At 47.3% G+C, this 216,577-nt stretch overlaps 8 protein-coding genes and 1 long non-coding RNA gene across 35 annotated transcripts; 4 read left to right on the forward strand and 5 right to left on the reverse strand.

Annotated features, from left to right (window-relative positions):
- Nucleotides 1–1,144: 1,144 nt before the first annotated feature.
- PAFAH1B1 (platelet activating factor acetylhydrolase 1b regulatory subunit 1) lies at nt 1,145–25,331 on the reverse strand. 2 transcript variants are annotated; one of them, XM_083874988.1, is made up of 11 exons: nt 25,221–25,331; nt 11,131–11,339; nt 10,626–10,710; nt 9,051–9,125; nt 7,993–8,199; nt 7,502–7,670; nt 6,514–6,616; nt 5,602–5,830; nt 4,359–4,460; nt 3,587–3,743; nt 1,145–3,038 (listed from the first exon to the last, which is right to left on the reverse strand). In XM_083874988.1, exons 2-11 carry the CDS (start codon nt 11,160–11,162, stop codon nt 2,965–2,967), a joined length of 1,233 nt encoding a protein of 410 aa, XP_083731114.1. In that variant the 5' UTR covers nt 11,163–11,339; nt 25,221–25,331; the 3' UTR covers nt 1,145–2,964. The 2 variants fall into 2 exon arrangements, with proteins under 2 accessions (XP_083731114.1, XP_083731115.1); XM_083874989.1 differs by lacking the exon at nt 25,221–25,331 and adding an exon at nt 24,979–24,993.
- Nucleotides 25,332–25,719: 388 nt separating this feature from the next.
- On the forward strand, nt 25,720–28,639 carry LOC310917041. Its single transcript, XR_014591386.1, has 3 exons — nt 25,720–25,943; nt 27,375–27,453; nt 28,603–28,639. It is a non-coding gene; the product is annotated as an uncharacterized lncRNA (long non-coding RNA).
- Nucleotides 28,640–61,166: 32,527 nt separating this feature from the next.
- On the forward strand, nt 61,167–92,697 carry MNT (MAX network transcriptional repressor; the record flags this gene model as incomplete). The annotated part of the gene is made up of 6 exons (XM_083874945.1): nt 61,167–61,251; nt 69,787–70,354; nt 72,510–72,551; nt 73,188–73,299; nt 84,469–84,661; nt 86,204–92,697. The coding sequence occupies 6 exons, from the start codon at nt 61,167–61,169 to the stop codon at nt 86,905–86,907; spliced, it is 1,704 nt and encodes a 567-aa protein (XP_083731071.1). The 3' UTR covers nt 86,908–92,697.
- A 1,469-nt stretch (nt 92,698–94,166) lies between these two features.
- Nucleotides 94,167–131,906, reverse strand: SGSM2 (small G protein signaling modulator 2). 6 transcript variants are annotated; one of them, XM_083875211.1, is made up of 24 exons: nt 131,789–131,906; nt 125,312–125,387; nt 115,540–115,702; nt 113,613–113,774; nt 111,630–111,697; nt 111,024–111,169; nt 110,504–110,638; nt 109,958–110,082; nt 109,638–109,705; nt 109,119–109,279; nt 108,498–108,627; nt 107,023–107,157; nt 104,306–104,456; nt 103,698–103,762; nt 103,172–103,317; nt 102,613–102,741; nt 100,190–100,372; nt 99,478–99,849; nt 98,675–98,799; nt 98,159–98,241; nt 97,582–97,691; nt 97,149–97,245; nt 96,209–96,376; nt 94,167–95,901 (listed from the first exon to the last, which is right to left on the reverse strand). In XM_083875211.1, the coding sequence occupies exons 1-24, from the start codon at nt 131,843–131,845 to the stop codon at nt 95,813–95,815; spliced, it is 3,144 nt and encodes a 1,047-aa protein (XP_083731337.1). In that variant the 5' UTR covers nt 131,846–131,906; the 3' UTR covers nt 94,167–95,812. The 6 variants fall into 6 exon arrangements, with proteins under 6 accessions (XP_083731337.1, XP_083731338.1, XP_083731339.1 ...); XM_083875212.1 differs by having other exon boundaries at nt 107,023–107,133; nt 109,119–109,282; XM_083875213.1 differs by having other exon boundaries at nt 96,209–96,283; nt 109,119–109,282.
- A 928-nt stretch (nt 131,907–132,834) lies between these two features.
- TNFAIP1 (TNF alpha induced protein 1) lies at nt 132,835–142,713 on the reverse strand. Its single transcript, XM_083875496.1, has 7 exons — nt 142,645–142,713; nt 140,914–141,528; nt 139,300–139,469; nt 138,569–138,658; nt 138,430–138,482; nt 137,644–137,839; nt 132,835–137,300 (listed from the first exon to the last, which is right to left on the reverse strand). The coding sequence occupies exons 2-7, from the start codon at nt 141,128–141,130 to the stop codon at nt 137,082–137,084; spliced, it is 945 nt and encodes a 314-aa protein (XP_083731622.1). The 5' UTR covers nt 141,131–141,528; nt 142,645–142,713; the 3' UTR covers nt 132,835–137,081.
- A 35-nt stretch (nt 142,714–142,748) lies between these two features.
- Nucleotides 142,749–145,077, forward strand: IFT20 (intraflagellar transport 20). The gene is made up of 4 exons (XM_083875273.1): nt 142,749–142,984; nt 143,445–143,530; nt 144,092–144,195; nt 144,620–145,077. The coding sequence occupies exons 1-4, from the start codon at nt 142,858–142,860 to the stop codon at nt 144,699–144,701; spliced, it is 399 nt and encodes a 132-aa protein (XP_083731399.1). The 5' UTR covers nt 142,749–142,857; the 3' UTR covers nt 144,702–145,077.
- A 433-nt stretch (nt 145,078–145,510) lies between these two features.
- Nucleotides 145,511–148,919, reverse strand: TMEM97 (transmembrane protein 97). Its single transcript, XM_083875294.1, has 3 exons — nt 148,784–148,919; nt 147,156–147,300; nt 145,511–146,638 (listed from the first exon to the last, which is right to left on the reverse strand). The coding sequence occupies exons 1-3, from the start codon at nt 148,901–148,903 to the stop codon at nt 146,388–146,390; spliced, it is 516 nt and encodes a 171-aa protein (XP_083731420.1). The 5' UTR covers nt 148,904–148,919; the 3' UTR covers nt 145,511–146,387.
- A 663-nt stretch (nt 148,920–149,582) lies between these two features.
- NLK (nemo like kinase) lies at nt 149,583–185,057 on the reverse strand. 6 transcript variants are annotated; one of them, XR_014591387.1, is made up of 13 exons: nt 184,765–184,813; nt 183,335–184,368; nt 164,533–164,662; nt 163,404–163,459; nt 159,032–159,138; nt 158,261–158,346; nt 157,187–157,396; nt 156,583–156,684; nt 154,092–154,178; nt 152,805–153,003; nt 152,154–152,247; nt 151,184–151,314; nt 149,583–150,130 (listed from the first exon to the last, which is right to left on the reverse strand). XR_014591387.1 is itself a non-coding variant. In XM_083874995.1 (13 exons), the coding sequence occupies exons 3-13, from the start codon at nt 183,790–183,792 to the stop codon at nt 151,260–151,262; spliced, it is 1,584 nt and encodes a 527-aa protein (XP_083731121.1). In that variant the 5' UTR covers nt 183,793–183,806; nt 183,908–184,368; nt 184,765–184,813; the 3' UTR covers nt 150,343–151,259. The 6 variants fall into 6 exon arrangements, 4 of the variants coding, with proteins under 4 accessions (XP_083731121.1, XP_083731122.1, XP_083731120.1 ...); XR_014591388.1 differs by having other exon boundaries at nt 149,583–150,135; XM_083874995.1 differs by lacking the exon at nt 149,583–150,130 and having other exon boundaries at nt 150,343–151,314; nt 183,335–183,806; nt 183,908–184,368.
- A 262-nt stretch (nt 185,058–185,319) lies between these two features.
- Nucleotides 185,320–208,000, forward strand: LYRM9 (LYR motif containing 9). 16 transcript variants are annotated; one of them, XM_083875420.1, is made up of 8 exons: nt 185,426–185,461; nt 186,214–186,407; nt 189,754–189,936; nt 191,831–191,911; nt 195,379–195,451; nt 205,746–206,010; nt 206,728–206,820; nt 207,466–208,000. In XM_083875420.1, the coding sequence occupies exons 5-8, from the start codon at nt 195,447–195,449 to the stop codon at nt 207,481–207,483; spliced, it is 381 nt and encodes a 126-aa protein (XP_083731546.1). In that variant the 5' UTR covers nt 185,426–185,461; nt 186,214–186,407; nt 189,754–189,936; nt 191,831–191,911; nt 195,379–195,446; the 3' UTR covers nt 207,484–208,000. The 16 variants fall into 16 exon arrangements, with proteins under 16 accessions (XP_083731538.1, XP_083731543.1, XP_083731550.1 ...); XM_083875418.1 differs by having other exon boundaries at nt 185,447–185,461; nt 186,200–186,407; XM_083875414.1 differs by lacking the exon at nt 185,426–185,461 and having other exon boundaries at nt 186,014–186,407; nt 207,466–207,514; nt 207,751–208,000.
- The last annotated feature ends 8,577 nt before the right edge of the window (nt 208,001–216,577 follow it).

The raw sequence follows: 216,577 nt of genomic DNA on the forward strand, positions 1-216,577 counted from the left end.
TGCTACAGGACTCTCGGTATTGATTTAATACACGGACGTTATTTACAGCTGGACACAACAGCTCACTCCAAGGGCGCTTTTCCTTCACTCGACTCAGCATTTGCAATATTCAAATCATTAAAGGATTACCAAGCCACCACTGTCTACGAAAACAAAGTATTTTTTTTCTTTTTAAACAGCTCTCAGGGGAGTCAGGAGCTGTCTAAGAGTGATTTCTCAGGCAGTTCACATGGACAGGAAGAGGCAGAGGAGAGGCAGGGACCCATGCCCATAGTCACCACTCACTACCAACCAGGGGTTGTTTTCTTTTCCTCAGTGCCCCGGGCACACATTGGTCACACCACACACAAAAGCAGTATGAGTTTGTTTCACCTTCTAAAGTGCAAGATGGTATAAAACATCAACTTCCAGCTTCTATCTAAAGCACAAAAACGTTGCACTTTGTGGCCCGTGTGGCACGGCCCAGGCCAGGCTAAGCCCAGGGATCTGCAGGGGCTCTGGTACAGCCAGAGCTGGGTCCTGGCACGTGCTGCCAGGTTTGGTCAGAAGTGCCAAAGCACCAGTGAACCTCTCGCCCCCTCCAATGCATTTAGTTCATTATTTATTGACCCAGTAACCTCACTGTTGCAGTTCTGACCACAGCAAAGGCACAGCACAAGCTGACAGTAACAGTGGGGACAGTTCCACAGCATGTCCCAGAGTGTCCCCTCACTCCCACACCTGTGGTGGGGCTCCCTTCCAACCAGGGCTTCAGCTTTGGTCCGGCGGGGACCATCCCTGAGATCATTCCCTGCTGCCCCAGAAGGCTCACTCTGCACAGCAGCAGTGTTGAGTCTCACACAGCACTGACACTGCTGCCAGCACTGGGGCCAGGTGTCCTAGTAAATGCTTCTTTGCTTCAGGGAAAAAATGCAGTAGACAACTTCCACATCACAGGTACCTTTAATTTCTCATTCAGGTTCGAGTTATGTACATGAGGGTGGTTTACTTTAGACTTAAATAAAGTTTCTAGGTCCTACCAGGAATTAAACAGATGTTATTACTTTACAGTTGCAGATGCATGGAGGGTTTTAAGATGCACTACTTGTGTATGGGGAGTTCTCCAATAGGACAAAAAGCAGCAAATTTTTCCAGTCCAAGCAGCTAATGAACAAAACAGACTTTATTCGTGCATGCTTATGCAGCAACACACACTGAGAATGACAGAAACCACTGGATTTAAGAGATCAGCCTGGATCTTAAACTGGCTCTGAAAACCCCCACATCAGAACCCCGTTTTCCATAGGATCCCACACCTCAACCCAGCTCCTCCCACAGAACAACGGGTCCTTCTGGGCTGACTGTGGAAGTTTCCCCCTCACCAGGGGCAGTGTGCTCGCCCTCCAGCCCACCCTGTGCTGCTCAGGGACTCTCAGCTTTAAAAGGGACATTTTAAAAGCCACGGATTAAACCAAAGGAATAAAATAAAGCACAAATTCACCTGTTAAAACATCAGCCTGGTACTTCATTGTACTGTCAATTTTAAAGTTGATTTTTAAAAAGACCTGGTTAGTTTGATAAGTATTGTAATTCTTGGTTATCTACAATGGAATCTGTCACAAAAATGCTGATTAAAATATTAATTTATAATATTTTCATTCATTTCAGATCAAAATATGTAACTTTAGGGATATGCAAATTAAAAATTGTGTACACCAAACAACATAAATACTAATAACTGAGCTGGGCTGGTTTTGCTGATAGGATTTGGGTTTGGTTTTCATGTTTAGCATCATTCCCACAGATGGGTGTGGGCTTTGCTCATGGCATCCTTCTTTCAGAAGCCTGCATGGATCTGACCTGCCATTGTCAACTGATTCTCAAGATACTTAGTGCTTCCTTTAAAGAATTTCACTGCTGCAGTCCAAGGTTTTTCTCCACTTGCAAACCCCAGGACGTTTTTATTGGAGCCACATTGCCAAGGTGAGGATCACCTCATTGTCCAAGGAGGCACTAAGGAAACCAAGAAACTTTTGTATACCCCAATTTCCTGCCAGTGAATGAGGGAAGTGTCCTTTGATCCTGCTGTGTAATAGGAATTGCACATCTCTAACAAACATGGAAAGCTAACAGCAAGGTGGACCATGGCAGTCATTTGGGAGAGGAAGCTCTACTGGAAACTGGATCACTAAACTCTAGTGGGATGGACAACTCCTCCTGGAAGTTTGTCTAGCATAAGAAAAACCAAACAAAAAACCATTTAAACTTAGTTTAACAGCACAGCTTAACCATTGAATGACCAAATAAAAAATAAATACATTTATCACATCAGCTGCGACTAAGATTTGTTGTCTTATTTCAGGTTTACAGTCAGTTCTATAAATATACCAACCCTTGCGTGATAGGAGGCCAAAACAAGTGTTTTCTGTTGATTTGGCAAATGTTTCATGACAAATATTCCAGAGTTTAATTAATCTCCATTAATTACATATAAGGTTCAGAAGATTCTGAATTGCAGCCTTATTATCTAGTATTCTTAGAGAAGATTTATTAAGCACACTTAAGTGATGTTACATAGATACACATTTCTGAAAAAGCCCTACAAAACTTTTCCCAAATGAGGTCACCAATTCAGGCACCAACAGACAGCAGAAAGAAAAACAGGTATAATTATCCGACATAACGACACTGTCAACTATTCAGTTAAGTGCCCTATTCCAATCATCCCACTTCTGCCTTCTCAGGTCTGATGTGACCAATGCCAGCCCATGTTCTTAAACCTATGGTACTTCTAGACAACGTATGTAAATTTACAGTATACAATTTGGATTCACCATGCATGAATACTTTGTGTGTAACATTTAATAAGCTCAATCTACATCCAGAATAATTTACATGAAAGGACAATATTTATTTAAACAGAGCTCAATGGGTAACCATGGTATCTGAGTGCATCCAGAGGAAAAGGGGTCACTGTGAACTCCATCAGCGGCACTCCCACACTTTTACTGTTTGATCTACACTCCCAGTCACCACGTACGGGGCTGTCTTGTGGAAATCTGCCAGGAGACAAAAGCTCACATTACCAACGAACCCAAAGCTTCAGCATTTCCTACTCTCACTGCATGGCACTGGTTCTTCAAAACAATTCTACCGGCTCAAAGGCTACCTTCCAAAGCTCCTGGCTGTACTTCTGTAGCCAAATTCCCTCATGCTGTTACCAAGATCTAGTAACATGAACCGGGAATGTCCAGGAATTCAAAGTATTTCTGACCGTTGTGCACACGCTCCTTTTCCTTTTGCTGGACAAGCACTGACACTAGAGCCCTCCCTAGGTGCCTGCATGCTCTGGTGACAGGTTCCAGAACTCCCTGTCAGTTAACATCCATGTGTAACACTGGCAGCACAAGTGGAAAAATCCAGCACACTGTAACTCTACAACTCACATGGGTGGGGAGTTTGACTAGAAATTGGGAGTTAATTTCTAGTTCATCTCTTCTACACAGAGAAAACAAGGTGGCACTAGAGGCCCAAGGTGAATGCCAGCCTGGTGCTCAGCTGCAGCCCGTGGGGAAGCAACAGCTCTGGCACAGGGAGCAATACATACCCAAAGAGGTAACAAAGTGTTCGTGCGCGTTGAGGGTTTTCATGCATCGCTTGTTCTTGAAGTCCCAGACACGGAGAGTCTTGTCATCAGCACAGCTCAAAATAAACTTTCCCCCAGAATGGAACAGGACGCCACGTACCCAGTTATCATGGCCCACCTTGTGCACAAGGAGAGATCAGTGAGCGGCTGAGAGCTGAGCATCCCACACCTCACACTGAGGTACCCCTGCCTGGCCCCGCAAGGACAGCGCTGCAGCTCCTGAAACCTCCCAGAACTCACAGCTTATCTCCAGTTTCTATTATTACACCTCTATCAGCTCTCCCAACAATGCAAGTTCCTGTGCTTGACAGCAAACAAACAGCAGTCCTCATGTGATCTGCACTAATTCTGCTCTCCACCCCAGCATCATCAACCACCCAGTCCAGCTGGAATCTGAGCTGGGAACAGCAGGCTCTGGCCTGAGGGAAGTCCCACACGTGGGAATAACATGATACTCCACAGAAGGCAAAATTCACATCATTACCAGCATGTCTGTAAACAAACTAAGCTATTCATCACAGAACCTACACCACAGCACTGCATTCACACTATGGTTTTGGAGACTGTCAGTATTTCTTAGCAACAACAAGATCTGAACCATAGAAGCCATTAAAACTGTATTTCCAGGAACTCTGGCTTCTCTTGAAAACATGACATTCAAGATAATACATTTCATTATAACTAGTTTTAGATATGTATCTATGACTGCCAGAAAAAACACCAATGGACTTACAAGTGTCATAAGGCACATGCCAGTGCTAATGTCCCACATCTTAATGGTCTTGTCTCTGGATCCAGACAGCAGAAAAGGCCCAGGCTTGCCACTCTTCTTAGTCTACAGAAAATTATGGTTTAAGTTATGGTATACATAGGATGGAAGTGGGAAGAGGAGGAATGAAGCAGTGATATGACTTAGTACCAAAATCAGATCATACAACAGTTTACACTGAGTAAACCCACACTGACAAAGCTGGGTCACAGGCACTGGTACTAATGCTAGGAGAATTACACAATCTGTTAAAAGAAATGGCTGCTTGTCCTGCTGACTCCACAAGCCAAGTAACACTCTGAATACACACTTGCCTACTGCAAGACACCCTCTGTTAACAGCAGACACAGCTCAAGTGCCACATCTTGGGACATTGAGGATGCAGCTCACACATATTTTTGTGTTCACATTCTTCATAAAATGCAATGAAGCAGGGTTAGGAATTTCTGAAAACCTCCTACTCTGAAGTGATTTCTGTTGTGTCCATGCACGGTGTTGCTCTCACCTGCCCCAGGTGTGCACGAAGGTGTTCCCGTGCGGGCTGTGCCCAATCCCATCAGCAGGGGGCAGAGGAGGCACCGCCGCAGAGCCCACAAGGCCACAGGAAGGGACACACACTTCCGTTTTAATTACTTATAATTAAAAGATTATAAGCATCTTTTAGAGATTCAAGTAAAATTTGGCTGAAATAACCTGTAAAAGCCATCACTAGACAAGTCTCTTTGTGAAATGTGGCTGCTTTTCCCCTGGGGTGTCCATGGCCTTTGGAGGCAGAGGGCAAAACAGCAATGCCAGGTGAGGGGTTTGACTAGAAACTGGAGTTTTCTGCACCCCTGACTGGCTCTCTTCCCCCTCTACCTTCCAATTGCTAAGCATCCTTATAATCTTCACATGCTTCCAGAGAAGCTGCTTTACACATTTCTTTGCTGCAATACAAGACAGTGGTCCCACTCTCACCCCTCCCTGAACAAAGCATCTCTTGGACATTCGCCTTCACTAATGAAAAGATAGGTCCTAAACACAAAAGCTGGATCCTGGGAAGCCAAGACGGGGCTTAGCTGCACACCAAGGTACTCAGAGAAAAGCACTCATACACCTGCTGTACCTGCCAGGCCTTTGAGCCCAAAGCTCAGGGACTCTCAGTGCTACACAGAGCACAGACTAAGATCTCCCTGTGCATGTTTGTGTAACCGCCTGGGAATGTTACCTCTGATCCTGTAGCTTCTGATATGGTGGAGTAGGAGCTCTCAGGAGCCCAGGAAATGCACTCTACCACATGCTCGTGCTCTCGGAGCTCAGCTTTGCACTCCTTTGTCGCTACCACCCACACGCGCACCGTCTGGTCGTTGGAGCAGCTGGCAATCAAGGTGCCGTCCTGGTTGGGCCGCACCATGCGCACCCATTCTCTGTGCCCCGTGAAAGTCTTCACGCAGTAACTGTGCAAAAAGACACAGCAGCACTCACACACCAGCCCAAAATCCTCTACATGCACCCTGGAAATTCGAGGATGCTTAACCTACTCTCAGTGGTTAAGGTAAAATATTTTAGCGCACATATGTTCACCCTGGCAGATGATGGAACACGACATAAAGAGTTCATGGAAAGGATGCTGACATGAGAAAGCAGTGATAGCTAAGGGCTAGCAAAAACTTGTTAAGGCAAAAAGCAGGAAACTTGCATTAAACAGGTATTTTTAAGAACAAGTAGATATTTTCAGGTCATTTAGGTATTAAAGAGACAACTGATAAGTGAAATAAGCAAGAAGACAAAAAAAAAATCAGGAGACACCTTGATTCATGTCAAGAAAGGTAACAGATACTCCTTTTAAACTCATGGCTAACCAGTGAATTTATTTTCTTAACTGGTCATGAGCTAGAGATCTACCCTCACAGCTTCCATAAAGACAAAACCAGCTAGCTTTAGTGAGTCAGTATTAACATGTAAACCCCTTTGTCTAATGATTGAGGCAGAATCCTTCTGTGAATTACTCTAAACAACACAACATCACTTCTCAATTCAAACAGTGCCTGCTGACATTCAGACTCCTGTGTCCCATTTCTACACACAGTGGTTTCTCATTGCCTTTGTTCTGGTGCTGTTTGCTCACAAATGCACTTACCCTGTCTGGACTTCCCACATTTTGATAGTTTTATCCCTTGAGGCAGAAACTATATGATCTCCGTTGGGCATGATGGCTACCGAAGAAACGTTATGATCATGACCTAAAAACAAAACAAAACCTTTATTAAGTGGCACTGGCAGAGTTTTCACAGAGCACACACGAATTGCCATTTTTTGTATCTTTGTCAAGTAGCTACAGCAGCAGTGTGTGTTTTATGGAATAATCTTTACATGTAAACTTGAGGTTTTATGAACTAATCATCCATATTTTTAGAACCCCCACAGTCCAGACACTGAGCATCCTTAAAGGTGCTTTCTGTTTACTTGTGTATATCTGTGGGTGGGTGTTTATTTTTTTAAGTCTCAAACATCCTCTATTTCTACTCGCCATTTCTAAAAGATGACCCTAAAAGCAAGAAAAAAAGTTCTTACATAAGACCATAAAAGACCTTTGCTGTCAATTCGAATCTTATAGCTGTGGTTATAGTTTCTAATTTTTCCTATGGTTTTCAATCCCAGTGCAGAGGGAACGTTCCCATGTGATCAAACACATGCAGCCAAACCCCACAAGGAGCAGCCACAACTCCTCTGGCACTGGTTCCTCCCTTCCTGTTGCCCTGCATCAGGAACACAGAGAGCTGAAGGAAGGAACCTTCCACTGATCTGAAGGCAGTTTTATTGTCTAGCAAGCATTTAATATTTAAAGTTGGAATCTTTCTAACTGTCATTTTATTTCAGTATCATTATGGGATGCTTCCCACACCATCATGCATAGTAGATTTAAGATGCTATTTCATTCCACAAACACTGCATGTATCCCCTATTTATAGAGCACTCAAAGCATCAAATTATATCCCCCCCTTTTTCTTTTAGAAAATACTCTGGTCTATAACCCCCTTCCCACATCAGCAGTTTTCCTGGATTAAAAAAAAAAAAAAAAATCTCTTCACCCTACAGACTGCTAAATCAATCCCTTTATATCTTACCATGCATAGTTCTGATGCACTCAAAGCCCTGGAAATCCCATAGCTTAATGGTCATATCAGCAGAACAGGAGGCCAAGAGTTTGCCAGTGTGGTCAAAGGAAATATCTTGCACAGAGTCTGTGTGCCCCTTCAGGGTTCGCTCAAAGTCTCCTGTCTCATAATCCCACACCTGACAAGGGAACAGACAACCTGTTAGCAGCAGCCCATTACTCCTTGTATTCTCCAGCCTCACATTTGCACTCTGGAGGCCAGTCTGGCACCCTGTTCAATAATTAATCAAGCAAGAGACAGACGACAGTCCTAAAAAGCTTAACAGTAGAGAAAAATAAATTTCTTTTTATGTGATTTTGTTACTTACAAATTAACTGAATTAATGCATTTTGAAAACTGCTTTTCAGCTAACTTTAAGCATTATAAACCCAGCAGGAGAACAAATTTCACTGTATTGATGTCACCTATTCCACAGCCAGTGGTCTGGAGCACACACACACCTTTATTGTGGCATCCTCTGAAGCAGAGACCATAACACTGAAAACTGGATGGAAAATGACTCGAGTGACAGGACTCCTGTGCCCACTCAACGCGTACTTCTCTGGAGGACGAGGAATCCACTCCTTAGGGTCTCGTTTCTGACCAAGAGGTCCACCTGATGTAAATTCTTCCTTTGCTTCATTCAGCTTCGATTCTAATTCCATTACCTAAGTGTAGGAATTTTAAAGAGACCTTTCATTTCCAGTTTTATGCAAGATCTAATTCACCTTCTTGCATTAGCAATCCAAATAACAACTGACTCCAAAACTCACAATAAAGGAAAGACTTCATGGACCAAAACTGATTACTAATATTCAGCAGTATTGGTTTTAAAATTCAAACCAAAATTAATAATTTAAAGTTTATTCTTTAATAATTTAGTTAATTGTTAATAATTTAATCATTAATAATTTATTATTTTCAAATTCCCAAATATTTTCACAGAAAAAAAAAAAAAAAAAAAAGTTGTAAAAAATCCCCTTTACTCACACACTGTATAAATACATCTGAAATACCATTGTGCCAAACTACCAAAGAAGGTTGTGCTAACAAAAAGGAATGCTACTGCTGCAGGAATTCTGTGTCCTGTTGGAGCTAGCACACCCATTAACCAACAACAGAAACACTGGAGGGTGAATAAACCCTCACTGTATTAACCTGCACAAGGAATAGGACTTCATTGTCAACACACTGATTTTAGGGGTATTTTTGCTTTTAATACACTCTTGAGCCACTGAAGCATGACTAAAAAGAGTTTTGTGCTCTCCACTTGCAGCACAATCAGCACTGGAGCTAATGGCTCCTTCCCTCTAGGGCCATGGCCAAGACAACAGGCAGCACTGATTTCCCCCTGTTCTAGCCCAGCCTGACCCTCTGCACAGCAATTCCATTTCCCTGCTCACCAACTGCCCCAAGGCACCTCCTGCCTCTCCAGCTTCAGGACTGCACGTGTGTGTTCAGTGCTGAATGCTTTCTGTGCTAACTTTTTATTTATGTCAACCAGCAGATCTCTACTTACCTTCTTTTGTAATCTTATAACAGATGTCCATTTCTTTTCCAGAAGTCCAGCATACTTCTTATCTAACTCTTCATTCTAAGAAGCATTTTAAGAAAGAGGAACACAGAAAAATAAACATCAGAGATGCAGAAGTAACTAAATGCTGCACTTTCTTTCTATTACAAAATTACAGTCTCATGCTACAATAATCCTAAATGAGATGAAGATAAAAGACATCATAAAATAACCATGCCAAGGCTTATTCCACAGAAGATAAAAGCTCTGAGGACTGGCCACCTTGGTCAGAGACAGATGTTAATCTACTGCTATAGGGGGGCACTTCTAAAAGCTGGAGTTATCTCCATGAATAATCCATACAAAAATTAAATCTCTCTTTGTAGAGCTACACATCAATCTTTCCAATTTACTCAAATAATTTCAGCCTTTACCTTTTTTTTTTTCCATTTTAGCATAGCCCACTCCAATTCAGATTTTCTTGCATAAAAGTCGTGAAACTTTCAGCAACTGCATTTTCTCTGTCCCTCAGGACCATCTAACCTATTTAGATTGCTTTCCTAAGCTTTGGGAAGAGGAGACTAAATTAGGTTGATAGATAAGGCAGATAGGGGAATGATATTAGAATTTTCAATTATAAGTTTGGCATTTCAATTTGCCATTTCTACTTATTTATTCAATACTAGTAGCATATTGGAGAAATTAAGTCAGATTTCAAGCATTTTGGAAAAAGAACAATGCAAGATATGTAACAAAGAAAAGGCAAGGATTTATCCAGCACACAGAAGTTTACTACTGAATCCAGCTGTAGCCATATGAAATGCACACCTCCTGTGCTAATAGGTGGCAAAGTTAAAAATTATACCAAATCATCTGTGACAAAGGCAAATCAACAGAATGAAGTGGCAAGAAACAACTGGTGTGAGTCATTGGCAACTGCATAGTCTAAGCAAACAGAGCTGCTTACCCCAGCTGGTCACACAAGCACAGAGTCACAGGCTGGTTTGGGCTGGTTTGGGTCCTTGAACCTCATTTTGTTCCACCCCCGTGCCAGGGGGGATACCTCCCACCAGACCAGGCTGCTCCAAGCCCTGTCCAGCCTGGCCTTACGGGATGACATGAACTGGAACTTCCATGACCTGTCTCAGCCTGCCCTCCTACTACACGGTTACCCAAGAGGTCTGCAACCAGCTCAGGCAATGCCTTCACTCCTGACCCAACTCAAAGCTCAAAAGAATTTCCAACATTGGCTGTGTATGATAAAGCAGAGGACAGAAGTTACAGTTCTGTCTTCCTGTTTCTCAAAGATTCCCAGTGAAGTCAGTCTCTAAAGCTTCACAGTCTCAGACCATTTAAAATCTGGTTATAAAATCATTTCCTCAGAAACAGTCAACTCATCCAATGATTATTTTTCCCTTTTCTGGCAAGGCAATGAGCTGTGTGAGTTCACCACCTCCAGTTCTGAAACTGTTTGAGCTCACAGGCAGGTAACAGACACACAGGTTCAGAACAGATGCAGATGCCATAAAACTGACCGACTTCAAAATTTAAATATAGATGAAGAATCTTGTTTGAACTCACCACATCTAATTCAGCTTCCTTTTTAAAAACCGAATAGGCCTCCTCATAGCCATTGGAACGGAGGTAATCTGCTATCGCTCGATTTCTACAAAACATTTTAAACACAATTTAAGGAGTCAGAGGAAGACTGTCATCACACCATAGCACACTCTGATCAAATCCTTGTCTACATTCCAAAGTAAAATGGCAAAAAAATTCCAGAATTTACTTAAGATCAATGTAGAATTCACAGATTGCAGCTTATATTGCAATGTGCTTATTGCAGATTAAAGAATACATTTTTTATGCCATCAGTAACTCTAAAATTACATTTTCATCATTTCCCAATTCTAGTTTCAAATACCAACAGTTCTGTCAAAAATAAGGAGTAGAGAGATCCAAACCACAATACACAGTATTTGAAGGGTACGTGAACAGAGACACTCTAAAATCCATTTGGAAACAAATGCTAATAACTGAAGTTTAATGAAAATGCAACACAAAGTTAAAAACAACGATCCCTTACAGTTCATCTCGTTGCCTTTGTGACAGCACCATGGTGGCTGAGATGTCAGGTTAACGTGATCGAGCAGTGGCTTCTCCTCAAGAGCTGCAGTCTTGGGAACCCAGGATCCACAATTCAGTCTGCCACAGTGGCTTAAATCACAAGTGTTTCTCCAGATGTGAAATCCAATAGGGAATCCAGAGGCATTCAACACAGAAGATTCAATCCATCTACAAGGAAGAGAAAGAGACATCATTGTCCATTTGTTTCCTTGAAAGACACATTCCTCAGGAAGCTTTCTTAGATTTATCCAAACAGCATCTTTAAAGGCTCTGGCTCTACCCCAGCATGGGGCCCTTGCAGCTACAGCACTACACAACTGTAGCACACAAATGACTTTTCCCACTCCGGTACCACCACCTGAGGAAGTTCTGAAAAACCTGTGAGTAAGAGACAATACTCGATTCCTTTTCAGTCATGTATTAACATAGTTTAGCTAGAGTTAATATTTCATCTCACCCATGTTTAGGGCACAGCAAGTTTTTAAACAGTCCTCCAATCTCAGTAGAGAGGCACCATTACCATAGGAAGAGCTGCACAAGCCCATTTCTGCAGTCGGGCTCAGGCAGTGGAGTGATCACAACACCTCGGGCACCGCCAGTTCAGGTCACGGCTGAAATCCAACACCCTCGAGATTGTTCAAGCCAGTGGAGTTGTGCTTTTCCAAAACACTCACTCCTTAGCACCCTTGGGTTCAGAAACATGAACTACAGCATTCTGAGTGCACAGCCTGCTTCAGCGGGCAGCTTTAACCTCTGCCACAGTGACACCAACAAACTCACATTGGCAGCACCGCCTTTGCTTTCTGCGCTGCAGGACCTTGTGAGCAGCACGAGATGCAAAGTGCTGAAATGGCACTTCTCGCACACCTGGCAGGTTCCCTACAGAACTCATCATTCACTCAGGCTGCTGGGCAAGTCTGACCGACCAACCAGCCTTCAGCACCGAGATAAACTGAGGCAACAGAGAGGCTCAGAGACAGCAGGTGGGTTTGTAAACTTTCTACTGACTGAGGACTGCATGCTCCCCTTGTCTCTCCTCTGCCCCTCCCACAGCTACACTGCCTTCAGCATCACAGCTCAGTAACAATTCCAGTAAGGAGTCTCCTTTAAACAATAGCCTGCTATGAAAAAAAGTAAGGAAAATACTAAGCTTGTATCATTAATGGTTATTTATTCATCAGAGGGGATCAGAGGCTTCTTTCTAAACCCATCTAGGCCCTGCTGTCTGCTTCAAAATGAGCTTAAGCTGCAAGTTGCACCAGCAAGATCCCTGCTGGTGGATCTTCCACGTTAAATGCTGCACACTCTAGTACTGCCCTGCAAGCCAGTTAGGATAGGAGCACTCTAAACAGGCAATGCCTCATTTAATTAGCCTAACCTGTTCCCCAGTAGCTATTTCAGAAACAATTCAGCTGAAAACTAACAGCACAGGCTGCATCCTTCCAGAGAACAGAAGGAAGATTTCACTTCCTCTTGTTCCACACCTAATTCATGCCAGGTAAAGAGACAACTGGGGTTGAAGAGGTGCCCGGTGCTGAGCACAGAGCAGAGCACCGCACCCGATTAACGGAATGGAGTCCCCATCAGGGCCGGGCGCTGCAGTGGCGGGACGCGCCCTGCAGAGGCCACCCCGACACACAAACGGCCCCAACTCGCCTCCAGGACTGCCAGGGGAAAACCTGGAGGTGGGCTCTGTGTTATGAACCGCCACCGCGCAGTGAATGCCTGGCAAATCCAGTGCCGGAGCACTGACTCCGGTAAAAATCCCAGTGTCTCATCAATTTTGTTGTGGCATCTGGGAGATGCAATTATAGCGCTTGTCTAAAAATAACAGCAACTGCGTTTGTAAGGCAATCCTTTGCATGTCACCTATTTAGAAATGCATTTTCCCTGTCAAATGTAAAGTAACCCCAAACATCTCCATATCCCATACACACTTCCCAACATCTGGGCTGCTCCACAGTCTAACTCTGAATTGTCGGTGAGAAACAGATCCTGGTACTAGATAAATTCCAACAGCTACAGGGCAAAGCAGCTACTCCTGCTGTTACCAAATTACAGCCGAGCAAAGCCACCAACCAACTGACCTACAGCATCTCCCTCTTCTAGAAAGGGTCAGTTCCAATCACCCTGCTCAGCATTCCTGACTTTTACCTACAAAGCCACCTGAATAGAAGGCAAAGTATTTTTAGGACTGCCTCCTTCATAGGCAAAAAAACCAAACAAAACGAAAACAAACAAAGCCCACCACAAATGAACAAAAAACAAAACAAACAAAAACCCCACACACAAACAACCCACTCAAGCAAAAGTGACCAAATCCAAAAAGCCAAAAAGGACCACCATTAATTACACACCTGTGCCACTACGTGCACCACCTTTTTTCCAGCTGGAGCAGATTTTGTGACATAGAGGCTTCAGCAAAGCAAGACTAACCAGTCCTCCTCCATCCCCTATCAGCCACCACCGTGTTACCCTCAAACAGCTCAGCCACGAGAGGCAGCTGGGGCTCTGGGGGAACCCTGGGGAACAAAAACAACCCACAAAGAACCGCCACCTGTTCATCACATCTGCCCTGAAACTGGTCACTTTGTATCAGCATCTTAAGGCAGTGCAAAGACAGAGTTAGATATTTTGAAGGAAAAGGTGTCTTTGCATGAGAATTTTACTTTGTCCACTATTTAATACAGGAAAAAGCACACTGAACTTAGCCACCCATGGAGTGGAGGTACTAATTAAGTGTGAACCAGGATGTGCCTTTTATTAATAGCCACTTACACTTCTCCAAGTTGTAGTTTCTAACTCAAACCCTATCTGATTCCCTATCAGTAGTCTGCACGTACAAAAGCACCAAGTGGCAAACCCCTGCACAAGGACAGCAACAGAGGCTACAGGTGTTCTCAGCAGGATCAGATGTCTCTGTAGCCTTTCAAAGCGGGGAGCTGGCAGAGCTCCTGTCCCTGGCACAGGTACAACACATGCAATGGGCACCTCTCACTCCTCCGGCAGTGCAGGACCTGGATGGTTTTCCAGAACAACACAAACCGTTCCCTACCTACACAAAACACACTCCTCAGCTCCACTAACAGCAGCACATCCTCAGCAGGCAACTGCACCTCACCCCAGCTGCCCACCTTTCCACTCAGCCACAGATCAGCTTTTGTACTTAGGACTGGCAGAAACGTCAGAGCAGTCAGGACAGCAGACCTACTTCAGTCCTTCGGTGCTGCAGGACTACAGTGTGGCACACTAAATCATAATCTTTAAAAAGAAATTAATTGAAAGAGAGACGGCCAAGAATCATCACAGGCCAGAATTTTTCCCTGCACAAGCTTCTAAAACACAGAAAATTATTGATGAAGAGCAACAAACTGAGCAGAAATACCTGAAAAGCGGAAGAATCCTCTCTAGTAAGGGAGGGTGAAAACAGCACAGTGCAGGTTCATCTGACTTCCTCATTTGAAAAAAAAAAAAAAAAAAAAAAAAAAAAAAAAAAAAAAGGACGCTCTGTCTCTTCATGTCTGACCATTGCCCCCCTTCTTCCCAAACTGGGGCTCAGAGATTCCTGGGGTTCAGCACGCTGAGGATGGGCTGTGAGGGGGCACTGAGGGTCAGGGTTAGGACACCCGGCCAGCCCCACTCTGACCTGCCCCGGGCACCCACACGCCCTTCCCAGGGTGACTGAGGGCTGAACGCAGCACTGCTGCCTCCTGCCTCCCAACGCTGGCTTCTCCCACTGATGGCTATCAGCCTGGTTCAAGAGCTTCCTAGATTACTGCAAAACTTCACAGTGACTTAATGAGAGACCTGCAAATGATTCATAAATGCACCAGCAGCAAAACGAAACAAGTTCGGCTCCACTGGTTAGCTCAGACAGCTCTACAGGAGGTATCCAACACAATAGCTACACATTGCTCAGTCACTGCAATGAGGGAGGAAAAGAAAATCACTTTCAGGCAAGAGATTCCCCTCAGTTCATGGTATGTCATGCCAATAAATTATACACCTTGGCTTGGAGGTATTTCTATGACTGTTCATACTTGCTTCAGGAGACACTTAAATATTTTCTACAAGTATTCTCCAAATAAAGCTGAGAAAGAGATTATGGAATCAAATTAAGTCATCAGGCATTTTAGTCTCAACCTGACAAAAAGACTTGTTCATTTAACCAGCATCAAGAAAGAGCAAAATTACTGGAATTAAAATACCTAAAAGTGCCCATTCTGTATACACAAAAAAATAAATCAAATTGAGTCCATAAATTTCTTCAGATTTCATGATGATTTTGTTTAGCAGAATATACTGGATGCTAAACAGTTCTAAAATTTGGGTTATATACATAAGCCCTTCCAAACCCACATTTTCAGAAGTGTATCCTGAGGTACCCAACTCCATCATAACGAACCTCAGCATCTTCTCAGGGTTTTGTCACTAAGTTTGGCTCAAGGTTCTCCACTGCCTTTGTTTGCTCCTGTTAAGTGTGTCACAAACACTTCTAAGGACCCAAACCATACACAAACCCTTAAAATGGCTCAGCTGACTGAAAGTGCCCATTTCTGCAATTGAGAAAAAGCCACAGCAGAAGTGACTCCCAGCTGAGCTCTCCTCTCCAGGAGTGAGGCACAGCAAACCCAGCTGTGCCAGTGCCCCTGTCAGGGCAGGGCTCTGCCACCACCTGAGGTGTGAGAGGAGCAAAAATCAGCTTCACTCCCTGGCTCAGGACACAGGCAGCAGCAGTGAATTAACTGCTCCAACACCAGCACCACACCCCGGGTCCACTCTGCTGCTGCTGCTCTCCAGCCACCTCATCTGTACTGCATATCCCAAATGTATGTCCATAGCTACTCCAGGAACCTACCAGTAAATTAATTCAATTTCTGCAGGTTTTATGACTGTTGCTTAGGCTCCATAAACAGTCTTCCCCACAAAAACACAAGCTTTGTACACTAAACACGCAACTGCAGCTCATTATATCAAAAATTAGGAGAGATCCATGGCATCAATTACAGAGCTAAAGCCTCAGCAGATACAGAACAGACCAGCAGAGTGCAGCCCTGAAAACTCAACAAAGCTTTAGCTCAGCACTGCTGTGCTTTAGGAATTGTACATTTTTGCACTTTTTTGCAGATTTCTAATACTTTAGTTACCTCAGCTACAAGACCATTTTTTCTGTAAGTATTACTATGACATAATTTTTAATGATATTGTATAAGAATGTTTATTGAAGGAAACATAATCAGACACCACTGTCTCAGATTGCCAGCTCAGAACACCCAATACAAAGCACTTGGGTGGTAAAAAGGCACATGAGCCATCACCAGCACCAGGAACACAAAACTGGGTTCACCCTGTGAAATCAATTGAGAATTTTCCATTACTTACATTAAGGTTTAAATTAAAATCTTAATTTATCATTTAAAATGTCAATAACTCATATAAAACTTAAAATATTTTGGAGTGTCCAGCTACATGCTACCAACTTTCAAGCGGTTTCTCTAGCACATTCTGCCATTCTTCAAAGGTTTTTTTTTACCTCAAAGAAAACTCCTACAGTTTACTTCTGATTTGTTAATATACCCAAAATCCTACTTCAGTTGGCTCCCTCTCTTCAGCTGATTTCACAATCCCAGTGAAAGGCTGGTCACCCACGAAAACCAAAGGCCACCAAAAAGAGTAACTGAATTGATATAATCAGAATTAAATTCCCCAATTCCTTAAAGCTGAAAGGGTCCATTTGTGCATTAATAACGGAGAAACTCTTGTTGCATTGTCTGTTGCTACATGGCTGGCATGGGAGGTCCTTTGCAAGGTTCTTCAACAGTGTATCCTGTTTTATAACATTGAGAAGAGAACCTAAAGTGGTTATTGGGGAGTATTCCCAGGCAATTAGAGCAACTAGAACACATGAATTGTGGTCTATGGATTATGTCACTAAATTCTACCAAGCATATAAGAAAACCTCCCTTTAATTTAAACTAATTTTTAATGGGTCTGATTTTGTTTTAAAGTCCATAAGCAAAAAAGCTGCTTTATCAAACTCCAGCCACAGAAAAGGACAACTCTTTCTACAAAGTACTCAAGACCAGATTCCACAGAAGTGAAGTAATACCCATGGTGCCTGGGCAGAACTGCCAGGACCTGAAAAGGGATTCTAGATACTCTCTATCTGTTGATAGGAAAGAAAAACAGTAACAAGTAAATAACCCAGCTCCTCTCTGCCTCCATCTCGCCCCCCCTTAGTACAGGAAAGCTCATCCACAGCAGAATCACCCAGGCACAGCCAGCAGCTGCTCTCAGTGCAGCACACAGACCTTATCCTAGAAAATGCTGGAATCCATCACCTGCTAAGCCAGCAGGGATGAGTCGGAGAATATGAGAAAGCTACTCATTTATGAGCTGGGTTAATCTTTTTTCCACTTTTCAGCCTACATCAGTAAAGCTGGCTGAGGGATTACAACCAAGTGAGCTCCAGCAGCTATCTGATTTGGGAAAAAACAAAACAAGGAGCAAATCTGATCTGAATTACAACTCTGAGCCTTATTTTTAATTCATATGTTTAGTAAGCCTGTTATTCTGCAATTAAGGGAAGTCTCAAAACGCCCGTAGGTCAACACTTTGCTTGATACATCAATGTGGTATCCACAGAGTGCAGCATTCTGTGCACTGTTTGTAATGTTTCACAAAAAAACATTTTCTGTTTCAGTTCAGTTACAGGTTTATCAAAGGAAATATATTTTTAACATGAAAAAAAAGTGAAAAATATTATGCCTGCTTTCTTCCCCATTTCACCTACTTTCACAGCTTTTGCTAAAAACCTGATACAGGAGTTTAGTTCTGAAAATAATTCAACACCAAATCCACGGGGAACTAGAAAGCAATCTGTAGCAGATCAGATATAGTGCCTGTGTTCCAAAGACTTGAAATGCAGGTTGCAATTACATGTGAAAAATAAAGCTCAGGAATGTCATCACAATGCTATAAACCAGGAGCAAGCTGGCTGCCTAAAGAAACGCCTGTGCCTTTCGAAACCAACTCCTGTGCCCGTCTGCTTTCCCAAATTATTTCAAGCTAAGTTTTTAACAAATCACTGGCAGGCACTACCCACCTTTAGGATTGTAAAACAACAAAAAACCATTTCTGGCCTCGTTACCTTCCCAGGCACCAACACTAAATGACTCTGAGGAATCTGGACTAAATGTGCTTGGAAAATATTTTTTTTTTTTTTAAAGAAGACTTTAAATTAATTCAATCCTGACATTTTTTCTCCATGTATCACTTCGGTTTTGCAATTCTGACAGAAGCATGATACAAGTAATTCTCGGGAGAAACATCTTGAGCACTGTCACATCATCTCATTTTAGAGCCTTTGAGCCTCCTCCAGGTCAGAGCTCCAGCCTGAGGTCTGTGTGTGGCTTTGGTGGAAAATAAGGGAAGACATCGTTCTTCTAACCTCCTGTCCAATTCTGTGTGAAAACGCAGTAAATTTACCTACCAATGGCAGGAAGAAGGCAGGCTGCAGCAGAAAATGAAGGTTTAACATGTGTTAAAGGCCTTTGCCATGGCAGTCCCCACGCTGTGCCCAGGGAGCTGTGGCAGTGGGGGACAGGAGCAGGGACAGGGTTAGGGGGCTCCACACCACACTCTGCTACCCAGCACCTGCTCACAGCAAACCACATCAGGGGCAGCTGGGCAAGTTTCAGCATCACCATTGTCAAACAACACACACAGATTTGGGGATAGCAATTCTAGACCACCAGGAGAAGAGTGCTGCACTGAGATATGTCCATCAGCAGGAATGCACTGGATCTGAACTTTGTTGTTCTCAGTTCTTCCCTCCACGCTTCTCTGACTGGAAAAATTAGTAAGAGATTGATAACTGTAAAGGAGGTCACAGGACTATATCCAAACTTAAATAATTCAATCATTAAACTGCCTGTTATACTGGAAATGTGATATTAACAAAAACAACCGTGAATTGACTAAGTTTATATAGAAAAATATACAGAAGGAAACTTAAAGGAACATCTATGTTAATACTCTAGAAACAGGGGAAGGTGTAAAGCACAAAGAAATCCAAACAAGAACTTAGACAGAACTTCCATTCTTCAATCATGAGAACACTGCTGGTCCTTTAGCCATTTTCAAAGCTTGTTGACCAAAAATGGCTTCACTTGCCCAGAGGGGAGGAAAAAAAATCCAAACCCAAAAAGCTCATTATAATTGATAATATAGTAACTATAGCATCTTATTCTGTTACAGGGAACACTGCTCAACCTCTCATGACACTAGTACCAAAAATAATGAAATCAAGGTTCTGGTAGAAGGTGTCTCATCTTTCTTATCACCCACCTTCACCTACTGCACTCCTGCCTCCAAAACAGAGCTGAAGGTGAGAGAGCCAGAAACTTCTACCATCACTAATTTAACAGACACCATCTGTTTAAAATACATACAGACACTCATTAATGACATCATCCTCTTAATAGATTGCAAAGATATGAGCATTTAGACAAACCAAATTGTTTATCTAATCTCTTTCTTCACCTCAAAAAGCAGGTGAATCCAGCACAAGACAAGGTGCCAATATTGTTCCTTTTTGGAAGAAACAGTCATTTATCTGTAGCAAACAACCTAGATGCCTCCAGCTGATTTTCCTCCAGTCTTAAAGAAGGATAAACTTAACACCTTTGCTTTAGCATTAAGCAGAAAAACAAGGCAGAGGCAATCTCGGGGGGAGGTGGGGAGGGCAACACTTGTCTGTCTCATTAAACCGGAAGAATTTAAGGTTTGTGAAGGAAACAGGAACAATTAACACGGACACAAAGTATAAATAATGTCAGTGATGGCTGCCCCTGCACCATCCCAGACACAAACCAGCAGAGCACAGGCACAGAGCCCGTCACCTGCCCACAGGAGGTGTGACAGCTGAGTCACCAACCAGCCCCAGAACAAGGGGTGGCCCTGAACAGACCTCGACCAACTCCCTCGGCAGGGACCTACTTAACAACGGACCCAAGGAAATTACAGGACAGACTCTGCTGCTGCACCACCTACAAACCCCAGCCATGGACGGGGCCATCTCTGGAAACACCTTCTCAGGGCTGCAGAAACTAGTTACTAGTAAAAAATATCACTGAAGTCTTCCAGAATCAACAGACTCACAACCACAAAGTTGTGTTTATTACATTCATTTAATCACAAGCCTTATCCAAAGTCCACAAGCAGCCAGGCCAAGCTGCAGAGCTCTCTCAGAAGCAGCACCATTAAGAAGGAAATGGTGAAAATAATTCCAAATGTATTAACTAGCAGGTACTACTTTGAATTCATTACATTATTTTTTTTACACAGTCATACATGCATCAGTGCTCTTGGTATTGGTCAGGGTGACAATGCTGTGCACCAGTTTTGAGCATTAGTTTTGAAAGGACTGTATGTTTACAGTCCCAAGGAAATGGAGTTCAGCATACACTTATTTCCTAAGTTACATTTTTCTTTGACATTTCCTGACTGTACATGCCAGCAGGAAGTGAAATGATAGGTGGTTCCAAGACAGTGACCTAAAAGCAAGAGTGCCTAAGTCACACCTATCTATTCCCTTAAGGAGTGGGCAGGAGGGTGAAAAAAAAAAAAAGAAAACAGAATAAGCTTTTAAACACTATGAATGAGACAAACATTGCCTCATCCAGGTCCTGCCTCAACTGAGAGGAAAAGGCCCTTCTTTAAACAACAGATAAGACACAGGTTAACAATACACATCTGTTGGGCTAACCCACAGCAGCTGGCAGCTCCGGGGTAAAACTGCAATTCTGCTCTTCATCAGACAAAATCCTGGTTCTTGCCAATGCTTTTAATACATACTGTTCATCAGTAGGATTTAGAGCATGGTAGGAATGAAGAAAAGTTTTGTTCTAAAATGACTGTAGTAGATGAAAAGCAGACATCCAACCCAACCCGGGCTCAGGACGCACCATCAGGGTGATGTGACAGAGCGACAGGTCCCCCCACAGCTCTGCCCCCCTCAGTCCTGCCCACAGAGCACAGCCAGGAACACTCCCCAGCATGGACAGCACTCAGAGCAACAGTTCTGAGCAAACAGCTCTGGGTACTTGAAAACTGATCTTAAACAGGTCAGGATTCTATCCTAGTGTGAATGCCTACTTGTAAAGACCTGAAGTGTGGCCTACTCTGTCAGGCAGATCAAGAGACAAAGCAACACCACCCTCAACATGAAAACCCTCAACAGCCACATCAGGAGCCCCATTTCCCTCGTGTCAGGTAATAAAGCAGCTCCTGAGAGAGCCCCCAAACCCAGGCAAGGCTTCACCAGTGCAATACATTTTTAGCAGTCAGGTTGTCCTGCCAATGATACTTAGGCTCTTATAAAAGGGAGAAAGAGAAGCCAGTTGTAACGTCACTGACAGAGCTGCAAGTATGGGCAGTGCAGAATTTAACGACTTCTCTGCAACAAACCTCACAGGAGAGCCCCAGCACCATTCTACCAACACACATGGCTCTGATCCTTGGAAAAGATCTTCAGTTGCCATCATAAATTACATGTTGGAGGCTGGAAACTCCCCCGCACCCTATAGAAAATATGAAATTATTATATATTATTAATAATAATGGAATCCTATTGTCCTCTTGATTTCCTGAATTTAGGCCTACACAGTTCTTTTTTTCAGCCTGACAAGTATTTCAGTGCCCACTTCATGGATGCTTCAGTGGCTCTCCCAGCCTTTGCCTTTAGTTCAGAAAATGGGCCTCAAGTTCACCAAAGTGGAACAGAGCTGGCCTAAACCAAACTATTCCAATGTCACTCTCCTTCCCACTATGGTAATTCCAAATCTTCTACTTCAGGAATACAGGGCAGCTACAGATGGCTGTAAAAAACCTTACAAACATATACAGGCTATACCTGAGGGGTCCAGCTGTTGTTTGCCTAGAACACTCCACAAGAGGTATAAATCCATCACAATGAGGGATGGAGCCTGGCTGTGGAGCTCTCCATGGCAGACCAGGCTGCAGTGCTGGACAGGGCACTCAGATGGTGACTCTGGAGCTGCCCCTCCACAGCGAGTTGGGAGCAAAGACACAACCTGAGCTCCCGGGCTGGGAGGAGCAGAGGGGCCGGGACAGGCACAGGAGTCACCAGGACAGGAAAGACAGAGCCATGTGCAGCCAAAAAGGAACTGTAGATGCCTTTTGCTTCTGCAGAACCCAAATGAACAAGTTACTCCTGTAGAAAAAGCGACTGCCACCATTCCAAGGGCAAAAATCACCCAAAGCTGTTAAGATGGCAAGTGTTTTACTGGGTTCTTCACTGGCCTTAGCCTGGATATGCATTAGGCTCAGGAATTCAGCTCATGCAGCCACTGAACTCTGGAACATCTACTCCCAGTGAGTGAACTAGACACAACGCAGAAACCACTGCCCTTAATTTTAATTTTGGGCACACTAAGAGAAACACAATCTCCTCCTTGTATGCCCATCTCCTATCACAAACTGCACTCCAGAGCTGAGACCCCAATGAAAAAGCCAAACCTGAGTCTGCTCCAGAACCACCCGTGTTCAGTGCTGTACCTGCTCCAACCAGCACTGAAATCAGCTGGGAAATCCACGAGGCACATGTGGAACAGGAGAGCCCTTCCACAGGCAGCCCTTCCTGGGGGCTTCCCCCAAACCCTACTGTGTTCCCCAAACCCTACTGTGTTCCCCAAACCCTTTGTTCCAATGCCTTTCCTACACAACTTTAGGCAGCAGTACCCAAGGGGACAGCGATGCTCTCACAGTGCTCAAAAGGGCCCCCAAAATCCCGAGCTGTTCTTTTACAAGAACTTGGCACACGGCGAAGGGCAGTGCAATCCAGTCTGAGCACTGACAGCAGTCACTCCACTCTGGTCACCAGAGAAACCAGGGATTGTCTTTTTCTGTGTGCCCACCCATAATCCGCTCCAACCAAGAAGTTCCATGAACAAATAACAGCATGAAGCCACAAAACAGAGGCTTCTCCACATTCCGGAGAATCTTATGGGTAAAACATGTGCGCAAAAACCGTAATTCTTATCTAAAGTGTAAATAAAATCAATTCAACAAGTGCATATGGAAGTGGGTGAATTGAAGCGGTTATCAGACAAAAAAAATCCGGCTTTGCAACAGTGACTGGTCACTTCTCACCGCCAGACAAATCAAAATCCACCCTGCAGAAAAATCAGCCTCAGAACAGAATGTGAGATTTGTTTCATTTCCGAAGCTTCCTGCACCATTAGATTCTTCCCTAAAGAAGAGACTTCATTGTTACGGCAATTAGTATTCCTCCACCCCGGCAAAGGGAGGAAAAAAAAGCTCTGAAAGGGTAATCGAGCCATTTCGCAGCTTTGCCTCCTTACTCCACCCAGTCTCTTCCCTGCTCAATGGCTGCTCGCAGCATCCACAAACACGGGAACAGCAACAGAAACACACAAAAACGAGACGCCCGAGAACGAGCCGGAGATTTGCAATGCATCTTACAGTTTAAAAATATTTTCTTTGTTTAGCTCCCCAACGTAATTTTTTCCTATTTAACAAAATTACTCTAAGGGCAAATAACATTCTGACAGCAGACCCTCCCTCTGCCGAAAACCAGCCAAATGCTGCACAATCATTTACAAAATGATCATCACTGAGCGGGGGTTCTTTAACCACCACCTCCTAATGCCACGAACAATACTGTCACACACTTAAAAGAATCACCACAAAAATAAATAATTTAGCCAGGTCAATACGCCCAAACATTTAATTATATTAAAACGGTGTTTATTAAGGATTTTTAATAAAGCTTAGATTAACCTTCCCCCCCATCCCTAGTAGGCAATTCATTATGAAAGGACTTGACCTGCACCAACCAAGCCCACTGCTGCAGCACTACCGCCGAGGAAATGGTTCGAGTGATACCACGGCAAAGAAAGGGAAGGTGTCACGTTATTATTATTCATATTAAAGGTCAAGCTTAATTGCATCTACCTTAAAAAAATAATTAAAAAAAAAATCTCAAGCCCACAGAACTGAACAAACCCCAAACTTTTCAAGGGAGGCACCACTCCCACCCCCCAGCCTCCATCAAAAGCCCTGCCTGCATTTAACCTCCTGCCGAAACAAAACCCCGGCAGCAGCAATTAATACGGGATTTTTAGCAATATTGTAAGGTTTTCACGGGAAGCCTGTGCACCTGCAGCCGCCCAGGCAGCGATATGACCCCCAGAAGGAGAGATTATTCCTCCCTCCCCCGTTTTACTGCAGCTGGTTCTGAAGGTCTGAGCCACCTCCTATCGCCGCTGCCCTGCTGAGCACTGCAGGGAAACTGGGGACGCGAGAAAAATTCTGAAACAACACCTACTCCTTTGCCCGGATTATTAATTCCCGTCCTGTTTTGGGTGCCTGGGCCGCGCTGGCGGTTCGGGCCGACGCCCGGCCCGGGCAGACGGTGACAGGGGAAACAGGAACCGGGGAGGGATGCCGGGCGTCCCCTCCGCGCACACACCGGGCCCGCCGTCCCTTCAGGCTATTTTATGGCTATTTACCGCGGCCTATCACCTCCTCCCGGTATTTGCTAAGTCACGGACGGAGCGGTGTGGCGGAGGGGCGGGGGGGGGGGGAACACACACACGGGCCCGGCGGCGGCTCCGCGCCCGCCCCGCCGCTCCCGCCGGCCCTGCTTTCTTGCCGAGTCACGGCGGGAGCGGGGCCGGGGCCCGCGGAGCCGCCCGGGCCGAGGCGGGGAGAGGACACCGGGCCGGCCCCGCGCCCCCCGCCCCGCCCGGTCCCTCCTCACCAACGGGCGCCGCCGCCATTTTGAGAGCCAGGGATGACGGGGGGAGCGGGGCGAGGGCGGGCGGCGGGAGAGGAGGGGAGAGCCCCGAGCAGAGCGGCTCGGGCCCCGCGCCGGGACAACCCGCTGGCCGGGATGGGTGTGATGAGGGGGGTGCGGCGGGCCCCGGCCTCACCGAGCCTCACCGAGCCCCGCCGCCGCCTCGCTGCGCTGCGCCGGCCGCCCTACCCGCCCGTCCCACTCACCGGCGCGGTGGGCGTCCCGGTGCGGGGTGGCGGTGGCGGTGCGCGGCTCCCGGTGCGCGGTGCCGGCGCTCGGGGACGCTCCGCTCGCTCCGCGCTGTCACAGGCGCCGCGGCCGCCGGGAGGGAGGGCGGGAGCGGCGCGGCCGCCGCGGCGATGCGCATGCGCGGCCGGGGGCGGGGACGGCCGCCCGCCGCCATCTTGGGCGGCCGAGGCGCGGGGTGCGCGTCCCGGCGTGCACCGCGCGCGCGCGGCTCCCGGCGTGCACCGCGCGGCCGCCGCCTGAGGGAGGGGGCGGCCCGGGAACACCGGGGACACACCGGGGACACACCGGGAAGGCCGGGGACACACCAGGAAGGCCAGGGACACACCGGGAGGGCCGGGGACACACCGGGAACACACCGGGAGGGCCGAGGATACACCGGTAGTGCCGGCCCCTTACCGGGGATACACTCGTCAGGCACACGGGAAAACACCGGGCACGGCAGCAGTGGCACCCGGGTGTCACCGAGCACCGGGGGCACACCCGGCCTCCCGCGGCACCGGGCGCTGTGGTCCATTCCGGTGTCTCTTCCCAGGAATCCCCTCCCGGGACGGCTCTGTCCCAGTCAGTGACCTTGTCCCGCGGATCTGGAGTCACCGGAGCTGAGGGGAACGTTCAGATCCTGTGTGTCCGTCACCTCCGTGTGCCCGGAGCTCCGGGGGCTCCCCCGGCATCTCCACAGGGTCAGTACAGAAACACCCGCACTTCACTGGGAACCGAATGTTTAAACGCACAATCTACAAACCCCATTCAGTTAAATCTCAAAATGTCCTTTGTTCAGTATCTCAAAATAGTATTCCCTGATGGTAAACTGAGGCACAGAGCATGCTGGTTTATTGACCCGTGTGCTCACAAGGGGGGACACAGCAGAGCCTGTCCCAGCTGCTGCGTGACCAACAAGCCAAGGAGCTCTGTCCAGCAGAGCTGTGCCGTGGGTTTGCTGTGCTGAGCCCTGAGAGCCCCTGGCTGGGCAGCAGATTGCCCTGGAGCTCTGCACGGTGAGCACTGCAGCTGTGCTGGCACAGAAACCTGCTGCTGGCCCGGGGTCCAGAGCCCTGCAGCCACAGGGACAGACAGACACCACGGCCACCTCCAGCCCAGGGACAGACAGACACCACGGCCACCTCCAGCCCCAGGGACAGACAGACACCACGGCCACCTCCAGCCCCAGGGACAGACAGACACCACGGCCACCTCCAGCCCCAGGGACAGACACCACGGCCACCTCCAGCCCCAAGGACAGACAGACACCACGGCCACCTCCAGCCCCAGGGACAGACACCACGGCCACCTCCAGCCCCAGGGACAGACAGACACCACGGCCACCTCCAGCCCCAGGGACAGACACCACGGCCACCTCCAGCCCCAGGGACAGACAGACACCACGGCCACCTCCAGCCCCAGGGACAGACACCCACCACGGCCACCTCCAGCCCCAGGGACAGACACCACGGCCACCTCCAGCCCCAGGGACAGCCAGACAACACGGCCACCTCCAGCCCCAGGGACAGACACCACGGCCACTTCCAGCCCAGGGACAGCAGGGCCACACAGCTCCATGAAATGCTGACCCAAGGGAAGAGGTAATTCCACGTGGGGAATTACCTAGGTAGCAAAAACTGAAAGAAACTTCAAGGGACAGGGAAAATTTCATAATCAAAAGCTGTACAGTCTTATCTGTAGCAGTGAAGATTATTAATGTAACAGTTACATAATGGAACTCTGTGTTTGTACCCAGAGCACCTGAGGGTGCTGGTGTCAGCTTTGCCTGTGCTGGGCCTTGGCCACTCACTTGCTCTTATTTATTCAGCAAAAGACAAGGCTGTGCAAACCCTGTACACCACAACACACTTGTCAGAGTTATTTCATAGACAACATAAGAAACAGGATGGAATTTCAGGGGAAGACTTTCAAATGATTGCCCAAATTACCTTGGCTTTACTTCCATCTACTTGCAAATCAGGCAAAGCCTCAAAATTCCTATATTTCAAGTATTTTGGGGTGTGTATTCAAGTGATAATTACCATCTACCCAAAAAGTTAAATCTGGTTTGCAGGGATTGATGAATTGTCCAGAGATTTTGGGGACACTGGTGTTTTATTCTCCTTTTACAGCTGGCCTTCCTTGTGATATCATTGCTTGCTATTAGAATGGAGAAGAAGTGCTTCTTCAGGAGAGTTTTTGCCATCTGGGGTAGGACACACACAGCAAAAGCCACTACAGCCAGGACTGTGATTCCAAACATTCCATCAGCCCTCACCACACACTTCCTGCTCCACACGGAAACTGGGCTCATTGATAATTCATGTGTTGCCTCTGAATGAAAGTTGTCATTAATATTCTACACGTGTCGATATTTGTGTGGCAGAGCACCTGCAGTGACTGTTCCCTGCAAGCAGCTCCTGTGCACGTTCCTGACCTACAAAAGGTGTGAGCTGTTAGAGCCATGGAGCTCTACAACAGAAAGAGTTGCATGGAAATGCCTCCACAGATTTGAACTGAGGGATCAGTGCAGTTTTAGGTCGGGACTGAATTCCAGTGACACAAATACTGTCATTACAAGGTGCCTAAGCACATACCAAAGGAAATTAACTTCTGGCTGTGTCTTGCAATTCAATTTAATGAGTCAATGGGCATGTCTACCTGTGTCATTAACCCTGTCACTGGGATAAATCACAAGAAATGAGCATTTTTTCTTCTTTTTGTCCACTAGTGAATAGTAACTTCTCTGAAGCTCAAACAAGACTCTAGAACTGCAAATTTTCCACTTTATTGTTTTTATAGGTGCAAAAGTTTTAAAAATCCCACTCCTTGGTACTCACATGGCCTTTCTTCTAAATTAAACATAAGGAAGAGGGCAATCTGTGTGTTGGGCTCTACGTGACTTTCTCAATTAAAAAGAAGATAAACAAATCCTGTCTCTGAGGTTCCTGTGTGGGGAACCTTGGCCCGGTGCAAAGTCTTCCCTTGTTGCAGTAAACTTTTCACTGAAGTGAGCCCCTTTTCTAATTTAGTATGAAGGAAATGAAAATTAAATTTTCAGCACATGTTCCTGTTTTACTGCTAAAGGTGGCCATGCCTGTTTTTGTTCCATGTCTCACCTGGACTGCTGATCCCATAGAGCTTATAAAGAGTTTGTGCTACTGTTGGTGATGACGTGTTTCTGTATCTCGATTCAAAAGTCTTTGATAGTCCAACACTATTCCCTTGATCCTGTTTTCACGTTGTTCCTTCTTTAAACTCACGTGTTAGTTCTGTCCCTGGAGCCAAAGGATGAAAGTCCAGGTACAAGTAGCATTTCAGGCACTTATCAGTTCTGTTTCCACTGGTGTCCCCTGACAGGCCCTTGTCCAAACCAGGCCCTGGAGGTGCAGCCCTCCCTGGCAGCCGTGGGCCTGCCTCCCTTGCCAGTCCCAGCTCATCTGCTGCTTCCTCTGTGGTTTTGTGTCTGCTTGGCCTCACATTCACCTGCTCTGTCCCCATACAGTGAGTGGCATCTTAAAAATACCCTTTTTCTGTGAGACTGTGAAAGCAAGTGTTGCCTATAATAACCTTGTTAAAGTTTTTAACATAGGAGTATTAATTGCAGGCATTTATTGTCAAACAAGACGGTGTTTTCTGATCCCAGAATTTTAAAATGTATGAGAATTATATTATTCAAGGATAAATATGCTTACTTTAAAACTTTTATTCAATAGTTTTAGTGAATTATTTGTTATATCTTCAAAATGTTTTCCAGGGTTACAGTGACGGCACAGTCCAGTTAAGAGGATGGTAAAGTAGTGCAGAGATAATAAAGCATCCACTTTTTCATGTAATTGAGGCATGCACTTTTGCCTGCAAAAGCTGCATATAGTTGTCATGCTAATGCTGCAGCTGAAGATGCAGATTAGGTCATAGGCTCCTGTAGCTGAGCAGGACAATTTGTGCATTAGTACCTGATTTGTGTGGAAAACTGCTGCAAAGGTCCCTGCAGGTATCTGGGATCGGATGGATCACTCCCAGCTCTCCCAGAGGTGCTGCACAGTTTGATGGACTCCAGCCTAAACCTTGCTGTACCTCAGCATCCCCTGTCCCCTCAAACTTGCTCTTTAAATTCTGCTTTTACAGCACAGATCTGTTGTTCAAGATACTGTAAAACATGGGGAAAGCATGGCCTCTGCTCCACGGGTGCTGCAGCCTTCCGAACACAACTTTATGGCACAAACTGTTTAGTCAACCTGTGAATATCAGAGAGAGATGTTACTCATTCTGTGATTCCTTTACAGATGTGAGAAATGAGGGAAGTCCCCCGGGGGCTGTAGCTGTGGCTGTCACTGGGGCGGTGACTTCGCTGCTGAACTCGTGTAGATCCTGCACCGGGGATTTGAACCACAGGCTGAGGTATGCAGGGAGCCTGGTCAGTGCCTACTGGGAGGATTTGTAATGTTCCATGTCTTCTAAATAACGATATAACCCTGAGCAGAAATACTTCTCTTACAGTAAAATGAATGCTCTTTTCCTAATGTTAAATCTGTTTAACTGACAAACCTGCACCAGCTTTAATAAACTGATTGTATATCCCCCCATTACAAGCAGCAACATTTTACAACCAATAGAGCTATTCAGAAATATAAATGCCATAGTAATGCTTTATATTTTACATTTTAGAATATTTGTTATTATCAGAAAATAAAAATTGCCTATTTGATAAGAAAGTCTTGTTTCTCAGCAACATCATGAATATTACTGGTCTAACTAGAGGGCTGAGAGGTTGAAATAGATGTGCTGTGAGCCTCTTCAACTTCTAAAAAGCCAGCCCAGGTTTCTTTCCAACAGGACAGAACATTGTAGCTTCCCTACAAGGAGGAGGTAGGTGGCTGAAATGCTGGGTGATTCACAGCTGTAAGAATGCACCACCACCAACCCATGCATGGATACTCACACGCCCTGATCAAATTATATGTTTGACACATTCTTAAACTGAACCTTTCTGCAAGCAATTACACAGGTTAGTGATGCTGTGATTCAGTGTGGTGCTGGCTGATGATGAAACACTGCAGGGTTGCTCCTCATGGCACATGGCAGCAGGAAACAGGAACCTTAGCTTGCCCTTTTACCACTGGCTTCCCTCTGGAGAGCAGCTGTAAGGAGTATTATCTTATGGTTGTGCAAGAGGACAACTTAGAGACATCACCTGGTGCTGTAGGTATTTTCTAGTAAATGCACTGAAAACTGTAAATGGAAGAAAAGAGCTGAGATTTAAAGCTTTTGTCAGACAGCAAAGACACAGACACAGCGTGGGACAGAGTCACTTGGCTCCAAAGGACAGGGGCAGTGAAAGGGTTTGTTCAGTGCTGCATGAGCAGGAACACTGCTGCAGTCAGTCCCTTCTGGGTGCAACTGTAAGTCCCAAGAGGGAGGGAAAGGGAAGGAAGAAGGAATATCTGTCCATTTTTGGAAAAGTTACAAATTATTAACACTGACACACTGTGATGTCCTGTGCTTTGTCCTCTCAGGAACTCCTCTTCTTTGGAGCAAATCATTTCATGTCTCTCGAATACTTGTTAAAACATTTCCAATGCCAGCATTATTCATTCATGTTTATGAAGTCTGTTTATATTCGTGCTTCAGTAAATGTCACCTAAAAGTAATATTATCAAGCATTGGAAAAAATCTTTTCCCAAACCAGTGGTAAAGCTCTTGGTGACTGTGATGAAATTAATCATCCAACTGGTCTGCAATGTTTATAGAGAACAGTGGATGTGTCTCCACACTCTGCTGGATGAAAAGCTCTCTTAGACATTGATGTGCTTCTGTTGTTTGTTCTAAGCATCATTTAGTGCCCTCAGTGACTTTATTATGTTTATATATATAATTAGAAAAAGGTACATTTTAGGATGTGACATTTTTGGACAGGTTAAAAAAATGCACCTAATTATAATTGCTTCAGAAAGGATCAATTGTCCCTGACTCTCCACTGGCTTTTCTGTATTCATTCCAAATAGGAAATTCTAAACAGATTTCATTAAACTAATGTGTATTACCTAAAAAAATTGATAAAAGATGAGTTCTGTGGCTTTAAGAGCTCTCTATGAAAAAGGGAATAGAACTTTACCAGAAGGTAAAAAATCAGCATCCAACCGTGACACAAGAGTTTGTAGGCAAGACTTCCACTGGTGCCAGTTAGAGCTGTGCTGTAAGGAGATTAGAGTTATGTAATAGAATGTTTTACTGAATAGTTTCATAGTTCAATAAATTTTCTATGACTGGGAGAGACATGGGGCAGAGTGGGCTCTGAAGATGACAGGACATGATTTTTACAGTGTTTACCCTTTATTTTACACCAGTACTCCTTCTGACTTAGGCAGCAGTGATCCACAACTCTAACTAGGAAAAAAATGTCAGACTTGAATTATAAAAATCAGAGTTGTGAGGTTCAGTTTGTTCTCATTTTAATCCATGGTGATATCCTTGGTTAGAAATGGTGTTAATAAATAATGACAATCTGTATTTGGAATTGAGAAGGATTTCTAATTGAGAATGATTTACTAATTCTTAAAAACATCAGAACGAACTCCTCTTTTCTTCATTTACAGAGTCCCAGTAGATTTCCACTTGGCCTGGAGAGTTTTCTCTGTCCCCGTTTTCAGGCTTCATTGCCTTATCTGTATTCACTGCTTTATCTCCTATGGCATCTTCTTCATTATTAAGCAGGGTCTGAGAAGGAGAGATTGGATTAGAACAATTTTGTCATCTGATGGCACAAGGCAATACAAAGTATCTCATAACCTTTTTTACATACTGATAAAACAGATTTTTTTTATATGAACTCTCTCTAACACATCTGATCTGTAATGTCTTCCAATATGTTGTATTTGCAGAGCTACTCTGATTTTTCCAAAACTTACCAACCAACCAATTTGCCTCTTTTAAGGACTCGTACAGGGGGGGTGTAAGGCAGCCAGGGATTCTGACCTGTCTGTAAAAACTGAGAACTGCATAAATAAGGAGCTTGAGTTTGCAAAGTTGTTTTTTCCTATGGCAATATTTCCTAGGATTCTTTTTTCTCAGGACTTAGAATTAATCAGCCTGATGGTACATAACACAGCTGAAATAAATACCCTTTGTTTTCTTTTAAGTTGCCAATGTAACCATAAATAGTAATTAAAAAAAAAGCAACGAAAACAAAACCAAACCAGACAGTGCTGGGGAGAGCAACTAATTGACAATGTGCCAGAATAATGGAGTTAGGTAAGGCTGTTAGAAAGCAATTGAATTATGGTAAGACAGTAATAACAACTATGGGAGTCTGGACTGTAAAATTTTCAGCCATAATAATTCAACAGACAGTTCTGAAAAATTTGCCTTTGTGCCACCTGCACGTCTGTAGGACCAGGCATGTCCAGTGCTGCTGACTGCCAGGGTAGGAGCTTCCTTCTGGAGCAGCTCTGGTGTAGTTCCCATAGTTCACAGATTTTCTGTTGCAGAAGCAGGAAGAAATTAGGATAAGAGTTACTGTAGTGAGTTGAAAAGAATAAATAAGCTATGAAGAATAAAAACGGACTTGTTTGGGGAAAACTCCATCTCCTACCTTGTCTGTCTGCTCAGGAGACCTTCACCTTTTATTTTCAGGTGAACAGAGCTGGGCTCTGTTTGCCAGCAGAGCTTTCAGAAGCATTCTTTGAATGCAGAGAGATACCTGTAGGCAATTTCAGCAATACAGCTTTTATTTTCATTTTCTCTACAGAAAAAGACCAAACACTGAAAAAGCTGGTGATTGCATTTTAATAGCCAAGAAATCAAGTAACTTTTAAATGGCTAAGAACAAATTCTCTGGGGAAAATAAATGAAAAGCATTTCCACCTTCAGCCTGAGAGATCAGCCTTCAGAATATGTAACCTGCGAGGTTCTGGGTTCACCATTAGGTACTTTGTACAAACCACCTTTTTTAATTCAGGGTGGTTTCCCCACAAGGGAATCTTTCCAGGCTCCAAGTTAATTACGTTTCTCTCCTCTCGAGTTTCTTTACTACCTAGAATTTTAACCTAATGTAGTCTATTTTAGGTTTTTTAAAGTGCTCGGTGCCATGATATCTATGTAGTCATCTAAAAAAATATTATTAAAATCTGAATACAGGGAAGTAGAGGACAGCTAGGGATCATACTAGTTCTCACAGAACATAGTGAGTGGCTAAAACAGTTGTCCTCAAGTAGTCCTGCTATGCATAATGTGTACATTTTAATGAGTTAATCCCTATGTTCTAGGAACAGACTTTGATAGTATTATCTGTCATTACTTACAAAACTATATGAATTAGAGTGCCCAGAGCTATTCTGGGGCCGCCGGACCAGTTAAGGAAAATGAGTGTTTTACAGGACACCAAAACTTACAAACACTCGGCTCCAGTTGGGGTCCATGTCAGCAGGGACTGCTGTGACATAGAGAGGGCACATACTCTCCTAAGATAATGCCAGATGCTGAGGTTTTGCAATAAACCCCTTGCCCCACAACTTCCATCTGCCTTGTCCCCAGCTGGAAGTCTTCAAAGCCTGTTAGCAAACAGCAACAAGTGTTCTACTGACACCTAAGATGGGGAAAATAAAACTCCAGCAGTGCTAAATGTCACACTTGGAAATGGCAATCGTACATGTTCAGCAGCCCATTACCCACTGAAGATTAAAAAATAATGTGGGTCCTTGCTGGGGGGATGCATCAGCAGTCAGAGAATGGAAAGCACTGAGCTCACAGAGAGCAGAGCCTGCCAAACGTGCAGGCAGGAGCCTGTGCCAGTGAGCTGTTACCTAAATAACTTGGTAATTCAACCTCGGATACAGAGTCAGGGAGCACAAGGGAGCCTCTTGTAGCCTGAGATTTAGAGACCTGAAACTGAAAATCAACTAAAATGACTCAATTTTTTATTTTTTTAATATTAGCCATCCAGTGTTTATGTGAGCTCTGAGACTTAAGGGGGAGCAAAGTGGAGCTGAGTGTGGCTGTGAAGCCAGAATGGAGAAATGGGGTCGAATAATCAAGCAGGAACCTTTCTAGTGAGGGCTCTGTAGGGCAGCAGTGGCAGGTCACTGTCCCCAGGAGTTGGTACCAACACTACATGGAAGGTGCTGGAAATGCAGGGAGGTCAGCAGGTGCACTAAGAGCCAGGTGCATGGCAATGCTTTTGTCCCCATGTCCCAAGGGAGCATTGGAGTGACCTGAGAGACAACTGCAGTGGTGACTGCAGAGGGAAGTGCTGCTGCTCCCTGGGAAGTGGCATTTGGAGGGCAGGGAAGTTCCTTCAGTGGCTGGTGGTGGTTGTGGTTTGGCATTTGTGTTCCTGACTCACATGTAAAAGGACTTCACACGTAAATTTGTGTGAAGATTATCAGTAGTTTCACTGGTGGGGGCTCGCCAGGTAAAGGACAGTAAAGGCTGCTCAGGGGTAGTCAGAGATGATGCTCATGCTGGTGAGGGCTCCCTAAAAAAGCAGTAAGAGTTTCCTGAAATCTTCTCCAGCATGGATGTGGGAAAATTCATTGTCTAGCTGAAAAAAGGTTAAAAATAATGCAAAGACAGCAACTTGATTAGTTTAATATTCATGCTTGCCTTAATATCTAAAATGCTTTCTTCCACCTTCTATAAGCTTATGGAAAGCCCTCCCTGAATTCATTTGGAGCAGGTCCTTCAAGGTACAAATGAATCTTTGGTTTAAAGAAGGAAGGAACACCAATGAATACGGCCCAGCTCCAACCAGTGGTCACATTTCTGTGCAAAGATTTGATTAGTGAAGTACATTCTTTTCAGATCGTTTGTAATGGATGTAAGAGCTTGACATTAGCTACTTACTGTATCCCCAGACCAGCTTAAAACCACTGTGGAACCTCCTTATGGTACGTTGGAAATGGAGAAGAAAATGTGAGGACTTGTAGTAAATCCTTTAATCTTGTAGTAAAACTAATTTTCATGGAATTTGGGTTGTTTCACTGAGTGACACAAACAGCACTCTACATTTGTAGTGATTTATTTTTGTGCAGTTCATTCTTCAATTGTCTTGCATCTTGTGGAGTAATTTACATATATGCAAAATGAATGTAAAAAAAAAAACCCAACTGTGGCCTTTCTCACTACGATTTTGCAAGTGCTAATAATATAACAGGGTGCAAGGCAAGTGGAGAATCTTGCCTTCAGGCATGAGTCTGATTTCACAGCATTTTTCTCCAGTTCATTGTTTTGATGTTATTCTTAATTTATCACTATTTTTACTAATTAGAAAAATACTCAAGAAACTCTCCCATTCAAAAAATTGTTGTGCCACTCAACAGCTAATACACATTTTAATCTGGAGTGTTGAGAATGATAGTGAGAAGCAAATGGGATGGAGTCGGGGTAGGGAAATTGGAATTCAAAGAAATTAGAGAGAAGAAAAGAAAAAACATTTATCAGTTAGGGCAGGATTTTGTGTTTATCCATCATGGCAGACAGAGGGAAGGAAAGAGAGGAGGGCACCATGAGGAGTTGGGATGGGAGTTGTGATGGGAGAGGGGAGCACAGCAAAGAGAGAAGTTGCTGTTGGTGTTCAGAATCAAGGAATGTCTGAGCAGGGCAGCGATCAGCTCGGCAGAGCCTGTAGCCCCATATTAGCCAGGTGGCCAGTGCCCCACTCAGTCTGCCAGGGGAGTTGATGATGAGCTCAGAGCCAGACAGGGTGCCAGGTGGCCAGATCCACCCTCAGCATCCAATTAACAATGACACTGCTCTGGAGCCAAGCAGTGGGGACAGGAGCATCACCACACCCCAGTCTGGTCCCTATGGCAGCTCCAGCTGCTCTGCATTTCTCTAGAAAGCTTGGCCTTCTCGAGACTTTTCTTTGAGTAGTTTGGGTTGGCTGGTTTTGGAATGGTTTTTAAGCAGTAAAGCTGTCTAAATCTTTTGGATGTCTCAGTGATATCCCTGTCCAGCACTTTCTCCATGGCTCAGAGCAGAGCTGTGCTCTGCTCTTGAGACATCCAAGTAGAGAATTTTTTTCCATTTTATTCGTATGTTGTGAATACATAGAGGTCTTCCATTTGTAGCATCTTGTATAAGTACTAGGGTATTAAAAAAATAAAGGAGAGTATTTTAAAATGTATCTCTCTTTAAGCTTCTCACAGGCTGAAAATAGCATTCCACCTTTAGGCTGGCAGTTAGGACAAGATAAACATTCCAGAATCAGGCAAATGGACTGGCTGAAAGTGAGATAACAGTTGATAGGAATGGAGCTATTTATAGGCTGCAGTGGTTCAGGACAGCCCCATGACTCACGGTCAGCACGGGGAAGGTGCTCTCAGGGGACAGGCCTGGCCAACATCTCAGGGCTGTCCCTGCAGTCACACCCGGGACAGACTGACACAACGGCAGGGCTGTGATTCCACCTGGGCAGCTACAGATAACGACATTTAAAACTCACTGGCCCGGTGTCAGATTGGTCACATCTCACTGATTTGCTGTATATGAGTACAAGGATCTGCATATGGGACAATCAGCTACATCGAGCAGAGTGTTTTTAAAAGAGAGGGTGGCGTCTCCTTGGGCAGATGGAACACAACAATACCAGTGCTTGTTTCAAGTTCTCACTCTGTTTGTTATATCATGTAATACTCCTCAGTATTCTCAGGAATCACTAATCTCAGTGTTAGATTTCTCAGTGAAGAGACAGGAATAGCAGTTTTGATCTGTGACTCCTCAAAGCCAGTGAAATATCCCAGCATTTTTGGATGAAGGGGGCAGTAACTGATGTACTGTGATCCTCATTTGACTCAGTGGCCCTGTGACCTTGTGTTAGCCTCTCTCACCAGTTTCCATGGCAAAACAGAGCTAACAGCGCTCAATTATCCACTTTATCTACTAAACAGGGTTAAGACTGGGGACGTTACGACCATTTAATTACTCTTTGTAATGAGCTCTGAAGAGAAGTGACTGGGAGCGGGTGGTGGCGGGGTAAATCTCACAGCTGCGGGATAAACGGCGTGTGCAGGGCGGGAGGGAGGCGCGGGCAGCAGCGGATGCCGGTGGCTCCAGGTGCCGGTGGCTCCAGATGCCGGTGGCTCCAGATGCCGGTCCCGGGCGGGTCCCGGTGCCTCCTCCCTCCCGCCGCACCGAGCGATGCCGAGCGCCTTGCATCATCCGCCGCCTCCCCCTCTCTCCGCCGCAGCTGCGATGGCCACAATGACGCTGGGAGGAGTGTGTGTGTCCGTGGCATTTCTGCCCGTTGGATCCCCGGCCGGCCATCCCACGGAGGTGGGGTTTCGGCCGTGCTTACGTGTCTGTGTTTTCAATCAGGCTCTCCCTGTCTCTCTGTGTCCTGCGCTCCCCGGGCTGCGGAGCGAGGCTTGTGGTTCCTCGGTGCCCGACCCCCGGCCGCCCCTGCTCGCCCCTTGACCGCCCCTGCTCGCCCCCGTGTTCCTCTGCCGCTCCCCGCTTCACCGCCCTTCGGCAGGGCGGGACACATTCTCCAGGGAATTGGAGAGAGAAAAGGAACTTGCAGAGAGAAAAGGCTGTGTCACACCAAGTTTTTGGCTATCAGTGGCCGGACAGGTGGCCAGCGGCGGGCAGGGCAATCCCCGGGTGACCCTGCTGGCTGTCCCCTCCCCGCAGAGCCCCAGGGTGTGCCCAGCTCTGCCTGTGCCCGCCCTGCTCACAGCTACACCCCAACCCCAGCACCTCTGCAATCTCTGACAGTACACAGTGAACTCGCCGAGCAATTTTAGTCCCTGAAAATGATTTGTTTTTGAGAAACAACTTAAAACAAGAAGGTTTTGATTGGTGGCTAGGTTCAGAAATGCTTCCTTGTCTTGTTTTGACTTTGAATGTTTGTGAAATATAAATGCTGACTCTGTGCCTCTTTCTTGTATTCTAACATGATTGCTTTTAGAATACCTCCATCATTTTGGAGCAGCAGAAGTGTGTTTTCATGTCACTTTCTAAGGACAGGAACTAATGTAGTCATATTGATGAAGGCAGCGCCCAGTCTGATAGAAAAGACAGAGAAAATAATGGTCAGCTCCAAATATTTCAAAGTTCTAGGTAGGGCCTTCCCCAGATAATGTTTTTCCATTTTAATTAATTCTTCAATTTCTATTGATTTTTTTACTGGCATCATCAGGCTTTACAGTATTTATATTTGGATTGTTTGTTTTCAGAATGTTGGAGAACAACATGTGAAAGAACAAAACCCAAATGGGTTCAAAGATCACTTTGTCATTAATGTAATATGGGGCTTGTTTATCAGTGACCTCACATTCTCAGATGCCAGTTGAGAACCTGCTGAAGGACCAGACAATTGGAATGATTGTCTATAATTGAGCTGTCATCAAGTCAGCTGCCATCCCAGAGATCATGGAATCCTCTTCCTAAATGTCTGAGACACCACAGAGTTTTGTGGGGATTCTCACCACAGGAGGGTGAGATTCTTCTCCAGGTTAAAATAACCTCTCTCTCCTGGCCCTCTCTTCTCCAGTGACCCCACACTGTGCTGTGGGCAGGCTCTGGGACAGAGGAGGATTTTGCGAGACATACTAAGGGTAAAACTCTGCTTTGATTGCAGGTGGCTTTCACCACAGCACTGCTAGATTCATGCTAATTTCAGTGTACACTTGATGTTAAGCTCTGTGTATTTCTAATTTCCACTCCCCTTGCTCCAGTCCCTCTGTTGCCCCCCTCGACACCCACATACCCCTTACCTGACAGACAGGCCTGGCAGTGTGCTCAGAAAGAGCTGATGAAACACACAGAGCCCCTGCCAGACACCACGAACAGTGTTGCCCCAAGGAAACAAAAATTGCCTGTCTGTTTTACACCCATGTGCTGTGCAGATTAGGATATGGCTTCAGGTATCTGAATGCTTTAAGCCTGACTGTAAGATTTTACCCCCATAATAATGAAGTGGAACTAAATGCTCTGTGTTCCAATACGCCACGAGGCTGATTAAATAGGAGGCTTGGAAAGGGGGTATAGAGTCAACATTTAGCTTTGGGTATTCTTTTGTTTATTATTTTTGAACAGTAGGTTGGAGCAGATTACAAAGCTTGAAATGAATATAAATAGTTTCCTGATTTAAAAAAAGAAAGAAAAAAGCAGAAGAGTACTTAAATTAAACCTTGCCCTGAGGAGCTGGCAGCTCCAAGCCAACACGTGGACTTGTGTAGTGGCACTGTAAAGAGTAATGCCAAACCAAAAGGAAATTAAACTCATCTGGCTGGGTTTGCTTCAGTGTTCTCCCAGCCCAACTGTCTGTAGAGCTGTTACCAACATATTTACACTGAGAATTAGGACACTATTATTTGTAACAGCAGTTATTTGTAACAGCTCTCCTCTGCTGCAGAATGCCTTCTTGGCACCAAATGATTTCTGCAGCAGTCCTGGAATGGCAACAATCCTCATAATTTTAATAGTTCTTATCATCTGGGAAATACCAATCCCTTTTTGAGGTCCTGGATTTACTTATAGCATTAAGGTTAGTGAATAAATATAATAACAGTGATATCATTGTTATCTACAAGGCTTGAATGGGCAGGAGGCTTCACTATCTGATAGAACAAGGAAGGAAAGGCCAGGTCGGGCATTAGGGCAAGTGAGGAATGAACAGCAGCTCCTCCTTCCCAGCTCCCACAGTGTGACCTCCAGACACACTCTTCCCATTCATCCCAGCACTTGGTTTTCCTGGAGAAATCTGGCAAAGGATCAGGCAATGCATAATGGAAAGGCTGCTGCACGCTGCAAGTGACAAACCCCACAGCGTTTGGCATTAATTTCTGTTGCATTTGGAGACGTGGGCTGGGTAATCCAATATGTCTTTTATGTCTTATCTGGTATTGTTTGCAGCAGGCCTGTTTAGTGAGCATGTCACCTTTAGGCATTAATGATGAACAGCATCTGAAAATGGAACCCTACCAGGCTGCTGCTTAAGCAGCACAAGAGCACAGCTCATGGTCCCAACAGCCTGGGCTCCATGGCCAGCACTGCCAATGGACTGTCCACTGACTGTCCTTGGTTTGAGCCTCCCAATATGGTGAACTTATGGTAAAACACAGTGAAGCAGTTTGGAAATATCAGTGAAAAATAATACACCTTTATTTAACCCAATCTTCTTATTTACAGGTCTGTGCTGCCATAAATAACATGTCAATGCATTTGCTTACTTCATGTAGCACCTGCAAATTAACAGGTACAGAATATCACTGTCTCTGCCTAGTGCATTAGGAATTGTAGAGGGGTTTTGGACTCATTAATAAATAGAGATTTTATTATCTATTGAGAACGGCTGAAAGAGGACTTAGCACAAAAGGCCCTGTGGATGGTGTTTTTATTGCAGTCCCTTAGTGAATATCATCCAAAAGGATTTCAGCACTATACTTTGCCATCTCTTCTAAGCAGAATACAAAATTATATATAAATATATATATACACTTAAATGTACTTTTCCAGCACTTTGGGGAAGATGGGGCTAACTCTGACCCAATTTTTCACTGAAGTGATTAGTGGTTCGATGTGCCTGGAACTGAAATCCATTAAAAGGTGCTGCTATGTTAAAGTTTCATCTCTGGTGATCAAATTTCTTTGAGGAGTCTGCAGTTACCCACTCAAAAATAGACTCACTAACAGTCACTAAGTAATTTTTGAATATTTAGGTCACTTCTCGTTTTCGGCTTTGGAGGCAGAACCTGGAACAGGTTCTGCTCTGAACTGGTTACTGCTCTGAACTCTGCTGTTCCCACTTAAATAAGGGGGAATTTCCCCATTAACTTCAGTATCCAGGACTTCTAGATCTGTTCGAGTTTAAATGTATGAAAATTTCAGCACTGTTGCCATCATAGTTCCACGTTTCAGGATGGTGTATCACTTGCTTCTGTTCAAATTCAATCCTTTTGGTTAGTTAGGAGTTATTTTGACTGAAAAAGCCGTGTCAATGGAAGCCCAAAAAGGCTGAGGAGTTTGGTATACTTCTTTCCCTTCCTTTTCTGTGATTTCAGCCATACCTGGATTTGGGGATTTGCTGAGCTTCAACAATCCCATTATAACCAGAGCAATGCAATTTGTCTGTAGACAAGCTCTTAATGTCATTTACAGTGATTATATCTGTGTTAAAATTACAGTATTGGTTCAGGGCAATTTCATTATTTTAAACAACTATTCAAAATAATTGTAAAACAAACCAGTCATCCTTTTTTTGTAAAATGGCTTCAAATGACTTTCCTTCCAACACTTCTCTTTGAAGGAGGCCTGTTGTTGCTCTCTGTCAGTGGCTGTAGGTGCAGCCAGACGTTGCTCACAGCAGTGTCAGACAATCCTGGGCTCAGCAGAGGTGGCCTGGAGCTGCTGTGGTGGTGCTCAGAGCTGCTCTGAGGGCTGAGTTTCCTTGGTGCTGAGGCTTTCCTGCAGCACAAGGAGCTTTGAGTGCAGGGTTAGATTATTTATTATCATTTATTACAATCTACTGGTTAGGTTATTTATTATCATTACTACATAAAATAATAGTATTTTATTACTATTATTTTCTGGATTTCCCATGTTCATTTTACAGTCTTTGCCTTCTCCAAGGATGGATTCCCCATGACCTTGTTCCCTGATGTTATGCTCGTTGTGCTCACACCCTACAGTCACTTGGCCAGAGCATCTCTTCTAACCCTTTGGAGAAATGGCTCTTCTAGCTTTAACCCTACAAAGAAGAACATGAGATTATATTACCTTTTGGTACCTTGTTATTTGATACTTGAAGATTTTAGGAGAAAAAATAATAAAAGTTTCCCTTTCTCCTCTCCTAACTCAAGAGGGTACTGTGATAGCTCCTGTTTTGAATGTTTTGTGTCACTGGGACTGTGGACAGTTTAAACAGAGAGAACCAGAGTTGGAAATGCAGCTCTCAAGGTGTCTGTCCGTGCTTGAGGCAGCGGATGGGGAACGCTTTGCCGGGCTGTCCATGGGAGGGAGACAGGGAGCCGGGACGGGCTCCTCATCCCGGGAAACCGGGGGCGAGGACAGGAGCCGGGCAGGAGCAGGGCAGGAGCAGGAGCAGGGCAGGAGCAGGAGAGGGGCAGGGCAGGAGAGGGGCAGGAGAGGGGCAGGAGCAGGACAGGAGAGGGGCAGGAGCAGGGCGGGAGAGGGGCAGGAGAGGGGCAGGAGAGGGGCAGGAGCAGGACAGGAGCAGGGCAGGAGGGGGGCAGGAGAGGGGCAGGAGCAGGGCAGGAGCAGGACAGGAGCAGGAGCAGGGGCAGGAGCAGGGCAGGAGCAGGAGCAGGACAGGAGCAGGGCAGGAGCAGGACAGGAGCAGGGCAGGAGCAGGAGCAGAGCAGGAGCAGGAGCAGGAGCAGGAGCAGGAGCAGGAGCAGGAGCAGGGCAGGAGCAGGAGCAGGACAGGAGCAGGGCAGGAGCCGGGCAGGGCAGGAGCAGGACAAGAGCAGGGCAGGAGCAGGAGCAGGAGCAGGGCAGGAGCAGGAGCAGGGCAGGAGCAGAACAGGAGCAGGGCAGGAGCGCCGCTTCTGCCTGGGGGTCACCGAGTGCCTCAGGACACCAATGGACTGCCAGGAGACGAGGGGAACTGAGAACACATGAGCTGCTATCAGCTTCATGAATGAGTCACCAAAAGAGAGAAATGAACCCTCATTAAATCAGGACTTCTTACACTATCAGCTTGTCACAAGTGTGAGACCTGAGCAAGTGCTTTCAGCATCTAAAGGGATGATCCCTCTGCACTGCTCTCGGTTTCATCCCGATGATGTTTAAAGACATCATTTCATCTCTCTAAACATTTTTTAATGCCAAACAAGTGCCGTTTGCGTTTATGTGCTCAGACTAACAGTGACATCCAGTGGCTGAGCGACCCAAGCACGGAACGATCGCTGGGAATGGAGCGGCCGCAGGGATCAGTCGTGGTGACTTAGATCACCTGGACTGGAGAGTGAATGTGTAACGTGCCATTCTCAGGACTTGTGTGACAGCCAAACCCCTTCCACCTTCCCACTCGTTCTCTTGGGAAGAGCCGCAGTGTCTACAAGAGGGATTGTTGTGAGCTCTCCTGTGGTGGTGGTTTAGATTGACTCCTGGTTTAAAACCCTTCTTTTATCTCTGTAAACAAGTCTCACTGAGTGTGTAACCACTTCAGGCATGGGCAGAACTGATGGCTGTTCTGAGATCTACCTGGGCACTGGGGAACAAGCAGGGCTGCAGCAGCAGCAGCACTCGTCTCAGATATGGAATATTGTTTCATGTGCTCCTGAGTCCTCCAAAGCCTTTAGAAAAAACAAAAAACAAAAAACAAAAAACAAAAAAAAAAACAAAAAACAAAACAAAACAAAACAAAAACAAACAAAAAAAAAAGACTAGAACTGATAGTGCAGTGTCCTAAACAGGGCTGAGGTTTCTCTGTGCCCCTGAAGCATCTGATCAGAGTGTGCCAATGCAAATAAGAACGTTTGTTTATTATTGAGATGTTATTTGCTACTGACCTTGGTCCCAAAGGCAGCCCCTGGAGCCACCATTGCTCAGTGAGCCCCCAGGGCCGTGGGCATGTCACAGGTGGAGGATCATCCACTGCCCTTTGGGATGGCTGCTGCACCCCTCCCATGGCAAACTGCAGCATCTTCCTCTCCTGCTGCTCAGCTTCCAGAGAGATATTTGTGTTTTGTTTGTGGTCTGACAGTTAACAGAGATCTTAATGACATACAATTCATAGAGCTTTAGGATGGTAATTACAACAGCAATGCCACGTTCCAGGAACAAACTCGAATATTTCAGAGAAAACTCGCACAAAACCAGGAACAGCTCCCAGAAGCCTTCTGACATTAAACGTACAAATAGCTTGATAGAATAAATGGCTGCTTCCAGCATGAACAGAACTAATTTTAGACAGGAGTCTCTAATGTGCCTGTCAGTGCTTCCAAATGAATGATTAAAGATAAAAATAGATTTATCAGGGTTTTGCTTGCATGGGGCCTCAGATCTGTGAGCAATACGGAATCACCTGCTGCAAAACCCATGTGAGCCTGCCCTAATGTTCTGTGGAAATGATCCCACAGTGTCCACTGAGCACAGCTCATTTCATTGTCACTCCTGGAGATGTCCTGGCTGCAGTAACAAGAAGTGCTTGGTAAATTTGTTTTGATTTTGCTGTTTTCTGATTAACATAAAAGTGCCAGTGCCACGAGGCCTGCTCTGCACTATACTTCATTTTCTTCTAAGAGCCTGTCAGTGAATGGCACACACAATGAGAAATGTGCTTTATAAGGCTGACCCAAATGTAGATATTTTCTTTTTTGTTTGTTTTCCCCACAAAGTTTTTGTTGCATTTTTTTGTTTTTATTGACCATATAACTGAATTTGCATAATAGTATCCATTTAGCAAACATTTTTATTTTAAAATAACTCCACTTGCCTGTGTCTTGTGGCCCAATTTCCAACAAATACACCAGAAATATATGTTAAAATATTCATAGTACCAGTAATGCAGATATATTGTTACAATATCACTGGATGCCTTAAACACATACCCTTGTAAGTACTGTCCATGTCACAGGGTGCAGTGTGGCTGTGGCAGCTCATTCCTGAGCACCCACAAACATTGGCAAAACATCTATTCCCAAAACACCTGATGAGAAAACACCTTCATCACACCTGCTCAAAGGCCAAAGGATTTCACTCTTTTTCATAATTTATCAAAATAATTAACAGATCTTGTATTTAAGTGCTTAATTGCCAACTAAAAAGTAAAGCCAGAAAAAATGAGTTCATTATTTGTCATGGATGCAGAGTACATTTGCTTTTACTATGTAGAGTAATACATTTATAGTAAGACTTTATTCTTCAAGGTTCGCGGGTCAAGATTAATCAGGTGTGACCTTGGCACACAGCTCTTCTCTTCATGAAGTAAAAGCTGAGCAAGGGAATCTGAAACAAGGATCCATACGTTTATATAGAGCTGAGTCTGATTGAATGGTTGAAATGTAATTGAACAGCAAAAATAACATTCCTTTGCACAGGGAGAATTAAAGACCTTTGGAAAAAGAGAGGTGAAATACGAGTAATTTTTCAGTGAAGTGACATTATGAATTAATCTCTAACATGGCTGAGGTTGATGGTTATAGTTCCTTCCCTACTGTAATCCTTTCTCCAGTTCTTCCTGCTTAAAATATTCAGAGAGAAAGATACAAACATCAACATTTTAAATGCCAGGTACTTTAGTGACAGAGTGTTTGCTGTTTGCTGCCAAACAAAATTCATGTTTGTTTCTGCTTGGCATCTTTACTCACAGGAACTTTTAATTTTTTATCTACTTCATCCATTCTGTAGTAGCAAACCAGACTATAACTGGGTAGTGGGCTGCTGCAGTCACCCTGGCAGCTCCATCCACAAGAATGCTGCCCACACAGCCAGGACCGAATTCCCTGTATCCAAACCCTGTTGGGACACTTTGGGAAAGCAAAGCTCCTGCCTCAGCTGTCTGAGTTCACAGATCTCAGTGTGTGCATGACAAGGAACAGCTTTGGTTTATATCCTGACAGGGATTTTTCAGTGATTTTTTATCTATATAAGCTCTTCTTTTTCACATTTCCTTTCTTTTTCCTACCCGTCAGAGCAGCCTAGACCTCTGTCCCACTCCACCAATGTGGTTTCCCTTGATAAGGGGAATTCCTCACACACTGTTTTTACCTGGTTTAAGATTATTTTGTGCTCCTTGTCAGGCTTAGCACATAAGACAGTCTTGACTTATGTGTTTGTATGGTTTTATTTGTTCCTCTGAAAATAAAAAGCTCTTGCAGTTCCATGCATAATGCTGGCCTGAAAACCCCTGTGCTGCTCAGGATGTGGCTGCACTGCTCTGTTCACACCGTGGTGCTCAGCTCTCTTCACAATCCTTTTCAAATTGTCCAGTCAAGCAGATCCTCACCTATTTCCACAGATGTAGAAGCAGTTCCTAAAAGGAGCATTTTTGCTTAGTGATGTAGTTTTCTCCAGCCTGCTCTAGTCTACACATTATCCACTAAGTTTAGACGTTTACATAGAAAATGCACGACTGTCACCATAGAGAGGAATTATTTTGAGCTACAACTTTCCTCCTATTTCTTTCTGGTTTTATGAGCTTCCCTGCCAAGACTAATCAATATGTAAACCTCTGCATGTTTGTAGCTGGTCTCATCTTTGTGTATTAAAAGTTGTATTCCCCAGATTCCAGGTCTCATCACAGCCTCCATAATATTCACCTTTTTCTTCACTCCTGCAGGCATGAGTTTTGTTACTTTAAATATTCTATTCATTTTTGCAGCTGTTGACAGAAACTTGCAAATCTGACCCTGCAGGCTCGAAGATTATTAGGGACATTGCAAAGCACAGAAGCTTAAAATGAGGCACTACTTTAAAGCTTGGCTGGAGAGAGTCCTCATCCTGATTCATGGCTTTGGAATTGCAGAACTCTATCTAAGCTCCTGTTCATCCTCTCTAATATTTTGAATTGATGTTCCAGGCAGAGGAAGGAGTTGGGAACCAGCCTGTGAAACACGGTCATACCTGCTTTAGCTGCTGCTCCCTGTGCCCAGCGCAGGGCTGCACAGCACAGGCTCTACCCTCACACTGGGAAATATGGTTTCAACCTGACCTAGGGCTTCTACTGCCTTTTCATAATCCACTGAATCATTTATGTTTGTATTAAGGTTTATAATCTTGTTTTTGAAAAAGGAGCACTGACCTTTGGCTGATGTCATTTGCCAGACCTCCTCCAAGCAATGCCATCAGGAATTACAGGGATAATGAGGTGGAACAATTTATTAATCTGTCATCCCTGAGCAAATGGGCTACATTTGTTTTGGAGCCTTAATGTAGTGATCATGGGTTAACCAGCTTGTAAAATCCCTTAGGCATTTCTTTCCAGGTAGGAATAAACTGGGATCTCACTGACGTACCATACAGTAGAGAAAATAAATGGGTGAAATCTATAATTAGCATCAAAACTTACTGGATTTTCACTGGGTCAGGAATTCAGTGATGCCTTCACTGCTGCAATTCACTGCACCCAGAGAGCTCTAGACTGGCTTTGGCAGAGCTCCACAACCTTCAAGAGCTCAGTGGACAGATGTGCTCACTGAAATACTCAGTGGTTGATGTGTGTTCTCTTCCCCATGCAAGGGCAGAGCTGACAGCCCTGCCTGTCCCTGGCCTTTCCCAGGAGTGTTTCTCCAGAGAGCTGCTCCCATGTGACTGTCCATTCAGCAGGATTGTTCTTCCCTGCTCTGCCCCTGAGGAGAGTCCAGGGCAGCAGCTCCTTTGCCAAGGCCCAGCCCATGGCACAGCCAAGGCTGTGATGATTCATGTTGCTGGAGCTTGTGGGGTTTGGCCAGATATAATATGGGTTCTTCCCCAAGTTTGGGGCACTGCAGTTCCTCAGTTAATCCCTCCCACACACCTGAGCACAGGTGGCCTTTCATAGACATTACTCAGCTTTATCATGGCTGGAGTAGGCAAAGAATTTTAGTCCATAAAACAAATAATTGGAAACTCAAGTTAAAATTTGATTCATCACATTGTTTTCCTCTCTTGTTCTAATTTAGAATCATATCAGAAGTGGCTGGTGTAACAGACATTCAGGTTTAGCCTGCAGGCACAAAATGTCTGATAACATTGTTTAGGGCAAGCAGATTGATCAAACCCTGTAGGCAAGGGGTGGAATATCAGACTCCAAAATCCTTGGATGCATTTAAACATTCAATTTAAATAAATGCAGCTTACAGGAAGAGTTCTACCTATGTTTAGGGCAGAGAGAAGTTCTAAGTTGGGATATTGCTGACACTACTGCTGTACTATGATTAAAATATGGCTTTTGATTAGTAAACAGATGGATTTTGATCTGCATCATGAGCCTGAATGAATTTGTTGCCAGTTCTTGAAGCGATTTGTGTTCTTGGAATCAAACTACCAAACAGTAACAGATGTGAGTACATTGAGCTGTCAAGAGCTTAATGAAGTAAAACTGAGATCACTACCCAGTTTCAGAGAAGGGTTAAGGGGATCCCTTTTTGAAAGCTAATTATTTAGGACAGCACACCTGTCATTAGGCAGCAGAAGATACCAAAAATTAACCATTATCTCGCATGGGTTCTCACTCTGCCACATGTGGTTGAAATGATGGACAGAGTTGTAGCTCAGAATTAACTGAGCTTTCAAATTGGGAGAAAGCAGGAGAAAAAATTATCAAGGGTTATTAAAACCAGTCGAAATCCCAATCACAGCACACATTCAGTAGTATAAAACATTTCTTTTCAATTCTTAATGGCGCTAAGACCATTTGTTACACAGAACACGGACAGTTAAATCCAGCAGACATGCAGCAGACGAGACATCTGCTTTCAGCATGGTGCGGGAACAGAGAGCAGAGCCCGGGTGTGCAGGGGGGAAAACCCAGGACTGGGATGCTCTGGGCTCTGAGCAGGGGCAGGTCTCTGTTGGGGGGAAACCACCTTCTATATCTGCACTGCTTAGCTGATCCTTCAAGTGTGAAGAATTTAGGTTAATCACCAATCTTCACTGGTTTTGTTGCTGTTCAAAAGTAACTGTGGTGAGCGATGCACATCTGCAGGATTAAAATCACCAACTACTGCCCAAGGAGCAGTTTCCATCCTTGTGGAGGCTGGTGGCCATGGCAGTGTGTGTCTAGGGATGGGAGGGCTCTGGTGGCAGTGGTGAGCTTGGGGGGTGATTTTTGCAGGTTGCTATTTGCAAGTAGTTTCACTCATGCAACTCGTGCTATCAGAATCACTCACCTGGTCCTGGCAAGCAGAGGGGCTCAAAAACCCAGGCATGGAAAGGAGAGGAGACACTGGCTGGCATTGGAAGTGCAGAAAGGAGGGAGAAGTCTTTGTTACTCTCCATTTTTGTGGTACAGAAGATGTTCTGTGCTGACCCTGGGGCTCCTCTGCAGAAAAGCAGATTTATAATTCTTAGGAAATTGCTGCACTTTTACAGGAGATTTGGGTGAATATATAACTGCCTCCATAGGAGCCTTTCATCATTTAGCATCCTACTGATGCCTGCTTTTCCTCTCCACAGGAATCCTGCCCTGGAATGATTGTAAATTACCAGGCAGAAATCTTTGATCACTCACCAATTAACTCCTTTCCTTTCAACATGTAAAGCTCTGTACAAGGGAGCTCCAGTAACTTCAGTATGGGCAGAAACATTTATATTCAACATTACCTGCTACTTATTCCTGAACAGAAAATTTCTTCTGTGGTTCTTTTAGACTGTTCTTTCAATGCAGGCACAAATCCAGTGAGAAGTAATACCTTGTGAGCAGCGAGATCGAGATGAAGAGAGGATGTTCACTTCTTACCTTAAACTTCTTTTTTCTTGGGCCACAGTGGGAAGCAGTGAAATAATCCAGGTGTGGCTCAGCTTTGGGGGCGGGCACAGCCCTGGCTTTAGCTCTGCCCCTGCCCTCAGTCCTGGCTGAGCTCAGCTGGACCTGACACTCTCAGGGATCACCTTCCTCCTGCATTTGAGATCCGCAAAGAGAAGGATTTGCTTTCCTTCTGAGTGAGGGGTTTTTCAGTTGTAATTCTGCATAATTTACATTTTTAAAAATATTTTTGGATACTTTCCAAAGGGCAAACTCCAATTCTAAGGGTGAGTGTCAGCTTGGCTTCAGCCAACACACAAGGGACTGAGGGCAGTTGTGAGTTGGCCCTTGATGTGAACTCGCCGAGGGATCCTGTTTGCAGTTAGGTTTGGTGATTACAAATTTTGAAATTCACCCTTCTAGAAATTATTGTTGACTTTTAGCACCGTCTCAAGTTCTCACTTTCTAGTAAGTTTAGGACTTTCATTTCTTTAACTCTCCACTATCTTACTCATTCCTTCCCAGCGGGAAGTGCCCCATATACTGAATCCAGCAGTGGCAGCCACAGAATTAGACTCTCACTTCCCCTGTGAAAACATTGCAAAGTTTCTCCTGAATTTTGTTCTACTTTCATTAAACCCATGCAGTGATTTGCAGCTGTAAAATAAGTTTTTCTGACTCTTGCTCTCCCAAAGCAGGTGTCTAAAATAAACCCAGTGATTATTAGCCAGCTATGTTGCAGTAACTATTAAAAACCAGGGGGGACATTAGTGTCACCACTGAAACAAGCAGATCTTGTCATGGAAAACAGGCTTTCAAGGTAGGAAAAAACCAAACAGCCTCAAACAAGTGGTGTCAGGGTAAACAGAGAAGGGTGTGGAGTCCCTTTCCCAAGGCCACAGCAGATCCAGGAATAGAGCCAGGTGTCACTCTGGAAGAAGGTTCCTCATGGCCTCTGGAGCTCTGCAGAAGCCCTGGCAGCTCTTAGGGGCTGCCTGGGTATGAGGGGATGCTGGGCTTGGGGGCTGCTGAAGTCCAGCAGCCAGGGAGAACTATGGCTGGACTGCCCTCTTTTGCCTTTTTTTAAAGATTAAAACTCTTCCATTAGTTCTTTATTTTTCTTTCACTCAATATTTTATAGCAAAATAAACCTTTTCCTGCTAGGATGTCTTAAAGTAAATGTATTCTAGGAATTTGGGTGTTGTGGGTATGTCTTCATTCACAATCACAATATAATTACAAGATTATCACAAGATAATTGCATTAAACTCTCTTTACCTGGAGAGATTTGAAATTATATTAAGCCCAACAGTCACATCACTGCCCAAACAACATAGATCACTTACAAACTGAGATGCTCCCTTCTGCCCTCAAACCAAAAGCCCTTTCAGAAGAGAGGTGTTACCACCCACCACCTGTCTCTCCAGCTGTCAAGATCCTGAGCCCATTCATTAACCACAGGCAGCTCGTTTAAATTATTATATTATTAAACCTGATTGTACATTTTCTGGAGACCATTGAGCTGAACTGACAAATATCTTCTCCATGCTGGTGTCTGGGTAATGGGCTCTGCTCTGGAGGAAAAGGCTTTCCCCATCATTTTGGTCACATTCCTTTAACTGCCCCTGCTGGAACCAGCACTTGGCACTGGGCATGGGGCTGGCATGGGCCCAGCCTCTGTTGAGTCATGGCTCTGCTCTCCTGGGCTCCAAGAACCCAGCAGAGGATTCTATCCAGTGGGCAAAGCTGGGGCTGGGTTTACACTTGCCTGTGTTCAAATGTGGCTTCAAAGGTCTTTTGTGTTTAGGGATTTTTTTCCTTAGTAGTGAGTCACAAAAAGTTACAGTAAAAATAGGGTGAGAGTGGACTTTCTTCCTTTTGTTGGATTGTTTTTATTTACAGTCCAGTTACAGCATAACAGCCTGCTGAATATATAGGAGGCCACTGGACAAGCTACAAAAAAATGTAATCCAAAAAGCAAAGAAGCAAGGGAAGAAGGAAAGCAACTTGCCCTGTGGTACAATTAAAAGTGAAGCCCAAGAATAGTGTGTGACCAGGGAACACAGTAAAGCAAAGGCTGGTTCAGTAGAGATTGCACTTGCCACCCAACCACTGCTCCTGAATCATCCCAGAGAGCTCTGCACACATGGGTGACCTGCATGCCTCTGCACCCTGCTGAGGGCTCACCTTTTTACAGATGAGAAACAGGAGTTTATTTGCATCAAGGGTGGCTGGAATAATCCATCACAAACGTTCCATTTCAGAGCCACTCTTCCTCCAGCCCTCCCTGCCAGGCTCACAGCAGAAGGCTGGGGAAGAGGCTGCTTGGGGTGGGCTTGGGCTGCTCTGTCAGGGCTCTTCCCAATCCTGCTGTGGTCAGTGGAGCCCTCCTTTGGGGTCCCCCAAGCACAGCGTGGTGCTGGCTCAGCATCTGTGGTGTCCCTGTCCCTGTTGTGCCCATGTGGCCGTGTGTGCACTCCCCAGGTGATGGAGAAAGGCTCTGGAGCAGTTGGGGATAAAATAACTGCGAGTTGCTGATGGAGCCCTGGGCTGCAGCAGGCAGGAGCAGCCGGAGCAGGAGCCAGCTAAGCAGAAATATTGGCCTACATTTGTTCCTCCGCCTGGTGGAAGGCATGCGAGTTTCTATGGCAACTTGTGTTTTCTGTTCGTCAGGCCTACTGACTCACTTCTGGGGGAGCCGTGAAGAAAAAAGATTGTTTTCTTTCTGTGCCAAGTCAAGTGGCTCCTTTCCTGCAGCCCAGAGCTCTTGTCTGAGGGCTTCTAGTCAGGGTTTGTGACTGGCGTGGCTTCCCAGCATCAGTGTAGGACCACAAGAAAAGACAGTCGAATGTGACATCCTCATCCCCTTGAGAATACACTGGCAATGAGTTAAGTTTATGTCCTTTACAAGAGGACGACAGCCCAGCTGGAACCCGGGGACAGCCAGGCTGGTGCTGGTGGCAGCACAGAGCTGTGCAGGAGGGCAGAGTGGTGGCTCCCAGCCTGTGCCTGTGCCAGGGGGTGACCCAGAGCACACACCCTGGGTGAGCTTGTGAGTGCTGATGGGATGGAATTAGCAGAGAGGCCCAAAGGGATGTTGCTGAGGTTAGTTCTGGTAGGGGGAATAGAGCTGGAGAGGGCACAGCTCAGTGGGAGGAGTGCAGAGCATGGAGCCAGGCAGGGCAGAGCACCTGTCACCTCAGCTTTTCTAACTGAGAAACTTTCCTGGATAACCAAGCTCGATTTTCCAGCACAGCCCAAGGATGCTGAGCAACCATTTTTCCTTGAAATGGAGGGGAGCTTTGCATCCACTTCTCTCAGGCTGCACTGAAATTCCCAGCTATTGTACCCTGGAGAACACTGCCAACAACTCGCACGACCAGCAATTCTTCTGATGCTTTTTCTTTTGCCTAATCACAAACATATGGTACACTTTAGGGGAGATTATCCTTACATTGTTAGCTTTAAAACGCAGTTTTCTTCCAGCTTTCCAAGGTCACAGCAGCTACCCAGTTAAATGCTAGGGCAGAAATAAAATGTTAACGCAGCATGACCTTGGTCAATCAGTTAATCTTTCTCTACCCTATTTACCCCAGCAAAATAAAAATCCATCCCCACACACTGCAGAGTGCTTTGAGATCCTGGGGTGAAAGGTACATCATAAGCCAGGGTATTAATTATTGAAGGCCTAATAGTGTGCGTGGTGCTGGAGGGAATGTAAATGAATTTACTGTTGGTGTTGGTTTGTTGGTGTACAGCTGAGATGGGCATTGGCCGTGGAGGTGCAGCCCCCAGGCCCCTGAACAACCCCAGCGTGTGTGAGGGCTCCAGCTGCAGCAGCACTGCTACTCCAGGGAGTAAAACAGTGTAAAAGGCTTTGTCACCGTTTGCTGTAGAGCTCCTGGTTAATGACCCTGCCAGGGGAGGTCAGAGTGCAGCAGCTCTCCACTGTCACCTGCAGAATGGGATGTGGGTACCTGTGTGTAACACGGAGGGCCAGGGCCTCCCTCCTCTTGTTCCCTGTTGCTATTGCAACCTTGAGGTTTTGTGGGAAAACCTGTTCTAAAATTGCCCATAAATGGTTTTTCTGGCTGTTACATTAAGCTGGATTACGCAGCACACAGCATTGATTTTTAGATTTGAGAGTGCTGAATAATTTATGTGAGCGTTGCCTCCTAAACCAGACTGTGGCTGTGACAGCCCTGGCCTTTCCTAGAGCAGACACAGACAGCTGTGGTAGGATACAGCCAAACTATCAACTCTTACTTTTTATATCTGCTTTAAAAAAGGCAGGTCATCTCTAACATCATTTTGTTACTGAGATTTTATTTTAAACTGTCCAGGAGTGTTATCCCACTGCAAGCACAAAGAATGATCTTTAGAGCTACTGTTCGTTAAAACATAAGGTGCTTTTGCTATCATTCCATTTTAAAGTGGCCATATATTATGATATCCAGTTGTTTGATGCAAACATGAGTACACAGAAACAGCAAAAGGAAAGCTGTCTTTTTATGAAGCTGTTTATCATAAATATAAATAAACCCCTTTTCCAGACCTTTTATCAAATTGAATTGGCTTGTGCCATTCAAGCACTTCTATTTTTCACATGTATATTGTAGAAAACACTTAAAAATAAAAGTGGATATTGGCACAGGATTTAGCTGGTGCTCACACTGCCCTTGTGCAGAGAGTCTGAAGAGCTTAATACATTCCTGTGTGGGTTTAAGCCATGTTCAGACATTGATGATAGGTTTGTAATTTTTCTGACAACTCCATTTTATTTTTAATATTCTGCACCTTTACTGACTGTAGCAAAAAGAGCAGAGTGTGCCCATTTCCCCCTTGCATTGGGTCCGCTTTGGTTAAGTCATCAAAGGCAAGAAAGGTCTACTAAGAGTTCTTTTGCCGAGTCCTCAATTCAAAGGAACTTGCAGGGAGCAGTAAATATTTTCCCTCCCATTTTCTGTAGCCCCGTCCCTGGTCACGGCCTCCCTGGAGAGCCGGACGGTGCCAAAGGCTGCTCCGGACACGTCCCATTGCTGTGATGATCTCCCTTAAACACGCCAGCTCCTCCATCGGAGCGAGGGCTGAGCCTGGAGCTGCTGCGGGATCATTGCCGGGGCTGGTGCGAGATCTTTGCGGGATCTTTGCGGGATCCCTGCCGGGATCTCTGCGGGATCTCTGCGAAATGCCTGCCGGGTGTGGTGCGGGATGTTTGCGGGATCTTTGCGGAATCTCTGCCGGGTCTGGTGCGGGATCTCTGCGGGGATGCGGCTGCGCGGGGCGCCCTCTGCCGGCGGCTGCCGGGAGTGCAGGCGGCGCCGGGCTCGGTCCCGCAGCCGGAGCGGACACGGCCCGGGAACGGAGCCCCGCGCTGCCCTGGGGGTGTCAGGGCTGCTCTGGGGTGTCAGGGCTGTTCTGGGGCTGTCAGCCTTACCCCGGGGGTGTCAGCGCTGCTCTGGGGGTGTCAGGGCTGCTCTGGGTGTGTCAGCGCTGCCCTGGACTCCCAGCCCTGTCCTGAGCGCACCCAACCTCCCCCGGGGGTCTCATGCCCTGCCCGGGGGTCTCATCCCTGCCCCGGGGGTCTCATGCCCTGCCCGGGGGTCTCATCCCTGCCCGGGGGTCTCATCCCTGCCCCGGGGGTCTCATGCCCTGCCCCGGGGGTCTCATGCCCTGCCCGGGGGTCTCATCCCTGCCCGGGGGTCTCATCCCTGCCCCGGGGGTCTCATGCCCTGCCCGGGGGTCTCATCCCTGCCCGGGGGTCTCATCCCTGCCCGGGGATCTCATGCCCTGCCCGGGGGTCTCATCCCTGCCCGGGGGTCTCATCCCTGCCCGGGGGTCTCAGCGCACCCGGCGCAGTCGCGGCGGTTCATTGATGCAGAAGAGCACGGTCGGGTCGGAATCGCTCTGTAGCTGCCGTCCCCAGGGCGCGTCACTTGGCGCGGCTTTTCATGCAGTCAAAAGGTGACTCCCAGCCACGCAGAGGCCGTTCCGGTTCTCGGGGAAGAATTGTTTCGCCGTGTATCCTGTAGGTTAAATTTTATCATCCCAAGCAGGTGTTTCAGTCACAGACCGCATTTGTAGCAGACTGTGGTGGTGTGCCCCGTGTTTGTGGCTCCATCAGCCACTGCTCCACACCCGGGACACCTGAGCCTGCGGCCTGTGGACTTTGGATGGACCTTCCCTCCCCCTGTTCCTCGGCAGTTGAGCACCTGTTCTGCAGCTGCGTGCCCTGAGCACAGCCCATACCTGAGCACAGCCCATACCTGAGCACGGCCCACACCTGAGCACAGCCCATACCTGAGTGAGCACAGCCCATACCTGCTGCACAGAGTTTCCCATTGCAAACCACACAGGGTCAGGTTCTTACCTGCTGAGGGACCTGCACAGCTGACACTGCCCCGTGTTTGTTTCCACATCTGGAGCTCAAACCTGGACCTGCTGGGATTGCACAAGTGAAAACCCCGGGATGCAGCAGCTGCCAGGAAAAGCCATCCCCAGGTGTGAGCCCCGGGAGCCCAACAAGGGTTTGTGTCTTCCTCTGAGCTCCCCTGTAGCAGCCAGTGCTGTTGTAGTAGAGATATTAATGAATTACTTATTATTGGCATAATATAAACTGTCCTTATGTGGTGCTGAAGTTCCTGGGCCATTATGGGATTAGTGGGTAACACCAGGAGGAACCTGGGGAGTGTCTGGGACCCCGTGAACCGAGGCCAGCCCAGGGTGGAGGTCAAGGTGCTGCTGTGGGAGGAATGGGGGAGTTTTCAGCCCTGTCAGCAGATCTGTGTGAGACCTGTTCATCACACACGTCCTGCTTAACCACTCTCCGTGATTAAATATTTACAATAAGAATTTATTCACCATTAAAACCATAAATAAAAGGATTACAGAGAAAGTCAGAATGGTTCAGTAAGAAACAGCACTAATTATTTTCACCCTTGTGGGTTTTTTTCTGCGTTCAGTGCTTGAATTTCAAAATGAAAATATTGAGATAAACTCCTGCTTTCATGTGAGCACAGTTGGGGGGATTTCTTATTTGGTGTGAAGCCTGAAAAGGGAGAATTACCACTCATTTAATCATTTATGTTCATTAATTTAGGCCCTGAGCAACAAAGTATTTAAACAGGAGATAAAACTTTAGGCAGTTACATATTCCAGTGACTCCAGACAGATTATTCAGATGCCTGAACTGAAAAGTTGCTTATTCAGAGTGAGGGAAGAGCAGAATTCCCAAGTGCTGGAGCTGAGCTGTGGAGCCCAGGTGGGGCAGATGGACACTGACAGTTCTCAACCCAGGGTGCAAACACAGAGCCCCAGCCCATGCCCTGGCTCACAGGGGTTGGGTGACCTCAGAAAAGTCAGGAAATTGATGAGAGTCACTTCTGAGCTGGGGGAAAAGTCACAGAGATTAATTCTGCCAGAAAGCCAAACTCACTGCCGGTCACGGGTTGCAGAAATCCTGAGGATGGTTTGAGCACAGAAAAACTGTTTGCTGCACAGCTGGAAAGGAAACAAGCAGAAGAGCAGGAAGGAGATTGTCAGATCTCCAGCACTATTGCAGTTATTCTTCCACGTCTGCACAGCTGAAGTGTTTTTTTTAACATCCATCACATCCCTGTATGGGATATGTGTGGGGTATTTATTAGGTGAGCCTTGGTAAGACAGTGTCATCCTCAAGTGGAAATGTTTCATCTCCTTTCAAATCTTGTCTGTTTTGTGGGGGGGAGAAGGGTGGATATAAGGAAAGATGATGAGCCCCATAAACACTGCTGCTTTTTCCTGCACTGTCTATATATTAATATCATCACCATTTTATCTAAATAAATCTAAGCCCATTCAAACTTTATATAATGTCGTCAATAACTCTCAAAACAAAGAAAGGCATTTACAACACCCCAGCTTTATGATTAAGGTATTATCCAAACTCACCACTCAGAATGTTTTGGAGTGATTTCCTTCAGGCTCAACTACAACCACAATATACTAGATAGAGATCAATATCTGTGCCATCTGAGTATCATCCAGCGTGATGTAAAGGACTGACTAAACAGGAAATAATACACAGATAAGATAAAATGCCCTGGGCATTCCCTCAAAACAGGTAAAATGCTCCCCTCGGAAACTATATATGCTTATGAGGAGATCAAAGGTCTAAATTCTCCTAAGTTACATCTAATATTTAGAGAAGATGAAAAATAAAAATCAGTCAAATGATCTGACTGAAAGTTTTAAAACCAGATGGAAACTGAAGAGGCCCCTGTCCCTAGTGCAGGGCTGGATGTGGCAGCTCCAGCAGTGCCACCTGCTCAGGAGCCGCAGGAGCCTTCTCCTCTTGGGAAGAGATTCCTGCCCGTGATGGGTCGTTGTCAGGAGCAGCCCAGGAGAGGAGGACCAGCACAACCCTGAGCAGAGACCCCGAGGCTGGGCAGCCTGAGGGGAAGGACAGCTCTGGCTTCAGACCAAGCCCCTCTGCCTCCTGGTGCCCTGAGCCCTGAGCTCTGTGTCCAGCAGGGTGGAGATAACCCAGTGCCTGCTCTTCCCACCAACTGTGGAGCATAATGGGGGAGAAATTGGACTTCTTGGTACTTCTAACACATATGCAAAGTTTTAAACACTCATTAAAATGTTCACAAAGTCAGCCCAGATAATGTTCTGGATTATCCCTGTCCCCAGTAACAGTGTCAAATGATTCAGGGAAAACCCTTCCATAAAGCCCTCCAGAGGTAGATGAATACACAGTTGATGGATTCTAGATGTGTACCCAAGCTGCTCCGTTAGCCAGCTCCAAAAACTTGCAGTAAATAAATTTAATCAGGAAACATTGCTCAGATATGAATGTTTAATGACGCTGATTTCTACTGTGAGCTGCCAAAGCTGAGAGCCAGCTTAGCAGTCAAGAGCCCACAGAGCTCAAGGTTTCAAACAAACAACTCTCCTTGGAGATTAGTGTTGCAAAAGATGTGAGCAGGCAGAAGAAGGAATGTTTTGCCTCCTGCTAAAGCATTAACTTAGCACTGGAGTAAACTATTGTATGGCACCTGAAAATGTTTCTTTCAAAAGTTGTGTTCAATCCAGCACCCTCAGTCAGTCAGGGCACTGCCTCTTGCATGCTCCATAACCTCCTCTAATGAATCAATTTATTGTCTTATTTGGGATTTTTTTTGTCTCACCCAGTAAGACCCCAGAGTCTGCAGCCCTTGCAGGGCTCAGGGCAGGTCTCTGGCAGGGCCCAGGGTAGGAGGTGCAGTTTGTACAGCAGATTTGGTGGCAGAACAGCAATTCCTTCTTCAAACTGAATCAGTCTAGAAGAGCACTGTAAACCTGAATGCTTTGTGGGATTACAGAGAGCTGGCTGGAGACAGAACCTGTGGCCACTGCACTTTGCACTTGCATTCACAGATCTGGTTTGTGACACTGCAGCCCACAGCAGAGCCTGGACAGCTGGACAGTCCCAGCTGTGTGCTCCCCTCTGACAGGAGTCCCAGTCACCTCCTTGTCAGGATGTCCAGCTTTGTGAAGTGCCAGCTGGCCAGGCTAAGCCCTGCAGAGTGACAGTGACAATCCTGCAGTGTGCACAGCCCAGCCAGCCCGAGCTGTGGGTGTCACACCAGGGCTCTCTGCTGTTTTCAGCTGTTTGCCAGCTGCTGGGCCATCCTCAGCTCCTCTGCTGGGATCAGACAGCCCAGTCACGCACAACACACATAAAATATACCTGGATAGGTCCAGGCTACAAAGGGAAGGACCTGGGAGGTGTCAGGTTCTGCAGCTCTCACTGAGCTCCCCAGGGCCACCCGCACTGTGTGATTCCAGCAGTGCTGCTGCCACACAGCCCGAGCTCAGCAGCTGCTCCGGGGAGCTGGGCTGGCTCAGGGAAGGCATTCCTGCTGGTGAAACTCCTTCATTCATTGCTGGAGCTGGGAGGAGCCCGTGAGGCAGTTTGCAGGGAGGGTTGGAGAGCAGCTGAAAAGTTCCATCAGAAATCAGCTTATCCCTCTATGAGCCACCCAAAGGCGCCCCAGGTGGGTTCTTTTGGCCAGGCTTCATCCACATCTGTATTTTCTCCCCCTCTTCTGCTCACAGCTGTCTACATCATCTGCCCGTGTGTGAGGACAGTGCCCTCATTGCTGCTGTGAGGAGTTGTGATAACACAGGGGTGAGCTCCGGGTGAAGCCCAGGAGGAAATGACTCCTGGGCTCTGCAGGGGAGGATCAGATGAACGTGCAGCGCATGAGGCCGCCAGTCACACGCTGGGCGAGGAGGAGACCGGCCCTGAGCGCCCAGCACGGGCAGGGGGACACAGAAACGCCTTTGGGGGGACATAGAAACGCCTTTGGGGGGACACAGAAACACCTTTGGGGGGACACAGAAACGCCTTTGGGGGCAGCCCCAGCTCCACCAGCCAGCCCAGCCCAGCCCATCTCACAAGGACTGGGGCTTGTCCCCTTCAGTAGTGGCCATTCCTCGGGGCAGTTTTTGGTTTGTAAATCCCATAATGTTTATAGGTAGAATGAAATTCTCATATGAAAAATCTGGTTTTTTAAAAAATCCCATTTCTTCTGTGACAAGGACTGGTTTTTCCAACCAGTTTCTTTTCCCTTTACTTCAGTGTCTTTTCCCAGCCAAAAACCAGGAGTCAATCAGAGGTAGATACTTGAAATGGAAAATTTCCTTGCGGATAACCGAAGCTGGGTTTAGTTTTGCAGGCTGCAGACAGAGGGGCCGTATACAGGAGAGCATTGCCCGAGTTACCCGCGGGCAGCCGCACTCTGGGCTGTTCCCCGGGAAGTGCTGACCCTTCCCGCGGGCTCCTCTTTGCCTTCCTTTACCCCTAAAAACAGTCCGGCTTTTCCCCCCCGTGCAGCCCCCGCCCCCGGTGACCGGGACAGCTCAGGGAGCCTGTGCAGGGACGGGGCAGGACTTGCGGGGGCAGAGGGGGGCCGGGCCCATCCCGGTGGCACCGGGGCCGTTGTTTGTCCCGGTTCGGTGTGTCCCGGCCCGGGGGCGGTGGCGCGGGTCCCGCACGTGCGCGGGGCGCGGCGGGCGCGGCCCCTTTAAGGCGCGCGGCGGCGCGGGGCGCCCATGTGGAGGGCAGCACGCGTGTTGTGCTGCGCGCCCATTGGCCCGCGCGGGCTGACAGCGCGCCCCGGGCCGCCGGCGCACTGCGGGGGGAGCGCCGCCCGCAAAACGCGGCGCCCGGATCGCAACGCCGCCGGATCGGAGAGGCCGCCGCGCCGCCAGTCCAGCCCAGCGCCCGCCCCGGGGCCGGTCCCGTCAGCGCCCGCCCCGCGAGACCAGCGAGGCTGCGGGGCCGTGTCCGCGCGTCTCCGGTCCTGGCAGGCCGCCGCGTTCTGCCGCTCCCCATCCCGTCCGGGCGGCGCCCGGTGTTCCACTCCACGTCTTGGCGCCGCCCGACGCGTAGTAGCGGGGCCGCGCCAGCGCCCGCCTGTTGTGTTTCTGTTGCCACCCGCCATCTTGTCGCCAGCGCTGCGGCCGGCGGGGCGAGCCCGGGGCGGCGCGGGCGGGGCGGGCCCGCGCTCCGGGCGGCGGCGGCGGCGGCGGCGGCCGGGCCCGCGCCATGAGCATCGAGACGCTGCTGGAGGCGGCGCGGTTCCTGGAGTGGCAGGCGCAGCAGCAGCAGCAGCAGCAGCAGACCGCACGTGGTGAGTGACCGCCCGCCCGCGGCCGGCGCGGCCGCCCCTGACAGCCCGGCCCGGCCGGGGTTACACGGGCACCGCCGGCGGGCGGGGAGCGGGGGGGGAGCGGGCGCGGGCTGCGCGCTGCCGGCGGGATCCGGCCCGGGGAGAACGCGGCACGGGCGGGGCGGTGTCAGGGCACGGCGGGGGGACCCGGGGCCGGCGCGGCGGGGGCTCGGGGCGGGCGGGGCTGCCCCGGTCCGGGCCCCGCTCCCGCCGGGGGCGCCGCCGCCCCCGCCCCGCGCGCTGCGTGTCCCCGGCCGGCGGGGGGGCGGGGCCTGCCGCGTCACGGCCTGACCACGCCCCCCACCACGTGCGCGCGGCCCCGCCCCGCCCCGCCCGCGCGGCCCTCAGGGGACCCTCAGGGGAACGCGGGACCCGCCCGGGGCCGGGGGAGATCGGGGGAGACCCGCAGAGCCGCCGGGAGGGGCCGGGGAGCCCCAACGAGCCATCACCGCCCCCGCACCGCTCCCCGCACTCGGCACCCCGCTCCCTGCTCCTCTCACCCCGCACCGCCCGTCCCCCGCCGCCCCGGCCCTCCCGGAGCGGCCCATCCGAGCCCCGGGGGCAGCACTGGGCACGGCGGGGCTGCAGGACGGCGGCCCCGGCCCCGGCGCGGGGATCGGGGCGGAGCGGCGCTTTGTGCCGCCGCCCATTGTGCCGGTGATGAGTCACGCAGCAGCGGGGGATGCGGCCATCGGGGCCGGGAGGATTCCCCGGCCTGGAGCACAGCCCGGGCTTTGGGGATGGCAGAGGCCGCCGGGGGGTGACAGCTCCGGTGTCGCTTCCCAGCCCCTGACAGCCCCCCTGCCCCGGCAGCCCTGTGCGGGTACCGGCTCCAGGTGTACAGGTGGCCCCTGTGCTCGGGGTACAGCAGCAAACCCCTGCAGGGTGCTGGGTTTGTGTCCTGCTGCTGGAGATATTTCACTGCCACCCCTGCCCCGGGCTGGCAGCATCTCCTGAGTGGGGCCAGCACAGGATGCTGCTCTGGGTTACAGAGGAGACCTGCCTTGTGATGCTGGACAGCTTCCCAGGCAGGATTCACTGCTGAGCAGGGTGTAACACAGCAAAGGAAAGGCATCCCGCAGGATTCTCAGCTCCAGGAGCAGCTCCCGGGGCTGTGTGGGGCTGTGGTGTCACACAGAGGCTGCAGCTGGTGCCAGGAGCCTGCCCTGGCTCTGGGGGCACAGTCACCGAGCCTGCTGCACACACAGCCCAGGGCCAGCAGCCTCGGTGCTAACGTGGCCACTTCAGGGAAGTCTGAGCACCAGGAAGAGTGTGCCACGGGAGGGAGGAGCCCTGCAGTGACCTTTGGGTGGCAGGAAGATGTCAGGGGGGAGCACGAGCAGAGCAACAGCTGGGAAAGACTGGGGAGTAATGAGTAAGAGCAGTAAGAATGGGTTGGCCGCCTCGCCTTCTTCCTCTTCTCTCCCTTGAAATCTTGTGTTCTGAAAAGTGTTATGGTCTGTGTTGTACCCCCAGTTACACTGTGGAGCTCCAGGGGTCCGGTATGGCCTGAAAATCAATCCTTTTTGGGAACAGCATTAAAAAATATGTACTGAACTCATCTAAGGGCTGCTGGGTCTGCAGCTGACAGCAGTGCCTGCTGCTGTAACACTCCTGCTGTAAAGATGTGCCTCCAGGGCATGAAAACACTGGTTTACATGGGCACAGACCCACAGCCTGGGGCCCTTTCCCTGTCTGTTACATGCAACCTCCAGAGACATTTGACTTGAATTAGAGGGTGCTGATTTCTTTGAATTTAGGTTAATCCAAGATCTTAATCCATGATCTAAGAAAAACAAATTTCTTCATAATTGCAAGAAACTGATACTTGTTTTCCTAGGTTTTTTCCCACAGATACTCATCTGTGACTGTCCAGCTTGTGTTTGCTGCTCTCTCGATGCTGCACAGTTCATTGACACCATTTCTCTCCTGAGTGGTGCCAGTGCAGCAGTGACCACACAGCAGGCACAGTTCTGGGCTTTTCCATCTCACCTCCCTGCCCCTTGGGCACACTGAATTGCCAGGGAGTGATAACGGTGTGTGGTGGCCAGAAAGGTTTCCTTTGGCTGTGGTGCCACCCTCCCTGTGCCCTGGGTGAGGAGGAGAACCTGCTCAGACCCAGACTCAGATCCGTGGTTGGGCAGTGAGGTGGCCTCTCACTGTTGTCTTTCAGCAGATCTCAGTATAATGTGGGATTCATCTCCAGAAACCTTGTGGGGCTTTTTTGTCACTGCTGGTTTCTGTCTCTCCAGGGTGCACACACAGGTCCTGAGCACCCCCAGGGGTGTGTGGCCTCACCTTTGGCCTCTCTGGCTGCTGCAGGCAGCACACTCACCTGGGTTTCTTTCAGGGGTGGGTAAAGCACCTCCCAACACACAGTTTGAGTTTATCTATTTCCAGAGGCTTCCAGGTACAGGAGAGCTGCACTGCAGGTCCCAGGACAGCAGTGCCATGGTGACATGCTTATTCTGACAATTAGACTTTGACTTCAGGAAGAGCCTTGCTCCGTGACACAGCAATGTCTGAATTTTGGGGGTGGCAAGGATAATTGTCATGAGATTGCAGGGGTAACTGCCTTGGTGCAGCCAGTTCAGGTGATGGTGGTGACTCCCTGTTTTGATGGGCAGATACTCTTGATTCTTCTCTTTTTCAAGTATGGAGGTGAGGTTCTAAAGGCTAATCTGCACATTTCCATTCATTTCCTTGAGAGGAAAGCTGGCTAGAGTGAGCAGCCTGTGGAAACAACCCCTGGCGCAGCCCTGGGATGAAGGTGCAGCAGTGAGCCCTTGTTCTCATCACAGGATCGAGGAATGTTACCTGGAGCAAACATGCTTACCTAACAGGCTGTTATCTGCCAGATCCAGTTTTGCCATGACTCACTGAACTCATTTCACCTGTCTGTGCTCTCTTGCTGGCTGTGGAAGACACGAGCAGTGTGTGTGCTGCCTGTGTAACACATGGCTCAGAGCAGCCTGCAGAGAGCACTTGACAGCAATGGATCAAGTGGGGTCTCAAGAGTTTCTTCTGCGGGCCTTTTGGTCTGCTTTAGGGATACATAGTCTGTTTATAATACTGTTTATTAATCAGTTCATGTTTGCTGTTCTTTTCCAGCCTGTACATTTAAGGCACGTCACGGTTCAGTGTTGCTGCAGTGCCTCTGTCCCCGGGCCAGCAGCAGGGACAGCCCTGTCCCCGTGTGCGTAGGAGCAGCTGGGTTGGGTCCTGCCTGGCAGCAGTGCCACTCTTTACTCTGAACTGTGACACAGAAGCTGTTCAGCTGACAGAAATACGTGTGTTTTATCAGAGTGCATTACTTTGTCTCCCTATCTCAAAAACACCGATGCCTGGTGGGAAAGCACAGGCCTGTCTCGTGTAGGATGGTTCACCTGCTTGGTTGCCCAGGTGGGACTCCTCGGATGGTGGAGCAGAGTCAGCATGTGCTGCTGGTGCCCACTTGGCCTGTCAGAGCCAGTGCTGTCCTGCACTTTATCCCAAATGCCACAGAAAGGTACAGGAGGAGCTGCACATCCCTCCAGCCCACCCAGCTGTGGTGCTGTAGCTGTGACAGTGGTGGGCTCAGCATCCTGGTGACATTATGGCCCTGGGGTTTCTGTAGAGATGAGGCTCTCCACGGTGGTTTAATTTTTTTTAGCAGTCTTGATCTGTTTTCTTTTCCTTTGTAGTGCTGCTAAATCCTCACCCTTTATTTCTTTCTTCCATCCACAAAGAGTTGTAACTAAAATGCAGCTAAAATTACTCTGGAGCTGATTCAGGGTTTCATTTAAGGACTGGAATAGCTTATTGAAGCACAGTGTAGATTATCTGTAGAGACTGGAGAAGCTGTTTTTAAAAATGTCTGCCAGGTATTTATTTAGTTATCATTGATTCTTCTTTGGGGCTTGGGAGATGAAGTACTTCAAGATTTCATGAGGGTCTTCCCTTGCTGTGTTCCAGAAGTTGCAACAGTTTTGTTGGAAGTGCTTCCTTATAAGCCACGTGTCTCCATAAAGTACTAATAAAGTGTGTGCTCCCTAGATTTTGTAAGGCAAGAGGATCACCTTGTCATTTCTCTTAACTGATTTCAGGTTTGGATACCAAGGTGGCTGGTTTCACTAATGGTCTGTACTGGCTGGTGCCAAGGAGGAATAGCTCACACAAAGGCTGATTTTCCTTTGCCTTTAGAGAAATGACATAAAGGTGTCGTCATCCTCTGGCTGAGGAAGTGGAGATCTGAGTGTTGTGGTTGTGAGTAGTGAATGGTGACCCAGTCTGCAGGTGAGGGGTGAGGGTGGGACAGCAGTGGCAGTGCAGCAGGATTGCTCAGCAGGGAGAGTGTCAGGTGGGGCTCTGGGGTCTCTGAACCCCTCAAACTGCCCCCAGGTAGACTGGCTTAGCTCCTGCTCCTCTGGAGTGTATTGTGAACTTCTGAGATCTAACTGTGAAGCATTTCAGGTCCCTTTGTGAGCAGTGTGCTCCTAAAATACGGTTTAGTTGGTCTGGGAGGTGCTGGCAAGGCCTGGTGTGTGTGAGGAGGAGAGGACATGGGGCTGTTTGGTGTCGGGCTGCAGTGTGAGCACAGCACTGAGTGTGGCAGTGTCACCAGGTGTCCCTGCTGAGGACATGGCCAGGAGGAGCACACAGGGCTTTGGGAAGCAGTGCCCTGTCTCGGGTCTGCCGTGTTACTGTGAGAAACAATGGTGCCAAGGGGTGGACACCAATCTGGGAAGTTTTAGCTGAGATGGGAGGGAAAAGTGGGGCTTGTGCTGTTGTCAAACAAAATTCAAGAGTCAGAAGAGTCCCGATTTCAAAGGGTTCTCAGTCCTGCAGGCTTGTTCCTGGGCCTGGAAGTGCTTGTGGCTGTGTGCTGCAGCCTCTGGTGTCAGCAGCATTTGCTGTGACTCAGAGCTTGCTTGGCTGATGCTGAGCTTTGCTGGGCTCCAGTTCTGCTGACTGTTCTTATCTCCCTCTTCCTGGTTCTCCCCTGCAGAGCCAGGGACCTGCAGAAGCAGAAACCAACCTCCAGGCTCCAGGCTGCCCTTCCTCTTGGCATGACTGACCCCCTCCAGGGCAGCCTGGGGAGTAGTAAATACCTGGAGACTCTTCTGTACCCAGCACTTTCCTGGTAGGAGCCTGGAGTGGCTCCTGTGGGTGACACTGCTGCAAATCCAGTGTGAGTGACACCCAGGGCACTCCTTTCCAGGGCTGTAGCAGCCCAAGGTATGCAGGACAAGCTCCCAGAAGCGTTGAATGATTCAGAAAAACACTTCAGACCATTCAGAAAATGACACTACAGAACTGCCTCACTGTTCCTGGAGTTAGAGATGTTCCTCATTGAGCACACACAGGTAGGATGCTTGGCTATGCAAAGGCACACACCCTTGATAAACTCTGGCACTGATAGTGTCCCTAGTGACAAGCAGGAGCATTCAAAGGGCACTGACATCCCTTGAGGCCTTCTCCCCCAGGTGGCTCCAGGGGCTGGGGCCATGCCCTGGCTGCTGCAGGCCCACACTGCTGGCCCAGGGCACTGTGGCTCTGCCTCTGCTCCCCGGCTGGCCCTGGCAGCAGTGCCTGTGACAGATGGGTGGCATTTCCAGGACAAGATATATTTAAATGCAGCAGATTATTAGGTGACAAGGAGTGCCTGGTACTGTGTACTCCTGGACCATGGAGGCCCTAAAATAGCACCAGGACACCGGTCAAGGGTGCTGACCCTGTTCCTGTGTCCTCCCAGGACAGGATCTGCTGTTCTGTCCCCTGGCTGCTGGTGTTGTTGTCACTGCCTGGGTGGCCTGGCCAGGGACCTGAGGTGCCTGCTCTTGCCCTGTGAACCTGCTGGCAAGCAGAGGAGTGTGGGCAGGGTGGATTCCAGGACCCCTCATCCTGGGCTGTGGTTCAGACCCCCTGAGGGTTCTCAGGACTGGTTCCCATGGTTTGTTCTGTCCTCAGTCCCCTTGGTAAGAGTGTGAAGGAGTGGAAATTACACATAATTTTGAGGGGCACCTTTGGATTCAGCTGTCCTCTTGTCCCAGGGGGTGCCCTGAGTCTTGGCTGCTTTCTGTGTATGGGCTTGCAGGAGTTCCTGTGCTGAGTGTGCCACAGGGGGAGGAATGAGCCTTCCATGTGTCTGGTGTGTGTCTGAGCACACAGCACACTGATCATCCATCCCTGAACTGTGACCAAACGTGGGGGAGCTTCCTTCAGATGGGAAAACATAGACCCTGAGGGGGCTTCCTTCAAAGAGTGTCTTTGGTTTGTGAGCAGGGTGTGTGAGTGCAAAGCAAGCAGGAGACAGATCTTCACCACCCAGTGGAAGGGTTTCTGTCCAGAGAGGTGGCTCAGGGCCCTCCAGTCCTTTTGCTGGGGCTGGGAGCATGGGTGGGTCCTTTCTGCCTGTGGTCAAGTCAGACCCAAGAGGACAGTGGCTCTTCAGTGTTAGATTTTTGCTAAAAAAATCCTTGAGATAAACTCTTTAGCTCTTGGGTCCTTTTGTTTTCTTCAACCTCTCTCCAGCTAATCCGTGTCTTCCTGCCTGCCATGATCACATCTCAAATCTGGCCTTTATTTCTATTTCACTCACAGGTTTTACATCTCCAGTATTTACCAGGCAATCATATTCACAAGCCCTTCCTGTGCCATCTTTCCCAACAGGGCAGGTCCTGCTGTCCTCCCCAGACCCGGCACTGCCGGGATCCCCATAGAGGAGCCCTTGGGTGCTCCCTGCTCTCAGTCCCAGTGGCCGTGTGGGGTTTGGGCCGTGTGTCCCGGGGGAGGCGGTGCCTCTCTGCGCCCTGTGCTCAGGGAACACCGTGAGTCAGCAGCTCCTCGGGCTTGGGTTTCCTCCTGCACCCTGTGCCAGGGCCATTGCATGGCCTCTGGCTGTGGACCAGCAGCAAAGTGGAGCAAAAGATCTGCAGACAAAGGGCTTTTCTTTATTTGTTATTAATGTTGTTCGACCAAACCACTCCGAAGTTGTTGGTAGCTGAGATTTATGTTTGTATCAGAGGATTCCTGCTGGGGTTTTTGCCACCCTGTGCTGCTTCACTTCTTTCTTTAAGGAACTGTTGATAATACCCTGAAATATTTTGAGAAAATACAGAGAAATGCAGCTTCAAGGCTCAGCTGCTGCTTAAGCAACCTCTCTCCTGTTTTGGAGTCAGTCAGATCTTTTGCTCACTCACCCCTTACTTGTGTTGCAGAAGTTGAATGAAAACTTTGGGTTTGAGTCTCGGGCAGCCCAGGGAAGAGTGCTGTATGGATGTGAAACCCTTCTGGTGACAGAATTTTATGTGGTGCCTTTGTGAGTGCTGCAGGGTCAGAGACTGAGGCTGCAGCCCCAGTGCTAGAGCTCGATCCAGAGGGTGATTTCTCCATGAGTGGATTCAGGACAGTGTTTACCTTGGCAGCTGGCTGCTTGACCTGGCTCCTGCTCTCCTGAGGGAGGTTGGGGTGTGTTTGGGCTGTTGCTGCAGCTGAACTTGAGGAAATTGTGTCAACTGAATCTGGGTCGGCGTTGCTGTGTGGTCACACGTACCAAAGGGCATTCAGAGTCAGGAGTAAGAGTTTTGTTCTTTTTGTTGCTCACTGTAGTTTTTGCACTGGGCCCCTCAAAATCAAAGGATGGTTTAGAAAGTATCCCAGTAATGTCAGGGCCCATGGGGGGTGCAAGGGCTGCCAGCTCTGTGCCTGCTGGGGCCCCTTTCCCCTCATTCCACTTGCTATGTTCAGTACAGATTCCCTTGAGGATCACTGCAGGGTTGAACATAACCTGGTGATTCCAGGTGGCAGTATACAACATGCTCTTCTCTCTGATTCCCTGAATACACATTCTGACTTCATTGTTTCAGTCAAGCCCAAGCTCCTCCTGGGAGAGGCTCTGTTGGGATGTTTCTTAGAGCTTCCTCTGAATTACCTGATATTGATGGCTATAAGACAGAACACCATTCTGTCCACATCCTTCCCCTAATCCCTCCCTTGATAAAAGAAGGTTTTATTTTCCAAATATTTGTATATTACTGTGAAGAGGTTGCTGCACCACTTTTTGTTGCAGCTCCTCAGAGTCTGTCAGGAGCAGGAACTGCTGAGCCTCACGGATGGTGGGTTTGGAGATATTTGATTAAGGCTGTGCAATGTCTAGATGCCAGGGCCACTGGCGCCACAGGACTTGTATAAATAAATTTTGTTTGTGCCATGTTCACGCAATTAAAGCCAGAGCCCTGGATTGCATTTGGTGAGGTTTATTTTGCTAGTCCGGCCACACAGATTGCATTTACTTTGTCTTGTGTTCTAAAAACATATAGGAACGTACACACATCAAAGCCAAGTTTAAGAGCTTGATTAAAATCCACAGCAGTAAAGATGTGCCTTGATGTGTTTGTATCAGTGCAGTGTCCATTGAGCTGGGATTTACTCAGGGTAATACAAAAACCAGGATGTTTTAACTTAAGGATCCTGCCCAGGGAAGGGCCATTGCTCACTGCGGTGTTTCTCTTTCAGAGGAGAATGAGAAGCATGAGAAGCTGTGCCTGGAGCGGGAGCGGGAGCAGGAGCAGAAGAAGGCGGGCAAGGCCAGCGCGCCCAGAGCCAACAGCGCCCTTTCCCCGGAGGAGCCCCGGAGCGAAGTGCTGGTGCCCATCTCCCCGCCGGGCCCGGTGCCGCTGCCGGCCCCGCCGCTGGCAGCGCCCATCTCGGTCATCCCCATCCCCGTGGTCACCAGTTCCCCGCAGCAGGCGGCGCAGACCGCGCTGTCCCCGCCGCTGGCCCAGTGCCACCAGCCCCTCGTAAGCACTCCCAGTGTCCCCAAGGAAGCGCCCTCGGTGGCCCCGGTGATCCAGCGGCCGCCGGGCCCGCACCTGCCGGACGGGAAAGCGGCCACGCCGCCCTCGGGCAGCCCCAAGCAGCTGCAGCACTACGCGGGGCCCGTGCTGGCCATCTCCCAGCACCATGTGGTGCCGCAGCCCATCCAGCCCCTGCAGCCCCCGGCCGCGCCCGCCGCGCTCGGCGCGCTCAAACTGGCGCCCGCCGAGGACATGAAACCCATCGAGCTCAAGAAGAGAATTGGAGGGTGAGTGAGAGTGCTGTGTGTGTGTCCAGGAGGGACCCAGCAAAGCTGAGTCCTCCCCAGAGCAAAGTGTTGTCAGATCAGAAATACCAACACCTGTGGATGTTTAATGTCTGAATTGCCGAGAGCAGGGTTTTTACCTTGAGGGGTTTTTATTTTCCCCCCTCACTCCACACTGTAAGGTTCTGTATAAGGGTTTGTTTTTTTCCAGGCCTGAACTGTGTTAGGGAGCGAGTCCCAGCCCTGCCTGTCTGATCTCAAGTGGTGTCTCGTGTTATGTTTGGCAAAAGATCTCTGCTTGTACTGGTCAGGGAAATCAAAGTGCGCTGCTGCTTGTGGGAGCTCTCTTGAACACTGGAATGGGATCTGGGAGATGTTGTTCTGAGGGCAGAGATTACCTTAGTTGCTGTTTCAGTTTTTCAGTGCTGTAAGTGCTAAGGGCCTCCTGCTTGCTCAGAATCTTGCAGCTGGAAGGGGCTGAAGGCTATTTAGTCTGTCCTCACCTCTGACAGGACTTGTGGCTCTGATGTTCCTCCAGGTTAGTGTTTGTCTGGCTTGTTCTTAAGGGCTTTGGCTGCTGGAGACCCTGCCTTCTCTGTAGGTGGTTGTTTCCAGGCCACAGTATCCCAGTAGGGAGTCTGCTATTACTGCTTGTGGACTGGGAGAACAAACCATTCCCTTCTTTGCAACAGTTCTACCTGTTTCCTTTGGCCCCTCAGTTTTCCTCCAGCATAAGTGACCTGGATCTGTTTGGTCCTCCCTCCTGGCTGTGCTGCCTGGGCCTCTGGCTGCCTGCAGCAGGGATATGTCTCTTGGCAGTGCTGTAGGAGAGGGTGTGTGAATCCCATGAGGCTGGAGGAGATGTGTAGTGGACAGAAAAAAGGTTCATAGTGTCCACTGGGATGTAGAGATCCCAAAATGCATGGAAAGAAGCAGTGACAGTAATGCAGAGAGGAGTTTGTGAAGATAATGGCTTTGGTAAAATGCCAGTGTAATTTCTCTAAGATTGGGATCTTCAGAGGGTGCCTGTCTGCTGCAGGAAGGGTCTGTCAGTGTGAGAACTGACCAGGAGACCCTGTCACTGACCTTGTGTGGGCTCAGGGAGCTGTGGAGGAGGTTTCTGCCAGCGCAGGGCTACCAGGGCAGGCTGCACAGGTTTGGCTGCCTGGGCTGTGGGCAGTGGGGTGGCTGCAGGTGCACCCACAAACCCACAAACTGCTGCTGTGCTGTCAGGCTGAGCTTTGCCCTGGGAGGTGGGGAGGCTGTGGGGCCAGCACAGCATCACCACTGCATCCCCCCAGAATTGCTCCATAAGCACAGAAAATACATCTTTTTCAGCCTCTAAACGTTTCATGGGAAAATGCTGTCAAATATTTGTGACAATTTATTAAATATGATTACCTCAATGTCCTGTATTTTCACTTAAAGGGAAATAATTACTTGGCACAATGTAGGAGAGATACTTGAAATCTCCACATCTGCTAATGTACCTTATCACCACTGTAGCTGACAAACTGAGATAACATGTATTTGTTTGGCTTTTCCTAAAAATATTCCTCTGATTCAGAGAGTGGGTGGACTCAAACCCCAAACCCAGAGACTCACTCTGGTTTTTCCTTGAGCAGTGACTGGAGAATTCCTGTATTGCTTCATTCCATGTTTATCCTCAGCTGTGTTGTTTCATGCACAGTAAAAACCCAAAACAGTTGGAAGTGTCTGCCCAGTCCCATACACTTGAGTTTGAAACTGCACAAACCCTGTCCCACTGGAGTGTAGGCATAGATCAGAACCAGGTCAGAATCTGAGCTCTCTGGGTCTGTACAAATATTTAAAATTCATACTTGGTGTCTTTCCCTGGTGCTGGTAGTAGCTGTGTCTGCATATACACACACATTACACCTGTTTGTATCTTCTGTGCTTTATGTGCACAGTGATGTCCATTGATGTACCTCGGTGTTCGTCTGGTGCACATGTAAAGTATGGAGTTTGTCTGAAAACAGTATAGGAAGGGATATATATGTACTTAATGTTAAACCAGTGATATATGAACACCTCTACTGCTTTTCATCTTGACATACAGACACTGCTGCAAGCACAGGTGCAAGGCAGGAGTTTTCACCTTGACACTGAGCTGATCTTTGTTCTGTTTGGGTTACAGGGTTGGGACCAGGGAAGTGCATAATAAATTGGAGAAGAACAGGTGCGTAGAAAGCCAGGGGTTTGGGTTATTTTAATTGTAATTCCTCTCCTTTGTTTTTGGCCTATCATCTGTCAATATTTGTTTGGCTTTGGTGGGTTTTTGTTTGTTTGTTTGCTTGTCTTTTAAACGGACAACCTGAATAAAATTCTTAGTGGCTGTTACTGAATCTTGCAGTATTGCTTGGCTTTCTTATAGCTCAATTCTGCATTTTACTTTCCAATATGTTCTGTTTAACTGCACCATTGCATCCCAACCACCCTGCAAAGCCCTGATCCTGCAAAGCAATATCAGTGCATAACAGTGTGACTTTTTTGATTTAAAAGGAATAAAATCCCCCAAATCAGGGGTCAGTGTACAGTGTGAATACAGAATAAACATCAGTTTCTGACCCAAGACTCCTACAAGCCTGACCAGCTAAATTGGAAGTATGGTGGCAGTGAAAGCACCAGCACAGTGAGATGAGATATTTTATTTAAGGCTGCACAGTGTTCCTAACAAAGCTGGGCTGGGAGGGGCTGCTATGCACAGGTGTAGGTGCTTTGCTGGATTAAGGCCCCAATTAAGCTCTCCTCTCTGGTGGAATTGGTTTCTGGTGTGTCTCCCTGGCAGTTGACGACCCACCTGTGTTTTCTTTAGACGTGCACATTTGAAAGAGTGCTTTGAGACATTAAAGCGCAACATCCCCAACGTGGATGACAAGAAGACCTCAAACCTCAGCGTCCTCAGGAGTGCCTTGCGATACATCCAGGTACGTGCGGCGCCCGTGGGGTCTGCGGGGTCACGGAGCAGGGAGCACAGCTGGCTTTGGGGGCAGAGGAAAATGGGAGACAAACTCCCCTTCTAGAAGTTCCTCGTTAACCACAAATCCTCCTTACCAGCAGTGGTGGTGGCAGGGAGCAGATAATTCAGTTGGTCTTAGAGGTCCAGGCTGAGTGAACTTGACTTGCTCCTTTTGGTGAATTTTAATATGTGTGGTTTGAGGAGGTTTTCTGTTTGCTTAACCAAATGACAGATTTCTGTAAAGATATGGTATGTCTCAAAATTTTGATGAGATGGACATGTGAGTACAAGTTGTTTGTTGAGAGGCAAGGAAAGCCTGGAATCTGAGGTTGCAGCATGAAGCTGTAGGTGGATGGGGCACTACCAGGGGTGAGTGTGGGAGAAAGCACAGGTAAAAATCAGTTGTGTTTGTAGCTGGAGGGAAATAAGTGTTAGTGTTTGCTTGCTTAATGTTTGTGAAAGTGGTTAATGGTAGCACAAAAGAAATTATTGTAGATGTCCTGTGAATGTGAAATCAGCAGCATGTAATGCAATTGAAATTCATCTGGAAACTGGAAGAGTTGTTGTATTTATAGTGCAAATAGAAAGCCAGTACACATTTTATGCAGTTTGACTGGAATAAAGAGTGCTGAGGATTGATCATATGGTAAGGTTGGTGTGCAGTGCTGTATATGGCTGTCCGTGGGTCAGTGCAGTGTTGGACTGGCTGTCCATGGCTGCCTGTGGGTTGGTGCAGGTGGGTGCTGTGCCCCACAGCTGGGTGCTGTCCTGGCGTGGCACAGGGGTCAGGGTGCCCCGGGGCCGTGGCAGCACCAGCCTCCACGTGTGTGGGGAGCACATGGCGAGCACAAGGCCTGGCTGGCCGGGCGGGCTGAGGGCTGGCACTGACCCAGGGCTGTGCAGGGCTGGCCGGCTGCCCCGGGGCACTGACACGGCACAGCCTGTGACCGCACGGCCTGTGACGTTGTCGCCTCCTCACCACATCCCCTTCTCCTCCTCGTCCTCTCTGGCAGCTGCTCAGGGAATATCCTGAGCACTGTTTTCCTTGGCGGTGCCAAAGCCGTGGGGCTGTGACTCAGTCACAGGATTCAGTTGTGCTAAAAGCTTGAGCACTGTGTATCTGCCTGAAAAAAACACAAGATTATTAGAAATCTGATTTGAAATTTTAGCATTCAGAAACAAAAGTTGTATTGTTAATTTATTTTTTTTTTTACTGTGGTTTGAATTTAGGTTTGATCTGTTTAAACAAACTAACATCTCTCAGTGTGGGGATGGCCACTGACCATGTGCCATTCCCCATGTGTTTCACTCACGGGCTCAGCATTTCCCTTGAAAAGAGAACAAGGCAATTGTACGGAAGAGATTTAAAAGTAAAAGCTCTTACTCTCAGGATAGCAAAGTAGTTTTTCACCATAGGGAAAAAAAAAAAAAAAGCCCAAAAACCTCAAACCCAAATGAGGCTCACAGGGGAGGAGCACAGCACCAGCCAAAGCTCTGCACAGCGGCTGTTCTGCTCCTGCAGGCACTCTGACAGTACACTGATTGTTGCAGCCTCTCTTCCTACAAAATCCTTCCTTCCCCCCTTCCCAGCTGGAACTTCTTAGAAACAGCCTGTTTGTTGCCTTGGCTGGATTTAAATATTTGTATCTGCATCAAATCAGATAAGTTAGAAAGCTAAATTCTGAACTTCCCATAGAGCCATCATTTTAATTTATCCTTGGACCTGGGCTTGTGCTCTGCAACAGTAAATTAGAATTTGCAATTAAGCACACTGTTGCACAAAAGAAATGGGGCCCAACGCAGCTGGAAGTTAATAATCCCTTTAGCTGGTGATTCAGCCTGAGGCAGTGTGGGCTGTTGTGCTGCAGCTCTCAGCTGAGGAGGGTGTCCTGGAGGGTCCAGCAGCAGAGTGGGCTCCAGAGCCCAGCACACACCTCCAGCCAAGTCTGTTTGTTACACGGGCCACCTCAGCTCTTGTTCTGCACTTTTCCCCCTGCAAAACCTGAGTGAAAATGCTGGAGACCTCTGGGGAGTTTGTAAGATGCATGGAGCGATGTGGGAAAAGCCACAGTGAGGATAAAATGCTGTTTGAGTTGAGGGAGCAGAGCCCTGTGGCCTCACTTGCTCCTGAGCAGTGTCCCCAGGCAGGGACAGGGCTGTCCCCCTGCAGCCCCTCTGTGCCCTGCCGTGCCAGGGATGGGGCAGCCTTGGACATGGCAGACACAGCTCACAGCCCCTGCAGCTGGGCTGGGTTTGATCCTCTCTGAGGGATTCCTTCCCCCTAGGAAAGGAAATCCTCTTCTTTGGAAGCTAACCGAAGCCCTTAAGCAAGACTGCTACTCTGTGTTCTCAAACTGTGCCTGTAACTGTGGCACCTGAACACCCTCCAGTTTTGGGGGTTATTTTCTATTGCACATCAGTGTCAGATGACATGCAGGTGATTTGCTCACCAGGTGACACTGGGACAGCTGGCACAGAGCCCAGCCCACCCCAGCAGTCTTGGGCTGTGCTGCTGGTCCTGCTCCTTGGCCAGTTTCCCCAGTGCAATTGAAATGCTGACTAAATAACAATGTGCTTTCAAAATCTGAGATGCAGCTGAGCTTCCCAGGACATGCAAAAGGCAAAGAGCAAAAGCCTTTAGAAGGTGTGGAAGCAAGACCCTGATGTGATCCCAAACCCTGCGTGTGCTGCTCGGGTATGGCAGAGGCACTGGGGGCTGCTGTGGTCCTGCAGAGCAGTTTGGGCTCTGTTTGTGGAACAGACTTTGCTTATAAGTTCACACAAGTCCTCTGGCAGCCCTGCTTGTGGTGTTAAAGACAAAACGTAGCTATGCTGAATTGAGGATTTATAATATGGCCAGTTTGTGGTTATTACCTTGGGGAGGGGCAAGAAGAGTGAAATTTCCTTATGACTTATCTGTGCTCATTTATGATGTTTAAGGTGTTTATCCTCACCTCATCTCCCTTGGTTTCTCAGCCTGAGGTTACAGTTGTGCACCTAAGAATGATGTAGTTTTTACTGTTCATGCCAACAATGATCAACAGATTTGACTCCCATGAGGGTAGAATGAATCCAAAGTACTATCCAAGGATGCCTGAGTAGTGCACATAAAAATCCTTTGTGAAGCCCTTTTTCAGCTGATCTTGTGGACATGTGAACAGACAAAATACTGCTTTTACATTGGTTAAATTTTCCTTTTAAGATTCATAGTGTCTCTTTGTCTTTTAGTTTGTTTTATTTATCAGTCACTTCATTGGTGCCTGGGCACAATCATTCATCCCTGTCTCCCTGTAGAGGGCCAGAACAAGAGCAGGGGATTTTTGGGTCCCATAGCAGTGCTTGATTTGGGATTTGGATGTTGGTGGGTGCAGGGGGCCCTGGAGCCACACCAGATCCTGGTGCAGGGAGGTGCTGGACTGCAGACAAACCCACAGGTCTGACAATGGTTGTGGTTAAAGACCAAAACTCATTTACATTCTGCTGTGTGACTGGATTATTGATCAAAATGCATAAACCCAACTGTGCTGCTGTGAAGTTCCCCACCTTGATGAGGATGGCTGTAACTGTTATTTTTTATTCTGTGCCTGCTATGAGGTGAATATACTCATCTTCTATAAAACTTTGCTAGTAAGAGTTGGGTCCATCAGTACCTGCTGTGCCTCTCTCATGTGAGCAGCATTCACATGCCAAGTTGTGCTGCTTCATGTTGTTTACCTGACCTAATCCACTGATTCTATCTTGTCTAATTAGCCTGAATCTCAGGGCCAGTAATGGAGGCCTCCAGCATCCATAGGCTGTGGTCAGGCAATGTGCTGTCATCTGTAGATTTTAGAAAGTGGTGAGAAATAAGACCTTCAGAAAAACAGTGTTTAATTCCCTGCTGTTCCTCCAGCTGCAGCAGGACCTGTCTGCAGGGAGACTCATCCAGGGAGCCAGCAGGGCATTTTTATTTGCAGGATTGGCCACAAATGTGTCCTGTTATAGTGATTAAAAACGTCCAGCACTTGGGCCTCGTTGAGTGATTGTAGGCTGTTTCTTAACCATTGCCAAGAGGGGATGGTGATTTGATTTTTATTTTTTTTTTAAAGTTTCTCACTCATTTCTTGTACATGAGAGTTTGGAAAGAGTGAATGAAATTATAAATCTGTCGGTGTGTTTGTAATTGTCAGAGAATCCACACCTGTTCCACTGCTGTCATTTAAGTAGTAGTTTGAAGAAGCAATCAGGGTTGTAAAAACCAAACCAGCCTGTAAGTGGATTGCAGCACAGGGTTTGGGAGTGCTGCTGTGTGGTACCTGGTGTGTTTGGGGACTGCTGCTTGTTCTGGCTGTCACCTGGTGACAGAGCTGGCATGGGAGGGGAGACAGCACAGATAACATCACTTACAGTAATAATTACAGCTTGGTTGATTGGGCTGTATTTGATGTGTGACATTGCAGAAGTCTCTTGCCTATGAAACAGCAAAAGCCCCAAACAAACCAAAAACAACCCCTGAGGCCACAGAGGAGCTGCAGCCCAGGCCCAGCTGGGTGGGCAGCAGGGGCAGTGTGGGTGCCATGGCACAGTGGGCACAGTGACTGCTATGCCACCAGCAGGGCAGAGCCAGTTCCTCCAGCACTGACAGAGGTTTCCACCTGGGCACAGCCCTGCCTCATGGCCTCACACAGGTGCTGGAGTCAGATTGTGTTTAACAGCTGGGTTTGTGTCCTCCCACTACCACCATGGCCTGGGAAATCCTCTGGTGACCCAGATCTGCTCTGTGGGCCATGGGTGGAGCTGCTGGGATGTGAGTAACTGGCACTGACCTCCTTAGATGGATGGGGAAACAGGAAGGAAAGGTGGTGCAGGAGGATGGCACCATTCTCTGAGTCACCAGGGCCTCAGACCTGCTGCTGTGGTGTGGGGGAGTGGTTCTGCCAGAACCCTTGGCTGTTGGGACTGCCAGAACTGTGTTTTAGGAGATGTCCTCTTTCAAGAGAAGCCCTCATTCCCTGCTCCCTGCACAGGTCCCTTCAGGTGTGCAGCTTACCTCTGTCTTGTGCCTGTTGGCCATAGTGTAGGAACAGGAACAAAGGGAGGGCTGCACCCAGGACCCATCCAAAACTCTGCCTTGGCTCCTGCAGCAGCTGCTCAGAGATGCCTGCAAGGAAAATAGGAAAACACTGCAGCAAGTGGATGTAGGGATAGTGTGTCTGCTCAGAAATCTCCTCCCCATCCCTAGCAGACAGCTCTGGCTCTGGTTTTTTGTTGTTATTTGGGGGGGGGGGGGGGATGCAGGTTGTGGGGTTTTTTGTTTGTTCGTTGTTTATTTTTTTCTGAATTTAATTTTTATCTTCCTGATTTGGATTGTTCCTCCTCTTTGCCCCAGTGACTGTTTGTACTTTGTCCAGAGCGTGGTGCTTCAGGAGTCTGACTCTGGCAGGTTGGTGCAAACAGCCACGTTCCAGCCCTAGTTTTGATCACAGATCATGGCCTGATGACGTTTTTATCAGAAGCCTGAGGTGCAGTTGTCAATGTGAAGTGATAAATGTAAATACCAACGCACGTTCTCATTTTCCGTGATTGCTCTGCTGCAGGCAGATTTCCTATTCTGGGAAGTATTTCTGTCCAGAAGTCCATCCCTGCCATTGCAGCCAGGCTGAGCAGTGGTGGGTGGTGCCACCCCACTGGGACCTGCTGCAGAGGGGGTGCAGCCCGTGGGTGCAGTGAGGACGGGCTCCTTCCCTCCAGCCCCTGCCTGAGTGAGGGTGAGGTCACTCCCGGCACACAGAGCACGCCTTGGCTGCCATCCTGCTGGTCACGAGGCTGCTGGCAAACACCCATGGCCTGGCTCCTGCTGCAGGGGGTCACCTCATGGGGACCCAGGGACAGTCTCTGGTTCACCTTGCAGGTTTTACTTTGGTTTTGGTTCCACTGTGAAGTTTGAGTTTGAGATCTTGGGAGGCTGAAGCTGGGGCACAAACACTGGGAGCCTGAAATCCTTGTCCTGTGCCTGTCCCTCATTTGCACACAGGCTGTCCCCTCTCCCAGTCCCCTGGAGACTGGTCACAGTGAGACCCTGGCCCTGTTCTCCCAGTGCTGAGCACGGTCTGTTAATGTCTTGGGGCTTTGGGTCAGGCCCCTTGTGTTTGGGGAAAGCGAGACTGTGTTCCTGTGCTGAGCAGAGGCTGCTGTGGGTGCTGGCAGTGCCAGGGTGGCTGTGCTCTGTGCTGGCTGCTGTGCCCCACCTGTGTGTGCTGTCAGTGGTGCCAGGCCAGCACATCCGGCATCGCCGCGGGATCTCATCTCCGAGAGCCGGCAGGATGGAGCCGTTGCCATGGAAACCACGGCTTTGGTTCCCCTGGCAACCGGCCGGTGTTCACACACGGCTGCGTCTGGCACACGGAGGGGATGGTGGGCACCACCAGGGACAGGGACAGGGGCTGGCAGGTGCTGTCACCCTGGGAGAGCTGGCCTGGGGCTGGGAGAGCTGGGCTGGGGCTGGGAGAGCTGGCTGCTGGCCCTGCCACCTCTGCAGGCTCTGCTCCATCAGCAGCTCAGGTGGGCTCAGGGTGAGTGTTGGTGTCAGTGCTGTGAACAGACTGCTTGTGGCAGCTGAGGAACATAGACCATTTAGCACCATTCCAGGTAGGAATGCCCAGAATTGAATGAAGTGATGGAAAATCCCCAGATCCTACAGGTGACTGTGGTGCCTTGGCCAGTGGAGTTTTGGCAGCTGGGGCTGTTTGGGTTCCACTTGGGGGTCCCTGGGAACAGCTTGTTCCCCAGCACCCCTCTGGTCCTGGTTGGAACATTTTTGGAGTCAGCCTGGTGGACTCTTGCTCCTGCTGTGAGTCTCCTGTGCCATGGACAGTCCCAGCAAGAATGAGATCATTTTCTTGGGATGTAGGGATTTTTCCATTACATATAGGAATCCAAGCTCTGTGCAGCAGTGGAGAGCATGACCAGCTAGTCTGGTCTGTGCTGGAGGTTCTGCAAGTGCAGCTCAGGGCCCCCCTGGCTCAGCATGTCCCACTCTCTGGCACCAGCTGTGATCCCCAGAGCAGAGTTAAGGAATCTGGCTGGAAATTGCAAATCACTCTCTTGATTACTCATTGATGAGGTAATTTCAATCAGCAAATGCCATGTAAGAGAAGAAAAGAGCTGAAATATGCTTTGGAAAACCTCAAAGTTTGAAAGTGTGTTTTTAAACTGCTAATAAAATGTTTATGAGGAGAGCTGTGTAATAAGGCCTTTTAAACCTCACTACTGCCAGCCTTAGGGCCAGCAGCATTCCTGAGGCAGGTGCAGGGAGGGCATTGGGGGCATTATTTCCAGTCTTGACATTAGAGTGAGCAGTTTAATTACAGACAGCTATAAAAGGGAAAATTCTTTGCAGTGACAAATGACTGTAGTTACACAAGGAGGGGAGGAGTTGGTGTATGGTTTGTTTACCAAATAATGACAGGGAGATGTACACAAGGAGCAAATAGTGACTCCAGGATAGTGGGCACAAAGTGGGGAAGAGTTACCACTGGAATTGTGTCAGGCCTTTGCTGTCACTGCAGTCATCTGGTCTGGCTTCAGTAATCCAGGTGGATAAAGGCTGCCAGGGATCTGACAGGTACAGCAGGAGAATCAGATACTCTGGGGGAGCAAAAGCAATTTGTGGATTTTAATTTGGTTGCTGGTGTTTAAATAAAAGATGAAGGGACTCACCAGTGCCCTAATGTCCTTGTCACTGCTTCCACCTGCACGTGGAGCAGCCCCTGCTGTGCCCAGGGCAGTGGTGCCTGGCAGGGGAGGGTCAGGCCCTTGCTCTGCTGCAAAGGGCTCACTCAGCTTCAGCTCAGCAGAGCTGAGAGTGCTCAGAGTGGAACGTCATCTGCTTTCACTAGAGCCAGCAGTTGATTTGCAGCACTTCCCAAGCATCAAAAGCCATAGGTGGATTCATGAGAGTATGAGGAAATCCTTGATTTCTTCCTGGGGTAGCTCAGCTTCCCCCTTGGCAGGGGCAGGGTCTGCTCTTTTAAGCGATGCTCATGTGGAATTTTTTTAAGGGCAAAAAATAAAAGAGCTCTAAAGACGTAGCTTCTGTAGGTTCCTCACACTGCAGTGTAACAGTTGCCTGGGCAACCAGGGTTCCCACTTGCTTAACAGGAAAAAAAGAAATGCTACAATGATGGAGACACAGACGTCAGAAGGAGGATCTGTGCTGGAGCCTGGTGCTTGCAGAGAGCAGTCTGGGATGGGGTGGGCTCGGTGAGGTGCCACCCCCAGCTTTGGGCTGCCCTCTGCAAACAGAACAGAGCTGTGTTGTTTGTAGTTTTAGGGTCCCCTCTGCTCTTCTCAGTGCTGCCATTACATGCCCATCCTGTTGGAAAAATTGCACAGGCTTGGTTTTGGGGGAAAGGGAATGGTTATATGTTATTTTAAAGTGTCTGGTTTTGTTTTGCATGGGATCCATGGCGATAGTGCTGACAGAAACTCCTGGTTTAGAAAAATATCCTGGGACTCAGTGGGTGTCTCTGAAGGCTTTGATGTGCAGGGGCAGGTCAGTGACCACAGTCCCAATGACTCAGGGTTGGCTGTCACTGTGGACTTTCTGTTGACTGATGGGAAATCCTGGCAGCTGATGTGGGCAGCATGATTTGCAGAAAATAATCTGTCAGGAGGTGGCTGCCAGGGAGCTGCATGTCCCCGGGGTGCCAGTGCCATGGTCAGAGGGCACACGGGGAGACAAGTGAGAGGCACAAAGGCAGAAGGGTCCCTGCCCCTGTCCCTCCATGAGTGCTCATTTCTGCAGTGGGGCCAGGGCTGTTGGTGCTCCCAGGCTCAGCTCCCAGTGCAGGGCACTCTCCCAGTCCCTGTGGAGCCTGGGAGGGGACTGCACCCACATGGACCTGCAGAGAGTGGGGCAGTGCTCGGAGGGGAGCTCAGAGGAGAGGGAAGAGGGCTCCAGTTAATCCCACCCAGTTCAGTATTAGGCCAGAGCAGCTCAGCCTGGAGGAGATCCGTCTTTACCAAGTGAGCTCCAGTGAATTGCATCCCAGAATAGGTTTTGAAAGATTACTGGTGCCTGCAGCCCATCTGCTGCTCCAGCCTCCCCAGCAGCTCCCCTTGGAGAGCACCCAGCCCTGCCGGGCCCAGGAGGAGATGCAGACCCAGCGAGGGGCTGCCGGGAGCTGGCACCTGGTCAAGGGCTGGGACTGCTGGCACCGAGGGAGGCAGAGCCCACAGGGCTGGGCTTGGAGCAGTGCCACATCCCAAAGCCTGTGGAGTGCCTGCAGAGTGACACAGTGAACTCCCTGGCTCTCCTGGCTGGGAGACTCCTCCTGGTGCTTGCTAAGGGTTTGCCTGCCTTCCCAGTAATTAAAAGTTTGCAACTAATTACGAGCTGCCCTGCTCATACTTGGTGTAGTGGTGCTTTCCCCCAGTGCTGGGAGTCTCCTCTGTCAGCAGGGAGTGGAGCCAAATCTGTTTGAATATGCGTGTGCTGTGCCCGCTGCGGTGCGGAGGCTGCTGCGGGGATCTGGCGCCTGCTCCTCCTGGAGAGCTGTTCCTCTTCTGTCCTCTCGTGCCCTGCGTGGAGAGCAGCACTGGGGAGATGCTGCAGAGAGGGGCTGGGCTCCTGCACACCAGGTTTAGCCTCAGCCTTTCTCCTGCTTGCCTTTTTCCTGATGACACAGTGAGGGGAAGACATTCAGACAAGTTCCATGCAAGCCTTGTGTGTTTAAACCTGATCCAGGAGTGTGCACCTTCCTCATCACCTTCACCTTCCCCTGCACTGCTCTGTGCCTCACTGTGAGGGGATCAGGGCACACGTGGCTTTTCTGGGTCAGGCAAAATGCTTTGGCTGCACTCAACAGGAAAGAGACTTTAAAACCAGCCTGTGGATTTGGGCCTCAGCCATGGGGGAATCTCTGGGCTACAGGTCAGGGCTGGTGCAGGGCCAGGATTCCAGGAGTCCCCATCCTCCCTTCCTGGCTGTCCCCATGGCTACCTGCCTGCAGTGGGTGCAGCTCTGCTGGGCTTGCCCAGGACAGAGCTGTGGGATCCTGGTGTTGGCCTGTCTGCTGCCTGCTTTGGCTTGAAAAGCACCAGGAGAGAAAGAACTGCCCCCTTTGCCTGAAACCCCTCTGCTTTGAGGAGCTTTTAGCTGGTCTGGGAGGAGAGGAACTGTCTCTGTTGACACACCTGCAGTGGTTGTGCCCTGCTAACACACATTGTTTGGCTCTTTTAAAAATACTTCCTTTATTGCTATTAGCAGGACAAAGGTAGCAGCAGGAGCTGCGCTAATCTGTGTTGCCTTAGGCTGCATTAAAGGCTGGCTGAACAGGCTCTGAGGTCCTTCCCAGCAAACCTGTGAGCTGCAGCACTGGCAAAACTATTGAAAGGCATGAGGTCAGGCTCTGATTGTACTCATCCCAGAGAACCTGAGAGAGAAATAAAGAGATGTTAAGGAGACCATGAGCCTGGTCCTCTGCCAGGTGTGGGGTTTGCTTTTGAGCTCAGTGCCTGCCAGCAGTGAGGGAATAGGAGCATCCGTGTGGGCTCCATGTGGCTGGTATTTTCAGAAGTGTGTGTGGGATTTAAATTCCCAGTGGTGAAACTCAACTTCAGAAAATGGACAGTCTATATGTGGTTTTTACAGATTTCACCTAATTCTGTCTCTTTTATGCATGTACGAAGTGTTGCCCTGGCTGGGAGACCAGATCTCTCACTGTGCAGTGGTACATTGGCTTAAAAACTCATAGAACAGGCCTTGGAATAGTTGATCTCCCTCAGATGTGTGTGGTTGTTGGTTCTACCATCCACCATCTCCTCTAGATCAGGAGCTCCTGGTTGTGGTGTGTATTGCTCTGAAGCTCATCAGTACTTAGGCTTTTTCTTTCCTTCTAAGCATTTCAGTTTTGGGGGCTTATCAGTTTTCCCTCAGAATGCAGAAAGCCTTCAACTAGAGCAATACTTTATGTGCCAGCTCTAGTCCTTCCCTTTCTCCCCAAATCTGGCAGGTGTAAATACAGCTGAACGCATTTTACACCAGCATAACTGGCAATATAAAATAATGAGCTGTGGTCATGGGAGTGACCAGGTTAGTGTAGATTATCCTTGTCTTTGTTCTCATTATATTTCCATTCCTTTTCTTTGGCTTTAGACTTTAAAGAGGAAGGAGAAGGAATACGAGCACGAGATGGAGCGGCTGGCCAGGGAGAAGATCGCGACCCAGCAGCGGCTGGCGGAGCTGAAGAACGAGCTGAGCCAGTGGATGGATGTCTTGGAGATTGACAGAATTATTCGACAGACAGTTCAGCCAGAGGATGACCAGGCATCTACCTCGACAGCATCAGGTACTCCTAATTATTCTCTTTTTTTTTTGTAATCATCACGGAAGGTCATTGACACATTTACGTTGGGGTGGTGGGATCTTCATTTAGCAGGATCAAGGTTTCTTTGCATTCAGAATAAAGTAAAAGGTTTTGGAGTGTTTGTGATGATTGATGTTGTTAATAACACACTGCTGCTCACGTGGAGTAAACCGAAATTTGTGCATCAATGTCAGGTAGATACAAAGTGCAGGTTTGCACATCCAACCTCCTTGTGGAGAGAAATCCCTGCTTTCCAGACTTGGCTTTTTTCTTGCATAGCTCTGCAACCCTGCTTGTCAGAAGTGGGCATCCTGGTGTATTTGTGTGGATGTGGGAGGGTGTTCAGTACGTACAGAAGAAGGATTTGGTACAGGGAGGATCACCAGAGCATTTGAACAACTTAATGAGCCTTCACATTGCATGAGGAGGATTCACAGCGAAGATGAAATGACACTAATGGATATCTGACGTGCGGTTCCAGTGAGAAGTTTCTGTGAGATAGGAGAGTGCATGCTTCTGTCCACACCAGGGATCTGCAGCAAGAAGAGTAGGCAGTCTGTGGATGGAGAGCTTTCCAGAGGCACGGAGGCTGTAGCAGTGCATAACCATGCACAGCAGCTCCTTCAAGTCAGCATTTGCTCTTGGCATGCCAGGCAGACGATACCGCAGGTTCTGGGAAGGGAAAACATGAGTTTGTTCAGGCTCATCACCTCTGATCGTAGGAGCAGGCTCCAGGTGTAGTCTGATGGAAGTTGGGAGTAGCAGTGCTTTGTTGTTAGAAGTGCCAGCTGTGGCCTCTGCAGTGGCCTCTGCCGAAAGTGACCAAAGCATCGAGCTGCTGCTGCCCAGAGCTTGTGAAGGGGAAGGGTCTTCCTTGGTGTTCCTGCTGCTTCTGGATCTTCTGAGATTTTTATTCTTTGCTTCATGGCTGGCATTATGGCAGTGCAGGATACCAGCCTGATCTTCCTGATCTCAGGGCTAGTATGTTCATGTGTTGCTTCCTTAATTCCTGGACTGGACAAGAGTCCATTTTCCAGAGCCAGACAAGAGACTTCTGCCATGTTTCTCCATGGCTATTTCCTTCCTGCTCTGGGAGCAGAAAGAGTGGTGCCAGTTGGTGGAACAACTAGCCAGGAAAGGAAACCCTGTTCCTTTTTCCAGAAGGAGCCCTCTTCAGCCCAGACAGCTCAGCCAGGTGCTTTCTGTCAGCCTCTGCTTGTGGTGCTCCCCTTGCCTGCCTGGTGAGACCTCTCAGCCTGTTGGGAGCACCCTGCTCTAGCTGGGTCTTTGAGCTGTCACACCTGCCTGGCTCTGGGTCTTTGGCCCACAGGCAGTGAGGAGAGGGCTGTGCCAAGCCATGCCATGTGCCATGCCATTGTGCTGTGCCATTGTGCCACCTGCCTGTAGCTCAGTGACGCTTCCTGCACGTCTCTTCTGCTGCTGCTGCCTTTTAGGGAGCTTCGTTGGTCCAGTTCGTGCTCTGCTTGCCTTTTTATGGGAGTTTCTTCCTTTCGTGTTTTCCAGAGGGTGAAGACAACATAGATGAAGATATGGAAGACGACAGGCCAATGAACTCATTACCAAAACTCGCCCAGCGCCAGCACCCCGAGCTGCTGAAAGCCGTCCCCCCCAGCGCTGCCGCCCCGCTCCCCACGGTCCTGCCCCCCCACGTGTCCATCCAGCAGAAGCCCCACGCCCAGCCCCCCCTGCAGACACAAGCACTGGTCCCGCCGCAGGCGATCGTCCCCGCACAGACTCACATCGTGGCGGCCTCGACCGTGCAATCGACTGTTATCGCCCACACCGCCACCACCCACGCCTCCGTCATCCAGACTGTCAACCACGTCATTCAGGGTCCACAGACCAAGCACATTGCTCACATTGCACCTTCCACATCCAGCCCCGTGCAACTCACCACTGCTGCTCAGCCCATCGGCCACATCACTGTGCACCCGGCCACCATCAACCACATGGCCCACCTGGGCCCGCAGCTGCCCATCTACCCCCAGCCCGTGGCCGTCAGCCAGCCCGTGGTGAGCCACATCGCTCACACCATCTCGCACCAGCAAGTGAACGGCACGGCGGGGCTGGGCCAGCCCGTCATGGCCAAGCCGGCCGTGGGTGCCCAGGTGGTGCACCACCCGCAGCTGGTGGGGCAGACGGTGCTGAACCCGGTGACTATGGTGACCATGCCCTCCTTCCCGGTGAGCACGCTGAAGCTGGCCTAGGGGGCACGGCCCCCAGGCGAGGTCTTTGTTGGGAACCTTTCCTAAGGAAACTCCGTACATTCCAACCGCGTCCGGCTCGGCGCAGGGGCCGGGCTGTGCCAGCTGCCCCCGGCCCGGGACGGGGCCGCTCGTCCCACTGACTTCAGAGACAGTTGTTCATGGTGATTTTTTTTCCTTTTATGTGTAATGAGTGAACTTATGGATATGATGTTCTTAAGACTTTTAATTTTTTTGCCCTCTTATGTGTTGCTTCTTTGTAGAATAAAAAAAATTGCTGATCTCTTTATTGAGACATTGCGTAGAATGGGAAAAAAAAATCATAGAAGTCTATATTTATATATATGTGTGTATGTGTGTGTATATATATATGTATATACATATATATATAAATATAACATTTGAAGGCCTTTTGTAAGGTTGATTATTTTGCAGGATTATGAGACAAAATTCATTTTTGGAGGAAGAAGACAGTGTCCTCTCTAAACAAGAAACTATAAGATAGATGGTTTGGTGGACCAGAGTACAGTGACAAAAAAACCCCCAACAACAAACCACGAGTCAAACCATGTTAAAGGTATTTCCCATCAATATATTACATTTCAAAAACCATCTAAAATCACTGTGACTTGTTATGGCATTTTAAGGAAATTCTCTGTCCTGTCTAATAAAAGGAAAAAGAATACACAACCAGACTTGATTTGTTGCCATTTTATAAATGACTTGATTTTTATAGCTTTGTCAAAAAAATACTGGTTTTTATTATTTTATTGATTGACTATGCTTCGTTTGAATGTTTTTGGGGGAAATTTGTATTTTGTCTGGCTTGGTTTGCTGATGCAATAATTGGTTTTGCAGATCTCTGTGCGTGGCATGGCCCCGGTCAGGGTCCCTCCTGCCCGTCCAAGCCCCCCCAGGTTTCTCGGGTTTGTTGTTTGGCAGAGGCACAGACTTTGTGCTGGCATCTTGCAGGGTGTTTCTGTGGCCTGGTGAACGGAACCTGGGACAAGAAGACCAAGAGAAATGAGGTAGATTTGCTGCATGGGTTAATGTTTATTGGTTCGTTCTGTCCTGACCACACTCTGGTGTGGGAGCCCGGTGGGTTTGGAAAGGGATAAAAGGGGATGTGGTTCCCTTCCAGAGCACAGGCAGTTCAAGCAGCTTTGTTCCCTTTGACAGGGAAGCAATCTCTCCTTATGCAGGATAAGGGCTTGCTGCAGGAGATCAGTGTGAGAGCTCGTGTCTGACAGTGGGACGTGCACCAAAGAACCCTCATCCCTCAGGACCTTCCCGTTCCCCTTCCTGGTGGTTGGGGCAGACCTGTCTGAGGTCAGTGGCAAATCCCAGAGAGCCAGGAGAGGAGGAATGTTGTTGTGCTGCTCGCTGAATGTTCTGGTCCTTGCACTGTGTGTTTAGTTACTGCTGTGAATGATCTCCATTCTGTCTTCCTCTCTTTCTAAAGCAAGTATTCCACAGTCCTTACTGCAGGCAACAAGCTGCTGTAGCCAGCAGCTGTTCTAGGGCAGGATGGGAGGCTCCATCTGCCCAGGAGCTCTGGGAGAGGAGAAGGGGTGGCTGAGCACCAAACCTCACTGCCTGGCTGTGTCCAGGCTGGGGCCTCCTGCAGGAGAACAGCATCCATACTCTGCCCAAAAGACCTGCTGACTCTAGCAGGACTTCAGCCTGCTGAAGGACTGGTTTGAACAGTGAGAACATCTGCCTGTTCCATACTGTCCCCAGGTAAAACTGATCTGGAGGCAGAGAAATGACTGCAGAGGTCAGGGGTGATTGTGCCTTCTGAGCAGGTGTCACTGGGAGTTGTGTGAGGTCTGTTCATAAAGCCCCAGTTACCACTTGTTTAATTTTTCTTTCATGCATCCTTGAGTTCAGGAGGCTCTTGGCTGTGCTGCCAGCACAGCTCCTGCAGAATGGTCAAACCTTGAAGGGTTTCTTTTCTTAAAACCCCATTGAAGCAGATCGTTTGTTCTCCTTCCAGTGCACCATTAACACTGGGGGGTTCCTGGAATTGCCAGGGTTTAGTTGTCCTTTGTCCCTGCAGGTGCTTTCCCAAGGAAGGCAGTTGTGTGCCAGTATTTGAGAGATAGGGTTGGGTATCAGTTCAGTTTCTCCTAGTCAGAAACTCCTCAACTCTGAGTCTGTGCAACAGGGTCACCTCCCTTCTCTGGAGGGAGTGTGGCCTTGCCTTCTGCAGCAGCGTCAGGAGGGGAAGGACTTGTGTTTCTGCCTTTTGTTACTGTTCCAACTCACAAAATAACAAATTCTCCTCATTGGAGGAGAAGGAGCCAGGCTGAGAATGGGCTCAGTGTGGGAGCATTGGCCGAGCCCCAGGGGATGAGCTTTCTGCTGGGTTATGGAGTGGCCTGTGCTGTATGGACAGGGGTGCTGCTGGCCTCGTCTTCTCCTCCCTTATGGTTTAGAGCAAGGAGTGGCCCTGCCTTGCCCAGTCCTGTATCTTGGCCAGTTTTTCTTTCCCCTTGGAGTTGTGCCATGCTGTCTGTCTGTCTGATCCCCTTTGTGGGTGTTGGCCTCCCCATTAGGAACATCCTCCTTGGCCAGCCCAGGAGCTGCACCAGGTGTCATGTGTACCCCTGTTCTCATCTGCCTTTTTCAGGGCTACCAGAAACATTTCTTTGGCATTTTTGTTTTTTAAAGTCAGCAAACTTCTTTATTCTGTGGGAAGAAGAGCAGCCATAGCCCTTCCTTTTCCACCTCTGTTATTCCTGCTCAGAAACTTTGGATTTACACTGATGCTCTTAGAAATCCCGTTCAGTACTGTATGACAAGGGGCACTTTAGGAATGTCTCTCCTCCTTTGATATATGTTTTCCCTATGGAGAAAGCTATATATAAATATATATGTACACTTGGGGATTCATAAGATCTAATTTGTCCCCCCCAAAAAATAAATAAATATGAAGTTTACAAGAAGTCTCTTCTGTTGTTGAATAATATTAGTTATTGGTAACCATGCCACAGAAACAATAGAAAATGGGGTTTCTACGTAGTAGTTTGAGAGGATTCTCTGTCCTGTCAGACCTGGCTCAGAGCCTGTTGGTCGGTGGAGGTGGTTCTGCAGCCCCCACGCTCCATGTCCTGCTGCCAGCAGCCAAATCGTGCCCAGGAGCTGGAGCTGTGCTGGGAGCTCAGCCAGCACAGCCAGAGGTGTCTGCAGCTGTGTGGGCACAGAGCCCTGGGGTGGGGAACCCTCGTGCTGGGCTGAGCCTGCTGTGCCTGCCAAAGCCACTTCCAGCTGCCTGCCAGGGAGGTGCAGGCAGAGGGCAAGGAACACGAACTGCTACTTTAAAATGATCCTGAAAAGAGCTCTTAACGCTGACACTTTAGATACAGGAATGTATTCCTGACCTCACCAGTAAAAATTAGCCAGATCTGTTGTAGTTTATCTTAGGAAGGGAAGCGATTTGATTTCCCGTGTTCTCTGCAGTTGCTTGTGTGGGATCCGAGGGGCAGCAGGTCGTGTGTCCCTGGGGGCAGCTGCTGACCCACATTTCACAGGGGAAATAAGGGCTGGAGCCAAACTGCTGCCGTCGGGGTTTTTCTGCACGTGTGTGTGTGTGTGTCTGTGTGTCCATCTGTCTGTCCGTGCTGGGGCTGAGTGTTGGGTGTCGAAGGCCAGAAGGGCTTCAGTGTCAGCACTGGGCCCCTGGCCACTGGCACAGCTGGGTTTTGGTTTCTTGAGCAGAGCTGGACAGAGGGGACGGCCTTTGCAGGGGCCTCTGCTCTCCAGGCGCCCGCGGCACGTCCGGAGTGTTGATCATCCCACTGAGCCGCTGCTGCTGTTGGGCTCCTTGTCTTTTCTTTCTTTGTTTTATTTCAAAGTGGCCTTCTGTAACAAAAGAAACAAAAAAAATGCCTTTGGGTGGTTTAGGTGGAGGTGAGGTGTCGCTGCTGTGTCGGTGTCGGTGTGGTTGTCTGTGCGCACGCCTGGTAGATTCCTGTAGACATGCAATGCAAGGCTTATTGTGTCTGGTTTTTGTATGTAGCCTGTGTCTCTTTGGACTGGTTTGCATCCTGAGGGCGTTTTTTGCATTTAAAGAAAAAAAAGTGAGAACTGTTCCAGGTTGGGTGGGTACAAGGGGATCTGGAGACCTCCTGTGTACCAGGGGTCGGGGGCAAGGTGTCCTTTGCCCCCTGGGATGATGTGGTCAGTGCTTGTTTGGCCCCTTTGCTTTCTGTGATGGGCATCCAGTGTCCCCAGTGGGGTGAGCAGCCTTGGCCAGATGAACCAGTTGACCTCTGCTTGCCTGAGCAGGACTTTGGCTCAGCCTGTCTCGGTGTTCAGGCTCTTGCTTAATTAGCTTAGTCAGATCCGTGGCTGCTGCAGAGGGCTGGTGGAGCTGGTGTGGAGGTGGGCAGCTCTGAGCACTCACAGGTGAGGCTCCTCTGAGACTTGGCATGTTTTTTCTGAACAGTTGTTCATTCCAGTCTTATTTTGATTCTAAAAGCTATGGGGTGAGGAGAGGAAAACCGTCATTCTTATGGCCTGTTTTCCATCCCTTGTTATCATTTGGGACAGATTAAAATGGATTATAACACTATCTTTAGGTTATTTCCTCCCTGAGTAAAGCATCAGTTGTTAGAAGCAGATGTTTAGTGTTAAGGAAAATAGGCTGTGGATAGAATCAGTCATGGCTTTTTTCTGTCCCTGTTATACAGAACTTGATAATACAAACTTGAATTATTAAATACCAGCCTGAGCCCAGCACGGGATGGGTGCAGTCGTGGCAGAGGTTGTGTTTGGCTGTTTCAGGCTGGTTCACTCCCTGCCTGGGGCTGCTGAACAGCAAAGGAAGGCCCCAGTGGCCTCTGTCCCTGCACTCTCAGCGAGGGGACAGGGCTGTTCTGTGCTGGGATTTGGTGGGAATGGGCCGTGAGATGTCGTGGTGCTCCTCACCAGGACAGCACGGCTGGTTCTGCTCTGGCTCTGGGTGAGGCCCGTTGGTTCACCCCATCCCTTGTGCTGTCAATAGGAATTGGAGTGTGGGGAGCGCTGGGGCAGGGGCTCAGCAGGGAAATGCCCCGAACTCCAGCCCGTCTGTTCTGGGGTGTCCCTGGCTCGTCCTCCCGGGGTTGTGTTGCCGTGGCGGGCACAGCCCCGCGCTGGCTGCGGGATCCCGGTGCCAATGCCTTACGGATACGCCTTAACAACCTGAGCCAAAAGTGTGCTGGGGCTTGACAGAGCGAGAAATCAGGGACTGACTGCAACCACCCCGTGATTTATTGGCTTCTGGTCAGGCCCCAGCCTGGGCATTGCTGGGTGAGGAGCCGTGCTGGGAGCGGGGACCCCCTGCTCTGTCACTGCATGTGGCCTCCCCCGCTCCTGCCTAAAGCGTTTATTTATTTATTTCATCTCGCTGTGCTCCCCGCGTTAGGAATGTGTCACTGGAGCTGCTGACTGTGAGCCCAGTGCTGCCCTCGCTGGCCCGGAGCCCCCGTCCCTCCCCTGCACCTCGCAGGGGCTCCCCCTGTGCTCACCTGGGCAGGTGCAGTCTGTGTTTACAGTGAGGACGTGTCACTGTGTTACCAATTTACTGAAATACTGAATATTGACAAACTAGACTGTAAAGATTTTTATGTGTTTGGATACATCTGCTATGTGAAAAAGCAACTAATTTTGTACATATTGTATTTTTACTATTCAGCTGTACAATACTGGCTCTTCATGCTCCAGAATTTAGGTATCCAACATGAATGATATCCATGTAATAAGCACTTGCCTGAAATAAATATAAAACTGAAATAAACATGCACTGAAATCGGAAACAGGTTTCTGCATTTGCTTGACTATCCTTTGCATGCAGCTCTCACTTTGTTTGTGATTTCCCAGCTCCAAGAGCAATGCCTTCCCTCCCTCCGGAGCCACGGCCGCCACTCCAGGTGAGTGTTCCATGGGGCTGGAGCTCACCCGGGCCAGGCACAGAGTTCCCGAGGGCCGTGGCTGTGTCTGCATCCAGTGCTGCCTTGGCAGCTTCAGGAGTCTGTGAGAACCTGGGGAACGGTGCCCTGTCCTGTGTCCTCCTGCCGAGGAGCCCATCCCAGCCCTGCTGCAGGGCAGGGGGGCCCAGCAGGGCAGTGTCGTGCCCAGGACCCTCCTGCTGGGACCCTCCCCACCCTCCTGTGCCCTGGGCTGGGGCTGTACAGGGTGAGCAGAACTAACTGTTGTCTCTCCTGCAGGTGCTGCAGTCCCGGGCTCTGCTGCTCCCCTGTCTCCAGCAGGGACGTGATAGACGTGGACGGTCACCCTGCACTGGGTAAGTCACACCTGCGGTGGGCTGGGGGCAGCAGGTCAGGGCTGGGGCTGGACCCCAGGTGGGCTCGGGCAGAGGGGCTGGGGGGACACCACGGATCTGAATAACTGCATTAGAAATTATTGTGACTGTGCAAGGGAAATGGTGGAGGTGTGTGGGAAGGACAGAGGGACGAGGGCCAGCTGTACCCCCAGCTGTGCTCGGTGCCCTGCCCTCCCCAGGCCCACTGTGCAGACAGGTGAAGGCAGAGGACACAAGTTCACTGGAAGTTTTTTAGGTCATGTCTTTGATGCACTTCATGAAGGGCTGATCCTTGTTGATAGGGATAAATACCTGATTAGCTGCTGTAAGGAGCAGTGGCTGAGGGATGGCTGCACCCAGCCCAGCACACAGAGGCCTTTGTTGGGCCTTTTTATGGTGGAATGGGGAAATGTTCCATAACTCCCCAGGGACTCATCTCCAGGCAGACCTATTTAGTCTAAAAACCTGGAACATTGCTGCAAAACTGCCAGTAGCAGCCAAGCAGCCAGGTGAGACTGAGCAGGGATTATCACTGCTGCAGAGGAGACACAGCCAGAGGAGTTTAAAGGGTTTGAACAAGGACTGGGAGTGCTGGAGGAGGATCTCTCCTGAAAGTCCAGCAGCTCAGCTGGAGTCAATGCAGCTGCAGCACAATCAGGCCTAAAATTTCAGGATGAAACTCTGTAACACTTGTCATAAGCCTGTTTCTGTTTGTGGGCTGGGCTGGCTCAGGCTCAGCCAGAGGGTACATGAAAGCTGCCCTTAAAGTAATTTAAGGGACCTCAGGAGTCTACTTAATGGTGACCTATTTATTGCCTTTAGCATTACAGCCCATGCAGCTCATCAGAGAAACATTAATTACATCTCACCCTGTCCTCCCAGACAGCCTCAGCCCTGTTCCATTGCTGGAATCACCTTGGGGGGAGAGAAATCGTTCCCAAAGAGCTCCACGGGATGCCTTGATGATAAGTATTTATTCATAAGTTACATTTAAACATAAATAATTGAGCAATAAAGAGAATAGTCTGCTCCCAACAAAAATAAATAATACACAACATTGATAAAATCCAATCAGAGAGAATGTTCTAATACAGCAAAGTTCACAGATTGGGTTAGTGTGAAACAGCTGTACAGAACATTCCCAACATACCAAAGGAAAATAGTGCAGTATTATCTGTACATCCATCACTCCCCGGGCTCTGGGAATTGGAGGTTTTTCTCACTCTTCTCATTCTTTTAAAAAATACTTTTTCAGTTTTCAAATGAACAGACAGACACACCTGGAGCACTTTTGGGACTGCAGAGCAGCCGTGGGGGCTGTGGAGGTTGGGCACTGCTGGGACTGGGATGAGCTCAGACCTGTACAGGACTGGGAGCAGGACTCTGTGCCAGGAGCCCGGGTCATCAGTATTCCTGGAGTCTCCATGAGCAAGAAGCTCCTTCCTCCCTCCCTCCCTCTGGCTGACCCAGAGATTCACTTAGCAGCAACAGGCAAGTAGAGCACAGGTGAGAGTTCTGCCCCAGCAGTGCAGAGCAGCCCCAGCAGTTCCCCCCAGCCCCACCACTCCCCGGGCACAGGGTTGGGGCACAGACTGTCCTGGGGCACACAGAGCTCCACACCTGAGCAGGGGCTGCAGCAGCAGCTCAGAGCCCCCAGCAATTCCAGCTCCTTCACCTGGCAGGGGCTGATCCTGCTCCCAGACGAGCATCTGGTTTGTTTCTGTGAGCCCATGGAGACTCTCTCCTGAAAGCTCTGCAGGGCAGGGAGGGATCTGGAGGAGGCTGGCACTGCCATCTGCTCTCCATGGGCTGTGAATCCATGGCTGTGCACAGCACAGGGAGCAGGAGCTGCCAGTGTGAGCAGGGTCCTGTGCATGGGCTGAACCTGCTCACCTGAGCAGCACAGTGCAGGGCCTGGGAGTGGCAAGACCAAGGCAGGTCTGTGTGGGCCATGCAGACTGAGCAGGGTGAGCCAGTCAGCCAAGGCCAAACTGGTGTTTTAGCTCATGAGCTCATCACTGCTCACATCAACTGGGGCATTTAGGTTAAGGCCATTCTCCCAGCCAGGAACCTTATCAGCTTTAATCACTGCTAAATACAAACCCAAATGTTTTAGCAACATGAGTTCAGACACATTCTCTTCCATGTTCAAGGCAAAGACAGTGAGTCCAGGACCATGCTCCTCCAAGGACCCAATCCAATGCTTGCAGCAGTGGGCCCAGCCTGGCCTCCATGGCAGCTTCTGGCAGAGCACACAGGGTGCATCCAGGCTTTACAGGTGCAGTAAGTCAAAATAGAAATGCTGCAGTTTGTCAAATCCCCCCTTTCAACATCGCAAAGATGTAGACAGATGTCTTCTAGAGAGGGAAACAGAGAATGCAAAAAGATTTTGTCTAGAAATACAAAGTGAGTGTAACAAGGACTATCAAACACCAACCTCATCTGGTGAAGGGAAGTTCAGGTTTTAAAAGTCTGTTACTGTCTCCTCACTATTTATTACATTACATGGAAGATGCAATTAAAACACCATTTGGAATTACAGTGCAAGGAATGCTCCATCCAGTGGCTCACAGCGAGGCCCCAGGGCCAGCCTGTCCATGGTCACTTGTTCTCAATCAGTGTCTGCACTTTGTAGACAAGGTCTCTGGCTATCCTCAGGATCTCCGCAGCATCGTGGTGCTCAGCCATTTCTAAGAGACACAGACAAACATCTTAACTCTCTGCACCACCTTCCTGCCCTGCCACTGCTATGCATGTGGCATTGGCATTAGCATTAATTAATTACTGTAACAAGCAGCAATCGCAGAGTGTTCCAGGGGGTTGGTTTTGGAGAACTAAAAACAGAAGAAGTGGATGAATCCCTTGTGCTATAGGACCTGGCACTGAGACTCCAAGCTTAAAATGAGCAGGGGTTTGTCACAACAAGAACTGCAGCAGACAGCCTCAGGAAGGGACAAGGAGCAAAATCTCATTACTTTTTATCAAAATGGCTCTTACCATTAAAAAACTTGATGATATCTGTGAAGTCCATGTTGTTATCACGGATAATCTCTCGATAAACTTCCACAAGTGCTAAGGCAATGAAAAGGACAAAATGTTCTGAAGAGATGTGCTTTGCTGCCCAAATAACTTCCCACACTGTAAATACATCCTCGTACAACAATTCTGAATGGGAATAAACATTACAAGAGCATCTGATTATTCAACTGGCCATGCCCCTTCTCTCTCACCAATGTCTACAGGCCTTACTCAGTCATGAACAGAACCTGATGACTCCTCCTTTCCCTCTCCCCCTCTCCTCCAGCCACCTCCTGTCACCTGTGCACAGAACTGGCCTAAAGAACAATTACCACAGCCTGGAGATGGGGCGGTGCAGAGCCAAGCCCAGGAAGGAACCTGAACCACAGTGACCATGAGAGCAGCACAGGAGGCCCAGGTGTCCTACAGGGCTGTGGGACAGGCTGCAGGTCTGAACCTGTGTCCAGGTGTATCTTGGCTCTGCAGTGGGCCTGTCAGCACCAACACTCTGCTGGAGTGTGCTTGTGCAGGGATCCTGGGATCCAGGGGTGTCCCACACGATACAAGGCACCTCACCCACAGTGCAGCAGCTCCTGAGCTATTGCTGAGCTGCTCCTTGTTATCAAAGGGATGAGAGAGGGGGTTTCAAAGCTTATACAGGAGTGGGATCACTTTGAGCAAACAGGCATTTGCACTGGGCAGGAACTTGGCTTCAATTACATCATCAGGAATTTGCAACTCCCCTTTCTAAGCCTGGACTCATTCCAGTGCTGTTTCATCTCAGAGCTGCATTGCCTTTCCTGGCTACAAACTCTCCAGTGACCCCAGCTGCCACTCACCATCCTGACAGACACTCACACCAAAACAGAACTATTACAGTTCCACACAACTCTAAACTACTGGCACAGAACATTATTACCTCTTTTGAAGTCAAGCAGGAACCAGCGATAGCAGAAGTAAAAATGAGTGTAATCTCCATTCTGGTGCATCAATTCAAAAAGTTCTGAGTCCAAAATCTAGAATGGAAAACAGCAGCTGTCAGATGTGGTCTGAAAGCAGCCAGGGTCAGAGGTGTTGGACTCCCACTCTGCTCCTCATCCCGTGGTCAGAGCAGCTGCTCAGCCCTTTGCTGTGTGTGCCAGTGCTGTGCTCTGGGTGTCCTGACTCAGTGAAGTGGCAAATGTCCATCTCTGCCTCCACTTCTCTTGCTGCAGCTCTGCAAATCCACTGACAGCTCCTCCTCCCCAGCTCTGAAGTCACAGCTGAACTCCTCAGAGCTCTCACCCTTCACTGGTGAGTCCTGAGCCTCTGCACAGCCTTGTTTTCTTCCAGACACCCTTAACCAGACTCACCTGGATGAGGGAGCGCATGTTGGCAAAGTGTGTGTCCATGGCACCTCCGTTGGGGAAGTTCTGGCTCATCCTCTTCATCAGGTGGCTGAAGCAGCTGTAGGCCAGCTGATCTGCAGGGACAAGGCAGACACTCAGTGCTGGCAATTGTGGGACTTCTTGAACCAAAATAATGGATCTGCAGGGCTTGGGGAAAATAGAGTCTTCCCCTTTGCTGTTCTCTGAAGCCCAGGATTTAGATGAAAGGGAGGTTGGTTCCTGACTCTGGACCATTTTTACTAGTTATGTTTCAAAGAATCCAGACTGCAGTTGACTTTTCAGTGTCAGCAACTGCCAGAACACATTAATTTTACTAACTTTGGTAAAATTTAATCTGGAAGTCAGTGACAGGGCAGCCCCAAGACACTAATGTTAGCAATTTCAACAGCCACAGGTGGAGAAAACACAAATCAGGAGCTGCAGGTTTGATTTTGCTGGTGACCCAGCCCTGGTTAATGCAGACAACTCCTTCTGAAACAGCATTTCTAAGGAAAGACCTCAGTAAGGATACCAGCACATTCCAAAGGAAAACCCTTCCTACCATTGTCAAGAATAACCATCAAAGGAGCCAGGAGGTCACACATGCCTTGGACATAACCAACTTCTAGGTGCTCCCAGACATAGCTGTGGAAAGAAGAAATCCTTGTATTGAAGGCTGATTCCATATGTGAAATAAATCCTAAGCAGCTGCTGAAGGTGGGAGTCTCAGAACCTTCTGACACTTCCCAGAGCATTTCACAGCCCTTTACTGTTTGCTGCCTGGATGAAGTGGCCCTCTGAGCATGGAGGTATCATCCTGATCAGGAGAAACCCAAGCCCCAGAGTACACTCAGAGAACAGTTCTCTAAAATAGGGTCTGTCACTTGAGAAGTCTCAAATCTGCATTCCAAACTTGGACCCTAACCTGCCATCCTGCCTGTTTTCCTTCTGGCAAGTTGTTTTAAATTCATTAGTGAGAATTCTTATTGATTGTTATTTGCATATTATTACAGTTTATAGATTATTTTATGGATTATGACAGAAATGTGGAAGTAGTTGGGTTTACAAGCTCATTTACCTGCACATGACATTTCGGAGCTTCTCCAGGTTCTCAGCAGTAAAATACCAATAATTCCTGTCACATCTCTGGACATCTTTATCAATTCTGTGCAAATTTAAGGCAACAGTGTCCAATAACTCTATCTAGAACAGAAAAGTTTGAGTTAGATCTGCTAAGTTTACAGCATTCCCAGGACTCTGTGCAGATTTGCCCTGAGAATCACCAAACCAGAAACAGCACAATTACACTGTGAGAAGATGAGGGCATCGAAATACTCAATTACTGTCAAAAATGCCAGGTAAAACACATTTGTTTTCACTTGGAAATACGCCAAACCTGTCCTATTTCCAAATGGCTATTTCCAGCTAAGTAACTTCAGCAGAGAGAAGCAAAAACTATGCTGCTGTGTGACAGCAAGAGTAACAGAGGTGGTGGCATCTTGAATCTAGATTTAGGTTGTGGTTCAGTTTGACTAGTTGGAGATTTTATCTTGATTTAAATAACACTAGAATCTTACAAGCAGTATGTTGTCCATATCCCCAGGCCCTGGAAAGTTCTAACAGCTAGAAATGTACCACACTGATTGTCTTGCCCTCCTACTTAAAAAAAAAAACACCCCAATTTTTCTTGCTGCCTTATTTCCAAAGCTCAAAATCCAGATGAAAAGATTTGGATGCAAAAATCCTCAGTTACCATCCCACCAGCTGTAGTTCTAGTTTGGGACTCTCTTTCTCTCATTAAAACCTATCAGAATAAGTACCAGTGTCTGCTAAAAAAGCAACGCTGAGCAGAGAGATGATGATACTTCATTAGTGACCTACTGTGTAGGACGCAGCGCAGACAGAGGCGACATCCACGAAATAATCCCCCTGGGAGCAGAGCTGCTCCTCTGAGACAGAGTCCTGCGACTGCAGCACGCTGGGTTTGGTCCTCTGCAGGCGGGGAGTGCCCGGCTCAGTCCTGCCCCCCTCAGTGCCCTCCTCCTCAGCCCCGTCCTCGAAGGAGCCGCCCTGCCCGTCGTCGATGCTGGACAGGATGCCCGAGGCCACCGAGTAGTTCCTGGAGCTGGGCAGCCCCGAGTCGGGGGAGTCGAACTCGGCGGCCGCGGGCGCCGGCACCGCCGTCAGCGTGGGCTCCTCCTGCCCCTTGGGGTCCTGCTCCACTGAGTCCGTTTCGTCCACAGATATGAACACCTGTGACATGCAGAACACACATTTCAATGGCACTGATCATCTGCTCTGTGCTGGCTCTGACTAAAGGGCTAAGAGATCTGGAGAGCTGTTCCTCTGCTGGGGGGATCTGCCTTTGTAGGTGAACCTCAGAGCCTCTTAAGCACGAACAGCTGATTATCCAAATTAGATTATCCAAACAGATTATCCAAAATTCAGACCTACTTTTCATTCTAACATGGAGACACCACAGCTGCAATCTCTGCCCAGGATTCAGGAGCTGTGCTGACCTCCATCTCTGCCCCCCAGGGCTGCACCTCTGCAAATGCTGAGCACTGATGGTGAGTGGGAAGGGAGTACCTACATCATTGCTGATGGTGGAGTCCCTGTGGATGAGCCGCTGGACGTGGCTGTCAATGCTGCTGCCCGATGAAAACTTGGCCAGCGTGGCTGAATGTGACTCCTTCTCTCGCTGCTTCACGATCACCTCGCAGGCCTTCCACTCAGCCATCACCTTCTGGTACCTCAGAGCAATGTCTGCGTCCACCTGCAGGCAGAGACACAGCTGAGACACTGCCCTCCTCGCCAAAAAGGCTCTGACACTGGGAGGAAACAGGAGGGACAGGTCTAAGGCGGGTGCAGGGTCTCAGACTGAAAGCCCAAAGGATGCTGAGGCCCTCTTGCTGCAGCAGCACATCCCTGTGGCTAGAGAGGAGTAGTCAGGTGTTGGCTATTAAATGCAGGGAATTAATAACACTGTAGGCACCAGAAAGGATCCATAAAAGCAGGCGTATACACTATCAACACCACTGTGCCACTGTGACAGTGGCCCAGGATGGAACAAAAAATGTCGTATGAAACCTCACACAAAAGTGAGATGCAAGTGCTGCCTCTACCTGCATCCTCCCACATTTCATCATGCCTCCTTCCAACTCCTCTGTTCCAGCTCTAAGGTAGCCCTTGTGAAGAAATCCAGGTCACAGGTTTATAAACACCAGCTGATCCCCGGGAGAAACTCTGGAATCCCAGCTCCTGCAGCCCTGTCCTGTGGCTGCACGGCCAAATCTATCCACACTGGGCACCACAGGAATAAAACAGATCTTTGGTACTGGTGGCTTTCTCTTTTGAAAGACAGCCTCAGAAACCCCCTTGAGCTATTAAGGGACATGGAGCAATTTCGCTGCTCTGTCACTTGTCAAGAGCTGAAGAGAAACCACAATTGTGAGCTGGCTGCAGGCTCCACACTTGGCTGGCTGAGCTGCTGCCCGAGCCTTCATGCTCAGAGCTGCAGGCTATTTGTCACTTGAGGTAGCTGTTGAGTCATAAATCATAAAATACAACAGTTAGTGGAGGGCTGGAGGACAGCCACATCTGGGAGTGCAAAAATACCATCAGAAGACAAAGATGATAAATCACCTGCAATGACTTCAGTTAAGGGCACGATGAGTTTCCTGTATGTGCAGGTGTTCTGTCTGTTTTCATGTCACTCATTTAACAGACTCCTACATTCAGTGTAAGCTTCAGTCTCCAACAACCCATTCCTTTGAGGAGTCAGTTATTACTCTTGTTTACTACTGGTGTTGAATAGCTCATTACAATTCCAGGTAAGTTCAGAGTACCCCTAGGTGAGTAGGGTACAAACCTAGGGAGAAAAATCTGTAGGAGCCTGTGTTCTGCAGATCAAATCTTTTTCTATCTTGTAACATCTCTGTATGAATTTCCTGTAATTTCTGTCATACAGACTCCAGTATTTATCTCTTCTTGCCAAATCTCCTATGTTGTAGCTGTACAAATGCATGTGCCCTTTGGAGGTGGGGCTAGCATCCAGGAGAGATGGCTTCACTTCTACTAAGGTGACTGGATTCAGGGGGAAGAATCTGGACTGTGACCCAATTTGAACAGTGAAGGGCCCTGTTTCTCCACCTGTGTTCAGAACTGGCTTTTGAAGATTATTGGGAGGAAAACAACTCAAATTGTTTCAGCAACGTTTAGTAAAAAGGGAGCTGCTTATAAAGTGCCCCATTTGCAAGACACTGATTTGTCCATGGCAAGGCTCGAGGTCAGGCTGCCCTTCTGCTCTGCAGGTGCTCACAGGGATATAAATTACTCCTTGGCATGTAAAGTAATTGGGAGTTAGCAAATGCCAAATGTTTTGATATATAAACCACTCCTTATCAATTTAATCCAGAACAGAATCAGCTACTGCATGAGTGCTACCTCTCTGGTAATAACACTAACTGAAAAGCAGATTAATGTGTTAATTATATTCCAGGCCAAACCTCATTACTGTTCCACCCAGTTCAGCCAATCTTTGGGTGATGTCATAGAAAAGCAATGTTTTATCACCACACAGTGACCCCAGAGGATCCATCTGGGCTGTTCCCAACTCCAGCAGAAGTCCATGCATGCTGATGCAGTATCATGGAGAAAAGGTACTTATTTCAAGGAGCAGTCTGAAGTATAATTCAGCTAACACACCATATCAAAGAGGGGTGAGTAAAATTCCCATTCCAGTGACAATGTCTCCCCATTTTATAAATGACAAATTTATTGACACAGGGTGTGCTCAGGGCATGTGCATGCCACAGGCAGAGCTGAATGAAGACTTCAGGAAAGAAAGAACTCTCATTTAGTGACATTCAGACATTAAAACATGTGTTACTGATGTTTTCAGTAGTGTTTTTTCCCTTGGGAATATTACACAGTAATAAAGACCAACAGCTGCTATTCAGAAAAAAAAATCTACTCTGCAAATGTAGCTCAGATTCCACAGAAGCTATGGCTTACCTGGTCCATCTCCTTCTTGGCCATACCAAATTTGTAGTGACCTAACAAGAATGGCCACACTTCCTTCCGAATCTCATGCTGGACCCCACCATAGTAAACTCTTCTTAGTAATTCCAGTTCCTTGTAGTTCTGCAGTGGCCAGGAGAAAGATGTTGAAGGCAATAATCTGTATTTAACTCAGGTACACTCAGAGACATTTTACACTGAGTACAGAGACAGTGAAATACATGCAGGACACTAAATTCTGCAGCTTGATTCAAGCCTTTAGGGCATTAGCTGAAATCCAGTGTAAAATCCAGTGTAATATAGGCTGTCATGCCTTCCATGAACATGATCTAAATTTGAATAGATCAGGTGCTTTGATAATTTATACCTTTGCCATCATCAGAGAAGGAAAGGAGAGAAGGGATTGTAAGATCTGACTCACTCTCACTAGCTGAGAAGTGACCCTGCGGTCAAACACCTTTAATGTTTCTTGGAGCCCACTGCAGGTGGTTCCCTGCCCAGAGCAGCAGCGTGTGGAGCCCGTGCAGGGACATTAAGGGGCCGTGTCACTGACCTTCTTGTCCTTCTGGTACTTGCTCCAGACCTCCTTGGTGAGGCCAGCGGCGGCGCTGGCGGGTCTGTCGGGGGGCACGATGCTGTGGTTGACCAGCGCCGAGAGGTGCGTGCGCACCGTGGACAGGTGCCGGCAGTGCGCCAGCCCTGCGGGGACAGTGAGGGGAGCTCAGCCACAGCCCTGCCCCAGCCACCTGGGAGCCCCCAGGGACAGCCCTGCCTGCACTGAGCTCGCCCTGCACTGTGTGAGAATGAGCAGTTACAGCAGAGCCAGAGGTTAAACAGATTAGACATGGACCAGCAACATCCACATCTATACACCGCCAGATAAAACGACCTTCTGTCTTCACTCTGCATCACTCCTCCCACTGCCAGCTGTAAAACTCACAAATATTGAAATACTGGCATATTACATCCACCCTACTGCCCTGAATTTAGGGTCAGACTGATTTCTAAGCCAAACATCCCATGTTGTTTAGATAAGCATATGGATACCACATGGACCAGATATAAGAAGCTTCACTTACATCCATAAAAGGCTCTGGAAATGATCTGCTTCTTCATGCTTTCACACAACATCTTTAGTGGAGTTCTGTGGACAGGCATCAAGAGGACAAGAGCAGGTTGTGAGGACAGAGAGCATCAGGAGTTTCATGCTGATCCCTGTGTCCTGCACACAGCAATTTTTTCTCTGTGCCAAGATTTATTTAGTTAAAGGACACAGTAATAACAAACTTCACTTATTAAAGCATTTCCGCCACTAACATTTTGGCCCTAAACAGATTTCCACACAGCCACAATTGCTGCAGGTGCACTGTAGAGGTCTGTGTCAAATTGAACTGATGCCCTTCATTCAATTGTTAATGACTTGTTAAAGATAACATTCCCAGAGCTGAGGTATTTTACACTAGACAAATGAACTAGATGCCATTTTTCTATCAAAATGTGACTTGAGCACAGTTTAATAGGTTAGGTTCAATAAATAAATTCCTTGCTGCCTAAATTCGTCTTTTTATGTTAGAAACTACTTGAAAATCGTTACTCTTTGTTTTGAGTGCTGCAACCACTCAAACCTTCCAGCCTTTACCTGTGGCATGCACAGTCCCCAGGTAAGCTCTGTGCACAGCTTGCTCACCGGTCGTGGATGCAGGTGCAGCAGCTGGGAATGTCGTAGGGAGAGCTGCCCATGGAACAGGAGATACAGGAGGAGCCCTGGCTGCAGTGCTCCAGCTGCCACGACAGCAGGTTTGCCCCAAAGCCTTGCATCTCTATCATCTCACTGGTGTCTGTGGAAAAACCAAACAGGACAGGAGGACATCAGCCTTTGCCCTTCTCTCCCCCTCCTCCTTCTGTGCATCCTGGTGGTTCATGCTTCACTTCTCAACAGGCTCTGAACAGGTTCCAGAAACAGGAGAGCAGCATCCTCAGAATCACTGCTCTGGACCTGCAGCATGCTGTGCAGGGTCCCTCCCCAGGAAACCAAACCCCTTCACCATTTGCCCCTCTCTTGCCCATGCACATCCCAGTTCATGTTTCAAGAGAATAGAGAAAAGGGTGCTGCAGTAACAACTAAACTGGTTCTTGTGGAATACTATGGAAATGTTAGTTATGGCCAGAAGAGATCATCTAGCCCAACTTTCTATTTAATTCAGGCCTCAGAATTTCATTTTGCAGTTCCTGGAATCAGCCATGGAACTGCTGGTCCAGCCAGATTGAAAGCTGGAGCACAAAAGAAATTAAGGCAAACTGAGTCAGTTACTTTCAGAAGATGCTTCTTTCCCCATCAGAACCAGATCCTAAAATACTTAGCACAGAAGGACAGTTCCAGTCCTGCTAATGGCCACACTATATTTATAAAAGGATACTCTCTACAGGAGTATGTGATCCAACTGTACAATGCAGCTTCCTGAGTTATCCCTGCTCCACCAAATCTATCTGCCTTTTTAACCAGCTTCAGAAAGGGAACTCAAAAAATCAGCAGTTCCCTTCAGAAAGCTTGGCTTCAGCTCTTCAGCCTTCCCAGCTGGCATTTGAACTCGTGGGGTTTTTGGTTTATAATAAATAACTGGCCTTTCAGCTCACCCATGATTAAAATTAAGGCAAATACAATAATGTATGTAATAAAGTATGCCACTAAATTAACAGTTACAAGCAAAATCCAGTCCCCTGGGCCGTGCTTTTAAAACAGATATTTGTTGAGTGGTGGTGGTGGGGGGCAATTCCAAACCATCTCATGCATTTTAAATCAAGGTAGCACAAAGCATTTTAGGAGTGCCTATTAGAAAGTGGGCAGAGGTGAGGGAGGAGTGGAGTAACCCCATTTGTTAACAGAAAAAGCACAGGCTCATGCGGAAGCAAGTCATGTGTGTTTCATTTCACAAAACAAAGTGTGATGCAAAAATGCTCTTCACCTTAATTCTTCAGGAAGGAGCTGAACGACCCAGTCTTTATTGCAGCTTCTTATTGGGTTCAAATAAAAACCACTGGATAAACATTTTTAGATCATTAGTTTTTTGCCTCCCTTCTGTAGACAGAAAATTGGGTTTTTTAGGTTTAATTTTTTATTCTGTTTTTTTGAGAAACAAGGAAAGAACCCCACAGAACCTAAAGATTCAGATGAAAGGTACCTGAATTAGTGAAGAATTAGAGTGAACAGCATCTTTTATTTAATTGTAGTGGTGTTAGCTGTAACTTCAGCTACATGCAAAAGTCGAGCATGTTGCAAAATGTCGAAGCAGATGGCTGGCAAACCTGCTACAACAGTGTTGTCATTATGGGATGGGGCTGCTGGAGAGACAACAGCCCAGCCAGGCTATTCCCAGACACATCCCTAACTCTACCCTCCCCTTTGAGATTAAATAACCAAAAGCAGACACCTGACAGTCATTCTAGTGGGATAACTTAACACTTTCTATCAACTGACTAAAGACTAAATGATGTTCCTTATGCTTAATGTGTATGTGACAATTAAATGTTCTCCTTCCCATTTTTGCCCACATCCAGGCACAATCAGTTAAGACACACTGAAACTCCCTAGAACAGTGTATTGTTTCAAGGGGAACACTGTTTTTGGAACTTCTTTCTGTCCATGCCTTCCAAGAACTCTTTATTAACTTGGGCTGGGCTTTATTAATTTCCAGGGGCTGCTCCCTTGGGATAAGTGTGTGGGCAGTCTGGAAGAATTGAGGCTCTTCTTAGAACACCTGTTCATACCCTGGTCTAACCCAGAACTTTGGCACTGTACAGAGATGCAGGGCAATTATTGTCTCTTGCAGTCAGTCCCACCAGTCCAGGGTACAAAAGCAAGCACTTCTCAGAATTCAGAGCTGAACTACTGGATGTCAAATGCACAGACATCTTGAGAATACCAACTTAAATAATAGGAAGAAATAGATGACAAATTCGTGGAGGGTGGTGGAGCTCACAGCTGATCCTCTGAAGCCCACCCACCCTATGGATGCAAGTGGAATGAAAGCACTGACCCCAACAGGCACTGCATCTCCACACAGCCTTCTCTGCATACTCTGCTACCTCATCTGTGAGATCACAAAGCTCCCTCCTTCTCTCCTGAGAACCTGCTCTAGTGTCCAGCCTTTAGGGAGGTGGGGCAGGAAGCCCCACAGGAGAGGAGGTTTGCTGCTCAGCAGCACACACATCAAGGGACAGGGAAGATGCTGTTCCCACTCCCCACGGGCTGTGAGCCCATTCCCAGCCTCTGCACCGTCACCTCCATCTCCAGGTCTCATGGCATAAGTGAAATGTCTGTCCCTGTAATAATGCCAACACTGTTGTATGCATCAGTGGAAGGAGCTGCAAGAGAGCTCTGGGACACAGGGGGAGGAGGATAAAAACCTTTCATCCTATTAGGAGCTGTGAGGTTCCGAGAGCAGATCATTGATAGCATTGCGTGTAGCTTATCTTCCTCCTCCTCATCATCGTCAACAGAGGTAGAGCGGCTGGCAGCTAAGTGGTGGTAGTTAATAGTTACTGCTCAAAGAAAATAGTGAAAGAGGAGCATAAGAAAAAAGAACTCAATGCTGTGGGAAAGCTCAAAAGGACATGGTCAGCAAAGACAAAGGACCTGAATCGTGTCCTCTGCTCGAGGGCACAAGCTCTTGTAAATGGGTGTGAAAACTGAGTTTCTTACAGAAACAAAGCAAACAAACTCAGACCAGCCTTTGAGTGTGCACAGGCTGTGAGAACACACGTGGCACACCATGGCAAGGGGAAAGATCCCAGTGCCAGCCTGCAGCAGCTGAGTATGCTTTTGAGCAAAGCTCCATGGGAATTCTAGGCTCCAGCTAGCTTCCGCCCTTCACTGTGCCCTAGGCAAAGCTGTGGCCCCTTCTCTGAAACCTGTGCCAGATGCATCTGGACAGCAAACCCTCACTCCCAGCTGTGTGTGCCTCTGCAGACAGGCTGAGTTCCTGCAGCCCAGGAGCCCCCAGGCTCTGCAGCCTCTTCAGCAAGGCACAAGGTGCTGTGCTGGTGTGTGCATGGACTTACCTGTGCCAGCCCAGGAGCCCTGACAAAGCCCAGCCAGGACTGTGGCCCAGCCCTGGGAGGCTGCAGAGGAGACTCCTGCTTTCTCAGCTGCAGTAAGTCCCAGTATGAGCAGTAACTCCCCTGTAAACTTTAGGGTCTGATCTTCCCAGGAAATTCTTGCTTCTTTGCCAAGGGGAGTAAAACTGAACATGCTGTTTCAGAACTAGCTCAAATGCCTTCTTGCACGTAAGGAATCTGTATTCACTTATGACATGAGGTGGTTTGGTGTTTGGGAATTCATTTCATTTCCTTGGAAGGGCCTTTATTTATCCATTGTTAAGTTTGTGCTTCCAAGCCAGGGAAACTTAGCCCAGGGAATTCTTGGGGTACTTTTAAGAGTTTATGGTTGGGGTTTTTTTCCTAATAACAACATGAACAAGCATTGTGGCCAGTAAAAATATCCTCACTTCAGGAGCAAAACTGCTCTTGGCTAGTCAAGCAATCTTTTCTGTTTCAGTCTCAGTTTGCAAGCCCAGGGGAGTATTTTGAAAACTTCCTCTGTAAAACACAGAGTAAATATAAGATTCTCCACCTCAACTCCGTTTCCACTAAGTCTCTCTGCATTAAGGAAACCTAAGCTGTACCTGTTGATCACAATTATCTCTCAGTGAAATTTATTAGAGGTTTGGGTTTTTCTACCCCCTTACAAAAATGTGGCTTGTCACCTGCAGGTACTTCCCAGGATATTACTTCAAGATTTTCTCAGATGCCTGATTTAGTTCTTCATTTGTGTTTTTTTTGTTTGTTTGTTTTTCCAAACAAAGCAGAACAGAGGCACTTACTGTTATCATGCTTGTGTCCAGGATAAATAATTCTGAAGACATAGTCCGTGGATGTGTCCTCAGCTGGCATCTCTTCCAGGTCCACTGATTTGTTGCTGTTCCGTTTTCGAAGCTTTGGAAACACCTTGCCCTAGAGAAAATAATAATTCCATACATTCAGTTAAGAGTGACTAACAAAGTACAACAAACTAACTACTGCAGACCTTTGGCATTTTAAATCTCCAAACTTTCAGTGAGGGAGAAAACAGTGGAGTCATTTACAGCTGCTGGCTTAGGGGTACTTAATACTACTTTTCTGTGTGCTATAAACCAGCCTTTCTTGTAATCCATGGGAGCTGGGCAACCCAAGCCTCTGGCAGCAGCTCTGTCCAGTCCATCTGAGTCTCACTGCTATTGTGTGGGTTTGTACCTTGATGCAACAGCAGATTCCAACTCATTGCTCAATGGGTAATGAGGGTATGAACAGTTTTTGTAGAGTACATGTATAAGGAGCAAACTGGACTAAATGGAGTTATTCTGCATCCTGCTTTACCATAAAGCAGGAGGAGGTCAGTGCCCAGCCCCTGTGGAGCAGAGATCTGCACAGCAGGCCCACCCCAGAGCCCAGCAGAAGAGCAGTACCTTGCCCTGCTGTGACCACAGCGGGGGCTCCAGCTGGCCGCGGGGCAGGAGCCCGTTCTCCAGGCAGGACAGGAAGGCGAGGAGGTGCCCCCCTTGGGGGAAGTGCAGCGGAGGCCTCTGCGTCCCGTCCTGGCTCACCAGCACCAATGTCCATCTGCTTTCTGCTGCAAGGAGGACAAGGAGAGTCCACACTGTTACATCAGAGCCTCAGTTTTCTGCTCTTACCTTCTAAGTAAATTTTATTTGGGATCATCTCTAAGTAAATAAATAAACCTTTGTAAGGCACAGTGCGATCTAAGGATGATATCAGCCCTTTAGTCCTAAAGAAACTCAAGATACAAGCAACTATGGAAGCCTCATACAGTTGTCATCCTCTATCAGCTGGAGATTTTAACATTCATTCCCACAAGCCAGAACTAATCAGAGGTGTTCCTAACACTGAGGGAGGAAAAGCAATCATTCAAGTGGCTCTCCTGTTTATGAGTTTTTAAGGAATATATGCTTAAGGGTTATGCTTACCTTGCTGATGGCAGTGGATGCAGACAATCTGGCTCAATGGCACAATCAATGCGTAGTCCCAGTAAACACTAAAAGGGAAGGAAAGTGCAGGAAACATTGTTTTTCCATATTCAGGAATGCTTGCAGCTCCAAGCACCTGATAGAACGACTTTGCTAAGCTAACAACTGCCTATTAAATTTGGTCAGTTAAAGTAGATTATTAGTCAAGTAAATGGCAAAGGAAAGTTAGTTTCTCCACACTGGATATTCTGGTACCAGGTTTGTACAACCTCTACTTCCCCCTTCCCCTCCCCTTACTCTTTCCTGAATGCAATGAGTACCTTTTCTCCAGTTCTGAATCTCCAAGGGTTCCATTCATCAGCTGGTTTGGAGTCCATTTTAATGTCAAACTATCTGCTGATTGATGAAGGGAGAGATAGCCAGGAATTGCCTCCAAGTCATCTTTCTGTTCACAGAAGCAACAAACAGACAACCCAGGTGACTCAAGTGCATAAAATATATGTTCCAGTCTTTCTATACCACACAAGTTCCAGAGCTGCAGTATCTGGGAAGTGCTGAGGGAAACAGTAACAGCAAAAGTACTGGTATACAAGGTTGCTACTAGAAAGGGGGAAAACACCACAATACAGCTGGTTTATGAAATAGAGTTCAGTATGGTTGTTCCTGCCTACAGGCCCATTGCTGATTGACAGTGGCCAGGCAGTGAAAGCATTTGTGACCTGTCAAACTACCCCAGGCCAGGAGAGCCAAGCAGAAGGCAGCTCTGTGCTGAGAACAGCCTGCAGTGAGCCCCTGACAGGCCTGAGCTGTAGCCCAGCTGTAGAGCAGTGCCGCCTGCAGGGGCAGCCCAGGCTGCAGGCACTCACCGGCTGCACCAGGACGTTGTTCTTGCCGTAGAGCAGGTGTGTGCGGGAGTTCTGGTGCAGGGACTCCACGTACTCCCGCGCCGAGGCGGCGAAGCGATCCTCCGACGTGCTGCCGCTGGAGTGCCGCTTGCGGATCTGCCAGGACACACGGCCAGGTCAGGCAGGGCACACACAGCAACCCAGCCTCTGGAGAGTGCAGCTCCTGTGCAGCCAGGGGGTTTGCAGAGAAATCACCTGGACTCCTAACTCAGCCCTCACCATGGCAGCTCAGAATTTCTTGTGAACTACCTGCTCAGATCACAGCTATGAAAAGTGACAGGATTTAGTGCTGGATCTCAAACTTCTCTACATACAGACAAAGAGGACATCATGGCCCAAATGGATTTCTAATCTATGATAAAGCTCCATTACAGAAGAGAGAAGAAAGGCTGTTCCAGATTCAGGTATCTCCCTCTTGGGGCTGTTTTTGTTATCAGCCTGTGCTGATAACACAAGGAGCAGGTCCAGAGTAAATACCTACTCCCAGGGCCGGGCGCTTGGAGGGCGAGTCCTGGCGGCCGTGCGCGCCATGGATGCGGTGCCGCTGCACCAGCTCGTCAGCCGACGGGTCTGTCCAGTAATGGTCAGCTGTCTTCAGCTTGGTGTACTCCAGAGCACATGGTCCAACTAGGGAAAGAGACCAAAAAGAAACCTTCTGAGTCTGCTCCGAGTCACACCCAGGGCTATCCTGCTGACTCAGCACTGAAGGTGAGATTTCCTGCTCAAGCCAAGTGAATATTAACAGTCACTGATCCTATGGGATCAGCTCACAATACAGACAACAATATAATAATGTATCACTCCTATTACCCAGGGCTCTGTAAGAGTATTCCTGTAGGACACTGCAGCATTAGCAGTTACAAACTGCCAGCAAGAATTCGGTAAAAATCCATTCCCATTTTGCTTTCTGATCCAACCAATAATTACTAATAAAACCAGATGATCAGTCTCTTCTGGTCTGTTACAAAACATCTTCACTGTTGCTGTATTATAAATAGTTAACTACATACAAAATATAAAATTTACCTCTTGTAACACTGCCATAATGCAAAATGCTTTATGAAGAAGTAACTTTGCAAGAACTCACCTAACAGAGAAGCCAATATTGGGCCACAAACAGGATCAGCCAGTAAAGCTTCCTTTTCATAGTATTTACTAGGAATAAAAGATCAGAGCCCAGTTAAAAACATTACTTGGTATGAACCATTTCAAAGCTTGGGTTTAGCTACAGGTAGGTCTAACACAATGGGCCTCTCAATATGCTCGTTGTGTCTCATCTATTTTTCAACTGAGCTCAGAGAGGCAGGAGCCTGCCTTGTGCTCAGTGTGTTTACCCAGTATATTTGATTTGGGGCTTTGGGCAGAATTACAATATGGGAACAAACAATAGTTCTCTGCAAGCAATTTTGTCCATTTTCCACAGAGACAAAACAATCCACATATTCTTAAACAACTCTTCCATCTGTGAGGAATCATCTTGAAACACCGTGAAGAAAATGAACTACTACACTGCTCTTGCAATGACCCCAAAGTCTTGCCATTGCAGCAGGCAAAGCTGCTTTACAAAACCACATAGGCAAAAAATCCAAACACCCACAGTTCTTGAATGCCACTGTCCTCTGTGGTCTGTTCACTAGATGGGGCTCAAACTCTAAAGCACCTGCTTCTCCTCCAGGACAGCTAAAGGATGTGAACATGGAGCATTTGAGCCGTCATGACACAAAAATGCATGGTAACTAGTCTTATGAAAAGGTTTGCTTTGTTCACCAAGTCAGGTTCTCAAAATCACACACCTGCAGTGAAGGACCTGATCCTAACTCATCTGAACAGATGGGGAAGGCAGTGAGAGGAACATCTACAACACACAGTGATGGAACAACTGAGAGCAAACTCCTCTGATGTGTCTCCTGTGGATTATGTGGAAAAGAAATTAAAACCCCTTGTACCCATGTATCTGCAGGCACTGAGGCAGTGGACTAAAATGCTTTCATTAACGGTGTCTCTGGGACATGGCCAACCCTCCCTCTGTCTCTTCTGCACACAGCTCATAAAAGCCAAGCTGGTGTTACGTATCCCAGAGCAACAGTTTGCTTGAACAGCACAAAGACCTTTCTTCTATTCTCTTGCTTTTAGTGGCTAGATACATCATGAAAATAAAGCTGATGACAAGGAAAAAAGTAACACAACCTTGGAAAATACTGAGAAAATAAGCTGCTTTGCCCTTAGCTCTCATCCTTGTTCAGACCCATTGGCTTTGGATAAACAAGAATGTGTTGCCAGTGCAGAACAAGAGCACCCCTGCAGCAAACTGCCTTTCTGGGACCACACCAGGCTTTAGGGTCCCTTCCTTTCTCTTTTTATGGGAGACTGTTCTCACTGTGCCCCATTAAGTCTTCTGTTTCATGGGTTATGGGAGGGCAGGAAGGGTAGGAGTTAAAAGCCACTCCTGGGCAAACCACAGCTGATGCTGGGCAGCAGGAAGCAAGAACAGAACAGAGAGGACTCATCTTTGTCTCTTAAGGAGTCTGTGGGGAATACATCCATAAAGCATTGATGCTCTTCTCTGGTTTTGCAAGGGAAGACTCACTTTACACAAAGCTTGATTTTTCTAAAAAGGAAACACGATTCAAAGAACCTATTTTCACAACCGTAAGGATTTATGTCTCTAGCTCCTCCTGTTCTAATTCTCCTTTCTTTCATCTACAAAAGGCATTTTCCTCCCTGACATCCTAAGGTTCCAAAGGATTATTTTCAACTCATGACCTATTAGAAGATATTTCTATGTGGGAAGGGGACACTAAGGTCTAGGTCCCATTAGAATATGGCAACTAATACACTTGAAGTTAGGTTTGTAGCTGATTTCTGGAAAGCTGAATGCCTGATAATGTTTTTTTGTAACCTGAAACACCGTCAGTGATGAAAAACCGAAGTATATTTTTTTATAAATGCCTATGTAACTGGTTTTCATCTTACTAGAAGCCTGCATCACAGGGGTTTGCCAAAGACTTCTGCTGCAGACACCTTAACGCATCAATCCAACAAATCCTTGTGTTTCTGCTGCTTTCCTTACCTGCAGTTATCAACAATGTACTGAACAATCTTGTCCAGCACCTTCTCAATCAAGGCTGTCCGAACCCAGATGTGCTTGATGGCCTGAGGTGTCAGGACAGGTGTTTTGCTTGTGGTTGATCCCTGCCTCTTGAGGGGTTCCTGCCCATTTGGCTGATTTTTCCTGCAAAAGGTGATAAAATACAAGTAGTCAGAACTTGCACTGTTTGATGACACCTCCACCCTCCTGCACCAGGTAACACAGTGCAGCTGCAGGAGAAAGGTGGCTACAAAGCACAGGGGCACGTGCCTGGGCTCTCACACACTGTCCCGGGCTGAGGGGAACAGGAACCCTCTGAATGTCTCTTCCAGAAAACTTCCTCCTTAAAATAGAAGAAGGTCCCATTGTGCCTCAATGAGGAAAGAAACCTTGATATCTTCAGGTTCTTTGCCAGCACCTGGGCTCCCTTTCAGGAAACTGTTCAGTTACACAGAGTAAATGCATTTGTTTGGGGTGGTTTGGGTGAGGTCTGTAATTCCCCCTGCATTGGCAGGGTCCCAAGTCCCACAGGAGACCATGACAGCAGCCCTACAGGTCAGGAACACAGGTGAGACCAGAGCAGTGACATCAGAGCACTTCAGGTGTGTTCAGCTGCATCCTAAACAGGCATTTCCCTAACCCACAGCCCCAGGAACAGTCAGGCTGTTACAGCCCTTCTGTCTCATTTCATACACCCAGCAGAGCGAGTCCACCCGCTGCAGTATTTCCCAGTAGTATCTTTGCTGTGCATATTTTCTACAGCACTTAAATTTTGTGGCTGCTAATAGCTGAAAAAACACTCAAAATTTGTCCAAGAGAAACCACAGAATTTAAGTTCATTTGCTCCTCTCTGTTAGAGGACACAGCCAAAGTTCTCTGGTGGTTAGAGGGGTGTTTATGTGGGCTCTTAACCAGGAGAGAGGCTGGTGAATTTTCAGTAGAAAGCATCCTTTTTCCCAACATTTAAAAAAACTAACATTAATAAAATCCCTGTCTGTATCAGTAGGCACAATTAAAAATATATCAAAAAGTAGGTATATATCTGTCAAAAACTACATAACAAAGTCTGATAATTACAAGTCTAATAAAGATAAATGTCAGAAAATTACACAGAAATGTAAGTGCTAATTTAATAACTGTCAATAATTGAAGACAAGCTCTCTCAGCAAAGCCCTTCTTACAGCAAACTGATGAGAGGCTAAAAGTTCCTATGCTGTGCAAAGAGCTCTTAGGGCTCAGCAGTGCCTACAAACAGATTTTAAAATGCTCTTTGTCCTGAATTTATAGGACAAGACACTCATGCACTGTGATTCCATCTACAGAACCACATGGAAAATTTTAACTTTGCTACTCACCACCAGCAAGAAGTCTAAGACTTTCAGTAACCTCAAGCCCTTGAGTCCAGGATTCTGTTGTGCTGAGGTCCAGTGTGTACTTGAACAGCTTTCCTATAACATCTTCTTCCCATTACTATTCACATCTATGAATTTAACTGTTTCTGCTATGATACCTACAAATTTGTTCCTGGTTTGCAGGAGCATGCCAAAACAGCTTTTCCAGTATGTCTGTTCTCGAGTTCCTCCTTCCACCCCCTCCCTTCCCACTGACAGTCCAAGCTGGTCCACCAAACCCTGACTGTGAGCCCTCTCTGAAATCACCAGTAATTAGTCACTTCTGTTGCTGTGTGTGGGCTGAATGTGCTCCTTTGCTGTACTGAGAAGCAAAATGAAACACCAAAGCCCCAGCTCCCCATGTCTGTCCCTTTGCTCACTGCCAGCTTGATCAAACACAAACATCCACAGCCACCAACAAGGCAAAGCTGCATCACCCGTGGGCGGGACAGGCACTCCTGGGGCAGTCTGTGTCCTGCTGCACACACACCTGGCTGACAAACAGAGCCCAGCCTCACCTGCTCTCTACCTGCTGCTGCAGCTCCTGCACCTTCTTGCACACGTCCCCAGCTATGGCACAGGTCTTGCCCACCTTGGTGAAGAGCGCGGCCACCTTGTCGGTGCGCAGGAAGCCGGCGGCCCTGCGCTTCAGCATGTGCAGGAGACACGCCTCCACCACACCTGTGGGAAGGGGACACAGCGTTAGGGGTCTGCCTGCTCCTCCTCATCATCACCTCTCACTGCCACGGGGCAGGGCTGGGTCACAGCAGAGCTGGGGGACAGACAGACAGGCAGACAGACAGCGATCAGAATCAAATGACATGATTTATGTGTCTAATCTGCAACTACAAGCACCTTGTAAAGTAAAGGTAATGGCAGCATATAAATGAACTGGAATCTCTCTGAGCATTTTCACCCCACTTTACATGTGCCACACAGAACCACAGTAACATCCCCTGATGGCCACCAGTAAAACACTGCACTGTGCTGGCCTTGTAAGACTGCAGCAGAAATCTATCCAGCTCTCGTGTAACCTGCTGCATGGAAAGGAAATGAGAAATACAAATTTAAAAAAAAAATCAAAACAAACAAAAAAAAAAGCTTTCCTTGTCTATCAGCTTCTGAAGTGAGACTGCAGATGACTCACAGAGTCATACAAAGGGATGAAGGAGAACAGACCAATTCATTCACAGGCAAGGGAAAACACCCAGCTCTGTGTGCCAGGTGTGCCCAGGGCAGGGCAGCCTCCAGCGGGCTCTGTGTGCAGCACTGAGCAGGGCTCTGCTGTGCTGGGTGGCAGCAGGCAGCTCCTCGGGACACCGCAGCTCCTCCTGCCACGTTAAACACCGGTTACAGTAACAAATGGCGCTCCATCTGCTCTGACATTCTGCCTCTCGCCCCACACTCTGCAGCTCTTTTTGCTGCACTTTACACCCAACACTGTCAGGTGTTGGGTGAGCATTTCCTCAAGACTCCTTATTGTACTTGAAGGCTCCAAATCCCACAACACCTGAAGAAGACCTCACTGTTGGGGCCCTGAAAACTCTCCTGAGCCCCAGTCCAGACTGGGGGCACACAGGAACACCCGGTGCCTGCTGAACCCTGAGGAGCCCCAGCCCTGGAGCAGCCAGAGCCAGACTGAGCTGTAGGGACAGTGGGGCAGTGCCCTGGCTCAGCCCTGGCACACTCCTGTTTGCTCAGGACAGCAGCAGGCAGGCACTGAGAGCAGGGCTGATGCTGCAGGCAGAAGGGCTGCCCCAGAATCCGAGCAGCCCCTCGGGCACGACAGCCTGTGCTCGGCTCTGGCCCCAGGACACGCGGGCACATCCCTGAGGGACCCCTCTCCACCATGGGAAACCTGCCCTGCCACCAAAGGACACCCGTGGGGACAGAGGCAGAGCCTGGGCTGTGCCAGGAGCAGGAGGACACTGAGGACACCCCCGGAGCACTGCAGTGACAGGGGTGGCCACAGAGCCACACGGGGGACAGCCAGTGATGACAGCACAGCACGGGGAAGTCCCTCTCAGCACGGTCTAGCTCCTGTCTAGCAACCATCACAACAGCTCTTAACCCAGCAACTGTTCTGCTCTGTCTTTCAATTAGAAATAAAGGAAAAAAAAAAAAAAAAAAAAAAAGCAGCTTTCCGGATGCCTGGAGCAATGCAGCAATTTGATTCCAAATCTTAAATGAAGCAACCTGCCTTTAAAAATAACAGCAAAGGAGTGCATTGCTGTTGCTCAGGAAACAGGCCCTCTTCCCACCTTCACCGCTTATTTTTTTTTATTTCTTTAAAACAATAAAATATTAATGAAACAAATTTAGTGAAAAGCACAGCAGGCACAGCTTTAATTATTAATAAATGCTGCAGCTGCCACTGAGGGCAATTTCCCCAGTGACTGTCCCTAGAGCCCCAGTATTTAATTATTCCATTGTGACATTTCTCATCACAAGAATTTGGGTAAGATCAGTCCCCAGCTGCCTATAACACACACGTAGGGGTCATTTGCAAGGGGAGAGACACTGGAATTTGCTGCTGTATTGCCTCAAAATGTATATTCCACAGGACAAGAGATTAATGCATGTCCACTCCTATGTGTAAGGCACCCTTGGATTGGGGGGCAGGTTACAGAAAATGTCACTTCATTCTCCTACATGTCACCCCCAGGCTGTCAGCACTCTTCTCTCCAGGCTCCTTTCTGTAAGAATTACTCCAGAACAGCTGGAATACATCCACAGCTGGAATACATCCACATCTGACTTGATCTGAATGTGCTTGCAAATACACCGTGGCTTGGATCCAGTTAAACTACAAAACATCCAAGCAGGGCGGCACATCTTGCGACACAGATGTCACCCCATTCCACCCCAGGGGACCCTGTGGGTGCCACCCTGGTGGCACAGGGCAGCAGGAAGGGATCCCTCCCACCCACAGCACAGCACAAAGGGAGCCCCCCAGGGCTTTCCTTTGGCTCTGTGTCCAAGGCAGGCACTGATCTCACTGCACCTTGCCAGCATCGCCCACGGCCAAGCTCAGCCAGGAAGGAAACAACACATCCTGGACAAACTGGCACAAGAGTCACCTCAGGCTGCAGAACCTTCTAAAAGGCAGGAGAGGACCTTGGCCTTGGTGCTCTCTGATAAACCAAAAGCAGGTGATCCCCAGGAGTTACAAACTGCACAGCTCAGACTGCTGCCTGAAGAGGAAACACAATTAATTTCAGGGGTGACAGTACAAGAACCTTTGGGACAGGGAAATGTGGGTTATTTACCCATTCCTGGGAAAATAAACCATTTTTCCCTTTTCCCATTTTGACACTCTAAGAAGACCTAAAATATATGATTTAGCTGTTTCTGGAGACACTGGTAACATCAGAAAGGCATCACTGGGTGGTTTTGTGCACGCACAGGTAATTTGTACACATGTTTTTGGGTACAGGTATGTGTGCACACAGGGAATTAACCACTACACAGCTCAATGTGACCCTGAGCCTGCCTATTGTCACTGCACCTACAACAAACACATATAAAAATTCACCACATAAAAAGGCAGCAACTCGTCACACACAGAGTGGAAGAGCAGCTCTGCACTGGGAATAAATCAGCACAGCTCAGGTAATTCCCTTGTATGGTTCAGTTGACAGCAGCCAGCTAAAAATTCATTAACTCCAGACAGTTTTAAGGAACATTCTCTGCAGTATTCGCTGCTGAATTTAATTAAGTGCAGATATATTATTGATTTACAGTTCAAATAATCATGGTGCCCACCAAGCTTCAGAAAATGTCACTTTTTTATGACTTCACCACAGCTACTTCTTCCAGGGCTAGTTGAACAAGTTCGGTTTTGTCCTTTTTTGCCTCTATGAAAATTCTGACATGACTTAATCGACTGTGAAATGAGAGTTCTGGGGCTGGGAGGGTGGTGAGCAGAGAAAAGAAGGCCTGTGGAAGGATTATTTATGGGGTGTACTTAGCAGATGAGATTTTCCTTAGACAGGAAGAACTACTGCAGCTATATACCTTGTTTTCATGGAAACTGTGCACAGGGAATTGAATTCATGAGGCTGAAGAAATTAAAAACAAGTGAAAAGAGGAGGATGATAAAGAAGCCATCAGATGCTCACGATCTCCAGCTGCTGTTGCTTTATCCTGCTGATCACAGACCTGCCCAGTCTGAAACCAGTTTTCTTGCCAAGTTCCAGCCTGCTGTGTCACTGGGACACCCGAGTGCCACCAAAGGGCTGCCCAGGACACATCCAAACCTGCTCCTCTGCCTTGTTCTACCTGCTTTTGCTGTGCCACACAACACCCTATGTTCAATAATTCCCTAGAAAATAATAAAAAAAACAACTATCTAAATAGACAACTCCCAGTTCTAAAGTAGCTGGAATCTGGTGACTGCTTCTCTCTAAATTCAGGATCATTAGACTTCAAGGATCTCAGCAACCTTCAGAAAACAGAAGTGTTTTCATTAAATGCTGTTAAGGGTAAATCAAAATTACTAAAGTTTCTCTAAATATTGAAAATGATCCAATTTGATGGCCCAGGATCAAAGCAAAATGTTTAGCAGAGTTCTCCAAAAAGCACAAGAGATTTTATTTCACTCCTCAAGCTAAAAACACATGCAGTTCAAAAACTGTTTCATTTCACATCAGAGCTAATACTCACGCTGTTTTTTTCCTCCCCACTACAGAATACCACTCATTAATTTAAGCATCATCTTTGGAGCACAATCAAAAACCTTCTAAATGTGCATGAAAAAATATTTGCCTTCCCCCAATTATGATTATCTCTGGTACACTCTCTGGGCTAATGTGTTTTTCAAGTGAGGTAGAATCTCTGTAAATTATTTTTTAAGCATTATTCATCCTTGGAAATGTTTGTTTCCCAAATAGGAGCAGTGATACAGAGAGACTTGTGTTTTGTTTGTGAGAGATCTGCATGTCCATGGCAGATTATCTTCGTTTTTTTTAAATATCAATGCCAACGGTAGAAAGCCAAAAGAATTAAGATGATAAACTGTCATGTTGGGCAATGGTTATTTACATCGGCTTCTACAGAAGTTACATTTCTGTGAGCTAAGGAAAAAAGAGAAAACTGAATTGTTTTCTGTCAAATCTGAATATGGTGCTATTTAGAAGCCTCGAGACAATCAGCTAAAAACCCCAAAGCGTAAGACATCTCTTCCAAATGGGGCTGATTTTCAGAATTGGAATGTTGTCACTCCAGCTGAAAACGATGGGAACAAAATTGTGTTTTCTTTCAAACACAATTAACTTTGTGCAAAATGTGGTAACAAGTCATCCTGAGAGCAGTGAAGGGAACAGCCTCACAACTAAGCCCAGCTGTGGTTAACCCTGGGGTTGTTATCAGTGAGACTGTAAATCAGCACTGCTGGGCACTCCTGCAGCTCAGACACCAATCCATCCCAAATGACCCCGGGGATCTGGTCTCCAGGAGCCACCAGCCCTATTCATGGTCCAAGGATTCCTGGTTTTCCACCACCAGCATGGATGGAGACTCACCCATGACCTCAGCTGAAGCTCTTTGTGCTCCCACAGACGTGCGAGGCCCTTAAATTTCAGACCTTATCAGATCTCAACTATGTGACTCCAGAAAATCCAGCCACACAAGTGCTCTCCTACTGCCTGCCACCTCCAGAATGAAATGGAGTGCTCAGCTGCCTTAGGAAGCTGGGAAGTAACTGGTGAAGTGCTCAACACAAAGTCCAATCTTACTAAATGCTTTGCACATGCATTAACGGCAATCCTGTCACACACTGGATTGGCTCTAAACTGTGAAGGGGACCCAAGAGCCACTCTGATTCTCAGAACACACCAGTCCTTCTGCTGTGAACAGATACTCAGTGACACAGTGCTATTTCAAATGACAATTCCCTCTACTTATTTTTGAAGAAGGAAGCATCTTACACTGATGCCCCAGGGCTCTGTGCAAGGAGCCTGCAATGGATGGATACAGGGCCCACACATCAGACCTCGAGTGTGGAATTACAGCCTGAAGCACAGACATCTCAGAAGCTCTTGTGGGTGAAAGCTCTCCTTGCTCTGTTTCTGAGAACAATAAATGCTCTTGCAGTCCTGATGTACACAGACACTGCAGGAGCTCGAGAGCAGCAGCACCAGCAGAAGACACAAGTGCCAGCTCAGGAGGACTTCACAAGAGCAGCCACGGAGTCAGGCTCTGCCCTGCCACAAGTCAGGACTGTATTTGAGTCTTTCTTAGCAAAGGAAATGCAGGGAAGCTGAAAGAACTGTGGTACAACTTACAGGAGCACACAAGAGAAATGGTACTGAGTAGTATAACACTCTCCACCACCTGGCACATCATGTTTCCAGACCTGGAAGTCACCCACACACCTGCAGACTGACAGCACTGCGTGGCTGCTGCAGGGATCTGTTTGTGCACAGACCTCCTCAACCACCATGTCAGAACCACCAAAGGCTCCTCAGCTTTCAGAGGAGACTGGACTGGCAGCAGGGTGAGCCAGCACTGGTCTGTGCTCAGGCAAATGTCCTTTCCTTCCTGAAAGGCCTCAGGCCACCTCTCTGAGGTATTATTCACACAGAGAAAGCACCAAGGACTGCTTACTAATGGGAATTCATTATCTCCCAAGCTCCCCTGGGCTGGCACCACATCTTTCTTTTGTTTGAGGGGCTGCACACAGAACTAAAGGCAGTCACAGATCCCATACAAACACCTTCAGTTAATATCCAGACCCAGCTCTGCAGTCAAACCCTGTCACCTTTCCCCGTGCATGACTGGACAGATCGTGACATGGTTTTGTTCTTCTTTTTAAAGATCTGTGTTATTTAAACACAGCATTACCACGAAAAAAAACCAGTCATTTTCATCAGTTAATAAGAGAAGAAAAGCAATATGTATGATGGGGGTGGAAAAAGGAAAAGTTGAGGTTAATGCAGCTAAATCAAGGGGACTGGCTCATCCCCTAGGGCTGAGCCAGCCAAGTCCTCCAGGAAAGGCTCTCTGCTCCTCTTCTCTGCACCTGGAATTGCAGGGTCTGCAGCAAAGATCCTCAACAAATCTATCAGGATAGAGCACTAATGTAACACCCACAAACAGCAAATTTTCTCCTTGGGCTCAAAAGGGGAAAAGCATTTCTGATCTCTAAGTCTGGTCTAGACACAGTTTTAGAACAGATTTGGAAGGCAAAGATTATTCAATGACGCTGAAGAAAAGGAAAAACAAATACTTCCGATTGCCTTTGAAGTGAAAGACTGTAATCAACACCAGTGGTAAATTAAATATTAGTATCTGAAGATGGGAAGAAACAGCACATATCAAGTATCCAAAGTATACCAAAAAAGCTATAAAGCATCAAGAAAACAAAAGGAATATGGGAATATTTTTGTTTTCTTTGATAGAAGAGCCTCGATGTGTTACAGGATTTGAGTTCAGATTCAGGAACAGGAAAGGACCTGGTGGTGCCCCATTAAACCCCCCCAGGGCTGCAGAGCTCTGGTGCCTCCCCCAGAACAGCAGTGGAACCCCCCCAGCTCCCTCCTCCCCCTCACACCCCAAGGGACACGGGCAATGCCATCCTCAAACAAGGTTTACAACAAGTCCCAAGCACATTAAATACCATTCTGCAGCTCAAATCAGAACTGGCCTTTTCAGCTCAGCCACAAAGGGATTCTTCACATTTTAATTAACGGGTTTAATTACTGGTAGCAGGTTTATTATTCAGGCCAAAAGAAGCTTTTTGTGCAGTTCATCTCTTCCTTAATTTGAACTGAAATCTCATTGAAAAGCCAAATTCTACATGTTTAACAGTGCCCAAGTTACTATTTTTACTCATGTTTACTACTAACTTTTCCCCAAAACACAGTAAGTATATTCCCTCTGCCAAGCTGGCATTCTGGATTTACACCTAAATAACACATATTTTGATTGTGACACACACCAACCCTCCATAACCCACCCGAATTCTATGACAATTAGTTTACAGTGTGGGGAATTCAAGATTATTAATTATTAGTGTATTATTAATACACTGATATTATATTATTAAATAAAATAGACTCATATCATATTATTAAGTATAATATATACTTATATTATAATATTATATTGTATTATATATTACTATATTACTATATTATATTGTATTATATATTATATATTAATACACTCAAAATATTATTCAAAGAGAACAAACTACTGAGACTCATTTCAAAGTAGATATTGAAAATGTAAAGATCATTTGGGTAACCATGTCTGAGGCATTCATAAATAAACCTTGTTTGCAGTATGAAGCCGACTTATTTAACTTTTTTAATTGCTTCAAGCAGCACGTTACTGTCAGACTAAAGATGGGCAGCCACACAGAAAAGGCTCAGCAAACTGCAGGCAGCTTTTGGACAAACACTGTAGGTGTAAAGCGCTGAACTGGAAACCCTGTAAATACACTTCAGGTAAGTGCAGAAACAGAGATACAGAAACAGAGAAACAGGTTCCTTTGTCTTCCCCTGTCCCTTAGAACTGCAGGAGCGGCAAAAGCTGGTGCTCCCAGGGAGAGCAGCTCCAACAGGGACACTCCGGGCAGGAGGAGCGGGAGGAGCAGGTAAGGAAGGGTCAGTGCTCCCGGCCAGAGCAGCTCCAGGCACAGACACTCCAGCCAGGTTGGGCAGGAGGAGCAGGAGGAGCAGGAGGGAAGGGCCGGTGTTCCCGGCCAGAGCAGCTCCAGGCAGGGACACCCCGGGCAGAAGGAGCAGGAGGGCAGCGCTGCCCCGGCCATGCCCGCAGAGCTCACCCACGTCACGATGGCAGCCGCCGCTGGTTCCCAAGGAAACGTCTCCCAGAACTCGGGCTGCAAACAGCCACAGGCGGCTTCCAGCAGAGGCGCCGGCCACTGAAGATGCTCCACACGCACCTGCAGTGCTGCACTGTGCCCCGACTGGCCACACAACAGCAGGGAAACTCGCCCCAAGGCAACCCATAGCCCAGAGGAATTCAGAATTTTGTCCCACAAAGGCACACATCAGCCACAGGCCAGATGGAGCTGCTGTGGCACTGAACCACAGAGCCAGATCTAGAAATCAGAGGGACAACAGAGCCCCTGGGATGTAACTTAGGCGGGTTATGCACTGGATTGGGAACAAATACAGGATCTCCTGCACTCACTGCCTCTCCTCAAGGATGAAAACATCAGCATTGCTTTCCTTCCCAGAGCACCCAGGCAGAGGCCACAGACTGGAGCAGAGTCCTCGTGGTTACAAATCCCTGCTGCTGGGTGAGCACAGCTGACCTGCACAGAGGCACCTTTTCTCCAGGCAGAAAGGGTGGCACAGAGCTGGAGCATCTCCTCCAGGACATTTACCTGGCACCTTCAGCCATCCAGGATCCAGAGCAGCTACGGACTGTTCAGCTGCTCAGGCAGAGAGACCCTGAAATCAGCCATCATGTATTTAAGAGACTCTTGCTAAACTCAGCCTAGCAGGAGAGTAAAATGATTCATGAGAATTCTATATTTATAACGAAGATTCACCAAAAATGACTCATGTACTGAACCAATCTAATTTTAAATAGAAGGGAAAAACCTCTTGAAAGAGTCACATGAAACTGGAGTGGGGGAAGGAAGAGAACTGCACACACAGGAGAGCACCAGCCAGGAGCTGTTAGCCAAATCTGCTGGAAGGGATTTCTCCATTCAATCAGCCAGAGTGAAAACAGAACATTCAGCTTCACCTGATTCTGGTTTAGAGTTAATCAAAGCCTCCCTTCAAAGCAGCAGCAGGCTGGAGTTCTGCCTTAGGACAGGTAGGACTGCTGGGCAATAATGAGGCAGCTTAGTGCAGCATTGAGAGTTCCTCAGACCATGAAGAACACAGAACACAAAACCAACTGGAATCACAGTAGGAGGATGAGAGAAGTATGAAGACTTTAAAGTATTCCTAATTTTGGCCAAGCAGAGTCTAACAGAAATAGCTGCCAGCCCACCACCCATTACACCAACAATATAGCAGAGCTTCCAGGACAGGACTCCAGGAACCTGGAAGACCACAGGGAGCTCCCTGGAACACACAGCAAGGCCACCTGTAGTCTGGGCTGGGCACTTGGATAATGACATTTTAGTAAGAGTTCCTTTACAATTTGTAATGTAAACACACATGTAGCAAATATAGAGGTGAAATGGGCCTGAAGATCATGATTTCTAATAGCTAAATCCCTGCGTTTACCTCTGACAGCAGAGAAAATAAATGTCTAGAGGAAAAGTAAGGTTAGGTAGCATTAGCTCTTCCACATGACATTTACCACATAAGGCGATGATGTGACTGCTGTCTTCATGTACAAATTTCCGGGTGACAGCTTCTTCCATGATCTGCTTTACCTGAAATGAAGAGAGAAATTATTGTGTGAGCCCAACAAAATCAGCACAGCACTAGGAGTTTTAATTTCAATCAGTGCTTTCCCCTTCCCCCTCAACAACAGACTAAGAACTCCCTCACACCACATTTTGGTGGGAAGAATGGATCTAAGGAGGGAAAGCACAAATAAACCTGAGGGGCTCATCCGCGCATGAGGAAACCTCTGGCAGAACAAGGACAGGTCTGCATGGGCTGTGTCCCCATAAAAGGTGCATTTCAGTGTGCCCACGGTACCCTCCAGAGAACTTCTCCAGCATAAGTTCCAAAGAGCTGTGAAAGACTTTTTCTGTGATTCATCCTTGGCCTTCACACAGTCTCCTCTGCTCATGAAACCAGATTGTGTTGCTACATCTCATTTCCACTTGTGCCATTCTGCTCTTTTTCAAGCACAGTGCATCCCTGAGTGACACAGGGACACATTCCCAGAGAGGATTAGGGCCACCTTCCCCCTATCCAGGAAGCATGGAAGGTGCCACAGCAATTACAAATTATGCCTTTGATGCTCTGTTGCACCAGACAGTTTACAAAATTATTACAGTACCTACAGAGAAGGCAGTGCCTTGAGTTTTCACTTCAAGACACGATTTAACAATTAGAGGAAATAAAATTACACTTATAACATTTTTAATGATTTAAAACAAAGTTCCTTTCCAGTTTCAGGGCTCAAGATGTGTCAAGCTCCAGAGGGAAATCATTGCAAATTACTGACTTTCAAAAATTAAAGAAGCAACAGACAATTCTTGCAATGAGGATCTTGGCAAGAGGCTGAAGTCACCCTCCATTCATCTGCCAGTGATTCCTCCCCAATGGCTTCCTCAGCCTGGCACCACACGAAACCTCACTGGTTTCCAGCTCATCACCAACTCATTTATCAGACACTCATTTCCTCCTGGCTGTGGAGAGCCTGCTCTCCTCCATATACAAATCAACCATCATTTTTTACTTCCCTCATTTGTGAGCTACAATTACAGGGTTATGACAATCTGACTAAACATATGACAATTCCCTTCCAATATATAAAAGTAAGTGCTACCACAGCAGAAGACTTAACCAGATACTCTTTTCTTCCAGCATTTAGAGCTAACTGGGAAACATTTCATGGCACTGACAGGCCCCAAGGTTTTGAGCTTTTCCACTCAGTGCTGGACCAGGAGAAGCTGCAGGTGCAGTGCTCCACTGACAGCTGGGCTCTGCAGTGCCTGTGGAGGTGCTTCTCCAGTTTGGAGGGCTTCCTCCTCCAGCAAGACCATCTGTGAGACCAATTCTGGGTGCTGTAATTAAACACCCCCTCCCCCAGGAGGTATCTTAGGGCCTCTGTGCCCACTCCTACGCCCCCAGCCTGGCTGGCAGCAGGCTGCAGCTCTGGCACTTGCTGCACGAGCCTCTCAACACACGGCATTTGCCTCGCTCCAAATTCTGGATCAAGTGGATCCTCCAGAATCTGTGCTCCTTATCAAACAGGAGCCCTCTGAGCAGCAAAGAAAAACATTGGAGGGGAAAAAGCAAACATGTAAGAGGCTTTGAAAGTGTAGAACACGTTTGATAGCTGAGGACTTCAAAACAAGTCTTTTGCACTCTATAAAACCTGGCTAGCTGTTCTACACCCGAACCCTGACAATATCAACTTTGAGCCAGGCAATTTGTTTCTTTCCTGCAGCATTTCTGACATGGCTGTTAGAACTTAGGACCTCACAGTGAAGCAGCTGGAGGTGGAGGAATAAAAAGGTATCAAGGAAGAAGCAGAGGGGTGAGGAGGTCTCCCGAATGGCCACTCACATCTGGACTACCCTGAGTACTCGGCACTCCCTTTGGCACAGTTTTACTCACTGAAGGAAAGGGCTGATGTGGCAGTGGCAGCAAACAACCCTGAGGGCTGCTGGCATGAGGACAGACAGAGCCTGCCCTGGTGCAGCAGAGCCACCACGCTGGCACAGAGTCACTCCAGCCACTACTCAAGGCCACAGACACGACTTCAGGACTACAGACCGTGAAATCAGTCTCAGCATGCCAGAGTAACTGGAATTCAAATCCTAACAACAGGGAGGGAGAATCATTTTGAAGAGCAAAAGCTGAAGTGCTCAGCAGCCAATTCATTGCTACCACACATGTCCCAGGCACAACTCAACCAGCTCAGTATGTTATTTAGGTCCCACTCAACCAAAATTTTAAGTGTACAAAAACTGAGAAAGAAAAGGGCTTCAGATTCAATAATCAAGCCTACTTTTCTAGAGCAGCACCGTCCAGTGTCTCCCAGGAGACTTCAAAGCCCAGACTCCAGAGCTAAGGACACAGAGCAGGCACTCTGTATGTTCCCCACTGCCACTGGATGCCAAGCAAGCTCCGTGCATTTTCTGGAGTGACTGAATGTTATTAGAAAACATTTTTAAGGCATGGACAGGATATGAGAAGATTCAAAAGCTGGAATGCAGTGTTCCTCAATCCCACGTCATCCCTCACTGCCACGTAATTCAGGGATGCTCCAGGCAAGGAGCTAAAGCAAGTCTTTCTGATCAAATGGAACACAAGCTTTTTTTTTTTTTTTTTTTTTGCTTGTTTCCTTTATTCCCTTGCAATATTGCACAGCTCTTCATAGGGAATTCTGCTGCTTTGTCTCTGTTCTCAGGAGACACTTGACAATGGAGCATTTTGAGCACAAACCTCCACACACCCACTGGCAGCTACCAGCAGACCTGACCAAACTGCAAATTAATCTCATTAAGAGAAACATCACCACCTACCCCCACAGCCACCCCTGTACCCCCAGAGGGAAGGAATCAGCCAGCCTACACCTGCAAGGGATGGAGGGCTGCTCCAGAGCCTGGAGAGGAGCCTGTGCAGGGGGAGGGAGGGCTGGGACTGCTGTGACACCCACTCCTGTCCTGGCCGGGGAAATATCCCCCTGCAGAACAGCACAGGAGCCACACACCCTCCCCAGGCTGCTGCCTCTACCTGCCCCATGCCACGAGCACAGAGAGGCTCCGTGTCACTCGGTGTCACTGTCCCTGCAGCAGGAACAGCATCAGGCACAGCCCCAGGGGACACAGCCCTGGAAAAGGTGCCAGGCTCTGGGGACACACCTCTGCCAGCCCTGCAGGGACAGGAAAGCTCTGCTGCCCAGCAAAAGTCACAGAGCTTGAGGGGTACAGAAGATTATTATACAGCATTATACAGATAAAGCAAACTCCTCAAAGAGAAGCTGCTCAGCATTTGCAGCACGTTCTGTTGGATCACTGCTCTGACTCTCTCCCACATCCTACCAGGGCCAAAACTTTCAGAAGCAGTCAAACAGTCAAGAAGCCAAACACTGAACATACATCATAATACGTGGATTATTTATTAAGTTTCAATTGGGAAATACACAAGAGAAATGCCTTTATGTTCAATTTTTTTAAAAAAATTATTATAAGGAAACTTAAAAAATGGTAAAGAAGAATGCTCATAACATACCCCACTAACCAGGAACACAGTTAAACCTACAGTATTTTTCCCTCAAAGGAGAAAATCTAATGTCCAGCATCCATGTCTTTTTTAGCTTGAGCAGCTACTGCTCACCTCCTTTATTGACAGCTCCTGCTGCACTGACTCCTCACTCCTGATGGAACACTGGCAGTGTAATAAAAGCTGTTCAATAACTATTGCACTTCTGCCCAAAAGTCCTTACATTGCAGCTGCAGGTTGAGCAATTGAGTTTCTGAAGTGCTCTGGGTAGAACTGCTAAGGTTATTGTTATCCTGTTTGTTTCACAGCTAGAAAGTGCTGTTTAAATCCAGAAATGGCAAAACCCTCCATTTCAGGAGGCAAAAGGAAATGGCCAGAGAAAAAAGCCTGTTTTATGAGTCTGCTTGTCACAACAGATTTTCCTGCAGAGAGAGATAAATGCTTGAAACCTGAACTTCCAAGTGGCCTCAGCATGAATCCCAGCAGTTACATTTTCTAAACACATTACACGTCTTCCTTTCTGTGAGAGCCAGCAAAATACATTCCCTGCCAATGGGAACTGAATGTCCACCTGAGGAAAAGCAAACAGCATTAAATTTCCCAAAGGAAAAATGCAGAAGTTTTAGCTGAGAGACTGAGGCAAAAAAAAAAAAAAAAAAAACCAAAAAAAACTAAACACTTTGCACTGAGTGACTTTGGAGATGACTGTTTTATACTTTGCAAAGACAACTGGATTTCCCAGCAAGCCCCCACCACACAGCAATCAGGCAGAAGTGGCTGTGTGAAGTCACACACGATAAAAAACCAGGTTGAAAATTCTATTGGAAAAAGTTAATTGCAGTCATTAAGGGCAGCAGCATCATCTGGTGGGTGGTTTCTAGTGGCTTGTGTTCAATTCCTGCCTCCCTCAACTGATTATTGAAGACAAATAAAATCTCCATCTCGGTGTCTCCAGCTGCCTCCTGAGCCATTTTCTTCCTGTGAGCACAGACAGGAGCCTCTCCACAGGTCTGGGAGGGCACAGGTAAGGGGTGTTACCTCAACCTGTTTATAATTAACAAAGGCTCTCCTGGCTATTTTGGGCTGGAAAGCTCTGGCCAACCCCTAAAAAGCCAAGCCACTGTAAGTGCTCTAAAAGAGCATTGGTAAATATTTGGAGGAGGAAAAAACAAATCAGAGGCAAACCAAAAATGTAGATGACACAGAAGGTACAAATAACACTTTCAAGCATTATTCGAGCCATTTAAAAACCAGAGTCCAATTAAAAACATTTTAGAGACTTTAAAAACAAATTAGCCTCAGATTTTTTAATTACACACTACTTCTCCTCAGCTTGAGCTGGCTTGGATCATGAAAATCCATTTCACTTCCCATCTCATGCATTAGCACAAGATTGCAACGTTCACACTTGGAAAACATTTATCAGATTTATTTATATATTTAAGCATTACTCAGGAGAGCAAGCGCACCCACTTCTAAATAAAACCTCAGCTCAAAGGTTCTGGTTCAAGCAGAAATTTCTAACGGCAGCGGCAGGTTGGTGGCAGCAGGTCCCACCTGCCCAGAGCCAGCTGCTGGCTGGGTCACCCCGGGACACAGACTGTCCCTGAGGTGTCTGTCCCTGCTCTGCCCCCTGCATACTCCCCACGCTGATGACTGCAACACCTGATGTGTTCTGATTCCAGCATTAACGACCACCAGGACTCAGGAGCCTTGGCCACTGCAGCAACTTTTCATCCCAACTTGGACTGCTCCTGCTGCTCCCCCAGCAGTGAACTGGGGAGGGGAGGGAGCAGCAGGGCAGGTACCTGTTTAAAATATTTGTTACTGCTGTGGTGGATAAGCATTACAACTTCACTTCACTGCTGTGTAACAACCAGCAGCTACAGGCAGCTCAGCACAGCCACAGAAATACAGAGTAGGATATTTGGGACCGGGGGAGCCCCACCTGAAGGTTCTCCAGAGGTGCCCGCGGTCCGGTGCCTGTGCACAGCCCGGCAGGAGCCTTTTCTGCGGCAGGAGCGGCTCCGGAGCGATCCATCGCAGCCAACACCGGGCACGGAGCATCCCCCAGCCCGGGGAACAAGTGCCACCAGCCCCAGCTGTGACCGAACAGCTCCGCTCAGCTGCGGGGGCTGGGCTCTGGGGCACACACATGGCTCTGGACTGGCCCAGGCCGGGAATGGCACACGGGTGTGTGCAGGAATAACCACCCAATTAACCCTTCCCCAGGAACAGGTGCGGGCTCTGGGCTGCCCCAGGCCGGGAATGGCACACAGGTGTGTGCAGGAATAACCACCCAATTAACCCTTCCCCAGGAACAGGTGCGGGCTCTGGAGCACACACACGGCTCCTGGCTGCCCCAGGCCGGGAATGGCACACGGGTGTGTGCAGGAATAACCACCCCAATAACCCTGCCCAGGAACAGGTGCGGGCTCTGGACTGCCCCGGCCCGGGAATGGCACACAGGTGTGTGCAGGAATAACCACACAATTAACCCTGCCCAGGAACAGGTGCGGGCTCTGCCCCCTGGCAGCCGGCTCGGCTCATCCACAGACACCTTAGCAATACCTTTCCTACCCCCGATATCCTCCCCTTCTCCTCTAACGCTCACAGTTAAGGGAAAAGTCATAAGAAACGGTACTAGGGGTAACACAAACCCGGGGAGGGGGCGGGAGCCGCTATCAGCCCCTGCCGCAGCACAGACCCCGCCGAGGGGCGCCCGGAGCAGCACCGCCCCGCCGGCCCCGGGACAGACCCTGGGCGATATCCTGGGCGATACCCCGGCCCCAGGGCCCCGCCGAGGCCCGGCCCGGCCTCAGGGCGTTCCCACACGGAGCGCGGTCTGACCCGCGGCCCCCCGGGCCGGACCCCGGAGCGCGGGGCTCCGAGCACCGCTCCGCCGCCGGCCCCCAGCCTCCCTCACCTCCTTCTTGACGTTCCACAGCAGCTTGTCCTTCACGGCGTCCGCCGAGCAGCTCATGTTGGCGGGCCCGGGGCGCTCACAGCTCCCGACCCGGGCCCGCCGCCATCTTCACCGCGGCGTGACGTCACCGGGCGGGGCGGGGGCGCGGCCCGGCCGCCAGGGGGCGCCTGTGCGGGACAGGAGAGAGTGGGGACAGGGGGACAGACAGGGGGACATGGGGGGACAGACGGATGGGGGGACAGATGGGGACATGGGGGACAGATGGGGACAGAGGGGACGGGGGGGACAGATAGGGACGGGGGGGACAGGGGGATATGGGGGGACAGGGGGATATGGGGGACGGGGGGGACAGATAGGGACGTGGGGGGACATGGTGAACAGACGGACGGGGGGACAGATGGGGGGGACAGGGGAGAACATGGGGGGACAGACAGGGGGGACGAGGGACAGGGGGGACAGAGGGGAGCATGGTAACAGGAGGGGACAGAGGGACAGGGGGATGAAGGGACACGGTGACAAGGGGGACATGGGGGGACATGGGGGGGACAGAAGGACGGGGGAAAACATTGGGGGACAGAGGGGAAAGGGATGGACAGAGGGGACATAGTGACAGGAGGGGATAGAGGGATGAAGGAACATGGTGACGGGGGGGGACATGGGGACGGGGGGACATGGGGGGACAGAGGGGAAAGGGGGGAACAGAGGGGAACATGATGACAGGACAGAGGGACAGGGGGAGACAGAAGGACAGGGGGACATGGGCGGACAGAGGGGACAGGGGCGGACAGCAGTGTTGGGACATGGGGACAGGGATGGACAGAGGGACAGAGGGACATGGGGACAGAGGGATGTGGGATATGGGGGTACAGGAGGGACATGGTGGCAACCAGGGACACAGATCCCCTGCTCTGCCCGCGGTCCCGATCCCTGTCCAGGAGCTCCAGCCCCAAATCCTCCGTGGGGATCACGACAGCAACACAGAACAAAAGTTCCAAAGACCAACACCACCAATAAAAAGTTATGATGCTGGAGAAAAATCACAGAAGACAAAATATATCACTTTATTAAAAATTAGTGTTCTATTTCCATTTAATGCACCGGTGAAACACTTTAATCAACAGGTAATTGATTAATTACTACATTAACTAGGTACTTTGTAAAACTGACCCTTAAAAGTTAGACATGAAAATAAAATGACGACTGAATCTCTAAGAAAATAACTTGATCACAGAATGTCAGTTTAAACAAGATCAGCAATCATATTTGCTATCCAGATATAAAATATCATAGAAATCCAAAAGGATCCCTTACTCTTAATAAACAAATTAAGTGTCAGTCACCCTGTGAGGTAGGGGAGGGTCTTACTACCGTTCCACTGGATGAGGAGAAGTGACACACATAGAGAAAACAGAGCCTGTTCCTGAGGGAGGGACAGAGGTGGAACAGGACTCACCTGCCAGGCACACCTGAGCTCTCCCACAGCACAGGGGAAGGTGGCTGTGAGGACTGAACACCAAGGATTGTCACAGAACACAACCTGATCGTGTAAGGCAGGGGCTGCCAGGCAGACCCATCCAGTTCAGGTACATCTCCAGTATTGCCTGGAGAGAATTCTGCCTGAAAATGAAAAACCTTGAGAAGAACAAAATCAAACCATGCCCAGAGTAAGCAATGCCCATTCAAACACAGCTCTGGGTGACAGCACAGCCCCTCCAACACCCTCCCTGTCCATTGCTTATTTTCTATTGCAGCCAAGAAATGCAAAAGATAAAAAGTCATTGGAGAGGAACATTTCAGCAGGATAAATGCCTCCTGTTCCAAAAACACAATGCCAAGGTGAAGGTGGAGCAGTGATTCTTGTCTGGGCGCTGAGCAGTGGCTGGAACTGAGGGGGGCAGAGCTCTTCCCTGGCACTGCTGCCTCATGAACAGCCATCCCAGAGAGTTCCTGCCCAGCAGCCACCCCCAGAGCAGCCTCCCTGCCCGGGAGGGACCCAGGCTGCTGGCAGGGCACGTTTGGGAAACACCCTGCAGCCCTTTGGCACAGGCTGGGTACGGCTGGCAGGGAAAGGCTCCCATCCACTCCCTCCATCTGCCAAGGCAGTGCCTGAATGCACAAAGGTTTGACTGAATTAAGGAGTGAAGAGGACAGTGAGTCCTGTAAGAATGACAGCTAATGTAGTTACAATTCACACCCTACAAGTGAGGCAAAAAGGCTCTTTTATCTCCCAAAGGCTGCTCCAAATTCCCAGGCACATCATTATACACCCCCACTGGTGATGGTCTGGGTAAGAAGCCAGTACAAGTCTCAACTTGCAGACAAATGCATGTAATTAGAAACCTGTATTGTCTTAATCTCTGCTTAATTTGAGCAGAGAGGATCCTTGGAGAGCTCACTGCAAACCCACCAAAGCTGCCTTTAAACTGCACCAGCCTGCTCACTGCTGCTGCTCCTGCACTCCGCCAGGCTGTAAAGTCATGTTCCAGCACATCTAGAACATTCCTGTCACAACAATTAGTAGCCTTCAATTACACAAAGACTGATTAAGGAGAGAATACAAAACACATGTTACATTACAACTCCAGTACTCAAAACGATCAGAACTTGGTGGGACACAGATTGGACAACCCCAGGGCATGATTTTGGGCCAAGGGAGATTCAGTGACACTCCGTGCTGGAGCAGTTCCAGACAAACAGGACTCAGGAGAAACTACAGGGAAAAGAAAAGGGTATCTGCACATATTTTAAACATATTCATAACTGCTGACAGCTCTAACTCCACATTCCACAAATACCAAGAAGACCCTTTGCACTTGGTAAATGATTCTCACAACCCAGATGATTCTCAAAACCGTTTGCTTCCCAGGTTAATTAATCTAAATTCAAATCAGAAATTAATTCTACTTGTTGGCTGTGGGAAATAGGGGAAGGGAAACTAAACCAAACCAAAAGCTTTTCTCTGCTTCTTACATTGTAGTAATTCACAAGTTGGATCCATTTCATTATTGAACCCTGTGAGTACAGAAAGCCTCTGGAGCAGCACATGGATCTGACATTGTCTTTCACACACTCCTTCCCATACCTATCCTGGCTAGAAAAAATAAATGCAAATATGGCATTTTTCTGCTTATAACTTCATTTAAATGCAGTTTTGCAAGGTAATCAGCATCACTTACTCTGTTAACATTCACTATGATAGTAACAAGAAAAAAATAATATAAATCATTTACCAAGAAACAGAAGGGCCACAAGTGTTTTTAAATGGCATCAGCCTTTGCTACGAGACAGAAAAAGCACAAGATAATAACTTGAAGCTATTAAATGCAGCACAAAGACCCCACCACTGCAGCCTCTGCTGGTGCCTTCAAATCAAATGGCATCAGTGGAGGGAAAAAATTTTAAAAATCCACATCACACTCTAGCAGAATTAGAGAGAAATACCACAAAAATCTTTGTTGAACCTAATCTCAACAGCTGTATTTTCCCTGGCGCAACAGAATAACCAGCTGGAAAACAAAAACTTACAGAAAGCATTATAAAAGAGGTTGTTAGGGTTATTAGAGTTTTCAAGAGGCCTTTCACAAGAAGGCAGGTCCATCCCTGTGCAGTGCTGCTTCCTGAAAGAGAATAAAGTGAATCCTGCCACATGTAGAGGGAAGAAAATCCCAGAAGTCTATTAGTGTTTTCTTACTAACCCACAACAATTTAATTTTCAAAAACCTAAATAAATGAGTGCAAATAATTTTTTGTTCCCTCCCCTGTTTATTACTCCCAAACCATCTACATGTCAATTCTCCTTATGAACCCCCTGCATTAATTTGGGGTTACTTTCTTGTCAGGCTTTTGCAGTAATTTTCTTTAAATCCTACAGGTAGGTTTGGCACTGGCCAAAGCAGTTCAGGACTGTGGAATCTGGATCTTTGTGACCAAGTATGACACAGGAACACAAAGGCAGCTGTGGAACATATCCAACAATCCCCCAGCTCCCCGTGGGCAGCCAGCAGGAACAACCACGAATGACAGTGGCAAAACTGCTGCCTACAGCTCATACATACAAGCAAATGTTTAAAAATGCAATAATGGCTTTTCATACTAAACTTGAAACTGTTTCCAGGAAATTTCCAAATTTGCAGAGCAGACTTGACTCCCACCTCCTGAAGTGCCCTGTACAATTAGCACCCAGCCAAGCACTTGTAATAAAAGTGATTATTTCAGTTTAAAATCCAGTATAAGCCACCTCTCTCCTGTGCCCAAAGCCTCTTGCTGTTCCATGCTAGAACAGTATTTTCACGGCTGTTTTTCTTCCTGAACTTCCACACTCCAGAAGAGATTCAGGACACAGAACTTGAATTCACATGTTCCAGCCTCAGAAAACACTGTTTAGTCCGTACTTCTCCAGACACTGTAATTTTTCCCCCGCTGCTTGAGAAATTTAACATTAAATAACACTTCTAGGCCACAGGAGGATACTGATGTAAAACCAATTTCCCAGATTGCCCTTGTTTATATAAACAGGATTTCACTGCGACAAGCCACAACCAGGGCAACACTGCCACAATCTGCCCAAGTTTGCTACTTCAGGTTTCTTCCCTCACCATACCCAGGACAAGTCATTACCTACACATTTACATTTTCAGAGGTTTCCATTCTTCACATGGGGAGGCTGATGACTGGATTCTTACCACTTTGGAAGAGCTTGTCTTGGAATCAATGAGTTTTAAAGACACTATCCTGGAACACAAACCTTTGCAAGCATTCTGGGGACAGGGGTGGGAGAGCACAGGTGCAGCTGACTAGCCAGCCAAATGTGTCTCCTGGGGGTTATCCCATGTAGTGTTTTCCAAGAGCACCCACATTCAAGTTCTCTCTTCAGTATCTTGATTTAGTAACTGCAAGTTCCATTACACAAAGCCCTGGAAGGGGAGCTGTCTGGAAAGAGCTTTTCAAACCTCACTCAGGAGGAGTAGTGCTGCTCACAGCAAGGGTAAAACTGGCAAATCATTAGATAGGAAAGAGCAACCACAAACTGAGAACCAGCATCTCAAATCCCCTTTCCCCAGCAGGAAGAGGGGCCAGCCTGCAGGTAAAGCACAAGGTGCACAAGTCAGCTCTCCAAGCCCTCAGCCTTTAGTGCCACTTTGTGCACACAAATCCCCGTTTGCTTCTCCAGGGAGCCGAGGTGCCCCACGAAGATCAATGGCCAGAGTCCAAGGGATCCCTGCCCGCTGTCCAAGGACAAGGACAGGAGCTGGGGCAGCCCTGCTGCAGGGACAGGGCCAAGGACAGGGCCAGGCTAGTGTCCCAGCTGGCGGTCGTCGTAGGTGCTGTACCTCTTGACGTGGATGCGGCGCACGCGGTCGCGCAGCTCGAAGCCGTCGTCGTCCTCGCAGTGCGAGGCCTGGCTGCGGCTGCGGCTGGTGGCCTCCAGCAGGGAGTTGTCGGGGACACGGGGGGTCTCGTACAGCAGCACGTTCAGGGTCTCCTCGTAGATCCGGGCCTCGGGGAACTCCACCTGCAAAACACAGCACGTGGCCTGTTCCTCACCCGTTCAGAATAACACCTGGAGTGCACACCCACATGTGAAAAGGTACTGAGCCATAAACCCACACATCATAAAGAGAGTAAAACATTTCTGGCAGAGGGTTACTCCCACCACCAGGTGACCTCCCTCACCTAATCTTTTAGATTGCTCTAGAAGGGAATACAGTATCTCTGATTCCTACATTGGACCCTGGTAACCTCAGCTGCACCACTGCAGATCAGAAGTGAAGTCCTGAAGTCAGACAAACTGCAGACTCACCAAGCTAACCACGACCATTTCTAACCCGTGGCACAGGCAGGTGAGGCTGCCTTACCTTGGTTTGCTTCTTCTCAGTGGCGTAGACGATGGAGGTGCAGCAGACCTCGGCCAGCTTGCGGCCCTGCCCGTAGAAGGACCAGCAGCAGATCTCGTCCCCGATCACGTCCTTGATGAACAGCACTCTGCCGTTGAACCGCAGCGACAGCTTGTCAAACAGCTCGATGTTCTTCAGCAAGTTGTCATCAGAGTTACTGAAACACAGCAACAAAAGCAGGGACGGGGCTTTTCAAGCAGCCATCGCTGCCTGTTCTGCCAGCTTTCAGCACTGATCCAACTGCAGAATACAAATAGGTGGTGACTCACTGCTGCGTGCTGCCAAGAGAAGAGGGGTAATAGCCCATTTCAGATACAAATACACTGCTCTGACCCCGTGAGCAAACACACCGGCCTTTGGAGGTCAACTTACACAATTAATAAGGACAGCACAATGTCCCAAACCATTACATCAACTACCCACGCTCGAGATGATCAAGCTCCACTGTTCTGCAGTTCTCTGGCTCGATGACAGCAGAAGTCCAGAGCTGTGTGTGCTGGAAGGGCCATGTGCTCTGCATCCTGCACACCACAGACACACTGCCAGGGGAAATGCATTATTTACAAAACTAAGTTTTATCGATAGACATGCAATGTAGGGCCTTCATTACTTTTCAAAGCAAGATATAGTTGTCAAAACCCAAAACAAACCAAAAGAAGCCAAGTTAGATCATCCATCATCATCTTCCACTCCCATAGTCAAAGAGAAACTCTTCTACTAAAGTGAGGGGAAAAAGAAGGGACATACCTGGTGTAGGAGTATTTATTGTTGCTTCTATTATACAGCAGTTTAACAACAGGCTGTTGGCAGTGAGAGAAAAGAAAAAAAGGTAAGTTCTGTGTTTCAATACATTTAGCATAAATCCACAGTTGATATGAGCAATTACTTTCATTGATGACTCTATCAGTCTCTCCTCTTCTTTCGGAGAGGTGATAATAGGGATGCTGCAGACAGGTTCATACAAGTCTTTCTTGTCCTGTTTTAACAAAAGAAGAAAGACAGGAAATAAGAGAGAAATGCTAAAGCTGACATTGCTGCTGCTGCCTCCTTCAGCCCCTCCAGCCATGCTCCCAAACGCTGTGATGCACAGGAAAAGAGCTCTGGGTTGCTACAGTAACCACACAGCTTACCTTGATCTGCAACCCAGAACCACAGCAGAGATTCCTTATCCCCGGAGGGCAGCAGTAATTGAAATATCGGGATGCAGGTGGGTGTCCTCAGATATAGCAAGGACAAGGTCTAGTCATACTTGGTTTAAGTGGGTTTATTATTCCATCCTTTCTTGAAGAAAAGGACAGTAGGAGTCTGCAGTAGTTTTAATCAACTCAAACCACTGCACAGAAGAGCATCAGCCACTGTGAACTGAACACTTGGCAGAACAGGATGTCACCAACACGAGCCAGCCCTCGGGACACAGAGCAAAACCAGGTGTGGGCAGGACAGGCCATGTCCCCAGATCCCTTACCATCTACCTATTAAATAATATTTTAAAAATACCTCGTACACCTCAGACTTGGTGCCATCTCTGAGGCCATGAAATAATCTCTCAAGTTGTCTTAAGTTAATTTTATAAGCAAAACACCTATGAAACATTTCACAGGCTACTTGTGCTCTTACCTGCAGGGCTGCTTGGCACATGTCCACTAAGCCCTGGATGAGATAGTATTTGGCTTCCGCCATCAATGCTTTGATCTCCTGCCTGTGTTTAGGAAGTGCAATGGTGTCATCTCTGAGATAGTTTAAAATTGTTCCAAAGTGCTTCCCACAACGGTCTATAAGGATCCAGCCTGAAAAATAACCAACACATTTCAGTCACCTCAACACCAGAGACTAGAGAAATCTCCCTGGAGAGGTTAAACAACACTGAGGTTTCCTGATAACTGCTCAGGACACTTCTCCCATTTCACCCACTGAAGTCCCTACTGACTCTGAGCAAACTGAAGCTGGTTCCAGAACAGAACCTGACAGTGGAGCCCCTCTGGTACTGCCCAGATGCTCCCACTGCTTTCCAGCACCCCAAATGCACAGCCCCAAGCTCAAACCACTCAGCTTCCAGCACAACATGCTGAGATTGCAGAGGAACCCAACTGCAGAGCTACACTGAGATGCTGGGCAGTCAGAAACTTCTGAGAGCCAGGGAAGGACTAGAAAAGAGAATTCACCAATGTTTGCAACAAGTAGGTTTGGATAAGTTCTGTGGCCTAACAAGAAGTATCTGGCAATTCTCCAAACACATCTGCTGCTGCTGTTTGGAGTTAAAAAGAGAGAAATGTTCTGAAGATGCTGAAAGGCAAATCTGCCCAGAAAATAAAGTGTGGGGGAAAAGCTGTTCTAGTCCCCAAACAGGAGCAAAGAACAGCACAGACAGATCAGGAGGAAGCACAGAGGAGATGAAGCAGAGGAAACAGTAGCAAATGGACAAATTCTTGCAATTTTACAAAATCCCTGAAGTCACATTCCCTAAGGAAACAGGATGTCTGATTGCTGCCAAACAATAGCAGTGTAGGATGCATGCACGCAAAAGGCTTAGTACAGTGCCAAACCCTTTCCCATAGTGTGGAAGGCAGGAAAAAAGGTGTTATTTTGGAATCTAGGTACAGAAAACAACCTAGAAAAGTAAACTAAGCCCCTGCTGGGCTGTCCAGCTGCAGCTATCAGAACCTGACTCTTGTTTTCCATTCAGGCTGAAGCACTTACACAAAACTGTCTGTTTTGCCCTTTATTATTTACCAGGGATTTAAAATATCCTGGAGGTGACACACTGCCTGACTGATCCCTAAACAGCCCTGGCACCATGAGCCACGACTGAAACATGCTGCTCAGGAGAAGAGGGAAAAGAAAGGGATTCTTCAACAAAGAAGGCAGGCTATTCTGAGCCTCAAAGCTGAGAACTGCACGTCCCTCCCTATGTGCGTGGTTCGAATAATGCCACTGCTCAATGTGACAGCAATGACAACCCACAGCCTGTCTGTTCAGTCTTCACAACACCACCAACAACCTGTTCACCAGCTGTGAGGGCAGGAAAGAGGACCAGCCCTTCCCCAGTTAATTTGAGCAACAAAAACAGGTATTTCTATAAAGCCAAAGGACTGCTGGCACCAACAGGGCTTGGCTACCTAATGCTCCCAGTTGTTTTTGGCGTATATCATCATCTACATCCTTAACAGAGTAAAACCACCATCAAACTCCACTGTTTTACAAAGCTGTCAGTGATGAACGCTGCTTTCTCACCTTCCTTGTCAGTGAGCACCTCCATCCTGCCGCTGAACATGGCCTTGAGCATGGTGTCGTGCCTGGTGAGCACCTGCACCGTGGTGTAGTACAGGGAGCCGCCGACGTTGAGCCGCACGTACTTGTTCCCCAGGCCGCTGCCCCTGGCCCCACTGCCCTTGGCCTTGTGTCCGGCGGCCGGGCACAGGGCGCTGCCCAGGCACGTGTCCCCCGACATGTCCTTCTGGAGGTAGATGACCACCCTGCAGCGCGTGGGCCGGGCCGGCCCCGCCGTGGTGCCGCCGTCACGCCTCAGCGGGGCAGGATGGTGGGGCAGGGGCCAGCATCACCCCGGGGTCACTGTGGTGTGGGGTCACTGTGGTGTGGGATCAGCCTGATGTGTGGGTCAGCACGGCGTGGGGGTCAGTCCGATGTGTGGGTCAGCGCAGTGTTGGGGTCAACGCGGTGTGGGGTCAGCCCGATGTGTGGGTCAGCACGGCATGGGGGTCAGTGTGGTGTGGGTCAGCCCAATGTGTGGGTCAGCGCGGCGTTGGGGTCAGTCCAATGTGGGTCAGCCCAATGTGTGGGTCAGCCCGGTGCCTCACAGCCTCTCCACACACAGACGTGGACGTCACCCTGCGGAAGAGACACTTCCTAAAGACACAGTGATGCACATCCTGACAAAAAAGCGATTTAGACATTCTTCAGACAATTCGTGTATGGCTGTGTCACATTGCTGAGGCACGTGAACTCCCCCGACTTCCTGCAAACACCCCACGGACGGAGGGACAGGATCAAACACTGCGGGAATTCAGCTCCCCCTCGGCTTCCCAAAAGAACCCAGCTCTCTCTGAGCCCAGCTGAAATGCCCTGGAGGAGCTGCCTGTCCCTCCTCAGCTGGGGTGTGTGTGTCCCCCTGAGGAGGGTCTGTTGATGTTGCTGTGACTTTTAACTGGAGACACAAATGCCTTTAAATGCCTCAACACTGAAAACATGGATCAAAAGGTTCTATTTCTCCTAACTCCCCTCATTCAACACTCTCCATCCATCCCGGAGCCCTGACCAGTGAACACAGCTCTAATTCGCAAAGAAAATAAACAAGACTCCCCATCACGCTCACCACTGTTTGTCACTAATGTCCTGCCTGGCTTTAAACACCCAAAATTCCCTTTTCAGACCAGCAGGCAGGCCGAACCCGTGAGGAGACAGGAACCAGCCTGCCTGACCGAACTCCTGGAAGATTCACGGTCAGTCCCGTCCCTCCGGCACCTTCTCATGCTCTGAGCGAAAAACGAATGTAAACACGAGCAAAGCAGCCAAACCAAACCCCCGCCCGGCCACTGAGGAGCTCTGAGGCCTGTGCTGTAAACAGCCACCAGATCTTTAATTACCCCTTTTGCCAGGACCGAGAATTCCCCACATCCCTCCCCGGCCCGTGTGGGAGGCAGGGCGGGCTGGGGACAGCGGGGACCCGCCCTCAGCTCAGCACCGCCGGGAACAGAGCCACCCGCACGGCCCGGGGGAACCCGGGGGTACCGGGGGGAACGGGAACGGGAACCCGCCCCGCACCCGGCCCCGCCGTGGGTGTACGGCCCGGGCCCGGCCCCGCTCCGCCAGAGCCGCCCGGCAACGGCGGCACGGCCCGGGACAGGCTCCGGCCCCGGGGAGCCGAGCAGAGGGGACCCAGAGGAGACCCTGAGGGGATCCAGCCCGGCCCCGGCCCAGCCCGGCCTCCCTCCTTCCCTCACTCACCCGCCGGCCTCGCTCAGCCCCGGCCGTGCCCGGGCCCCGCCGGCCCGGAAGAGTTCGGGGCTCCCGGCGGGCCCAGCGCGGGCGGGGCGGGGCCGGAGCCCGGTAGTGCGGGCTGAGGGCCCGGAAGAGTTCCGCGGCTGAGGGCCGGGTAGTGTCCGCTGAGGGCCGGACCCGCTCGGCTCCTCTGGCCGGGCTCCTGTGGCCGGGCCGGGCATGGCGCAGGCGGCGCTGGGCGCGGCGGGGCTGCACTTCGATGAGCTGAACAAGCTGCGGGTGCTGGAGCCCGAGGTGGCGGCGCAGACGGCGCAGCTCCGCGAGGAGTGCCGGGCCTTCGTGGACAGTGAGTGCCCTGAGTGCCCCCGGCCTCTCTCGGCCCTTCCCTGATCCCGCCCCAGTCCTGCAGCCTGCCTGTATTGCTGTAATCCCCAGCCTTCCGGTGATAGCTCACATACCTTCCTGCAAAGTCTCTCAAAACAATCTATATTGTTTTCATTCCTCTCGGTGATGGACTTCTGTATTGACCACTGGGGTCACAGAGGTGTTCCTCTCAATGACCAGTCCTTGACCAAATCCCAAACACTATATAAACCCTAAATCATAATAAACCTTCCTTCTTTTCCCTGCTTCTACCTGACGGGTGAGTGTGGTTCTTTTCGTGTCCCTGACTGTGACATGCCTGTTTGCAGTAAACTCTGAATGTGCAGCTGCATCTGAAAACTGTACAGCAAAGGAGCGTCAGGTCTCCTCAGGGCAGTTCTGGGTATCACTTGACGATTTTTTTTATTTTTTTTTCTTTACAGAAACAGCAGAATTTCAGAAAATAGTGGGCAGCTTGATTGAGCTCGTTGACCAGCTGGCCAAAGCTGCAGAGAGTGAGAAGATGAAGGTATTGTGCAGTTAATTCCTGGTGTGCTGTCCTGTATGTGGGGCCTCTCCATCCCTCCCTCCCTTTATAGCAGAAGCAACGATTCTCTGTCAGCATCCTGCTGGCATTCCCCTGGGATTAACTGGGCCTTTTAAATTCATATTAATGATAATATTAATGGATACTAATGAATTAATGAATGATGGTGTCAGATTACTCCATGTACCAGTCCTGCTCTCCCTGCTTGTCTGTATTTCTGCACAGAAACAGAACATGTGTTTTCAATCAGTCCATCTGGGTAAAACTTGCTCTCCAGAGGCAGGAGAGGCCTCTGGCAGCCTGAGCTTGTCTGGCTGTAGGAGCAGTGCCCAGTTTGTGTGTCCAGAGCAGTCACTGACTGTTCCTGGAGTCTGAGGGAAGCCTGGGGGCCTCACCCTGCCCAGCCCCACAGCCCTGGGCAGCACAGCAACACCTCCCTTATCCCCAGCATGGCTGAAATGCCTCACAGTCACCCTGCTGGGAGGGAAAGGGGCTAAAGGAGTGAACCAAAATCCCCCCAACACCCCTGCCCTGTCCTGCCAGGCCATCGGGGCACGGAACCTGCTGAAGTCCATCGCGAAGCAGAGGGAGGCTCAGGAGCAGCAGCTCCAGGCTTTGATAGCTGAGAAAAAGATGCAGCTGGAAAGGTGAGTGTTGTGTTCAGTGCTCTGGGGTGTTGTGCAGGCTGGGAAGGCTCAGGGCAGCCACAGGGCTGAGTGCCTCTGCTGTGGGACCCTCGGCTGGCCAGAGCACACAGGAACAATGCCAAGGCCTGGAGTTACCTCAGGCCCTGCAGTGAACCAAAGAAGGTTCATCCCTGAGGACTGCAGGGCTGAGCAGAGGCAGCACGAGCTGGGGCAGTGCAAAGACACCTGCAACAGCCTCGTGTCTGGCTGATAAAGGCCCTTCAGAGCTGCTCAGTGTGACTCAGGCAGCTGCTGCTTACAGGTGACTCACACAGGTAGCCCAGCTCCTCTCACAGGTAGCCCAGCTTCCCTCCCAGCTCCCAGGGGCTGCCCTGGCCCCCCTCACACAGGGTGGGGGTCCTGGACCCCCCGTTCTGTCCTGCAGGTACCGGATCGAGTACGAGACTCTCTGCAAAATTGAAGCGGACCAGAACGAATTCATCGACCAGTTCATTTTCCAGAAATAGAGGATTTCCAGATAAAAAACCAACTCACGTGGAAACTTGACCATTCCAGAATCTCGATAATTTCAGAAATATGCAATTCTCACTGTGCAGGAGTGCAGATGGTTTGTACAATGGAGGGGCTGCAGCTCGGTGTGAGTGTACTGTGGCAATAAGGAGAGCTGACAGCTCACAGCTGCACAGACTGTTCAGGCCTTTGATTTTATACCAGTTTTGTACAGTCAGTAGTTCTAATTCAAATTACAGATGAATTAATGCTACTGGTGCTTTGTTGTGTCTCTTTTTGAACTCTACAGAAATTCTACTCTTTCATAGAAATCAGAAAATAAATTATTGTTCTCAGACTGTCTGGCTGTACCAGAATTAGTTGCTCCGGCTCTGGTTTTTGTTCAGTGTAAGGGTTTACACACAAGCAGCAGTATTGGATCTATATCACCTATGTTCCTTTTTCTATAGAATTAAAAAAAAAGGACAGGAATGTATGATTTCCAGAATGGACCAATTACAGACACAAAAAACCCAGAAACTACACGAGAAGAACTTTGAACTGTTCCTGAGGAATGTCCATTCAGGACTGTCACAATAAGAGAGCTGAGTCCTTTCATGGGCATTTTTGGGATGGAACACCAGACTGATGAGGGGAAACCCTTCCAAGTGTCAGTGACACCAGGAGTGCACAAACTATAAACTACAGACACAAGTGTGGACTCAAGCCTCATGCTGAAGGTGCATTTTGTGTATGTCTTTAGCACTTCAGTATGGAAATGGTGCTCTTTCCAAACCTGGGGAAGGCTTCAACTTTACACTTTAGTGAAGTCCCAAATGTACCAGCAGTGCCTGAGCAGCTCCAGATGGAAACCAGCCCCAGCCACAGAACTATCTGTACTTGTAACCAATGCATGGATTTACTCTGGGAACTCTCCACCATCTCATGGTCACCCTAAGTTCCTTCAGCCATTCTCTGAAGAAGACTGAAGGCAGTTTAATGCATTTAGTTATTTATTTCCATACCAGAAGTGATTTTAGGGAAGAAAGAAATTTTCTACTCCTTGGTTACAATTCCCGAAGTACTTCAGACTCCTCTGGGCAGTACTCCTGGTTGTCAAGGGTAGCTTTAAGCATTCATAAATCCAGATTTTGGCACATTTATCATTGATCAGACATTTATAATTAATCAAAATGAAGCAGAGCAAAGGCAGTGGAAATTTTAAAGGAAGGGGCGAGGAAGTTAAAAATCATGACATGATTTGGAATGTTTCAGAACAACAGCTTTGCAAATCTGTCTGTAACAGGCTGGGGATTCTTCAGACTATGTGGCTGGAAGACAGATTTCCTACTTGAGTGGTTTCCAAACAGTCATCTTGGAGAAAGGGAACTTGGAAGAACAGTATCAGCTGCAGAGTGTGAGTGAGTGTGTGTGTGTGTGTCCCCTCACAGAGTTACACATCAAGGGGTTACAAGTCCGTTTTCCTGGGAGAGAAGCCCTGCACAGACCCGACCCCGGGCTGGCCCAGGCCCCTGCCAGAGCTGTGTGTGGTGGGAGCAGGGCTGTGCACTCCAAACAATTCCATTTTTCCTTGCAGCAGCCAGTGGTGCTCTGGGAGGAGCCGCCCGTCCCAGAGGACTCCGCCAGCGCAGGGTCGGGACCAAATGCAGCACAGGTGTGGAGGGAAAGACTTCCAGAGCCGGCTACTTCCTTTTCCTCTTCTCCACGTGTTTGTAGTGGGGGTTGCAGAGCATGGTGAAGAGGAGCAGCAGGGGGATCAGCAGGTAGGGCAGGTAGATGGAGAGCAGCGTGAGGCGCTCGCGCAGCGACCGAGGCCCCGCCAGCTCCGACTTGGAGAAGTCGTGGAACAGGATGTGGGCCAGGATGGCAAACAGAGTGGTGGCCACGTGGGTGGAGTAGATAATGGCAGGAGTCCTGATCCATCTGCAGCCACCTGTACAGAAGCAAAAAGGAAAATATTTAAGTGTTTAGAAACAAGCAGAACTCCGAGGCTTCTGACAGAACGCTGGCTGCTGCCTCTCTGCCAGGGTAAGCCATCACTCTGAACAGGGAGCAGAAAAAACCCTCAGTACTAGTAGGAACCAAGGAAATTTCTCTCCCCTGACAGCAGTTTAGAACAAAGGGGCAATCCCAAAAGTTTTAAAGTAACAAAATGAGTACACAGGCTTGACCCAGACCTTTAGCTGCCCTGGAAATTTGCCAGATGTCAAATGCTGATGGTGATTTCACAAATAACCACAGACAAGGGCCTGTAGTTACCAGGGTTTGTTCCTGACAAACTTTATTCTGTGCTGCTTTCCCAGGTAGAACACTCGTGTGGGCTGTAGCAGCCCAGCCCTCCACAGAACCTCCCTCAAACCCCCTAACCATGATACAAAAGCATTCTCTGCAGCAGCAGGTCCTGCAAAAACGCCCCCAGGACATGCCCTCACCCCCCTGGTTCCCCCCACCTTTCAGGAAGGCGTAGGCAGCGATGGGGAAGAAGGGCAGCTGCAGAAAGGCCTCGCAGTAGATGAAGGCCTTGAACCACTCGGGGGGCTGCAGCATCATGGGGTCCCTGAAGGCAGTGGCATATTGCTGCAACAGGTCTGTCAGCTGGAAAAACACACAGCAATGGTCAGCAGGCACTGAGCATCCCCAGGGCAGGGCAAAGCCCTGGTTCTCCAGGGGATGGAGCCACCAGGGTCTGGTCCTGAGCGGGGCTGGGGGCTCCTCCCCGGGGCTGCTGCAGGGAACAGCTCCAGCCCTGGGGCTCACTCAGCTCCAGCCTTGGGGCTCACTCAGCACCGGCCTTGGGGCTCACTCAGCACCGGCCTTGGGGCTCACTCAGCACCGGCCTTGGGGCTCACTCAGCACTGGCCTTGGGGCTCACTCAGCACCAGCCTTGGGGCTCACTCAGCACTGGCCTTGGGGCTCACTCAGCTCCAGCCTTGGGGCTCACTCAGCTCCAGCCCTGGGGCTCACTCAGCACCAGCCTTGGGGCTCACTCAGCTCCAGCCTTGGGGCTCACTCAGCTCCAGCCCTGGGGCTCACTCAGCACCAGCCTTGGGGCTCACTCAGCTCCAGCCTTGGGGCTCACTCAGCACCGGCCTTGGGGCTCACTCAGCTCCAGCCTTGGGGCTCACTCAGCACCAGCCTTGGGGCTCACTCAGCTCCAGCCCTGGGGCTCACTCAGCACCAGCCTTGGGGCTCACTCAGCTCCAGCCCTGGGGCTCACTCAGCACCAGCCTTGGGGCTCACTCAGCACCGGCCTTGGGGCTCACTCAGCTCCAGCCTTGGGGCTCACTCAGCTCCAGCCTTGGGGCTCACTCAGCTCCAGCCCTGGGGCTCACTCAGTCACAGCTTCCCCGACAGAAATGGAAACTCCAGCCCGGCTTTACGCTGGACTTTGAACAGGGAGATATGCATTGAGACCTGCTGGTTAACTATTAATTGGAAACGGTTCCTATATTGGAGCCGTCCCACAGGCAATTCCGATTTGGCAAAACCCAAATCAGCAGCTGTAAAGCTCACACCGGAGGTGACAGCCCCGGTGATGAGGCCTGAACTAATTCTCTGCCACCCAACTGTTATTTTATCGATTTTACCATGTTCATTGTCTTGTATGATTTTGTTCAAAACCCCGCAAACCAGAGATTTTTACTAACAAATCCAGCCGCTGGCACACCTGCTCCAGCAGCAGCAACAATTCCCTGTTGCGTTTTGGGCAGGAATTTGGGGAACACTCGGGGTCGGGGAACGCTCCGGGGGCTCGGGGGACACGGAGCGGCCCCGCCAGAGCCGCCGGCAGCGCCCCGGGCCCGAGGCGCGGGTGGAGCATCCCTGTCCCTGTCCCTGTCCCTGTCCCTGTCCCCGTTCCCGTTCCCGTTCCCATTGCCATTCCCGCTCCTCCCCAGTGAATGGCCCGGCTGTGACTCATCCCGTGGGCTCCGCTCCGCTCCAGGCGCGTTCTCAGCTCACTGCAGGTTCTCTCCCTCCCCGATGTCTCCGCACACGGGATTTTCTGGCGGAGGCCGCCCCCCGACCCCCCAAACCCCGGCGGGACCAGCCCCGGCCCGGCCCCCCCGGCCCCACTCACGGCCCGCGGCGCGATCCCGGCGGGCAGCAGCGGCTGGAGGTCGATGAGCGCCGTGATGGGGATGTGCGAGAGGAAATAGAGGGCGAAGAGCCGCTCCCGCCACCGCGGAGCCGCCGCCATCGCCGCGCTGGGCCCGCCCCCCGCGCTGGGCCCGCCCCCGCCGCGCGCGCCACGTCCCGCGCCCCGGCCCCGCCCCCGGCCACACCCACCGGCCACACCCGGGATAGCCCCGCCCATCGGGCACACCCTGTATGGCCCCCGCCCACCGGCCACACCCTGCATTGGGCCCGCCCACCGGCCACACCCGGCCACACCCTGCATTGGCCACGCCCCCGCGGCTTTCCCCGGTTTCTTTCCCCTTATTTTCCCTTTTCCCCGTTCTTTTTTCCCGTCCTCCCGCCTTGTCCCCAGCGCTGCCCCTGCCAGCTCAGCCCTTGTTCCCCCCGGTCCTGCCCCTGGGACCAAGCTCTTTCTGCCCCGGACGCGCCGACCGTGAGCTCAGAGCCCGAGGGTGGCTCGTCCCGTTACAGCCCGGCTGGGCTCCGGTTCTGCCCCATTACAGCCCTGCAGAGTCCCCGTTCCCCTGTCCCGTTACAGCCCTGCAGGGCCCCGGTTCTGCCCCATTACAGCCCTGCAGAGTCCCCGTTCCCCTGTCCCGTTACAGCCCCGGTTCCCCCGGTCCCCGGTCCCGGTCCCGCAGACAGTCCTGGTCACAGCCGCGCTGCAGGAGCCGCCCCGAGCCGGGACCGGGACGGAGCAGCCCCGGGGAGCAAAGAACCACGGCCAGCACCGCGTTTTCAAATGTCACATTTAATGTTTTCACCACTGTACTCCAAATCTACATTTTACAAAGTGACCAGCAAGTGTGCCACATTAACTGACCAACCTCTGAGATTTTACCTTTCATACCAGTGTCTTCTGGGGCTCGATAATTAAACACGTTTCTCATTCAAGTGAATTGAAATGCTTCAGTTGGTTTTATTCTCAGGAGCCTCATAAAAAACAAAGATATTGCACCATCTTTGTTCAGTTATTCAATGTTTGTCTCTTTCACAGCAAATAATTACTTCATTGAAGTTAAAACTTCCAAACATAACTTACTTAATAGTCTCCAATTCCAGCTCAGATCACTCTTGTTGAAAATACTCTGCTAAATACAGATAACTTACAATAACTTTAACAGTTAATTGTCCGTAACAAACACCATGGTTTCTCTCCAGACCAAGGCTCAAATTTTAAGACCACCTTTTAGTATTCCTTTGTACAGGTGAAAAACAGTCTTCAATTTTCTAGTCTTGTTTTTAAATACAAAAGTTGGAAGGGACATTCAAGTTTCAAGTCTCCACACTAAACTTAAAAAAAAAAAAAAAAAATCATGTGGAGGTAAACAAACCAAGTTGTATACTCCAGGAGGTAGAGGCCTTCAATTTGTGTTCATATATACATATGCACAGAATTCAGTGTTCCAACAGAAAAAGAATTAGCCAAAAAGTAATAAAAGTTATTTACTACTGTGACATTTCAAGACTTCCACAGCTTTGCCTAAAGACACGAACACAATTAACAGAATTCCCTATGTGCTTTTTTTTGTCATTTTCTTTTTTTTTTTTTTCTCTCAACTGTCCAGTGCAGGAAAAAGTTCTCACAAAATTTCACAGACCTAAAATGTGCAAGCTAGTTTCTCTCTATACAGCAATGATGTCAGGGATCTCTGAAATTAGCCCATAAATGGAATTATTTACACACATAGAAGATGCATGCTGGGGGGTTTTATGTAAGAAAGAGCAGAAAAACTTCTAATAAAAATAGATTAAATATATATATATATTTATACTGGGTAAGGAAACAGAAGTTTAGTCTCTCCTAGTCACAAACTCATTCTCTCTACTCACAACATTTGATTTTAGAACAGCACACATCACCATCACAGCTCTAGTGAGAAGCTATTTATAGGGTTGGGCATCAGGGGACGTGGCCACTTCCCATGGCCACAGCCACCCCAAGGGACTTCATGATTGGTCGCAGTCAAGTTTTCTGTATTCCTTAGTTTTAGAAAACCCAAAATCTTCAGGAATGGCTCAATATCAAAATGTATGTCTATCTGTTTGTACAATCTCACTTCAATTAAAAAAAAAAGGAAAAAAAAAAGGAACAAAAAAAAACCAAGAAAAAAAACCTCCCCGAATTTGGTTCAATTCTGTTTGTTCTGAGCTGAGCCATCACAGCTGCACTAGAATTCATAAAACACGTGCAACTCTGGGTAAAATATTTTCTTCTAAAAGCACAACCACTTTACAAGATTAAAAGTCTAGTACATTTCTAAGTATTATTCATATTGTACAAGTAGTGGTTGTTAATTTAAAACTTCATTAGTAAAATTACAGTACAAGCATGATTAACCTCCAGAATTGCAAATCCCAGACTCCAGTGGAAAGCTACATTACATCTTCAGTAGTACACGGGGTGCTCTGGTCACTCACTCCCACACCAGCGGCGACGGCGGCATCTCGGAGGGCTGGGCGACCGTGGAGCTGCACGGGGGACACAGAGGTCAGGGCTTGGGGACACAGAGACAGGGCAGGGCTTGGGGACACACAGAGACAGGGAAGGGCTTGGGGACACACAGGGACAGGTCAGGGCTTGGGGACACACAGAGACAGGGCAGGGCTTGGGGACACACAGAGACAGGGCAGGGCTTGGGGACACACAGAGACAGGGCAGGGCTCCTGGGCAGGGCTTGGGGACACACAGGGACAGGTCAGGGCTTGGGGACACACAGAGACAGGGCAGGGCTTGGGGACACACAGAGATATGGCAGGGCTTGGGGACACACAGAGACATGGCAGGGCTTGGGGACACACAGGGACAGGGCAGGGCTCCTGGGCAGGGCCTGGGGACACACAGAGACATGGCAGGGCTTGGGGACACAGCCCCACTGCTCAGGGACACACACACACACACACACATTAGTGTTCCTGTGCAGGGCTTAGGGACACAGCGTTGCTGCTCAGGAGGACCAAATACCCCAGGGACCAAAAACCCCAACCTCAACTCAACCCCATCAGCAGCAAAGATCCCTTTATCCTTTTCACCCCTCCCAGCACCTTCACTGTGCAGCTCTACAATCAAAACCCAACTTGTCAAGCTTCCCAATTTCAGTCTGACTCCTGTTCTTTTGCACAAAAACATTATTTGAAACTTTTGTACGTTTTACCTAAATTCTAGAGGAATTCATAAAAACAGTTCACAAGGGTTTTATCCATGGGCCCTTCCTACTCTCAGGAACTGAAAACCTAAAACATTCTGGACGTGTGAATTCTGTACTACTAATCAATGGGAATTAATATCAGATGTGATTACATACAGTTACCTAATAAAGCTCTTAAAAGCAGCAGACTGAGGGTTGATGCAGAGAGGCACTCTGTTTCCTTTCTGCTGTTCCAAAATGAACTGATGAATTATTTCTGTACACAGGAGAAAAACACAAAACAACACGGCATTAACACTTCTGGCCTCAGTAAAATGCAATGTCAGCTGGAGGGAAACAGAACTTCCCTTACTGAGAGCACATTTTAGTGAGGATGAAAGAGCTCCAGTTTCCCTAAATCTGACTGCTGAGCTTCAGCTCCAGGCTGCTGCTGCCCCTCCTGCAGGACAGCTGAGGAGGTCACACCTCACAGCCCCAAAAGGCCACACAGTGGCCTCCCCTTCCCCCAGGGCCATCCTTCAGCAAAAGGATAAGGAACAGGGCACCAGGGATGGGCACTGGTCAGGTCTGAAACCCACAGACTTCTGCAGGTCAGCTCGTGCTTGTGCCACTGCCTTATCTCAGAACACTTACAATTCTATTCTTTTGGTGAAAAAAAAAATTCCAGTGTCTACTATGGAAAAATAACTAAAAGAAACCAGCACAGGGGTCACTGCGTGGATCCAGAGCACAAATCCCAGCTCCATCCCAGCTCCACCCCACATTCCCCCCTGCAGGGGAACAACTGCACCTGCAAGGCCAACCCCTGCTCACCTTTAACCTGCCGAACAGAACTGAGGTTCTTCTCAAAAGTGTCATCGAATTTGGGATTAGTGATGGGTTCAAAATCACTGGTATAAACTCTGCCAGTCGAGGTGGAGAAACAACATTTGCACATACAGGTGTGGTACCGCAACCGCCCCTCGTCCAGGTAGGGGTGAGCTAAGGCATCCTTAGCAGATATCCTTTTGGACTGGGAACAGAGCAACAGTCAGGGCATTTTCAGAGCTGCTGAAACCCCCCATCGATTCATCCTCAGCTGTTTCATAAACCCACAACGGTGTGAAAGGAGGGGCTGGTGTCAGGCACTGCCGGAGCTGCCACTAGAGGGGAGCTGAGGCTCACAAACCAGCCTGGCTGGTGGCACCGACCTCCTGCTCACAGCCACCGTGGCAAACGCTCCTCAGATGGCTCCCAGAAACGTGGTTTTATCTCCAGATAACCTTACAATTATGACTCCTGCAATAAATCGAAACGAGCTGGGAAAACCAGCATTCTCTAAGTGTTGAGGAAGTCAGAAAGGATTTTTTTTTTTTTTTTTTTTTTTTTTTTTTTTTTTTTTTTTTTTTTTTTTGGTGGAAGCTATGGTTTAACATTTCCATGGTTCTGTTCAGCAAAGTAATTTTCAGGTTTTTTAAAAAAACACATTCCAAAGGCAGTGCTTCTAAATGCTTCATCAACCCCCAGCCTCCTCCTTTGCACTGCAGTCACTCTGTTTTACATTTGCAGTGTTGAGGGGGTTCTGTGGGAATGAAATAATTAATATTATCAATTCCAATATCAGATTTTCTTGTGACAGTTCTCTACAATGTCCCAAGAAACGAAATCCAAAATCCACAGCAGCACATTTTTATTAGAAAAACAGATGCTCAGTGGAAAAACGATCCTGTTCTGTGACTGGGGATGCAGGAGGAATTTTTTGTGTGTTGCAAGACCAGGAACACCCCCGTGTCCCTAATTAGAACTGCATCAAAGTAGCTGATGTTCTGCTACCTACACCCAGCTCGGAAAAGAGCATGAGTCATGCACAGCCTCATCCTTCCCACCGCCAGAGCTTCCTTCCCAGGACCACTTGCTTTGAAACGTGAAACCCCCATCCCAGGGGGAATTGATTGGCCAATTATATGATATTTTTACATTTCTTATGGACCAAAAGTACTGCAATGCCATGTAGAAGGAAACCAGCTAAAGCAGTGCCTGACTTATAACACTCATTTAAGCACCAGACAATAAAAACTGTTCAAACCAGAAGTATTGGAAGTGATTTTCAGTCCTACTTACTGGATCAAAGACCAACATCCTGCAAAGGAGATGAACTGCTTCGTGTGTAGCTTGACTGGAGAGTGTATATAGGACAGGAAGGGATGGCTGTAGGGGGAATGGGAGGAAGAGAAGCACAGAGTGTCCTGTCAGATCCATCAGCAGGAAAACCCTGTTCCTGAACACGCTCTTCAGCAAGGACAAACTCCTTGTTAAAGGGGACAAGTGGTACATGGCAGGAATCACTATTACAAAACCCAGCAACTGTAATAAAGGTCTAATTGATCACCGTTTCCCTTAGTTCAGATGAAATCCCTAGAAAAATCTGCTTTTATTATGTATTTTTCTATACAGACACCACTCCCAGCTGTAGCTGCTCCGGGGTTTGATTAACTCCACCATTTCCAGTAGTTCATTTTTTAACCTCAATCCCTCCCAAATTATGGATTACTTTGCTCTTCCTTGCCCAGGCAATCCACATCTGACTGACAGTGACAGAAGGACTGTACTGGATGTCACAGATGCTGTGAATTTCCCAGTATAAATAAGAATTACACCTCCACATCAGTGACATCAGTCCAAGTTAACCCTGAACTGCCACGCAGAGCCCTGAGCACTCCCCAGCCTTGCTTTCTCAGGGATATATGGAATATAAAGCTGCAGTGTTTGGTAACTCTCCCCCTCCTGGCTGGCTCTCCCACAGCAGAGGGATCACAACAGGCAGGGGATGGACTCCACACGTTTTCCTTTGGGAAGGGGGTCAGCAGGGACAGGGACAGTGACAGGGACAGGGACAGCTCACTCCTCCTGCTGCTCCCAGGGTCACAATTCACTTGAATTTTTAAACACCAAAGTCTAAGGAGTATGTAAATACCCATTTTGCCAGCACATGGTGGGGTGGGGGGGGGTTAATCAGAAACTTCTGGCATTAATCTATTTTTACACGGAGCAGCAAATGCCTCACCCCTCTCTCCCACTGCGCTCACCTACGGCGAGTAAAAATAGTCGGTGTGACAAAGCAATCGCCCGTTTCTAACTTGGGCTTCTCTCCCTATTAGTCTAATTAGGAAACCAGTAACGTTTAACCATCTACAACCAGCAAAAGCTCCATTTCAGAATATGAAAAGCCAGGAATTTTCACTCAAACGGGAAGCGTGCTTCAAGTTGGAAACAAAAATATCATTAATCACCTGGATGCTCTGCATCCCCAAGGTGCAATGAGCACACCAGCTCCCATGGCACTCCACAGAGAATGAACATTGTTTTCCCTAAAACACACACAGAACTAACTCTTAGAATCTATTTCTTACAACTCTGTGGCTACAGGACATTAAATCTGTAGTGGAAACTTTTTATACCATTTCACCTCACTTGCTTTTTAGGATTCCCACCATCCTGTGGGTCATAAGACACTGACTGGGTTTAGGAGTCACAACTCCTCTAGCAGAATAATATACTTGACTTAAAACTGGTAGAGAAAATCTGAAGGAAATCCTCCTATTATTAATGCTCAAATTAAAAAATCCTGTCATGAAATGGAACAGCAACAACTTTAGGTAGTGGATCCAAAGTGCCAGGGAGGCAGAACTCCCACATGTCAATAATAAAGCAGAATATACATCTAATGCTCATTTCTATGGTAACTACTATTGTAGTGAGCAGACATGAGAAATTACTTCTACATGCAGAAAATAATAATGCAAACTTAACTGGAGCAAGTACAGGCCAATAATTTTGTTGATTTTGTTAGCAATCATAAAAATGACCCTACTGGAGGGCCACAGAGCCTTATCCCTGCACTAGAGATGCCTGCACAAAGATTTATCTGTTAACACTATATTGCATTTGCCCTTTTTATTGCCCAGGCAGCACAATGACTCCATCCTGCCTTTTTCCTTTGTTCTGGTGTCTCTTTTAAAACTAACTTTCCCTCCAGTTGTGTTGAATGCTGTATCTGAGCTTTCAGCCTCTTGTTGGGCCTTCCTGACAGCTCAGGACTGAGCTCAGGTGTGCAGGGACCCTCTGGGCTTGGAGGGCTGCAGGTTCTGCCCTTGGCTCAGGGCTCTGGGTGAATTCCATTCCTGATCCTGGCAGTGCAGCAGCCCTCCAGGGCTTTCTGAATTATACTGTCAATTTGAATTTATGTCTCTTGCCAGTGCTAACACTTAAATTTAACATCTTCATTCAAAGTAGCTATCCAAACACTGTCACCTCAGAGAGAGACTTTCACCTGGCTCATCAAGGCCAACAATACCCCCAAGGCAGAAGCCAGCAGTGCCCCTGACTGGTGAAAAGCCCCTTATCTCCACATCAACCCCCATCCCTGAGCCCCAAAACCACCTGTGGTCAGCCCAGTGCCATCCCCAGGCACAGACAGCCCTGACACCAAACACCCGTGGCAGTTTTTAACCAGCAGACCATGGGAATTGGGTCAGGATGTGAGAAACCCCGAGCTGTGCCCAGAGGCAGCCCTGCCAGGTGGGGCTGGGGGGCACAGCCAACCCTGCAGTACCTGTTTATGAGGACCCCTGAGTATGTGAGCCTTGGCGCCTTCACAAGCCGTCCTCATCGCCTCCAGCGACGGCGTGCCCAGCAGGTCTGTGATCAGATCCAGCTGCACAGAGCACACAGGGCACAGCTCAGACACACGGTGCACCCCACTGCAGCAGCACATCCCTGAGCTAACACAAACTAACATCCTGTCCCTGTTCCCTGGGAGCACAGCCCGACCCCCCTGGCCGTCTTCTCTTGTCAGGGACTTGTGCAGAGCCACAGGGTGCCCCCTGAGCCTCCTTTTCTCCAGGCTGAGCCCCTTCCCAGCTCCCTCAGCCCCTCCTGGGGCTCCAGACCCTTCCCCAGCTCCCTCAGCCCCTCCTGGGGCTCCAGACCCTTCCCCAGCTCCCTCAGCCCCTCCTGGGGCTCCAGACCCTTCCCCAGCTCCCTCAGCCCCTCCTGGGGCTCCAGACCCTTCCCCAGCTCCCTCAGCCCCTCCTGGGGCTCCAGCCCCTTCCCCAGCTCAGTTCCTTGCCCTGGGCACACCACAGCCCCTCCTGTCTCCCCTGAGGTGCAGCACAGCCTCCAGGAGCAGCGCAGCAGGGACAGCTGAGGATGGATACCTGCTGGATGGGACTCTGTGCCTGGAACAATATCCTTCTGCCAAGCAACTCTGCAAAGATGCAGCCAACAGACCAGATGTCGATGGCATTGCTGTAGTGCCGGCTGCCCATCAGGATCTCCGGAGCGCGGTAATACTGAGTGACAACTTCCTGAGTCATGTGCCGGGATTCGTCTAACTCTTCCACCCTGGCCAATCCAAAATCACAAATCTAAATTGAGAAGGTAAATAAAAAAATTAAAACAACCAAAACACCTTCCGCGTTTCAAGTAGGCAGCCCCTTCTGGGAAGGAGGCAGGGAATCCCCAACCAACATTTAAACACATCAGATAATCTGCTGAGGCTGCACAGGCCAGGGGAGAGGGGACAGGAGGAAATGATGCTGCTTTGTTCCACAGCCATTTAAACTTCTTACAGTTTGATTTGAAACCACAGTACAGTTTAAGTTGGCATTACAATATTTATAATCCGAAAGATTAAAAAGCTTTGTGCTACAAAACACCCAACTTCTGGGTACTGAGTGTTTCAGCTCAAACAAACTTTATTTGCTCATGACATGTCTCAAAATATTAAAGATTCAGCTCTACTCATTTGGCCTTAAAGAACTGTTCAAAATACCTTGAACCAGAAGGGTTAAAAAAAGAGACCAAACTTTGCCAATTAGAATTCTTAGCAAATCCCTGTCGGTAACACTGAATTTTTGTGTTTGGCACCAACAGCTGCACAACACACCTCAGCCATCCAAAATTCCACATACCCAAGGTTAATGAAGTGCCTTGGGCATTTGGCATCATCTTCCCCTGAGGAGCACAGGGACACTGAGGCACACTGAGAACCCCCTGCCCCTCCCAGGCACAGGAGAGCCCAGACAAGCCAAACTCAGGAATTGTGTCTCCCTTGATTTCAGAGATGTGGGGAGAGGCAGGTGTTTGCTTCATTCCTACTTTTTAAAAAATCTGCAGGAATTTTTCCCAATTACATGGACTTTAAGGGAAAGTGGTCACACTGAATGGTTTTTGTTTAAAAATTCACAACATACACACACACAAACATCTTCAATAAATGTAAGTAGCACCTTAAGGACACAGTTGCTGTTCACGAGTAGGTTCCCTGGTTTAATGTCTCGATGTAAAATGCCAGCAGAATGTAGATATTTCAGACCTGAAATATTAAAGGAAATTAAATTTTTTTTTTCCCTTTTAAAAGAAGTTCAAGCCTAACAACGTTTTCCTGGAAGGTCTGGCAACTCCTGATCACTCAGTTTTTATATGAGTAACTCCCAGCCACTAGTGCACAGTCAGTCACTTAATGACAGGGTAAAATTTTGGAGTACATGAAATAGGCAGAAAAAGGAATTTAGTAGTCTTTTTATAAATACCTCCCCTCCAAAAAAAAAAAAAAAAAAAAAACAAAACCAAAAAACCACCAAACCCAATAAAGAATAAATCAAAAACAAACCATCATCTCTCTGATTATGGCACGGATACTCTGCTAATCCCTACACTGGAATTCCAGATACCTCTCACTGCTCTGTTTGCCAGTAACAATTTTTACACCTTAAGTGGATATAATTACACATATTACCCATCTGGTTCAGTCCAGGTGTCCTTTCTGTTCCTTGTTTCTAAAAGCATTACTTTTTTCCCCCTGACAATGCTTTAAGGCAGCAGGGGTGCCCTGCTCTTGTAGCTACAATAATTCATGCTTGGTATTTATTCAAATAGGAAATTAAAAGAAGTTCCTACAGGAAGCCTATTCAAGATGACAATCTCTTGAGAATAAACATTAAGAATAAAATATATTTCTACTACATAATTTTCATTAAATTTAGAAGAAGAAAAATTACCTCTTAAAATCTGGTAAAGAAAAACTTTGACATGATCCGAGCTGAGTGGCTGAGGAGACACGATAATCTTATGGAGGTCACTCTGCATCAACTCAGTGACAACATATCTGCAGTCCAGTGGTTAAGGAAAAGCACAACAGCACAGAATCTCCTGAAACGTTCACTAACTCCTACTTACTTGAGCTCTTACAGGTCAAAACTACTGAGTTAAAGAGAAGAAAGCTGCTTCAGAGGTCAAATTCTTACAGGAATGAAAATAAAAAACGGCTTGTGAAAGGAAACAGATTAGTCCATCACAGGTTGCATTAAAGCAGTTGCACAGAGTTACTGAAAGGCAAATTACAAGTGAGGCAGAGGGGAGGTGGCTCCCAGGGGGCTCCTGTGTGCTCAGGGGGTTTCAAGGGCAGTGAAAAAGGGGAAAGCTGCACCTCCACCAGGGATGGAGCCCACCCTGCAGTGTCCCGGCTGTGGGACAACAACAACACACACAGAAATCACCACAATAAATACTGGGGCCCTACAGGCATTAATTACAAACATTACTGCTTTAAAAGCTTAGTTTAGTGTCACATTTGAAACAGAAGCCTCTGCTATTATGACATTTGTGGCTGAAGGAGGTAAAACACATTTGCCCCATGTTAACTGATACAGCCAGGTATTGAATGCTCATTTGCTTTCATCTCTACCCAGTCAATGCTCTGCTTTCATCTGTTGCTCTACAAACCCTCTCCAGCCAAATCCCTGATGGCAAAGGGTTCATCTGCCAATGGAACACCACACTAAAACTCATTTTATAAATTAAATATCTCCAACTTTTTGAGGAAAAAAATATTAAAATTGCATTCATAAAGAATTCATAAAGAAAAAACCCAACCCTGCAGCACCATAATTTGTAGTCCTCTAATTTTTCTTTTCCTTTAGCAAAGACCCTTTTAAATATTCATACCGGACTTTCAAAATTTGCTGTTTACCTTATACCTGCAACAAATCTTTACATTCAATTTAACACTAAACATTTTTAAAAACCCAAAAGCATTACTCTGCACTTTATTGTGATAAGATTTTTGTTTTGCTACGCCACAAATCCTCCTAAATCTCAATCCCCCAGCATAATGTCTCCCAGATGTCTCAACTAGTTGCCATGCCAACTAAAGCAGCTTAAATTAAATGAGGGCCTGAAATGGCACCTGCACCACTCCAGGTCTGGGGCGCATTAAATAAAGCCCTTGACAGGGCTCAGAGGTGCCATTAACCCCAGCAGCAGGATCTGATTATTGTCTCTGGATAATTTAATGAGGGCTCTGACGAGGAGCGCGAGCAGCACCGCGAGTGACAAACAGAGCTCTCCTCCTGCCTGGGACCCTGCCTGCAGCACCACTGCTGGGGACATGTCCCCAAACCAACACCCCAAAGCTGGGGGATTTCAGTCCCTGCTCACACAGGCACCTGCAGTTTGTTTTTGCCAGTGGAACTGCCCGGCTCTGGCCGCGGGGCTGGCGCTGAGCACGGCACTCACCCAGCCCTGCTACCAGAGAGAAATTGCTCCTGACAGCAGTAATTAGTTAAGTAGCTGTATAAAATTAGATCTACAAATGTACCAATTTGCTCCAGAGTAATTATCAAAGCAAATGCGCGGCACAAAAGGACTTGACTTGCTCTGCTGGCTGGGACCTGCTGAGTTGGTAAATTTTATAAAGCCACAGACAAACGTTAGAAAGGGATGGAGCGCCCTTGGTGATGTGGCAACTCTCATCGTGGCTTGGACTCTGATTTATTTGGTCTCTGCATCCCCCAAAGCCCAGTTGTGTGGCCTCAGGAGCACCCCTGGCTGAGCCCAGCTGGGTTGGTGCTGGCCCAGAGGAGCCACAGGGATGGATCAGAAGGAAAACCCTCTCCTGGGCTGGCTCTGACCCTCACTGCTGCAGCAACCCAGCTCACCCTGCTCCTTTCTGCCCTCCCAGGATCTACCCCAGAATCCATCACAAAACAGCTCCTCCACCTCTTTGGGAAACTTACTGCACAAATTTGCCGTTCGGATCTTTTCCAGACCCCACCCCTGAAAAATAATGACTTTTCAGCAGCTTCTGATATTCACTTTAACAGGCAAAGTTATCAAAAAGTTACTGCAGAAACTTTGGATAGTTCTTAAAGAACATCTGTGGATCAGCAGTTGCTGAATTCAGTATTACAATCAGCTGGGGAAGATTTTGTCATTGGAAAAAAGAGCTATCAATCATTCATTTCTGCACTAGGTGATATTGGCAAAAACATCAATACCTGTAAGGTTCAAAATGGCCACTAAGATTTTCAACTGAAAACCTCATTATTAATTCAAATTATATCTTCATCTGAGTGTTTGCCACGAATTTTCATCCTAAAAACAAAAATCTCACCAGATTAAAATTCCTTTATTCATCATCAGTTTCCTAAGAAATCTTTTAATTTATCATTAAAATTTTAAGGTGGTTTTAAAATTAGTTCTCTTTAAAAAATACACTCTGCAATTCCTGCTGGTACCTACGAAACACTGAATAATTGAAATGAACTCTACCAGCTCATTTGCAACACATCATTCATATCATTTTAGTCATTCTTTTATTACATTTCTTTCCCCAAAAAGGGCACTACAACTCTTTGGAAAGAACAAAGGAAATCACTCAGTACCAACTCCAGCCCTTTACACTTTTATCATTGTTCAATATGCTCTACTGTAAAAATGGAACAACCCTATGATATCTTTAGGAACTCTACTAGTGGATCAACAAAAGAAGTTTTGACAGCTACAACCCCCAAATATGGAACATCTTTACCTGATCTTGTTCAAACCAATCTCCTCACACTACAGTAAGCAGAAACACATGCTATTAAAATGGATATAAAAATCAAAACATTTACTAATCTACTCTTTTAAGGAATTTAAGGGTCCTAAGTGCACTTATTGTAATTATTTCAAAAGAAAGGACAAAGAAGACGGCACAGAGCAATAGCCTTCTATTGTCAATATTAGAGTCAAGAAATTAACAAAAATATAAAAAATGACAGCCCTATAGAACACTACTCAGACTGACTTAAAGTCAGTTAGCCATGAAGGAAACTAGCATTTTGGTTTTATATTCAAAACTTGGCAGTAGCTAAGCTCATAAAAATAAGCTTATCCCATTTAAATATTCTTGATTGTACAATTACACAGAAGGAGTAATCCTTAACCTAGATCTGATTTATAACTCATATGACTTGTTCTAAATGAGGGCATTGAACTAGTGCACACAACCAAAATCCAGTTTTTGAAGACTACTTATATGCTCTTCACGTGAAGGAAATATCAAAGCATAATTTTAAAGCTTTACCTAAACTCATATGAAAAAGCCCCAGTACAGCACACCAGTATTTTCAACTAAATAATGTGTTTCTCCACCAGAAAACTGTGCAGTACTTTGGTTAAAATCACCACGTTGATTACGCCTACTTTCTTCACCAGTCAATCCAAGGTGTGATATAAATAGATCAAACCATATTTCAAAAGTTCAGGTTACCTAAAAATAATGACAATTTCCCACCCATTAACTGTAAAGTGGGTCACACAAAAAAGCAGCGAAGACCCACCAGCAAGGAAACCCAACCTGCTCAAGTCTAACCACAGGAGTGGCCAAGAACTTCTCTTCCCACGAGAGTCAGAGCCCTCCCAGCTCAGGGATTCACTTTTTGGTATTTCAGAAAGCAGAAATTCCCTATTTCATAACTAGAAGACAGCCCAAGCCAAGTTTGAAAAGGAAAAAAACCAAACCATAACATTCATATCAGGTTTTTCCCTCAAATTCATTGCTAGAATGGAGTTCTCCATAGGCAGCTTGTACCTGTGCATGAGTGGGACAGAAAACAGTGGGACACAGCTCTGGGAAAGGTGTCCTGGACCAGGATAGAGCTGACCAAGGAAAGCCACAGCCCTGCCAGTCCACTGAAACCTGGGTTTCAAAGCCTGTGAAGACAGAATTCTCTGAAACCACCACCAAGTCTTTTAAAGTACTAATAACTCAGAGGAGATTCATTACTGGACATAGTTTTCACAACAATATTCTGGGGGAATCCCATGAGCAGCAGCAGGAGCTGCTGGTGAATCCCACAGTCCTGTGGGATCACCAATCCTGGCTCAGCTGCAATCAAAGGCTCAGTTCAGTCCTGCTCCATCCCACCTCCAACACCACCTTAGAATTCTGGATGTTACACGTCCACTTCCTGAAATAAAACTGTCCCCATGCAGGCTCGAGGCTTTTGTGGCTCCTTTTCATGGATTACACCAAATACTGGCAGTTTCTGAGCTAATGAAAATCACACCTACCTCCATTAAGGTGTTCTATTTTTATATTTAGGATACATTTCTTCAAAATAGTCAATGTGTGGAGGCTGGAGGATGTCGAGGGCAGAGAGTACCTAGGAAACACCACACAAGGTCAAGGCCTATTCCAGTCAAACAAAAACAAATCCCTTTCAAAGAGACAAGGCTGCACATTTCTCACATGGATTCATTTTATTCTACCCTACACACAGACCAATGTTCTGTCTCACCAGGTATGTAAATTTAATAACCCACCATGTCAAATATTCTGTACATTTAATGTCTCTCTCTCTCTTTTTTAACTCAAGAATTTTTTCCAGCTGTTTGAGTAAGAAATCGAAAACACAGATTTATCTGTCCAATAAAAAGTGGTTTCTTTACAATATATATGAACATAAAATCTTAGAAATAAGTAATTCCAGCAAAGAAATGTAAAAGCAGAAGATATTACACTTTGTTCTGCCTTTAGTCTTTCAGAGTTTTGTGATTCTCTGCTTCCACATGGGAATTGCAAACCCCAAAGTTGTTCCCATTTTGCATAAGCAGCTCAGTGGTAGTAAAAGGTAAAAAAGGTAGAAAAAAGCAAAAATATAGAAAAACAGCAGCAGAGAATTCACATCCTCTCACAGAAAATAAAAACCCTTGGAGTGGTCATTTGGATCCTATCCTGGGAATGTTCATGACATTTGGGTGAAGCACCCAAACTTCAGATGCACCTCAAACCTCACAGGTCAGCCCAAAGAGAGTTTAAATGTTTTAACTGAAGCTGACTGATGTTACCCAAAGCAGGTTTGCAGAGGACCAGCAAAGGGGAGAGGACCACAGAGCACAGAACAGCTGGAACAGTGACCAGCTAACACAGCTCTGTGCAGCCTGACACTTCCCTAAAGCCTGAAATAAGACTGGGCAGAAGTGCACTGATGGTCTGTTTGCAAACACCTTGGAGGGGAAATGATGAGTATCCTTAGAGTCTTGATAGTTTCATTTTTATAATGTTTGTAACAGTAATATCTGAGTTTCCAGAAAATCTGATCACTGTAAAATCAGAGAGCTCTTAAAGCACTTTTGATATTCTGTGACTTAAACCAAAACACACCTCTGTTACAGAGAGCTCCATCTTACATTTAGGTTTTCTCAAAGATCTCAAGAATACTTTGAATTTACTTACATTGTCATGCTTAAAAAAACACAACATCTTCAACTCCCGGAAGACCCTTTTACAAGAGACCAAGTTTTGGAAGACGTTGGGCATCTTTTTGAGTGCAACTCTCTTTCCATCTCGTGGATCTGTTACTGACCTGCAGAATAAAAGAGAAAGAACATCACATACTCCTGTTAGAGTTTTTCTAAAGAAGAAAAGAGTATTTTAAAGTTTCTTATCATTCTCAACTCAGTGAGTCAAGACAAGGTGAAGACATTTCTAGGGGAAACAAGCATTAATGTGAGGGCACTGAGCTGTCCTGCAGAGCCTGTGTCACACAGAGGTGACACACAGCCCAGCCCAGCAGTGCCACACACTGAGCTCAGTGTGACATCCGCCCCTGGAGTGCATGGCAGGATAAACATCTCCTTCACCTCCCAAAAACACCTCACTAAAACACTCTCTCAGTTACCCAGAGCGGGTTTTATCAGGTCTATTGCTCACTTCCTCCTCTCCAAAGAGGGTGAAAGATGTAATAATCCCCTTCTGACACAACACTGGCAAGTGCAACACTATTTATTGGTCTGTCACCAAATCTTCACATCTGGAGAAGCCACAGCACGTGGTGTCTAAGTTTGCACAAATGTCAAATATCAGGCTGGTGATACTGGTCCTTCTCCCACACAACTTATGGAATCCAAGTATAGGAGCTCAGGAATTATAAGGTGCTTTGCACATGGCAAGTATTTTAATTTAAAATAATTGGATTCTGAAAATAGAATTTTATAATGAGAACCATAAAACTAGAGCAAGGAGATTATGGTGCCTCAATTCCCAATCCCAGTTTTTAAGGTGAGTTTCTCAAACCTCACTACAGAACAGAGTATATGCATATTTTTACTGGGATGACCAAAATAACTTCAATCTCAGTGCAGGGTTGAACCCACAGAAGAATCCACATCCAGCCAGGCACCCTGATAACTACATTTGTCCTTAAAAAACTGCTGGCTTTTCTCTCTTGTGTGAGTCCTCAACAGCAGACATGCCAGGCAGCTTCTTATGCCTCAGGTCCATGTTTCAAATATCTAAATAAAAAATCAGACTGGAGTGTTCAGACATCTACCTCACTCCCAAGTACCACATCTGATTTCAAACCAACTCAACCAAGCCAAAGTCAGCCCCAACATCTCAGCCAGACACCTGCATTCCAAAGAACAGAAACAAGAGAGGAAGAAAGGAAACAGCCTGTCTGAAAACCTGGTATTTACAGCATCCAAAAAAAGATGCTGAAAACGTTGCTTTGTGTTTGTGTACAGTACCTACTTTGATACTCGTAAAACAATTATTTATAGCAATATGCTATCAGGTCACATATCCCCAGGAGAAACTAGAAAAGCAGGAAAATCTCCCAGGAGTTAATTGAGAGAACAGCTAGAAAGGCAGCTTTACTGAGTGCTGCTCTCAGAAGAACACATTTGAATTCCCTGCCCTGCTTTGTGAGGACGTTCCAGCACGGGTGAATCCCAAGCAAAGGGCCCAGCAGGCAGGAGCCATCCATCACCCAGCACAGGCACTACTGAAACCTCAAAGCCTCCACTCACTGAGCACCAACTGCAGCTGGGGATAAAGACATCACAGACCGAGATTCTAACCAAAAATAACTTAGCAAAAAATTTATATATAGGTATGGGGCAAAAAATAAGCTAATAAATCTTGTATTGAGGCAGATAGTTCAGCCCTAACCTTGCCTTTAGGAACAACACTGGAACAGTGACCCCGAGCTGGGGGATCCATCCCAAGCCCCCATCCCTGAGGGGCAGAGGGGGAGCTGGGCCAGCACTCAGCTGGGACAAAGGACAAGGGGGAAGTTTTGGGGAGCAGATCACAGCCACAGCAGGTGAGGGACAGCAGGACACCAGCACAGCATCCCCTGAACTGCAGTGAGTGCCCTGGGCAGCAGGGCCACTCTGCTGCCATCAGAAACCCTTCTGTTCTGCTGATTATACATCATGTATGTATGCCTGGCTATATTTAAAAACTACATAAAAAGCTTTTTAAATAGTCTGACATAAAAGACATAAAGAAAAAAACATACTTTACAAAACCTGCACCTTCTATTTGCTTTGCAGGCTAATCGCACCAGAAATAATACAATTTTTAAAAGTAATAGGACTAGAGAAGAGATTAATGACACAATCCAGACCTCTAGTTAAAATGTTTTCAAAGACAATCCTTATCTCCAAGAATCCCTGCAGGCATTCAGCCGTTTCAATCAGGCATTATAAGCCTTTAGCCACTCTCTGCCATGTCCATGGCAAATTGTCAAGGTGGAGTCCACGCCAACAGTGACTTTTTCTCTCCCTGAATCCAGGTCAAGGCATACACATTGTTCTGTAGTTTCCACTGCTAGAAAAACAAGTTTGTGATTGCTCCGTGCAATTATTACACAGGAGCAAGATAATGAAAGAATGTTCTTGGGGTGGTGTGGGAAACTGCTGCTGGAGTTTGTTCTATCAGGGAAACAAACCTTCGTTCACATTTATAGAGAATATCTATAAACTTACATCAGGACTTAGCAGAAGGGAGTGAATTTAATAGGATTACTCTGCAAGTTTTTCTTATTAGTCAGTGAGCTTTTTCCTCAGTTGCTCGACTCTTAATCACACAGGCTTTTCCTGCAAGCCTTGCTCTCAGATATGTAAGTGACCTGGTCCCCACAAGCATTTCAGCTGCTCACCCAGGCATGTTTGATGTACCATTTTAAAACAAACAGCACAGCTCATACTCAGGGGCATGTGATACCAATATGCCACTTTTCCAGTAGATGGTATCGCAATCAATCACATCTTGGCATATTTCAAAATACACTCGAGCATGGGATGATATTAAAAATCCCCTAGAAAAGCTCACAAACCCACAAGATTCCCAAGACTGAAGTGGAAGGGCAGGGAGAGGCTGTGCACTTATCAAATCTCTTATCTGGGAAATGCTTGATTGGGTACATAAAATTTCCACAGAGGCACAGGCTTCTGTTCTCTGTAAAGTCACTGCCAGGCACTGAGCCCTACCAAAAACGTGACAAAAACTGATCCACAACATTTAATGGACTGTTGGGTAGCAGAGGGGAGAGGTGAGGAAAATAAGCGTGAAATCCTTAAGAAAATAAACCAATATATATATACACACGGATTTAGCAACAGATGTCCTACTGAAGGAAAGAAAGGAAATGCATCCACACGGGCTGAGATTTAAGCAAAGCAGCTGCTTTAGCAATTTCTCATGATAAAGATGCAAACACCAGGGAGGCAGGACAAGGGTGATGTCCCAGGCTCTGCAGTATTTTCTCCCAGCACAGGCTGCAGTCCATGTCCCACACTGCTCCTGTGCTCACCAACACACACAAAATGCTTTAAAGCTCTGCCACAATTCCTTATGGAAGTTCAATTCTCCAAATGCTAAAGGGTTTTGTCTAACTGTAGCAGCCTGAAGGGCAGTTTTCCAGCCCAAAGCTGCAGTGGGGTGCTCCTGAGGCAGCAGGGGCTGTGCTGGGCTGGCCCCCAGCAGCTGTGCTGGCACCAGGACACGGCAGCAGAACAGCCCCACACAAAGGCAGGACACACAGACACTTGTTCAGGAACAATGACAGCCCAGGCACATGGCAGGGAGCATCTCACACTGCCCCTGCCAAGGGAATCAGGAGAGGGAGAGCTGGGATTCATCTCTCTTTTTGAGGCCTCTTGGGTTCTCTAGAGGTGCCTCACCCCAGCGGTGAATGCAGAGAACCAGCAGAGCCTCCTTGTAGATAACTGGATTCCTGATTTGAGGAGCCCAATATTCTGATTTCATACAAGTCTTTTGTCCCTGTGTGTGCAGCTGTGTGTCACAGACCCCTGTGCACCCTGTCCTGCCAGCACTGGTGGGACAGGGATCACCAGGAGAGAGGTTTTGTTTTGGTTGGATTTCTCACAACAAGAGAGTTTTAGCACACACACTCATGCAATTAGCATGGCATTATAATGGGTTTTACCCTCTGGCTGTACACACATTGTCTGAGAGATGCAAAAGCTGATACAATCTCGTTTAAAGGAGATATTCATAGTCATTTCAGCTATAATTTTTAAAGGAAAAGCCACCCACAGATTCATTAGGAAAAGGAGGAGAATGTTACAGCAGAGCAGTGCTCAGTCCTCTTCACTTCAGTGCCATGACCAGAGCTCTGGGGAGGCTGCTCTGAGCTCCCAGCATGAGGTCTGTGCCCAGCAAGGAGCAATAAAACTGGAAATCAGGAGTCCTGACAGTCCCAGCAGCACACAGGCTGGAGGAGAAGCACAAAGAACCCAGGGATGATTCCCCTGGAGTGAGGAACAGCACTGACCAGGGGAGGATCCTGCACCCACCCAGAGCTCAGAGAGAAATCACATCATTTCTTGTTATCTCACCTGTGAGCTCTCACCTGTGAGTTATCTCACCCTAAATACCTGCTTACCCCAGGAACTCAGCAGGGCCCACAGGACATAAACACTGACACCTGTGGCCATCTATTCACATCAGCACTTCAAAAAAATTCCAAAACCTGCAGTAAATCATTGCCTACAAAAAGTCCTGCAGTGGCTGCACCACAGAATAGTCTCAAACACTGAGGCAGAGTTGTCAGCCACAGCAGAATTTTTAGCACACAAGCATGGAAAAATAAGGTTTCATTGTTAAAAGACATTATCAAAAAGAACAGCTGTTATTTTTCGAGCTATTTAGGCACTGGATGTGCTGTTAATGATTTTCAGGTCACTATTGCTCTGTAGCAGCCTCCAGCTGGCAATACTTCAAAGATGCTAAAATGAAATATTTACAGTGGGTAAAAAAAAAAAAAAAATATCTTTGAGAGATATGATATGAAAGCAAACTGAAAAAAAAAAGATAGCTGAGGAGATACTACTGAGCAAAACTTTGATTTCACTTGGATTTAACTTTGAGGCAGAGAAGCCAAGTCAGAGAGTTCCCTGTCTCACCCATCCCCGGGGAGCAGCAGCAGGAATTTGAGTGCTCATTCACACAGCTGATCACTGGACAAGAGGCCAAGGCCAGGCTGATATGGACTGACAAAAGCTGGGTGAAAGTGTTCACAGACAAAAGTAAAAATTTATTGTACTTTTAGACATCTAGGATGTATAAAAATATACTTCACCTGCTAAATATTTTCTTCATATTTTGGCAAGTAAAGTGGGTTTTGCATGCAGGAATCTACATGTGAACAACAATTTGTGTTTGTGGGAAAGGCACTGAACAGAAAACAAGTTACTTAAGAAGATTACACAAAAAGACAATTTAATTAACTGGCTACCAATGTGCATTTTCAGCATTTCATTAAGTTTTCTCAACATTCTCCGTGGAATACTGTAAAGTAATCAAAAAAACACCCAAAGGCACTTCACAAAACCTGTGAGTTACTCCAAAAAGCCAAGTCTTTCTAACACATATCCTCGGGAGCTGGTCTGTTTAGTGGTGTGGGATCTGTTCAGGGAAAGAGCTGACTGAATCCAAGCTAACAGATTTCATGCAGAACTTTCACATCAGCCTGCAGAAAACATCCACATTTCATTCCCACTAACAGGTACTTCATGGGAAAGGGTTAAGCGACTTCAAAGGTGTGCTTCATTCCCTCCTGCTAAATGCAGACCTCTCCAGAGCTCCTTTTCCAGCCATCCATGTCCTAAAAAAGCCTTTTAACGTTGGTTCTAATCACACCCTCCAGCATGTGTGCCATTATCACTTATTCTTTACAAATCAGAGCTAAAAGCAAAACTGATTACTGCAAGAAATCTGTCTCCTTGAACAAAAAGTGATTCAGAGTATCTTACTTAAAAGAAAGGAGTGAAAATTAAAGGGATACTGTTATGGTTAATATCTTTAAAAATGTTAAATTTGTCTTCCTTCATGGAAGCTTAAAATTGAAACTGCTTTCCAAATCAAATTTATTTCCCCATTTATACAAAATTTTCTGACTATGCTCCAGACCTTTTTATTCACTTCTCAACTGCCTCTATGAACCACAGCTACAATAAAACTGCACATGACATTTATTCAGATACATTTTAATTCCATTTTTAATTCTTTTTTTCTTTTCTAGAATTCTTTAATTCCATTTTTCAGCCAATGGCATAGTTCTGCAAGGTCTGTGACCTTCACAAATAAATAAGATGCTCAAAAATATATGTATTTTTACAGTTCTTTCCTCTCTATTTTGAAAGCTTACACCACTATTACATGCACATTCCTGCCCCAATTCACTGACCTCTATTCCCATTCCCACCAGCCAACCAAGAAAAACCCAGATGAGAAACCTTCTTCTCCACGTCCAAGGAGCCTCCAGGCCTTGGCACAGTTCCTGGAGTATTTCTGCACCTCCAGAGCAAAGTAGGTTAATCAGGTCTCTGGTCACATCCCCGACTGAGGGCTGGGCTCCTGCAGTGACATCCCAGCCCCTCTGCTGCTCCAGCAGCTTCCCCTGCACCTCCATCCTCCAGGACACAGAACAGAACATCTCCCATCCTCCAGGACACACAGAATAAAACACCTCCAGGACACACAGAACAAAACATCTCCCATGCTCCAGGACACACAGAACAAAACATCTCCCATGCTCCAGGACACACAGAACACCAGAAGTGTTCTGCACTCCCTGCTGCCTCCTCCTCACTCAGTGCAGTCACAGCAACCCCCGAGAGGCAGCTCAGCACCTCAAACCAGTCAACACCTCAACACTTTCTCTTCCAGAGGAAATCTCTCCTATTTCACCCATTTCTTTTTTCACCACAGTCGTGGTTGGCTGTTTCCTGACACAGGAGAAAATCAGAAGAGGATTCAAACCGAAGTGTACGACTAATATTTGAAATTTAGTACTTCAAAGTAATTGCAATGCAGTGTTCCTGCTTCCACCAAGGGAGATATTTCTATCTGTTGGTTAAGGATTAAGCCTCAGGACTTTGATATTAAGCCTCAGGACTTTGTGTATTTGTATACAAATACACAAATAAATATGTACATATGTATGAGGCTGAGGGTACCTTTTAATTTTATGAATTACTGCTATTTATATTCATCTCCCCATATTCTGCAGTGATGGTAAATCCATTAACATTCATCAAGGTTTTTAGCTGGAAGAGGCACATCTTACTGACCTCTCAAGTCTCAACTTACTCCACCCATTTCTCATTCAAAGGAATTCTGTATTCTACAATAATACAGAACAAAACTGAAACCCAGAATGGCCCATAGCTGACACTTTCTCTTCCATTCTCTTTACCAGAAATTACTTCAGATAACAGTATTTTATTTGTCTTGCACAGGCACGGATATTAGAATCACCAAACTTTTAAATATTACTTAAAATACACCCTAAAAGCCTGTAAGATGCTGTAATTTCCCAGAAGAGCAGCTCAGGATCATCCTCCAGTGACAACGGTGGTAAAGGGCCCAGCCACATTCACAGCCGTGTCCTTGGAGCTCTACACAAGCAGCTTTTCTAAGGCTTCTCCTGCACATTTTATTCATGTAAATTATTGCAAACTGCTGCATTTTTTTTTTTCCATGTAAAGATTTCTGTGTGCTCAACCCTGCCCAGTCATTCCTTCTCTGAGTTACTGTAGGAACAGAAGGGACACGTCAAAACATAAGTGTGGAATAAATAAATTCATAACCTCTACACTCCAAAAGTCTAGAAGATGTCTCAGATGGGATATTTTTGGAACATTAAAGAAGTGCTTCATATTTTAGTACACGTTAATGAAGATTTAAGAAAGACCCACAGGCTTGCAAAAAAGAAAGGGGGAAAAAAAGAGTAAAAATAATTTTTTTATTTATTACCAGGGCGTTTAAAGACACATCAGTCTCCCATTAGCATGGACCAGTGAAGTGAATGATCCTCTGTCACATACCATCAAGCCTCATGGTGCTGTAAAAATTCCACCTATTTCCTTGACAGTCTCAATTACATTGGAGCCATAACCACTCCTTTTCAATGGATTCAAAAGGCAATTTCAGAAATGCAGAGACGTTGGAGCGACACTAAAGTGGGGAGGTGAACAGCCTGCTGAGAGTGGGACCAGGCTGCTCAAAATCCTTTCCTGTCTGCAACAGCACAACGTGGAACTGATGAATTTCTGTGAGAGGCCATTTGGTTACCATTCAAATGTCTGAAATACTGTCAAATTTGCAAAATCTGAATTCTCAGGTAAGGCAGCCAACCCTGCTGATGTCTTGGTGCAGGGCCAGGTGAGCTGGAGGCAGCACAGCTCCAGTGATCCTCAGCCTTTTCCCCCCTCTAAAACTCACCCACAAAATGTCATCTTACAGAACTGTTTAAAATATTACAAGATCTTCAAGGAAAGTGTGTGTCTCTCTCTTCCCACCAGAAGAAAACCAGCCTGAATTGTTATAAACCAAATTAACTGACAGGCTACAATGCAGTTGGTTTGGTTTTACATTTCCATCCACAGAAATGCCAAGGTCTGACCTGCAGGACTCCCTTTTGACCACCTCCTTTCACAGCTGTTTTTAGCTACAAGTGATCTCCATGAACTGACACAAAAATCCTGATATATGTTTCTCTATTCTGAGTCTGTCAAAATCCGTGTGATAACAGATGGAATCACTACCATGGGTGCAATTCCAGGGGAATGAAATTAATGACTCTAAAATACTTCAAACCCAAAGTTTAAACAATAGTTCAGGATTAAATAAAATTATTACAGAATAATTCCCTTTACTGGGTCATATGGTAAGTGACAAAATCTCCTTGGGAACAACTGTGGGAGTGATGATATATACATTTAATATTCAAATTACCAAACACCTGTCACTTCTCAATGTTTTAGATGAGGTTTCACATGAGTAAACAGTAGCTTAAAAATGATAAGGTGACATGCCCAAGACAGAGATCAGAAAAAAAGCCACAAGTAGGTCAAAGCTGGTCCTGATTCTGTCAACATTCACCTACTTTTCCTCAACTGCTTCAGAAAACAATAAGCAATCCAAACCTAAGGAACATCAATGCTTTGTTTCTTCAGCAGAGGCAGAAGAGAAGCTGCAGCTCAGCTTACAGGCTTGGGTGAGGATGTGAATGCCCTGCTGGCAAAAGCACGGTGGAAGTCCTTAATCCTGACTTTTCAAGTGCAATCAATGAGCAAATATGCTCAGAGAAGCACTTTCATACCTTGAGGTATGTCTAATAATTGAAAAAAACAAATCGAATGTACTTTCTACTTCATAATTAAAATCTGCTTTTAGTTAAGCTCTTAGGTAGAACTCTTACTGTCTTCAATTAAATCAAGTGATCCATGGTAAAACAGATTTTTTTAAAATACATTTTTGCCTCTCAGTGCAGCTGTAGGACATCCTCCTTTAGAACAGTGGTACACAAAGACTGGCAGAAGGCAGGATCTTGCTTTAGTCACTGACAGAGGAGGATTCCCCAGCACACACAGACACTCCCCTCTCCACAAACAGTCCAGATCTACAAGGAGAAGATAAAATTCTTTCTCTGCCAAATCATAATTGGCAACTTTCAATGGCTTTTAGATTGAAACCTGAAGAGGATTCTAGCAGGTCTTAATTTCACACCTTTTTGTTCCAGTTCAGGATGTGAATATTCACTGTTGAAGCAGCACTGGGCAGAGCACTAATGATGCAGGCCACTGTCCCTTTAAATTAACAGCAATTATTATGTGGGAGCTTCTGCCCCCAACAATTTGAATTTAGACATAAGAATAAAGTAGATGCTAGTCATTACTCACTGCCATTTCACTTTAAAAGCTGGGTATTATTTTTATACAAGCCTTGCTTGGTTCTGTGTTTGGTAGTTGGGTTGTTGTTTTTTTTTTTTTCATTTCCATATGCTGAACTACAGGGAAACAAAAACCACTAAACCCCACTGGTCTCTACCTGTACATCATGTTAACAACAGCAGCTGTGAGGACAATGACTTAGAAAGATTTGTGCCCTTGACAAAATTATTGGCAGATCTTCATTTCTGGGTCCATTTCTATCTGTTCTGATATGTCCTTGCCACTGAGATAAGAAAATGATGACCTGAAAAATGTGAATTGATCGGGAGACTCCCCACTTTTGTTCAAAAACAGAAACAGTATCTCAAATCCCCTTGCATTGTTTTGACTATCTTTATTCTGTTTATTTCAGAAGAGCCCAGAGCAGGTCTGAGCTGCCCCCCTGGTGCTGGGACAGCCCTGCACAGCCCAGTGTGAGGTGTGAGGACCAGCACAGCTCCCCATGGCCTGTCTGACCCACAGCAATAACAAAAACAGTCATTTTCTCCATCCTCACACCCAGGAGCTACAAACCAGCATCAAGGAGGTCTGGTCTCCCTGGTCTCCAGGACTTCAAACACACTGCGAGAACACAGGGGAGCCAGAAAGCCACTGAGAGGCTCAGGAAATTCTTTTCTTCATCTCACCAAAAACACTAGCCTAGGAATTGATGAAATTAAGAAAGATGGATGGCAAACAGCCCGGAAATAATAATGCCTTCTCTTCCTTGTCCCAAAGAGAAATCCCCCTTGCAAAGACATGTTCTGAACAGCCGAGCAGAACTGACAGAAATATCCAAAGAGAAGTTAAACTGCAAGATGAGAACAGCTTTAAACAATGCTTTTGTCCTGTCACTGTGCAATCTCTGGGGGGGAAAGCTCTAATTGAGGGCTTTCAAACAGCCTCGCACGGGCTGCCAAGGGCCTTTAATAACCAAGGCAGGAGGAAGCCAAACAGTCCCCAGTCAAAAGGCAGAGACACACTTGTGCTCAGAAGCCAGTGACCTGCAGCTCTGTTCCAGACAGGAGTGCCCCACATCCATCAAGGCCTTCCAAATGGACCGGGAGAGAACTTTTTCTGTATTTCCTGTGGTGTACCTTAACCCGTTAGGAACCAAAACAGCCAAGGCTGGAGAGAATGGTTTCCAGAGAACCCCTGGCCTCCCTCACCCCCAGCAGTGCCAGCCACACCTCGGCAGCTGTGCACAGGTCTGCTCCTTGCTGAGAGCTGATACTGCCTGCATGGAGTCAACTTTGCTACTCAAAGACAAAATCTTCAGTAGTTACATGAATTTCTACCAGATAAAACAAGGAAGTGCATTACCTGCAATGGCCAACTCCACACACACTGCCAAGGGAGAAGGTAGAGTCAGTCACTCATCAGAAAAAACAAAATCAACCAGCTCAAACCCTGAATTTGGCCACCAGCTCAACACCACCCCCAGCTGCACTGGTCCCATCAAGCAAAGGCTCTACCTGACACCACTTAGGTGACAAAATGAAGAAAATCTGAATAATGAAGAAACCTCTACTGCCTGGTGGTGCCCAGACAATGGAGACAAACTGTATGAACAGGAACAGGATCAGCACCTCCCCAAAAGGACACACAAACTCAAACACCAGTTTCTTTGGTGAGCTTTTTTTTTTTTTTTTTTTTTTTTTTTTGCAACTATTAAAATGTGTTTTCATATAAAAGAGAATGGGGAAAGAAAATCCTCCTCTAAAGTCTAAAGTCCAAGAATTGCTACAGTTCCAAGTGTATTTCACTTTTCCACAAAATTTCCTGTAAGAGTTCTTCAACAGAATGCTCTGAAAAACCTTTTTATTTTTTTGAATTACACCTAAGTACCCTCATATCATGTTCTAAGAAAATTAAAGAAATAAGAGAATATGCATTCTACAAAATGATTCTGCTATAACCAATCTGGTGTTACATCCAACAGCATAAAGAGCATAAAAATTCCATTTACACACAAATGCTTCCAAGCCTTTACAGAAAAACACCACATCAGGAAATTAAAGAATGATACTACCAGGACACACTGATTCTGCCACAGCCCTCAAGATTAAAGCTCAAATTCTTACTAAGCACTTTTAAAGACTGTACATGGCCATGTTCCAGAGCTGTAGCCATGGAAGTTGTTTCATATCAAGGCTGGTAGAAGTCTGCCTTCATTTATCCATCGCGATTGCATAAGAGAAGATGATGCAGCTTTAAATACTGAAATGAAGTCCAGATTATTCTGGTAGGTTGGCTGTATTGTTCTGGTGCATTTCAAGCAGCATTTTTGGTACCTGGCTGTCCTCCCCTGCAGCTTTCTGTCCCTTCTCAGGCCCTACCACTGGAACACCTGAACAGCACCAGGGGCACTCACTCCACACACCTGAGTTCACCTGAACACCACTGCCATTTTTCCAGAATTACTGAAAATCCCCTCAGGCAATTTGTAGCAAAATTAGGGAACTGTGAACCTAGAAGACTGAGCTGACAATCTCATTGATCGAGGCTCTCAGCAGACCTACGATAAAAAATTGAACCTTCCAAGTATCAGCACCTCAGTGATTTTAGGGCAGGTTGGGGATTTCCCCCAGTGAGGTTCAGCTCTGTGATCCACCAGCTGGAATCACAAGTTTTCACAGTTGGCCCCCACGGGGTCAGTCCATCCTTGTGCCCACAGGACACACTAAGGAAGGCACATGTTTCTACAGAGGAGAGGACTTTCCTCTTTTCCAGGTTCCTCCTACAATGCACCATGGATGGAGCTCCAGTGATTTCCACAGGGAAACATTATTTATGTTCTACAATTTATCCCACATTTCTAAACACTACTGTTGTCATTTAAGCTGCACCTCATACCAAGTACCACAGAAAATAAGAAAAATGGGCAGAAGCAATGAAAAAAACAGTCAGAACATAGTGGGGGAAACAAATTTTTTTTAAAATATATGACCTATGTTATTTTAAAAAAAATTACTGCTACAACAACATTAGCTTTTATTACTCCTCTCAGGTAATGGCTGTGGTTTGTACCACCTGTAGCTACCACCCATTCACTGCCCATCCCATCCACTTTTTCCCTGTTACTGCTGATTATGAACAAACACTATCATCAATAAATAAAGCATTGACCCAGAAGTCTCTACCCTTTTCATACACGTTTGTACTGCCTGCCATCTGCTGCTTTGATTTAAGCATCCCCCACCTTACTCAGGGGTCTACTTTTACAGAACAGGTGCAGTAGTTACCCACACTGCCAATAAACCAAATCTTACAGCATCTACTGAGAGATTTTCTAGCACTCAAAACTCTTTGTGGATTTTTAACACGCCTTTTAAAAAACACCACCAATTATACTAATGAACACCAACTCCATTTAAGCAAACTCGACACACCTTTGAGCAGCTTTTCTCATAGGAGCAGCTGCACGTTACCGACTCCAGACCAGGAGGCAGAACTTTCCAGAGGATTAAAGATACATGAGACCCAGATACAACCATTACAAGTCATCAAAAAACACTTCAAACATATCCCCAAGGCTTCCTCCACTTTACCTGCCCAAAGCTATTCTTTCTAGCCCATTGTTCCCTGAGAAGTGAAGCAGCCCAGGCACACCCAGCAGCCTCCCCCAGACCCTTTTAGGGCCTTTATCTCCTGCTCTGGGGGATCCCACACTTTGGGCTGCCCCCTCACCCCCTCAAAACACCAATAGCTCTGTTGTGGATTAGGGAATTCAACAACTTAAATATCCTCTTAAAAAGAGATGAAAGAGTCAGGGGGAGAAAGGAAAAGAACATCTGAAATATGTCTTCTGGAAAATCAATATTAGACTGCAGATCCAGTCACAAGCTGTAACATTTGCAGAATTCAGAGGGAAAAGGAAAACACACTGAATGTTACCAGATTTTAACTGGATTATCAGCATCCAGTCCTGTGTGGACACAACCAACATCGAGGTCTGCAGGTGCTGCAAAGCAACTTGCATTTCAAGTGACCTGTGAAACGCTGACCTTGGCATAATTTACAGTGAACTAATTTATCCCAAATGGTGCTCTCCCAACTTTGAGAAAAAAAAAAAATGTTATTCACATTCCTTCTTTCTTGCATCATGTTACAAGACAATAATGAATCTCGTATATTACTTGGATAGAATTTCACCTAATCCCAACGTCTAATTTGAATGCAAGGAGTTATTATATCCATTTCATTTAACTCACTCCATTTGGGAAACAGTCATTTAAATGTTAACAGAATTTTTTTCTTTTCAGGAAATTTGAAAAAAAGCCCCAACCACTCAAGCACATAAAGCCTTGCAGAATTTCCCATATAGAAAAACCTGAATAAGGTCATTGTTCTACTACATTTCTTCACAAATAGGGTCAGAATCCAATTTAGATAAAGCAATCCTATAAAAAATACTGACACAGGGATCCAAGATCATCACCTGCAGCTCCTTCCATTGTGATGGTGAATGTGAAACCCCATCCCCTCTCGGTGCCCATCACCAGTGCTGCCTCCTTTGCCTTAGGCATCCTCCTGCTTCCCTCCAATAACTGGAGAGAAATGACTCGGCCTCTTTCTTATGAAATCATTGTCTATCTGCATCAGACAACAGCCAAACTCATTCGAGTAGAACACAAAGAGTGGGAAACTGCTGTGGTTTAAGGCTGGCCCCACAGAGCTGGGGGAGGCACCTGGGGGGTCAAACACCCCCTGGTCCCCCTTTGTCCTGCTGGGTGTGTGGGACAAGCCCCCCATGTCCCACTGCCCCCCTGGCCTGTCCCTCCCTGGGGGCTGGTGGGAGCAGAACAGCCCCAGCACTGCCCAGCACTAACAAAGGAATCACTTTAACACAAAATGTCACGTTACATAGTTTAAAGCAAACCATTGTCCACCTAACTGTTAATTAACACAGAATATTTCCCCATGGTCAAGTATTGTCTTCTGCTGGCAGATGAGGTTTGAGGGATTGGAAAAGATGATACAGACAGCTTTAACTTCAGGAAAAAAAAAAACTCTCCCACCAAAAGTCCTAATGAATTTCATAAAACACGTGTCTATAGTTCAGCTTTTGCTGAAATTTTCCTGCTTACCAGTCTAGGCATTGTTAAAAGTACTAACTAGGCCAAACATCACTGTGGTTTTCAGCAATATCAGAAGGGGAACTTCTCCTGCCACTTTTCAGACTTCTCTGAACCCACACTCCCTTTTTTCCCTTAATATACATTCTAACAGTTTTGTCCCAAATACATTATCCCCACTGCATCCTTGCTCAGCAGGACACATTCCTTTAAAGGAACAGGAGATTATCAGTTTATCCTGGAAACGTCTTTCCTGCTGCTGTGCTTAGCATCAGTGCTGGGATAAAACCCTCTTAAAATAGTTCCAGGGTCCAGGCAACAATCCATTGTATGCAGTATTCTTTTGGGTTTTATGGAGCAATGACTTTGGTGCTTTCAGGCCTTTGCAGGCCCAGGAATGAACAGTAGATTAAGGCTAAATTATTTCTGCCCTTAAGGTTATGGCAGCATGATGTCCTGTCTCGGCACCAACAGCCAAACTGTTTGGAACATTGTACTGTCATGTTACCTCCTGAATAAAAAGGATTAGAAACAAGTACATTAACCCCCACACACAATTTCGAATGGGGTAAATCAGGAATTTTAAAAAATATTAATTCAAATACTTTCTTCTATTGTCACTTGTAGCAGCTTTTCCACAGAGATGCATTTTAACATGGATTTGACATTATTAAGAGAGATTGCTTGGTTCCACAGTCTTTGATGAACGACAACAACTTTTCAAAATTAGGAAATACAAGTAAGACAAGTAGAATTCCCCCACATTTACATTCCTATCCCACTGGAGTGGATATATCCCAGCCAACAGGACATTTCCACAACATTTCAGCAGCAGTTTTACCACCTTGAGCCAGCAACAAGAATCATTATCCCTCTCCTGCAGCTGCAGAGCCTCTTCAGAAGTCCAGGAATCCTCTGTGGAAACAGCACCAGCACCTCCTGCAGAGGGACTGAGGCTTCACCCCTCCTTCCAAACCTATCAGCCTTGGCAGGTTCAATAGATACATTTTTTTATTATCATTATTTTTTTAGGAATCCCACCAGATGGCAGCAGCATGTCTCCCCAGCAAAACTGGGAAGCACTTCTCCAAAGGACAGCTCCTTATTCTTGGAACAGACACAAGACTTCCCAAACTGAGCCCTACTCAGTCTGAACCACGGGGCACAGAGCTCGTTGCTGACATTAAAATCCGGATTTTTTCAGCACTTTAGGAACACGAGAGCAGGGAACACTCCAAGAGCAAATGGCTCTGGTTTTGGCAAATGAGGAACATGACTGGGTTTGAGACAATTCACCAAATGAGCTGAGTGAGGATGTGGCCTGTGCACAGACACCAGGGCAGCAGCACCCACCCACAGGAGTTAAAAATCAAAGTGCTGAAGCTTTGGCTTTGGCTCTTGACGAGTGAAAAACTCCAGCAGCACATCAGCCACCCCGAAACATCATCGAGCACCAGACAAATGAACTAATGACAAATGCTAATTCAACTGCCAAGAGAAAATCTCTCTGGGTGAGGTAACGGGAAGTGCAGCACCACAGCTGATGGCTGGTCTGATGCGCTGAGCTGAGCTGCAGGTCAGCCCTACCTCCCAAACAAAGCACTGACACGTCACAGCAGGAGATTAAAGACTTCTGCAAATACTCCAACTGTCGATGGAATAACGTCCATTTCCCTCAGAAGCACTGAGAGAAACTTTTCAGTTACTATTAGCACAAATAATGCTCAGACAAGATACTGAGAAACAACAGAATCCTCCTCCCAAAGTTGCTCAGGCTCTGTGAATCCCATGTCATGCTTGAACCCAAGTGCACATTGCTCATGTCCAAGTCATCTCAAACCATAAATACTCAAGTCAGTGTTTACTTATCTCACACAGCTAAAATTCAATTACATGGGCATTCTTCCACAGTTTGAATGAAACTAAAATTGAGTTTAATTACCGCTTACAGACTCCCAAATTGAGCCTGCAGTCAGTGGCAGAAGTTAATATGAAATGTCAAAAGCCGAGCAGTGACCACAGAACTCAAACACACGTGAGCAAAGAGGAACTCACTCCACCAATGACATCCCCAGCCCCAGCTCTGCCGGACCGATCCCAGCTCCCAGCTTCTGCTTTTAGCTAACAAACACCCTCCCCCTTTGTTGTTTTCCCTTTCCCAAGCTGTTGTTACCCCCGAGCAAAGCTGTAGCTGCAGCTCTGCAGGCACAGTCCCCCAGGGGCAGGGCACAGTCCCCCAGGGGCAGGGCACAGTCCCCCAGGGGCAGGGCACAGGTGTGTGGCTCAGGCCTCAGGATAGGTGTGTGCTTTTGGCACTGCCTTTCCTACCTGGTGTCAGCCAGACCTTCCCTCCACACTTCCCTGCTCCCCTCAGCACTCCTAATGATATTATATTTAAATATGCAAGCATGACCTTTCATTCTACTGAATATTGTGGAAGCAGGTCTCTCTCTGCACCTTGTTTTTTGGAGAACAGAACTGGGAAAATAAAGGACCTGGGAACTGCACAGGCAAACAAAACACTGGTAAAAAGGGCTGATCTTACATAACAACTTAAATTTAAGCAAAGACTGTAAGAAATTAAGTTTATAAAAACTCCATACTTTAAAAAATATATAAACTGACGGAAATACCTTCAGATATTTTTTACAGCAGATTCCTTGTCAGTTTTCATTCTTTTACACCCACTTTTTAATGCTGTACCACAGCCAGAGCGCAGCAGTGCTGACTGCACAACAGCTCCCCTCTGATGGGGAGAACTCGGTGGTTAAATTAACTCCCCAGCTCTGAGGGAAGGCACAGGAGAGCAGAACAACACTGACCTGCAACTCGCTCCTGCAGCTCCCTGGGCCTTCTCAGAAAACACCATTTTGCTACCAACCCTGGGCTGGTAACGTGTGGCCAGTTCAAAGGGCTGGGCTGCAGGCAGAAGGGGTTTTGCCCTGCTGAGCCCTCTGCCTCCCTACACTGGCACAGACTGTGACCCGGCCACTCCTCCCAGTGAAGCTGCAGCTCAGGCAGTGCCCACAGCAGAACTCCTGGGGCACTGCAGAGGGCTGGGACACCACAGGCAGCTGCACACTGCAAACTTTGCATTTGTGCTGCAGGAAGTGCACTGCAACACGCCTGCTCTCCAGAACACCCCCTGCCAGCCTTCGTGCTTCCCAGGCACAGCTCAGAATAGGGCACACTGACAAACGTTTATAATACAAACATATATATATATATATATACTGCTGCCAGTTTTGTGTCAGCGCTCCTGAAGGGCACTAATTACATACATGGCTCTAAGGTAATCACAAAATGCATTAGAAGAGATTCCACTCCGCTGACAGGCTCCTCTGAAACGCGGCTGGGGGATAAAAGGGCCGGAGGCAGAGCTACAGTGAGGCAGGAAATCCCATTTCCATTTTTGAGAGGGGAGCAAAGTTCAGCCGTGCTGTTTTAGGCAGCACACAGCACCACCGCAGGTCAAACCGCCGTGAGACAAAGATCTTGACAGGTGACTGCACAAGGAAGACATTTTCATACGCTTTTCATTTCTGACTCTTAAGCCAGGTCAAAATGAATATTCTAATGCTCATTTGTTAACCTGAAATTTTAGGAAGCACGGCTTAGCTGCACGGATGCAGAGTCTAATTAAAGGTACAGAAAGGGCATAAACAAGCTGCATTGTCTCAGAAGAGAACGGCAGGGTGGGCTGTTAGTCAGAGGTGGCTCCTCACCACTGGGAACCTCGTTCTGCCAACGCAAACAAGCGAAGCAACTTTCTAAGAACGGAGAAGAACCAGCAAAAAAAAAAAAAAAAAAAAAAAAAAAAACTTGTAGTGAGCAGCTCTCTTGTATTCTGATCCAAATGACAAAAATCAATGATGAGTTATGACCAGGTAAAGAATGACAAGGAGGCACTGGTTCACTTTCATCTCTACTCACCAGACAACACCAAAGGCTCCGTATCCGATGGGTCTGTCCGGCTCAATGTCCAGTTGCTGCTGTGGATGTTGTGAGTGCTGATGATGGTGCGCTTTGACCGCAGCAGCTGCTGCAGCCTGTACCTGAGCTGGGGCTGCTGCAGCCGGTCCTGGGGCCTGGCCCGGGGCCGGGGATGGGAAGTACGGCTGCTGCTGCCCTGGGTTCAACATCGCGGCGGCGGCGGCCGCGGCTGCGGCGGCCGCGGCGGCCGAGGAGGCATGCTGCTGCACGGGGTGCACCGCGGCCGCCGAGCCGGCGTGCAGGTGGTGCTGGGCATGGTGGTGGTGATGGAGGTGAGGAGGAGGGAGGTGAGGAAGGTGGTGGTGATGGTGGTGGTGGTGACCTGCTGCCGCCGCAGACGTACCGCCATTGTAAGCCGCCATCATTTTTGCGTTGGCCGTGGCGCCACAAAGAGACATTCAAAAAGATGCCCCTTTGATTGGATAACAACTGGGTCAAGCTGTCATTTGGCCATAAAAAAAATTAAATCTGCTACACTTTAAAAGAAGTTGGGTTTCATCATACACGGCCCACCTTTAAAAACATGGAGCTCCGCTGGCCTTATCTCCTGGCGAAGCCAAACAACTCGGGGAGTCTCTTCATGTGTGCGGGCGCCAACCCTTTCCCCAGCATCCAGCCGGGCTTGGCTACTCCAACTCCATCCTTGGGCAGCTGGGGTGGGGCCGGGGTGGGGTTTTTTTCCTTCACTTTTGGTTATTTTTGTTGGTTTTTTGTCTTGTTATAGAAATTAAACAGCGTGATCAATCCCCGTTTTCTCCGGAGGGAGGGCTGGGAGCCTCTGCCCTGAGCACCCCGCGAGGGCCGGCCAGCCTAGCCCTGCCATTCCCACACCCTCTCCATGTGTCCCCCGAACCTCCCTGAGCCCGGGCACCTCCTACATCGCTCCCTCCTTCCAGACACCTGCTCCCTCCTTCCAGGCACCTGCTCCCTGACAGCACCAACAACTCGGGAGTTTCCAACTTTTCCTTGAAGGCCTGAAACAAACACAAGGACCCGGAGAAAGTGAACGGGGGGGGCCGCAGGGCGAAGAAAGGGGGGCAAGGGGGGGGTAAAAGAAGATAAAAACAGAAGGAGGAAGGGAAGGGCCGGGGCAGGACAGGGATCGCGGGGGGGCGGGTGAAGGAGAGGGGAAAGTGGGGAATGAATGAGGGGGCGGCGCGGGGCCGGGGAGGGGGCGCGGGGCAGGAGGCGGCGGCCCCTGACAGCGCGACCCGCGGCGGGGCGGGGCCGGGCGGGCCGGGGGGGGTCGGGCCGGGGCGGAGGGCAGGGGGCGCGCGGTGCGGGCGGCGGGAGGGTGTGAGGGCGGCCCCGGGTCCCCGCCCCGCCCGGCCCCGCACCCGGCCCGGCCCCGGCCCCGGTCCCGCTCTCACCTGGTCCCGCCGCCCCGCGCCGCGCCGCGGGCACGCGCTCCCCCCCCCCCTGCGGGGCGCGCGCCCGACGCCGCCCGCAGCCAATCGCGCCCGGCCCGCTGGGCTGCGCGAGAGCCGCCCCCGACCAATCGCCGCCCGGCGCCCGGCGCGCCCCGCCCACCGCGCGCGGCCGTGCGGAGCCCCCCCCGCGGCGCGGCCCCGCCCCCGTGACCCCGCCGGCCAATCACCGCGCGCCGCCGCGCCCGGAGCCGCCGAGACCCCGCGAGATTCCCTCACCTCACACAACCCTCACCCCGGGCGGCCCCGCCTCCCTCACCTCCCTGCCACTCACGGCGGGCCGCAGGCCAATGGACTCTGCTCCTGAGCCAACTCCCGCCCTCGGGACCCGCTTTTCGCCCAATCGCAGCCGCCCATCATTCAATTATCCAATGAAGAGAAACGAAAGCCCGAAAAGAGGTTACTGGGCCAATGGCACTGGAAGGCGGGGCGGCGGCGTGACCGACAGCTCCCCTCACCAGTGGCGGGAGCCGGTGGGCGGTGAAGGAGCCGCCGCCTCACAAATCACGGAGCGCGGCGCCGCTTTGACGGATGAGGAAGCGGCGCGCGCGCCCGCCCACAGGTAGCAAGCAGCCAATGAGCAGCGGGGATCCGCTGACGGGCGGCGGAAAGGGCCAATAGCGGCCCGGGGCGGGGTGAGGTGAGGACGCGGCGCGCGCGGGGTCGCTGTGGGCGCTGAGGGGGCGGCGGGAAGCGGAGCCGCGGTCAGGGCGGGCTGAGGGGCCCCGCCGCCCCCCGCTGCCCCCGGGCCCTGCTCGTGTCCCTGTGCCCTCCCACTGCCCCTCCCGGTGCCCGCCGGCGGCTCCCTCCGTGCCCGATCCGCTCCCGCCCGGGTCACGGTGCCCTCGGGTCCCGCTGGCTGTGGGCTGAGCCCGTTCCGCCCCGCCGGGGCCGGTCCCGCAGCACGGGGCGCAGCCAGGGGCTGTCCGTGGAGGCCTGGGGTTCCCTGGGGGTTTGGGGCCTGTTTTTCGGGTCTCTAAGACCCGGCGAGCGGTGAAGTGCGGGGCCCGTGGGCTGTGGCACCGTGTCAGGCCGCCCATGAGCTCCCCTGGGCAGGACAGGGAAATAAACCGCTCGTGAGAGGGTGTAGGTGCTCCCAGCAGCGCGGCCGTGGCCCATTGTCCGAGGCAGTCAGGGTGCTCAGAACGCGCTCAGGGAGCTCAGTGCGAGGTACGTGTTAACCAGGACCGAAATATTCTCTGATTGTTGTTTCAGTTCCCTCACGCTGTGAATCTGCATGCTTGGGGACTGCAGTGTCTTTGGTTAAGGCACTACTGTTCCCTAAAACACTAGGATGGATAAAAACTCGAGACAGTTTTAACACTTTCCATTTTCTCATGTGAATATTAATCATATCTGATTAATAGTTTTACCTCAGAAAAACTCTCCCAGGTTACTGGAGCCTTTCCCATGGTGGTGGAGTTAAATTACCGTGAGGGTGATGAAGAGGTTCCTTCAGGTAACTGAACGGAGCAGTTGCAGAGGCGGGATCTGCTCGGGCTGTGCTGGGAGGGAGCTGACAGCCCCTCCTTCACTGCCCCTGGCTCCTCTCTGAGCAGGAAAAGAGCCCAGCAGAGCTGTGACAGGTGAGCTGTAGGGCTGGGGTATCACCAGCAAACCCCTGGGGGTGCAGTCCTGTCACCTTTCCTTTCTCTTTGTCTCTGAGAACTGGACAGCATCGGGCTCTTCCAGTCCTGTCATCTGTCCTTTCTGTTTGTCTCTGAGAACTGGACAGCATCAGCCTCCTCTGCAGGGGGAGAAAGAGAGTGTGACAGCCCGTGGGTGATTCCTGAAGCCTCAGTTCAACATCTTTGCAAGAATGGGTTTGGTATTTTGGGAATACTTTATAACAATGGGGTTTGGCTAATTTTTGCCTGCTCTTTGAGAGTGTGATCAAGAAAAGTCTTGCAAGACTGAAGATTGGTTCCTTTGTTAAAGCTATCCCTGTTGCATTTGGAAATATACTTGCTAATAGTGCAATCTGGAATAATGTCAGAGTTTTGCTGTCATATCACCATTTTAAATACAGAGACTGCACTTAAGGGAAAAAAAGCGAACACATTTTGGTTTACAGCCATTTATATTACCTCTTGGAAGAGGAGACAGGATATTTACTTAGAGCTGATATTTTAGCTGTCTGAGGTTTCTGTTGGAGCTGATAACAAGCTGGGTCTGAACATGGCACACCCCAAGGCTTCTCCTGGTTTGTGCTTCCCCTGGGGCTCTGGTGTGGGGGAGAAGGAAGGAAGGAAGTGGGTACAAAAGGGCACAGGGCTGTGTTGGCAGGACTGGGAGGCTTTTAAAACTCTCCCACACATTTTCATTATGGACTTTTCTTTTTGTCTCTTACTGCAAAACCTTTTCAAGCAGTCAAATGGAGCAGTGGCCTGATGATCCTTGTAAGGGAAGTTTGGTTCTCAGTGTGTGTGCAGGTCTGAAGTGTGAGCACACAGTGTCACCTTAAATGTTTCTTCAGTAGGTACTTTACTGGGTACACAAGTGTCTTGCCTTAGAAGTGCCCTGAGAGTTTGTTAGATGCTGTTATGTCAGTGGATTGTCAGCAGGAGAAGTGTAGGGTTTGCAGCCCTGGCACTGGCACCTGTTTTCCTGACAGCCCTTGACCAGATCACTCCACACTCAGCAGCTTCCATCTGGAAAGTGTTTGTAAAATCTGGGCCTCACTCTATTGATTTTAGGTGCACTAAATGCTACATCCATATTGTTCTGTTTGCCCTTGGAGGCTGCAGCAGCCCTGCTCAGTGAGTGAAGCCTGGTGAGGGATGTGCTTATCTTGGTGCCCATATGGAGCTCTGGCAGGTGCCACCTTGGGTGGCCCACCCTAACCGGTGTATCTTCCTTGCACAGTGGGCTCAGAAACACTTTTAACTGGTGTCCCTGGCCTCTGTCACACTTAAGAGCTCTCAGCTCAACTGCTTTTCATGCTGTGAAAGTTAAGGAGGACAAGGTCCAGTTGATTCATAGGGATGTGTGAGGAAAAAGGAGAAGGGTAGTAAGGAAAACATGAAACTTGTAAAGTGCTCACCTTAACAGACCCTTTGTTTCCTCAGTGGAGGAACAGTCTGTTACTGCATATAGGAGTCAGTACTGTGCCTCAAACACAGGCCTCACATTTGTCCATTTCTGACAATCCACAGCTTCAAGTTTAGTCTTTTCTGTCTCCTGAGAGATTTATTTTCCTCTCAGATTTGGCACTTGCTTTGCAGGGGTATAACCTCTCTGACAGTGCTCTGCATAGGGGCAAGGGATGGGAGACATTTTGTAATCAGCTAGTCCTGTTCCTGTGATACCCCTCAGCACTGTTTGAACCTTAAAATTCTGCACAAAAGATTGTATCACCTTGAACAATGTAAAACGTAATTGTCCAGTTCCAAACATAATTTGTCAGCCTTTTTTCCTTGTCTCACATGAACTAGCTGTGAAAACAGGACTCAAAATGTTAGAATAAGTCTTTTGATTGTGTGCTGAATGTCCTTCAGCATTTAGGCTTGTAGGGGTTTTTTTAACCATTAATGTAGAAACAAATAACATTAAGTGGAACAAAGCATAATAAAATGCACAGATTTGTCTCTGATCCACGAAAGGGGTGCTCTGAGCTGCACTATTGATAATTTATCATGTGGGTGTTTGACAAGCCCACACATACCCTGATATAACACTCTGCAGATACAGTCCTCAGTGTTCTGTAACACCCTGGAAATATTTAATTCATAAATCCTGATGCTGAAGCCCTTAAGGTGTCAGAAACATGGTGCTCATGCCTGTGAGTGTCAGCAGGTTTGGTTAGTCAGATAAAAACCACGCTCCAGATAAACTGTGATCCTAACATGCAATGGAATAAACATATACACAACATATCATGGGATTAAAATTGCTTTTCAAGTGTGTTAGCCCTTTTCTTTGCAAGGAATAATTTTCCGGAGTTTTTGTCTTTAAAACCTTTTCTCCATGAAACCAGAAAAGAATAAATTCCTCCATTAATAATATGCAGAGAGGAGCGGGGGAAGGAATATTTTGGTTTAGCTTTGGTTGTGTATAAAGGTTTCTGTCTTAACTTTTGAAAGGGTGGCAATATTCCTTCATCTGGGAGGAGAGCAGGATCTGCCTGTCCTGTGGAATGAGGGACAAATCCCTGCCCTGCTCAGGGCAACGTTTTAATAAGATAGAGGGAGAAGAATCCAGCTAGGCAGTGGCCTGTGGTGAGGTTGTCACTGAGGCCAGCAGGCAGGGTGACTCTTTGGGGCAGCACTGTGGGAACGTGGCACTGCCTGGGACAGCAGTTAAATGATGGAATGGTGCTTCCTGCAGCAGGATGTGCCTGCTGGGGCAGGGGACAACTGGTGTGAGTGACAGAGGTGCCATCCAAGCCTGGGCTTCTCCCTGATGTTGGACATCAGGCTCTGCAGGGACCCTGTTCCTTCCCTGCCCCATCAGCCCCCTGTGGCTCCTGCAGAGCAGCTCTTTGTGGTGGGATCACAGCCCTGCCCAGCTCTGTCCCGTGTGCTGCAGACACAGATGTGATGGTCAGGATTAGCACTGCACCTTGAAGTCATCCCAGAAATGTCACCTCCTAAACTTCTGAACACCTCTGCAGAGCTTTCCAGCCACAAGTGTTTGGAGAGTTCTGGAGGACTTACCGCGTTCTGCAGCACTTAAGTGTGAGCTTGGCTTTAAGTGGGAATGCTCAGATGCTTACAGTTGGTTTGTAACAATTAGTCATTTACAAACTTAAGCCTGATTGTTCAGTCCTTTCCTAAACACCAGTTGCTGGAGGCAGAGGGGATATCTTTATCCCCTGCTGCTTTCTGGAGAAAGTGTCAGTTCTGCAGTTCTCTCTGTTCTATATTTCTTTGCACCAGAAATGACCCTGCTGCTCTTTGTCGACAGTGTTTCCTTTTATCCCTCTCCTGGCAGCTGCTCTTGCTCCATTCTGATGTTGGAACATCAAGCAAATGAATTCCCTCTGAAGCAAATGTCAAGCCAGTAAAGATGTCGAAGCAGCAAGAAAATCATCTCTGTCTCTGAAGACGGAATTGGAGACCTTTGTGAATGAGATGTTCCTAAAATAGCTCCACAGTGTGCTAACTTCCCTAGAAGGTGCAGAATTGAAAGCATCACCACAAGGCACTTGTCCTTGTGTGAGCAGCATCCCTAAATGATGGGTTTTGGGGAGGGGAGACAAGCAGGCTACTTCCTTTTCCTCCTCTCCAGGCAAAAAGCACTGCATGATTTTAATCTCCGTGTGATGGTACATTTATGGTTTTTTTCCAAGATTTGCATCATTGTTGGCTGTTTGTGTAAATATGTTACATGTTGAGTGACCTTGTTCTCCTCGATGCATTGTTTCTGGAGTAAATTGGTAGCTAAAAGTAATGCCAAGGCACAGGCTGAGTAGAGGTACTCTGAATTACCCTGTCTAAGGACCAGGGTGGCCTCTGTGGAGAGCAGAGATTCTCAGCTGGCAAAATTAATCCAGAAAAGTCTGATACAACTTTTTCCCAGAATCATGAATAGAATCTTTTACATGCCTGTGAATATCTGAGTACTTCTGTTTTTCTTCAACTTGGTGGAAGGGGAATTGATAAGTTAAAATACTAGATGCAGAAGTGAAATCATTAATTGAAGAATAGGGATTTTTATAGCAGTTTCATAATTATATTCACAACGTAAGTTTAACTGGGAGAAATGTTAAAATTTTGACATCTTCAGTTTTTCATCTTTTGTGTGAAGGTGGAAATAATTAGCTGTACTGATATAAACAGAATTTCCAGAGGTTTCTCAGTTGTTTTAAGACTATTAATGTTTTTCCTAGTCCTGTTTTTTTGACATGATAATATCTCTTTAAGGGCTTTCTTTACCAGATCAATTCCTTCCCTACCAGGAGAACTAAAGCTTTTCAGCTGTCTGTCCAATTTATCCTTCTGGACTAAATTTCCCATCTCGAGATAACCAGCAGCAACTCTCCCCTCAGGAGATTTGTATCAATTAGTTCTGCATCACTAATTCCTGTGGTATTGGGGGACCAGTGGGTTGTGAGGAAGCTGCTCTGTAAACAGCTATGGCTGTTGGGGGCTTGTCTTTACTCTTGTTTTGTTTAGAGGCCGTGGGTGCCATCCCTGGAGCTGCTGCTCGTGCCTGCCCTGTCCTTGTGTGAGTCGGGGCACTGCAGAGGGTGTGCAGGGCTGTTCTGCCTGCTGGATTTGGGGGATGTGAGCTCTGTGTGCCCCCCTGGCAGCCCTGGTGTCACCACCCCTCATGGCTGCCCAGGTGGCAGGTGGGCACTCACTGCCACCAGTGATAACGTGAGTGGCAGATGAGTCTGGCAGGAAAGCAGGTTAGTCTGCAGCTTGAATGCAGGCCAGGCTTCACCTAATCCCTCCCTTAGCCACAGAAAGGTGCCTTTAATCTCTTTACTCTGCATTTGGTTGTTTTTTCAGCACTGATCTATCTGCAAATGCCATTGCACTGTTAGTCTGTTTCCATCCATTTGCCATTAGCAGATGTGTCCAGACATGAGGCTGTTTCCAGTCACTCAGGTCTAATCCCAGCAGTGCTGTAGGATCTTGGGAATTGCTCTGCATTTATACAGAAATAAACGACATATAACGTGTCATTTTTAAGAACCCGCTACCAGCAATTTTAGGATTTTGTTAGACAGCTGATTTTCATTTTGCTGATGTTTTAGACAAAACTAATTTGATAGGATTATTAGAGGAGGAAAATTAAAAGGACAGAATCATCCAGGAAGCTCATTAAAATGGAAACCCTGAAAAAACTGGGTAATTGGGCATTGATTCTGTCCTCCCCCCCCCCCTCACTTTATGAGCAGTATTGTATTAAAAGTAACATGTCTGCAGGATGGTGCTTCAACATCTGTTACTGCTGAAACAAAATGACTCGCTTGTTTTTTCCCTCTCTACATTCTTCCAACATCTGCATGTGTAGATCTGTCCTGTATATTTTTATCCCATCTAACACAGCTCCTTTGCAGGGAAAAGGCATCAAAGGGAAGGGGATCCTCCCGTTGGTTTGGAGGGGATTCTGCATTTCGCTCCCTTGTGTCAGACCTTGGGTGAGTGGCTGTGGAATGACCAGGCACGGCTCTGGTGCTCTGAGATGTGCTTGTGTGCAACAAAGAAGTTCACAGCCTGTCTGCCTCCTGAAATACCACTGTCACATTATGTGATTAAACCTATGCTAATAATTGTCCTAATTTTCCCTCCTCAGAATATTTGCAGGGAAATCACATTTTTTAAAAAGTATTTCACTCTGAAGATGCTCAATAATTGTGCTGGGATTTAGATTTTTTTTTTTCTTTACAGGCTGATCCAATAAATTGATTCTAAATCTAGCTTGATGAATGTTTGCTATTTCAATCACTCTGGCCGTGATTATTGTGACAATAAGCAAAATACTTTCTTTGGTTTAAGTTTTGGATATTTGCTAAAATATTCGTGGTTCCATGTGCCAGTCTTAAAATTCAGTTTATTTACAAGTGTGACGTTTTTCTTTCTCTTCAGTATATGTACTATAAAAATACAATTGCATAAAGGTTCATAGCAAGAAAATAGACAAAGCTGGGCAATAGATTTGAAATAATGTTGAGAAATATTTTCTAATCTCGAATCATTATGATGTTGTGTCTTCCAGTCTGGAAAGTAAGCATAAGAAATTTAAGCATGGTAAAGCATATGATTAAATTCATTCCTATCCAGCAAAATTCCTGCACTTGATTTGAAGCATGTGCATTAGTTATATTAATAACTCATAACTATTCCTTAAACGCAGCCAGTGTCAGACTGACTATTAGAAAATCAAGGTAAATACTCCAGTAAACAAGATAAATATGGGTGCTGGCTTTGCCATGAACTTGTCAGTGGTTTTGACTTCTACAGTCATTTTTATGGCAGTTGCAATCAGAAAAGAATGGAAATTTCAACTAATTTTTTAATATGCTGAAATGTATTAAGTTACACAAAAGAATCCATATTATAGTAATCCTGCATATATACAGGGGAAGAGTACCCAGTGTGCATGGCAGATGGTTTCAAAGGAAATCCTCGAGAGCTAGGATTAAAAAGCAATTTTCAGCAAGTTTAAAATGGGTCTCCATATTTGGGTCACAGATATTAACTCTTTCATTGCAAACAAACGAGGGAGAATCTGGTCAGACTGTTATGGAAATGTTTCTCCCAGTTCGTGCTGGGGAGGAAAGGTGTGAGCAGGGCAGTGGATTCTGCTCCTGGCCCTGTTCTCACACCACTGGGAAGCAGAGCTGTGTCACAGAGACCAGGATGTAATGCAATAAATGGGATTCATCATTCCACAAACACTGGGCAGCCCTGTGGAAATAATGTGTGTGTGGCTTTGATCTTTGCCCACTGAAACAAATTTCCATAAAGACAAATGGATAAATAAGTTTTGGCATGTTAGGAATGGCAGTTTTATACCTGTTTGCCTTCAGTAAATTATACAAATCACTTTAATAAAGTGTAAAGACTTTACAGGTAGCATTTCTATATTCCTTTTGGATATAGTGAGCATGTATGATATAGAGTAAATAAGAAATTGAACAGCAATATTGTTGTTCCATCACAGACAGGAATGAACATGGGCCCCCAAGTTTTGCTTGGAAGTATTTCTGTGCATGGAAAGTAAGCCTGTTTTTCTCAAACACGTTTTAGGGGCACACTAGAATTTTTTTACTTGTTTTTAAAGGTTGTGTAGTAAAATCAGGAGTAGCACACAGCCATTGTTCCAGGCTGCAGCTGTTGTGAGGTGGCACAGGAACATGCAGAAATCCTGTCACCAGTCTGATGCACAGAAGGGATTGAGTGCAGGTCAGCTTTGCACTGGAGGATCACGAGAAGGCACTGGGCTTTTAGTAGATAAAAATAGGGCAGCAAGTTGGAGATTATTGGCTTTGACTTACTAACTTAACTAAGTAACCGTGTCAGGAGTGTAATTCACATTTACATCCCTGCTCTGTATACACTGTGGCAGCACAAGGGAACCTCAAGGTTGACATGAACTTTTCTTCAAAAGACTCTTCCACTTCCAACGTGGAAATTCAAGTTAGACCCTAAACACTGTTTATCACTGAACAATGAAACAGAGCAACTGATACTGTTTTGTTGTGTTCCCAAAGCTCAGCTGGGTGTATTTGGAATAGGTTTGGAAAGCTTTCTGAGCCCAGGTGCCTGATGCTCTGCTAAGTGAATTATAGAAGTAACTGCTGCTTTGAGTATCAGCCTAAGGAGAAGTTAATTGTGCTGCTCTCTGGGTATTACGTTGGCTGTGAGTTAACAGAGGAGCTCTGCACCTCTGAAAGGGTGTGGGGAATGTCCTGGTGGGATGCTGACTGCAGGTGTATCTGCTAAGTGCTAATTAACAATGCTAATGAGAGGTGTTCTCTGCAGCACTCTGCCTACTTAGCAGAGGTCCTCTGCTCTGAGAAAGGAAAATTCATGTCATGGATGAAAATAAGGTGGCTTTCAGTGTTTAGTTCTTGTACCAGAACTAGAAACAGTCAGTGGACCCAGGATGAGCTCTTAAAGTTGAATCTGTTCTGGGTTCTTGTTTCACATTGCCTATTACAATAAGTCTGCCTGTGTGCATCTTGATATGGCCTTCAGAGGGCAAGTAAAAGTGCTGACATTAGATACCAGAACTTGAACATCCCAAGCTGTTGTCAATCATCACATGTCACCAAGTTGTGCTGCTGTTAAATACTTGTGGCAGAAAATTTCATCTGTGGCAACAGCTATCTGTGATTCATGTGTGTGTAAATGTGCTTGAGAGTTTTGCCTTAAATTTTTCAGCCTCGTGTCTTTCAAAGGGAGGCAAAATAGATCAGTTCAGAGTCTCTGTCATTATTATCTTCCAGGACTTTTGTTTCAAGTAGCTTTTGAAAGTCTCTGTGACAGGATCTGAGATAAAACCTGATCCAGATGTCTTTGGATAGTCAGAGAAATCCATTTGCTTGACTTCAACAAACTTAGGATAGGTTCTAAATTAACAAATTAGTGTTGGCTTTAAAGAATGAGTTCCTTTGCCTTACCCACTGTATAATCATGTATTTGAGAAAAAGCAGTTTCTTGTGTGCAGTCTGTTGTCACCTGGGTCCAAAGCAGGTGACAGAATTGTATACAGAATACTGTAAAGTAATTATTATGTCATTGTACAGAGTTCTGAGTGCAAGAAACTGTGGCTCTTTAAAGGAGGTAAATGATTTCTTACCTCCAGCAACTCTTATCAGGAAATATTGAAGGGTCGGTTCTCCTCAGTCAGAATTTCTCTCTACTTAAATCTTTTCGTAGGGGATATTTTTTAAAGTTTTTCAGACGAGATGACTGAAGGCAGCAGCCTGTTCATGTCAAAGCTCTACATCCACATGTGATGTAACTGATCAGAGAAAAGGGAAAGCTCCCATAGGGATAAATTGAGCTATGGATGGGCTTCTCAGCACTTCTTTATTAATGGCTCTTCAAGTAGCGAGTTGAGGAGAAACAGATAATGAAAATTGATTCTTCTCTGCAGGTCTCTTGCTTACTTTTGGACTTGGACAGGCCTAATCTGTGAAGATAATTAAAGTTCCTCTACTCTGGATGCTGTAAGTGAATTTTCTGTTGTGTGTATTCTAGCTGGTTGAGAATATGCACCTGAAGTATCAGCATGGACCAAAATATCACGTAGAGAGGTTAGGGGGCTGAAAAAACCTGAGAATGAAGAATGTTCCCATTGGCAGTGACGCAGGGTGGTGGCCCTGGCTGTCAGTCCCCATGGCAGTTGTTTGAGTTCCAGGTGCCATGGTAACATAGCAGGACATTTCAAATACCTTCCACTATTCAATAGACTTCTCCAGGAGAGGCCTGCCCACCTTAAACCTGTCCCTGTGGCAGCAGAGCCTTGGGAGCCTCTGGGATAATGCCCCCCTAGAACAGGGAACGGGCTGTGGCACTGCAGGAAGGCAGGGGATGTGTAGGAGGCTGGGAACACAATGCCATGGCTTTGACCCTGTTGCAGTATCCCTTCAGGATCCATAGAACAAGGCTCTCTTAATTGTCACAAGTGGGGGGAATGACACGTCTCTTATTTCTGCGAGAGTGTCTTTAAAGCATCTGATATCCTTCCGCCAATGAAAACATGCAAAGAGCTCGTCAGATGCCCGTTTTCTCCCCAAAGCTGTGGGAACAATTTTCTGGCTTGTAGAACAAAGAAGTTGGAACAGATGACATAGCCAACATCTGCACCTGGCTCACTGAGGAAGCGAGTGTTTGGCACAGAAGCTGAGACCCCTCTGCCAAGAGAGCTGTGCCATGCAGTTGTTAGGGATGAAGATGGCAAAATGTCTTTTCCTTATTGACTCTCCAAAGCAGTTTTATTGATCTGTCAAAGTAAAAAAAAATAGGGAAAGAGAATGTCTTTACTTTTAAATATCAGAGTTTAGTCAGTGGTTAATCAAATGCTGTCTAACCAACCCCGTTAAGATTGTGATGGTGCATCACTTCAGTTCCGATGGCAGACACATCACATATGGGTTGCCATTTTGATGGCTTTGAATGGTAATCTGACCCATAAAAACTGAAGCATAATATGCAAACTGATTTTTTTCTGGCCTGCCCTGTTCTTGGTGCCATCTGTGTTAGGATGGAAACGAGCCTGCTCAAAACGTGGGCTGCCGATTTTGAGCTGATCACAGATGGGTTTGAAAGAATAGCCTTGTGTGCACAAGGAGAGGGAAGATGCTCCTGAGCAGGAAGTTTCACTTGAATCCGTATTATGTCTGCTAAATCCTGTGGCCTATGGAACAGCCACCAGACCTTTCTCTGAATTCTTCAAAACTAAATTTACCTTCTAAATATCAAGAAAACCCCCACAACTTCTAAATATTGCTCTTCGTCCACCGCTGCTTTCTCCTGCTGTCATCAATAATGGAACAGAGTACAGGAAGCTGGCATTACCTGGCCCTGTCAGGTATTTGCTGTGCACCTGTTCAGCAAAACTGGGCACAGCAAATTGTTTTGTGAGTTTTGTAGATGAGTTTTAGTCTGTAGTGTGAATCGTGTTGAACTTACAGGATTCAGGCTGCTGTTTCTGCATTTCTGTCTTTGACAAATATTAAAAGTCTGTGTTGTAGGTGAAGGTGATTACCTGTCCTCTGCTGATCTCAGATCAAAAATTCAGATATTTAAGAACCTATTTCTCACTGTGGTCAGTGAGATCTTGGTTTTCTTCTCATGTTGAGAGAGCCTGTGCTCTAGAGATTGACTGCCCTTGTCTTACATGGAACCACAAGTGTCCTGGTACTATATATAATCCCAAGAAACACACTGAATGATTTTCACTGTTTAGGAATATGGTGTACAGAACTCTGATTTCTTTTTTTACTCTCTTTAAGTCAGTGACATTGTTTGAGTGACCATTTGTTTGTCAGAAATGAAGCCTGTAGAAGGCGGGACTCTCTGATGAGTTTCATGGTCATGACACACTTGAACATCCCTCTCAAGACATCTTGAAGCCTTTTATTTCCAGGCTAAATAAACACCAATTTCAGCAATGTCTCATCTACTCCCTTTAATTACTGCTGCTGAGAGAAAGTTTCTGCCAATGCAAATGTGCTATTTTGTCATGTCACATCAAATTGCATCAGCCTTATATTTAGGAACAAAAAGAGGGGGAGGCTGAGACAGGATGTGGCTACAAATGGAACCAAAGGGTTTTCTTAAATATAGGCTGAAAATAGACAATCGAGGCAGTGATGCTTTTTCAAGCAAAAATCCATGAAAGGGAAAATGAAGGCAGTGACGGCAGAGCAGGGCTGGGGGCGGGCAGAGGGAGTTCTGGGGGAGGCAAGTGCTGCCAGGGAGGGGCTGCTCAACTCCACTTACGCAGACACCCATGTGTGTCACAGGGCCCGAGGTGTCCTGGGGCCATGGGAGCCCACAGCTCCCTCTGTGTGCTGCCCGAGGGAGGGGAGCTGTGCTTCCTCCAGCCCCTGCCTGCCCTTTCCCCACAGCTCCCTCTGTGTGCTGCCCGAGGGAGGGGAGCTGAGCTTCCTCCAGCCCCTGCCTGCCCTTTCCCCACAGCTCCCTCTGTGTGCTGCCCGAGGGAGGGGAGCTGAGCTTCCTCCAGCCCCTGCCTGCCCTTTCCCCACAGCTCCCTCTGTGTGCTGCCCGAGGGAGAGGAGCTGTGCTTCCTCCAGCCCCTGCCTGCCCTTTCCCCACAGCTCCTCCCGTGTGCTGCCCGAGGGAGAGGAGCTGTGCTTCCTCCAGCCCCTGCCTGCCCTTTCCCCACAGCTCCCTCTGTGTGCTGCCCGAGGGAGGGGAGCTGTGCTTCCTCCAGCCCCTGCCTGCCCTTTCCCCGGGGATGTCTCCCCAGGCAGCAATAACTCAGCTAAACTAAAGAGATTGTGAGAAACAGGTGTAGACAAAACTGGAGGGGCTGTCTAGATAAGTGTAGGAGACTTTGAGCACTTTAAAATGTCGTGTCTCTACAGAAATAATATTTTTTAAAACTTGTTCTTTAGAAAACGTTAGCAGCTTCCCCATGGAAAACACTTTTTGCCCCCTCGGTATTGGGCACAAAATGATCTGTTGAAATCAAATGCATAAATTATGGATGTAATGCAGCTTGCTTTGAACTGATGAGTCTGATCAGAGCCTGGTGGCAATTAAACAGAGTTCTGAAGGATCAGCTGTGTTTGAGAACCAGCAGAACTCAGGGAGGAAGTGATCTGGGGGCGTGAGCAGCACCTACTTAGCAAATTGGAAAAATACTATTCATTTCTTATATCTAAGCACTTGGAATCTCTCCTCAGAAGCAATTGGTGATGATAGAGGTAATATTTTTATTCTTGTCACGAAGGATGATAAAAATGCAGAGGAAGCTTAGAAACTTGTGTACTTACATTATTGTGACAGGCATAAGTCAAGCAGCATTTGCCTCCACTGACCCTTTTCTTTTTAAACACATAAGCATTAAAAAACCCTCAGTAAAATGTGTATATTTTCATAGCAAGGAAGGCATTTCTGTAATACTCTTTCAAAGCAAATCACAGAAATATTAAATGGGAAAAGGAAAAGATAGATATTTGTTTTTTATAGCTGGGGTTTGTTTGTTTTGAACTGAATAAGTCTGAAAATACTAGATAAAAACTGCAGATCAAATGAAAAGACTCCATAAGCAGCATCCTTCAGATTGTTCCTCAAATAAAAAAAAAAAACACCCAACTGACAACAGTACAACACAAAAGTGTTCTTAATTAACATCTTCAGTTAAAGGAGAAGCATTGTGGATCTCTTAAATGTATTATTAAATCTTCATTGTTTAGATAATTGGATGGGGACAGACACTTGTGCTGAGTGCTGTGTCAAATTCGTCAGGGCCTGCTGTAATTCTAGTGCACTTGCTGGATTTCACAGCTATTTGTCTGGGTACAGGGGTAATTTGGAGGGTTGAGTGAAGCCAGATGACTGTAATGAACTCACTTTGTGTCTTTGACTCAGTTTGGGGGAAAAAAAGATGCTATTTATAGGGTATTTTGTATTGTTAAGACTTCTGTTCTTCCTGTCTCTCAAAGTTCCTCTGGGTCGCTGTCTTTGCTTCATCACCGATAATTATATCAAATTAATTCAGCATAATTGAGTTAATTATTAGCACTTGAGGTTACCACCAGGACTTCGATTGAACCAAAGCTTTTATCCCCCTTTTCCTGAGGTCTCACCAAATGTAAACAAACCAGAATCATGGGTGAAACCTAAGGCAGCACCATTTCCATCAAGTGCTTTTGCCACTCAGAATTGTCCTGCCATGCTCATTCACTCAGATGAGTATTGATAAATGCAAAGGGGAGAGAGTTCTCTCTCACCCCCTTCACCTCTGCCAGAGCTGTAAATTAGTTTATTTGCTCAGCAGAGTTGGTGTGTTGTGTGTAATAAATTAAGAGCGAGCTCTGTACTGAGTGAACCTGTGGTGTTCTGGGGGTGTCTGTATTTGCAAGAGCTTCTTGCTGCCCACACCTCTCTTTTCCTTAGATTGCCTTTGAGATAGACTAGGCCGTGGAGAGTGACAGTGAAGTTTTGGGGAAAACTTGAGCTGTGGCTTTAAGAGCTCCGAAGTGTCCAGAAGACATGGTGGGATCTGCCCCTGATTAGCTGTTGGTATGGAAACAATCCCTGATTAGTGAGCTGGGCCAATCCCCCTAAGAGGCTAAAGGCACCCAGACCTACGTGTCCTGTAATACTGCTGCCTGTAAACACTGCTCCCGGCAATGTGGGGTTTGCCCAGGATGTGGAGGGGCAAATTCATCCATGGTTTAATTCCACTGCAAACAGGGTTTGTGTCAGGGAAGGGGTTGGCTCGGATTATTACTGTGATTGAGAGTGATGCTAAATTTCAGCAGGTGTGGATTTGGAATAACAGGCATTGTGTTGTTCCTGACAGTGCTGTGAAGGATAATGTGAGTTGGGAAGGAGAACTCGAGGATGAGGTGTGGGTTCCAGGCAGGGCACAAGCCCCATTGGCACCACCCAGGGATGATGTGCACAGTCAGGGCTGGAGGGGACGTGCTGGGGGAGCAGGAAAAGGAGAGGTCACACTGCACAGGGTTTGTTCCCTTGTAGGCTGGGTGTGATGTTTGCACTAAGGGGAGGTTCAGAGGAGTATGTTAGGTACTTTTGGTTTAAAAAAACAAATATTTTTTAATTACACTTTAGTCAGTAGTGTGGATCACAGTGACTTCTTTTGCTGTTTTAAATTCTGACTCTCCATGTTTACGAGTTTGTCAACTTTTGTACTTTCCTAAGCAGAGCCCTTTCTGCACTGACAGCTCCTTGTTTTACCCTCTTTAAATATATATATATATAATTGATTTTAAAAATTATAAATTTTGCATGAGCAAAATAAGCATGTGTTAAAGAATAATGGTAAAATAAACTTTAACCAATTTCAGTCCTTCTTGAACAGTGAGAAACTAATACAAAACCTTATGTAAGACCTACTGTTCTTCCCATGCTTGTCTGAGCCATAGTCCAGAGAGTTAATGTGGTCATTAATCAGACAGCGTGGTTCTGCCCCTGAAAGGCACTTCCATGCCTTGTGCTGCCAGCTGGGTTTCTGTCTGTCAACAACAGTCGTGGCAGCTGATTTGGTGCCCAGTTAGATGTTTTAGAAGGTGATACAAGCTGAGCCAGAAAATGTTGTATTAACTGGCATAAAGTAGTTGGGAGAATCACAACTGAACTGGAACTAAGCATGGAACATTTCAAAGTACAATATTTACAAGAAATGAAGGAATGAATGAACACGTCGTTTTTTGTTTAAAGCTGATAATTCAATTCCTATTCAGGCATGATCCCAAAGGTAAATACTTACAGATTTGGCCACTGAGAACAAAATTAATTTTAACAGCAGTTGAAGTGAGCAATTCAGAGCTGGGAAGAAAAAGTTCTTTTGGGACTGTGCCTTTCAGAATTTCCTTTAAGCCGGAAGAATCACTTTCAGGAGAAAAAAGTGGAGAAGTTTGAATTGCACCTAAATCAGGGAGGATCCTGTCCTCACTAGTGAGCATGCACCAAAGAATATTTACTCTAATTAGTCTGATCATGCTCATTAATTATGCAGAACAAGGTAATCTGGCCTCAGCATGGGCAGCATGTTCCCTCAGTGGTGTAAGATTGCAAAAGCCTGAGTGTTTTATTTGCAGTATTGCATGTCTCTGCTGTGTGATACCAAAGCAGGCTGTAAGGTAAGACGTCTGCCCTGTGGCTTTGCTTAATTTATACAAGTGGTCATTATGCCCAGCTCTAGCACTCTTTGTCATTCTTAAGTTTTATCAATTACAATTCTATATTTTGTATTTGTATTTATAATTTAGTATATGTACAAACTGGTGACATTGTTGAATAGCATTAGGCCTGATGCTGTAGAACTGCACGAAGGGTGTCCAAGCACTGGTGATTCCTTGACAACAAAGAGATCTTCGGGATCTGTCATTTTCCAGTCCTTAATCCTCCATATGCTCTACAAATATTGTGTAAAGCAGATTTTACACTGCAGGGCTGTGCCCCCAAATTGTTCTGCACAGTCTCCTGACCCTGCTCCAGCCTCATGCATCAATCTGAGCTAAAGGGGAGAGGAGCAGAAAGAGGAGTGAGCAGGGCAGGCCTGGCCGCCACCGCCTGTGCAACGGGACTTTGCAGCGCGTGTTCAGAGAGGACAAAACCCCGACAATGCACAGCCCCGGCTCGTCAGAAGCGATCACATCAACCCCGCGGAGCTCAATGAGGGGCAGCGAGATGTGGCTGCCGGGAAGTGACTGCGGCATTGTCCGTGCTCACCCACACAGCGGGGCCGGGGCTCAGGGCCTGGGAGCAGGCACGGACACACGGATGGACGGACACACGGACAGACATCGGCTGGTTTGCCTGGGGCAGCAGAGCCCCTCACACCGCCCTGGCTGTGCCAGGCGCTCCCACTGAGGGAGGTGTGACAGTGTCACAGAGCGCAGTGGGGACAGCTGTGTCCCAGAGCCTGGAGCTGTGCCCTGCTCACAGCACTGAGCTTGGGAAACCGGGAATAGAGGACGAGTGCAACCCAAGAGTGACAATGAGAACCTCCTGCAGTTCACTTGGGTGCCTCCCTGGGCTGATGTCACAGCATGAGCTAAGATGGTTTGTGGTTAGAGAGGTTTCAAAAGGCTTCCGATTTCTTTTTTTTTATTTTTTGCATTGTCATTTTTCCTGAGATCGTGAGCTTAGATGAGGATGGGGAATCGTAAATTCCTGTGTTAAGACTTCTGAGGGTGCAATACTTCAAAGTAATAAAACACATCTCTAGCCTGTATACTGGGGAAAGAGGGCAGAGGGAGAAGGGGGAGCCAAGCTGTAAACAGCAACAGCTCAGGTAACTCTTGCAGTCCTTTAATTAACACTTCTAGTCTCTGGAGCCCAGCTTTGGTGGCTGTTTAACTAGTTCAGAGGGATTGGGATCATAACTGTTGAACTGTGGGGATTTGCTTGAAAAGCACTCACGGTAGCAGAAAAAAAAATAAACTGAGAGCAGTGGCATAGTGTCATCTCAGCTTCGTCAGGGTTCTGCTGTGCACGGGGTCAATTGCTAAACCTGCTAATGCAGAGTGAAGATTAATTGGCTTTGGTCAGCTTTTGCTTCACTATCTGAATATCATTATCAGGAATGTAAATGATTATGCAATGCAGAGAAATGCCACAATAGTCTCAGTGTCTCCTTTTATACTTGTCTCTTTGTGAACGGGGCTTTATCTAAATGCAAATGTGATTTCAGCCTTCTGATTAGGACATTATACAGTCATCCATTCCAGAAAAGCACAATTAGTGGATTATTTTATTTCTGACTCAACAGTTCTTGGTGTAGATAGTTTGTTTGTTGTGCTGTGCATGATATTTAAGTTATCAGAGGGAGATTTTCATTATTAGTCAGGATTATAGCCAGATTTTGTGAGGTCCGGGGTTTTTGCATGGCAGATAAAACTGGTAACACTTGTGGGATTCAAGGGGAGATGTTTTTAGAACAAAAGGCAACAGTGCAGATTCTTACTGTGCTTCATTGTCCTGTTTGTGTCAAGGAAGGGGCAAATCTCTGTAGAGGCTGTGCAGATTCTCCAGGGCACTGGGGGGCACAAGGGCAGAGTGTAGCATTACCTCTTGTCAGGATCCAGTCCCTGTTGGGCTGTGCTTGTACAGGCCCCAGTATCCTAGAACTTAACAATGGGCACCTCATGAGATTATTTCTTATTACACAGCCACTTTACCAAAATAGCCATCAAGTTTTCCACGTGCTGTGGGAGGTTTCCAGTGAAGTTTTCACTGGATGAAGTTATATCCTAAGAAAAAAACACAGATATTTGGTGATAAACTCCCCTGTGAAGCTTGCCCATGTCACAAACATTTGTAGCATTTTTGGAGCTGCAAAGCTGTAAGAACTCAGATAGTTTGTGTTTTTTTTTAATTTGAATATGAGGGCCTTCTAGAAGGAGTTTAGATTTGATAATAGATGGGTGAAATTTTCCATCTTCAGATCTTTTTAAAAGTCCAGTATTTATGGAAAGTCAAAGAAATTTTTTTCCCAAAAAAATTCATCATTGCAAATGTATTTGTCACACAATTTGAATTTAGCAGCTCATCATTTTCCTATGAAAAATCACTGCAGTGGAAAATTCCTAATTATCTATAGTGAAACATTTTCAATTCCATTGATCAGCCTCATCTTTCCATATCCATATGTTTCCATGACTGGTTCCTTCCTCTCTCCCAGAGCTGCTTTTCTGTGTGCTGGAGCAAGCTGTCCTGGGCAGTCCCAGCACATGAGGGATCTTTGTGTTTGTGACAGAAAATCTATTGCACCACTTAGGTTTAATTAGAGCACAGTGACATATGATGAATTTACACATCAAAGCCTAGAAACAACCTCACAAATTGTCTCTGGTCCCAAAGTGTGTTTTGGGATCTGTAGTGAATTCTGGGATGTTTCACTGGATTTAGTGGGAATATGTGAAATGCAGAGTCAGTGCAATTGCACCAATTCTTACCAGCCAAAGATAGAGCTCAAAAAAACTTGAGTGTAAAGTTAAATTTGGGTTCAGATCAACTTGAATCCAACTACATATTCCAGTTTTCTGTATTGGATGATAAAAACTTTCTCTCACGGAGAGAAGGGCAGGGAATCATTCAGTCTGTGTGTTATGAGTCACATTTTGGAATGGTTTGTCTTTGTGCTGCTGGAAGGGGAATTCAGGGATCTCTCAGCTGACTGCTGGGTGTCATCACCTCCCATACTTGAATGCCAAAGGGAAATGAATCCAAACCAAAAATGCACGGAGCTGCTGCCCAGCATGGGTTTCACTGTAAAGAGAAAAGGATATATTTTATAGAAAGAAACATTGGGAGAAAACAAGAGGTGAACATGTTGAAGCCTGGGGGTATTTTGATCCCATTATGATTTGCATTTATAGGTGCATAGAGAGGAGATTCTCCTCACTGCATCAAGATCTAGTCTGTGCAAATACACAGCCTAGGCATGAAATAGCTGTCGTGGTGTACTCTGAGATACGTTTGGCTAAATGACTTAAATTACTTAAGAAAAAGAAAAAAATTATTCCAAATAATGAGTAGGTATCATAATGGGTGCTAAAAATAATGGCATGCACCTACTTCATTATTCAGTTGCTTATTTATTATCTTTATTCTTAAGAGTAATGATGTAAAAGTGCTTTTTTCTAAATGTTAATTTAGTTCTCTGCAGATGGCAACCATCTGTTAAATGACAAGGCATTTACAGTCTTTGATTAGCACTTTATAGGACTTGGATGGACTTACTGTTACGATATGTAAGTATAGTTATGGAAGTGAAACTTGATAGATTTGTTCTTTTCCTGTTGCTGTTACCAATACATGTAACATTTCAAACCTAACAATGTTTTTCCCTGTCTTCTCCTCTATTTATCCATGTTGTTTCCAGCCAAAGCCTTGAAATTCTTGACAGAATGACAAAATAGGAAATAATTGTTAAATTCCAGCACCACTTGTAGCCATTATGAGCATCCTCATTCTAAAGAGACACCGTGTGGATGAACTCCTAGGGATGCTCGAGGAAAGCTCTGGAAGTTTGAAGGACTTTAAGGATCCTGGTTTAGCAAGTAGGAACCTCACTGTGGGCTGTGACACAGGTTTGGGTACTCACAGAAAGTTACAGGGGCAGTCTGTCTGTAAAACACTGGGGCACACAGGGCTGTACCCATCACAGAGGGATCCTCTGGAGAGAGAGAGCTCCACACTGTGTGTTTTACCCCGTCGGGCAATGACAGCCAACCCCCGTCTGTCCATCAGCTCAGCGAGTCCTCGTTCATTTCATGTTGGGATTTCTCTTAGTTTCTGCAGGTTGTGCTGCCGATCCTCGCTCAGTCTGCCGGCCCTGCTCTCGCCGTGTGCTGTTACTGGAGCTCATATCTGGGCGCTGTGGGTGCCGCTGGCGGTGTGCGGTGTGTGCAGAGCCGCGGCGGGCCCGGCCATGTCCCCGCTGCCCGGGGCGGAGCTGGTGCGGAGCTCGGTGCAGCTGTACCGGTACCTGCTGCGCTGCTGCCGCCGCCTGCCGCGGGGCCCCGTCCGGCAGCACTACAGACACGCCATCCGGCAGGTCAGCGACAGCAACACGCCTGGGCTGCGGGGCTTGGGGGGCTCTGCTGCTGTGTCTGGACCGCACAGCTCCTGCCACCTTAAAAACTGCTCCCCTGCGAGCTTGAGACCTCAGCGGGTTTGGAGGGTTATGGTGGGAGTGTGTGAAGGACTGTTTAATCTGTTTGCTTTCAATCTGAAACCTATTTTTCTTGGCTTTCATCTCTAATTCTTGTGTTAGTCAAGAGACTGAACAGTCATTACTTATTCCTTAGACTATTATATTATTATATTATTACAGACTGTTATACTATTCCTTAGACACACCTTTTATGGTGAAACCTCCTGGTTTCTTGTCAGTCATTTGTATATCCCCAATCTGGGTAAACCTCATCTGACTGTTCATATTCCATACTTCATATGGAAGTCATTTCATGCCTTTGATCATACCTGTTGTCCTGTGTCTTTCTAGTTTTAACATACCAGACAATTTCAATTGTTCTGAATTGAAGTTCTCTGGGCTTTTTAGTTGCTGATGTATGAAAGGAGTAGAATACTTAACATGAAATTCCGTATGACCGGATTTGTAATGGAAAGAGGATGGCCAGGTGTTACAATCTGCAGTTTTACCTTTTCATACCACCAGTTTATTTGCAACAAACATTTTTCGGGGATTTAAACACTATCTTTATTTTGACAACTGTTGCATTGACCATCAGTGACACTTTGAATGTTGCAGAGTTTCAAAGTCCACGCTGATGAAGACGATCCTGAGCGAATCCAGCAGATCATTAAGAGAGCCATTGAAGATGCTGACTGGGTGATGAATAAAGTACGTGTCCAGAGCTACTGGTGCTTTTCCTCAGGCCTTGTGGCTGCAGAGACCAGGGGCAGACCACACAGGGGCAAAGCTGGGCTCCCCCGTGCACAGCTGTCACCCCGTGGATCTGATCTGCCCCTGTGCTCTCAGACTGGTTTCTCAGATGAGAGAATGAGGATGGTTTCCATTGGACAGCTGAGAGTCACCTCTGCTTCCTGGGATTTCAGTCTGCCTGGGGAATGTGATACATTTAAATGGTGTATAATGGAACAAGTCGAAAGTTCAACTTTTGCTCTCTAAATATCTGTGATTGAATTTACTGAGTGACTGTTAAGGCCTTCTCTCTGCCAGTCCATGAAATCCAAATGAGAATTGTTACAGGAGCAAGCACAGATTAGTCACAGATTATGATATGGTAGCAGTAACCAAATCCCAGCAGGTACAATCTCAATACATAGTCAATAACTGTGCCTGATTTATTGTTTTATACTGCAAAGGGAAAGCCTACCAAATTTCAATCTAACTTAAAGAAAAAGGACATAAATTTATGTGGTTCATGAAGAAGAGTTGTAAATCTTTGTTGGTATGAACTTGTACTTAGTTATGTGCTCTTTCCCACAAAATAATAATTAATATTTCATTTTATATTTTTTCCAGTATAAAAACCAGAAGTAGAAGAAGAAGGATGAAACCAAGAAGGACATCGGTAAACATCCTTAGAGGACTTGCAGTCAAGCCCAGTACTATATTAGAATTATTGCCTGAAGTTTTCTCTTGGATAATATAAATACAATAACTTATATTTCACTGGGATGTCCTGAAGCTAAATTAATATTTCCGAAGCTATTTAATTTTGTAAATTGCTTTGCATAATCACAAAGTTTCTAAGTTAAAGCCCAAGCTTGGCTAGCATTTGTATAACTTACTCCATTATACTGTGAGGCCTGGATCAACCCTGGCAGTGTGATAATACTGCTTGTTGTGGAGGCTCTTTGGGAACGAGATTCCTCTGCATCAGTCACCGTGGATTTGGGGCTGGAGCGTTTCATCCTGTGTGTGTGTGACACTGGTTACAGCAGGGTGACATCAGTGTTGTCAGTGCCCCTTCTGCCGCACGGCGCTGCCTGTGCCATGCTCTGCGGCTCCGAGGCTTCCCAGCGCTGTGCAGCACGTAATAAATGTCCTTTCCCGAGGGGAGTGGTGTCGTTTGGGGCAGGAGCCGGGGCAGTTTCCCGCGGGCCGAGAGCCGGGCTCGGTGCAGTTGCGGCGGGCCGCCTGCAGGTGGCGGTGCCGCCCGAGGGCCGGGCTGGAGCAGGAACGGGCGGCCAGGGGAGTTCCTGGAGTATTGGAGCAAAACTGCCTTTTCTCTGCTAACCCTCCTCTCCCGGAGCTCCTCTCTCTGTTACACTTCCCTCTGCCATCGCCACTATTCCCCTCTCTACTCCCATGCCTTTCACATCACCCTTACACACCCTTAAATCTGTTTTCTTTATTTTACCTATTCTTTAATGCTGTTCTCATCTTGTCTCCCTACCCCACTTATTTCTCCTCCTCAAGTCCTTTTCTGTACCAGATGATACTCAGTATTATGCTGGAGCCAGCCTTCTGCTTAACTTCAGATAAAGCAGGAAGGTAATAGACTTTCTCAACAGAGTAGGTGTTTCTCCATGTGAGGAAAGCCACTTGTCTTTCTGCCTAAGTACTTTTTTTTTTTTTTAATTGCAGCCATTCTGGTTTAAACTTTCAAAATAATTTGGTGCAGGGTAGAGCACTGAAAACTACAACCTTGGCAGTTCCAGAATATCCAGTATGATCCAGAACACTAATAAAAAAGCTCAAACATTTTTTATAAAAGCTCTCTGAATGTGTTGCTTCTGATGAAGACCAGCAAACAGGTGACCTGTTCTCCAGGTCTGGTCTGTTTTTGTGATCTGTAGCATAGAGATGCACTGAATCTTGCACCACTGCAACAGTGATTAAAAACTCTAAGACTTAGTGGGATTAACAGTGTATGGAAGCATGGCAGTTTCCTGAACTTTAAATATGGAGTGATCACACTCCTCTATGGCTTTAACTGACTTTTGATAGTGTGAGATGTAATATTTTGTTCAGTTACAAAATGGCATAATTGCATATCTTTAAATCATTCTTACATGCCTGTTATTTAATTTATGGCTAGTTCAAGAGGGAAAGGACCTTGGAGCGGGAAGGTACAGCCATGGCATGTCTGCAGCTCCAGATGTCTGAGGTGCCAGCTGGGATATGGGAGCATCAGACCAAAGGTATGATAGATGTGATAGATGTGGATGACCAGGATCTTTGAATTTTAGCGTTTGGAAAGTGATAGAGCATTAAAGTGTCAGTAGGGTGCAGATGGGAACATGGTTGGTGAGGCAGGAGACATCATGACTAAATATTTTGATAGGATTCAACTGGACGCATGAGGGGATGTCTGAGGGACTTCTGTACAAACATGATCTGGTTTTCAAAGTAAAAAAAAACCCTTTAAATAGAGTCAAAGATAACTTTATTTACTCAATATACGAGTAATTTTCCTGCCAGTGAGGAGATATGATGCTAACAACTATTTACTTCCTTGTAGTAGTGACAGTAACCCCAGTACCTCAGGTATGTTTCTGTAATGACTGGACTGAAGAGTCCTTCAGCTGCAGAGCTGAGGCTTTTATGTTTTCACGACATTATACAAATTCCATTCTCCAGCAGCATAATTTGAGACCAAAGATGTTATAGTAACCCAGATGTAGATGAGAACCTGAACTCTGAAAGGGGTTTTGAGCAGAGCTTTAGTACTTTTGACCAAAATTATTATTCCAAGAACTTCTCCTCAGAAGTCATTTAACCCTGGAGTTGTCCAAATTTAACACTCACTGACCTGAGAGTTACACAGTGAGTTGTCTTCACCTGTATTTGAGCAGCTCTCTGCCAGCCAGCCCTGCTGAGCCTGAAGAGCTGTCCCTGTTCCCTTGGTGCTGCTGTGCTGGCAATTACTGCCCGCGGTGACAAGGACACGGGCCCAGCAGCGTCCTCCTGGGCTCTGCCATGGCAATTGGGAAGAAAATAGCAACTCCAAACAGACTGGTGCACCTGTTCCCATTTTCAGTCCTCTGGAATCTCTGGCCATAAAGATGGTGGGTAAATGAGGCTGTGTGTTGTGTTCTGTTATTACTTTTGAGTTAAAAAACTCGGGATGCTCACGAGGCTGCTGATGGAGCAAGTGATAATGTCAGTAAAAGGAAACAAGCGTATTCATAGGCTTCGGTTTCTTTTACTGCAATGAGGAACCCATTTCTGTGCCAGTTCTGGTAAGTGGTGGGCAGTTGATATGTGATTGCAATATCCCAGTGATCAAGGGCCAGTTAGGAGGTGTCAACGCCCTGGGTTTGCGGTCTCACTGCAGAAGCAAATTTACCAGTTTCTGTGGGGGAGAGTATCCCGTGCCTTTGGCTAGCCCAGGATGTTCATTGACACGAATAGCTATATTCCGCCAAAAACACTTTTGCAGCTGGTTCCAGTAAGATCTTGAATCAATAACTTCTTCTAGATACTCCACAATTAGGAGTTGAGTGAAGTTAACAGTTCAAAAGTCGTGTGCAGGCAACTCTTGATTAAGGTAGCAAGGGTTTCACTGGAACCTTGTTATGTAAGAGCAGATAAACATTAGAACGAGGAAAAACAGTTGGGAAGCTTCTGATTAATAAAGTGATATCATGATTTACATTCTTGAAGAGAAATGAGTAATTTAAATCTTTACAGACTTCTCAACATCCAGTCTAAGGCCAGGCCAACACTGGTGCTATACTTTCTAGTTTGTGCATACATGGCCTTGGAAACTTAAAGCTGAAATTGTGTGTGATTAATCTGTACATTACAAATATGGAAGTAACATGTCAAAACATGAAGCAGTAGCAATGTATTTTTAGTGTTTATGTTCCAGATCTTAAGTCCACAAAGAAATGGTAAAGACCACTTTGGTTATTACCAGCCTTGGAGTTTCATGCAGAAGCTTCTTGTGTAGTGAAAATCTTTCCCTTTTATTTATTTTTGTAATTCATTTATTCATTTCAGGCTTTGGTATGGACGAGATTGTAAATTCCTGTTTTATGTAATATTCAGGATAGCATTCTGCCTTCCACGTGGCCAGAGACAAATACACTTCTGATCACATTCTTGTGTCAGAAGTGTTACTGATTTCCATTCACACTTGCCACCAAAAGTCATTTGAACCCTGTGGGTACTGAATAGAATATTTCCAACCCAAGCCAGGCCTTGTTTAGCACCATTTGACAGTAATAGAATATTCTTTAAATCATTCTTTAGCACTTTGTAAACTTCCTCGTGTTCTAGGTTATGTCACAGGCATTGCTTTTTGTTTAGGGACACCTGAGCATGAGGACTTGATGCTAAACAAAAACCTCTCCTCCATGGTGTTTGGCTCATTTTCAAATGCCATAAGGAAGTAATCTTTACTGTGATGCTGTAAGGAAGAGGAATATACACTATTTCTGGGAGAAACAAATAATATTCTCTCACATCTTTTTTAAAGGAAACGGTTTCTTATTTGTAATAGCTTTTAACTTGGCATTATAAATTGTGCCTTCATATAAAGTTTTGATAAGCTGCAAACTGAACAGGCAGCACATCTGTGAGTTTTAAATACTCAATATCATAATATCTATTCATTGTGAGAGTCCTTGACCTTAAACTGTAAGAACAAGACTTTAGAGCTTTGTGCTCCACTATGTCACGTCCCTCGGTGTCACCCCAAAGAGCAGGGGTGATCTGAGGTGAGAGTGGTCTAAAACAAGTCCCTGACACACCACTGCTGGACACAGACCTGCACTGCCCACTTGGTCTGTGCCTTTCCTGCAGCCTTGCCTGCTGCTCAGAGCTGAGGTACCTCTGCAGGAGCATGAGCCAGCTGGTGCATCTTTCAACTTTTGTATTATTTGATTAATTTATCTTATACTTCTGTCAAGCCAGGTTTTATGAAATAGTGTTAACTGAAGTATACACTAGTCATCAAGTACTCCTTTCAGCTTGTGATTAAGCAGAGCAGACACATTAACTTTTAAAAAAACCTGCTCTTTGAAGGCTATTTTCTGTTTTCCTCATAATTGTGTTTGATATTTAAAATAGTTTTTTAAAGTTTAGAAGCAGAGAGAGGCGTCTGTCACTTGCACCTAAGAGTTAACAGTGTTTGTCACTGGGGGTCCCTGGCATTGCTCACTTCACTTGCAGAGTCTGAAGAGAAAAGTTCTGGGACTGCTGTTTGCTGTCCTCACCTGTGGACACTGAACTTACCCCTTCTGTAATTATCAACTTAGGTGACTTTTCCCCCAGAAAAATCTGCATTCATGTTCTGCATGAATCCATTTTGAAAAGGAATAACTTAGTTTTTGGTTTTTTTAATCAGCAGCTTCTGAGCCAGCTTGGTTTGGGTGCTTCACAGAATCATTCAGGCAAAAGACTTCCCAGGCCAATCCCCACCTTTTCCCCAGCCCAGAGCACTGAGTGCCACGTCCAGGCCTTCCTTGGACACCTCCAGGGAGGGGGACTCCAAACCAACCCTTTCTGTGAAGAAACTCCTCCTGATGTCCAACCTGAACCTCCCCTGGCACAGCTTGAGGCTGTATCACTACTCAATATAAAATATTTTCTTTCAGCTGCAGCTGCACAGCTTCAGACTGAATGGCCTCATTACCTCTGGGCTTCCCTCTGCTGAGGTTCAGCATCATCTGTTTAAAAAACACCACACTTAATATCTTTTTACTGTTACACCTTATTTTTTGCATCATCTCTGGTATTCATTCTTGTTGAGAGGAGTTTAAAACTGCTGGTGTTTTGATTAATATTCTCCCCTTCTACAGAATGGATTTTAAAAGGTGCAAAACTGACAATAAATTCTTGTAGCTGATGAGGTTGACTCATGTTCTGCATTAAGTAAAATCACACAGGATCCGGGATTTTCTCAGTCTTGCTTCAATTTCTTAGCAGTCATTTCATCTACTGAAAGTGGGCTGTGTCTCAGCTAGTGCTGAACAAGGAACAAGGAAAACTGTTTGAAAACAAATGTCAAACAGAAGTTAGTCTGGAAAATATTGTATTATCATGGTGGGCACAGGCAAAGGTTGTATATTTTGGAACCACCTTCCTGATACTGAGTCAGTCTGAGGACTGACTTTTCATGCTTAAAAATAGAATATTTTGGTTTCCACAATTGTGCAACTGCAAGGGCTGCTTTCTCTTTTATTTTCTTTTTTTTTTCCCTCCTATTTCTAGAGGTGACAGAAATGGTGTGTTTAACCACAGTTTACAGTACAGAATCAGACACCTGTTGAGTCTTGGAGCTTTCTCTCTCCCAAGAGCTCTGTTGAGTTTGTCCTTTTCCTAGCTGGAAGTATCTCACAGCACATTGCAGCTTTCTGGCCAAGATTTCAAAAGTAATTCTCAGATTGTTTTTGAGGTGCTTAACTCAGGAGACCTTCAAAGGGCACACAGCAGCTCTCTGACAGGTTGGGACTCAGGGGACAGGCAGGAGGAAATTGCTGATTCTCCACTAGCATGGCTCTGAGTTAGGGGGCACTGACATGGTGATGATTATTTAACAACTATTTCAGAAACATGGTTTAAAAATATTGAGATCTCCAAATCCTGCTCCCAACTGACAGAGCAGAGCCTGTAGGATGTCACAGTGACACTACGCCAAGTCTGGTTATTTCTAATTGATTAAATGCAGTGGAAAGGCATACAGGGTTTATTATGAAATTTGAGATGGAGAGCCAGTCCCTGCACTCTAACTCCGTTATCCTCATAAGCAAAGGTGCAACTTTTATAGCTGAGGTAATTATACAAAGAATGTGCACAATATGAGTGGTATTTTGCATAAAAAGTAACTTGAATACAGTCCATGTGTGGTTGAGAGAGGAACAGAATCATAAACCCTTTGATCTAACAATGAGGCTTTGAAAGGAACAGATTGGGTACACTACTGAGCCTATAATCTGCTCACTTTATTGCACTATATGAGGAGGGCCTTATTTATTTGCTACTTAGGAAGTGTTTTCAATTTTATAAGTATCTGAAAGAAATCACAGCTCGTAATGTAGCTTTGCTCTACACAACTCTGTAACACTTGTAAGAACTCTGGAATTCACCAGGACTGTGTTAAATGGGAGATACAAATCTTGCCTTTGTGCTCTATCAAACTCTGTCTTGGTCTACACTAAGGCAGTCTGGATGATTGCTTATCAGGATGTTTACTTTCCATGCTGTTCCTGGGTTCTGAGCTGAAGCCACTGGAACCAAAGGGAAAGACTCCCATGTGCCTCAGTAGCATTCACCATCTTAAACTGTTTTTCTCTACTTGGAATACCCAGAGGAGTGGCCTGTGCTCAATCATGGTTACCAGAATTAAAAGTGAAACAGTTCTGTTTATCCAGTTTTACAAAACATAGTGTCTGCAGCAGCCTGGGTGGACCAGTTCAAGAGGTGGGTGTGATGCTGAAAGCAAATATATCCTCCATTACAAGACCTTACCAAAACCATGCACAGGCTGTTATTTCTTATGTCCTTTTCCAAAGGTGTGAGACACTGTATGGGCAGAAACTTGAGGAGTCACCTTCTCTGCAATGGTCATTCCACCCAATCAAGACATTAACTACAAGAATTTCTCTCTTACGAATGTGAAGTCATTGCAGGGTGCCAGTCATGTCTTTCACACGTACAGCTTTGCTCTTCCATTAAAAAGAAATGGGACTTCAAAAGCAAAAACACGGGAGAAAATCAGGATCAGAGATGTTACGTTGGACAAGGACTTTGACACTTCATGGAACTACAGAAACTGTTGATCCCCAAAAGCACACGAGGAAGATGAGCAATGTGTTCTTTTGGGGAATTCTCAGATTGAAATTAAGTCTTTAAAGCTGGTACATGAGAAGAAAGAAGGAAATGTCATAATGATTTTCAGCTTGTACTGGTCAGAGAGGTCTCTTGAGCTGCCCAAACCCAATGGACAGTGTTGTAAGTTACAGGAAGTTCCCCTTTATTTCCCCTTCTGCCAGATTTCAGATGACTAAATCAAAAGTAATCATAAAAACAAGGTGAGGCAAGAATGTGTTTTTGACCAAAAAAGTTGCTCTTCCTGTCCCTTAAGTGATGCACACAGTCTGCATCAGTTCCTCTTGCTTTGGAGGCTGTGGTCCAAATACCCTTCTCTGCAAGAGTTGGGTGAAACATTTAAACTGAATGAAGCAATCGTTTTGCATCTTATCCTTTCAGAAATGGAGACAAAAATTGTTATGGCTAATAATAGCACCTGCTAATTAATCTGTAACAATCCTTTGATGTGTGTACTAGGACTGTTTATTATAGATTAACCCCTGTGACTTGACCCACTCCATAAAGCCACCCATCACTTTCTAGAACCTGACCTTGTCAACACATATTCCTCCACATCTCTTTTTTGTATTTTCAGTAAGTGACTTTTCAAACTCCCAAGTGACTTTTCAAACTCCCAAACTCCCATTCCAAATGTAGCTTCAAAGACCCATCCTCTCTGTCACTGTGGTCAACAGTTGTCTCAATCAGCATTGTGTTTACTCACTGAATGAAAACCAAGCTAAATATTATGTCCCTAGCCTGGAATTCCTCTAAAAGGAGAGTGAAGGAAAAAAAAACACCCTTGGAGTATCTGCATCTTTCACTGGTGAACTACTGAGTCCAGTTTGGGCCTCCAGTACACAGAATTCAGTGGAGGCCCTCAAGGTGACTGGGGCTGGGGCACGGTGCTGCCTCATGAGGAGAGGCTGGAGGAACAGGGCTTGTTCACCCAGGAGAAGAGGAGCAGCCTTCCAGTGGCTCTCAGGTCGCTGAGGAGATGGAGCCAGGCTCTTTGCAGGGGTGGGAAGATGAGAACCAATGTGCAGAAGTTGAAATGAGAAGTCCAGTCTGGGTATAAAGGAGAAATTTTATCCCCACAAGGATAGCCCAGCAGCAGAGTAAGTCACACAGGCCATTGTGCAGTCTGGTTCCTCAGAAGTGCTCAGGACCAGTCTGGATCAAGCCCTCACAGCTGATCCTGCTTTGAGCAGGAGGTTGAACTAGATGAAGTGCTGAGGTCCCTTCCAACCTGCCTTCTGTGAACCTGTGCATGATGTCAGCTCTTACTGCGTTCGTTTCAGTTATGGGAGTCATGTTTGAGGAACATTCCACAAATCCCAGCTATTCCACAAATCCCAGCACTATTCAGTGTACCCTATCTCAGCAACTGCCTCAGGTTCCCTTGCATGTTGAGTTTGCTTGCTAGGCAGTTCCACATGAAGAAACAATTGTTCTATTCTTTGATGGAGGATTAATCAGAGATGTGTGCCCATATTCCCAAAGCACACATCGTGTATGTGACACAACCACAGCACCAGGGACACAGGTAAGCTCCAGGTGTAAGCAGCACTGCCTGGAGTGAACTTGCATGGCACAGACTGCTCATTGCCTGCTGACTGACAAGGTGGGGTGAATATTTCTCCAGCCATAAATCATTGGATGATCAACTAGCAAGTTAGACAAAGGAGAAGATGTAGTGGGGAGATATGTTCATACTGAAGTCTTTATTTAGATTTGTAATAAGAAACAAAATTTTTTGAATTAGTTCAAAGATTCACTCCATGAATTGGAAGTTGCTGCAGCGTGGCAGAAGATTGTGTTCTGGGATGCTCCACAGAGACCAAATGGGAAAATTACTGCATTTTGGTGT

This window comes from Zosterops lateralis (genome assembly GCF_965231275.1).
Source record: "Zosterops lateralis genome assembly, chromosome: 19".
Lineage (NCBI taxonomy): Eukaryota > Metazoa > Chordata > Aves > Passeriformes > Zosteropidae > Zosterops > Zosterops lateralis.

Coding starts and splice junctions, on each gene's coding strand:
- LYRM9 (XM_083875412.1), top strand. Junction 206,011..206,727: donor ACAGACACGCCATCCGGCAG/GTCAGCGACAGC, acceptor TGAATGTTGCAG/AGTTTCAAAGTCCACGCTGA.
- SGSM2 (XM_083875210.1), bottom strand. CDS start 131,845: ATGAGCTGCTCGGCGGACGCCGTGAAGGACAAGCTGCTGTGGAACGTC. Junction 108,628..109,118: donor TGTGGTCACAGCAGGGCAAG/GTACTGCTCTTC, acceptor TATTTTCTCTAG/GGCAAGGTGTTTCCAAAGCT. Junction 107,158..108,497: donor TGGACACAAGCATGATAACA/GTAAGTGCCTCT, acceptor TTCTTTGAGCAG/TAACTATTAACTACCACCAC.
- TNFAIP1 (XM_083875496.1), bottom strand. CDS start 141,130: ATGTCGGGGGACACGTGCCTGGGCAGCGCCCTGTGCCCGGCCGCCGGA. Junction 137,840..138,429: donor AATAAATACTCCTACACCAG/GTATGTCCCTTC, acceptor GCTGTGTTTCAG/TAACTCTGATGACAACTTGC. Junction 137,301..137,643: donor CTGAGAAGAAGCAAACCAAG/GTAAGGCAGCCT, acceptor TGTGTTTTGCAG/GTGGAGTTCCCCGAGGCCCG.
- PAFAH1B1 (XM_083874988.1), bottom strand. CDS start 11,162: ATGGTGCTGTCACAAAGGCAACGAGATGAACT. Junction 8,200..9,050: donor TTATAAGATTACAAAAGAAG/GTAAGTAGAGAT, acceptor TCCTACACTTAG/GTAATGGAATTAGAATCGAA. Junction 3,039..3,586: donor ACACTTTGTTACCTCTTTGG/GTATGTATTGCT, acceptor GTCTCCTGGCAG/ATTTCCACAAGACAGCCCCG.
- TMEM97 (XM_083875294.1), bottom strand. CDS start 148,903: ATGGCGGCGGCTCCGCGGTGGCGGGAGCGGCTCTTCGCCCTCTATTTC. Junction 147,301..148,783: donor CCGGGATCGCGCCGCGGGCC/GTGAGTGGGGCC, acceptor GTGTTTTTCCAG/CTGACAGACCTGTTGCAGCA. Junction 146,639..147,155: donor TGCCTACGCCTTCCTGAAAG/GTGGGGGGAACC, acceptor GCTTCTGTACAG/GTGGCTGCAGATGGATCAGG.
- NLK (XM_083874996.1), bottom strand. CDS start 183,792: ATGTCTCTTTGTGGCGCCACGGCCAACGCAAAAATGATGGCGGCTTAC. Junction 163,460..164,532: donor GTTTTTTTAAGCATGACAAT/GTAAGTAAATTC, acceptor GGTGTTTCCTAG/GTACTCTCTGCCCTCGACAT. Junction 157,397..158,260: donor ACAGCAACTGTGTCCTTAAG/GTGCTACTTACA, acceptor TTCTCAATTTAG/ATTTGTGATTTTGGATTGGC.
- IFT20 (XM_083875273.1), top strand. CDS start 142,858: ATGGCGCAGGCGGCGCTGGGCGCGGCGGGGCTGCACTTCGATGAGCTG. Junction 142,985..143,444: donor GTGCCGGGCCTTCGTGGACA/GTGAGTGCCCTG, acceptor TTTTCTTTACAG/AAACAGCAGAATTTCAGAAA. Junction 143,531..144,091: donor CAGAGAGTGAGAAGATGAAG/GTATTGTGCAGT, acceptor CTGTCCTGCCAG/GCCATCGGGGCACGGAACCT.